General features: G+C 46.6%; 5 protein-coding genes and 1 non-coding gene across 6 annotated transcripts; 3 read left to right on the plus strand and 3 right to left on the minus strand.

The window, feature by feature from the left end:
- The first annotated feature begins 17,719 nt into the window (after positions 1-17,719).
- Positions 17,720-35,795, plus strand: SLC19A2 (solute carrier family 19 member 2). The gene is made up of 6 exons (XM_087827634.1): positions 17,720-17,923; positions 24,669-25,271; positions 30,167-30,389; positions 31,265-31,457; positions 31,809-31,950; positions 33,803-35,795. The coding sequence occupies exons 1-6, from the start codon at positions 17,720-17,722 to the stop codon at positions 33,929-33,931; spliced, it is 1,494 nt and encodes a 497-aa protein (XP_087683760.1). The 3' UTR covers positions 33,932-35,795.
- Positions 35,796-44,210: 8,415 nt separating this feature from the next.
- On the plus strand, positions 44,211-55,022 carry CCDC181 (coiled-coil domain containing 181). Its single transcript, XM_087828286.1, has 5 exons — positions 44,211-44,357; positions 45,662-46,585; positions 49,691-49,837; positions 52,092-52,246; positions 54,719-55,022. Exons 1-5 carry the CDS (start codon positions 44,256-44,258, stop codon positions 54,879-54,881), a joined length of 1,491 nt encoding a protein of 496 aa, XP_087684412.1. The 5' UTR covers positions 44,211-44,255; the 3' UTR covers positions 54,882-55,022.
- Positions 55,023-58,044: 3,022 nt separating this feature from the next.
- BLZF1 (basic leucine zipper nuclear factor 1) lies at positions 58,045-76,301 on the minus strand. The gene is made up of 7 exons (XM_016202375.2): positions 76,202-76,301; positions 75,102-75,176; positions 68,780-69,198; positions 67,371-67,570; positions 65,353-65,481; positions 62,714-62,933; positions 58,045-59,377 (listed from the first exon to the last, which is right to left on the minus strand). The coding sequence occupies exons 2-7, from the start codon at positions 75,130-75,132 to the stop codon at positions 59,195-59,197; spliced, it is 1,182 nt and encodes a 393-aa protein (XP_016057861.2). The 5' UTR covers positions 75,133-75,176; positions 76,202-76,301; the 3' UTR covers positions 58,045-59,194.
- A 618-nt stretch (positions 76,302-76,919) lies between these two features.
- Positions 76,920-180,765, plus strand: NME7 (NME/NM23 family member 7). Its single transcript, XM_016202372.2, has 12 exons — positions 76,920-77,009; positions 100,667-100,774; positions 101,428-101,594; positions 106,583-106,693; positions 109,487-109,537; positions 112,316-112,523; positions 115,968-116,073; positions 127,493-127,557; positions 129,927-129,995; positions 133,931-134,032; positions 149,708-149,815; positions 180,451-180,765. Exons 1-12 carry the CDS (start codon positions 77,007-77,009, stop codon positions 180,481-180,483), a joined length of 1,131 nt encoding a protein of 376 aa, XP_016057858.2. The 5' UTR covers positions 76,920-77,006; the 3' UTR covers positions 180,484-180,765.
- LOC148090959 (U6 spliceosomal RNA) lies at positions 136,212-136,318 on the minus strand. Its single transcript, XR_015716151.1, has one exon. It is a non-coding gene; the product is annotated as a U6 spliceosomal RNA (small nuclear RNA).
- ATP1B1 (ATPase Na+/K+ transporting subunit beta 1) lies at positions 180,551-201,425 on the minus strand. Its single transcript, XM_087827589.1, has 6 exons — positions 201,315-201,425; positions 197,156-197,284; positions 186,587-186,742; positions 184,823-185,007; positions 182,730-182,810; positions 180,551-181,923 (listed from the first exon to the last, which is right to left on the minus strand). The coding sequence occupies exons 1-6, from the start codon at positions 201,409-201,411 to the stop codon at positions 181,660-181,662; spliced, it is 912 nt and encodes a 303-aa protein (XP_087683715.1). The 5' UTR covers positions 201,412-201,425; the 3' UTR covers positions 180,551-181,659.
- Positions 201,426-287,597: the final 86,172 nt, after the last annotated feature.

Consider the following 287,597-nt stretch of genomic DNA (forward strand, 5'->3'; position numbering starts at 1 on the left):
GCCCATAAATCCATAAAAGGTCAAAGATAAAAACAACAGCTACCTGGGAGACCTTACAATCTGGGAGGGGGGTTGTGGGGGGGTGGGTAAGAGAAACATACAGATACAAAACATGTCCCTAATCTGCCAACTGCGGATGATAGATGGTGGTGACCAGATTAAAGCAGGTTACTCTTGGTAATGTCATGGATGCCACATTGGACAGGATTCTGACTTGCTCAGGTTGAGAAGACTGGGCACGCTGATCAGAGAGACCAGCAATGGAGTGGGGAGAAAGTGTGTCCTGTGTGGGAAAGTGACTAAATGAGAGATGAGACAATCACATGGGTATATCTGGATATGACAAGGTGTGAAAGTGCTGATGTCAGTGTTCTGTTTTGTTTTGTTTTCCACTAGCCCACATCTGGCCACCTCAAATTCTTCTGCACACTCATATTTTACATTCAGGAGCAGCTTCTCAATGTCTCGAGAATGATGTACAGATAATTTCATATACTCACCTGCTTTTTGGGGGCCAGAAATTTAGTTATGAGTTTACTGTTCTATTGATTTCAATGGCCTCCTACTGCTGTTCCTCCTTGTTGACTAGAGGCTTGTTGAAAGCATGGGACCTGGCAACCAGGCTTACAGATGTGACAGATAATGTAAAACTTTCGTTTTCTAAGGAAATAGTGACAGAAGCTATATTTCTATGTACAGTGCTTAGACTAGTCCCTGGCACATAGTAAGTGCTAAATAGGTACTGATTATTATTAATATTAACATTAATAATAACAGCAATGATAATATAAATAGGATATATTATAATATCAATATAATGGTATTAATCATTATGAACAATTGTTATTAATTTATGCTGTGCTAAACACCTTGTTTTATACCACTCATTACTTTTTTTTAAATTGTGGTAAAATATACATAACAAAAATGGTTGAAATGTAAGTTTTATAAGTGTACAGTTGGGTAGTGTTAAGTTCATTCACACTGTTGTGAAATCATTACCTTTTATAGCTGCTCTATTTTCTACCTGTAACTCCATGCTTTTCCCAGTAGGTGGAGAGTCTGACTCAACTGTATACCTAGCCAGAGTTTGGAGGACTTGCACACTGAGGTCAAGCTTTAATTATCCAGGCTAAAGAAAGAATTAAACAGCTTGCAATGACTTTCTTCAGTGGATTCAAATGACCTAATTACATTTTTCTCCAGGGTAGAGACTAGAAATTTTTAAATAGCATTTGTGAACATTAACATTACATCCTGAGTCCAGTCCCAGAACATGACTTAGACATTACTGTAAATTATCCACAGACAGAGTGGATAATTTAAAACAGTATTAAGTAGAAGTTTACTCAAAGAGAAAAATTAATAGATTGCCAATGGGCTTAAGGAGGCTTAAAACAGGAAGAGGTAGGTCAGTTGTGCCAGAGCCGACACGGGAAAGAACGGTGGGCGTGCGAGGCGGCAGTGCTGGGTGGACTCACGCGCAGGTTGTGAAGATATACTTTTCTGCAATGCACCAAAGAGGCTTTTAAAAACTACTGGTGGGGGTTTGGTACTTGTGAGGTTACCATAAAGAATCGCCTCTGCCCTCCTGGCAGCTAACATTCTAAGTCAAAGGCTCTCATCCTTCTTCAGGCGGCAAAGTGGTTGGAAAGCACCATGCTCTTAGTAAAAGATCACATCATAATTTTACATCTATACGAATGAATCAATCCATGTAGCTCATCTTACTTCCTCAGAAGATTTCGGTTGCTTAGAAGAAAACGTGAACTACGACTAGAAGCAGGAGAGAAAGCAGTGACAGAGGGAGGCGCAGGAACAAGGAAGCAAGAAAGAGGGTGACCCCAGCGCGCTTGTCCTTAACCGGCGCCGTGCTGGGGTGGGCTTGGCCTTAGCAGGAAGCTGTGTTTAATAGCACATGCAAAAAGAAAAACCTTATTAGCTATACAATAGCGTCTCCCCAAAAAATGTTCAAAAGAAGCGCTTTGCTTGATACCGAAATTAAAAATAAATTCCCCCCAAAGGCCCACAGAAAGAGACCACCCTGCCAAGTGCAGAGCACCTGGAACACGAGCAGATTTGAAAGGCGCTTGGTTTCCTGCGCGTCCCTGGGACCCTCCCCTAAGCTCAGCTCCGGAAAGACAAGGCTTCAAAGGCCAGTGCTGCGCTCTCCAAGTGTGCGGCGCGGCGCCTGTCCCACAGGCTTAAGACGGGGTGAGTTTTACAGTCTCCAAGGGAAATAGTTTTTCTTCGGACAACAGCTCGTATCCTAAGTGTTTTCTCTGTGTCATCATTCTGACAGCCACTCGGTACCGGGGAGCTCAAGCTTGTATACTTCCCAAAGTACCAGAACTGAACTTGTGCAACAGTGTTACGCTCTCACACCAGGTGCTATTAAGAACCAATTGTAGTAGCAGCCAAATGCTTCAAAACAATTAACAGGAGAAAAAATATAAATGGAGAAAATTATTTCCACTCACCGGATTTCCTCCTGTGCTTTGGAACAGGACACCGTTCTGTTTTGGAAGAAGACAGTCAGCCAGCTCTCAGAACACCTACGTTAGACCCGCCAACGGTCAAACATTATATGCACAGCCATGACTTGATTCTTATTTATAATTTACTTCATTTAGTAAAGATTAATCATTTCAAATAATCATCTTTCCTGAAGATGAATATAACATGTTTGGCACCTTTCAATTTAGTTAAACAAATATTTATCTAATCATTTAGAGAAAAAGAAGTCTTCAGTGCTGTAAGAAGTGCCTGGCAGATGAAGAGCCCTTGAGGAACTAGCAGACTTACTTACAAATCCTTACTTATTAAGGCCTGGTTTGAGCAATTACATATTAATTTCTTCTTAATAGTTAGCTTCTTAATATTTTATGGTTTGCTGCCATGTTGACAGTCAGTACAATCGACTTAAACAAATAGTTTCTCCCAGAATTTGAAATCCTTTGGACTCTAGCCTGGATTTTGAAACATAAATAATGTTATGAGCTGAACAAGGTGTTTGCTTTAAGAAGGTGGCATTTATCAAGATGAAAGCTTTGCAAATAAAACCAGGTGTATATTTAACTGCCGCTCCCCGGTCTCCTCTCCATCGCACGCCCTCTTCCCTAACACTTTACTTACTGTACTTTCTCAACGCTCACAAGATGAGTTATTTTCTCTTTTTTTCATATTAAGAGGACTTCTTTTGAAGAATTGTACAAGACACACCTTAGCCCCCTCTTAAAGTGCTGGCCTACTTAAACCTAAAACCACGCTTTAAAAAACACCCTTTCTGATGACGTTCTGCAGTGTCTTTCAAGCTAGATTTGTATAAACGCAGGGGGGAGTTAAACTTGATCGCAGGCTTTTCCTCCAACGTGCACTTGGAGTGCAAGGCTTCCAGCTGGCTTCTTAAATTCTCATCCCAGCCCTCTTTTCTCTCCCCAACCTTCGGCCCGCCTCAGCCGTCGGCCTGCTGAAGACCTGCTGCAAACATCGGCAGCATGTCAGTCTCTCGGTCGTCTTTCCCACTTTCCGTCTTCCCTTCCCCAGGTTGAGCAGCCTTTTTGCCCTTTCCCCTTTGCCTCTCTGGTAAGCTGCATCAGTTATATTCACCACTCAGGCGCGAGGCAGCCCTCCTCAGGCAAGCATTTATGGATTGCATATAGAGGCCAGGCACTGTTCTAGGTACTGAAAAGAGCAAGAGACAAACCCCCACGCTAACGACGCTCACCCGCACGCTGAGAGACAGGCGATCCACAGTAAGAAAAACAACTGGATGCCAGACAATGTCCTAAGGCAAAAATAAATCAGAGGAGGGAACATGGTGTTTGTGGAAGGGAGGCGGTCAATAATATTAAATGGGATGGCCGGGAAGGCCCTAGAGAGGAAGGGGACATTTAGGCCAAGACCAGGAGGGGAGGAAGTAAATGACACAGGTGTATGGGAGAAGGAATTAGCAGGCAGAAAGAACGGTGAGCGCGAACACCCGTCATAGAGGCAGGCGGGGGGGATCCGGGAACAGCAAGCAGCCAGCAGGCCGAAGCCCACCGAGCAAGGGGAGGTGGGAGAGGAGCTGGGAGAGTCGAGTGTGTGAGAAGAGGTGAGATGGGGGTGGGGGTGGGGGGGGTGGGGCAGGAGGCAGCGCACGTCTGGAAAGCCCTGGGACTTTTTTGCTCAATGAGATGGAAGTTGCTCAGGAGTTCTGAACAGAAAAGTGATATGTGAGCTATGCTTTAAATGGATCTTTCTGGTGCTGGGTTGAGAATAGACTATAGGGGAGATGGATAGTCACAGGAAGACCAATTTAAATGCAACTGCGGGTAGCCAGATATACGGTGGTAGCAGTAAAGGTGGTGGAATTCTGGACATATTTTAAACCAACCGAATTTGCTGCTGGATTGGGCAATGTTCAACATAACAGCTGTACATCCAAAAAAGGGGCAGAATTCTCCCCAGAGAAGCATGGGCAGTGTTTGTTGAAAGCCCAGCATTGTCTAAATGATCCCGTCTTTGTGTCCCCATCAATTTTTAACTGATCACTTTATATTCCACTGGACTTCAGCAGCCAATTCCTGTGAGTGTGACCTGAACCTTGTCATCTCTCAGAACATGTCCACCTGTAGAATGTTAAACCCAACAGCCAGAAAGTCCTTGTGGATCTCGTAAACTTCTGTTCACCCATGGAGGCCTCCCGTTCTCCAAACCCCATTATCCCCTGCCTCCAGCTCCCTCGTGGCTTCCCTTCCATGGTTCATCCTTGCAAACCCACAGAATACTAGTGTCTCTGACCTTCTGCCCCTCACCCACGCCCTGAGAAACCCTCAACCAAGGCTTCTCCATGGCACAGCCAGGCTGTAGCTCAGAGGCAGGCAGGCTGAGCTGGGCAGTCTCTATGCACCTCAGTCACTCCTGCATAAGCTAGTGTTGACTTTCACACTCCATGGTAGAACCTGTCCCATCCCTGTTTACCTTTTTCTCAGCTAGCACCCAGGAGGAATAGGTAACATCAAGGAATGCTTTCAGTGTTACTACCACCCCTACCCAGAGCCTGTGCATCCACATTTCCATCCACCAGCCTCCCTTTCCCAAGGGAAAAGGAGAGGCCCCAGGTCAGATGAGGCATTTCCATTCTAGGTGCCAGGAGCTCCACCACCTCAGAGCCCTGTTTTTAAAACCCCTGAATCTCATGGTGGTGGTTGTACGATTGAATTTGTACTTACTAAACTATACACTTAAAATGGGTGGTTTTTACTGGATGAAAATTATACCTCAATAAAATTAAGATTTTTTTTAAAAAAAACTTAATTTCTCCTGTTCTTTCCTCCTCTGCTCATACATTCCAACCTCTGACAAAATAAAAACTACATTTAAAAATATAATCTGTATTTGCTACCTGCTCAAGCATTACAGAGTTTCTACTATGTCCCCTAATAGGGTCTCCCTTAAGCATGTGACCCACTATGGTACTTAAAAAATAATAGATCTTATTTTTAGATCAACTTTGTGCCAAGTACTGTGCACAGCATTTATCATATCTAGCCTATGTAATCCTCCCAACTACCCTAAGGAGTAGATATTATTATCTACATTTTATTTGAGAAGACTGAGCCTTAGAAGGGGATAGTACCTTGCCCAAGGCTGCCAAAAGGTGCAGTGGGAGGCTGGACCCTAAACCTCGGTCTGTCTGATGCACCTCACCACTAAGCTCTTTATATAGGCTTCCAGTAGGGGAGGTGTGGAGAGATAAGAGATCAGACCAATCAGCTGCTCACATGTTTCATGCATTTCTTTATCCCGTGTGAAGCCCCTGTCCTCAATGTTGGGGGACACATCAGAGCACTGCCAAGCAAACTATCTCTCACCAGAATAATGACTTAAGGCACAGAGTTGTTGGTGGTCCACCAGACACAGTAACCTGAATCATAGGTCCTCTCCTAAATTTTAAAGCAGGAAGAGCTTTTGCCCTATAACCTAGGTAGAGAGCTAGACAAAATAAAGTTAGAAATACAAGTTGGTATGAGTTATAGGTGCAAGAATGAATGAATTGCTCTTCTTAAAGGAAACTCAAATTCTAATATAGATTTTTAATGCAGATCCAACAGCTTTATATTGGAAGAAGAGGCCACTTAGGACTTTCATAGCTAGAGGAGAGAAGTCAATGCCTGGGTTTAAAGCTTCAAAGGACAGGCTGTCTCTCTTGTTAGGGGCTAATGCAACTGGTGACTTTAAGTTGAAATCAATGCTCATTTACCATTCTGAAAAACCTAGGGCCCTTAAGAATTATGCTGCCTGGCCGGCGTGGCTCAGTTGTTGAGCATTGACTTATGATTCAGGAGATCTTGGTTTGATTCCCCATCAGGGCATATGCCTGGGTTTCAGGCTTGATTGCCAGCAGGGGGAGTGCAGGAGGCAGCCTTTCAATGACTCTCATCATTAATGTTTCTATCTCTCTCTCTCCCTCTCTTTCCTCTCTCTGAAATCAATAAAGACATATTTTAAAAATATATATGCTAAATCTACTCTGCCCGTGCTCTATAAATGGAAGAACAAAGCTGGGGTGACAGTACCCCTATATACAACATGGTTTACTGAATATTTTAATCCCACCTTGAGACCTACTGCTCAGAAAAAAAGTTTCCTTTCAAAATATTGACAATACACCTGGTCACCCAAAAGCTCTAAAGGAGATGTACAGCAAGATTAATGTTGTTTTCATGTCTTTTAACACAACATCCATTCTGCAGCCCATGGATCAAAGAGTAATTTTGACTTTTAAGTCTTATTATTTAACAAATACATTTTGTGGGGCTATAGCTGCCATAGGTAGTGACTCCTCTCATGGAGTTGGACAACATAAATTGAAAAGTTTCTGGAAAGGATTCACCATTCTAGATGTCATATTTTGACAGAGGTCAAAATATCAACATTAACAGGAGATTGGAAGTGGTTAAGTCCAACCCTCACAGATGACTTTGAGGGCTTCAAGACTTCAGTGGAGGAAATAGCTACAGATGTGGTAGAAATAGCAAGACAACTAGAATTAGAACTGGAGCCTGAAGACGTAACTGAATTGCTGCAGTCTCATGGTCAAAACTGAACAGATGAGGAGTTACTTGTTGTGAATGAACAACGAAAGTGTTTTCTTGAGATGGAATCTGCTCCTGGTGAAGATGCCGTGGAGCTTACTGAAATGGCTTAACAAAGGTTTTAGAACATTAAGGAAACTTAGCTAATAAAGGAGCAGCAGGGTTTGAGAGGACTGATCCCAATTTTGAAAGAAGTTCTACTATGGGTAAAATGGTATTAAACAGCATCGCATGTTATGGAGAAATTATTCATGAAAGGAAGAGTCACCTAATGCAGCAAACTTCATTGCATTATTTTAAGAAATTTTCACAGCCACCCCCAACCTTCAGCAATCACCGTCCCGATCAGTCAGCAGCCATCACCATCAAGGCAAGACCCTTCACCAGCAAAAATATTACAACTCACTGAAGGCTCAGGTGATGGTTAGCATTTTTTAGCAATAAAGTATAAGGTATGTACTTTGTATTTTGGACATAATGCTATTGCACACTTAACAGACTACATTAAGTGTAAACATAACTTTTATATGCACTAGAAAACCAAAAACTCATGTGACTCACTTTATTATAATATTCACATTATTGCAGTGGTCTGGAATCCAACCCACAATATCCCCAAGGTATGCCCATACTTGTTAATAAGCAATAAAAAATATATACATATGAATAAATGAAGGTTGAAAGTCTAACTCATGAGGTCTAGGAGATGTGTCCAGTACATTTCCGACAAACATTTGTTGTACCACTCCTATGCTGAGAACACCAGAGTCAGCATAGGCAATATAAAACTAAAGATGACATTCAGTTTCTGGTCACAAAAAGCCTACAGTTGGTGGAAGAGATGTCATGTATGCAACTACCAGGAATTATTTACCAGGACGGATGTGACAAGGGCCAAACACAAGTATACAATCCTTGATTAGTCATGTCCCCTAGTACCTGAATATCTCACTAAGAACTGGAAATGTCCTCTTTATTATCAGGATTCCATCTAAGATCCCTCCCCCTAGAAAGAGGAGATGAAAGGTGATCATCTTCGTGGGAATTTGGGGTTATGAGGACCTGGACAGGAGGTCCTGAATCAGTATTCAGACTAAGAGCTGTGAAAAGCATTTCCTTACTAATCTCTTCTATCTGGTAGACTTTACATAAAATCTTACGAACCCTTAATTTTCCAGTGGAAAGTATTTTAAAAGACCTCACCAAACCATGGAGAATACATAACTGAATGAGAGATGAGTAAAGAAGCATGTGATTTTGTTTGCATGTGTTTATACATTGTTGAGAGGGAGGGTGGAGAATGACACAGCAGAAACACTTGAATACATATGGCCTGACTCTGTGCCATGGGAATCGCATGAAGCACTTCATCTATTCCTTGGTCAGTCACGTGGCCACAGATGAATGTTAGATGAGAGCAATCAACACGCCCTTTAGTTCTTTCAGGATTTCCTAACTTATGACTCATTCACTAGTGATTGTGACTGCTGTTTTTGGAGGCTGCCATGACAGGCCACATGCTTTTATAAAACAGGACTTAGAACATTTTTCTCAAAAGTTCTATGCATGCTTACAAAAAGAGAAAGTATATCAGAAAATGAATTATTTCACCACCTGGCTCAGCCACATAGTCCAGTCAGTTCTGATCTCAGATCTCATTCTGTGTGGTTGGTCTGGTATAAGCAGGCTCTGCAGCTGAGTCAGACAAGGCTTCCAGGGCAACTGCCTCACAAGTGACTGTCTGCTCCCAGTGTGCCTCTGGCAGTCTCCAGAACCCCCTTGGGAACTTCCAAAGGACACACCCTGAACCCTGGGCCACATTAACCCTCGTTCTCAGAGAAGAACCCAGCAGCAGAGCTAAGACAACCAGCACAGTGCTGGCAGGTTTCCCGTATCCTGATTGAGCCCTTTTCAGCTACACGTATTGCTTAAACTGCACTAGAGGGGCGTCCCCACACCTCCTCTCTTCTCTTCCACCTTGGTGGGAGCCTGGGTTGAGGAAGGCAGTTGAATTGATAGGAACGGGAGAGCAAATGGAATTTGAGGCCTGGATCCAGGCTCTGCCAGGTGTCAGACTCTGCCGTCACACCCTCGGCATGCAAGGTCATTGTGTTGAGGGAGAATGCATTCCTTTCCCAGACAGAATTTATTTTTGCCACTTGGGTATGATCTCCTAGCTGAGTCAATTGATGGAACTTTACAGCTGGAAAGGCTTTGGGTGACCATCTAGTCCCAATTCCCATGTTAGAGGAACCTGAGATGCAAGGTGCAGCCACTTATCCAAAGTCATGTATCCTGATTGTAGAAAAGCCTGAGCTTGAACTTAGGGCTCCTTATCCAGTGCTCTTTTGTACTACAATAAATTTCTCCTCAGATTGGCTCCTAGAGTATATATGATGCCTACAGACTCCAGTTGCCAGGCACTGTTCCAGAACAGCAAGCAAAAACAAAGTCACTACTTTTATGGAACTCTCATTCTTGTGCTTGTTCTAGGAAATATGAGAGTTCAGTGAAGGAATATGTAAAAGAGCAGGTGGGGATGAGTACTAAGAAGTATAAAGCAAGGGAGAGGGATAGAGTGGTGCTAGGATGAGGGTATGTGCTATTTTAAGTAACATAAGATGATGATTAGGCAGAAAGTAGTGAAGGAGGGCATCGTGCAAGTTTCCAGGAAGAAACTGTTCCAGGCAGAGGCAACAGCAAATAAAGAGTCCTGAGGTGGGTGCTTGGTGCCTACAAGGAGCCCCAAGGAAGACAGTGTGGCTGGCCCAGAGAGAGAACCTGGGGAGTCATAGGAGATGAGCTCAGAGAGATACTGAGGTGGAGTGAGCAGACCAGGAAGGGCAGCCATACAGGCCATGGTAAAAATTTAGGATTTAATTCCAAGTGCAATAGGAAGCCATAGGAGGGGTTTGAGCAGAAGAATGGCATGATTTGATTAGGCGTTAGAAAGACAACTCTGGCTGATATGATAAACATGGACTATAGTGGGGAAAGGCTAGGGTCAGAAAAATAAGCTTGGGGCTACTGTAGTATCTCAGTGACGAAATGGTGATGGTTTGGACTAGGGTTGTAGTGACGGAGGAAATAAGGTATCTGAGTAGCATCTTGAGAAATTGGTGGGCACCTCATAGCTGAACAAAGGGACTGTATGAGCCAGTAGTGGAGAATGAGACTGGAGGGGTTAGCAAAATTCAGAAATAGGAAGTTTCGACTTTACTCACTATGTACCCCAAAATCTTAAACAATCAGAGGTAACGACATGGGTAATATCGATTTTAGGAAGATTATTCTGACTGTTCTATGGGGACTGGCCTAGGGTAGGGAGAGACTAGAGGCAAGAAAACTACAATCAAATAAATGCAAGTGAGAGGATGAAGGTAGTGGTTTAATAATATCTGAGTTATCGTTAACAATAGGTTTGTTCTCGTAGGGTGCCCTGTTCACATAAGATGGAAATTCTTAAGATTGGTGAGTGATCGCAGCAGAAGATAGGGAGAGGCAGGACAGAGGACTGCTTTCACAAAGTGTGTACTGGGCAACCCCAGAGCTCTTTTCCAAAGGGCCTTGATGGTGTGGCAATGCCTCACCTATAAGGTCCCACATTCTCAGCCCACACAGGCTGAGAAGGCTGATGAGTACGCAACCTTTCAGAGTGGCTGCTCTGACACAGCTCAGCTGTGGGGCAATGTCTTGATGACTACATGCAAAATTCTGGGTCAAGTATTCAAGAAACAGGGAGGAGGGTCCCTTGTGAGCTGAGCTGGCCTTTTACTGAATAGCACAGCACAGTCATTGAGTCTACGATTGTTGTCAGGATACAACTTGCTTCTGTTTGTGGCAAAGGTCATCAGTTTAGGGGCATTTCAGGGGCACAGCCTAGAGTAGGACTTGGATGACTGATTTACCACTGATTCATCATATGAGTGCCCCGAGGTTTGGGACTGTCTTATCATTGTTTCCCTACAGCACCAAGAACAAGGCCTTGGATAACAGGCTCTCAATAAGCTCATGTTGAGGGAATTAATGTGACTTTGCAGTGTTCCCATCTATAATCTAAGAAAAATATCTATTTGTAACTCTCACACAGGAATAAAGTAAGAATAGAAGTTCTAAAAAATAATTTTAAAAGCATTTCAACATTCTGCTTTCCAAAACGTCTTTGTGGTACATTATATTGAAAAGTAAAGAAATACCAACAAAAAAGCAAACAAGCCAATTAAAAAATGGACAGAGGACCTAAATAGACATTTCTCCAAAGAGGACATACAGATGGCCAACAAACATATGAAAAGATGCTCAATATCACTAATCATCAGGGAAATGCAAAGCAAAGCCACAATGAGACACCACCTCACACCTGTCAGAAAGCTATTACCAATAAATCAACAAACAACAAGCACTGGCGAGGGTGTGGAGAAAAGGGAGCCCTGGCACACTGTTGGGATTGTAAATTGCACAGCCACTGTGGAAAACAGTATAGAGATTCCTCAAAACGTTACAAACTGAATTGCCATATGATCTAGCAATTCCACTTCTGGGTATTTATTCAAAACACTAATTTGAAAAGATATATGCAGTCCTACAGTATTATTCACAGTAGTTAAGCTATGGAAGCAACACAGATGTCCATCAACAGATAAATGGATAAAGAAGACATAATATGTATTGTACACATTATACATATATACGAATATACATTATATATAATGGAATATTATTTGGCAATAAAAAAGAATGAAATCTTGCCTCTTGGGACAACATGGATGGACCTAGAATGTATTATGCTAAGTGATGTAAGTCAGGTAGAGAAAGACAAATACTGAGTGACTTCACTCATATATGGAATCTAAATAAACAAAATAGGTGAGTAAACAAAGCAAAAAAAGGAGCAGTAACTGGAAGAGAACATAAAAGGCTGCATAGCACAGAGGATTAGTACTAGGCTGTGAGTCTGCACAACCAAAGACTATTTTGAGTTTGCGTCTAACTCTCTTGGTGCTCTTGTTAAATGGATTTACATTTTTTGGCTTCAGCTTCAATATTATTTCCAAAATTAACAGTCTACGGTTATGATTATGTTTTACTGAATTCCATTATTTCTATTGTACAACAAAGTTCAAATTGGGCCACTAGACGTGTTTCTAGTTTCATCATATCATGTCCCTTAACTTCTCTGTAACTTAGAGTCTTTCTCTGGAAAGTAATGTAATAGACAAGCTATCTTACCTCTTCCTTTTGCTCCAGAATTCTGTAAGCCACACAATGGGTATGAATCGGTACTTCTTTCTTGCCTGCACCACACAATAGATTAAAAATGTTTGACTCTCTCCTGCTTTGTAGGTTATTGCTGGCTTGTGAAGCTGCCCTTGAGGTTTTATAATGGCTCACTTAAGAGATCAGAATCAATGATCTATAGAAGGCCATTCATTCACCAAGATTCATTAAGTTCCTTCAGTTTGTCAGGTACTGTGCCAGAAAAACAAGAGATGAAGACAAGGTCTCTGTTCTCAGTCCAGTAATCTCTCCTCAATAAGATCAAGTTAATAAATATAATCATTTTATCATTCTGTTTATATATTTTATATTAGTGCATTTCCATTCTTAGTTGAACAGTTTTCTTGTCCAGTAAAGTATACAGGTAGTCTCCTAGATTTTTTTTTTTTTTTGAGGATTATTATTATTACCTAAATTTAAGTCATTTCTACATCTGGAACTTGTTTTATAAATAGTTTGAAAAAATTTGTTCCAAATTTAATTTCCTTCATGTTGGTCAACAATTTTTCCAGTAACATTTATTAAGTTATCCATCCCTTTTCATTTTATTGAACAAAACAGTTGTCATTTATTAAATTTTCATATATAGTGAGGCCTATTTCTGGATTCCTCAGTCTGTTTCACTTATATACTTGTCTATTCCAATTATATTACCAAATTGACTTGATTCTAGAACCTTTAAAGTATGTTTTGATATCTGGTGAGGCAAGTATTCCCTTACTAGTCTTTTTCTGCAAAATTTTATTCTTCTGCATTTATTATTCTATATAAACATTAAGATAGTTTTGGATTCTTAATTGGATATTGTTTGAATCCCTATTAAAGTTTCATTAAAATTATAAATGAACTTTGGGGAAATTAACATTTTAATGATATTTTCTTATCCAAGGACACAGTATGTCTGACCATTTGTTCAGACCTTGTTTTATGTTCTTCTATAAGATTTTACTAATTTGGCAAAAGCTATTGTAAACAAGTCAATATAAATATATTTGAAAAATAATATTTTCAATGAAGAGGACAAATAAAGGGTTTATAAAACATAAAGTGTTTTTATAACTTGATGAGAGGGATTAAACCACCAAAATAAAAATGAGCAAAAGACATGAATGAGCAATTTACAGAAGAGGAAATCGAAACAGCTGACAAATATATGGAAAGACGCTCAAACTCTCCCATAAAGATTTTCAAATTGAAGATAAAATGAGGTCTCACTTTACAGCAGGGTTTCTCAACCTAGGCACTACCCGCATTCTAGGCTGGATGACTCTTTGTTGCAGGGGCTGCCTTGAGTAATGCAGGGTATTTAGCAGAATCCCTGGCTCTTCCCACTGGAAGCTGGTAGCACCCATCCCCACCTATGATCGACAGTTATGACTATCAAAACTATCTTCAGACTTTGGCAAACATCCCGGGGGTTGGAGGGAATGGGGATCAAAATCATTACAGGTTGAGAAACACTGATTTCCATCTATCAGACTAGCAAACATTTAAAAACTTAATCACATCTGTTGTTGGCAAGGATACAGTACAAAAAGAATCCTCTCATGTGTTGCTAGTAAAAACATAAGTTATAGCTTTTATGGAAAATGACTGAAGAATGCCTATTCAAATAAAAAACACATACTCTCTTAACCAGTTATCTCACTACTGAGAATAAATCCTGTAAAAATGAAGCAAACAATACACAGACATATATTATACAGTTGGCAGTGACCAAAAATCTGAAAACAAAGTGAATGACCATAAATAGGAAATGGCTGAATAAATTATAGTACACTCACACAATAGAACATTAGAATTACAGCTTAACCTCATCACATGAAATGTTTCCATGAATTAGTCCTGAGTGAGAAAGGCAAAATTCAAAAGGGTGTGTAATGTAATTCTACTTTTTGCAAGATAGCCCCCCCCCACATTCTTTTATATATAGAGAGAAAAATGTCTGTCGGTATTGTATCTATCCCTAAGAAATGGGCAAAAATATTTGCACATCATGTATCTGACGAGGCTTTGGTATCCAGAATATACATATAAAGAACTCTTACAACTCTACATCAGAAAGACAAACCACCCAATTAAAAAACTGGCAAAAGGCTTGAATAGACATTTCTCCAAAGAAGACATGCAAATGATTAACAAATATATGAAAAGATACTCAACCTCATTAATCATTAGGTAAATGTAAATCAAAACCACAATGAGATACCACTTTATACTCCCTAGAATGGATTTTTTTTTTTTTTTTTTTTAAGGAAATAACAAGTGTTGGCAAGGATGTGGAGAGAAATTGGAACCCTTATACATTGGGGGTGGGAATGTTAAAAGGTGCAGGGTCTGTGGGAAACAGTTTGGCAGTTCCTCAAATAGTTAAACACAGAATTATAAAGTGTGCTGACAAGTCCACTCCTATATACCCCAAAGAATTAAAAACAGGTATTCAAAGAAATGTGTGCACACAAATGTTCATAGCAGCACTATTCACACTAGCCAAAAAGTTGAAACAACCCAAATGTCCATCAATTAATGAAAGAATTAAAAAAAGGTGTTATATAGATAAAATGGAATATTTTTCAGTTAAAGAAAGGAATGAAGTACTGATACATACTACAATGTCACTGAACCTTGAAAGTGTTATGCTAAATCAAAGAAGCCAGACATAAAAGGTCTCACATTGTATAATTCCATTTGTATGAATTAACCCAAATAGATAAATCCAGAGAGACAGAAGCACATTAGTGTTTGCCAGGAGGAATGTCTTAGAACTAGACAGAGGTGACAGTCACTCAACATTGTGAATGTACTAATTATACCAGCTTGTACACTTAACTAGGTTTAAGGGGTAATCTCATATTATGTAAATATTACTTCAATTTGTAAAATATAGTGTCCCCCAAAAATGTATATGCACATTTTGAATAATTATAAAGGCAGTATGTATTAAAATACATTTCATTTCCAAAACTGAGCTATCAGCTGTTAAAGTATGCATACATTTTTAGGGGGAGGGCACTGTATATTCTATTTACCTCTGTGTTAGTTTCCTATTGCTGCATGAGTTACCACAAGTTTAACGGCATAAAAAATTATAACAATTTAGCTCATAGTTCTGTAGATTAGAAGTTCAGATGGGCTTGGATGGGTTCTCTACTTAGAGTTTCACAAGAAGAAATTAAGGTGTTGGCTGGGCTAGGCTCTTGTCTGGAAGCTCTGAGGAAGGATCGACTTCCAAACTCCTTTAAGCCGTTAGCAGAATTTAGTTCTTTGTGATTGTAGAACTGAAATCCCCAATTCCTTGCTGCCTGTCAGCCAAGAGTGAGCCTCAACGGCTCCAGGGTGCCCCAACCTTGGCATGGAGCCCCTCTAGCCCCAGCAGGCCAAGTCTTTCTCAGTCTTCAAGCATTGCTAACTGCCTCTTCTGCTATCAGCAGAAAATTCACTGCCTTTCAAGGGCTGGTGTGATCAGATGGGGCCCACCTGGACAGTCTCACTTTTGCCATATAATGTAACAATAACGGTTGTATTATCTCATCATATTGGGTTCTATGCCACACTCAAAGGGGGAGGGATTATACAAGGGCAGGGGTTAGTCCTAGAATTCTGCCTACCCTGGCCTCTTAGAGAAAAATAGTAAAAAATAGCTTCTACCAAACTCAAGAACAATTATTTGTTAATGCCCAACACTGCAAATATTTGAAGTGTCTGTAATTTATACCAAAGAAAAGGTTCAGAACCAATGATTTACAGGTTAACGCAATTCAGGTTTGCAAGCCTCAGGCAAGGGACAGTAAATGGCCTTCTCTTTCTTCTTCTAAAGCACTGAATGTTTATGCAAAGCAATCGCCAAGAGGACTAGTGTTCCCTCTGTAGTCATGATGAGGGGACTACATAATTGTATTACGTACATTAGAAGTTCTCACCTTTTAGTCTTAAGACTCCTATTTTTGAGACTTTATTTTTGTGGGTTATATCTATTGATAAACGCCATATTAGAAATTAAGTCTGAAAAGCTTTTAAACACAAAAATATACCAGCACACATCCTCTTAGCCTTTACAGTGATGATGTCATCACACATCACTCGGTCTCTAAAGTAGAAAAGGAAAGTCTTATTATTATGATGAAAGTAACTTGACCTCAAGGAACTCTAAAAAGATCCGAAGGACCCCTTGGACTTCCTGGACCACGCTTTGAGACTCAATGATAGATGTGAATACCAGCAACTGCATTTCCTCAGAGATCAATCAACTTATATATTGTGGTGCATTCACTTGTACAGCCTTAGAAACAAATCTCCTTCTTCCCCTTTCACTAGTATTGTTCCATCTGGGGGAGCTCATTTTCTTAAGGCTAGTTGCAAAAAGTACCCTTTTGGCAAAAAGCGTCAACTTCTTACCAAAGAGGAAAATGGAGCTAAATGGGTCATGGCATACATTAGAGTTCAAAAACGTTCTCTGTGACTTTCTGGCAGGACGTTACTCTGCAAATACTGCACAGAGAAAATCGCTCGAAGCGGTGCAGCTGGGTCCGCAGTGGAAGGCCCGGGACGGAGTCGGGCTGTGCGGCGGCAGGAAGGGCCCGAAGGTAAATGAAAGGAAGCACTGGGACCTCTTGTCATCCTTTGCCCTTGATAACTATGCCAAATTTTTTTTTTAAACAAACAAATAGGTAGTATTTCATGATTGCTTTAACGATTCAGTTTTCCACTATAGCATTCAGCCGTGTGTGTTCTTTGTATCCTGCTTGCAAAAAGTGACAAAATAGAGCTAAATCCCTTTCATTAGCACTCCAGTAAGGTCCTTCCTTTAAGAGGCCAGCCGGTTCCTTCTCCTCACTACGGTCTAGGTATTTTCTTCGGTGGTCTCTTGGTAAATGCTCCGCGGCTTCCCGTGTCTGTGGCCCGACGGGAGGCCTGGGTGGAGGTTAGGCCGGGTCCCGAGCGAGCCCACGGCGACCGCAGCCCGCTGGCCGCCCGCCGACGAGCTCGCGCCGCCGCCACCGGCACAGCGTTCCGCAGCGCTCCAGCCCGCGGACGTCAGCGGCCTGGCGTGCCGCCACCGACCAATGGGAGAGAAGCCAGATTCCCGACGTCTTCTTTGATTGGTTCCCAGCCTGGAGGCGGTGGCGGAGGGTGGGGCTTAGGGCGTGCCTTCTTTTTGGCGGAGAGTCCCGCAGACACTCTTGAGGCGCCCGGAGCAGAGACGGGGGGTCGCGCCACCCAGCACGGCCGGGCCCTGCCGCTAGGAGGCGCCGCGTGTGGTGACAGGTGCCGGCGCCGGGGCAACGCTTGAACCTCGCTTCAGTTGGCGAAGGAAGAAAAGGAGGAAGGGGCGGGCCGGGTGTCCGCCCCTCGCGCTCCGGATGGATGTGCCCGGCCCGGTGTCCCGGCGCGCGGCGGCGGCGGCGGCCACCATGCTCCTGCGCACGGCTCGGGTCCCGCGCGAGGGCTGGCTCTTGCCCACCTCGCTGCTCTGCGCCTACGGCTTCTTCGCCAGCCTCAGGCCGTCCGAGCCCTTCCTGACTCCCTACCTGCTGGGGCCCGACAAGAACCTGACGGAGCGGGAGGTAGGCACGGCGGGCGGGCGCGCGGGGATGGCGGGGCGGGCGGCAGGTGTGCGGGGTGGGGGCGGGGCGGGGGGAGGGGAAGAAAGGCGCGCGAGCCGGGGAGCCTTTCTGGGCAATTTGCGACTTCTCGCAGTTGGAAGGCGGCTCCGTGCCGTGCGCCGCATTAATTCAGCCCGTGTTTCTGCCCGTTGGGTTTATGGGGCGCGCCTTCTGCGGAGGGCTGGGGAGCCCCGGTGCTCGTGTGCTCCAGGCCCGCGAGGCTGTGAGGTGGCCGAGCCCCGCTCTGCTCAGCTCCCGCTGGGGGCCCGGGCAGGGGAGGTGGGGAAAAGGCGGTATATTTGGATAAAGTGAAAACAGCAAGCTGTACTATGGACATGGTAACGGTCTAGTAAATATTTGCTGATTGAAAGTAGGGAACCAGATGCCGAGTGAACCCCTGCTTTTCTGAAAGGATCCGCTCTCCCGCTACGGCACCCCCTTCCTTCTCATACCTTACTTTGTTTTTACCTTTGACCCGATGGATGTGCTCAAATAAGGACAGTATAGGGCAAGAACCCATCGTCTTAATTTGGCTTCGTTCTTAGTTGGATGAGGCTGTGTCCAAGGATATGCTGCCCTCCCACCCCCACCCCACCTCCTGGGATAAAAGCAGATACTTAGATGGTATCAGAGAGTTGGCACTTAATTATAGTTTTTCTTGCATTGTGCATTGTTGCTTCACAGCTGTTAGTTTTGCTCCTTAACTGCATGGTGAGATCTTGCAACACTTCTGTCCCTCTGTGATGTTCAGAGTAATTGGGAGCCCGTAGCTCATGATCAGGGACTTATTGGCTGGTTGATTTTTCCTAGCTGGGGGTTTATAAGTACTCCACAAGTGCACTGTGCACTTTAAAAATGTGTTTAACCCTTAAAGCTTATGGTCAATTTCAACTCTTGTGGTTTTTGAAGAAGAAAGACGTTATATTAACTGAAAAAGGAACTAAACTCGGTGTCCCCACAAAACCAAAACAAATTAGGTTCAGCATCCTCTCCCTTGAACACTGCAAAGGCTGAGAGCCAAGGTCTGGTGTTCCTTTCTGGAGCACTGCAAAGGCTGAGAGCTGAGTGGGCTTGTTAGCTGGCCCTTTTTGCCACGTGCTCACTTTTCCTCCCAGTTGCCGTGAATACTCCTCTCTAAACCTTACCCTTCTCCCTGTGATTAGTCATCTCCTCTGAGTAGCACCTCAGTAGCCCTGCATAACAGGTCAGAGCAGATGTCATTACTCATAGCCCACTTTGTTGCTGCATCGCTCCTCCATGTTCAAGGTCCCTTATCAGGGAATTGAAAGTTGGGTGTTGAAGCCTGGATTGAGGGTTCCATTATAGTCTCATCTATGGCAAGTGTCACTGACTTTTGACCAACTTCAGATCTTCTATTTCTCAGCCTTATGCCCCACTCCAGTTACTCTGCAACAGTTACTTATTACATATTTGAATTTTAATATTGGTAATAAAATGGAAAGGGCCAACTCTTATGAATAGAATGATTTTACAAGAAGAAAATTACTGCAGTAAGTATGAGAGAATGATCCTGGACACCCAGCCCAACCACTGGGTAGCCACTGAAGCAGAAGTGATACTGCTGGTGAGCTGCTGACAATTAAAGTTTCATGTGAACTGCCATGTGATCAGTGTGTGCACCTTGCCTGACCGAGAAGCGCAAGAGGGAGAAACATTCTCTCAGTGTTGATGTTTGAAAGCTGATCTGTTTTGTCACGTGCCCCAGGCAGAGAGTTGCTGTGGGATGTCCAGAAAGCTTTCTAGGGTGAGTGAAATATGTTCAGGGGCACAGGAATAAAGCAGGGGTGACAGGCCCAGGAAATATCTGCTGATTGTGTAACAAAACCATAGCACACGTCTGTTACTGCAAATTAGATTAGGAAGAAGGCAGGGTTTGAAGGGAAAGTGAGTATCTGGAAAAGGGCTGTCATTTTTCTCTGAGGGCTCTGGAATCAGGGCCGAACCTGTTGGTTATGTGCAGTATGGCTCTGTTCACCCTCTCCAGAACCCTAGATTTTTAAAAGTAATCTAATAACAAATAAATAGAACAATTTGTTCTTCTTCCTGACTGAGTGCTCGCTTTCACCAATGGACAGTGAAATAAAAAATATGACATGATTTTTAGGCAAAGTGAATGTTTAATCATGGTCAGTGATGTTTGTGTTGAAGTTTATATTTCCCCTTAGAAGACTTCAGAAGGGCCAAGTTGGATCATCTTAAATAGAGCTATTGTTAACCATGTCTAAAGAAAAAAGGGAGGAAAGGGAAGACTCTCAAAGGATTTTTTCTTAGATTTCAGGAAAAATGTTCACCTCTTTTCAGTACCACTTTATAAGCTTTAAATAGGTTAAAGTTTGATTGTATCCCAATAGTAGAAAACTAAACATTTAATAAAATAGAGCTCTTGACTTCCAAAATATTTTTTATCCTTTCAGCTTTTTTTGTATGTGATTTGACAGACATTCACTACCTTTTTTTGATATTCTTAAAAAAAATCCCACCTCGCCCAGCCGGGCGTGGCTCAGCGGTTGAGCGTCGACCTAGGATCCAGGCGATCAGGGTTCGATTCCTGGTCAGGGCACATGCCCAGGTTGTGGGCTCGATCAATGACTCTCTCATCATTGATGTTTCTATCTCTCTCTCTCCCTGTCCTTTCCTCTCTCTGAAATCAATAAAGATATATTAAAAAAAAAAAAAAAAATCCCACCTACTCTGCTTGATAATCAGCGCCTTAGAGAATCTGTCTCTTAACTCCAGAACAGCCGTATTTCCCACTGCCTACCTCCTTCCCCGGCTTTCTTCCACATGCCCAAGCTCCCTCCACATTCACCTTAGTAGTAAGTCCAGCATAGCCACAGCCTCATCTGCTGGTCTGTACTGAACGATGAGATCTCAGCTTGGAGTAATTCTCCCGTACGTATCTGTTGATACGGCATCTTTCTGCTAGCCTCCAACTTCCTTGTCCTTCAAGGTCCATCTCACAGAAGCAACCCCGTATTTCCCGTCTCCCTAATCAATAATGTATGTACATGTATTCCATACTAGGTTCAGAACTCTGGGAAAACAGACTTCATTTTATTCTTTTTTTTTGGAATCTCCATGCAGCTTGAAAACAGTGTTGTACAAATAAGTGCCTATTAACTGGTTGTTTAATTGAACTAGATTCTAAAATAAAGTCTAAGTCTGCATTGGAAGTTTAAAATGAGCCTGTTTCCCCTTGATTTTTTAATCTCAGAGGAAACCACAAACAAGCTCCAATCCCAAGAGTTGTAAAAAGTGCCTTACAATAAAATCAGTTCCTTTTGCTCACATGATAGATTTTACCTGAAATAAGGTATTGTCCAGGGTCTGGGCAATGGAGTGTGTAATTTGTCCATTTTTGCATTTAGGAAGTTTTCCTTCAAGATTCAAAGTATCCATCAAAGATGCATTTTCAGTGTGACAGCTTCTCATTGGAGGTGTTGTGACAGAAGGGATTCTTTTTTTGGAGACCCAATGGCTAACCTCTGGAGATGTGGTCTTTACCTCTTCATGAATGCCCTGTAAAAGCACCTCAAGCCCGGCCCAGGCGTGGCTCAGGGGTTGAGCAGTGACCTAGGATCCAGGAGACTGAGGTTCGATTCCCAGTCAGGGCCCATGCCTGGGTTGTGGGCTCTATCCCCAGTGGGCGGCATGCAGGAGGCAGCCAATCAATGACCATCATCATCAATGTTTTTGTCTCTCTCCTCCCTTCCTCTCTCTGAAATCAATAGATATTTTTTTATTTTTATTTTTAAAAAAAGCACCTCAATACAGGTTGAAAAAGCTGCTGCAGCCCTGGCCAGTGTGGCTCAGTTGGTTGGAGTGTCGTCCCTGCACCAAAAGGTCCCGGGTTCGATTCCAGGTCAGGTCACATACCTAGGTTTCTGGTTTAATCCCTCATCGGGGCAGGTGGGTATGGGAGGCAACTGATCAATGTGTCTGTCTGTCTCTCTCTCCCTCCCTCTCCCTCCCTCCCTCTAAAAAAACAAACAAAAACCTGCAGGCACTAGAAGTAACCCTGGAATGCAGTAGATGGTCAGTAAGTTTTTTGATTGAAGAAATGAGGCATTGAGTGTAGCGGATTCAGAATATCTAGGTTCAGTTCCTCCCTCTGCCAATTACTAGCTGAGATAACTTGGGACAGTTGACTTAACCTTCTCTGAGGCCAAGCTTCCTCAGTTGTAAAATAGAGATGGCAAGCATTTCCCTCCTAGGATTGTTGTTTGGATTAAATGTGGTCATGTAGGTAAGGTGAATAGCACAGTGTGTAGCTCCTCAGTAGAGATTTGCTATTATAACTCTGGTCATACTGTGAGAGGGATATTCATCTTGGGTTGATCCTCTCTCATGGGAGAAAAATCTGATTTCTTATTTAGAATAAGTTAAAGAGAAGCCATCTGGTTCCTGCCCATTTTCCTCTTGTTTTTGTTTCTACTTGGCATTGCAGCCTGCCAATGTTACTTTTCCTCATCTTCATGATCTAAATTGTGGTTTTGTATTAGAAGTAGAAGCAGACTTATAAGTATAAACAGTTTAAATTGGTAATTAAAAGGATGAGATTTATGTAATGAAAACTTGGTGGGCAGTTAACCATTTGGGGATAACAGTTATTGAAAGGTATATAACATGTCTCAGTACAGACCATATTACTGAAGTGAAGAGTCCGTTAAAGTCCAGAGGGGCATGGTGGAAAACAAAAGAAGACGGGGTATTGAAAAAAGTGACGGAGGAGGGTATTTTAAAGGAGAGGTGTGATGGTAATGCTTTGTGGTACTGTGTTGGGAAAACATGTTGGGGAGGTGGGAAAGTGAAGAAACATACTGAGTCACAGCAAAGGAGACACTTTCAAACTTAAGAAAACTAGGAGAGAGAGTATCCGTAAAACTACAGGCAAAAAGGAGTGGGACGTTGTTAATGGAACACAACTATGAAAAGTCTGTAGGGAAGCCTTCACTCTTCCTGGCCTTCATCTCAGGGTACCCTTAGCCCCTCTGGTTTTCTACTGAGAGGCATCTTAGGCTGAGGTTAAGCCAGCCAAGAGTACTTTGTACCTCATTTGCTAAAATTTCCACACTTTTGAATCATTTCTACAGTTCTCGATTATTCTTTCATGTACATGTTCAGGTGCAAGAACATTTCCTAATCAAGTGGAGGTTGCTAAATGACTTACAAACACAAATTAGATAAAAATTCATGAAGGTGAGGCTATGAGACAAATCACTTTTGGTGTTTGGCCAGTCAGAAACAGAATCAAGTCTGGAATGTATTTCAGTTTATGTTTTACTTTTATAGTTGTGCTGTGTACTGGCAAAAGATTTCACAATAGTTATTTACTTTATCGTTCCTCTAAGACCTTAAAACAGTTAGCCCATTTTATACTTGGGTGAACTGAGGTATACATAAAAGTTAAAAGAAAGTCACCCTTGAATTTAGATTGTCGAAGTCTAGGATTACAGTGCTTCATTGCAAAATATTTAACGTGTTACCAAGACAACCTTTCAGAAAGCACTTAAAAATTGGCGCCACTGATGCAGAATTTGAAATGACCTTTAAAAACTGACTGATCTAGACCTTGCTAGACACTGGGCATGTATGAGGAGGGAAAAGTCATATTGTTCCAAGTGGTCTGTATGTTCGTGTCAGTCCTGAAGTCTTCAGACCTATGAATGAAGTGGAGTTATGATTTACACGTATTCTCTCATTTAATCCTTGCAAAGAGTAACCCAGTGGTGTAGGTCTTACTCCTCTTTTTACTGATACTGCAGGTTAAGTCTAACGGGAACTAAAAGAAACTTGCTTGCCTAGGATCACACAATAAATGATGCAACTGAAATCCTAGCTAGGCGGTCGTAATGGTTTAATGCTTATTTTAAAGATTATTTCTGTTATATCTCAATTTAAAAAATACATTAAAACACAAACAGCCAATCCTGCTATTTTTTCAAGCAAAAAGGACATCAAAGTTGCCCATAATCCTACCATCCACAGATACTCTGTTAAGATTGTAAACAGATTTACCCTTTTATTCCTGGGCTCCCAAAGAAATGAAACTTAAAATCAGAGACATCAAATCAGTCAAGCAGTAGGATCCAGGCTCCCTGTCCTGTGCCTAGGAGAAAGGATTGACAAGGATTCCAGGACATTTATTTGTTTCTAAGACATTTATTGAGCCAAGTATCTCCTAAGCAGTATGCTGGCTATTAGGTGGTACAGATGAGTTCACCCTTAAAGAACCTGTAAGGGAATGGTTCTCGGCTTTCGCTCATGTTAAAATCTCCTTGGAGGTTTTAAAAAGTGCCTATGGCTGGGCATCCAAAATTCTTAAAGCTCTTTGGGAAATGTGCAGCCATGGCAGAGAACCAGTGCTGTGAGGAACTGGGGAGATGACATATACAGAGCAGTATCAAGAGAGCTTTGAGTTTTGTGGTACAAAGACTGTCAGTTCTACCAGTCTTCCAGGATGAGCAACCCTTTGACCCAGGCCTTAATGGGGAGGATTTTAAGAAAAAGATGATGGAGTGGAAATCGGTAAGTATATTCCAAACAATTTTCAGAACTGTTGTCGCTATTTCTTTGATTATTAAGGATAAGGTGTTTGAGGTGTTGCTAGGTAAGAATAAATGGTTATGAATATTCCAGGTCCTTTGATGTCACTAATGGGTTTTTACCCTTCTTTGCCTGTCAGGTCTTCAATGAAATTTATCCAGTATGGACTTACTCTTACCTGGTGCTGCTGTTTCCTGTGTTCCTTGCCACAGACTACCTCCGTTACAAACCCGTTGTTCTGCTGCAGGGACTCAGCCTTATTGTCACATGGTTCATGCTGCTCTATGCCCAGGGACTGCTGGCCATTCAGTTCTTGGAATTCTTCTATGGCATTGCCACAGCCACTGAAATCGCCTATTACTCATACATCTACAGTGTGGTAGACCTGAGCAGGTACCAGAAAGTCACAAGTTACAGTCGAACTGCCACTTTGGTGGGCTTCACAGTGGGCTCTGTCCTAGGGCAAATCCTCATCTCAGTGGCTGGCTGGTCCCTGTTCAGCCTGAATGTCATCTCTCTTACTTGTGTCTCTGTGGCTTTTGCTGTGGCCTGGTTTCTGCCTATGCCACAGAAGAGCCTGTTTTTCCACCACGTTCATTCCACCTGCCAGGGAGTGAATGGTATCAAGATACAAAATGGTGGTATTGTGACTGACACCTCAGCGTCTAACCACCTTCCCGGGTGGGAGGACGTTGAGTCAAAAATCCCTCTAAATGTGGAGGAGCCTCCCATGGAGGAATCGGTAAGTTCAGCTTTTAAATGTCTTGTGATTGCTACTCTGGGGGCCAGGCAAGCAGTGATAAAACAGGAAGGAAATCTTATGTTAGACCTTGTATTCATGTGGATTCAGGTTTTATACTGAGTTGGTTGGTTCATTTATTCATTGATTCAAGATAAGGTTGATTTAAATTAGGGATGACAAATGTATTTTCCCCTCGAGTGAGTGACCTTCAAGGTCAGACTGGCACAACATTCTGTTGCTTGTGTGAGAGATGTTTTAGAAATCACGGCAAGGGCTTTCTCTTCTTCATCTTTCAATCCCCAGAACTTGGCATAAGTAGAGCACTCAGAAAATTTTAGCTAAATGAGTAGATGAAATGATTCCAACAAATGATGAATATCTACTTCCAGTTTCTGACTTGAGCCCAAGTGTTTAAGGATAGGAGTATCTTCCTCTTCTGTGCTGGAAATGATACTTTGCCGAATTGCGTAGTAATGAGTAATACAGAAGAAGAGAATCACAAGGAATATTTAAGAAGATGAAATAAATATTAGAAGCATGACTGTGAAATTCTCTTACAAGAGGCATGGCATGATGATTCACCCATCCATTCTGTCCAGCCAGGAACACTCACTGCCTCCCCCAGTCCATTGCCCTTTTTCATAAAAGCTTGTTACCTTTCTATCAGTTATAAGCTGTAAGGGTCAGGGCTCATTTCAAACATACTGAATTACTCTTAGCTTTCCTGGGATGTGTTTGTTAATAAGCCTGTTAACATTCCACCCTTGTAGACGGTCTCTGTCAGGCATAAAACCGAGCTCCATAAGTTTTGTAGGCTCGCTGAGTCAAGGACCAGCATAATAGGTTCTGGCTCTCCACCAGGAGTTAACCCAAATTGTCTCAATGTGGCATCTGATTTCCTCATTGGAAATTACTCTCTTGCCTTCCCTTATTTTCACCTCTGGTTACTAGTTGAAGTTTCAGTTATTATCCCAAAGAGCTTGAGTCCCACTTTAGAGCCTGGATGACACTTAGCATAAAACTCACTTTATTAAGGCACATGTGGGCAGCTTCAGTCAGAATTCCCAGGAACTAAGCAGAAACAAAGTGCTGATTCCCTCATAGTTTGTTAGGTGATGTTGGAGAGTCAACAAAGGGTCGATGAGGGAGGGAAAGAAGTGTGAGTAATCGTTTGATTTCATGTAGTAGAAAAAAGAATAAGAACCTTTTTAAAAAATGTTTCAAATGTGGCTTTAGCTAAGATTAATATGTATACACATATTTATAATACATATATATTTTAAATATTAACATATTGGCCATAGTTCTGAAGATTTTTATAAACCAGTAAGTTTTAAACTTTTTTGAACACAAATAGGAAACTACTTAGTAAGAAACATTTTACATAGCAACCAGTACACCTGTATATATATATATACTTTATATATAACTGAAACAAGGGTTTTTAACAACATTATTTTATTCTGACACATTCCATTTATTTTTTATAATGCACCCATTGCCCACTAAATTGATTTTATTACCTACTAATGAGTTGAAACCTAAAGTCAATGAATGAGTTGAAATCTGTCGGTCGTACAGAACTTGATATTTGTTGCTTATAGATATGCAAAATGTGAGTACTTGACATGCTGAGTGAGTATAACATTTTAGAGTTAGAAGTGATTCTAACCACAGGTTGTAGAGCAATCAGAGCATCTTAAAGTTAAAGGGGACTTTAGATCTCATCCACCCTCTCATTCTAGAGATAAAAATTGGAATCAGAACTAGTGACTGCAGAATTACCCAAATATACTCCTAAACAAGATTGAAGAGTATATATGAGGTTCACTTCAATCTACACTTTGCTCCATGAAGTCTTTCACTGGGGTGACAATGGTCAGAACCGTCAGAGTGTGGTAAAAATTAGGATTCAAATCAGTTCCATGATGTCCTTGGCTCTATTCCTGGCCCCACAACAGGCAAGCAGTGCTGCTTGGCACTGTACAGCCCCAGAATACTGCTGTTTTTCTTTGACAAGCTTGAAGGAAAGTCAGAATATGAATGTTGGATATTGCACTGTCATTTTAAGTTGACAGAGTCCATAACTGAACCATAAATTGTAATTGTAGTAATTATGGTAAAGAAGAGTATGTAGGTAGTGGGTGGTTTGATCTTGATTTTAAAGAAGGGGAAAATGAAGTAGGATTCAAAACCAACAGGGTAATTCACTAGCAAGTAACCGTGGTATGGAGAAGTAATGATTGCTAAGAGTATTGAATGGCTTTTGGAAAGCTGATGTCTGAGTTGAGACCTGAGTGACATAAAGGAACCAGCCATAAAAATTAGAATAAAGTGCAGTCCTGACTGACAGAACCATATTTTGACAAATAGTGGTACCTCGGTTTTCTAATGTAATCCGTTCCGGAAGACCCGAGTTCTGAAACGTTTGAAAACCGAGGGATCAACAGCCAACAGCTGGGCCTCGGGATCTTTCCCTCAGCGGAAGCCCTGTGGCATGTTTGACTTCCGAGATGTGTTTGAAAACTGAAGCATTTCCTTCCAGGTTTACGGCATTTGTAAGCCGAAATGTTCATTAACGGAGACGTTTGAAAAACGAGGTACCACTGTAGTAAGTTTGTCAAACTTATTCTCAAAAATTTCCATCGTAGCCATTGGTTTGACTAGATTAATCTCCCTTTGCACACAACTGAGCTAAGAGGGGCCTTTAACTTGGTATTGTAAACACCTAACTACATGCTTTCAAGGTTCTATTTAAAAGGGGAAGAGGCTACACAAAATTAGCTTAAGCTGGATTAAGACTTGATTGTAAGATCTGAAATTATTAAACTTTCAGAAGAAAACATAGGCGGTAAGTTTCCTGACATTGGTCTTGGCAATGATTTTTTTAACCTGACACCAAAAGCAAAAGCAGCAGCAAAAGTAAGTGGGGCTACATCAAACTAAAAAGCTTCTGCACAGCAAAGGAAACAATCAACAAAATGAAAAGGCAACCTACTGAATAGGAGAAAATATTTGCAAATCATATATTTGACAAGGCGTTAATATCCAAAATATATAAAAAACTAATACAACTCAATAGCAAAAAAAAATCCAATTAAAAAATGGGCAAAAGATATGAATAGACATTTTTCCAAAGGAAACATATAGATGGCCAATATACATGAAGAGGTGCTCAATATTTCTAATAACAAGTGTTGGCGAGGATGTGGAGAAAAGGAAACTCTCATACCCCATTGGTAGAAATGTAAATTGGTGCAGCTACTATGGAAAACAGTATGGAGGTTCCTCAAAAAATTAAAAATAGAACAACCATGTGACCCAGCAATCCCACTTCTGGGTACTCATCTGAAGAAAACAAAAACACTGACTCAAAAAGATCTCTGCATGTTCATTGCAGCCTTGGTTAAAATAGCCAAGATCTGGAAACAACCTAAGTGTCTATTAATGGATGAGCGAATGAAGAAAATATGGTGTATAATAATTGAATATTATTCAGCCATAAAAAAGAATGAATTCTGCCCTGGCCAAGTGGCTCAGTTGGTCAGAGTGTCGTCTCAGGCACCAAAAGGTTGTGGATTTGATTCCTAGTCAGGGCACGTACTAGGTTGTGGGTTCAGTCCCCATTTGGGGCACATACAGGAGGCAACCGATCTGTGTTTCTCTCATAAATTGATGTTGCTCCCTTCCTCTCAAAAAAACAAAACAAAAAACAAATCAATAAAAACATATCCTTGGATGAGGATTTTTAAAAAAAAGAATTCTTGCCATTTGCAGAAACATGGGTGAACTTCGAGGGTATTATGCCATGTGCAGTAAGTCAAAAAGGAAAGGACAAGTAGCATACACTCTCATATTTGGAATCTAAAAACAAAACAACACACACAAACACCACAAGCTCATAGGTAAAAAGAATAGTTGCCAGAGGTGGGGATTGGGTGGTAGGAGAAATGGGTGAAGGGGGTCAAAAGGTGCAAATTTCCAGTTATAAAATAAGTCCTAGGGGTATAACATACAACATGGTGATGATAGTTAATAATACCATGTTGCATATTTGAAACTTGTTAAGAGAATAGAGCTTAAAAGTTCTCATTACAAGCAAAAATTTGTAACTATGTATGGTGACAGATGTTAACTAGACATTATGGTCATCGTATTGCAATGTATACAAATACTGAATCATGTACATTTGAAACCAATATATTATAGGTAAATTATCCCTCAATTAAAGAAAGATAAAGGAGCCCAGCTGGTGTAGCTTAGTGGTTGAGCTTCGAGCCATGAATAGGAGGTGGTAGTCCGGTTACTGGTCAGGGCACATGCCTGGGTTTCTGGCTTTGCTCCCTGGTAGGGGGCGTGCAGGAAGCAGCCGATCGATGTTTCTGTCTCTCCCTCCCTGTCTCTGAAATCAATAAAAACAGCCGGGTGTGGCTCAGCACTTGAGCATCGACCTAGGATCCAGGAGATTGAGGTTCAATTCCATGCCAGGGCACACACCTGGGTTGCGGGCTCCATCCCCAGTCGGGGGTGTGCACGAGGCAGCCGATCAGTGACTTTCATCATTGATGTTTCTCTCTCTCTCCTCTCCCTTCCTCTATCTGAAATCAATAAAGATATATTTAAAAGTAAACTAAAAAATAAAAACGTTTAAAATAATAATAAGGGAGAAGGGCCTGACAGCAGGAGTATGTGAAACACAGAGTTCATAATTCTTAGATTTTTATTATTGTATTTTCCGTACGAACAACTGTAAGCCTGCTTTTGACTCACCCTGTATATATGTTTTTCACAAGGAAAAAGAGTAATGTCTGTTAAATAGAAAATTGAGTCTATACAGTTGCTTCCTGTCCAGTTGCCTTCATGGTAGTTGAGCTTTCTTCCCTTTTGCTGTGTAGGAGCCCCAGCCAGACCGTCTCCTTGTGCTGAAGGTACTGTGGAATGATTTCTTGATGTGCTACTCCTCTCGCCCTCTGCTCTGCTGGTCGGTATGGTGGGCTCTCTCCACCTGTGGCTATTTTCAAGTCATCAACTACACACAGGGCCTGTGGGAGCAGGTGATGCCTTCTCGCCATGCTGCTATCTACAACGGGGGCGTGGAGGCCGTTTCAACCTTACTGGGTAAGCAATGCTGACTGTTAGGAGTGGTCAGGAGTGGGGATCCCTCTGGTAGTTGCCGGCCATAATCAGGTTTTCTCTCCTCTCCTAGATTTGAGGTAACTTCAAAGAATGACTTACTTATTTTGAGCTCTGATTTTATAATTTATGTTAACTCAGTCCTTATTAAATTACTGAGATGAAGGTGCAATTACCATCCCCATTTTACAGTTAAGGAAACGTCAGACAGATGTGTTACTAACTTGCCCAAGGTTGTGTAGGTGGTAAATAGTGAGGTCAAGATTTGAACTCTAGCCTGTGTCATTGACCATTACATTCTATTGTCCCTTTCTCATTTGTTGGCATACCTCATAAGGTTTTTGGAAGACTTTACATGATTTCTGTAAACACGTATAACTGCCTGGCTGACAGTCAGGAAGCACTCCATAGGTTTTAGTTGTCATTCTCATTGTCGTCATTTTAACAAAGGGCAGAGATGTCCTTTTGCCATGTTCTCAACGGCTCCTCATTGAGGAAGAGAGATGCCTTGTCCTGCCATGGTGCCAAGATAAAAGCAATGGTTCTTTTGGACGTTGCCTCTGCCTCTGCTTCAGCCGCTCTGCCTCAGCTGCGTTTCTTTAGCAGCACCCCCTGGGTCTGTGGCCCCCTTTCCCATCTTGTTGTTCAGTTCCCTAATTCAGTCTCATCCTCACACTGGCTCCATAGTATTTATTCCATCGAGTCCAGATTCTCTGCCTGGCTTTCAAGGCCCTTCATAATCTTGAGCTACCCTCTTTATAAATTCACAGCTTTCAAAATGTAATAATCTAAGCTGATTTTTTAAAAATTTTAAATAGCATGTATTTAGCAAAATAAGTTGCTTTTCTCTCTTTCTGTAGGTGCTGTTGCCGTTTTTGCAGTTGGTTACATAAAAATATCCTGGTCCACTTGGGGAGAAATGACACTGTCTCTGTGTTCTCTCCTGATCGCGGCCGCAGTGTACATCATGGACACTGTGGGTAACATTTGGGTGTGCTACGCGTCCTATGTTGTCTTCAGAATCATCTACATGTTACTCATCACTATAGCAACGTATGTATTTTATTCAAAGAAGCATTAGGAAAAGTTGTGATTGGATAAACCTTTTGGTTTCTTTACAGAGAAATTAAATTTTCTAGTTAAAAAGCAAATGGGAGAAAGCATTGTATTGTTTGTTTTCTCCTGAGGAAGCATTTTAGGTGAGGTTCATTGAGGTCCTTGTTCACATGTTCCTGCTGTTTCCAGATTTTGCATGAGATTTACATCATTTAGCAACAAAATACTTTTCACTTGGTTGGGAAGGGGATTGACAGTAGAAAGAAGGGAGTACCCTTCCCATTTAAAGTAAAAATCGGAACTACCCAGGAGGAAGTTTTTTCCATTCATTCTTCTTTATTTGTTAAGTTTTCAGATTGCAGCAAACCTCAGCATGGAGCGCTATGCCCTGGTGTTTGGTGTCAACACCTTCATTGCTCTGGCCCTGCAGACACTGCTCACGCTCATTGTGGTTGATGCCAGTGGCCTTGGCTTAGAAATTACGACTCAGGTAAGATCTGTATTGGCACTGAAGAAGTTACAACTTGATCAGGGTGACACAGTGGAGCATGCCTAATAAAGAGCCATTCAAACAGTATAGACAGACACAAAATAAAAAGTAACAGTGTCCCCACCCATCAGTCATCCCCCATCTGTAGTTCTTTGCTACCTGGATAATGGTGGGTCAACCCTGTTTTGATGAAGCCCTGCTTTATTTCACATCTAAGTTTCCTCCCTCCTTTAGTGAAAATCCTCTCACCCAGATACCAAGGTAATGACTTGCTGTTGATGAACAGCAGTATTATTCTTAACACATGACCTATTGAGAAAACACCTGCACAAACACCCAAGACAATGTGAATACTTTTCTTCATTGAGGAATTGTATGGCTGCATATGCCTTCAGGCATTATGAGTTTATAGATAGGGTTTGCTGTGTACTTTGGCAAAACGGGCAGTTTTATCAAAAAGTGCCCACCACACCCCCATTCCAGGCCAGAAAATGGCTTCTCCATTACGCCCTCCATACAGACATATTAGTTTTCTTAGAATACAAAGACCCAACACATCAGCAGTAATTAACTGTGTTTTTAGTGATAATAATAATGATGATGGTAATGTTCGTTGAGTGCTATGTGCCAGGTACTTTATACAGAATTTTGTGGAGATGTCAGGTTTAGACATGGAAAAACTGAGTCTGAGAGTTAAGTGATGTTAAGTGTTAAGGTCACAGAGTCAACAATAGTGGGCACAGCTAGGATCTCAACCAGCATCTAACTCTGAAGTGTCTCATCTCCTATTGCATCTTGCTGCCTCAGAAGGTAGAGGGGGGAGCAGAGGAGGGGAGCTTATTACTTTCTTTGTTTCCCAGTTACTATAAGCAGTAAAAACCTCGAGAAGGCCTCTCAAGGGTTAGGTGCTTCATTAGGGGTGGAGGGTAGGACAGAAACTAGTGCCTGCCATCCTGCTATAAAAATGATGGGTTTAAACATATCGAATGATAGAATTTTGTGGGCTGTGCTGAAACTCTAGCTGCCATGATTGAGTAACAGGTTTCCTATAGGAGAATGTATCCAAACGTTTAAAAACCTGGCTCAGAGACTTAGAGCTCCCCTCCTGTTGAGCCCATGAACCAGCTTACCTGTAGTTAGTAAGTTACTGTCAGAAGATGGTGGTGACAACGTTGCTAAACCACATAGCCGCAATTAAAAGTGGGCTTAGAGAAGGTCCATATAAAAAGTACAGGGTGGGGCAAAAGTAGGTTTACAGAAACAGAGCTTATTGTTTATTATTCTTTGTTAATTATTGTGTTATTTTCCATTCAAACAACTGTAAACCTACTTTTGCTCCAACCTGAGGTTTACCTGCCCTCTTCTGGGGAAGAATCAAAGTTCTTGATCTTCAGATCTTGGCCTGTCAGTCATGCCAGGTACTTGCCTATCAGCTTGATGATAGCAACCATGCCTCAGTGACAACAGCAACAAAAATACAAACAGTAGTATTAACAGCACCAGCATTGTGCTAATAAACATTGACATACATGATCTCATCCTTCCCAACAACCCAGTAAAGTGGGAAATAGGAATTCCATTTTGTAAATTAAGTCAAAGCGCAGAGATTAAGTATCTCAATCAAGGTCACACAGTTAGTTGGATGTCGTCACAATTCGTGCTCAGGCATTCAGGCTTCCATCCCACCACCCTCTGCTGCCTCGCTGTGTGTTCAGTACCTGGCACATTGGGTAAGGACACTATTTTTTGAAGTTTTATTGAGAACGTTTTAATTATAGAGTATTTTTTCATGCATGTAATACAATAGCTCTTCTAATTGATAATTTTATAAATCACTTGTTTCCCCCTTTAGTTCCTGATCTACGCAGGTTATTTTGCACTCATCGCTGTGGTTTTCCTGGCTAATGGTATAGTCACTATTATGAAGAAATATACAAAGCAGGAAGATCGAGAGTCAAGTTCTCAAGTAACCACTTCGTAACACACTACTGACAAGCTGCTTCTTACAGCAAGAATTCTGCATAGCCACGGTCCCTGGATGTATTTAATTTTTTAAGATGTAGACATATATTTATGAAGTGTGCATTTCATGGCTTCAAAGCAGCCAATTGACTATACCTGTGTTCCTAGAGTAATGTAATCGTGTTCAGAGGAGCAGAAGGAAAGTTTGTTTATTTAAGGATGATTTTTTTCTGATTCAAAAGTGAACTTGATTTTGAAAACCAAGTCATCACAAGCAGTCAAGCAGCACATGATTGTTGTATACTTGATAGCAAGTGACTTTGGTGTGTCATAGGTCAAGTACTTCTATATCTGATTAGTCAGAGCTTGGCCTGGTGGGACCAGGGCCTCACAAGGGCCACAGATGTTACAGGTCAAGATAGAAATATATTGTAACAGCACCTGCCTCTGTTCAACTTAATTCTTATTTTGTTATTCATGTGCATTTGTGTTTCTACAGATGAAAGGTGTTCCTATACAGGCAGCATTTGCTCTGGTTTGGTGTCCTGTCCTATAAGGAGCATGTGTCATTTCTAATAAGTTGTGTTTAAAAATTCATTGTGTGAATGCTCTCAGTACCCATCTTGCCAGTTACGTGTTTGTATAGATTTTCGTTAGAAGTACAGGTTCACATTATTCATATGCTTCCCGGAGAAGCTCATGTAGTTAGAAAGTAAGGCAAGTTTTGAAGCCTGCTAGTAACCTGAGTGAAGAGACCTAAGAAAACGTGAGGTAGGTTTCCTCATCCTGTATCTTTTAGAGGGAAGGACTGTTAACTCCACGGTGCAAAGTTAGAATGTGGGCCAGACTCACAACTACCCACTCTCTGCATTCCCTTTTATTTCCAAGATAAAATGAAAAAGTCTTTTTTAAAATAACTTCATTTCCATTTATGACTTTTATATTTATCCTTCTTATCTGAGATAAAGGTGTCATTAGGAGTTGGATTGTTCCAAGGCCGCCTTTACAAACTGAGCCTCTTTTTGATGATTTCACTGGGACAGGAACCAGGATAGACATGATTCCTGCATTTTGTACACTAAGTCTGCCTTTGCTTCTAAGGGTGGATCATCATAAATATTTGCTTAAAATAACAACTGCTAGTTATTCCATTTCCAAGGTACTTGAAAAAATATTCTGTATATAATCCTCAAATCAGCTTACCTACCAAGTGGCTGCTAGAATATGTGAGAGATGAAAAGTATTTTAAAGCCAACTTTGTTGCCTTATTTTGAAAAGAATCTAGATAGCTGTTTTCAACTGGGGGTGTTCACATTTTTCGAATGGCACGGCTAAACAGTGTGAATGATAGTGTCAAGATTTCAAAATTGACATACTTGGTTTAAGCGGGAACTCTAGAAGCAAATAAATAAGGTCATTTTCCATTCAACTTCTTTTTGGATATAGGGAAAGGAAGAGAACACTAGCTACGGAAGAGAAGGGGTTGTGATGTCATAAAAGTAGCCTCTAATTTTATAGTTTATCTTTTATTTTGCTATATAGGGAATTGTTTACTCAGAAACAAATAGAAAAGTGGTACTTGAGGGATTTTATTTAATCTTTTTAAATAAAATGGACTGTGGTACAATCAAATTGTTCACATTACCAAAGCGTTATTTCCCTAGAATTTAATTCGAAGTTTGTGCACACAACTGGAGCCTTTACTCATTTAAAACAGTAATAAGTTCACATCTTGCTGCGTGGCCATGTTTATAGAATGCTGAGCCCTGTTTGCAAGTTGTACTGTATGCAGTTTTGCACAGTGGAAATAATAACTTGTACTTTTTATTCAAAGCTGTATAGTTTATAAAATTATTTTTATTAAATAAATATTTTACAGTATATTTTCCCTTTTTAATCAAAGTTATTTTAAATTTATCTTTTGTTTCAGTGGGACCTTTATATAACATCTTTAAATCTTTTAATAATTTCTCCTAAGACCAATTTCACTTTAAGCCTTCCCCTCACCGGACCTTCCTAGTTAACCTTGGCATCCTGTTACTTCTTCCACTGTTTCGTGACCGTTACTTTTGACTCTTCCCCTTATTTCTGCTGTTTTCCTAAGGTTTTTGAGCACTGCATTGCACTGTTCATTTTCCTTGGTCTTCATCTTCATACCTCTCATCTGTTTTTAAAGCATTCTCCCTTCTAGAAATCAAAAAGGCCCACATTCCCTTCAGTGTTAACTGAATTTTAAAAATAAAGGAAATTAAATCAAACCAAGGGAAGAAGCTACCATCTTGTTTTGAAACTTCCTAGTCTCTTTGTTCCAGCCCATACTATTCTGATACCCACAGAAGCATCTTCTTACTATCAGTCGAGAATCATTTGTTCATCATATCCCAGAAACCAAATCAGTCTTTTCTTACAGTATCCAAAGGAGCACCTTCCCTTTATACCTCCTTCCAAAACCTGCTTCGTTAAGACATTTCATTGATTATCACCAAAGACTTAGAAGGTTTTCATGTAAAAAAATTTTTAAAGATAAAATGTTCTGTTCTTATACCCCCTTATGCCTTTCAGATTGTATGCCTTCTGTGCTGGGACCCTGTCTTGTTTTTGTGTTTTGTTATAAAACACATCCCAGTGCCACATGAATATTGAGTTATATAAATTATGTGTAATGGGCTCAATATAGACACCTGCCTGTGCAATAGCTAAATGCCCATTATTTTTTAAAACATACAACATCAAGATTAGAATACCTACCAATAATCTAGCCCATGGGACGATTTATTCAAGGCCTTGTGCTTCAATGGTAGAAACGGGATATCTGCTTTACTTAACCATGGCATTCTCATAATTACTACCTTACATTTGTTTAACAACATTTAATTTGGAGAAGCATTTCTGAACACCATCTCCTTTGATTCTGGAAAAGGATCTTGTAGTAGTCCTAAAAATTGCATTTTTAGGCCAGCAATTCTGACCGAAAGATGCTGGAGTAAATTGATGCTTCCAGGCCTTCACAAATGCTATCATCTATTTCTGTGTACAATGCCGTACCTACCCTCTTGCAAAAGTCAGCACTGACATAGCACTTTGCAGAAGTCTTTTTGTCACCTTTTCCTAATTGATCCCTCCTTTTTTGAGCTAAATGCACCTTTATGCATCACCCTGTGCTCCCTCTGTTTAAGCCCATCTCCTTTTAAAGTGTTCCTTCATGCAGAGAGTAGGAATTAGTCCTAATATTTCTCTGCCTTCTTAAATGATGAAATAAATCCTTTTAAAAGTGGCTCAGGCTTATCACTACAGATTGTGCAGTGTTGTAATTTAACGTTTGTCTTTGTTTGCCCTTAGAAAAGATCCAAGATTTGAGTTTTATTCTAGGTAGCCTCTGTTTTGAATTCTTTGTCCATTTTCTCCTTGCATGTCAGTCTGTCACCCTTCGAGTTTTTTTCTGATGTGAGTGTTTATCTACTTTTAACAAACCACCTCTTTTCTTTCCTTTCCAATGATCACATTCTAATTTCTGGGCTGGGAACTCACAGACCTGAGTTTACTAGAGTAAGGTAAACAAAAGAACTGTAAGAGATTCCTACAAACAGCTCAAGCCTAGCTCACAAACTTCATTGTAACTTTTTTTTATTGCTGATAAGTCTTTTACACTTGTTTTTGTTTGCAACTGGATTTGAAGTAACGAATACTGACTTCCATTTAAGTGAGATATGAATCTGAATTTTATGGAATACAGATTCTGGGTTTTATACTCAGATAACACAAGGGCTCTATGATCGTAATGTTTCACGTACATTTCTCTGATACATTAACACCCAGCCATTTTATAAATTCAAAAACTGATAATGTAGAGAATATTTTTATTGTAGAATTCCACACATAATTTGAAATTTTTCTTATTTTTGTAATATTTTTATTGTTGACATTCATATACCATACACTTCAGCCTTCAGCAGTCACCCACCTCTTGATCTTCAATAGCTACCCACACACCAACCCCGCCCTAGGCAACCACTAATCTGTCTGTCTCAATGGATGTGTCTGTTGTTGACATTTCATATAAATGGAATCATACAATATGTGATCTTTGGTGTCTGGCTTCTTTCACTTAACAATGTTTGTAATTTCACAGTTGTACTTCACTGCTGAAAATATTCCATTGTGTGGATGTACCACATTTTATCTATCCAGTCGTCATCTGATGGACATTTGCTTCCACTTTTTGGCTGTTCTGAACAATTCTGCTAGATCCCATTTATATTGCAAGAAAACATTTACAAATATTTTGGAGGGTCAATGGAAAAAATACTAAACTAGGAGTGCTGAAACCTAAAGTCTACTCTAGCTTTGGTAGTAATTCTATGCTCACATAAGATTTGACTTAAATTCTTTTGTCCTTCCATAGTCAAAAGTTATATTTTATTTTTTGTCTTTTTCAAGTGTGTGGCCCCGGACTGGCCCTGCAGCAGAAGAAACATTAGGTCATTACAACCCTTAAGTTCTGCACTTGGGCCAGGAAGTGCACTCATTACTGTAACTCATTTTAACCTGAAATCTTTTTTTGTAACCTTAGTTTCCAGTTTGGATAATACTTAAGAACTCAATTTTACATTGCCCCTCTTTTGATGAAAAGGTGCTCTATAATATCAAATGATAGAGATTCTAATAAAAATTTAAAAATAATCTGAAGATTGGAATGTACTGAGTATTTTGATTTCTCCTCGTTTTTATTTCTGGTGGGGAACAGTCCTCATCTTGTCATCTGTCACTGCAATCTAAAGTCATCTTGCTTCCTCTGTATACATAAGGACGATTTTTAAGGATTTAAGAAAGATTCTAGTTCATCATTAAAAAAATTTCTTAATTAGGGTGACCTTGGTTAATAAAGCTATAGAGGTTTCAACGGCACACTTCTAGCTGACCCTTTGACTTGTTTGAAGCCTGGGGCAAACCTCCTATTGCCTTTGACCACGCGGATAAGTCCGCTCTGGTTTTGATTGGTGGGCGGGACGGGGAGACCTTTAGCCCCCAGTCTGCAAAGTAGCAACTGGCTTATCTACAAGGAAAACAAACTAGTTTTCGACGTTAACAACGAGAAAATAATATACAGGAACATACTCGTGGAAGATGTTCCAAAAACTCGCGAGAGACGGGTACCCGCGGGAAGCAACGCGCAGCGCTCGGCCCTCGGCCGCTGCCCGCGGCTCAGGCACCCGGGGCGAGGCGCGGAGCGGCGGGCGTCGCCCTGGAAACGGCGGCGCCGCGGGCCCTCCGCGGGCCTCAGGGGCGGGGCCTGCAGCTGCCCCTGCCGCGCCTGCCGTCTGCGCCTGCGCGCCCCGCGCCCCGCAGCGAGAGGCGCGGCCGGAGGGCGCGGAGACGCGCCGTTGCCATGGCAGCAGGTCCCGGACGCCTTGGTAGCAGGTGCTGGGGTCTCCCTCGCCTCGTGCTGGGGCTTGGAGAGGGGAGGAGAGGAGAGCGCCCGCCGCCTCTGTGACCTCAGCCGCTGCATCTCACACAGGCAGGAGGGGCTGCGGAGGGACAGGGCAGGATGGTGCGGGCCTGTTTATGGGGGAGCGAGGGAAAAGGGGAACCCTCGGGGGCAGGCGGGGAGAAAGGTGAGTGGAAGGCAAGAGGGAAGAGCCTTCCTGTTGGCGCCACGTCCTTCCGAGTCGCGGGGCCACGGCGCCTGGCAGCGCCTGGCGTGGCTCTGTGTGTCTGTCATTATTGTCACAGCCTCTCGCCCGTCCTCGGCCGCCTCCCTCGGACAGAAAACGCCTCCTGAGACGTTAGCTTCCTTCCAGAAGAGGCTGAGGCCTTCGCTGAGTCGGCGGTGCCTTGGACACAAGTGAAAACGATCGCCTGGTGTTTGTCAGCTGTTATTTATCGTCATACTTGGTGACAGATTATGGTTTTTTCTTTATTTTTCATGTTGACGCCATTACAGGTGTCCCATCCCCGCCTCCCCCAGCCCCGACCCCCCTTCCCTCTGGCCGTCACCGCGCTGCTGTGTCCCTGGGCTAGGCTTAGGCTCTTTGGCTAATCCCGTCACCTTCTTTCATTCCTGGCGGTCGCAGCCCTGGCGGTCACAGCCCTGGCAGGATGCAGCAGGAAGAATGGGCCAGGTGGTCTCAGGATGTTACTATGGGTTCGATGTTGCTTAAACACTTGCTTTATCCTAAAAGGTGTTCTCTTTGACATTTTTTTTTTTTCAAATTTCTTAGATTGTAAGCAAGCATATGCTTAAAAGGCAATGAGATAAGGCCAGGGTCAATGAATTAGATGAAGCTGTATTTGAAAGTTCTGAATCCTTCCTGAAAGTTATCGAAATTGTGTATACTTCTGGGCTCAGGCTCAACACTAAAAAGATCTGCCGTCGCACACCCACGTGGGAGTTAGCAGACACCCAGCGGGGAGGAATTCATTTCTGTCTCTTACTACAGTTCCTTATTAAGGAGGTGGTTCTGGTACATAGATTTTTACTGAGGATAAACATGGAAATTTAAATGTGTGAAACTCACAAGAGAGAAGTGCAAGGTGATCTGTTTGGTAGGAGTATTTTTGTTGGAGCATGTTGACTGTGTACCATATGGCCGGTACCCTGGGGATGAAGACTGAAGAACTGAAGGGGATTGAATATCCTGTGACGCACTTGAGAAAGGCTTAGGGGACTTGGCAACAAAAGTTTATGATTTATGTTCTTTGTTTACTTGGGAACCAGCCATGAGCTTTTTGAAGTTATAGGAAAAAATGGCAACTAATTCAACACAACTTTTCATTTCCTTCTCAGTCCCAAGTATGGCACATAGAAGGATTTAATAACACCTAGTATATTTAATTTGTAATGATTTCATTTTTATTTATTATGCTTATGCTGTGTTTTGGTTTTAAACTTGAGTTTTCACATGGGTGAGCTTCTTTGTAATAATAAAGCATATCTGTTAAAAGTATTCAGGCAACCATTTATTTACAAGTCCCACTATGTGTATTACAGAATTAAGGGAAAGCACTGAAGAGTTCCATAGAAGTCTTATTTTAACAGTTAGTTATGTAACATAAACATCTTAAAATAGTACATTTCAAGATCCCTGGTCTGAAAAGAAAGCTGATGATCCTAAGGCATTTGTGACTGTGAAAAATAGAATTATTTATGTATTTTGGATCACACTGAGTTTTAGTTTATTCTACATGATTCATGGTACCCTTATTTTAATTGGTAGGTAAGTAGACGTAACAGTTGGTGTGATTTAGCCTGTCTTGCAGGTAGGCAGTGGTAAATAAACTTACTCTGAAATACTGATTTCGTTTCTCCAGGTCACCTCACAGTGTTATTGCTCTCAGCCTCTGATTTACAAGTTATTGAAGCTTTACTCTGAGTTCTTTAAGAAAGCCCATTTCGTAATCTTAATTTAAAAGAAATATCTAGAAGGAATTACAGCCCAACTAATATATTAGAAATAGTTATAACTAGCCAGTTGAATAATTGACATTTCAGTGTACCTAAAACTAACTTTCTCGTGAGGGGAAACCAATATCAAGAACTAGCCAAAGGAAATATGACAAATGAGACAGATTTCACAATGTTTTTATATCTTGAACTTAGTTATTCAGACACTGATTATTTTATTTTTGTAATATATATATGTATATATACTTAATTTTTTCATTTATAGTTTACATTCAATATTTTGTATTAGTTTCAGGTGTACAGCATAGTGGTTAGACAATCATATACTTTACAAAGTGATCCCCGTGACATTTCAGGTACCCAGCTGGCACCATACATAGTTATTAACTGTTATTGACAGTATTTCCTATGCTGTACGTTCTATCCCCGTGACTATTTTGTAACTACTAATCTATACTTCTTTTTCTTTTCCTTGAGTTTTTTCTTGTTTTTGCTCAATCCCTCACCCTGTCCACCCAGCTCCCCCACGCCCGCCCCCCCTCCCCCAGCTCTCAGCCTGCTCCCCAGGAGTCTGTCTCTCTTTTGCTTGTTAGATACACTTCGTCTTTGTCGCTTTGCCGTGCGTGGCACTGTGCATTTGCTTTTAAATTCTCTGGCTTTTCATGAGTTGGCAATTATTTGTTAATTTGCATTTTATAGAAAAGGCTAAGGGTCATCTAGCTCAACTTTTTCTGAAGCTTTGATCTCCTTGAAAACATTCATGCCTGGGTCATCATCTGGGCGCTTCAGCAGCCTTCACGTGGAGCCTCTTGAATACTGTATAGCAGCCGCCATCCTGTCCTGTTTTCTCCAGGCTGTCATTGCCAGGGGCTCGAGCTCTCCTCTGCGGCTGGTGTTAGGGCATTTTACTCTCACAACCTGCCTTCTTCCCCTCTCCTTCTCTTTTACCCCCCTCTCCTGCTTTGTTAGCCCCTGAGCGTGTCCCAGCTTGTCTTCTGTTCTTTAGATAAGCTGCAATAGCATGGGAAGCGGGGTACAGGGCTTCATATGTTGTCTGTATCACCCGCAGTCTCAGCCTTGGAGCTCATTCACGTTTTGCATATCTCCATTATTTTTAAACTCATTTTGAACCCAGTGTTCAATAAAACCTATTAAAATGTTTTTCACACGTAGTCACATGGCTGGTGCCGGAGCAGCCAGTGGAAATAACACACTTCCACTGTCATTTGACGGGAACAGCGGAAGGAAAACAATTTCAATCTCACTTTAGTAAAATAAGCACCAGGTCAGATGGTCTCATCAAGTGTTTGGGGAGAGTAAAGTGAAGCTAGTGGCCGAAAGTTCTTGGGTAATTTATTAATTCAGGCATAATAGCTTTCATTTTACATCTTTAAGAATGTGCCTAGGTCTCTTGAATTCTTGACACCTGTTCTTTCTACTTCCAAAAAGGGCTTGAGGGAACTCATTTTTGCTGTAGGAGTCAGAGGAGGCAGGTATAGGACAGACTCCCAGGAGTTTAGGGCCTAAAGAGCAGATTTCTACAGTTCTTTGAAACTGGCTCTAATATTCTATGTACATTTAGAGAGCATGGCTCTTGTTTTGTTTTTGTTTAAGTCAAGAGTGCGGGCAATGTGTAGATTATTGCTCTATAGTTCCACTTTGGGCTATTTTGTGACAAATCTGCTTAGACCATTTTTTCTCAACCCTTTTCTTTTTGAAAAGATAATATGACATCAGGCTGCCCCTTCCTCACTCCTTCCAGATCTTTCCTTAGGACACGCTTATGCTCAGTTCCAGGCTTGGCCATGCCTGTTTGTTCTCTCTAGTGCTGTGCTGTTTGTCTGAAATAACTGATGAACTCTCAGACTCAGTGTTCAAAGCCCATCTCTGCTTCCCATGATATTTCCACAGTCCTTTATATACACCTTTATTACACTTACATTTTTATTTATGTTTTTTCTACGTTTTTAATTTATGTGTTTTGTTTATGCTTGTCTTCTCTATCAGACTGCAAGCACCTCAAGGGCATAGGTCTATTTTATAATCTTTTTAGGAATATATATAGGAATAGTAGGTGTTGAATGAATGTTCGCCAAAATTGTACATATATATGGTATGCTCACACACATATATAGACACATTATAGGCAGAGATTTACATGGTTATTTTATTTGAAAAATTATGCACAAAATATTAGTAGGCCTAGGTAGGCACTGACTTCAATTCAAAGATAACTTTAGCTTAGTTCTCTTAAAAATGACTGAACTTACATACCATTTTGCAAACATTAACTTTCACCTGACATCCCTATTTATTTTCACTATCTTCTAGTATTAGGCATCAGAGTTTGTTTTTAATGAAAAAATGCTTTATTTAGAGTTGACAACAGCCTGACTTCCGTGGAAATCAGCATTTACCATTAATAAGGATCAGTTATTACTTAGTTCAAAAGCTCTCAGATCACAAATATAGTTTTGCCATATATATAAATGACTAGGTCCATCTTTAGGAAGGATCGAGAGCTGAGGATGGGACTTGATATACTTGTGTTCATTTGAACATAAGAAGCTGAGTCATGCACCCTGACTGCTCAGACCCAGATGAGGCGTTTTGATGACGTGCAGGGAATGTGGGGAATCCTTCTCTGAGCCTCAGACAGTCGTCTTATCTGTTTCTTTTAGTCTCCTTGTAAATTCAGTTTTCAGGAATTGGGGGAAAGTGGGATGGTGGTTATGAGTAGTAAACTTAGAAAATGGCCATTGTAAGTCTCTTTTAGGGTCTACAGGTACACATTTATCCTGACCAGCCCACGTTTTGTATGTCTGTGTGTTAATTAGCTTACCTTCAGCATTAATCTTTATACTCCACACTACCCTGAAGCAGGTATAACATAGACCTTATCTCTTTTCATCTTACAGCATTATCCTCTAACACACGGAAAATGGATGATAATAAAGAAACTGATTCCAAAGAAACTGGAGAATATGAAGATGACTTTGAAAAGGACCTGGAGTGGTTAATTAATGACAAAGAACAAAGTGATGTAAGCATAATAGTGCTATATGTAAAGTGCCAACAGCATTCGTAATAACTACTAACAAAGTGCTTTGCAGTTCTTGAAGAGTTTCACATTATCTCATCTAAATGTCACAAAATTTCTCTTTTTTAAAATTTACGTTTATTGTTGAAAGTATTACAGATGTCCCCCTTCCCCACATTGGCACCCTTCACCCCATGCCCATCCCCCCAGGGCCTACTGCACTCTTGTCTGTGTCCATGGGTTATGCACACATGCATAAAAATCCTTTGGTTAATCTCTTCCCGCCCCACCCCTTCCCTCTGAGATTCTTCACAAAACTTCTTCAATGTGCATAGAACAAGTGACATTATCCCTATCTTATAGATGAGAAAATTGAGGCACCGAGAGTTTCAATGTTGTATCTTAAGGCATAGGGCTAATTAGAGAACACGGATTAAATTAGTACTTAATAAAGCTAAAATTATAATTTTTAAATGGTAATATAAATAAATGTAATTAATTGCATCAAAAGGAAAAAGAGGAATGCAGTTCATTTCTACTTAATATAAACTTGGGTACGATCCCGGGGCTATGCTTTTAATATAAATGAAACATAAAAACAAATCCTTGAAAAGCGTGATCTTTCTGCTAATATCTGAAACCCTAAGTGTGAAGGAGCCCTGAGCAACCACGGGAAGAAAAGAGTGAGGGAACCCTTCGGGGGAATTGATACAGAGAAAAGTGTAAAGGGTGTGTTACTTTTGTTTCCTTTAGAAAATGTAGAGGTAAAAATGGATCTGGAATTTGGATTTGAGTCCTGCAGAAAATGGCAATAATAATCTCAAGAGATTCCAAGAACCTCAAAACAATTAGGGCTTGACCAATGGCAGTAACTTTAATGGTCATGGGGAGAAGATACTTGTCTGAAGAATACAAGTATTATTAAAAAAACATGTTTAAAAATATTCTGAAAATGTAAGGAGGAAAATTTTATAGAGGGCGGAATATTAAAATAATATTGTGTTATTTGTAGTTACCTTTTCATGCATTAGCATAAAAAATTTTAAATATCAGTATAACACTCAGTAACATCAAATACAAATTTAGAGTTAAAAATTTCCCAAATGCTGCTGACCCCCGATTTTCACCTAGCTCACCAGTGTGAGTTAGAATATTATGAGCAAAGTGAGCAGGAAGCACGTACAGCTTCCCATTTCTAAAATAAGTTACATGAATCTGAAAATCCATTTCAGGTTTTTTACATATGAATAGACAAAGCATCTCAATTTTTACTGAAAAGAGAACCTCATATCGTTTTTTTTTTAAAGGTGGCTTGTGGGAATGAAGAGAACATTAGCCAAGAATCAGGAGAGAAAGAAACAGAAGCAGAACCCACAGAGCAGCTTCCCGACCCTGAGGGCGCATCACCCAGGAGAAGCGACTTCATTTCTGTGCCAAGCAGCCAGCCTTTGGATCCCATATCAGATTCCGACAGTGACACCTCCTTCCAGGAATGCAGACTGGAAAGCCAGAAGGACCCAGAGGAAGATGAAGACGAGGAAGTAAGGAGGTACATTATGGAGAAGATTATTCAGGCCAACAAGATTCTGCGGGATCAAGAACCCGTGAGCGAGAAGAGGGAGAGGAAACTGAAGTTCAAGGACAAATTGGTGGATCTAGAAGTTCCTCCACTGGAAGACGCTGACAGCTACAAAAATTATGTTGAAAATGAAAGTAACGTGTCTGGAAAACTGTCACAGTTACGTATTTCTGATGAATCTGGACAGGAAAACGTGCTCCTGTCGCTTGCCAATGGGAGCTATGAGGAAGGCAAGGATAGGAAGATACTAGTAGAGAGAGACGGGAAGTTTGAGCTTCTGAATCTACAGGACATCGAGAGTCAGGGGTTTTTGCCCCCCATTAGCAATGTGAACAGTACAGAAAATGAACCTCAGCAGTCACCCAGATCTTCCAGCTCATCTGTCAGTGGTGTCAAGAAAGAAGAGCCTGCAGCAAAGAGTAACGGCTCGCCAGCAGAGGAGCCCCTGGCTTTCGTCCCTCAGCCCCCACCCAACCCCAAGACTCGCCCAAGCTCCGCTGCCCACTTAGAGCTGAGTAAGGGGAACGGGAAGGCCAGTCACAGGACACAGTCTGCAAATGCATCTTCAGTGACCTCGACGTACTGTCTTTCCCCGCGACAGAAGGAACTGCAGAAACGGCTAGAACAACGGAGAGAAAAGCTGAGGAGGGAGGTGAGACGAGAGCCCACGTGGGCACTAGGTTGAAAGGAGGATGTTTTCTTGTTTTACAGGTGCCGTAGCAATCGAAATGTTGTTCGAAGTATTGGATGTAGCTGCAGGCTTGTTTTGTTTGATTATCGGTAGATTAAGTGGTTGAGTGTTAAGAATGTGTATCGATGGGATGAATACCACGACTACTTTGGTCCTTTGGTGTAAGGCTCACAAAGCACAGTAATGAATGACCTGTGTTAGAGCTAGAGTCTGTCTCGGTGGGGACTTCATCTGACCCTTTCATTTTAAAGGTGAGGCTCAGAGAAGTTAGGTGACTGCTGAAAGTAACCTGGGTGAGCTAGGTGAAAATCAGGCGTCAGATGGAAAAGTGAAGGCAAAATGTGTTGGGGTTTAGGAGGCAACAGGTAAAATTGGATTATAATTCTATGGTGTGTGTGTGTATTTCATGCTTACAATTCCTTGAGTTCAGGGATTTCAGTTTCAGATTAAGAATAGAACCTAGTAACATTAGTGAAATGTCTCTATAATGCCTATGGAATCCCAAATTATTATTTGGGGGTTTTGTGGGGTTTTTCCCCTTAAAATAAAAGTATTTTATAATTGAAAACTCAAGGTACCAAAACTGCTGAATTTTCTCTAAATGACTTAAATCAGTGCCCCAATTCTTTGTTTTGCTGGATAGCTAATGGTATCAAGCTGAACCATACAAAATAATGCAACTATAAATACCAAACCTCAGCAGAATTACGGGTTACTGGAATTTTACAGTTTGAGAAAAGCTTACAGGTCATGTGACAGGTAAGAAAACAATCATGTAGAAAATTTAAATAACTTTACCAAAGTCATTCAACTCATTTGCAGCAAAGTTGGAGTAAAAAATCCCAGTTTCTTGGCTTTCTTTGAGAAACATTATATCTTCCATTTATGTAGGAAATTATCAGTGGACTCTCTGGCATTTATCAGGAACTCACATGAGCAGAAAAGGTGAATAATGAAGTTAACAAGGACGTGTGAGCTAGAGCACACTCAGGCAGGAATCTGAAAGGATGTGTACTTAACATTTTTACTTGCTCAGCCACTAAAATCTAAACTCTTAACAGTCTGACTCTGTTTAGTTGGTTCAGATATAGAACAATACTTAAAAGGCTCTGTTAACTCAACTTGATGACAGTACAACATAATTTGTTGAGAATACCTGAACCATTTGCTGTATGCACACATCCATGCATATATGTGTGCATATATTTCTATAAAAGTTATATAGGTGGTTTTCTACAGTTTCACTTGAATGAACGGCAACTTGACTGGTGTGACTGGCAGATAGTTTCCTTTTCATTTTGACCCTCTTTTCTAAGTGTCACACACCTGTTTTGGGAGCCACTTTCCTTGTGTCAAAGATCCTCATAACTAAATTTCCCTTTGCTCATGTACTTGCTGAAGGCATGGTCTTTACGTGTTTAAGGCTTTTAAAATAGTTTTTAGCCCTGGCTGGTGTGTTCAGTGGTTAGAGTGTCCGCCTGTGCACTGAAGGGTCTTGGATTTGATTCCCGGTCAAGGGCATGTACCTGAGTTGCAGGTTTGCTCCCCCCACCCCCATCAGGGGAGTGGGGCATGTGCCAGAGGCAGCCAGTAGATGTGTCTCTCATTGAGGTTTCTCTCTCCCCCTCCTTCTTTCCCTCCCTGCCACTGAACAAGCAATGGAAAAAATATCCTCTGGTGAGGATCAACAAAAAATATATCTATTTTTTAGTTGGTTTCATGGGAACGTGTTGGTTTTTTATGCCCAACAAAGTATTTGCTGGGCTTGGCTGCTGTCCTCTGTCTCTGTCCTAAGGGAGTCCTTTCACTGTTCTCTGTGGCAACTGTTATCTGTGTTGTGGCTGATGTCTTCTGTGTGCTACGTCTAATGGTTCCTTATGGAACGATAATCATCTTACCACACTGTCTGTGTTCACACAAGGCACCCAAAGTCCTTTTCCCTTCCCCGTAAAAAGGAACTTATAAATAAATGTAAAATTTAATTTTTAATAAATTCACATTTTATATCATGTAAACTTAAAAAGTAGATAGGCATTTTAAGATATTTTATGCTGTTAAGGGGATAGCATTTTCCCTTTCCTTCCTATATTTTGTTCAATGAAAAGGAATTAGAAGGACTGCTCTGTTGTCAAAATGTAAGGAAAGAACTCTGAATTCCATTATTTGAAGAAAATTTAAGTACGGACTATGATTCAGTTCATTTAAGTGCTAACAGTTTAGTATTGGAAGAGACATGAGAGCTTGTGAATACAACCCCATTTTAGAGATGACGGTGCTGAGTCAAGTGGCAGCGCGACTGTCGCTCGGTTCCAGCTCAGCGCTGTTTCCACAGCGCCACGGGGCGCGGCTCCCGACTGCTTGTCTCTGACGCGGCTGGCTCAGGGCACTGCCTTCCAGTTTGTCCCTCCCTTCTAGAGCAGTTGCCGGATAATTCACATTAAAAAATTCATTTTGTTCTTGCAGTTAACTAATTGTCTAAACATTTCTTTCTGCTAGCAGAACTGTAATTTAGGAATATACGCTAGTTGAAAATATTTTTAAACATAATAATAAAAAAAAGCCCAGCACATCTAAAGCTACAGCTAATGCCTGTCGCCGTCGCCCAGATTCGGAAGTCGCCGAGATGCTGGCCTGTTTGCTCCGTCTGCTTTCCCAGCCCAGCATTTTGAAGGCAGCTCGTGCGCGTGCTTGTAAATACGTCGCGGGGACGCCGGCATGTTCCTTCGCGACCTCAGTGCCGTTTGTTACAATGAACTAATGTGCCGACGGTGTGGGAACGCCCGGGGCGCCTCCGGAGCCGGGGCGCTCGCGCAGGTCGGCGCCGCGGCGGAGCTCGGCCCCCAGGCGAGCAGCAGCGGCGGGCCCCGGGCTCGGGCGGCGGGCTGCACCCCGACAGTGCAGGTTACCCACGAAGCCTTCACTTTCTCCCCAAGCAAATGAGACGCCCTGTTTTTCGAAGGAAAGTTTCGGGGGCAGGGAATTCTAACCAGACCTCAAGCGCCGCCCTCGCCCCTGAGAAGCCCCCGCCTCGCGGCCCTTCCCCGACCCGCCCGTGCTCTCCGCCAGGAGGAGCAGCGCCGAGCCGAGGAGGAGCGCGCGCGGCAGCGCGAGAACGAGGCCGTGTTCCGCGCCTGGCTGCAGAGGAAGCGCGGGCAGGTGGCCGAGACCCGGCGCGTGCAGCGGGCCAAGCAGATCGAGGACCTGGGCGGCAGGGTGAGTGAGGCCCCCGGGGGGCGGGGAACCGGGGGCAGGGGCCGAGACCCGGCGCGTGCAGCGGGCCAAGCAGATCGAGGACCTGGGCGGCAGGGTGAGTGAGGCCCCCGGGGGGCGGGGAACCGGGGGCAGGGGCCGAGACCCGGCCGTGCGGCGGGCCAAGCAGATCGAGGACCCGGGCGAGGACCTGGGCGGCAGGGTGAGTGAGGCCCCCGGGAGGCGGGGGACCGGGGGCAGGGGCCGAGACCCGGCGGTGCAGCGGGCCAAGCAGATCGAGGACCTGGGCGGCAGGGTGAGTGAGGCCCCCGGGAGGCGGGGGACCGGGGGCAGGGGCCGAGACCCGGCGGTGCAGCGGGCCAAGCAGATCGAGGACCTGGGCGGCAGGGTGAGTGAGGCCCCCGGGAGGCGGGGGACCGGGGGCAGGGGCCGAGACCCGGCGGTGCAGCGGGCCAAGCAGATCGAGGACCTGGGCGGCAGGGTGAGTGAGGCCCCCGGGAGGCGGGGGACCGGGGACAGGGGCCGAGACCCGGCGGTGCAGCGGGCCAAGCAGATCGAGGACCCGGGCGGCAGGGTGAGTGAGGCCCCCGGGAGGCGGGGGACCGGGGGCAGGGGCCGAGACCCGGCGGTGCGGCGGGCCAAGCAGATCGAGGACCCGGGCGGCAGGGTGAGTGAGGCTCCCGGGGACGGGCCCCGCGGGGACAGCGCTGCGGCTGCTCCCCGGGCGTCTGGCTCCGGCCACGGGGGGTGGGGAGGGGACGCAGCGAAGGTGCGCCCCGCGGAGCCTCAAGCGCCCCGAGGGGAAGCTGCCGGTTCCTGTAACTGATGTTCAGGTGGTTCAGGCAGCGCGCACAGCGCCCCTTCCCTGCGCTGGGAGCCTGTGGTCAAGGTTTTTATTTTTGCCAGCATGAGAGGTGGGAGATACTGTTGGATCGCACTGTTGTTTTCAGTGAGACTGAACGCCATCTGTGGGCTGTTCAGATATTCTTTTCATAGGAAAATTCTCTGTCAACTTTTCTGTTAGGAATATTGGTTCTTTCTTTTTAACGTATGGAAACTCTTCGTGCATTATGAAAACTGCTTCTCGGAGAAATCCTCTGCATTACTTTTTTCTTTTCGTTTTTTATTTCCTTGTTTTGTAATGCAGAAATGTTTAATTTTTATAGGGTTGGATTTATAAAACTATAAAAAAATCCTGAAAAATATTGAAGCAATCATTTAAAGCCTGATATAAAACCCTACATTCAATCTATGAGAAAATTTTGTTAATTGCATCTTCAAGTTATATCTCGAGTCCCACCACCCTCATGTGACTGCTGCAGAAGCCTGAGAACTGCCCTCCCTTCCCCACCTGCCCCCATCCTTTCCCGCACAGCAGCTGGAGCAGCCTTCTGAAGCGCAGGATGCTTGGGTGACGCTCGCTTAGGGACCTCCAAGGCTTCTCGTCTCCAAGTAAAGTCCAAGTTCCTACTGCCACTTACAAGGTTGCACACTATCGATGCCTGTTATTTCTGACTTCACCTCCGTCCACTCCCAGCCCCTTTGCTACAGCTTCACTTTGGCTCCTTTGCTAGTTATTGAATGTTCAAGACGCAGCCCTTTCTCAGACCTTTAGCTCTGCTGCCAGAGCTAAAACCACTCCGTCCAGATGTCTCATAACCCGCTCCCTCACCTCTGTCTCCCCCTCTGGTACCCACCTATCTGTTTTCTGTAACTGAGACATTGTTTTTGTTTTGTTTTGTTTGTTCATTTGTTTGTTTTTATTCCACATAAAAATGAGTGTAATCACGGTTTCTGTCCTCTCCCACCTGACTTATTTCTCTCAGCCTAATGCCCTCGAGATGTATCCATGCTGTTGCAAATGGCAGTATTTCATCTTTTTTTATGGCTGAGTAGTATGCCATTGTACATAATCCCACACCTTTATCCATTCATCCATCAGTGGGCACCTAGGTGGTTTCCCTGTCTTGGCTATTGTGAGTAACGCTGCAGGAACATACGGTGTTATGTTCAGCAAGACTTTTGAAGGAAGCCAGATGGCAGTGAACTCAATCTTGAATTTCCTGACAGCTGGGTAATCAGTTTTGCTGATTCAAAGGTGATATATTTGGTTTGGATACGGGGAGTGCAGGTCATGAGGTTGGCATTACTATGAAAAATTGATGATCGGGACATATTCTTGTAGGGTCCTATAGGCAGGGCCTCGGAAAGTAGTTGTGGTTTATTTAAATTAAACAAAGCTTGTGTTCCTAACTAGCAGGAAAACAGAGATCCACAACAAGCTTTTCGACTATGGCTTAAAAAGAAGCATGAAGAGCAGCTGAAGGAAAGAAAGACAGAAGAACTGCGAAAGCAAGAGGAGTGCTTGTTCTTTCTTCAAGGGACAGAAGGCCGGGACAGGGCCTTTAAGCAGTAAGTAAAAGGCGAAGCACGCCCCTCCACGTTCTAGAAAGTCAGAGAATCAGTGAAGCGTGGGGAAAACCCCCAAACATTTGATCTTTGGCACTGCATACCTATTCAATTTTAAATCCACACTTTAGCAAATGTGTGAGGAAATTCTTTAACTCCACACTTTGCACAGTATTGATACCATTCTTTCAAGATAGTTTTCAATACTAAAATTGTTTCTATGGCACCAGTGTGATAGCCTTTGATAGCCTACCATTCATTCATTCGTTTGTTGGTTTACTCATTCATTCATTCCTTTGCTGGTTCACTCACTCATTCATTCATTTGTTTGTTTGCTGGTTCACTCACTCACTCATTTGTTTGTTGATTTGTTCATTTCTTAGAGAAATGGGCCAAGGATTGGTTACAGCTTCTCCTACATAGTCCTCAGAAAAACGAAACAAAGAGTTGCATTTACCTAGAACTATTTTCCTGTAAAGAAAGGCAGTCAGGCTGAGGAGGAAGATCTACATAGACCAAATGAAAGATTTGTGCAAATATTTTGGTGGTTTAAGGCAATCCTGGTCTCTTTTCAGTTATCTGGGTGAGACCATGCATTACCTGGCTACTTCTGAAGAAACACACCTGGTTTTATAATTTTGCCAGCAAGCCCATGGGAGTCCTGTTGTTTGAAGTTCCTTTCATTTGTTTTTTGGTTTTTTTTTCCTGCTATATTTCTCTTGTTCCCTCCCTCCCTCCCTCCCTCCCTCCCTCCCTCCCTCCCTCCCTCCCTCCCTCCTTCTCTCCCTCCTTTTTTTAAAGTATATAACCCTCTACTATAGAAGCAGTAAATGTGCACTGTGGAATGGAGGGAAAAGCCACGTTTCATCACTCAGAAACCACTACTGTTAGCACCTTACTGTGCATCTTCTAGATGTGTCTCTGTGTTTATAATTTAAAAATAGAAATTGAGGTCATACTTATAAACTGTCTCATAATCGGCTTATTTTCATTAATGATCTCATCTATATCCAGCCCTTAACCATTTTTTTTCCAGTTGGCCCCCCAGATGGCTACAGTTAATTTGCTCAAATTAGTATCCAATTCAGGACCACACTACATTGGGTTATGATGTTTCTTAAGTTTCTTTTTCTAATATAATTATTTAGTTGTTTAGGTTTATTTCTTTAAAAAAAATTATATATATAATTACATATATTTGTGTATGTGTATGTCTATATATATATATATATATATATATATATAGGCACACACACATATTTGTAACCCCCAACCCCCCCATACAGTTATATACCAGATATACAGTTATTTTACCTAAGCAAGATTTATAGACTTACATTTGTTAGAATGTAGACTCTGCCTTTTTTGATGCTCTGTGTGCTTGGGCTTATTTTTCCATTTTAAGGAAAATCTGTGTTATGCACAGACAAGCAAGAGCTCTGTAGTTTCCCTATCAAGGAAAGCAAGGCAGCCCTGACGCCTGCTGGCTCTCAGCCTGGCTGAGTCATGTCTTAGCAGCTAGCTGCAAAAATAAATTATTTGGAATCTATCACATACTTATTTGCTTAGGAAACCATATATATATATATATATATATATATATATATTTTTTTTTTTTTTTTTAATTTTTATTTTTGTTTAAGGTATTACAGATGTCCCTTTTTCTCCCCAATGACCCGTTCCCCCGCCCCCACCCCGTTCCTTCCCCCTCCCCAGTCCCTCTCCCCACCATTGTCCGTATCCTTGGGTTGTGCACATATGCATATAAATTCTTTGGTTACTCTCTCCCCCTCCACGCCCTCGCCCCCCTCCATCCCTCTGACATTTCGTCAGTCTCAATTATGCTTCCATGTCATTGAATCTAATCTGCTCATCAGTTTATTAAGTTCTTTAGGTTCCACGTATAAGCGAGATCATGTGATATTTTTCTTTCGCTGCCTGGCTTATTTCACTTAGCATAATATTCTCCAGGTCCATCCATACTGTTCCAAAGGGTATGAGATTCTTCTTTACAGCTGCGTAGTATTCCATGGTGTGAATGTCCCACAGCTTTTTAATCCACTCATCTACTGATGGGCACTTGGGCTGTTTCCAGACCTTAGCTATTGTAAACTGTGCTGCTATGAACATCGGGGTACATATATCCTTTCTGATGAATGAGGAAACCTTATTTTTAAAAAAGGATAGGACCTATATCACATATAAAATAGTGTTTATTACAAAAAAATTAATGTTGGCAATTTCATTATAAGACAAACTTAGTTTCAAACATTTGATACCAAATGTAACTATGCTTTCTTGTGTGAGCCTAGGATGTAAGCCTGAAAATTTTCTGTTAATACTTTAATTTATGTTGAGACTACAGCATTTCAATGTAAAGAAATTCAACTTCTTTTCATTGCCTGTAGCAGTAACTTGATAGCATGAAGGGTATATTCAGGCTGATACCAGATCTGACCATATCTGTTTCTACAGGTGGCTCAGAAAGAAACGGATAGAAAAACTAGTGGAGCAGGAAGCTGTCAAGGAAAGAAGCAGGCAGCTCCGACTGGAAGCGAAGCGTTCTAGACAGTTACAGAGCCAACTATGTAACATGTACGAAGCCAAATCCTTTCGTTTTACTGACCAGCACAACTGAAGGTATCTATTAAATACTTCATTTTGAAGCCACTATCCTCAGAATTTTGATGTTATTTTTTTATGGCTGTGTGCTTTGGTTAGTCTTTAAATTATGGACATGGTATGTATCTTTGTGGTGATGTTGACAGTGATTTATCTTTTTTTTTTTTTTTACATTAGGACAAAATAAATTTCTTCTCTTGGTGTGGGAATGTGTTATACCACCTCTTAGTCCATGCAATAGATTAAACAATGAATACATTCTTCATTCTTCATTCCCTTACTTCTAAATTATTTTAACATTTCTAGCGGGAAAGAACCACAAGAAAGGCACAGATTTCTATTCTTATCTCCTATTATCATGAAAAAATTGCAATAGAACATTTTATAAGGCAGGAGGAGTGAGCACTTAAACAATCCCAGGTCAAGGCCTTATACAGAGTTCTTTTTTTATCAACTTTAAATTTGCATAGCTGTGGCAAGCTAAGCAGTTTTTTAAAGCCTGCGTCTTTAAAAAACAAAAAACAATTATGCATAATACTATTTTAGGTATGTTGCAGAATTAGCCAGCTTAGTTCCTTATGTGCCTGGTATTGTAAAGGCTTCACATAAATAATTTGAAGTAATGCTTATAACAGTCGTATCAGCCTTGTTTTGCCCATGAGGAGATTTGAGGCGAGCAGTTTGCTCACAGACTCTGATGCGTATAATTGCGAAATCCTTTCGCTTAGTTGTAAGGTTTGTATACTTTGGAAGACATCTGTGGAATATTTAAGACAGGAATCGGCCGTGTGGAGGAACAGTGCCTGTGATGTGTGGGAGAGCTCCCAGGACGCAGGGGCGGAGGTAAATGTCCGCGGTGATGGAGTGGAGGTCCCGTAGGGCCATGGGAGCGCCAAAGGGCGAGGCTCTGACCAGCCGGCTGCTTGTATCTTGAACTGGAAGCCCAAGGTAACTGCTTAATCCCGTCTCAATGCCTATAGCTCCTTTCGCATCCAGTGAAGCAAAAGATGCTGTGGTTCCTGCTCTCCCTGTCCGCTGATGTGCTCTGCCCACCGGGTGATCTCGCTCAGCCTGGTAACTGCCCGGCCAGGTGGCAGGAGTTGGCTGGTATTCCCCCTGTACTCGCGATACTGGTCTGCGGTACTCTTCTGGTGGTGTCTTCGTGTGGCTTTGGTATCAGAGTCACACTGGCCTCATTGAGGGAGGTGGGAAGTGCTCCCTGTTCCTTCCTCTTTTGTTTATTTGGAAAAGGATGAGAATTGGTATTAATTCTTTTTTTCAGAGTTGGTAGAATTCACTAGTGCAGCTTTCTGCCCCTGGACTTTTGTGAGGAGGTTCTTTTTGAATAGACCGCATTTTTAAAGCAGTTTTAGGTTCACAGCAAAATTGAGCAGAAAGTGCAGAGTTCCCACATGTCCCCCACCAGCATCCCTCCCCAGAGCGGTGCATTTGTTACAATCAGTGAACTGGCTCCTGCTCTTCACCCAGCGTCCATCGCACTCAGCGTTGGGGGGTTTTGATGCCGATTTAATCCATCGTTATGGGTTTGCTCGTATTTTGTTTCTTTCTGAGTCAGATTTGGTCATTTTTGTTCCTCGGACTTCACCAATTTTCTCTTGGTCATTTCTGTGCGATTGCCCCTTTTGTTTACAGGAGGTTGGGAACACTGTCCCCCTCACTTCCAACCTATTTGTATCCTCTCTTCTTACTTAGTCTGGCGACAGGTTTGCCAGCTTTGTGGACCTTTCCCAAGAGCCTGCTTTCGGCTCCCTGGACCTGGACCCTCTCGTTTTCCTGCTCGCTGTGTATTCCTGCTCTAATTCCGGTCCGTTCCCCCTGCGGGCTCTGGGTTGGCTGCCCTTTCTCTGGTTCCTTACAGTGTAATGTTAGGTTGTTGATTTCTCCCTTTTTCTTTTATTGTTTAGTACAATTAATTGTTATCTTTGTTGTTATCACTGACACTTAAACCAACCCTTGCATAAGTGTGCTGCCAGTCTGAGATTACAAGAGGGCCCCAATTTTTTTATTGTGGTAAAATGTATATGATATAAAATTCACCATTTTTTAAAATGTACAATTCAGTGGCATTAAGTACATTTATATTATTGTACAACCATCACTATTTTCCATCTCCATAATTTTTCATCCCAAATGGAACTCTGTACCTACTAAACAAGAACTCCCCATCCTGCTTTCCCCTGAGCCCTGCTAAAACACTATTCCCCCTTCCACCTCTGATTTGACTATTTCAGGTACCTCATATAAGTGGAATCATACACACTATTTGCCCTTTTGTTTCACTTAGTGTAATGTCTTAAAGATTCACCTATGCCCTAGCATCTATCAGATTTATTCCTTTGTAAGACTGACTATTCCCTGCATATGTACCACAGCTGGCCTATGCATTCATCCATCAGGGGACACCTGTTCCTTCCACCTTTTGGCCGTTGTGGGTAAGGCCGTTGTGAACACTGGGATACAAATACCTATTTGACTCCTTGCTTTCAACTCTTTTGGGTACCTACCTAGGAGTGGAATTGCTGGGTCATGTGATAATTATATTTACTTTTTTGAGGAACTGACATACTGTCTTCAGTCGTGTTTGCACCATTTCATGTTCCCACACCCTTACCTCAGTATTTTGCTTATTTGGTAATAGCCATCCCAGTGGGTGTGAAGTGCCCAATTTGCATTTCCCTAAGGACTGGTGATATTGAGCATTTTTTGATGTTCTTATTGCACATTAGTATAGTTTTTGAGAAATGCCTATTTATGTCCTTTGCCCATTTTAAAAACTGGGTTGTGTTTTGGTTATTGAGGTGTAGTTCTTTATTTATTCTGACGCTGGACCTGTATTGGATATATGGTTTACAAATATTTTCTCTCATTCTGTGGGTAGCCTTTTTTTCCTGTTGATAGTGTGTCCTCTGATGTACGAAAGTTTTTAATTTTGATGAAGTTCAATTTATCTTTTTTATTTGTTTTTGTTGCCTGTGCTTCTGGTGTCTTATCTGAGAAATCACTGCCAAACCCACAACATGAAGCTTCTCCTCTGTTTTCTTCTAAGTTTTATACTAAGTAAAGCTAAAGGAAAGGCTGAAGAATGAGCGTAAATACTATAAGATAGATGAAGACTTGAATTGAAATACATCATTCTGGGCAAAAAATACAATACTGAATAAAGAAGACAGAGAAATTTATTGCCACATCAAATTATAAATATAACTCAGATGAATCAGACCAAAAAAAAAATCATTAGGTTGACATTAAAATATATTGTACTTTGACCAGATTTTTGAGGATTTCTCTATTGACAGGCACTTCTGTAACTAATTAGTATAATTTGGTATAAACATTTTATGGATGTTTTTAAAGACCTATAAAAGGGTATTTTGTGATTGTCCATCATAAATAAACAATAGATATTACATAATATAACTTAATTGATGGATTGCATTTTTGAGTTTGTATAGTATTCTAGAAAGATCCTACTTTCTCCACCATATTTTTAAATATGAAATTGGAAATTTTTGTTGCTTTGCCCAAATGAACTCAATAGTTAGAATCTATTTTATATATGCCAAGTGGCATCCACTCAAAATATGGAATCCCCTGCACAAAAGCAACCTGAGAACACATTTTGCTGAAGCACATGTTCATGGGGCTGTAAAATATTTCTAATTTTCCTAATATATAGTACTTATTTTTAAAAGATTTGTCCCTTCACCTATAGTACTTCCTAAGCCTCCTTTGTAGCCCCCTCCTCAAAATTCACCTACAATAGAAAAAACACTCCTTTCCCCAACCCCTCTGCCAATTACCCCTCTAGAGTAGGGGTCAGAAAACTGTAAAGGGCAGGTAGTAAATATATTAGGCTTTGCAGCCCCATTTCATCTACACAGCTCTACTGTGTACTACAAGAGCCCACCGCAGACAACAGTAAGTGAATGGGCTTGGCAGCCCATGATTAGTTTGCCAATCACTGATTTCGGGTAACAAATTAAATCTCATATAAATATATAGCAAGATAAACAATAATTTGGGGCCTAAACGAAGGTACATAATGTTTTCCCTTTTGGATCCTTTAGGAAAAGCATTGTGATGTCTGGAAAGCATTCTCTACTTTAGGTATATTTGCAGTTTCCTTCTTTTCTTACCCTGAGACATTTTTTGAGAAAGGGTAATCTGGAGTCTAGTACATGACACGTCTTTGGGAACATACATGATTTAAATAGAAAGTGAGATTACTTCTACATTATAGGCACCCAGCTCCGAATAATAATGACTCCTGGTAGCAGCAAGGGCCTGCAGCATGCCTCCACGCTCTAGTTAAAGGGCAATAAGCTCCCCCTGGCACCTGTTGCAGCAATTGAAAGTTATATTTTCATATCTAGTATAGGGATGAAATCGCCCAATATTTTTCTTTGTAGCAAGTAAAGTGGTTGGTGAAGACTCAGAAAATAGATTATCAGGTGAGCTTTCTGTGCAGGTAGCTGGGTCCATGCGAAGAACCTAAAGGAAAATAAGCAGTAATGTCAGGTGTATGCAGGTTTTATTGAGGTATAACTACCTATAAAGCTCCATTTCATTAGTATGTAACTACCATAAAAATAACATCTGAATACGGAACTTGATTGATGAGAGAACTTATCCCTTTTCTCAGAAGGTTCTAAATTTAACAATGAAGTCCAGTTATTACATCACCTAGTTGACCTATTTCTTTAAAATGAAGAAATGAATATTCTCTTATGGATACTGGTGAAAATATAGAAGATAAGGTTACATCAATTCTACCTTATGTGACGTCTGTTTTGATCCTTAATAAAAAGTACCCACCTCCTTCCTTCTTCAGTTTTTCATGTAGCTGCTTGAAATCAGGATTCTACCTGGATGCCTCTATTGAAATCCTACTTCAAAGGTTTTGATCATTACTTAAAAGAATCAAAGACTTTTCATTTCTTACTAATTTACATGCAGTATTTCATGCTCACGTCATGTTCTTGTTTCTTGAGTTTCATGGACACCACGCTCCCTAACTCTTCTGCTCTGACTCTCCTAATTCTGCTTCGCTTACTGAGACCCACCACAGGAGGAACTTTGGGTTGAAAAACGTCAAGCGAGAGCAAGGATAACATGATAACGCTGGCTTGTGGTCCCTGCCTCTCACGTTCACCTTCTCCCGACTATCACCAAGTGACGAGGGTGGGTTATGGAGAGGAGGCGGCAGTGCAATCGGAAAGGAACTGGGAAAAGCCCTGGTTCCCTGAGCCAAGGGAAGGGAGTGCCTCAGGAAAGGAGCAGGCAGCTCTACCAGACGCTAGGGGCGGCAACCACAGTGGCAGTGACACAACTTCCAACAAAGAGAATAGAGAAGGGGAATGAAAGGATGAAGGCGAGGAGTTTAGTTTTAGGTGCTGATTCATTTAGTAAACAGCTCGGTATCTACTATGTGCCAAGGATTCTACCAGACCTTGAAGACATATCAGACAGAGCCCCTGACCTTAGAAAGCTTACAGTTTGGGGAATCAAACAACGGCAATTTTACATGGTCAAGAGCTATAATAAATATACACAAAATGCAATGGAAGCCTGGAGGAAGGAACATCTAGGTTTGCCAGTGGGATTCAGGGAGGGCTGATTCTTCAAGGTACAGAGGTGCTGGAAGGACGGTCGAGACAGAAGGAATAGTATGGACAGGCGGGTGAGAGACAATGGCCTATCTGTGGAATAGAAAGTGGTCAACTGGAATGTCAATTGTGTGTATTTGTGAGGGGGGTACACCTGGGAAATGACCCTTGAGGAGGGAAAATGGAGTAAAGATTATGAAAATCCTTCTACACGAATTCAGTAAGGGAGCCTGGGAGCTGTCTGAGCAGGAGTACCAGGACGAATGCACTGACATTTTTTGGCGGGGGGGGGTTGGCATTTTTGAAATAACTCTGGCAAGTGAAAAGCAGGCAGGGATATTGGTAAGGAGGCTATTGCAACAGTCCAGGTTGGAGGTCAGTGGCTGGACTTGGGAGAGAGAACAAATTAGAGAGAACTAACAGGATTTTTAAAACCAACAGGACTGAGAAATTACACTATGCTGGAATCTACTGTGGGCTTCATATGCCTTACTTTATGGAACCCTCAGAGCACCCCTACATAGTAGGTATAGGTCACTAGGGTGGGGGGCAGTGGAGAGGAAGCAGCTGGGTTTCCGTCTCCTCCTCCTTGGAAGGGGTAGGACACGAATACAAAAGCAAGGAGAACAGAGGCGGTTCTATTTTTAGCTGTTTTTGGAACAAACAAATGGAGATATCTCCCTGGATATGTCTTCTGAGCTCAAAAAGAGTCTCAGTTAAAGTCATAAGCAGAAAGCTATGGGAAAAGGGTTGTCCCCAGAGAATAGGGAATGTCTGTCATGGGAAGAAAAGCTCAGGAGCGGGCCCAGGGAGAGGATGCCTCTGCCCCACAGCCTGAGAAAGAAGGGTCCCAGACGTCACATGGGGGCCAAGAAAGAGTAGTCACAGAAGTGACATGTAGTAAACTATGACAACACAGTCATTAAACATTCATGGCCTTTGTAAGGGGACTCTGAGAATAGTGGAGCTGGAAGTCTACTAGGATAAGCAGAAAGGAGGAATTGAGGAGTGGACGGTATGTAAGCAACGAGTACAGTCAGCTTGTCTAAGACTCTTGATTGCGAAGGGAAGGTGATAAGGCCATCTGCAGAGAACTTAGTGCAGAGGGAAGATTCTTCTTTTTAGATGATGGACACCTGGGTATGTTTGTAAGCCAGAAACAGAGCCAGCAGAGAGAAGGGGTAACTGTTGGGGGGAGGCCTGCTGAGCTTGGAGGGGAGCTGAGCTCTAAAGAGGAGGCGACACCTTTTCCAGAAAGAGGTATGTATGGAAGGCTGGTTGCCATACAGACAGGCATCTAGATATCAAGTGGGACCTTGATGGAGCTTTCTGCCTCTGCCCTCTTTTTCTTCTGTATGTAAGGAACCAAAGTCACCTGCTGATGAGTTTGGTGGGTACAGAAACAAAGAAGACAGACAATTGAACTGACATAGGACTGCAGTCTTCTGGGTACCCAGGAGAAGGTAAGAGACAAAGGGACTTTGCAAGCTACGGCAAGAAAAAAGCCAGCACAGTGAGCTGATGAAATGAAGAAAAAAATGCAGGGATCATAGGGGGAAAATTATGATGCAATTAAGAAATGGGTTCATCAGAATGAAGGAATCAGAGCTGGGAAGAAAAGTTAAGATCACAGATCATTGCACGGGTGCTGAGTTGAAGATTTTAACAGTGGAACAGTTCTAGTTAATGACAAGGGCTAAGACTGGAGCATGGGAGTTGAATACTGAAATGCAATGGAAGTGAACTTGGTTGTGCTCATAGAACTGTGAGACCACAGTATTTGGCAGGTCACCTACGTGAACCCTGAATTCACCCAGGACTGTATGTACCAAGTCTACACTCTATGATTCTGCAGTATTTGGCACATTCACATCTACATGTGGGAATTACAATTTCTTAGATCAAAGTAATTATCTACTCATGATTACTAAGTTAGAAATAATTCTACAGTTTTCATATCAAAATGAACTCAAGAAAAGGCTAAAACAGGCTCTCTTTCAAGACAATTACAGTTTTCTCCTTAACAACAGAATAATCATATTCGAGAAAATTAAAGCTCAGAGAGGAAATAATTTTCAAGATCACAAGTTCGTTTGCATGAGAATTGTGTTTAGATCCCATATCCCTGAACCCCCAGTGCCAAGCACTTTCCACTAGAACATGCCACCTTCAGTGAGAGACAGTGTTAGAAATTCCACAGATCATGCAAAAAATGTTTTACCGTTTCAGCCATTTTTTCTGCTGGGGTGCTGCAGAATTCAACTGTTGGAGGAATCTTTTTTTGACTGTTAGTTCCAACATTTCCCAGAAGATGAGCATTTACTGCTTTTGCCAACTTGTGATTTGTTAATGCTAGTTCCGCTGTGCTTTGAGGTTGAGTACTGGGATAGTAGGTTTGCTCTCTTCCCCACTGCAAGGAAACTAAGAGCTCCTCCAATAATCTGCACAGAACACACATGAACACTGAACATTAGTAAGAGAACAAAATAGAAAATCAGGACTATTCAATGAATGAGAAACATATTTCTGAAATCACGTATCTTTTGTAATAGATTCCAGAAAGCACGTATTGATTTATTAGGTTATTATCTAGAAATCACTTAACAGTACTCTTCTGTTCTCACATTTTAGTATAGGTAAAATATACTAGTACACTCAGTTATATAGAAGCACTGGTTTGATTTGTGCACCTATTGAGATGTTCATATGGTATTTCTTTTCTGGTGAGTTGCATTAATTGATTTTGAATGACATACCAACCTACAATTCCTAGGCTAAAACTTACTTGGGCATGATGTATAAACCTTTTTTATACAGTCATGCTCCACTTAATGACGGGGTATCTTCTGAGAAATGCGTTGTTAGACAATTTCATCACTGTGGTCATAGAGTGAACTTACACACACCTAGATGGTACAGCCTGCTGCACACCTGGGCTGTATGGTACAGCCTATTGCTCCTGGGCTATAAACTTGTATAGCAGGTTACTGTACAACACGAGATTAAATCAAGCACAAGAGAAAATGATGCAATAAAGAGATATTGAATGAGGCTGCTGCTGGCGCAACGTGGCGTACTGACAGCAAACTGTTTCTAAGTGGAAAGAGTACACTCTAAAGTAATGATAAAAAAGTATAGTATAGGAAATACACAGAGTAGTAACGCCGTCATTTAGGATCATCAGTAAAGGGACTGGTCGTGTTGTATGTGACCAGCAGTGCACTAAGTTTGTTTTCACCAGCATCACAAGCATGTGAGCCAACCTTATGATGGCCACCACGTCACTAGGCTCCATTATAATTTTATGTGACCACTGTAGGTCCATCATTGCCCAAAATGTCTTCATGCAGCACGTAACTGTATATGGTTGGATTTGATTCGTTAAAATTCTGTTAAGGATTTTTGCATGTATGTTCATGAAGGATATTGGTCTGTGGTCCTCTTGCAGTGTCTGTCTGGTTCTGGTATCAAGATGATGCTCGCCTCATATAATGAATGGGAAAGTGTTCCTTCCTTCTCTCTTTCCTAGAAGACTTTGTGTAAATTTGGTTTTGTTTCTTCCTGAGACATTTGCTAGTATTCACTAGTGAACCCTTCTAGTCCTGGGGTTTCATTTACTAGAAGGTGTTTAACTATAAATACAACTGTTTTAATAGGTTGTGCTAGTCAGGCTATCTGTTCCCGAGCACCCTTTGGTAGTTCGTATCTTTTAAGGAGTCTGTCCATTTCATCTAAGCTGTTGAATTTATTGGCACAGAGTTGTTCACAATGTGCCCCTGTTATCTTTTTGTGTCTGTAGAATCTGCAGTGCAGCCCCCTCCTTCTCATTCCTGATACTGGTCATGTGTATTTTTTTCCCTGATTATACTGAGATTTCTTAATTTTATCTTTTCAGAGAAGCAGCATTTGGCTTTCTATTTTTATTATTTCTGCTCTCATCCTACTGTTTTCTTCTTTTGCTTTATTTGCTCTCTGTGTTTCTTGAGGAAGCTTAGATCCCTGACAAGACCTTTGTTCTTTTCTAAGATAAGCACTTAAAGTTATAGCCCTGCTCAGCTGGTGTGGCTCAGTGCTTGAACACTGACCTATGATCCAGGAGATCGCAGTTGGGGGCTCTCTCCCCGACCCCGGTCAGGAAATGTGCGGGAGGCAACCAGTCGATTTGTCTCTCTCACACTGATGTTTCTTTCTCTCTCTCTCTCTCTCCTCCTTGTTCCCTCCCTTCCCCTCTCTCTGAAAAAAGCAATGGAAAATAAATGAGAATAAGTAAGTAAGTAAGTAAATAAATAAATAAATAAAATGATAAATTTCCCTCTAAACAGTGCTTTAGTTGCCTCCCACAAAATCTGATATTTTGATATACTGAGTTTTCATTCTTCCAATTTCCCCTATGATTTCCTCTTGACCTGTACTGATCTGATTTGCAATAAATCAATTATATAGAAGCACAAAGCACTTTTAAGGAAGACCATCAATTTTGACAGTTCTGGCACACATGGACATGATAACAAGCTCTAATTCTGTAGAGTGGTCCTCAGAAAGATCTTCTTCTACAGGAAGAACAGGTACAGTCTCTGTCTACCAAAAGTTATACAGAAGTGTTGCAAATATTTAAAAAATGATCTTTAAATCCAGGGAGTTCTTCTTTTATAGATATAACTAATTCTCTCCCCAGTTAAGAAGGTAAGAGGCGGACCTTTTATTTTTCAGTCTTCCTCCCTCTCCTGGCCATCTATTTTGAAATGCTACTCAAAGTATATGCTCAACAGGTTATTAAATGCAGCAACACTACAGAACTGTCACAGGAACAGGAAGTGCAGGAGAACGCAGGAGAGTCCAGGATGTAAACAAGGGCCATACTTGTGGGTGGCTCTCATTCCCTGGCGAAGCTGCTCCCGTTCGCTCAGGAGGTCCCGTAGAGCACCCTCTGTGTCACGGTGCTGGCGCTGCAGAACTGCCCTGGAGTTGGTTAACTCATCTGCCATAACCCTGGAAGAGATTGAAACCTTACCTATAAATTGTCCGATGACAACACATTGCAAAGTTAATATATGACCTTGGCGACTATCATTTTCAAAAGCTTCACAGAAGATTTAACATAGTCAAATTTCTTCCCAGTTTTTGAATCTTCACTAAAAATCATTTTAAATGGTTACAAGCTGAGACTCACTGAAGGGATTCAATTAAAATATTTACAAAACGACAAAGGGAAGGGACTTTCCTTATAAATAGTGATTTTTGAAATGTACATCAATCTTCCTCCAGATTGATCAAATTTTGAAAAAAATAATGTTAACCAAATATTTTAAATACAAAACAGTTTAGAGGAAAACAAAAGTGCACTATTTTCCTACCATCCAGTGACCTCTTTGCTCTAAGAAAAATATTAAAATAACACAGAAAAGTTTCTATGGAAGAAAACCTAGGCCTTCCCTCCTGTCCAGAGTCCCCACCCTGCTTTTATATGTGACCAAAAACGTTTCTTAGACATTTTTCCAGAAATAAATTTATGTATATTCAACATAAAAGCATGTGTTAAAAATAAATATATTCTTTTTATTTACAAAAATGAGATTATTTAATAGAAACTTTTCTATACCTCGCTTTCCCCCCCACCTAATAGTTTATCTTGGTGAGTTTTTCATATTAGCACATATAGAGCTATCTCATCCCCTTAAAAAAAAAAAAAAAAAAGCTTCATGTTTTCTTCTTATTGGATGTACCAAAGTTTATTTAACCAGTTCCCTAGTGATGGAACTGAAGCAAAATTTTAAGGATGTTTATTCAGCTGAAAATCTTAAAAATAAAGTCGCAAATCACAGCAACCACTAAATTCCTTTAAATAAAACAATTTTGATAATGAATGATTAAATCAACTAAAATATCAAAAAAGTATAATTTTTACTGCCATTAGAATGTTACTGTCAGTTTTGATCAGGATGTTAAAAAAGTTACATATTACAATAATCTGCTGCCTCTTAAACTGTTCAAGAATTAATTAACTTTCATTCTAAGACAATAAACAGTAAGTTCATTTCTCTAAATAGCATCCTATATTAGCACAGTTAGAAAACAAATCAAGGACTTTAAGAGAGTAGTCAGTTACTAGAAGGTATCACAGATATTAAGGCATGAAAAGACACTTTCCTTAGAATTTATTCACCACAATCAGTGGTTCTTAAAGTTCAGCCTAGGAACCTCTGGGTTGTGAGAGATGTTGCCAGGTGGTTGGCTTTAATTAAGCATATTGTGTGTGAAACACTGGCTAAGCACGGGGCGTACAGTTGGATAACGCCTGATCCTGTTCTCCAGCAACTCAGTGTTGGAAGGAGGAGGGATAAACAGACAAAGAATCAGAGTTTCTAGCAGAGTTTCCCAACTCTGTGTGTCCATGGGCCACTAGGCCACACGCGTCACCCTTCTCTATTTATGCACGGAGAGAAAGGGCTGGGAAGCTCTGTTACATGTTACTACTATGAGAATAGAGCATGAAGGACAAAGAACACTCTTTTACAGAGTGGCAATGACATTTGAGTTCTCCAGAGAAATAATCTGGTTTGTTTTATTGTGATTTCAGTATTTACTAGATGTCCGACTTTACAATTTTGTTTCGGTATTAAATATTGTAGCAGGAGTGATTTCTCCTATAGAGCAGTAATTTAGGATTCTGGAATGAGGAGGTCCCGATGCTATCACTTCTCCACTGAGGGAGACGGCTTCCATCCACAGGAGGGAGAGTCCACATCCTAAATAACGTAAGAAGCACTTCGATGTGACTCAGAATTTTTCACACTAACAATCGACTTTCTTGTGTTATGGGTTAAAAAGTTTATAGATCAAAAACTAAAAAATGAAACACTATTTAAAATAGAACATACCTGCTCGCGAGGAATTTGCTTCGCCATACGTCACACTGTATTGACATACGTTCTAACTGCTCTGCGAGCTGCGCTGTATTTTGACTTAGGGCTTCATTTTCTAAAATAAGCTGATTTTTCTCACGGGCTAGACGCTCAAAGTGATACTGAAGATCATTGCCAACAGAGGCCACCAGCAGCTTTTTTAACTCACGGTTGACCTAGAAGAGCACATGACCAATGTAACATGCTCAGAGGAGCATCAGGGACTATAATGGAGCAGAGTGAACAGAAGAGAAACTGTTTTATGTAATCTGGACCCCTCTTACTTACGGTATAGGTCAAAAAGTGATATTAAATATTTAAGCTTTATAATATGAACATACTAACCAGACCTACTCTATCTATAGCCCATGTGGTGATAAACAGCCTCTTATAATAAACTGCTTCCAGTCAACACCTAAAGGGGAAAAATTAGAAAACTAAACAGTAAGTTTTGTTAAAAAATATGACAGTGAATGTTTTATGTGGTTTTTTTAATCTTATTCAACATTTAAAAAATAATTTCTTTGGCCCTAGGATTTTTCCTTTTAATAATTTAAGCAAAGGAAGCAATTCAGGATTCTCTCCAAGCACATTCTTTACACTGATATTGAAAATGCAGAAGTTAAAACATACACGTTTAATCACAGGTGCTAGTTTATGGTGCAGCCACTGAAGAATTGTGGCTATTTGTAACAGAATATTCTGTTAACAACTAAGGTGGCACTATTTTCTTTGTTTTTCTGTATTTTGCAAATTGTTTACAGATAACTTTATAATTAGAAATTAGTTGTTAAAAATATATTAAAATATATTTGGGAAAGAACCACTCACCACAGTATCACAAAGATTAACCTCCGTTAGACAAATTGTAGTCTAATGGGGGAAAAGCAGAGGCCAAGGCAACGCCTACTAAGATGTAAATGTTACAGAGATACAAGCAAGCATCACAGACAGTTTTCCATTTACAATGACGAGACCAATACTAGCCCACCCTTCTCTTTATTCTGAGCATTATGTATACAAGGGCAAACTACCTGGAATTTATGGACCCTTACAACAGGGTTTGGTAATGAGTCAGTTTCGAAGCCTGACTGGGTCCATCTTTGGCTGGAAGTTTACAACTGTAACCTCTTTACAGCTTACAGGTGTTTTGCCCAAAGCACCTCCCACTCGCCTCTTCAACGTGGGTTAGAGATTAGTTCCTGACATACACTAGTTCTACACGAGGCCCCGAGGGAAAACGCGCGATTTAAGAAGTAGCATTCTAGAGGTGACAGCTAAAGTGAGTGACAACTGCTTTCCCAGGAGGAGATGGAGTTCCCTAGCTTGCAGGCTCAGGGGGCCAGGTGTGAGGCGTGGCTGAGCCGAGGCGCAGTGGCGCTTACCTCCGTCTGCACTCGGAGCTGGTTGGAAAGGCCCTCTATGTCCTGCAGCAGCCTCCTTTCAGAGTCCTTGAGCTTCCCCAGGGTGTGCTTTGCCTCTGCGAGCTCCTGCCTCGCCTCTGAAGCCCCCTCTGACTGACGGCCGAGAGACTTAACCTTGACATTCTTTTTGGGGACAACGTGGGTTATAGCAGCTTTGGGAACTACTATTCTCACAGCTTCGACTTCCACCGCTCTCTCAGTGAGGATCTTGCCCAGCTGCAGGACTCCAGGGCTCTCTGATGTCCCTGCTTTCTTTCGTGGACTCTGAAGGACATGGGGCTTTATCGGCTGGACTCCAGAGGTGACTTCAACAGACTTAGGTGACTCCTCAGTTTCCATTCCATCTCCTGCTCCTCGGATTGGGGTTGAAGTCAGGGTGACTGAAAAAGGGAACACAAAACATAAGCTACATACTGAAAAAGGCAAGACATGCCTCACCCTCCATTCAGAATTACTGGCATTCAGAAGAATGGAAAAATTCAGGGTGAAAAGTAATTTTCAAAATAATCGTGTCAAAAAAAGATTCACAATGTCCTACAGGTTCAGGCCTCCCTTAAATAAATGGCTTCTCTCTTGGCAGAAATGCAGGAGATTTGGAACCAGGGTATTTGGCTCTGACTTCCATTTCCTAGTGTGACCTCAGGTAAATAACTTAACCCTCCATGCATCTCGGCATCCTAACCTGCAAAATGGAGATAGTAGCAGTTGTGCTACAGGGTTGTGGTCAGAAAGAACACACTGAGATCAAGAGCATGGCATGCTGTAGACACTCAATAATGTGAGCTAACTGTAAAATAATAAATATCAGCTATATGTATGCATATTTGAAACCATTAACTTCAAAATAGATTTATCTGTTTTTTTGAACTCTTGGCAAAGAATGCTTCACACAAACTACCCAACAGGACTATTCAATACTCTCAGTCCTAGGACCCTAATCTTTATCTTATTCTCTCTCTCTTTTTAAATATATCTTTATTTCAGAGAGAGGAAGGGAGAGGGAGAGAGAGATAGAAACATCAATGATGAGAGAGTCATTGATTGGCTGCCTCCTGCACGCCCCCCACTGGGGATCCAGCCCACAACCCAGGCAGGTGCCCTGACCAGGAATGAACCCCGATTTCCTGGATTGTAGGTCGATGCTCAACTGCTGACCCACGCCGGCTGGGCATGTCTTATTCTCTTAAATGGCTTCTTTTGTCACTCACTGTGATTCTTAGTTATCCCTAAGAAGTCAGCTTCAACTCCACTCTTTGCTTTTAATCTTCCCAACTGCTCTGGCCCACTCTCTGAAGAATGTGGCTCTTACTGTCTCAAATTCAGTTTGAACTTTAATCATGAACCAAAGTTATCATGTTAAGGGTTTGTATGTGCTAATCTCACTTTCCCAGTAAGTCTGGTAAGAACATTAAGAGCAGGCATCATGCTCTACACAAGTGGAAGGAACCTGGTGTTAAATCTGGCTTTGAATTCCATCACCTGGAATTCAGGTACCTGAAGAAAATCCTACCTGGAGAAAATCCTACAATGATCTTAGCTTCAGTTTTAACTTCCATGAAGTTAATTAAATAATATTTACATCTTGGTAATATTAAATCTGAATATTGAATGAGAAAATATTAAGTAACAGATAACCAACAGTTATAAAAGACTTGCCATGTGCCAAATACTATTCTAAATACTTTCCATGTAACTCATTTAATCCTTATAATCACCCTGTGGTGGGTATGATTAGCTCTGTTTTATCTATGAGGAAAATGGGGGGCACAAGGAGGTCTAGGAACTTCCCTAAGGTCACACCACACAGCTAGTGTGCTGAGAGGCAGAAGAATTCTAACTAGTCTGTCCACAAAGACTGGGCCTTACCCGCTGCATGTACAGTGTCCTAAGTTCAAGATCAGATATAAGGTGTCTGGCACACTAGTAAGTAGCAGGCATTTAATAAATGGTGGCACCCATTCCTTTCCTCCATAGTGCTCGGTGCACTGCCCCACACGTTTACCAAATTAATTTGCTCAAGTGAACTAAATTATAAGCAAACCTGGCTGTCTGTCTTTGGTTCAGACAACTTCTGGAAGGAAGCTCTGCTCACCAGGACACTGCCTTTGCTCCAGTCAAATAAGAAAAATATTTGTTTCTTTCCTGCCCCTGTCTTGTACTATGTATCACCTGACAGCTCCCTGTAGTAACGACCATGATTCCAGCTCACCGGTACACACAAGCACAGGGTCAGGGCTTCACAGCTCCTCACCTGGGGGCTCACCTTTCATAATTCTATTTTTCCTCATGACACACATAGAAACCTTTATTACACATGCACTGGCACAATCCAGGGCACATTCATGAGCAATTACCTTCTCTCAAGTGGGAGGGCCATGCTGTGTGGTGCCAGCTCCATAATTATGAGCAATGCTGACCTAAAGCAAAACATCAGCCCTACTACTCTCCACTCTTTGAAGGGAACCAACAAAACAGTTCAATTGTGTACCAACAGTACTTCCACCTGTGATCATTTACCCAAGATGAAATGTCTAAGGTTCCTGGCTCACTCTTCTTACCTTCCCCAAGGATGGTGAAAGGCAGGGAAAGAATAAACAATACTCTACAAAGGGGTTGGCAAGCTTTTTCTGTAAAGGGCCAGAAAATAAATATTGAGCACATTATGTACTTATATAAGAAGAAAAAACCCCAAATTTTATAGATGAAATTCAAACTATAATAATTGAGTAAAGTTTTTTTTTGGTAATGTAGGTCTAATAAAGAGAACAGAATTCTTTTTGACTTGGGATAACTCTTGGCTTAGGTGGGATTTGGTTAGTGCTCTTGATTATCAAACTGACTGAATGTTCGCGGGAGGCCCGAAGGGGCCTGAATTTCCAAGCCCTGCTCTAGAATATTCAGGCAAAAAGAATATGATTTTGTGGTTTATTAAACATTTCTCTTTTTTTCATAAAAGTATAAATCTATGAAGACAGACACCCTCAATCAGCATGATGGTATAGTAGAAAGAACACCAGACTAGGAGTCAAAGCAACTCAAGTCCCTACTGCCACACACTGTGGAACCTCGGGCAAACCCTAACCTTAACTCCTCTTCCCTTGGTGCCCTCAGAGCAAGGCCAACAACACCAGGGTGTCTTCCAGCCAGCCCTTCCTGTGCAGACCAGAGTGCTAGGAGCTCACCAGGCTGGGCTGCCTCCTAGTCTTTGTCTCATCAGCTTAGTGAAATGGTGCTTGGCACAGAACAGATGAATTAGTGCTTGCTGAAGTTCACTGTCTTTATCACACTCCCTAGAAAATTTCATTTAACATCCAATAACTAACTCATTTAAAAACAGTAATTTTTTTCCCTCTACACTAAGACATTAGCAAAAAACTCAGTTATAGCCAACAAATTTTTCAGAACATATGCAGATTCAGCTATAAAACAGTTAAACATATTAGGGATCATCAATTGGTAATTTTAAATCAATATTCTTTTAAATGTCACCAATATTACCTAATAGTTTAGTTAGTTACTATTAAATTAGAAACTATGTTATAGATGTTGGACTTAAGAGTTAAGCCCACATTTACTGATGTGGAATCTGAGCATTCTTCCTGTCACAGGCTTCATGACTAGAGTTCCCTGGTCAAAAGGCTGTGGGCAATGCTCAGAGCTTCAGTGTACATTCGTACATTAAAGGCTCCGAGAGGTCCTGCAGTATAATCCCCTTTAATCCAGCATTTCCCAAATTTATCTGCCCATGGAATACTTTTTCACCTAATACCTATTACTCAGGGAACTAGCATTAAAATTAGTCTATTTATGGAATTATAAATGTTTAAATGCCTTAGTCTCTCCTATTTGGTCTACTTTCTCTAAACTGCCCGACTCTAATGTCTTCAGTTTTCATTTTAACCTTGCCTCTAATCCTCTCATTGCTCCTGGATAGTGCATGCTTCCCTTCCAGAAATAGCCCTAGCAGCAAGGATGTCTCCCCCTCACCACAGTACTGCTCAAACTTCCATGGAAAGTTGTCATTATAAACCAATCCTGTTATCTTCTGAGTCAGTTACAGGAAGTGCAGACAGCTGACAAATGTCAACCATGATAAGTGCACCTTTTCTCAGGCCATGTGATACAAGTTCCTTTTGTTCACTAAGGACACTTAACATATGTTAAGTAGGAACAGGAGGAAGAGCTGAATTACCTAGCTTACTGCAAAATTAAGATCGAATGAAACAATGTATGTGAAAGTACTGTAAAATCCTAATCCTCATTACAAAGAAGCAATAACAATAAAAATAATTTAATTTCAGAGGCTTTGCAGTAATTAACTTTTAGTCACTAATGATAATATTGTATTAGTTTCTGTTTTTTAACCAAGCACCATGCTAACTGCTTTCACATTAGTTACCATTTAATTGCTCTTATTTCCTATTAATCCCCAGTTTATTACTTTCATCACAGTCTCTGGTTTGCTTATCCTAATAATATAAAAGTCTTCTGGTAACTCTGAAATGCGCTGCATGTAGCTGAATTAAGCTCAGCTAAATATTTATTGGCCTCTTCTCTCCCTTGCTTCCTAAACATATTTAACCCCCCTTACTTAACCCCCTTAAAGAATTTGCTGTGGGAGGTTTGCTTGCTACAAAGTTGGCTTCAGAAAATAGTTGCCCATCTCACACTGACAGTCCCAACCTCCAGAACTCACTCCATCCAAGCATAGCCTGAACAAGGAGTTCACTTTGTGACATGCTAAGACTGTTACTGACGTTAAGTGAAGATGGGGTGGGCAGTGGGCTATGAGGGTCTGAATCACAAGGGAAAACATCGGAGCTAAAGATATATTTGGAAGTCATTCTTGTAGAATAACTCTGAAGCCTTGAGAGAAGAGAAAGTAGGCTGAAAAAACAATATTTCAAAGAGGAAGATGAAAAAGGAACAGGGAAGACAGGGCTACAGCAGCGATGTCCAGTGGAACTTTCTTTAAAGATGGAAATGTCCTTCATCTGCACTTTCTAATACAACAGCCACCAGCCACATGTGGCTACTGAGAACCTGTGATGTGGCTAGTGTGACTGAGAAACTAAATTTTTAATTTTTAAAAGTATTCATTTAAACTCAAATAGCCACATGTTGTTAGTGCATTGGACAGGGAAGGGCTAGAGAAGGCTGAAAATAGGAGTGATGTCATGGAAGCCAAGAACAGAAAGTACTTCAAAATGTGGGAATGGTAAACAGTATGAAAAGTTATAGAGAGAACAAGCTAGGCAGGACTAAATAGTAACTACTGTAGTTAGCAAGTGTTATGACTTGAATTGCATCTCCCCAAATATTCGAATGTGGAAGTTCAGGCTCTCCATACCTCAGAATGTGACCTTATTTGGGAACAGGGTCATTGCAGATGTAATTAGTTAAGATGAGATCATACTGGAGTAGGGTGAGCCCTTAATCCAATATGATTGATACCCTTATCAAAAGGAAAAATTTTGTCACAGAGAAATACACAGGGAGGATGCCATGTGAATGTAAAGACAGGGTGATCATGCCAAGGAATACCAAAAATTGCCGGAAAACCACCAGAAACTAGGAGAGGCTTGGAACAGATCCTTCCCTGGTGCCCTTGGAGGGGGACCATGGCCCTGCCAACACCTCAGTCTTGAACTTACAGCCTCCAGAACTGTGAGACAATATGTTATTTATGGCACCAGTTTGTGGTACTTTGTTATTGCAGCCCCAGCAAGCCAATGCAACAAGAAAGAGGTCTTTTATACCTGCTCATTGCCCATCTTCTTGTTTAATCTTCTAGTGGACAGAGGACACAGCTGTAAAACTTTGCTTTTACACCAAATGTTTGACAGTAGTTCTCACCTAATACCAAACGATGCTAATTTTCAATTGTATATCTGAAGCACTAAAATGTAAACATTGCATTATGCAATAAACACGAAGAGATCTGAGACTCAGATGATTCCCCAGGGCTCTGTGAGATTTACTCAGTTGGCTCAAACATTCCTTCCTCCTATCATCATAAATGTCATGTTTAAAAAAGTTGTCACGCCTGGCCAGACATGGCTCAGTGGTTGAGCATCCACCTAAGATCCAGGAGATGGAGGTAGATTCCTGGTCAGGGCACATGCCCAGGTTGTGAGCTTGATCCCCAGTAGGGGGCGTGCAGGAGCCAGCTAATCAAGGACGACTCATCATTGATGTTTCTCTCTCCCTTCCTCTCTCTGAAAGCAATAAAGATATAGATTTAAATAAATAAATAAATAAATGTTATCAAAAGAAGACTTACCTTTAGTTTCTAAACTCTCAAGAGTCGTCATTTTTAAACCAATGAAAATGCACCCCAACACTTCTACTGAAAAACCTAAAAATGTATAAAATTAAAGAATTAAAACAATACTATATAAACACATTCACTAAGTGCCTGTAATTTAAATGATATTCTACTTATTCTGTACTTAGTAACATGCATTTAGAAAGAGAGTGTCCCTCATATCGCTTTTTTAACAGGTGATATTGCTAAAGTTGCCAAATGTCTCAAAAAAATCAGGGATGGCATTTCTGCTTCACTGCCCTCACCAGTATACTCTAAATTATTGGCTGTGTGTTCTGAATTTAGTTCAGAAATAGTATTTAAGCTATTGTAGGGGCTCTTGCACCATTGATACTACAACAGAAATCTTAAAGCAATTAATTTCTTAGGAGACATTACTGACACCAATTTGCTCACTCTGTGTATCAGAGAGGAGCTTCTGTTTAGATGTTTAACAATACAAATATTCATAATAACTCAATTTGCACTTTCTCAGCAATAAAATTAAAATGGCATAGCATGTGCTTTCAGAACTGTACACATGGCTGGCCTTTCAGCATAGACTAAGATCCACCGGAGAACGTGGGGAGGAAGGTGATACTAATGCAATGTTAATCATATGTGATGAACTGCGCAGCAGGGGGCGGCTGGTTTCACCTCAGAAACGGTCGCTGAGCACTCGCCGATGAGCACCGGCCATACGCCGCCCCGCGGCTCCCGTGACTACCTCCCCGCCCACCCTCCTCCGGCTGCCGCGAAAGCGGGTCTCCGAAGTCCCTCCGATTGAGCAGTGCGCCCCGAGGCCGCGCTGGGAAGATGCAGAGCGGAATGGACCAGCGCCTCGGGGGTCTGTGGGCGACACCGCGAGCAGGGGGCGGCGGCGGGTGTGGGGTGAGTGGGCGACAGGCGGCAGGAGAGGCAGGGACACTCCTGTCAACTTCTGCCGTCCCGGGAAGTCGCATCTGAAGTTCGGACCCGGTCAAGCCTTAGATCCAAAAGCTTGGACATCGAACTCCAACCTGGACCTCCGTCACTGTCGACGTCGCCTCGTCCCGCCAGCCCGCGCCAGGACTCACCTCTAAGATTCTCACGCTTCCTGTCCCCGGGGCTCCCCTCTCCCGGCGGTCCGGCTCGAAATCCCCGGCTAAACTTCTCCGCCCAGTCAGTCCCCTCACATTCCGAGCCGACCCGCCGGGCCTTCTGACATCACTTCCGCTTCATTACCCGGGGTTTCGTTTCCGGAATACGTATCCGGAAGGAACAGGTAACACTCTGCGGTGCGTTTAAACTCAGGTAACACAGGCCATACGGTGTAAGGCTTCAGTGACTGAAAACTGGACAGGTGCCTATTTTAAAGTAAACTATAGAGCCCAGCCGGGCGTGGCTCAGCGGTTGAGCGTTGACCTAGGATCCAGGCGATCGGGGTTCGATTCCGGGTCAGGGCACATGCCCGGGTTGCGGGCTCAACCAATGACTCTCTCATCATTGATGTTTCTCTCTCTTTCCCTCTCCATACCTCTCTCTGAAATCAATAAAGATATATTTAAAAAAATAAAGTAAACTATAGAGTATTTGGACCCTAGCTGGATATTGGCTTGAACTTCCGGGTTACCTGTCAACGAAACGGAAGTGATGACGCTAGAAAGAGGTAGGCGGTGTTCCGTCGCCCCGGGCCACGGCGTCAAGGGGCGGGCCCATCGACAGGGTGGGCGGAGCTTTGATTACTCTCAGCCAATAAGGACGAGGGAGTGCGGCAGAAGCTTACTCGCAGCGTCCAGCAGTAGGCGGGGCTCTGTTGCCAGAGTAACCGGGCGTCGGTGTAGGTGCTGGTGTCTTCCTGTCGCAGCGCGACCTATTTCCTAGTGCTGAGCTCCTGAGACTATGGTGAGTGCCAGGCGAGGTCAGAAGAACGGCTCCGGGGTCCTGGTGTCCCAGCGTCCCCGGTGCTGGGTCTGGCGTGTGTGTGCACTCGGGGTGTCCCGGCTGTCTCTTTGGGGCTGCTGAGCCCCTAGAGTAATGTAACGGAAAGTTTAGGGGTGACACTGAGTCTAACAGCCTGAGGTGAAGCATCGCTCCGAACAAACTCTTTTGAATGTTTGCGTTTTCCTCGTCGCATTTTTCACGTAGCGCGCTTCCTTCACGGGCTGTGGTGGCGCGCGCCCGCTGCCCCCATCGCCGGGGTCTCCGGCCGCTGCCCGCTGGGTCGTGGTTCTGCAGGAGCGCCCTGTCTGGATGCCTGGCGAGCCTCTGGAAGATCCACGTGCCTGAGCTTCGCCCCCAGAAACTGGGAATTAACAGGAATACGGCTCAGGGTCAGGATTTGCCTTTTTCAAAAGCCTGCGGGTGATTTTCATTCGCTCACCTGTGTGGGGGCGCCAGAGTTCTAATTCACGTAATTACCAAGGCTTTTAAACGTTTGCGAACGACGGACTGCGGGACAGAAAGCTGACGGTTGTCAGGTGGGTGCGGCTGTGAGTTCCGCCGCAGAGCCCCGCTCGGCGCCCCGGTTCTCGGCGCCGCTGCTCGGGGTCCCCGTCACCTCCGCCCGGCCTTTCCCGGGCCTGTTCGGACCCTCCCTCCGCGAGCCCCGCCCCGCGCCGAGCCCCGCGGAGCCTGGCGGCCGTTTCTTCCACCTCAAGCCCCGCAGCTGCGCGGACCCGTCTTCCGTCCGCCTCCAGGCCCGCGGCTCAGCCTGGAAGGTGCGGGAGGGTGGCCGTCCATCTTTTCCTTGGATCCCAGGCCCGCCATTCAGGAGGAGGCCTTTCACGTGTCTCTCTTTTTCTGCGAGTTTAGGCTTTTCCTCTCCACTTCCTTCTCCTCGGTGTTAAAATCATACATCTTAAGGAAATAAAACCAAAGCGCGTCGCGCCCGGGGCGTGTCCCAGCCGCGCTCCCGTCGGAGGCCTCGCTCAGGTTCACTGCTGGATGCTAATGGCCTCTTTAGTGCCAGCTCCGGTCATTCTCGAAGGTTCCGTGGGCTCTGCCGCGGCGGGCATTCACGGCCGTCCGTTCCCTCTTTTTCCTCCCTCTGGCTGTGCCCGCTTTTTTTTTTAAAGTTTTATTATTGTTTAAAATATTACAGATGTCCCTTTTTCTCCCCAATGACCCGTTCCTTCCCCCTCCCCAGTCCTTCTCCCCACCATTGTCCGTGTCCTTGGGTTGTGTATATATGCACATAAATTCTTTGGTTACTCTCTCCCCCTCCACCCACCCTCCCTCCTCCATCCCTCTGACATTCATCAGTCTCCTCTATGCTTCCATGTCATTGAATCTATTCTGTTCATCAGTTTATTAAGTTCTTTAGATTCCACGTATAAGCGAGATCATGTGATATTTTCTTTCGCTGCCTGGCTTATTTCACTTAGCATAATATTCTCCAGGTCCATCCATACTGTCCCAAAGGGTACAAGATTCTTCTTCTTTACAGCTGCGTAGTATTCCATGGTGTAAATGTCCCACAGCTTTTTTATCCACTCATCTCCTGATGGGCACTTGGGCTGTTTCCAGATCTTAGCTATTGTAAACTGTGCTGCTGTGAACATCGGGGTACATATATCCTTTCTGATGAATGTTTCAGGATTCTTAGGATACATTCCTAGGAGTGGAATCACTGGGTTGAAAGGCAGCTCCATTTTTAATTTTTTGAGGAACCTCCATACTGTTTTCCATAGTGATTGCACCAGTCTGCATTCCCACCAGCAGTGTACTAGGGCTCCCCTTTCTCCACACCCTCGCCAGCACTTGTTGTTTGTTGATTTATTGATGGCAGCCATTCTGGCAGGTGTGAAGTGATACCTCATTGTGGTTTTAATTTGCATCTCTCTGATGATTAGTGATGTCGAGCGTTTATTCATGTGTCTCTTGGCCATCCGTATGTCCTCTTTGGAGAAGTGTCTGTTTAAGTCCTTTGCCCATTTCTTAATTGGGTTGTTTGTCTTTCTCTTGCTGAGTGCTATGAGTTCTTTGTACACTTTGGAAATTAGCCCCTTTTTTTAAAACGCCACCCTCCGGGCCTCAGTCCTCAGTTAGCGTCACCTGTCACCCGCCTTTCCCCTGGGTGACTTGGTGCACGCACGGTTCCCCTAGCGCCCAGGCTTACAGACCGCCCGAGGCCTGGCCAGGGGCTTCCACACAGGCCCCCACTCAGTGTGACCGGAACCGAACCTGCCCTCTCCCCACCTGGTTTCTCTTGTTTCCCCAAGTTAGTGAACGATGCCTCCGTGTTATAACCTAAGCCAAAAGGCAGCCTTATCCTGCTTTCCCTCCTCTCCTGTGTCTCCACATCCAGTTGCTCAGTAAACCCGTGTATTTTAAGATCTCCTCGTTTCTTGCCTGGACTGTTGTAACGGTGTTGGTCTGACAATTCCCCAACCCGTGTTTTCTCTGCCACGAGAAGGAGTTTTCTAGAATCCAGATCTGTTCCTGTTACTCACCTCTTTACAACTCTAGACTCCCTGTTCCCTACAGTGTAAAATTCAAAGTTTCTGGAACAGCACACTAGGCCCTCTGTGATCCAGCACTGACCCTTCTGCCCCACCATGCTCCCCACTTTCCTAGACTTCCTTTTAGCCCCTTGCTTTCTAGCTACTTGCCTTTCATTGAACATAGCAAGTAAATTCAGACGGGCAGGGAGCTTGCTCCCTCTACTTGGCTCATGTGGTTCTGTCTACACAGAACGCCCTTATCCCCTTGTTTGCTTGCCAGGCTCCTCTTGCTCCTCCCAGGCGCTGGCCAGGGGCGTCTCCTCCTGGGATGCCTCACATATCTACTCAAAGAAAGTTGACACTTCATTCTTCTTTGCTGCCACTTTTCCCAGCACACATCTCTGTTACTGTACGTACCACATTCAGTTGAAATTATTTATGTGTAGATTTATCACCCTTACTAAATTGTGAACTGTTAGAGGAATGGATCTTCATGATTGCTTAGACCACATTAGGCACTCAGATATTTGCTCAATGAGTAAAAATTATGAGAAACAATGTGGTAAGTGCTCTGAGAGGGTACAAAGTACTTGGGGGACATTGGAGGATGGCACCCGCCTGCCATCCTGAAGCACATGGAATGGAATTTCAACAGCTGGAATTCAGTGACTGGTGCAGTGGCACAGGGAAGTGGAAAGGGACGTTTGCAGAGTCCTGGTTTTTTGGTGCCTGCCTTACATTTTGTCATTCAGACTTCCCACCAACCGGAAGAGCAGTGAATGTCTCTCCCTACCCTCTGCGTGGGCTGGACTTGTGTTTGTGGTTTTTCCAATTGGATGATCAGTGAGGCCCCTCTGAGGAAGTAATTTTTGTCCTGAGGCCTGAGTGATGAAGTGCAGTGATCTGGGGAAAGGTTCCAGGGGGCACTAACAACAAGATCAAAGGCCCTGAGGCAGCGAGAGCATCCTTCAGGAACTGACCTATGATTTAATGTAAAAAAAAAAGAATAGAAATTAGGTGATGCGTGGGGCAGCATGGTAGAGAATAGCCTGAGATGTGGTTAGAGAGGTAGGCAGAGGCCAGACCACATGCGAGTTCTATGGCAGTGTTTCTGAAATTATAGATTGTAACCCATCCACCATGAAATCTATTTGTGGTATGTAGCCAGCATTTAAAAAGAAGATGACATAAAATAGACATGCATTCATTGCATGTAGTAAGGGTAACTTTGATGACACTTTTGTTTTAAATTGTGTGTGTGTTGTGTGTACTGGGTTCTGATGTAAAATATATTTCATGTTGTGAGTTCTGATACACAAAGTTCAAGATGTAGTGTACTTGGAAACTTTGAATAATATATACTTTAAAGGACAAAATAGTTGAATTTCAAGGCATGCTTATTTCTTGTCCCTCCTTTGACCTAGTGACAATTCGTGTGGGGCTGGGAGAGGGAAGCGAGGAAAAGCTCTGAAATGAATGAAAACCTAAAACTGACTAGAGGAGGATTTCCGTGTTTCTTTCTGCATCCAGATCTCTCTTCCATGTCAGTTGTTGTCAGTCTTTTACGAGAAAGAAAGGTCTTTAGAAGGAGAGAGAAGTGATGTCCTTTCCCATGTTCAGCCTAGCCATTTGCATAGGTATTGTCTCTCTACAAGCAGCCCAGAATGGAGGTCTTTTGCTCTGCTGGCCTGGCATCCTGACCAGCTTCTGTCTGCATCTAGTTTGTTACATTTGAAGCTTTCAATGCCAGAGTTAGGTTCTGCCTGCAAATTCTAGAACCACCTTTATCTTAAGCAGAGATAGGCAACTATCTCTGGTATGTTTGGTATGTCTCACATTCAATACAGAATATGCTAGAATCCTCAATTTATTTACTTTCATACATAGAGAACATAATTCCAAGACTCTTGTGACTAATAAAGTGAGATGAATGTTATCTCTCTTCTAAAATAGAGCATTGATTCGAATACTGTTAGCTAAGATGAACTGCTAGTCTAAGGTCTTTAAAGATTATCAACTGTTTCACAAGAATTAGACTAAGCAAATGTCTCCAAGTTGTTTTAAAAGGATCTTCAAAATGAGTTTCATGATTGCTAAATAGAGAACAGGATTTAATTCCATGAAATGTTTTTCAGGTTCCAGCTTTATAAAGTTTCTTCTAAATAGGTTTACTGTTTTTGTTTTTGGCACATGCTTCTTATCTATCCAGAATTCCTTGTTGCTTGCACTGATAACTTTGAATTTCCAAAGCCCCAGGCAGGGTCTCATTTGCTTTAACTGAGTCAGAAAGTATAGAGCCTAAATTAGAAAGCAGAAACTTTAAAAATATGTATTTTGCCCAGCTGAGTGTGGCTCTGTGGTTGAGCATTGACCTAGGATCCAGGAGATCTGGGTTCGATTCTCACTCAGTCAGGGCACATGCCCGTGTTGCAAGCTCGATCTGCAGTGGTGGGCGTGCAGGAGGCAGCCGATCAATGACTCTCATCATTGATGTTACTCTCTCTCACTCCCTCTCCCTTCCTCTCTTTGAAATCAATAAAGATATATTTAAAAAATAATAATGATAAAAAAATAAAAATATATATTTTTACATATATTTTATCACCAATGCAGTCTGTGATATTCTTCTTTAGCAGGGACCAGTAGTATTTGCAAAACTAAACAGCAACTGGTTAACATAATGCCCTAATTTTCTTCTGTGGAGCTCTTTGTCTTTTTTCTGCCTTTTTATCCCCCATCCTTTTTTTTACCCAGTTTTTGAGATATAATTGACATATAGCATTCTGTAACTTTAAGATGTACAAAGTGTTGATTTGATACACTTGTGTATTACAAAATTATTACCATTATAGCATTAGCTAAGACCTCCATCATGTCTCAAAATTACCATTATTTGTGTTGGGGAGGGGCCGGTAAGGACATTTAAGATCTACTGTCTTAGAACAGACTGATAGTTGCCTGAGGTAGAGGGGTTGCTGTGAAAAGGGTGAAGGGGATCAAAAGGTACAAACTTCTGGTTATAAAATCAATAAGTCCTAGGGATGTAATGGGCAGTGCAGTAACTATAGTTAATAATACTGCATTGCATACTTGGAAGTTGCTAAGTGAGTCAATCCTAACAGTCCTCTTTACAAGAAAAAAAATTTTGTGATTGTGTGGTGATGGATCTTAAGACTGGTCACAAGCATACTCATATTTACATGTCTGAACGTTGCTGACTGGTCACGAGATAACTCGTGTCTGCATTTACATTAAGTTAAGTAATTTTAAACACCTTGCTGACCGGTCATGACAGAAAAGTAACCAACTCCATGGGCGAATCTGTCTTGAAACAGCCTGTCAGCAAGGTGTTAACTAGACTTACTGTGGTGACTGTTTTACAATATATAGATATATCAAATCATTATGTTGTAGACCTGAAACTAATATAAAGTTATGTCAATTATAGCTCAAAACAACAACTCATAAAACAAACAAAAGAAATCATCTTGGTAGGATCCAAAATTGGGGGGGAAAAATTATTATAAATTTGTGATAAAATACTGCTAAGAACATTTTTGCTATTTTTGTGCTCTTAAAACTGTGTAAATGAAAAATCGTCGTGTTCACAGTGGGTAGGAATGTAGAACCAGGCTGGACCAGGTTGGAGAAGGCTCAAGCTTGTGACAGAAACAAAGTGTTTGTAGTGGGAGAAGATAACAGATAACCTAAATGTTTGTCTTCAGTACTATGTTGAATAAGAGTGGTGAAAGCGGACAGCCCTGCCTTGTTCCTGTTTTTAAGGGAAATGGTTTTAGTTTTTGCCCATTGAGTATGATGTTGGCTATAGGTCTGTCATATATGGCTTTTATTATGTTGAGGTGTGATCCCTCTATCCCCACTTTGCTGAGAGTTTTTATCAGAAATGGGTGTTGGATTTTGTCAAATGCTTTTTCTGTATCTATTGATATGATCATATGATTTTTGTCTTTCATTTTGTTTATGTGATGTATGACGTTTATTGATTTGCTGATGTTGTACCAGCCTTGCATCCCCAGAATAAATCCCGCTTGGTTGTGGTGTATGATCTTTTTAATGTATTGCTGGATCCAGTTTGCTAGTATTTTGCTGAGGATTTTAGCATCTATGTTCATCAGGGATATTGGCCTGTAATTTTCTTTTTTTGTAGTGTCTTTATCTGGTTTTGGGATTAGGATGATGCCTCATGGAAAGAGCTTGGGAGTTTTCCCTCCTTTTGAATTTTCTGGAATAGTTTGAGGAGAATAGGTGTTAATTCTTCTTTGAATGTTTGGTAAAACTCCCCTATAAATCCATCTGGTCCAGGACTTTTGTTTGCTGGGAGTTTTTTGATTACTTCTTCAATTCATTAGTTGTTATTGTCCTTTTTGGGTTTTCTGCCTCTTCCTGATTCAGCTTTGGAAGATTGTACATTTCTAGGAATTTGTCCATTTCACGCATATTGAACAGTTTGTTGGCATATAGTTACTCATAGTATTTTCTTATAATCCTTCGTATATCTGTTGGGTTGGTTGTTATATCATCTCTTTCATTTCTGATTTTATTTATTTGGGTCCTCTCTCTTTGTTTCTTAGTGAGTCTGGCTAAAGGGGGATCAATCTTATATATCTTTTCAAAGAACCAGCTCTTGGTTCCATTGATCTTTTGTATTGTTTTTTAGTCTCTATGTCATTAATTTCTGCTCTGATCTTTATTATTTCCTTCCTTCTATTCCCTCAGGGCTTTTTTTGCTGTTCTCATTCTAGTTCTTTTAGTTGTTGTGTGAGATGGTTTAGTAGAGCTTTTTCTTATTTCTTGAGATAGGCCTGTAATGCTATGAATTTTCCTCTCAGGACTGCTTTTGCTGTGTCCCATAGATTTTGGGTTGTTTGTTCAGTTACATTTTTTTCCAGGAAGTTTTTTATTTCTTTCTTGATCTCATTGGTAACCCATTCATTGTTTAATAACATACTATTTAGCCTCCATGTGTTTGACTATCTTTGAGTTTTTTAATAGTGGTTGATTTCTAGTTTCATGGCATTGTGATCTGAGAAGATGCTTGTTATGATTTCAGTCTTCTTGAACTTGTAGAGACTTGTTTTGTGTCCTAACATGTGGTCTGTTTTGAGAATGTTCCATGTGCACTTGAGAAGAATATGTATTCTGCTTTGGGGTGAAATGTTTGTAAATATCAATTAAATCCATTGGCTCTAGTGTGTCATTTCAAGTGTCTGTTTCCCTGTTGATTTTTTGTCTTGATGATTGGTCCAATAATGATAGTGGGGTGTTAAAGTCCCCCACTATGATTGTCTTGCTGTTGATCTCCCCCTTAAAGTCCATCAAGAAATTTTTTATATATTTAGGTGCTCCTATATTGGGTGAATATTTATTTGTAACAGATATTTCTTCCTGCTGGATTGATCCCTTTAGTATTATGTAGTGACCATCTTTGTCTCTTGTTGTAGTCTTTATTTTGAAGTCTATTTTGTCAGAAATAGGTTTTGCTATTCCAGCTTTTCTTCATTTCCATTTGCATGGAATATTTTTTTCCATCCCTTTATTTTCAGCCTGTGTGATTCTTTTGCTCTCAGGTGTGTCCACTCTTATTCAGCATAGTACTAGAAGTTCTTGCCACAGCCATCAGACAGTAGGAAAACATAAAAGGTATCCAAATTGGAAAGGAGGAAGTAAAACTGTCATTATTTGCAGATGAGATAATATTGTACATGGAGAACCCTAACGATTCTACCAAAATATTACTATATGTGATAAATTAATTTGGCAAGGTGGCTGGATACAAAATTGACATCTGAAAATTGACATTTTTATACAGCAACAATGAACTCTCAGAAAGGAAAACTAAAACAAAGTATCATTTACCATTGCAACAAAAAAATAAGACCTAGGAATAAACTTAACAAAGGATATAAAAGACCTATACTCAGAAAACTACAGGACACTGAAAAAAAGGAATAGAGGCAAGATATAAACAAGCGGAAGAATATACCATGTTCATGGATTGGAAGAATTAATATCATTAAAATGTCCATACTACCCAAAGCAATTTATAGATTCAATGCAATTCCTATTAAAATACCAACAGCATTTTCACAGATCTGGAACAAATATTCCAAAAATTTATATGGAACCAAAAAAGACCCCGAATAGCTGCAGCCATCTTGAGAAAAAAGAAGAGTTGGAGGGATCACTTTACTTGGTATCAAACTATATTGCAAAGCCATTGTAATCAAAACAGCCTGGTATTAGTACAACAACAGACATATAGATCAATGGAAAGAACAGAGAATCCAGAAATAGACCCACACCATTATGGTCAGTTAATGTTCAACAAAGGAGGCAAGAGCATACAATGGAGTAAAGATAGTCTCTTCAATAAATGGTGCTGGGAAAATTGAACAGGTACATACAAAAAGATGAAACTAGATCACCAACTTACTTCATACACAAGAATAAATTCAAAATGGATAAAATACCTAAATGTAAGTTGTGAAACCATAAAAATCCTGGAAGAAAACAGGCATTAAAGTCATAGACATCTCACGTAGTAGAATTTTCACCAATACATCTCCTAGGGTAAGAGAAACAAAAGAAAAAATAAACAAATGGGACTACATCAAACTAAATGGATGCACAGCAAAAGAAATTGGCCTCAGAATACAAAGGAACTCCACAGTATGGGACAACATATTTGCCAAGGATGCATCTGATAAAGGGCTAATTTCCAAAGCATACAAAGAAGTCATACAACTCAGCAAGAGGAAGACAAACAATCCAATTAGAAAAAGGGCAAAGGACCTGAATAGACACTTCTCCAAAGAGGACATATAGATGGCCAAAAGACAGATGAAAAAATGCTCAACATTGCTAATCATCAGAGAGATGCAAGTTAAAACCACAATTAGGTATCACCTCACAACTGTCAGAATGGCTCCATCAACAAATCCACAAATGACATGTGCTGGCAAGGATGTGGAGAAAGGGGAACCCTGGTGCACTGCTGGTGAGAATGCAGACTGGTGCAGCCACTATGGAAAACACCATGGAGTTTCCTCAGAAAATTAAAAATGGAACTGCCTTTTGACTCAGTGATCTCACGTCTAAGAATATATCCTAAGAATCCTGAAACACTAATCACAAAGAATATATGTTCATAACAGTGCAATTCACAATAGCTAAGATTTGGAAACAGCCCAAGTGCCCATCAGTAGATGAGTGGCTAAAAAAAGCAGTGGGACATTCACACCATGGAATACTATGCTGCTGTAAAGAAGAGGAATCTCGTACCCTTTGGGACAGTATGGATGGACCTGGAGAATATTGTGCTAAGAGAAATAAGCCAGGCAGAGAAAGACAAACATCACATGATATCACTTATATGTGGAATCTAAAGAACATAATAAATGATGAACAAAAGAGATCCAGTAACATAGAAGCATGGGACAAACTGACATATCTCGGAAGGAAGGTGGGGGTCAGTGGGTGGGTGGGGAGAGATTAACCAAAGAATTTATATGCATATATGCATGACCCAGGGACAGAGACAATAGTGCAGTGTGAAGGCTTGGAGTGAGGAGTGGGTGTGGGGTGGAGGGAGTCAATGGGGAAAAAGGGGGACATCTGTAATACTTCCAACAATAAAAATAAATTAAAATAAATAAATTTCATTGCTCTTAAGTAAATAAATAAATGTCTGTCAGTAGGGAGACAGCTCAGTAAACGATGGTGTGGACATGCTGGAAATATTATGCAGCATTTAAAGAGATTGATCTATATGTACTGACCTAGACAGATGAGACTTTTTTAGTGAATTTTGTTGCAGAATAGCTGTAGCTTACAATTTATGTAAAAAAAATCATTACCAAGACTGATGCTCAGGAGCTTTTCCCCTACGTTTTCTTCTAGGAGTTTCACAATTTTAGGAAGATGTGGTTTAAGTATTTAATGCATTTTTAGTTAGTTTTTGTGAGTGATGTAAGACTGAGGTCCCATTTCATCATCCTTCCTTTTCTTATTGACCAGTCATTCTCTCATTCAGAAAGTATTTATTGAGCCCGGCCAGGCGTGGCTCAGCGGTTGAGCGTCGACCTGGGATCCAGGCGATCGAGGTTTGATTCCCGGTCAGGGCACATGCCCGGGTTGCGGGCTCGATCAGTGACTCTCTCATCATTGATGTTTCTGCCCCTCTCTCTCCTTCTCCTTTTCTCTCTCTGAAATCAATAAAGATATATTAAAAAAAAAAAAAAAGTATTTATTGAGTGTTTCTCAATGCCAGGCACTGGCTATACATTGATTGCTAAAATAGTGCACAGTGGCTCCCATCCCATAGAACTTATTAAGAAAAACAGATATTAGAAAAAAATTATAAGTATAATTTGGGTTACAAAAGAAAAATTACAAGGTGAGGTAGAAAAGTGTAACAGAATAGAGTGCTCTGACCTTGCCTGGGGTAGCCAGGGAAAGCCTGCTAGATGCTGTAACTTTTTTAAAAAATATATTTTTATTGATTTTACAGAGAGAGGAAAGGAGAAGGAGAGAGATCTAGAAACACCAATGAGAGAATCATTGGTTGCCTCCTTCACGCCCCCTACTGGGGATCGAACCCGCAACCTGGGCATGTGCCCTGACCAGGAATCAAACCGGTGACCTCTTGGTGTATAGGTCAGTGAGCAACCACTGAGCAACAATGGCCAGGTGATACTGTAACTTTTTATTTTCTTTCTTACTTGGGGAGACATACAATATATGTAAACAAACAAATGAATGCAGTCACCACATATGGCACTAAGCATTGTGGGGGAAATTAAACCAAGCAGTGAGGTAATGGCGGCCTCTAGGAGCAGGTGGTCCCATGTGGGACAACAGGAAAGGTCTTCATGAGGAGGTGACTTTAAAGCTGAGATCTCAAACAGGAGCTGGCCAGGTGCAGATCTAGGAGAAGAGCATTCAGGCAGAGGCAACAGCAAGGGCCCAGGCTCGCTAGAGGAGCTGGAGGATTCAGTGTGGTTGCTCCTCGGGAAGGAGACGAGGGTGGGACAGGAGGAGAAGAGATCTGAGAGGCTCATGGAACTTGGGAAGGATTTTGGGATTTCATTCTAAATTCAGTGGGATGATGCATCTCACATGTTTTCCTATTGCATCAAGACATTTTCTTTTCCTTGGATCTGCCTTATTTAAATTTCAGCCATATTAGTTGGGTCTTTCAGTGCTTATTTTCATTCTACCTGTAACATTTCTGATCTTATAAACTTTGGAAGATATTTTTCTGTTCTGTTCTTATCTTTGAAAATCAGTGGTTCCTAATTTCTCCCCTTTTAATTGCCTTTTCACAATTGGATTGCCCTTTTCTGGGCCATTTAACCTCCATATATCTGCTCTAAGGTGTGGCAAGCAGAGCTACAGCTTCCGGGTAGGTGTGCATCGGTTTCCACCTGTGTGTCTGCTGTGCTTTCACCTGAGGATTCCTTGGTGGTGCTATAGCCTAAGACTGAAGTAGCTGGTTCTCCAGAAACATCTCCAACACTTCCTATGAACCTTATACTCATTTTTGTGCAAAAACTGTCTAAACTACTTCACTTTCAAAAGCTATTGACATTTTAAGACTTTCTCTTAATTAGATGTGAGAAATTGTAGCTCTTAAAATGCACTGCTCAATCCAAGTTTATTTTCTGATACTAGGCACTTTGTCTAATTAAGTTGCTGTTGTTATGGCTCCTGACTCCTCTTATGTGCTGTGCCTTCTTCATATTGCTTTATTTTAAAAATGTATTTCCATATACATTCAAAATGGCTCTAGATTCTCTGATATATGTAAATTTCAATTTCATCCTGCTTTCCATAGTGCTTATACAAGTTAAGTATATATATGTGCTATACACATTTTATATAGTATATATAGAAACTATAAAATACATATATGTAATATATAATATATAAAACACATATAGCATGTACATATTTATATCTGCATTAAATATTTAACTTACTCTGTTGTAGAAATAAAGTCATTTTTAGATTTGAAAATATAACAGTATAAAAAATATAATTAAATTCATCTGAAATATCACTGAGTTTATATATTACAATCACTATTAATATTTTTGTATAATATCCCTGTTACACATACCTACGTGTGTGTGTGTATGTGTGTGTGTATATATGTGTGTATATATATATATATATATGTATATATATGTACATGTATGTATCTTTTAAGGTATGTTTCTATTGTACACATAATTTACAGATCTGGTTTTTTTCACTTAATATATCTTATACACTGTTCCAAACCAATGTTAAGAAATATATTTTATTCTTTCATTTGCTCTGATTTAACTAATCCATTTATTGATTTGGCCTTTTAACATATTTTTGCAGATACATTTTACACACATCCATAATTATTTCCTTAGAATAAATTAGATAGGGAATAACTGGGTGAGAGGTCATGTGCATTTTTAAGGCTTAAATATAATTTTATCTTTATTGTTGAAAGCATTACAGATATCTCTCATTTTCCCCCCATTGTCCCTCTCTACCCTGCTCCTGCCCTCTTCCCATGCCTTCACTTTACTGTTGTCTGTATGTTATGGGTTATGTGTACATGCACATAAGTTCTTTGGTTAATTTCTTCCTATCCCCTTCCCTCTGAAATATGTTAGTCTGTTCCATGCTTCAATGTCTCTGGACCTATTTTGTTCATCAGTTTATTTTGTTAGAGTCCGCAAATAAGTGAGATCATGTGACATTTGTCTTTCTCTGACTGGCTTATTTTACTTAGCATAATTCTTTCCAAGTCCCTCCATGCTGCTCAATGGGTAAGAGATCCTTATTTTTCACAGCTGCATAGTATTCCACGGTGTGAATGTCCCACAGCTTTTTTATCCACTCATCTACTGATGGGCACTTGGGCTGTTTCCAGATCTTAGATATTATAAATAATGCTGCTATGAACATGGGAGTGCATATATTCTTTCTGGTAGGTGTTTCAGGATTCTTAGGATATATTCCTGGAAGTGGGATTACTGGGTCAAATGGCAGCTCCATTTTTAATTTTTTGAGGAAACTCCATACTGCTTTCCATAGTGGCCGCCCCCGTCTGCATTCCCATCAGCAGTGTACCAGGGCTCCCCTTTCTCCACACCCTCACAAGCATTTGTTTGTTGATATATTGATAGTAGCCATTCTGGCAGATGTGAGGTGGTACCTCATTGTTGTTTTAATTTGCATCTTTCTGATAATTAGTGACATTTGCATTTTTTCATGTCTCTTGGCCATCTGTATGTCCTCTTTGGAGAGGTGTCTATTTTTAAGTTTTGTCTTCCCTTTGTTGAGTTGTATGAGTACTTTATGTATTTTGGAAATTAACCCCTTATCAGATGTATCATGGGAAAATATGTTCTCCCATACAGTGGGCTCCCTTTTCATTTTGATGCTGGTTTCTTTTGCTGTGCAGAAGCTTGTTAGTTCGATGTAGTCCCATTTGTTTGTTTTTTCCCTTTGTTTCTTTTGCCCTAGGTGTTGTGCCAGTGAAAATTCTCCTGCATGAGATGTCTGATATTTTACTTGCCTACGTTTTCTTCTAGGATTTTTATGGTCTTACGACTTACATTTAACTTTTCTATCCAGTTTATTCTTGTGTCTGGTGTAAGTTGGTGGTCTAGTTTCATTTTTTAGCATGTACCTGTCCAATTTTCCCAACACCATTTATTGAAGAGACTGTCTTTACTTCATTGTATGCTCTTGCCTCCTTTGTCAAATATTAACTGAGCATAATGGCTTGGGTTGATTTCTGGGGTCTCTTTTCTGTTCTATTGACCTATATGTCTGTTCTTGTGCCAGTACCAGGCTGTTTTGATTACAGTGGCTTTGTAGTATAGCTTGATATCTGGTATTGAAATCCCTCCAACTTTGTTGTTCTTTCTCAAGTTTACTGCAGCTATTTGGAGTCTTTTCTGGATCCATATAAATTTTTGGAGTGTTTGTTCTAGATTTGTGAAATATGCTGTTGGTATTTTGATAGGGATTGCATTGATTCTATAGATTGTTTTGGGTAGTGTGGACATTTTAATGTTAATTCTTCCAATCCATGAACACAGTATATTATTCTACTTGTTTATATCATCCTCTATCTTTTTTTCAACATTCTGTAGTTTTCCAAGTACAGGTGTTTTACCTCCTTGGTTAAGTTTATTCCTAATTATCTTAATTTTTTGTTGCCATGGTAAATGGGATTTTTTTTTTTTTAGTTTCTCTTTCTGAGAGTTCATTATTGTTGTACAAAAATGCCATTGATTTCTGGTTGTTAATTTTGTATCCCACTACATTGCCAAATTCATTTATTAAATCTAGTAGTTTTCTGGTGGAGTCTTTAGGGTTTTCTATGTACAATATCATGTCATCTGCAAATAATGACAGTTTTACTTCCTCCTTTCCAGTCTGAATGCCTTTCATGTTTTCTTGTTGTCTGATCGCTGTGGCTTGAACTTCCAGTACTATGTGGAATAAGAGTGGTGAAAGCAGACAGCCCTGTCTTGTCCCTGTTCTTAAGAGAAACACCTTTAGTTTTTGCCCATTTAGTATGATGTTGGCTGTAGGTTTGTCATATGTGGGCTTTATTATGTTGAGGTATGATCCCTCTATTCCCACTTTGCTGAGAGTTTTTATCAAAAATGGGTGCTGAATTAAAACCACAGTGAGATATCACCTCACACCTGTCAGAATAGCTACCATCAACAAATCAACAAGTGACAAGTGCTGGTGAGGATGTGGGAAAAAGGGAACCCAGTACACTGCTGGTGAGAATGCAGACTGGTGCAGCCACTATGGAAAACAGTATGGAGTTTCCTCAGAAAATTAAAAATGGAGCTGCCTATGACACAGTGATCTTACTTCTAGGAATATATCCTAAGAAACTGGAAATACCAATCAGAACTTATGCACCCCTATGCTCACAGCAGTGTTATTTCCAATAGCTAAGATCTGGAAACAGCCCAAGTGCCTATCAGTAGATGAGTAGATAAAAAAGGTGTGGGACATTCACACCGTGGAATACTACGCAGCTATAAAGAAGAACGATCTCTTGCCCTTTGAGACAGTATGGATGGACCTGGAGAGAATTATGCTAAGTAAAATAAGCCAGAGAAAGACAAGTATCACATGATCTCACTCATATGCAGAATCTAATAAACAAAATAGACTGAGGAACAAAATAGATCCAAAGACATAGAAGCATGTAGCAGTCTGACGAGCCTCAGAGGGAAGGTGGGGGTGGAGAGTGGGTGGGGAGAGAGTAATCAGAGAACTTACATGCATATGTTCATAACCCACAGATACAGACAATAGTATGGGGAAGGCCTGGGAGTGGGGCCGATGCAGAATGGAGGGGAGCAATGGGGAGAAAAAAAGGGGGGATATCTGTAATACTTTCAACAATAAAGATAAATTTAAAAGCCCAGCCGGCGTGGCTCAGTGATTGAGCCAGGAGGTCACAGTTCGATTCTCGGTTGGGGCACATGCCCAGGTTTCGGACTTGGTTCCCAGTGGGGGGCATGTAGGAGGCAGCTGATGACTGACTCTTTTTCATCATTGATGTTTATCTCTCCCTCCCCCTTCCTCTCTCTGAAATCAATAAAAAAAACCCCATATGTTTTTAAAAAAGGTTTTAAAAAAATGGGTGTTGGATTTTGTCGAATGCTTTTTCTGTGTCTATTGATATGATCATGCGATTTTTGTCTTAATTTTTTTATGTGATGTATCACATTTATTGATTTGAGAATATTGTACCAGCCTTGCATCCCTGGACTAAATCCCAGTCGGTCATGGTGTATGATTTTTTTAATATATTGCGGAATTTGATTTGCTAATATTTTGTTGAGGATTTTGGCATCTATGTGCCTCAGGGATATTGGCCTGTGACTCTCTTTCTTTGTAGTGTTTTTATCTGGTTTTGGAATTAAGCTAATGCTGGCCTCGTGGAAAGAGCTTGGAAGTGTTCCTTCCTCCTGGATTTTTTGGAATAGTTTGAGGAGGGTGTTAGTTTTTCTTTGAATATTTGATAAAACTCCCCTGTGAAGCCATCTGGCCAGGGCTTTTGTTTGCTGAGAGGTTTTTGATTACTGCTTCGATTTCATCAGTTGTTATCGGCCTCTTCAGGTTTTCTGCTGCTTCCTGATTCAGTTTGGAAGATTGTATTTTCCTAGGAATTTGTCCATTTTGTCCACATTATCCAGCTTGTTGGCATAAAGTTGTTCACAGTATTTTCTTACAATCCTTTGTATTTCTGTGATGTCAGTTGTTACTTCACCTCTTTCCATTTATTTGGGTCTTCCCTCTTTGTTTCTTGATGAGTCTAACGGTTTATCAATCTTGTTTGTCTTTTTAAAGAACCAGCTCTTTGTTTCATTGATCTTTTGTATTGGTGTTTTTTGTTTGTTTGTTTTGGTCTCTATGTCATTAATTTCTGCTCTGATCTTTATTATTTCCTTCCTTCTACTTACTCTGGGCTTTTTGATATGCATTGCCAAATTACCTACAGAAAAGTCTTACCAATTTATACTCTGCTAGCAGTGTGCCCTGGTGCGTATTTCTAAGCTCTAACCTGGAATTTCTGTACATTTCATACATACATCAAAGAGGTGTTTATTTTTTAGGAGTAAATTTCTGCTTTTTTTGTGGCTGTAGAGAGAAGTGAATACTGTTTACTTCCTTTTTGAAAACTGAATTTCTAGAGTGTATGAGTGATACATATTTTCTTCAAAAATTGTAATTCATATTTTGATCCTCATTTAGGGCTTCTGCAAAATTATTATGGTTTAATACATAATTACAGGGCTAACATTGCTGGGGGTTTGTAAAATGCCTGAAGCCTGGATGTGTTGAAACCCACATTGAACACTAGGTGGCACCCCTCCATCATTGGACACTTTGTTTCAGAAAAGGGCCTGGATGGATTTGATTAGTTGCTTGTTACTTTTAATCACACTGATGTGAATGGTGGCATATGAATACCATTCACCCAGAAAGAACAGAGTTCACAGTATCACAGATTATTTCTCATGAAGCCTAACACACACACTTTTCCCTTTCACAAATTAGAAAACTGAATGAAGCCTAAATAATGAAAAGAATGCTCTCCTTTGGGATTAAACTAAAAAATGTTTTGTGTTTTTTTGGAATCTTTTACTTAACCAAAATATCCTTTATCCTATTTAAAGAAAACCCCAAAATGGTAAGCTACTAAATTAAAATAACCCATGAAGCAGATGGGTTACTATAGGAAAAGTAGTCAAAAGGTGGAAAGATTATCCTCATTGTAGCCCCTCAGACAATGCCTGATGGTCAGCGCTTCAGACACCCGCTGATCCGACGTAGTGCAGGTTCCCACCCCGTTACAGAGGAGCAGCCACACTTAGAGTCACTGGAGTCTGCATCGCTTGACCTTGCACAGAAACTCGGGATTGATACAAGGATGATAGTCAGAAGTGCTCAGACTCATTCCTTTTCCCACTGGTTTAACACAACACTGTAATGGAGGCTCTAGGCATCACAGTCGGCCAGGGAAAAAGGGATGACAGCATCCAGACAGGGTGGGAAGAAGCAAAGCTCTCTGCACTCACAGGTGAGATGACCTGAAATGTAGAAAAGTCTCAAGCACCTACAAAAACAAAACACAAAGACTGTTATAACTAATGTGTTCAGCAAGGTTGCAGAATATAAGACCAATACAGAAAGATCAATTGCATTTCTATATACTACAATGAACAATCTGAAGAGGAAATTAGGAAAACCATTCCATTCACAACAGCCTCAAAAGAACAAATACTAAGGAAGGAATGTTTTCAGCAGCAGTGCGAGGCTTACACTGAAAACCGCAGAGCACTGCTGAGTAAAACGTGTTCATGGATTGGCAGAATCAGTATTGCTAAGGTGGCAGTTCTCTCAAGTGGTAAATAGATTCAGTGCAGCCCCATCAAAATGCCAGCATATATTTTTGTGGAAATTGAGAAGCTGATCCTGACATTGATATGGAACATCAGTCTGGCCATTGGGAAACAAGGGTCTTTGTTGAACGCTGCCACTTAACAAGTCATACCACTCCTGCCAAGTCACGTAACTTATCTCACCTTCATGCATGTCCCTCTGATCCCTGAAATTCTGTGAAAATCGAATGCCAAGTACTGAAATGTCAGATGGCCAGGGTTGGTCTGGGAAGATGCCACAATGCTTGTTTGCTTTATGATCTATAGCAGTTCAGCCTGGCTTTTTAGGGGAAGTCTCCCCCATAGACAGTGTGGCATTGTGCTTTTACATGGCCCACATGGATTTAAGTGTACAGTAGTGATCTGCAGAACCCGAGAGGAGGACTTCAAGGAATCTATGGGGCCCAAGCTGAAAAAGATTTAAAAAGCCCTTTCTTCCCTGAAACTGGATGTGTGCCTTTTAAAGTGATCCCATGTATCTAGGGAAATGGTTCTTTTCTGGCATTTCTTGCTCTTTAATAAAACTGAGCAGGAATGGAGCTGAGAGTGCACAGCTGAGGGTCACAGTTGGGGAGCACCTGAGCTTGTGTTCCACGTCCTCAGCACTGACTTCTTTGTGTTCAAGAGCCACACTGATGCCTCGACTTCCCCCATAGTATCTCAGACGTCTTTTTTTTTTTTTTTAAAAAGAAAATACCATCTTGGAAATATGTGGACTCCTCACGTTGAACATCATGTTTTCACAAAGGTAGAAGACATTTGGCCTTAAACTGTAATTTTTTTAAAAAAGAAAAAAGTTGTGGCAACAGTTTTACTTAGATCTTAAAGAATTTAAGTGGAATGGGATAATTAAGTTTAATAATCCACCTGCCTTTTCCTCTCAATGTGAAATGTTTATCAGGCTTTATGAATGAGAGATGCTAAGCTAGAACCCCGCAGGAAGCCCTTTTCCCTGGAGCTCACCTTCTGTTTGCCTTTCGAGGTGGATTCCTGAGGGAGCAATAGCCCTTTGAGACCCTCTGGACAGGATCAAAACCTGTCCTGGCCACTCCTGAGTTAATATTTGACACAATCCAATGCACGAGAAATACTTGATCCTTGAAAGAAGCCTGGAGGAAGAGATTTGTTAAAGGTTTGGTTCAAAGCACGTTAACATTTCCAGCCTCGCCAGGTAAGGGAAAATAGAACCCGTTCAGCTGTTGTCTTAGTTTCCCTTGTACCTACACCGTGGCGTGGAGGTGAAGCCCAAGGGGCTCTTTGTGTGTTTGCCTCCTGTGCCGGGTAATACACCTTTATTGAACTAGCATGTCCTCAGAATGTTCAAGGCCAAGCTAAGTTTGTTCTTGGGAAATCAGGTTTCCCCAACCCTCACTGGGAGCTGCTGGCTTGAGGTGGCAGGTTCTCACGTGCTGCCGGTTTCTATTATAATGTCACTCAGGGTGGCTGTAAGAACATGGAGGAAACCTAGATTAAACTAGAGGCCAGCTGACATGTCGGCTCCATCATCTACATAGTTTGCTCCAGACTGTCGGTGAAGTCACAATGAAACAGATCCATTTACTAACTTAACCATGCAAATTCTGAAAATCAGGTTTCTGTTAGTTCTAGACTGTTCTCTGTGACATGGTACGTAAACTTGTCTCAGTGCCACTAGGGCAAGGGAGGCCTTCCGTGTGAACACGCGTGTGGTTGCCTGTGGTGGAGGAAGCCTTCCTGAATTCAGACAGCGTCCGAGTGCACTGCACATTTCCCACTGCATGGACAGAATGAAAGGTCCGACAAATGTGGCCTTTCTAAGATCTGCTCACAGGAAATTAGGTTGAAAGGGTTTCACTTCGGGTTCTGGAGCCCCAGCAAACAGAGTAGCTGTGTAGACTGTGGGTCCCGTTTCCCTCAGATACCTCATCAGCACTCACCACTCTCAGGAGAGTGGTCATGAGCATGGGTCGGGCATCCAGCAGCCTGTGTTCACCTGCATCATTCTGGACATGTTTATTAACCTACCTGATCCTTGGTTTCATCATCTTTGAAATGGAGATCATAACACCATCTCTCTCATGCTGTTGTCTGGATAAATATGTAGGGTTAGAACTGCTTACTTAGCACACAGCAAGTACCCAACAGGAAGTGCTGGCCCCGAACTCGAACGTGTCACTATTACGGCTCTTACAATATTGACTTGTAACAGTTTGTTTACAAGAAATAAATTGGGTCAAGTCAGGGATTGTTTCTTGGAATTTAAAGAATGTACCTCAAAGCTTGGCACCAGATAAACAGTTGATAAATATTTTGGGAATGAATCAGTCGGTGCATGAATGGAATATCTGATCATCTGTGGTCTCTTTTCCCCCTATTTTTTTTATTGTGGTAAAATACACACTGTAAAATTTACCGTCTTAACCATTGTAAGTGTACAATTCAGTGGCATTGAATACACTCACAATGTTGTGCAACCATCATCCCCACCCATCTCCATCGCTCTTTCATCTTGAAACACTGAAACTATGATCAATAAAAAAATACCTGGCAAATTAATGGAGATGAAATAAAGACATTCCCAGACAAATATCTGCTGTGTCTTTGAACCCACTCCACTGCGTCATATTACTGTGGCCTCTGCATCTTTTCTCTTCCATGGATGCCCTTCTGTTTCACGAACTGACTGCCTTCTCTAGGAGTCACATACTGACCTGAGGAACTCCCTTCCCAGGACCTCATACACACATCTTTTTTTTTTTTTTTTTAATTTTAAATATGCCTATTGATTTCGAAGAGAGGAAGGGAGAGGGAAAGAGAGATAGAAACATCAATGATGAGAGAGAATCATTGACTGGCTGCCTCCTGGGGATCAAGCCCGCATGTGCCCTGACCAGGAATTGAACCGTGACCTCCTGGTTCATAGGTCGACGCTCAACCACTGAGCCATGCCGGCCACACTCTTGGTTTGTTTTTTGTTTTTTTATATCCCACTTTTCTAGTTCTTGGGAGATACCATTGGTTTGCTATAAGCTACTTTGTCAGCCAGAAATAATAGTTTTCATAAACAGTACTTTATTTTCTTTGTATTCAAACTGTTTTCTGGATAGTGTGTTGTGCAAAATTTGACTACCTGCCTCAGAATTAGAGTGTCATGGGCGGTTTTGTGGTTAGGCTATCCGGATCAGAGGAAGTGTCAGCCTTCTTGGGATTTTCATTTGCCTGACTACCCTGCCCTTTACCTCCTGTTTCCCATTATATGTGCCTCATTTCTTCCATTTTGTAGTGTTATGTATGTATTTTAGTGTGAAGGCAATAGTTCAATCAAGCCTTTGAATGAATATTGTAATATAGATAGTAAAAAATTTATTAAGTTACTAATATTCAAATTTTATATTAAAAGAGGTGTACAATACTAGAAGGCACAGTGAAACCTAAGCTTTAAAAAGCTGTGTTTATAAGAATTGTTAAGAAAAATGTATGAAAAAAAGCTATTACAAATGTCATGGTAATGTCTCTTATTTTACCTTTATTTTGTTTTGACTAATAAGCATTGTTTAAATGTATCCTTTCTGGATGATTGTGGGGAAAATAAAATAGTATGTTAAAAACTACCTATATTATAGTTTATGAGTATAATCATTAACATAACTAGGCATACAACTTCTACTATTAGAACTTATAAGTGAATTATTAACAATTCACATTTATAAGTGAATTATTAACATCCATATACCCTGAACTGAGAATCAGATGCTAAATCCAAATTAGCAACAAGACTCCTAGATTCCCTTTTTCCTCTGTCTTCATTTTACTATTGTAATGAAGGACTTCTGGGGGCCACAGTATTTTTAATAATATATATGATGGGAAATCCTGCTTTATAGTCAAGGAGAGCGGGCCAATCTTTGACTCATTTTTTCATCTTATCCTCAGTGTTAGCCCCTCACAGACCTCCAAGTAGAGGGGAAATGACCCGGGGCCCTGCCACTGTGCTTTGGGACCCGGGGCTGCTTTTGCAGGGAGGGTGCAGGGCGGGCTCCCCAAGGGCGGCCTAAGCCAGCCAGGCCGGAGAGGAGCGGGCATGCCCTGGAGGGCCGGGAACCGCTCCAAGGGCTGACTGGTCCCCTCTCTCGTGGTCGAGCTGAGCCTTCCCGGACTGGATAGCAATCCAGGAGGACCCCGGACTGGATAGCAATCTAGGTGGATTGCACGGAGTCTCCTCTCTGCTCTACTCAGGGCCCAACTTGTACTGAGGCCCTCAGCTTCCCTGGCCCCTCCCCTGCCCTTCTCTGGCAGGAATTTCCCTTGCAGAATTTCTCCTTCAGGAATAAAATTTTTTCATGTTTAATCCTGTCTTGGAACCTCATCTGCTTCTCAGAGGACCTAGACTTACACATTCTCTATGATGTCTATAAAAAGATACTATCATGTGAAATGACTAAGAGAGACAGGGTGTTTACTATGATTTTAATGACAATGTGCTAATACTGTTAGGTACTTAAATTTAGGAAAGTCAAAACTTGATGTAGCCCAGCCGGGCATGGCTCAGTGGTTGAGCATCGACCTAGGATCCAGGCGATCAGTGTTCGATTCCTGGTCAGGGCACATGCCTGGGTTGCGGGCTGCAGCTGATCACTGACTCTCCCGACGTTGATGTTTCTATCCCTCTCTCTCCCTCTCCTTTCCTCTCTCTGAAATCAATAAAGATATATTTAAAACAAAAACAAAAACAAACAAAAAACAACTTGATGTAATTGAGAGCTGGCCACTCAGAATTTTTTTTTCATGGCAGTTTATGGTCTCTGTGTGTCAACTTGCTTTTGGCAGGACTAAATTATTACAATTCTAAAAAATGTTCTAAAAAGTGGTCGATTTACTCAGGATGACTAGATGGCTGTGGAGTATTAAGCAGTCCATAAGTCAGGTTTGAGATACCTGAGGTATCTTTAATTTAATAAATTAGAAGGGCATATATCTGAGGGTGGGCTGATAACTGATATTGTAGAAAAGCAGAATAATTCACTATAATAAGTATAACAGATGGTTTATTGTACATATTTGGTAACTCTTGCTTTCACTTTGTATGATTTCTACAAGAGTGCTTATATTTTGTGTGTCAGTGTTAAAATCCTTTTTGTTGCAGAATCTCAGTGAAAGGTTTGTTTTTATTACCGAGTGGTATGATCCAAATGCTTCACTTTTTCGACGGTATGAGCTTCTGTATTACCCAGGAGATGGGTCTGTGGAAATGGTGAGTGAGCTTTTCTTTACTTGGGAGTGGGCAGGGAGTGAGGTGGGGCAGGGAGAGGAATTCCAGTTTTTTTAAAAATGTCAAAAGTAGGAACTCATATTTTTTGGTTAGAGAACAGAAATGGGGTAATTCATGTTTTGGATTAAGTGATAGTCAATAGTGGCTCTAGGTAAAGCTGATCATGGTTACAAATGTTCTACCACTATTGAAAGCTGTTTATCTCTGCAAAAGGCCCGATTGAAGATGGAGCTAAGGTCCTGCTTATTTCTTGTGTCCCTTCCTTGGCAGCCCCTTTCACGGGTGACTCCATTTGGTATTGGGGCTTTGTGTAGGCAAGAAAGCAGACATTTGGAATTTTTCTGGGATTTCAGAGGTACTACTTGCTGAAATGATTTGGCAGTAAACAAATCCCTATAGTCAGGGTTTTCTTAAAGTATTAAATGTGTAAGAAGAATTTTTTATGTTATTACTTGAGTAGACTAGGAAATAGAGAAGTTATAAAAGAAATTTTGATTTGCATTTGTAGCAAAAACAAAACAGAATGTAGCCTATGTTTAATGCAGCAGAACTGAGAACTTTTTCTAGTTTACAGTGAGGTTGACCCTCCCTCCTGACCGTTGCTTGTTTCGTGGTGCTGTCACTCTGGGTTCTAGCATGATGTGAAGAATCACCGTACCTTTCTGAAGCGGACCAGATATGACAGCCTCCACCTGGAAGATCTTTTCATAGGCAACAAAGTGAACATCTTTTCTCGACAACTGGTGCTGGTTGATTACGGGGATCAGTACACAGCTCGCCAGTTGGGCAGCAGGAAAGAAAAGTAAGAAAACAATTACATAATTTTTTCTTTTTCATTCTGAAAACTTGATGTCTTGGTACCAAATTCTGGTTTTTTGTTTCTACCTTGTGTTTTACAAAGTAGATATTTTTCAGTGATCCAGTTTAGAATTTTGTGGACTGTATTCTGTGGTTTGCTTCCCTTGGCTGCCAGGGTGATGCCCATAGTCTCAGGCGGTGATTATTTTCTGGAGGAAAAGTACAAACATTTTATACACCCTCAGCAATCATGGTAACATGCATCTCACTGGAAGCTGAGATTTGAATAGAAAGTCTTGGTGTGTAGGATAAACATGGCTTATGGGGGAAAGTAATAGCTCAGCTCTAGACGTTCATTGGTAAGATCAGTGCATTACATTTACATATGTTGTGTTGTTGGTATTTTTGTACATATTCCTACCATTTTACTGATTTTCTGCGTTTTCCTCTTTCTTTCGTTGGTTAGCTGCGGTACAGGTGTGTGTCCATCAGGTGAAATCTGTGATTTATTGCTCACATCTTTCACACAGTCACTGGGTTTTTTTCCAGCTTATTCTGTCAATGACCAAAATCTTGTTAAAATGTCCCATTATACTTGTCATTTGTAGTTATGTTCATTTTTTGTTATAATTTTGAGGGTATGTCACTAGGTTTTAAAATTGTTGATTCTTCTTGGGAGATTGAGCCTTTTGCTATAGAGGAGACCACCCTCCTCCAGTGACGGGCTTGGCCTCGGGGTCTGCCTGGGGGTGCAGTGGCGGCCCTGCTGTCCTTGGATGATGTGGGCCCGGTGGCCTGCCTTCATCCCTCACTCCCAAACCCTGGCCTGTTCTACACACGCCCTTTCCAAATAACAGTTATTTTTTAAATCTAGTCTGGTATTCTTTGCCCTTGAATAACAAATTTTTTTTTTTTTTTTTTTAAGAAATCCAGTAATCCAGTTTATAGTCCATCTTTTATTGCATAGCACTTAGTTTTAATGTAACTCCTCATATACTTGGGTTTGCTGCTGCCATCTGATCCTGTGCCTTTTCTCCTGCCTGCTCTGGGTTTTGTTATTTTTTTGTTCCTTTTCTGACTTGTTTTAGATTGGTCGAGGGTGCTTCAATGTATTCTTTTCTCTCCTCATTTGAAAGGTGCACACTCTTTTTCAACACTGCTGATGCTTGAGTGTTGAACTAGAAACTGCAGCATGAGCATTGAACTTCAGAGCCTAACATCAGCCAATATCATTACCCCCTTCTTGAAAACAAGACCCTCAGGACACTGTGGCTCAGTTTCCTCCTGCCTTGCTGAATTATATGCCAGTTCTTTTTAGTATTTTTTGTGAACCTAGCAAATTATTACTGTTTTATATTATCAATATTCAATTAGAGTTCGTACTTTTGCTTTTATTATTATTTTTATCTCAAGCTTTCTGCTTGGTATTATTTCAGTTTGCTTAAGTTAGAGTTTTTTAGAATTCCCTTTGCAGTGTGCCCAGCAGACCTGTGGCAGACTCTCTGTCCTCACCCCTAATGTCCCTGAAACAAGCCCCTTCTCTGTGGCAACCTTTCTGTTTCCTCTTTGCTTCATTCTGAATCTATTCAAAGTTCTTCCTGCCGTTGCATCTAGGCTTCTGTCAAACCACTGGTCTAGTTCTTATTTTCATTCCAGTACTTTTGTCGCTAGATATTTCCAGCAGTTCCTTTTCACGTCTCCGTGTTTATTACTCACAGCTGTAGTTCTCTGTTGCCTGCTGAACTTCTGCAGCTTGTCTCTAGCCTTTACCCATCGCTGGCTCAATGGTTTCCAGTCCAAATGGGACAGTGCCTGCATCCCAGGTGTTTGCGGGCCTCTGGGTCCTGTGCTGTTTCCTCTACTTCCCCCTCACGTTGGGCTTTTTCCCCTTTGCATGTGTGTGTGCTTGTGTGTGCGTGCATGTCTGTGGTTACTTTTGTGTGGTGATGATCGCCAGGTGTGTGTATGTATATGCATACATGTGCAGGATAGATGTGTATTGTGTGTTGTTATGTGAAGTAGTTGAGGTACAGGACGAAGTGAATTTCCTCCTGGAGAAACTGTGTTCGCTCTGTTGCCTGGAGGCACCGTAGCATCTGGACAACTGAAGTTCACAGGTGGCAGTTCCCAGACCACCTAGGTGATGGGAACTCTGCTCCCAGACCATACCAGCCTGGTTCTTGCTGGTTCACCCTTAGGGTGTAGCTGTTGGTCCCAAATTATTGCAGGGGCATCCTCTGCGGGGCCTGTTCTCCTCTCCCGGGGATGTGGGACAGTTTAAAGTTCAGACCTGCCCGGCAGGCTGTGCTGGCGAGCCAGCGCCGCTTTCATCCCCATCTTCTGGTTCCCCATTTTTCTTTCATTTCATACCAATTATTGTTTAATATCTAGTCAATTTATCTTTGCTTTAAAAAAATATGTTGTCCTTTGTTTTTAGTTTTCCGTGCAAGGAGTGTCCTGAGTAACTTTGCCATTGTCGAGAGTGGAAAGCTCTGGCCCCCACTTTCCTCCGAACACAGGTGCCTCGTTATGAGACCCCTTCACCGAGGGGCAGGCACACATGCCACGCTCGCAGAGAAAACAACAGCGTACACTGGGCCTGGGGTTGAAGCTTTAGGATGGGTTTCTTCATGCCGAGGGGCAGTGTGAATACCTTTGGAGATATTTACATAAACTAATGTGGGTTACAGTTGCCACTGGCATTCCTGTAGGGGCGCGGCACTGCACCGTCTAGGACGTGGGTTGCATGGCGTGTTGGTTAGTCTTCACCGCATCCACATTTGCTGCAGTTTCCAATCCGAGCCTGAAGGTGTGTGAGGACCACGTTCTCTGCAGGCTCTGTGAAAATCGGTATTTCCCGGAAGCCCGGATGTGAAGACTGGCCAGACTTTTCCACCCTCTGCTGCTAAGAAGTGTTAATGTTACAGGATGATTTTCGTGCTTTTTGGTTTTCTTCTGAGAGTAGCTCATACTGTGTCCTGCAGAGCGTGGCTCAGCGTAGGTGGGAGGAAGGTATTACAGTGGTGGCCCCAGCGAGCCATCCTTCCTGGCAGCCTCGTCCTTGCCTTGTCCCTCTCACATTGACTCTGGGCTTCACCATGTGACCAGCATTGGCTAAATGGACAGCATCACACATGCCTCAAGGGGATGTTTGATAAAGGTGCACCAGACATGCCCGTCTGTGCAGGAAGAAACCTGGTCTGGCCTGCCAAAGGACGGAGGGCCACCAGAAAAGAGAAGCCTCGTCCCCAAGGCCCTAGCCAAATGAGCTGCGTGAGTGACCGCAAGCGCACCACTGCCAGCCAGCCTGCCTGCAGAATCCTGAGCAAGTGTTTAGCCCCTGCATTCAGGGCGGCTTGATCTGCAGCAACAGAATCAGGCGCTGTGCACATTTGTGCACTTGGATTTCTTCATGTGCTCTCCTCACTCTTAAGTAATGTGCAATTTCTGAGGCCTGTCTTATTTTCCCTCCAAAGTTCGTTTTAATCATATCTATGGACAGCTAAGCGGCAAAGACGAGGTGGAGGTATTTAGGGTAATTAACCACAGTGAGCCACCCTTAGTCTCTTGTAGGCATTTAAGGAGAACATAAAACTGCATCTTAAACCAAGTCCTGTCCTTTCATGTTTTTCACGCTGTCTCTCGTTGGCAGAAGTCGATGAGTATGGACGTGTCTGTTTTAAGAGCTATGGTCCACAAAGGTTCTTGCAGAGTTTGGCATAAACAGTTTATGGGTTTGGCTTGTGATATTTGAGTAATGTGAGCTAAAAAGGGACCTGTTTTAATTGTGTCTTCCATGAAGCCATAGGATATGAAATACTGTAGTTGACTCACCTGCTTCAAACAAAGAAAAAGAGAGTCTGGTACAGCTTGTAACGAACAGCCCAAGATGAATAATTTTTGTTTTTTTAAAAGTTTTAAAAGCCAGCCCTAAGTTACATCTAGTTGTCGGTGAGGCTGTTTGAGTTATGAGAGCCTCAGCTAAGTGCATCTCCTTGGTGGAAAAGCCAACTGTGAAAACCCAGCAATCTCCATTTATGGATTCCATGAGTTAATGTCACTGTCAGAAAACTGGAAATAAAGGGGGAGAGGCAGCCGTCTGAACCACAATCTGTGTCATATAAACTGAGTCACTCTAGCTGACCTGGTTTTCTTTTGCACTTGCAAATAGTGGCCTTTAGGACCTTGTGATTTTGTTCCTTTCATAATTTAGTTGTGACGGTATCTGTGGTGTGGAAGAGGCGCAGATTTGGGAGTGTCGCCAGCTGGGTGTGTTGTTCTGAAGGTGCCACTGACTGGCCTTGAGATCTTAGGCACATTTACTTTCTGAGCCTAGTTTCCTCATTAGTAAAATGAGGGCGCAAGCGATCTCCATTGCCAGCAATGGATGACTTCTGTGGCTTGGTGGGCCAGTGGACTGCTCTGTGTACCTTGGAGGAGGGTGTGATTTTAAAAGTTAGTGGCTTCTGCTGGCCACTTTCTTCATCAGGAATGAAGGTGTTTGGCTCTTTGTGCATCACTCATACTATGAATATGAATGAGTGATATGAAAGTATTAATAGAAGAATTTGTATTTATTTCCAAATCAGTGCTATGCTGAACTGACTGCATAGCATACGTACGTTAAAGCCAACAAATCATGCTGATAATGTATTTGATACAACTTTTTAGAAATTTCTTCTCTTTTATAAACTGTATCCTAAGAAATAGAAATTTTAAAACCTGTTTTCTAATTTTGGCGTATTAAAATGACAATTTTAACGTATTTTCCCCTAAGCTATTATTATTATCGTTAGATTGGGTACCTTATTTTGATTTTCTTGGGAAAAAATAGTTAATTAACTTAGTTTGCAGAAGTTTTTAAGAGACCTTCAGTGCACTTCTCTTTATAATGGATTGTGATGCTTGATTAGGGAGACGATCATTGCTTGGTAATTAAAAGTAAAAACTGAGTTATTTTAATTTTCAAACTTATTCTTTCTTTCTTTACAGAACGTTAGCTCTGATTAAACCAGATGCCATTTCAAAAGCTGGAGAAATCATTGAAATAATAAACAAAGCTGGATTTACCATCACCAAACTCAAAATGATGATGCTTTCAAGGTAATTTGTTGATAATTATCAGTTATGCAGTGTCTGGTTCCCTTTTGTAAAAAAAAATCATCTTGTATCATTCATGTCATTGTTTAAAATTTAAAAATCTTCCACTGACTGGGGAGAAAAAAAGGTAATCTAATTAGAATGAGAAGATGTAAGGCAGCTGGGAAGCAGTAGTTGCCAGACCATATGTGCCTCATTACCTGTGAGTTGTCTCTCGTTGCCCCACTACTTTCATAACCCCACTGTGGCCATGGTAATCTCTCACTACATCAGTAGAACACTATATAAAAATGGAAGGCGAAGAAATGAGTGTTGCATTATTTCCATTTGACATGGGAGTGTTATTGTTGAGATTTTCAAAAGTGATGCATTTGGAAATGTATTTAGCTTCTCCCAACATATATAAAATTGGGAAATATACCTGTTTACTACTCTGAAAAGCAATCCATTCTGTCTCAGCAGGTGTTTTCTAAGATACTTAGTGAAAATAAGAGTGGCCTATAGCAGGGGCATTATTGTGGCAGGTAGGCGGGGCTGCTCCAGCGTGTTCCTCTGTTACTCCCCCAGTTTTCCTGTGTTTAGGGTCGGATGTCTTCTCACTGCTGTTCCAGATGTCTTCTCACTGCTAGTCCATGGCACGGTTGCTTTTCTGTCTCTGAGCACAGGTGCATGGGTAGCAGTAGATACTCAGCTTCACTTTGATCAGTTCATTCCCTAGAAACCATAACAAAACACCCTCAGTTCCCAGCAATGACATACGTTTAATTTGGATTACTTCCCTACATGACATCTCCTAGTTTTATATTTTCTAGAAAGGCAGGAGGCTTATAATTCAGAGCACAGAGTGTAGAGCTAGTTTGCTTATAACTGCCCCTATCTAGGTGTATGACTGACTGAACAATTTATGTTTGTGCTTCAGTTTCTTTATCTGTGAAATGTTGGGTATCATAGCACTGGTGTCAGAAAGTTGTTTTGGGGCTGACATGAGTTTAATAAATGTCAGGTGCTTTGAGACGCCCTGGCTCGTAGTAAGTGCATCTCAGTGTTAGCCGTTAGTAGTAGTAGCGGTAGTACTAGTGATATCATTATTATTTAGTGGAAACCAAAGTCATGACCCTTTATAAGTAGTTAAATTTGTCCCATTTCTGTACATATTGAGAATGCTTGCTCTTATAACAGGCAATGGGACTGAATTCTGGAGATAAAACTTTCAATAGTTTCAGTGAGATGAAACATTTTTATGTCTCTACACTTCCAGTGTCCTATACTTTGGCATCAAACTTCCCATGTTAGAGATACACAAGACAACTTCATCTTTAATTGTCTCTACCATCTCATGCATTTCTATTAATAGTACTGTCAAGTCTTGTCTTTTACCTAACTTAAAAGCTAGTCTGTTACTCTTTCATGGGTGCTAGCAGAAGACAGGAGACTTCTGGGTCAAAGGCGGAGGACTTTATTGTGGTACAGCAAACGGCACGAGCCTCATGTTTGTGTTGGTTTCCTGCTTGCCTCCTCTGTGGCCGTGGAAATAATATAACATGGGCCCCGGTGGGTGCTGTATACACCATTGATTGCATCACAGCTGCAGAGCATTGAACTTGGCTTACCACTTTTTCACTAGCAAGCAGCAAACAAGCCTGCTCTTTGTACTGAAGAGAGACATGACCTCATCCCTCACAGATAATCACCCTAAACATGGCTCTGAGAAGTGATGGGATAAAGAGCAGCCAGGGCCTCGAAGTCTTGGCATATCCAGTGAGACACGTTAGGGGCATCAGAGACCCAGGAAGTATCTCCCGAGACTTCAGTCTTCTCTAAACTTATTTGTGCCAATTCAGTTCCTCCATTAGCATAGTATCCTAAAGGCAGCAGCTGAGTTTCATCTGACTTTGTATTTCTAGTTCTTGGATCAATTCTTTAGTCAAGGTAGGCACTAAGCAAATATTTCATGAAAGAATCAATGGTTAGATCTCTGTGAAAGAATGGTGCATTTCTTTATAAAAATACAACAGAACTTCTTTAGGTGGCTTCTTTATAAATGCACCTGTTAGTATCTCTTTCCGTCTAAACTTTTTAAGGAGGACTTAGATAAGAGTGATGGGAAAAAGTTCATCAACTCTCATCTTGGTTCAAATTTTAGATTTTGAATGGAGATAACTGCAGGGCCAGCGACATGTTAGAAGAAAATAATGACACCGTTTTCTTAGTTTATTAAGATTTTTCTTTTCATTGATATTAAAGATTATGATTGTTTTTCCTCTTTTAGTAGTTCAGTTGTGTTGAAAAATAGAATTGGTCATTTTGTAGTCTTGCTGCAGACTCTTTAAAGCACCCCCCACATAAGGTTTTCTGGCATGCAGTTTTAACTCATTTTTGTGAATTTTTCCCCTTACCCTCTAGAATTTTTTTTTTAATTGCTTTCAGAGAGATGAAGGGAGGGGGAGAGAGCGATAGAAACATCAATGATGAGAGAGCATTGATCAGCTGCCTCCTGCACGCGTTCTACTGGGGATCAAGCTCGCAACCCGGGTATGTGCCCTGACCGGGAATCGAACCATGACTTTCTGGTTCATAGATCGATGCTCAACCACTGAGCCATGAGAATTTGTTTTTTTAAGTTGGTAATAGGGCATAAGCAAAAAATGGAAAGGAGGAGGCATTTGAGCCAAATATTTGGTTAAAAAATAATTCACATTCAGATCAAACCAATAGAGAATTTCATTTTTATTTTATTAATGTAAGCTAAAATTTCTTATGTAATTGTTAACTATTGTCATTTTGATTATTTTATAGGAAAGAAGCAACAGATTTTCATATAGACCATCAGGCAAAGCCCTTTTTAAAGTAGGTGCTGAGTTTGGGGCTAATGGTATACAACAGAGAATACCCTGGAAAACAAGAGAATGATAATTTAGAGTTAAAAGTTCTGTTACATGAAAATAATCTATTGAAAGGACCCCAGCAACCTCTTGCAACTGTAGAGAAGTATTTTCTAAGAATTTGTTTTTCTATTCTTTTATTAGATAAGAATTCTTATCATTAAATATCTTAAACTTTAATTGGAAGCAAATAGGATGATTTGTTTAAATTATAAGGAACATCTCTTTCCTTTTAGATTTCAGTAGATTTAACATGGGGTGATAATTACATTTCATGTTGAATATTTATTTTTGCTGTGCTTTTAAACTCTTATTTTGTCATTCTTGTGTATATAAATCAATGTTCTTAGAACCCTTATATTTTAAATAATTTGATATACATTTTGTTCCTTGAATTATAGCAACAAATATATGTTAGAAACTGAATCTATGTTCTAAATATTTTGCTTGTTTGTATTTGTTTATTTTTTAATTTATTTTTTTGTTAATCCTAAGCCAAGGATATTTTTTCCATTTTTTTTTTTTTTTTTTTTTAGAAAGAGGGGAAGGGAGGTGGGGGGGTGTGGCAGAGAGAAAGAGAGAAAAACATCGATGTGAAACATTGATTGGTTGCCTCCCACACATGCCCCAACTTGGGCCGAGGATCAAACCTGCAACCCAGCTACGTGCCCTTGACTGGAATCGAACCCGAGACCCTTCGGTGCTTGGGCAGATGCTCTAACCACGGAGCCACACTGGCCAGAGCGTGGGTTGTTTTTTAGTTTAGCTAAACATTGTGCATCTCGTATTACTGTTGACAGAGGACCGCTTACATTTCTAATAAAGAAGGCTGTTGGCCAAGCTCCCGGGCTGGACATGCCATTTGGTACCCTGCACAGAATAGTGGTTAAAAAAAAGAGCTTGATGTAAGAAACTTATTATGTTATAGATTGTTTTAAATCAAGCATTATAGAGTGTTCCCAAACCTTGTTAGTATAGGCACATATAATTGTCTTGGAAGTTACTCTTTATTATATAGCCTTTGTATAGGTTTATAGCATTATATTGCAGCTCCTGATTTAATGTCTAACATGTAATTAGTATGTGGTAAATTTTATCAAATGGATGGATTAACTAGATTTCATATTGTATTGAGAAAGACGTAACAAAAGACATAGCAGCAGTAATGGCAGGCGGTTTCACAAAGCACTTCTGTTACGATCAGGCACGCCCTTCCTTGCGTCATTACGTGCCACTCATACTGTGGTCTCTTCCGCGCTATGCTCTAAGAATTCTATGTTAGTAGGACATTAGGATATAGATTTTTGAGGGAGCTTCTTCTATAGCCTATTCTGATTTGTAGGTGATCATTAAATGCTGATTGAATGAATACATATGCATTTCTTCCCCTGACTTGGATTCCTTAAGTCTAATTTTTTTGGCACCTAAGGCCTAGAGAATATGTATGAGGAGGTCACATGGGCCTTTTAGGATGCAGGGTATGAATACTTTTACATACATGCTATTTCTTAGAAATATTCTTCAACATGAAATGATTTAGAAAGGGATTACTGAGGGGTGTGGCTCATGGAGCATGGTTCACCAGGGCAGGAAGTGTGTGCAGCAGTCAAGAGTTAAAAGGCCCAGAAGGGCTGTCGCACCTTGTCCTCTCTCCAGGAGAGTCCCCAGCTCTCTCTTAGTTAAATGGGAGAGAAATCTGGGCTTGCTTTAAAAAGTAGACTGTCCCTGCCTAGCACAGGAGGAGGAATGGTGTCACTTATTTCACAGTTAAGCTTGTCATTGCTGCCTTACACACATGTAGAAGTGAAAACATGAGGTTTTGTTTTTCATTCCTTGGGGTACTGTCTGACTCAGTGCTGGATTTTTAATCAAGGACCTATGTGCAGGCTTTAATAATTTAGGATAGAAGTAAGTCACTGTAGTTTTTATGCTAATAAAAGGATATTTCTTGAAGGCCTATTTTTTTTTAAATAACTAGACAACTTAATACTTATTGATTGAAAGTTGAGTGTCATTCTTTGAATTCTAATAGTTTTACACAAAATAAATACATACTGCAGATATGTTACAAGATATTACTCTCATCACTTTCTCTGTTGTGACATTTTATGACTACAGTGATAAAGCACATGAAAATAATAAGATTCCTGTACCCTTCAGAGCAACAGGAAAAGCATAGATCAACAGTATGCATTTAAGTCAGTGAAATAGTCTTAATCCAATGAAATTGATTTTTCTGCTTAGAGTAATTGCTTTTTAAAAAAAAAAAAAAAAAAAAAAATATATATATATATATATATATATATATATAACTATTGATTTCAGAGAGGAAGGGAGAGGGAGAGAGAGAAAAACATCAATGATTGAGAGAGTCATCACTGATCCACTGCCTCCTGCAGGCCCCCTACTAGGGACCGAGCCCGCAACCCGGGCCTGTGCCCTGACCGGGAATCAAAGCTCGATCTCCTGGATCCTAGGTCGATGCTCAGCTGCTGAGCCACGCCGGCCGGGCCAGGGTAATTGCTTTGATAACACTAGCAAATTGTAGTGATTTAGGCCACTGCGAGACACTCGATTTATGAAAAATGTACCTTATCCATGTAAAACTCACTGTACCCAGTAGTTCTGAGATCATATCTGTGTGTGTGTGGAAATACTGAAATTGTAATATATTCTTGTTGTAAAGAGAGAGACCTCGGTTGACAGGACAATGAAGCAAGTCCATCTTTTACCTGTTTCCCAGTGAGCTCATCCAGTTTATTACAAGTGGTCCCATTATTGCCATGGAGATTTTAAGAGATGATGCTATATGTGAATGGAAGAGACTTCTCGGACCTGCCAACTCCGGGGTGGCACGTGCAGATGCGCCCGGAAGCATTCGAGCCCTCTTTGGAACCGATGGCATAAGAAATGCAGCTCATGGCCCCGACTCGTTTGCTTGTGCTGCCCGAGTAAGGAGCTTAAAAATACTTTAACTTAGTTTTGGTTTTGTGAAATGTCTGATATCAAAGTGTAGCATCTCTATCACTGCTGACTGAGGGTAGTTTATGCAGCTGACCTTGTGGTAGAAAAAACCTTTGACCTTTTGTCTAGGATTAAACAGCATTTCAGTGATACGTCTCCCTTGTGAGCTGGCGATCTGGTCACAGCCATGATAAGTTTTCTCCATTTACAATACTTGTCCCATTTCTTATTCCAGAGACTGAAATTACTGAGGCTCATCAATGTTTAAATTACTGAATTTATGTTAGAATACCAGCTTAAGGACAGTGAATATTCTAAAAGAAGGCATCGTTGGCTGGATTCCCTCCTTGGTTCCTAGCACTCCATTTTCAAGCTTACCATCTTTCTCTTTTCCTATGTATATCTAGTGTTTATGAAAAAGCTTTCCTACAATTGTTCCTTGTTTTATTTTTATTTTTTTAAAATACATCTTTATTGATTTCAGAGAGAGGAAAGGAGAGGGAGAGAGAGAGAGAGAAACATCAATGATGAGTCATTGATCGAGCCCGCAACCCGGGCATGTGCCCTGACTGGGAATTGAACCCTGATCGCCTGGATCCCAGGTTGACGCCCAACCACTGAGCCACGCCCAGCTGGGCTTTTTGTTCCTTATTTTAAATTCGCACAAGTAAGGTATTTTACTGGGTTTACATTGATGTTGAATTAATGAAGTGCAAGTTTTTCTTGGCATTGTGAGAAGTTTCTCAGCTCATTTAAGATGGTTTTTAGTCTGGTATGTTTGCAATGAAATAATATTAGACAGGTTTATAATAGTTGATTTTTTTTTTCTTACAACTCTATTAATAAATTCCTTCAGCTTGCCTTTCACATTAGACCTTGAATCTGATCACTGTGGTCTGAGTCACTTATATTTTGTCTGGACTACTGCAAAAGCTCCTGGTTCTTTTCATTTCTCCTCTTACACTCACTTTATGAAAATTTTATCTTGTCAAGTGAAATTACCTATGCCCAGAGTGACCTTTATAAAACAAATTGTATTCACAATTCAACTACTGAAAACCCTTCGGTGAATTGTTGTCTCTTGTGGAAAAGCCTCTGAAGCTCCACCTGCCCTCCCCTCTCTCTGCAGCTTCGCTTCCCGCCAGTCTCTCCCTGCTCACTGTGGCCCGGGGGGGGGGGGGGGGGGGGGTGAGGAAGGAGGGGCAGATGAGGTCACAGAAGTAATCGTGGGGTCCTGCAGACCACAGAGTACAAGACTGTTGGCCTTAGTGTGTGTTAATTATATCTCAACAGAACTTAAAAAACAACGAATAACAACTCTGCTTAACTGTTACCACCTCCTTGGCTCTATGCGCAGCGCCCCTCCTTGCAGGGCCCCTCCTTGCAGTGCCCCTCCTTGCAGTGTCCCTCCTTGATACTTGCTCTTACTCACTGTGTCCCTCCGTGACTCTACCTGTCTTAGAAGTGTTTGATTTTATATTTAGCCCCCTAATAGGCTGGGAACTCTTGAGGATGTCTAATTTATCTCCATACCGCCAGGATCTAGATCACAGGTGTTTTAAGTTTTGGAATTAAAAACGATAACAAATCTAATGTTTATTGAGCGCTCACTATGTATAAATCACAGGCACAGTTCCAAGCACTTGAGTGTCTCATTTAGATCTTAGCCATCCTGTGCAGCTGCTATGCCATCCCATTTACTGGTGCAGAAACAGACTCGGTGAGTTTCAGTACCCAGGCCACATGCGGGCTCGAGCCCAGGCCAGTCTAGCTCCCGAGTCCCTGTGCGTGGCCACCTCTCCCCACTGCATGAGCTGAAGCCGCAGCGTACTTACAGGCTTTTAGGATGTGGAAGTCATGGAAACTAGAGAAAAGAAAATTTGTCATCAATAATTCTGCCAACAGTGTTTACAGTTTACCTATTTATGGCATATTCCTTCTAGCTCATTGCCTCGATCATTGATGTAATCTGCAAAGTCAACACCATTTTACATGGTTTTAACTTAATTTGATTCTTTTTTCACTTAATATTATATCATTACATTCTCCTTGGACTAGATCACTGTCCAAGGGTAAATTTTAATGGCTGCAGAATATTCTCTTGAATGGAAATAGCATGATTAATTTAAACATTCCCTTTTGAACATTTTGTTAGGTTTGAGTTGGTTTTTTCATATTTGTAAATAAGGGTACATTGATCATGTCACTTTATATTTATTAGTGTTTTGGATTATTTTCTGATAAAAGATTTCTTATTTGATATTAGGAGATTATGTAGAGAGAAAGTCTGGTACTTTTGAATATGTAATCTGGGGCATTTTCAAAAATGATATTTATTTAAAATTACTGTATAAAAGTTTGGGAGAAAATTTTAACTGGCAACCATTTAGTAATACCTTTATTTTTACAGTTAAAGATATGAATGTAGATTAGTCAGATGTTTTAGTGAGGTTATCATAGGATCTTATCAGGGTGAAATTTATGAAAAAGTGCAACTATATACTTAACAATTTGTTAATGAAAATATAGTAAAAAAGCAATATAGTTAAAGCTTAGCAAATTGAGTCTGAATTTTATTTGGGGGTGGGGTGAAAAGTTACATATCTTCATCCTTCCCTACTGGTCAGTTTAGGGAAAAGTAAAGGCTAAGAGGAGAGGAGCTTTATGGGAAATATTTAAGCAGCTCAAATCACAAAGTAATATGAAAAATTTTTGTGTGACTTTACGTTGCGGTGTGAAGTCTCTGAATTAGTTGCTGTAACAATTACCTAGTATACGTGCTCTTGCAAATGTTAGCTTCGATTAGCAGTGGTAAAGTCTTAGAGATAGGAAAGTGTCTGTTTAAATAATTAAAGAACTGATGAGTAACCATCTTTGTGACTAGTTCACATGGCTGGGTTGTCATTTCAGTGAACCACGTGTAAAACATCACAGCCCGAATCTAGCTACAAAATATGGTTCATTCAATTAATTAGTTTTAACTAACTGTAGTTCTGATTCTTGAATACTAATCTCTATTCCTGTAAAGATTTCTTAGTTTTTAATTTAATTTTACATATTTTAATAAAAAGTTTAAACCTGGACCTGTATCTCAGGACTTAATGCCTTGAAGAAAATAAGATTGATTGCTACCAATATTCAAAACAAACTTCAAAACATGTTAAGACGTTATCAATTTTCATGGGGCAGAATGATACATATTCTCATTGCTAGAAGTAATACTTCCTCACATGTTCATTTGATTCTAAGACTTTAAACAGGGCTTAGTTCATTAGTTTTAATCAGTTACAATCATTTTTAGAAAATTTGAAGTGAGGTATTTATATTATGAAACTTTAAAACTAAATGTTTAGTTCTTCCTCTCACATAAATACCTTAGGAGTCCAAGGTGAAAGATTACATGTGCCAACTTCACTTCTCTCTGACTTTAGGAAATGGAGTTATTTTTTCCTTCGAGTGGACTTTGTGGACCATCAAACACTGCTAAATTTACTAATTGTACCTGTTGCATTATTAAGCCCCATGCCATCAGCGACGGTAAGTGCTGTATTGAGTACAACATATCCAATTCATTTTGCTCATAGACACTTATGAACAGATCTTTTTGGAAACGAGATGGGATATAATTTAAAAAATCATCCTTAGAAAACTAGAATAGACTAAATAATAAACATAATTGAGTGGATTAAAAAATTTTCTAAATATTAAAGTAATTCAGGTATACAGTAGAAAATAACTCAAATAAAAAATTAAATAATAAAAGTTACCTGTGTTTTCATCATCCTGAGATGGTCATTGTTGATATTGGCATTTCCTCTAAATCTTTTTATTCTGCATATGTGTATATATGTGTGTCACTGACCCCCGTGAATGTACTTGTTAACACGTTCGAGGTGTAGGCCTATAGGCTGTGGTTTTAATTTAATTTTGGGAGCATTTTTGGCTGCTCTTACTCTTCATGAATATTTTAATAGTTGCACACTATGCAACCATATAGATGTATAGATCTGTATACTTAGATTGTCTCCAGTTTTTTGATGTTAAAAAGAAAGTTTTGAAGAATCTCTTTGTACCTAAGTATTTGACACTATTGCCAGTCATTTCCTCTGGTTAGTTTCCTAGTAGTAGAATTATTGGTTGAAAGGATATGAACCTTAAAGATCTTGTTGCATAATTAATGCTTCTTTAATTGTTTAGGAAGTACTTTAATATCTTATAGATCCTTAGGACCATAATTACAGGGGAGCAACAAGCAGGATGAGAAACGTGTGGAGATCTTACAGGTAGTGGTCTGTGTACTTGTGCGTTTCCTCTCAGCCTCAGCAGTTACGTCAGGTGGGTGGATTCATCATTCTGTCCAGGTGGATGGCGCCGTATGGGAAGAAGTCACTTCACTGCTTTAGCGTAAGGGATCCAGGGTGCAGGCGTTGGCCTCCTGTAACCTCCAGTCTTTCCTCTACTCACGTTGCTCCAGAGCGGTAGCAGCAAAGCATCACGGGGCTGTAATAGTAACATCTGAAACGACTGGGGATTGACAACCTCTGGGGAAAAATTGGGACTTTATGTCACCTTCACTTTTCTTACCGGGGCGTGGACACCCCCCCCAATACTATACAGACACACATTTTAATGTGATGAGACAAGCTCTCTTTTAAAGGCCTCATCTTTATGAAAAGCTTGTCTTTGGCATCTTAATACATTCAATTTGATCTTTATCTAATTTTAATTTTTTCTGAGGAAAAATGTGATGCATGAGAAGAGACCTTAATAAAATAGAATTAGAATACTAGTTATAGGTCTTAGTAATTGCATAGATAAGTATAACAAATCTATTTAAAATATTATGTAATTGAAAGGTGATGTCAAATGACTAATTTTATATTTACACGGGTTTAAATCATTTTTAGTCAGAGCTATTCTTAAAGATGAACTATATTTCATATATTCATATTTGATAAATGACATTTGAGGCAAATGAGTTAAAGTAAAAGAAATTTTTGTAAAATTTTAATCAGATGGGAGAATCAGATGAAACTTTGGCATTTCGAGGTTTTTCCCCCCTTTTATTTCTAAACCTCAATTTTAGGGACGCTTTAAGACCATTTTGAAATATGTAATTAACCCAACTTAGCTTAGAGTTAAACTGTGGCTATAATAAAATACAGTTTGAAGTCTCATATTGAATTTATTATTAGAGTCACTTGGCCCCCTTTCAATGGCTGGTTTCTGTTTATCTTTTTCTGTGATGATCCCATTTCCTGGCATATTTAATTTCACCTGTGGTCTAGTATGGGTATGAGAGAAAAGAGATTAAGGAAAAAGTTGTTGATAAGAGATCAGTGGAAAAGGAATAGGGTTGTTCCCTATGGTCAACCACCAACTCCCCCAAAGGTGGACAGCATATCCCGCTGACCAAGCAAAACTCGGTTCATTGCTTATTACAGTAGACAGAGCACACCTGAGGGAGCTGCAGGGGACTCCACAAAGAAGAGGGCATGGGCAGATTTTGTGGAATTCAGGTACAGCTTGGGAGATTGAAGCTGGGCCTGTCAGTGCAGAGATCTGACTGAAACTGGGCAGAGCTCATGAGGTCATAGTTTAGGAGTAGTGGAAACAGTGAGGCAAGGATCCCAAACAAGTCTGTTAAGCACACAGTTGTTTGATAAGTGAGTTGTTGGCTAAGTTGAGGGAATGTTGTGAAGAAGATTGTTTGAGTAGTCTGTTGTTGGGGTAAATGGACTTTTGGGAAGTTCCTGACACGTACGCTGAAGTTATTTACTGACTTTTAGCCTTATCTTTTTGGGTAAGAACTTCTTAGCACAAATAACAGACATGTGGACGTAGGCTCCTTCACTCTTAGTCCTGCAGTTAATCTGCGTGGACTCAGTGGTTCTCTTCTCACTTCTAAGAGAGCTAGAAAAAAGACAGCTTAGTTTGTGGAGTAATGGTGGGAAAGATAGTAACACAATATATTAGGCATTTGCTGTTTTGTTATATATGTCGATTAAATATACTTTGTCGTTTGGGGGACTCAAATTGTAAAAGGTAAGAAAATTAAGGAGGATGCTTTTCTGTTCCTTTTCTTTTTTAATTCACACCCATGGCATGTGTTTCTTTCGATGTCATCAGTATCATCTACGTGTAGTTAGTTTAATTCCATCGGTAAAATAACTTACTTTTACTCTGAAATTAGACGAACAGGCTTGAATTCTGGCTCGGCTACTTCCTAGCCACGGGGTGTGGGGGATACATGGCTTGATCTCGCCCCACCTGTTTCTCCACCTGAACTGTACGAGTTGGATGCACTAAATGTGATGGTTAAATGATGAAATGATTAAATGTGAGGATTAAAGTCCTCGACACAGGGTCCAGTGCTCAGCGAAATGCTACCATAGTGTTAAGTACTCCTCTGCAGCTACTCCCATGACCACTACTATCTTATCTTTTAATTTTTAAGTAAAGTTGAACTGACACCTTAGTAACAACACCGTAGCTTAAAATGCTAACAAAACCCAACCTCCATGTCTGTCATTCACAGAAGGAAAGAAAAGCCATCTCGTTGCTAAGGAACAAAGCACTCGCATTATTTTCCTCAGTTAAAGTCTGGGCGAGGGGCACCCACAAGCCAGCATTGCTTCTATCTTGTGATTCTGCAGTGCCCTCCCTTACCTGTCCTGACTGCCATTAGCTGGGCACTGGGCACGAGGAGGTGACCGCGCCGGGGCGAGTGGCTCTGCACTTGCCATGGCCCCAAAGTTAGCCTTTTGAAGTATGAGAGCCCTGAAGATCTGTCAGAAATATTTTTCTTACGACATATTTATGCATTAAACAGTTTTACGGCGTCGTTCATAACATTGTCCTTTCTGAAATGTAGTTTCTTCCTCAACTAAATGAGTCAAGATGGTTAAAAGTTTCCTCTCGATCTTTAAACCCAGATATTCTGTTACTCTGTGTAGGAAATTCTTATAAAAGAAAATTATATTCTGTATCTCAATGTTGTGTTTTGGCTGGAAAAATTCTATTTTCATGGAGGCTGTTTGAAAGCAATTTTAGATTTTATTTCTAAAAAGACACATAGAGACAGTTTTGGGATTGTCTGCATTTCATTTCATTGTCTGCATAATTCTAAGAAGCAAATTATTTAGTAGAATATTGGCCAGTTTGTAAATGGAAGGCCAGAATTATCTCTGATGTGCTAATTGAAACAGGACTGTTATCAGCAAGATTATACTGACCAAGTTCCTCACTTTTATGAATTGGGCTGTTCTTACTCAGAACCTCTTTCAGAGTTTCGGGTCCCACCCTGAGTGGTAATTTGGATGCTGGGCATTCCAAGAGCCCTAAAGACACAGCCCACCCTGCAGACCCTCTGAACCTGGGCTGATCGAAATGATTATGTTCCCAGCTTTTTCATGGTTGATTTTCTTCAAGTAAGTTAGCTTCTGGGATACTGTGGAAGAGGCGTGAACCTTTCAGTGTAAAGAGATTGGATTTAAACATCGTAAATCGAACTCAGTTTCAGTAGAAATTCTTGGAGGGGTCACAGTTTTGCTTAGACTGTCACAGCTTTGGGGTTTCAGGGTCGTTTCATGTTCTATCAGAAACAGTGAGCAGGATGGGATTGGTAAGATGTGACAGATACAGCGTGGCCGGTAAAGCCCAAAATGTAAACTATCTGGCCTTTTCGGAAACAGTTTCCTGGCCTCTGCCATAAAGTGCATTTTTAATTGATGCGGCCTAAAGTTTAGCATGAGTACCTAACTATTATTAGTAAAATTTAAACTTGCTCACTCCAGATTTTTCCTGAGACAAGATTTTAGGATGCTTTAAACAGCCCCTGGAACCTCCTCCCACCCTCCAGGCTGCTGGTGTGAGGATGTTTATCTTCCTTCCTTTTAAGCTTTTTTACTCAACCTGACTTACGTATAATTTACGTAACAGATACACACTCGTTCCAAGTGTGCAGCTCTGATGTTATATTATGGTGTCTCAAGCTCTCAGGCACGACATCCTCTGCGCATAAACTTGGTCTTGCCTGACGTCTCCATGGAGACACTTAGAGGATGAGTAGACAGATTGGCTGTTTGCGTCCAGTGTCACTGTGTGAGGGAGGACTGACTGGACTTAGTCCAGGCCCCACTGTGCGCCTTTCTGATCAGCGGGTCTCTATCCGTGACAGAGCAATGAAAGGTCGCCCTGTCTTTTATCTCCAGGAGTCAGGGCTTGCTCTTCACACCCGACTGGAATAAAGAAGCAGCTGTTGCTAGGCAGCCAGGGCACTCGCACCAGGCAGCTGTGATGTGAGCCTCCAGAACCCCAGGCTCCCTTCAGAGCCCAGTGATGTGTGTTACCAGCACAAGACCTGTACTCATCCATCTGAACTGGAAGGAACAGAACCCAGATAAAGGAATGGCCTCGAGCTCCGTGAGAGTCCGCCCTGCCTGGCAGGGATTGTTGGATACACGCCCGATGATTATCCTTCTGGGGCTTGACACTTTCTAATTGTGACCTTGGAAAGATTTCTGAGCCTTGCTAAAGCCTCATTTTTTTTCCATCTGCAAAATGAAGGTGACAGAACCTACTCCATAAACAAGTTAACACATGTGATGTACTTAGAACAGCTTGCATAGTAATATTAGCTATTAGTAATAGTAATTGTGGAGTTTACATCACAATACATTTCTTAAAACCCTGAATCAGCTGTGTTTCGGTTATCTATTGCTTTATAACAAATCATCCCAGAATTAGCTCCTTAAAAGTGATGTGTTATTTCTCATACTCTGTGCATTACTTGGGCTCACCTGGCGATTCTTCTGTGGTATACTGGGCTTGCTGTTTGACTCCTAAGGTAAATGTCTCAAAAGTCAGAATGCAGTTTTAAGCTTTAGCTGTTACAAACAAAAATACCACTTGCAAGTGTAATTATTTAAATTTATTTTATATTCCATTTTTTATATTTTGAAAAATATTTAACTTTAAGTTTATGTTTTGGTAAACATCTTAAAAAATGTATATAATGAAACTTTCAAATACTATTTTACTATATATTTGTAGTGTGTATCTTCTAAGTTACTACTACCTGCACTAAGGCTGTGGGACACCCTGTATGTGTTTTACTTAAGGGACCATATTTATTGGAAGGAACATTGTTTTATTTGGAAATAAGTTGGGCACTTCATCTTCCCCTCCCCTTTTTCACTTCTTTCTACTTCAGGACTCAGTAGTCACCACTCAGGGAATGATGTGGAAGCACCTTGACACCTGCCTTTGAGATCTAGAGCTGTTAACCCCTTGGGCTCCAGGTCCACACAGAGTCCTAGGTGGAATGGATCAGTGCACATTCCTGTGCAGAACTTGAATGACAAAGGGCCACTCCCCTTGCCTACTCTCACCCATGCATCTGTTAGAGGACTGCAGTTTTAGAACTTGTGCTGACTGCTGCGGAGCAGGGCCGTGTGTGATCCAGACCTGCGGAAAACCCATCTCCGAGGGTTCGTAGCAAAGATAGTGTGTTCTTGCCTTGAAGGAGCCCCAAGAGCTGGACAGATCCCTGTGGAGCTGGGTTCCAGAGACCCAGGGCATGTGATGTTCTTTTATCGGGAAATGTTTTAAAAATGAAAAGCTAAGGCAGCACGATCTCTTGTTGTAAGGTTTTAAAAGATGATTCAGGTTACATGGCAGATTATAAATGCTGAGATTCTGACAATCTAATTATAATTGATTCCCATGAAAATAGCTGTGGAGGAGAAACTGGGATGAGGAACCCACTTCCACTTTGCACAGACACAGGCCACCGTGTGACAATGTACGGGTGCAGTTAGATATAAAGTTGTAATAGATGGCAAGTGAGCTAACCTAACCACCAAAACAAGTGAGAGCCTCGAACCACAGGTCTGTAGAGGAAGAAAGATAGCGAATGCGTAGAAAAGCAGAGGACCGTTTACTAACGCACTCAACCATCTTTTCTTTTTTTAGATGTGTGCTCCTTTTCACCCTCCCTGCTGCAGCCTTTCTTTCTGAGGCTGCAGTCTGTCACCTCCACCTAAGTCAGGTGGCTGGGTGAGGACAGAGTGCACCTGAGGGAAACCCAACCTGAGTTCCCAGTTCTGTCTCACGCTGCTGGATTGCTGGCAGAAGGCAGGGCGAGCAGGGCTTAGGCAGGACTCTAAACAGACTCGGGCAGTCTCCGGTTCTCTCTGGCTTTCCTATTTGCTCTCCTGACGGTCAGCATCACGCTCATAGATGCACTCTTCCCAGCACCGTGAGGGAGGGTGAGAGTTGCCAGCAGTAACTTATAAATCCAGTGGAAAGAGGGCTTTATAACCTGGTTCTAGAAAATTAAAAAAAAGAAAAAAGAAAAATCCTAGGGAAGGACTCTGATTGGCTTGTGCAAATGATAGGCCCATTCCTAGGGGAACTGCTCTGGTCTCAGAAGCAGAGTGCTAAGGCTGACCCTGTTGGGTAGATGCCAGCCTCGCCCATTCTCAGAGGCATGGTTATAGGATCATGTACATACAGGAAGATGGAAGCTCCCTTTCTAACCTCAGAGGATGGAGGGGGTGCTCCTAGTCCCAGGAGAAGCAGGATTGTTCAGAAAGATACCGTCAATGATTGGATATAGTGTGGCCCCATAGAGGCTTTTGAACAATCCAGTGAGGCCAGTAAGGCTATGAACTGAGGCACAGGAAGTGGAGATGGAGAGGTGATTTGACATTCAAAACATAAACATATCAGGAGAAACAAATTAGCTGTGTCAACACCAGTCCAGGAAAATAAACCTCTGCTTTGTGTGCCCCTTTTTTTTTCTTTTTTTTCTTTTTAAAAATATATCTTTATTGATTTCAGAGAGAAGAAAGGAGAGGGAGAGAGAGACAGAGAAACATCCGTGATGAGAGTCATTGATTGGCTGCCTCCTGCACGCCCCCTACTGGGAATCGAGCCCGCAATCTGGGCCTGTGCCCTGACTGGGAATCAAACCCCGATCACCTGGATCCTAGGTTGACGCTCAACCACTGAGCCACGCCCGGCCGGGTTGTGTGCCCCTTTTGAACCTGTTGGCTGCACTGCATGCAATTTTGTATTTTAACGTTTTGCTCCTTCATTTACATAGTTATTTGTCATTTGCTCAGTCACCTGGACACTTCCTATCTAGACCAAAGTAAAGGACATATGGTTATTGACAACTGGCCTTTTCAGGCTGTTAAACACAGAACAGGCCTTTCTCCTGCCTCCACACATAACCGTATACAAAAAAGCAATATCCCTGACTCATGTCTGACTACTCTTGGCAGAATGGCAATGTTACTCGGACTATAACTTTTTTATTGGTTTATCTGTGAATAGATTATTCTGTCAATGGTACATTCTGCAGGGCTAGTTTAATGCAGTTACAGATTTATAATAGATGTCAATTGTGATTTCTTTTCGCATTGGTTAATGCAGAGGGCTTCATACTGCTTTCATATTTAGATCAGGATTCTTACATAACCATATAAAGCATTGTCTTTATCATAATAAATAAGACCCATTTAAGTATCTATGAGGTCAATTCTATTTTCAAAATAATACTTAAAGTTTATATTTGCCTTTTTAAAAATTAAATTTATTGGGGGGCATTGGTTAATGAAATTATATAGGTTTCAAGTGTACAATTCTATGATATATCATCTGTATATTTCATTGTGTGTTTACCGCCAAAGTCAGATCTCCTTCTGCCGCCGTGTATTTGACCCCCTTCACCCTTAACCGCCCCACCCGCACCCCCCTTCCCCCTGGTAATCACTGTACTGTTGTCTATGTCTCTGAGTTTTTGTTTGTTTGTCTTGTTTGTTCATTTGTTGTTTTTAGTTTTATGTCCCACATGTGAGTGCAATCATGTGAGAATATCATGCTATGCAAAATAGAAAAGTCAAGAACCATATGGTTTATTTGCCTTTTTAAATGTGTTAACATTTGCACAGATGGTGCCAGAACAGTGATGGGTGAAACTGCTGGTGCCTGAGCACAAATCCCGGCAGTGGCACCACGGTGGTAGGTAGTGTATTTTAACCATCACGTGCTGCCGGGGAAAAGCCACTCTTACGTAAGAACGGCCTTGAGGAAGCTGTACAGTCATTAATTGTCCACCCTCAAGGACAGGTCTTACTACTGTTCCGTGTGACTCTAAGGGCGCGCACCTAAGGCATGTTTGCTCCGTCCTAAAGACCACATTGTCTTTACAAAAAGCGCTGTACAGCTGCTTGAGTTGTGAGCTCAACAGGGTTCCCTTTTACCCAAAGGAATGACTGACAGCCAAACGATACTTATTTAGACCTGAGTATTGGCAAGCACTCCTGCCAAAATTAAGTAATCCTGTCATTTCAAAGAAATGACAGCTGACAATAGTTGTTGCCCAAGATAAAGATTCAAGTGAAAATACAGTTCCAAATGAAAAGTAGGTTTAGAATCCTGGAAAACTGCATTCACCACCTTGAGCCTGACAGCTTCCCAGTCCTTAGACTATGCTGATGAAATTGGTGGTGATGTTAGCAAACGTGGTTTTCTCCGTGTGGCGTAATGAAGTTAGTCAGCACTTGGAAGACTGCGTAACTCAGTAAGCCAGCGTTTCCTGGATGGTCGATGCGTGATGTTACAAAATCGTGCCCAGGTAAACGACATTCAAGGCACAAGATAGGCCAGGGGATTTTATCCACTAGGGTGAAACAAAAGGTCACTGGGAGAGGCTTGAGATTAGGTTATCTCAGTCCCCAGGGTCCCTAACTGCCCTTAATTCTTAACTATCCCCCTAGTCTAAGGAGCCCCATCCACGTGATACTGTGATGCTACTGCCATATATTTCTTCTTAATTCTCTTCATGTCCCCTTTTATGTCATTTTCATTCTTCAGTTCCCAACCTTTAGGTATTTTCTCAAAATTCACAGCTCTCTTTGGCTTTTGCCCCTCTTTTGTCAGACGGCAGCCGCCTGTGCTCCTTCCAGCCCTACCCTCTGCAGCCCTCGCGTTGTCTCTGCGGCACCCAGCCGCAGCCTTGCAGAGGGCCTTCGCGCGTTCATTCCGCAGGGGCCGTTTCAGCCAGGGGACAAGCTCTGCCCTCAATACCGAGCAGTGTCCTGCTCTAAAATTCTGTTTCTTTGTTCAAAAGAATTCAGTGTCTTTTTCCTTAATGGGTGTTCATCACTCGCGTTTTTCCCTAAAGGTGCTGCGCTCTGCCCTCGCTCTGCTCCTTCGTCGTGGTCTGTGTGGTTTCGGCCTTGTGCTTTGCCTGGTGCTTTGGGGCGTCTTCTGTTCCGCCCTTCTTTCCTTCTCTCCTGCTGCCGCCCGAGCCTGATCGGTTGTTGATGACTTCAGAAGCCCTTGCTGCTCTTTCTGTCCTTTATTCCTTCCTCCAACCAGCCTCCTGGGAGCCTTGCATTGGTAACCTCCCTAGGGCACCACTTTTGTCCTGTGTTGTGCTGCTCCGCCTTTCCAGTGAGTCTCCGTTGCCTTGGGCGGGGTTTCCTTTTGAAGGAAAGATGGATTCCCTGTGTTGGCATGAATTATTTTAATTATAATGCAACTTAAATATGTCCAGATATAAAGCTAAATATAAACTTTTTCACATACAACTGTTTAAAACAATTTTACAAATTCAGAACAAGCAAAGCTATAAAATGGATAAAATTTCTAATGTGATGTCTGCCAAAACTAAATCATAAATGTCAATGTGACTATGGTTCAGAGTTTGATGCGAGCGTGCTATGCGCTCAAACTTCTGAAGAACCTTTGTTTCTACAGCGTGCTTGGCCTTCATGTGATATCAGTGTGTCATTAGAGAAATAGATCTGTCGTCTTTTTTTTCATCCCTCAGCCTGCTGTGATGAAAATAGCACTGCTTGGCTGCAGTAACAGTAATGCTAAATAAAATGCACGTTCAGACACTGATACTTACTGGTGATTTGGGGTTACTAGGATGTGTGAGAGTGTGAGTGTGTGTGAGTGTACAAGTGTGTGTGAATGTGTGAGCGTGTGTATGAGTATGTGGATGTGTGTGTATGAGTGTGTGAGAGTGTGTATGAGTGTGTGAATGTGTGTGTAAGTGTGAGTGTATATGTGTGTGAGTGTGAGTGTATATGTGTGTGAATGTGTGTGTATGAGTGTGAATGTGTGTGTATGAGTGTGAATGTATGTGGCAGTGTGAGTGTGTGTATGAGTGTGCGAATGTGTGTGTGTGAGTGTGTGAATGTGTATGTGAGTCTGTGGGAGTGTGGAAGTGTGTATGCACAAGTGTGTGAGTGAATGTGAGAGAGAGAGAGAGAGAGAATTTTAGCTGACTTGAATAAAGAAACAGGATGGTTTTATAGGAATTGAAAGGCATCTCAAAGTCAGCCCCCACCTTGCAGAACTCACAGACCCCGTCACACAATTCCCTGACCTATGGGGTAAAGACCAAGTCCTCCTGCCGACACCCAGGGCCTTGGTCAGTGTGGGTTACAGTTCTCTTTCTTTTCCACTGTTTTTCCTTTTTGATGTCTTACCGTCATGAGCACAGCTCACTTTCCCACAGTCGTGTCAAACGTCTGCCTCTTCAATTACAATCTGATGTTTCTCCTCTGAACTCCTCCTCTGAACTTTTTGTGTATCTAGTACTTTGGAATTTCATTTTCTTATAATATTAGTTTTAGTGATTTGATTTTCATGTTCTCTACATCACTGGACTTCAGGGGCCCTAAAGGCAAAATAGTATCTTAAAAGCAGTTTCGTCTTCAGGATCATCACTGATATCCTGCAAAGCACTTACTAAGTGAATCCAGTGACGAGGTAATGCTGGGACTTAGTTTCCCTGCAGAAATGTGTCAGTCCTTCATAGAGAATGTTAGCAACGGAAAGTAGTTTGATGTAGAAAACTTGTAATTTCTAAGCAACTGACATGCCTTAGACGTTTTGCATTTTTGCCCATCTTTTGCCCATTTTTTTTCAGGACTGCTGGGAAAGATTCTGATGGCCATCCGAGATGCAGGCTTTGAGCTCTCAGCTATGCAGATGGTACGTACATTGTAATGAGTCATAACCTATAAATAAGCTTTAAAATGTTTTACATTGAATTTTCTTTGCACACTTGATGCATTAAAATACAAAAGATATAGTTACTGAACTTGGTAATCTTATAATAAAAAATGTTTTTGAAATTATTTTACCCATCAAATCTTTCACTGAGAGAACTAATAGTCAAGTTGTACACCTAATTTAAGCTTATGTGGTAGATAGGTTTATACAGTTCTTGGAGCTTTGCTTGCAGATATGGGCTGTGAAACCATGTATTTACTTTAACAAACAAAAGATAGAATTGAGCTAAGTCGTTATAATGACTCTTCCATTGTCTGGATTTGTGACTCGAGAGAGTGAGGGAAGAGAGCATTTCGGGCTTCTCCCTGACCAGGGCCTGTTGCTGTTTCCCGGGTCCCCTCCAGCACCTTCCTGGAAGTTGGCACCTTTCATCCCCTCTGTGGCTGGTGAGCTGCCCGGCGCATTTCTCAGGAACCGTTCTTTGAAGAAGCAGCACCCACTTTGGTGGAGCTCCTGCCTCTGTGCTCTGCTCACCAGTGCATTTGACAAGGAATTGGGTACAAATTATTACAGGAACAGATACATAATACGGGTTCCACAGTGTTGAAGGCCAGCAAGCTTATGCTGTTATGAGGGTGAAATGCTGATTTTGGAGCCAAGACTTTTCTTAGCTCCAAGTATAATTTGAATCCTCTCTGAAAACGAGCTGCTTTGGATTTCTCTGAAGTCTTGTGATCGCCTGAAATCGGAGGTCAGGCACTAAGGGGGTTCTTCCTGTTTTGTGTCCCTGATTGGTGGTACTGCCCACAGGCCAAGAGAAGGTCAGAAATATCTGTTGGTTTGCAAAGTCTTCAGGCAGAACTCAGAGATGGGTGAGGAAGTTGATATTTAAGAATCTCAGCTAGGACTGTAAAGGAATTGTGAGCCAGAACCTTCTCAGAGTAGCAGCATGGCCACGTATCCACAGGTTTGTGAGACCTAAGCCTGCTCAAAAAAATAATCATTGTGGGAATTTAGCTTTAAACATTCATCTAAGTCTAGCTAGATCAACCTATGCCCTAGCTCAGTGATGGGCCGGAGTAGGTGCTCAGTGAAAACAAGAATCATTTTAAAAGGATCTGTTGAACCTATGGGGGGAAGGGGGCACATGACTTAGTGACAGTCACAGCCCTGGATTGTTGGAGTCTTGAAGATCTATTTTGGGGCTTTCTAAGTTTGTGACCTTCGTCAAATTTCAAGTACTCTTATCTTCAGCTTTATTAGCTAAGCAAGGAGAACATTGTCTGCCTAACTGGGTTAAATGGAATGATGGAAGAATTTCCACTGCAGGAATTGTGGGATTTCCAGTGAAAATTACTTGGTATTTAATAAATTATATCTCCTGTTACTACTTTATTATATTAACAGTACAGATTGTGTGAACATAGAGTAAAAACCTGAAATCAAACAGAATTCCCTCCCTGTATAGTTATGTGGCTTATAAAATAAATCCCCCTAGTTTGAATTACTGTCTGTGTAGGCAGAAATTTCTCCATAATCATCAGTCCTGGCAACACTAAGCAAAGAGGTGTGGTAGGTGGGAAATAAAATTGGAAGGTCTTAGTTTTTGAGACACTAGAACTTAATGAACTTTTATTTCTAACTTTGAATACAGCTTGGACAAGAATGGGTCTTTGTAGGCTTATCTTGTTAGCATACCTGACAGCTCCTTTTGGGGAGTAGTAGGAATTCCAGATGCCGGTGTAAGTGCTTTTACCATGAGCCAGGTTGACAAGGGACTTTTCCCAATGCTTGGGAGAAAAAGCATATATGCTCAGTCCTCTCAACAAAATCTGAAGTACTTTTCTTTAATAGCATTTCTTTCTTGTGCCATTAATTTGTCCATAAACAACACTGCCATGTATATGCCTTTTTATTGTGTTGAGAATGAGGTTTTATTCCAAGAGGAATAATGTAGCAGTGAAGGGCATGGTCAGTGAGACCAGGCTGAGGTGGAGCACAAATCTGTCAGAGCCATATGACCCCTCTGGCTCAGCTTCACCTACCCCTCAGGGCTATTAATGCTATTTATGTCACAGGGTTTTCGTAACCACCGAGTGAGATGCTGCGTGTACAGGACCCGGAGCAGTGCTTGATCTATTAAGCACTCAGTAATCGTTACACAGTTTTATTATTGATGAGCTAATCTTTGATAACACTTTCTTCTTCTAAGAGTATTTGATTTATGCAAGCTTTACACTTTAAAGTAAAGAAAATACATCCAAGAGATCATAAATGTTGAGTACGTCAGTGTGGCTCATTTTCTTTGCTTTGTTGGCTTATATTTGCTTGCTTTTTTAAAAATACAGTTCAACATGGATCGAGTTAACGTTGAAGAGTTTTATGAAGTTTACAAAGGAGTAGTGTCTGAGTATAATGTAAGTATCAAACTAAACGTAAAGCATTGATACTGAAAGCAGTTTGTGTCTCTCACATCTTGGGGATCTCAGGATTATCTTTAATCATGAAAGTATTCCTTAAAGTATACAGGGTTCTACCAGCTGTCAGTGATGATACCCAGTGACTGAGGCATTCTTACCCCTGAGAGCCACGGGATCAGTTTTAAAAATATGATATTGTTTCATTTATGAAACAGAAACCTGTTGGAAGGCAAGGAAAAAAGCACCTTGCTGGGATATTAACACATTTTGATATTAACTGTGAAGTTTATAATATTCTCAGGGTGGGAGACTGTCTAAAATGCTTTAGAAAGTTAAAAGTAAATAGTTCTTAACATGATCATATAACTTCATAGCAGTACTTACCATCGACTTTAATGACACAGATGTGGAGTCATCTGAAAATGTAACTGAGACTGAAGAAATAAGACTAAAAGGGTCCTTGAAAACAAATGACTATATTCAAGTAAGACTGTGTTCAAATTATTCCTTAAGATAACGTAGAGTGGACAATTAATCGAAGGCAGTTTCCTTCCCCTTCATCAGATTATCTCCTGTACCTTTGTGCTGCAGCCCTGGTCTCCCTCAGCCCTGCGTGGCCAAGACTGACCTGAACATCCTGTTGCATTCGGCATACTGGTCGTGGGACCCCCTTCTTTAGAGAGCCAGAGGTTCTTTCCTTTCCTTATAGTTTCTCAAACATTAATCTCATCAGTTCTTCGTCTTAGAGTTACGCCTTCTGTAAGTGGAAGAGATTCTAAAATCTGTTATCTTACTGTCACTTATTCAACCAGGGACGCCTGTTTTTCATTTCTTAAATCTTTTCTTTTATACATTTTCCTTCTTTTATTCGTTCGATTTGACTTTCAAAGAATACTCCTAAAAGCAACAACCTTCAGTAATTCATATTGTATTATAGTCTCATTGTACGTAAGATAAAGAGGCTCATGGAGACGTGCCCGCCAGCAGCCTCGCACCTCGGGTGCGTCCTCACACAGCACCATGTAGTGCTGAGCTTGGTGACCATAGCTGACCGCACTAGTGTTTCATATACAAATCCGAGGTGGACCCTATTTACCTTGGAAAACAACTTTAAAAAAACACACCTCGTCTCTGACTTCTAATGTCTTCTATATTGTGCTTTTAAATACCACACTTTGAAGTTTCCTTTTGTGTAATATGCATTTACTCTTAGCATTTTTGACCTTGGGATTCTGGAGGTAAAGTTAATATTCAGGACTCAAGTTTAAGTTCAAGAAAGAGGTAAATTATTAAATGCTGCATACTTTTAGATGTTTCTTTCTTTTAGAAGGTTTTTATTTAATTTTATGAAGTAGGCCCTCTTAAAAATAATCTTAAGAGGCAGCCTAGCTTAAAGGGACAAAAACAGTTGATCCGATTTTTACTCTGACTTTTGATACAACTCTACCTTTCTTGTCTTCAGATTCTTATTGTGAAATAAGTGATAAGATACTTAAAGTCATACTAACGTTTCTGTCTATATTATTTTTATAAATTTAAAGCTATTTTGATGTGAGGGTGTGAGATGGTTAATGAGGGTGTGAGATGGTGCTTTTTACTGTGGGCTCTGAAGTGTGGGGTTGGAACAGCATCAGCAGCACTATTGTGTGGATATTGTTTTATAACTCAAGTCTAGTTCTAGGTTTTCTCCCAGTACTGGCTTCAAACTGTAGACTTTTCCTCTTTCTCAGAATTCACTGCAGCTGACTTGCAGCTTCCTGAACTCAATTCCCTGTTGCTGTTTTTTCTTGTGGAGTCCGATGCAAGGTCTAGATCCTAACCCACGAGTGTGTGACCACAGACAGGTTATATTCCATCTCTAAGCCTTTGTCTGTCTGTAAAGTGGACATAATGCTGTTACTTGCTCCATGAGATTGTTGTAATAATTAAGTGAAATAAAGTGGTCTGACATATGGAGAGACTGAGTAAATTCAGCCATTTTGTTATGACTACCACCGCTATTATTATTCTAATGTAATTCTTATTGTAGACTCTGTTGATCATTTACAGTTGCATTTGCTGTGTCAGCATTTGCAGTCATAAAAAGGTGTTAATTCCTGCCTCATGGGGTTTATCATGATCCACTGTTTAGTGCACATACAGTCAGTATCTACCCTGTGTCAAACAGCGTGTAAGATACCAGGACACAGAGATGAACAACCACAGGAAAAGCCCACCCACTACCTGCTGTCACGGGGCCTGTGTTTGATGAGGAGAGGCTCGCTCAGGTGATCCCAGGGCAGCCCCTAAGCTCAGTAGTTGCAGGTTGTGAAGGAGACAAACAGGCCCTTTTTTGTCTGGCAGTCTTTAATTAATTACAAACCTGGGCAGAGTGAGGATTCTGTTGAGTCCATTTTTTAAGGGACATGCTGTGCCTTTGATGAGTCCTTTTTCAACATGCTTTTTCCTTTGCATCTTGTGCAGCCCTGTATGTCTGTGTTTCGGGCAGTACTTGTCCTTACCCTGGTGTCGAAGGAGGGAGATGAGTGGGGGAAGGCAGACTCGACTGCCCTCTTCGATCCGTGCCCATGCCCCCTCCCTGCACTGGGAGCTTGGCTCTTGACAGTGCAGGCAGTACTTCAGCAGCATGAGACAGAAAATCAGACTCCACGTAATGTTCATGAAGATCAATTACACGTGGCCTTTGTGGGCAGCAGGGTGACTTCGGGGGATACAGTCAGGGACCCTCAGGAGCAGGGTTCTGGGAACCATATTAATTGTGACGTCCTTTCCCTCCTCTTTCACCTCTGGCATTTCTATTCGGTATGATGACTAAGGGTGAATTAATATTTAAATATCCTCCTGCAATAAATAACCTATTTTACTTTGGCACTGCGCGGTCATGACAGTGCCCTCCAGGCCCTGCACGGCCTGGCCTCCCCTGCTGCTGCCCTGGCCTCGCTCAGCTCCTGATGCCCTGGCTCCTTTGCTGAGCCTCACCCACCCACCTGTGCTTCGGCCTCCAGTCCTTGCCTCTGCCTGATATCTGCCCTGGGTGTCGTATGGGGGCTGCCACTCTGCCTGGCAGCGCATGAGCCCTTCTCAGCTTTGCGCTGTCTCTGAATCCTCCCACGTACGCCTCTGGGAGTTCTTTTTCTCAGCCTTGGGTTGTATCCTCTAGACATACGCAGACTCTTAGCCAACGATTCAAGCGAACTTCTCGGCAGACCCCTGCGGGTGACTCTCCCATCGTCCCCTCGCCCCCTCTAGTATTCCCTCCCTCCAAGTCTAGCTACACTGGCCTCTGTTAATCCGTCTTTGTCTCCTAGACTCAGTGAGAATGTTGGGCTCATGGGTCTCCTCCTCGTGGCCCACTGTCTGGAAGGGGCCTCCAGGCAGTGAGCTGGGGCAGTTGCTGGCTCACCTCACTCGCCTCCCTTCTCCTGGGACCACCGTGCTGTGCCGCCTTCACCCAGTGTCTGCTGACTGTGGTTTCATATAGATGCTCTGCTTTCCAGATGTTTAATGGGAGAGAATAAACCTGGTCCCTGCTGCTTCTCACGTCTGAAAGTCACTATGATTTTTAAAAGTGTCTTTGAAAGGAACACTTTGCAATTTATAGCTTTAGAAATATTCTTTCGACGGCATTGTGCTCAAGAGGAGAGAGCCCTTTGAAAGGAAGTTGTACTAGAAGATCATTTCAGATAATACAAGTGTCCAGTATTACATTCAAATGGTGGCAGTGGTAGGAATGGAGATGAGAAAACACAGACATTTTTGTTGGAAAAATGGACAAAATTTGGGAGCTGCTTGGCACATGCGCACAGGTGGGGGAGGACGTCATGGTGGGCTTAACACTTTGAGGTTAGTGGAATAGTGGCACCATTAAAAGAGGAGGAGTAAAAGATTATTAAATTATATTAATTTTTAATATTTTATATTATATATTACAGGAGATGGTGACAGAAATGTATTCTGGCCCTTGCGTAGCATTAGAGATTCAACAAACTAACCCTGCGAAGACATTTCGAGAATTCTGTGGACCTGCCGACCCTGTGAGTTAGTGTTTAAATATTAGTGAGGTTTGTTTCATTTATTAACTTAATATATTAACAGGTTTGATAGTTTTAGTTTGCTCTTTAAAAGAAACAATACAAATGAGAACACAATAGACAAAACTTTTTATTCAGAGTAGCATTTACATCATTTATTTTTTATATAATACTCTAAGACAAAAGTGAATTTTTATTAGCCTAGTGATGATACAGAATGGGCAGAAACATTTACTATGGCATTTTCTTTTAATGTTTCTTCTTGCTAAATTGTTTAGATAAGTAAATATATCAGGTTCTATGACAGAAATTGGGTGGGGTATCAATCACCCTTTGACAAGGAGGCCATGAGTAAGCCCTCAATGTAAAGGATGTTGGTTGGCATGGCAGCTGCAGACCAGACCTGCCAATAAAAATGAGCAATGGGACTTAGTGAAGTTTCATGCTCTCTGTGCACCTTTTGGTTTGCTTTGTGCTTTCATCACATGGGCATTGGTGGTGAGTGGCCAGAGAGGGGGTTGAGGAGCAGGCGTCGCCTTACAGCACATGAGAGTCTCCACTGTGTGTTACAGACTGGCAGGATCGTGGGACGTGTTGCTGATTCTAAATACTAGCTACAACTTACGTTTTCTCTTTCCTTCATTTCACTACCACTTGTAAATAGCTCATTGAAAAGGAGGAGCCAGCTCACTGCAGTTTGACTTAGATGGCATTTCGGATGCCCTTGGATGTAAGATAATCCATTAGCAGCGCCTGTTTCAAAGTCAGCCTGTGGGTGCTGCTAGATGAAGCCCGTGGGGAGCACAGTACACCTACACCTGTTCTTAGTGGTGGAAGAGCACCCACAGAGAAACCTACAGATAAGGACTTGCACTGTGTGGGTAAAATACAGACGTCCAAGGGTGGTTTCGTGAAGGAGCAATTACTGTGACGTGGAGTAGCTGAGAGGACTTTGTTAGAGGAAGAGAGAGAGACAGGTGTAAACGGGGCTCACAGAGGCAGCGAGGCACAAAGAGAATGGGGAACTCCCTCAAGCCCACGCCAAGGCCACAGTGACGGGGCCTGCGAATGGACTGGGACCCAGCAGGAGGACCTGCTCGGCTTTAATGGGAACCGCGTGCCTGGCAGCGCGAGGAAATGCAGCTTTTTAGAGGAAATAGGTGAGAATGTTGGCAGTGTGCGATGGGTAACCTTAAAAGCCGCGCTGAAAATGGTGGATTTTGTGCAATTAGAATCCCATATAGTAGGAAGTAGGAATTCCTGGTATCTGGCTTAATTTTGAGTACACCAAGTTATTCCTTTGGGAGCAAATGGAATTGGCAGAGCCCGGAGGCAGGGGCTGTAGAAGCAGAGAGGAGCAGACCTATGACACCAGAAGAGCCACAGGCCCTGCTTTCTGTGTTCCCGGGAGAAGGAGGAGAAACGAGTGCTGTGTGTGGTTGGCCAGAGTGATGTGAATACATGACCCTGCCGCAGGAGGTGTTGGGAGAGAGTGGAGGGATGATGAGTGTTTACTGAATTTACTCACGAGAAATAAGGCCGGAGAGAGAAGGTGGGCAGGTCTGGAGACCCTTGTAATGATGAGATTTTACTCTGTGTGAGACCCGTAGTTTTTGAAGAGTTTGAGCCGAGTAGTGACACGATTAGACTTGTAGCAGGCTCACCCTGACTCTGGTGGAAGAATAGTGTAAAGGGAGACAGGGTACAAGTTGCAGTCCAGGCTCAAATGATGGTGACGTAGCCCAGGGTGGTGGCCGGGGGCGTGCTGGGGAGCAGCCAGGGCTTGTTTACCAGGTGGCTCAGCTCTTCTCTTTCTCTAGTGGGTGAGTGGGTGAAGGTTACAGCTGAGGAAACCTGGAGACGGAGTGTGAAGGGACCCTCAGTTCTGCGACATGGAAACAGGACAGAGCAGAATTCTCTCCACTGTCAGTTTCATCTCCGTCTGTTGAAGGGACAAGCAGAGGGCGAATCCGTATTCCTTCAGTGCCCAGCCATAGTTAGAGAAGGCTTTGATGCCCGATGAAAACCAGCCAAACAACAGTGTCTAGTGCTAGCTTAGAGGAAATTATTGGAATAACCAACTCGGTTATTTTATAAGCATGCCACTGATTTTAGCAAATATAAAAATAAAAAAATACATTTCCAGAAAAGTAGTTACTGGCTTAAATGCATTAAAAAAAAAAAAAATACGGAATGCTTCACTAATTTGCATACCATCCTTGTTCAGGGGCCGTGCTAATCTTCTCTGTATTGTTCCAATTTTAGTATATGTTCTGCCAAAGCAAGCACTTAAATACATTTTTAAGGTAAGAAAATTGAAAGTGTTCCAAGTACAATAGGAACATAGAGCAGTATGCACAAACACGACATAGTAGTAATTTACTGACTTTGAAGTGACTTCCATGCAATAATTTACACTAGCTATTAAGTGATTCAGCAATGAAAAATAATTCTGTTGTAAATCATGTTTTTAATGAGAAATAACTTCTCTAACAGAAAAACAAAACAAAAACCACTTACCTCAATGTTGTTTACCTGCCAGAGTGACCAGTGCTCTTCCAGTCTGTCCAGGGTTCTCCCAGGTTGAGCACTGAGAGTCCCTCAGCCCCAGGAGAACTGCGATGGTAGTCACTCCCAAAGTTTACCTCATTAGTGCGTGAGGTAAATATATTTTGGAAGGAGAGCTTGCAGAACTCAGTGATTTGGGTGTGGGCACAAGCAGCCAGGTAGGTTACATAAACAAATTTGTAATAGAAGGAACTGTTAGATTTTGGGAGAAATACAGAAACAGTGATTAAAACATCAAAGCCTCTTTTAATTGTATTCATTGTTTAACTGTTCTACCTGAGCTATTGGTTTAAATTTTAGGTATATATAAATAGCTTTTATTCTTAGAAGTAGGAGATAGAAATAGAAAAAAGCATTCAATCTGGAATTTAAACTATCTTACTTAGGCCCCTATCAGCTTTAGGAAATTTGGAACCCCTTGGTCTTCAACGAAAAAGTTCTTGAATGTGCCTGTTTTATTTTTTAATTTATCTTTATTGTTGAAAGTATTACAAATGTCCCCCTTTTTTCTTGTATTGATCTCTCTATCCTGCACCCCTCCCCCAGGCCTTCACCCCACTATTGTCTGTGTCCGTGGGTTATATATATATATGCATATAAGTTCTTAGGTTATTCTCTCTCTCCCACCTCCCACCTTCCCTCTGAGATTGGTCAGTCTGCTCCGTGCTTCTTTGTCTCTGGATCTATTTTGTTCATCAGTTTATTTTGTTCATTAGATTCCACATATGAGTAAGATCATGTGATACTTGTCTTTCTCTGACTGGCTTATTTTGCTTAGCATAGTACTCTCCAGGTCCCACCATGCTGTCTTACTGAGTAAGGGATCCTTTTTTTACAGCTGCATAATATTCCGTGATGTAAATGCCCGAGAAGACGCTTGATATGATTTCAATCTTCTTGAACTGGTAGAGACTTGTTTTGTGTCCTACCGTGTGGTCTGTCTTTGAGAATTTCTCATGTGCACTTGAGGAAATTATATATTCTGCAGCTTTGGGGTGAAATGTTCTATAAATGTCAATTAAATCCATCTGATCTAGTGTGTTGATTTTTTGTCTGGAAGATCTATCCAATAAAATCAGTGGGGTGTTAAAGTCCTCTAATATGACTGTATTGATGTCGAGCTCTCCCTTAAAGTCCTCCAGAAGTTTGTTGTTTTTTTCAGCCTGCGTGAGTCTTTTATTTTGAGGCGGGACTCTTGTAGACAGCATATATCTGGATCATTTTTTCTTATCCATTCAGCTACCCTATGTTTTGTTTGGATCATTTAATCCATTTATATTTGAGGCTATTATTGATAGGTACTTATCTAATTGACATTTTAATTCTTTATGCCTACGTTTCTATTTCTATTTCTACTTCTAATTACAGCGTTCCCTTTAACATTTCCTGCAATGCTGGTTAGGTGGTGATAAGCTCCTTTAGCCTTTTTTTTTTTTTTTTTTTGTCTGGGAAGCTCTTTATTTCACCATCTATTTTGAATGATAGTCTTTCTGGATAGAATATTCTTGGTGTCAGATCCTTGCTTTTCATTACCTTGAATACTTCATGGCATTCCCTTCTGACCTGTAGAGTTTCTGATGAGAAGTCAGCTAATAAATAGCCTTATGGGAGCTCCTTTGTAGGTAACAGATTGCTTTTCTCTTGCTGCTTTTAAGATTCTCTTTTTGGCCCGGCTGGGCGTGGCTCAGCGGTTAAGCGCCAACCTAGGATCCAGGCAATCAGGGTTCGATTCCCGGTCAGGGCACCTGCCTGGGTTGCGGGCTGCAGACGATCAATGACTCTCTCATTATTGATGTTTCTGTCTCTCTCTCTCCCTCTCCTTTCCTCTCTCTGAAATCAATAAAGATATATTTAAAAAAAAAAAAAAAAAGATTCTCTCTTTGTCTTAAATTTTTGGCATTTTAATTATGATGTGTCTGGGTGTGGGTCTCTTTGGGTTCTTCTTGCTTGGGACTCTCTGTGTCTCCTGAACTTGTGTGACTTTTTCCTTGACCAGGTTAGGGAAGTTTTCTGCCATTATTTCTTCAAACAGGTTCTCTAACCCCTGCTTACTTTCAATCTCCTCTGGCATTCCTATGATGCAAATATTTTCACGTTGCATGTTGTCCCACACATCCCTTAAACTGTCCTCCTGTTTTTTAATTGTTTTTTCTTTTTGGTTCTCTGATTGATTATTTTTTCTACCCTGTCTTCCAATATGCTGATCCAATCCTAAGCTTCCCCTAATCTGCTGTTTATTCCTTCCAATGTCTTTTTTATTTCTACTATGTCATTATTAATTTCCTTCATAGTTTCCATTTCTTTTCTCATACTGTTGAGCATCCTTATGATCAGTATTCTGAACTCTATATCTGGTAGATTGCTTATCTCCATTTCATTTAGCTCTTTTTCTGGAGAATTCTTTTGTTATTTCACTTAGGGCTTTTGTTTGTCTCCCCATTTGGCTGCATATTTGGATTTGTTTCTATGTATCAGGTATATCTGCTAGAACTCTTGGTCTTTTGAATGGTCTCTGGTGCAGGCCAATGTCAGACACTGTTTGTAACTAGCCTTGAGTACCCAGTTTGAAGCTTTCTTTACTTCACAGCTTGTGGTTCCCTCTGCTGGGGCTGGGTTGGTTTGGACAGGATCAAGATGTGCACCAGGGTCTGCTTTTCCAAGCCCTAGATCCAGAAGCAAATCAGGCCTGTTTTATTTGTTTTTAAAGAAAGTAGTCTGGCAACAGTGGGCTCTTATTTGAGTCCTTCAATGTTAACTTTAATTTTGAAGATTCTTTTTGAACTCACGTTTTATAAATACAAAAATGCTATATGTCACCCTGCTGTAACCAGAAGATGTTGTTTCTTGTTAGTTCTGTTTTGGGGATTGATAAGTGGGTGGAATTAGTTGATTAGGATCCTAAAACAGATGGTTGATTAAAAAAACATTCTTTAAAAGCTTACTGGTTTGAAATCAATTTTTCTCCTAAATCTGTACCTCTATGGATATCTTTTTACTACTGTATTATCTCCTATAAATGTGATCCAACACAATAAAGGCTATATTTAGAAACTGTTTGGGATTGTACCTAGTTTTGGCCTTTAAACCGTCCTATTAACTACCATAATTTGCTAGGAATTGGTGATACTGAGATGTCACAATTAAACTTACACAGAGTGCAGATGAGATACTGACTGAATCACTAAAAACATATTCTCCCTAGTTTCGGAGCCACAGAAATGCTTAGATAGAAACGTGCCTACCTTTTCTCCCATGAGAAGATTTCACTGTTATTTCAGTTTAAATATAACCATGAATGTAGACTTGCATGAGAAGTTTACTGACAACTTTTCCTTTGCTGTCCTTCTCCACTGCTTACCTCATTGCGTCAGCAGGTTCTATACTTGCTGCAGAGGTGTACACAGTACCCTTGACTCAGAGCATTTCTTTCTATCTCTCTTATCTATTCAGTTATTCAACCAATCAATCCACTGGCCAACCTATCAACCAACCAAACATTTGCAGACCTTCTAGGTACCTTGTATTCTTAGGTGTTGGCAATGAAAAGATGGAGGACATGTTTTCCCTGAGCCAGAGGGACTTTGGTCCCAGTGGGAGGAAATTACTTGTAATTGGTAATTACAATGAAGTCTTGACGTTGCCATGATGAACATAAGCATCAAATGGGAAAAACCTATTTATGATCAAATGAGATTGAGAAATCTTGGGTTAAATGAAAATCCAGTTTCTCTACCTGGTACTCTAGATGATGTGAACAACGCTAACATCTCCAAAGAGGGCTCCTGGGATGAAGTATTTTCCAGCCTTGTTGCCAGAAGTTAGTGATGACAGTCAAGATAAGAAGAAATTCCAAACCATAATTCTTGCTAAGCTGGCTGTAGGGAACGTGAGGTAACCATAAAGAACTTTGAAACAGCTTTGACTTTTTAGGGAAGAGAGAGACAGAACCCCAAATTTCAAAATGTGCTCCTGTATTTGCAGCCCACTCAGCCAGCACACTCCCTCCTGGCATGGTCTGGGCACTCAGGCTGAGACCCTTGCTGCCAATTTCTCATCAGCGTTGGAAAGTGATCACTTGTCTGGTTGAAACTTATTCATCCTGATATTCTAACACAAATACCTGTGTTTTAAGCCATTCTATAATTATAGAGTGAAAAGGATTATCTATTTAAAGGAATTTGGAAAAATAGTTTTGTTTTTGTTGGTTTGTTTTCTCTTCCCCTTCTCATGCTGAGGGAATGGAGGGGGACTTGGTTTGGAAATTCTCCTTCCCCCTTGAGTACAGCCTGAGACTGGCCTAGAGAGGGGATTTTTGTGCTGGTGCTGAAAGACCCCCTAGAGTTTTGGGGAATAGAATTTAGGAATCTGTGACTTTAGACGAGGAACAAGAACCCACACACTTATTTTCACTAACCTCTGACCTAAGATTAGGAAGAAATCAGATTTTCATATCACATTGCAGTTGTAAATATCTTAAAATATCATTTATAGCCATTGCTACTTGAAAAGTATAGCACTATTGTAGTACTGGCTCAGCTACTAGATCTTAATAAAGATGCACATTATATTATTATATCACAACTTTAAAAATATTTTTATGATTTTATTTCAAAATAATTAGTTTCCTTTATAATCCTATGTTTATTTGTTTTTTAATTTATCTTTACTGTTGAAAGTATTTCAGATACCCCTCTTTTCCCCCCATTGATCCCCCCTACCACCACGCCTTCACCACACTTGTCTATGTCCATGGGTTATGCTATATGCATATAAGTTCTTTGATTAATCTCTCCCCACCCACTCCCCCACCCCCGCCTTCCCACGCAGATTCATCAGTCTGCTCTATGCTTCTACGTCTGGATCTATTTTGTTCCTCAGTCTGTTTTGTTTATTAGGTTCCACATATGAGTGAGATCATGTAAAACTGAATCAGGAAGAATCAGAAAACCTGAATAGGCCAATAACAACTGATGAAATCAAAGCAGTAATAAAAAAAACTCCCAGCAAACAAAAGCCCTGGGCCAGACAGCTTCACAGGGTAGCTTTCTAATTCTTTAGGTTGTAGGGTTAGATGGTTTACTAAAAAATTTTCTTGCTTTTTGAGGGAGGCCTGCACTGCTATGAACTTCCCTTAGGACTGCTTTCGCTGTGTTCCATAGATTTTGGGTTGTTGTGTGTTCATTTTCATTTGTTTCCAGAAAGTTTTTGATTTCTTTCTTGATATTATTGTTAACCCATTCATTGTTTAATAACATGCTGTTTAGCCTCCATGTGTTTGAATGTTTTTGAGTGTTATTACTGTAGTTGATTTCTAATTTCATGCCACTGTGATCTGAGATGCTTGATGTGATTTCAGTCTTCTTGAACTTGCAGAGACTTGTTTTGTGTCCTAACATGTTGTCTGTCTTTGAGAATGACCCATGTGCACTTGAGAGGAATGTATATTCTGCAGCTTTGGGGTGACATGTTCTGTAAATATCAATTAAACCCATCTGATCTAGTGTGCCATTTAGAGTCACTGTTTCTGTGTTGACTTTTTGTCTAGAAGATCTATCCAGTAAGTCAGTGGGGTGCTCAAGTCCACAAGTATGATAGTATTACTGTTGATCTCACCCTTAAAGTCCTTAAGGTCATTATTTATAGGTCCTTATTTATTGCCATTTTAATTCTTTATGCCTATGGTTCTCTCTCTATTTCTTCTTATTACAGCAGTCCCTTTAACATTTCCTGCAGTGCTGGTTGGTGGTGATAAACTTTAGCTTTTTTGGCCTGGGAAATTCTTTATTTCGCCATCTATTTTGAATGATAGCCTTGCTGGATACAGAGCCTTGGTTTCAGAACCTTGCTTTGCATTACCTTGAATACTTGTAGAGTTTCTGATGAGAAGTCAGCTGACAACCTTATGGGAGCTCCTTTGTAGGTAACAGATTGCTTTTCTCTTGCTGCCTTTAATATTCTCTCTTTGCCTTGAATTTTTGGCATTTTAATTATGATGTGTCTGGGTGTGGGTCTCTTTGGGTTCTTCTTGCTTGGGACTCTCTGTGCCTCCTGAACTTGTGTGACTTTTTCCTTGAGAAGGTTAGGGAAGTTTTCTGCCATTATTTCTTCAAACAGGTTCTCTAACCCTTGCTTACTTTCAGCCTCTTCTGATAGCCCTATAATGCTAATATTGTCATGTTTCATGTTGTCCCACAGTTCCCTTAGACTGTCCTCCTGTTTTTTTAGTTGTTTTTTTTATTTTTGGTTCTCTGATTATTTTTTCTACCCCGTCTTCCAAGTTGCTGATCCAATCCTAAGCTTCCCCTAATCTGCTGTTTATTCCTTCCAATGTATTCTTTATTTCTGCTATGTCATTCTTAATTTCCTTCATAATTTCCATCTCTTTACTCAGCATCTTTACAATCAGTATTCTGAATTCTGTATCTGATAGATTGCTTATCTCCATTTCATTTAGCTCTTTTTCTGGAGACTTCTCTTGTTCTTTCCTTTGGGGCTTGTTTTTTTGTCTCCCCATTTTGGCTGCCTATTTGGATTTATTTATATGTATTAGGTAGGCCTGCTAGGACTCTCAGTCTTTTTGGCAGGCCAGTGTCAGATGCTGTTTGTGACTGGCCTTCAGTACCCTCTTTGGAGCTATCACCAACCCACAGTTTGTGGTTCCCTCTGCTGCAGCTGAGTGTGTTTGGACAGGACCAGGATGCACACCAAAGTCTGCTTTTCCAAGGCCCAGATCCAGAAGCAGATTAGACGAAGAGTCAAAGCACCCACAGGTCTCCCTTTGCCTTCAGGTTGATTAATCTCAGTCTCTTAATGAGCCTTAGGCTGTATACCACAGCACAGCGTAAATTCCTTACGGTGGGTTGAGAGGCTTTCCAATGGATGGGGCAATTGCTTCCCCACCCAAGCAAATGCTGCTTGGATGGTAAATGTCTGCCTGAGAAAGACGTCCTCTGTAGTATGGAGCAATGACTCAGCACAGGAATCCAGATGGTTCCCCTCTGAGCTCTATTCCCAGAGCCAGCATCCCTAGATTTTCCTCACACAGCTCCAGTCCACTCTGCTCTCCCTCTGCTGGAGTCCAAGATGAGTGACTGCACATGAAAGTTTGTGCATTGGCTCTTTAAGAGGGTGCGTGCATTTCCAACTGTTTCTCCCTGGTGGGCAGAAACCCTGCTGCTTTTCACAGCCCAGTGTTTTGTGGACACCTTTCTCAGTTCTGGTGCTCTTGGCTATGAAGCCCTGCCTGGGGTTTAGACCCCAGAGTCCTCAGTGGGAATCCCCCACAGCTGAGATACCCCTCTGGACCTTCTGCTGCTGCCCATGGGATCACAACCAGCCCTCTTGCACCTCTGCATTTCCTCTCAGTCTTTATGTGGTCTCCACTTTATATGTCCGTGGTTATGAGGGTGCTCCCCAGCTAGTCTTCAGTTGATTTTTCAGCATAGGCTTCTCTATATTTTAGTTGTAATTCCAGTTTGGTCCCAGGAGAATGTCAGTGTAGCTTCCACTTAATCCACTGCTCTCTTGGAATCCCAGTCTGGATTTTCGCTGTTTTGAAGACACTTGTGTCTTTTTGGATTTAGCACTTTTCTGACTCTCTTAATATTTTCAATGTTGTTTTCCTTTCAAGGTCTTTGGCTTTGCTCATCCCCTGGCCTTAGTGTCTCTGTGATGGCTGAGGAACACGTCCTCTCTCTACCACACACCATCTTCTGTGATGGCTGAGGGCCACGTTCCCTCTCTACCCCACCCTAGCCTCTTTCCCTCATCCTTTATTCCACAGATGCCACCTCGGTTCCCTCAGGAATTGAGAGATTTTGGTAACTATCTTCTTTCATTTGTAGTGGATTTTTTACTTTCTTCTTCTTTTGAGTGTGTGAGTGTATGACAATGTGTGTGAGTTCGAGTGTGTGAGTGTATATGTGTGCCTGTGAGTGAGTGTGTATGAGTGTGTGTGTGAGTATATATGTGTACCTGTGAGTGTGTGTGTATGTGATTGTGCATGTGTATGATTTTGACATTTCCCTGGTTTTTATTTCCCCCCCTTATATCGGCCCCCATTTCCCAGTGCATTTATCTTAAAAATCCTCATGAAAAGTTTTCTGTTTAAGTGCCTTGTTTCCCTCTTATGTATTTTCCTTTTTATTCCTCCACAGTGATTTTTTTTTACCTCTCTCTGGCTGCATGAACTGTTTTCACCCAAATGATACTTCCCTTCAAGATCTCTTAGCTTAATATTTTCCCTTTCCATTCCCTTTTTAATTCATAGGGAAGTCACTTGCTCTGACTATCTTAGGAATAATCATATTCCAATCAGACATGTCCCCACCCCAGTCAGAAGGAGGGGCTAGAGTTTCCACCCTGGGATGGGGCACAGCCACTGGCTGGAGCTGCCAGCATTTTGAAGTCCCAGGAGGCTGCAGCCCCAGTGCGGGCTTATCTCCCCAGTGCACATGCTGCTTGTCAGTTTCAGGTGTCAGCCCAGCATTACTTAGAGACAGTAGGCTTTGTGTCCAGTGGGAGGAAAATATTTTTAAGCCTTTTCGAGACCCTGGGAAGTTACCGTTCTTGGACAGGAAAGAGCCTGCCACCTTACCAGTCTCTCAGTAGGTAAAAGCCCCAGACACCAGTGCCAGGTTTGAGCCCGGGATCAGTTACAGCTGGCATGAGTGGTACTGAACCATGGTGTTCTCGGGAGGCTGTTAATAAGACATTTTATTTATATCTCAGTGAGACAGTCCTACCACTTGCAAAGCCAAAGAAAGGGACTCCGGGCCCTTAAATGTTACCATGCAGACAAGTGCCACCCTTTCATGTTGCTTTGTTGATTTTTGATTGGTGACACGAGATGGCAGGACAAGAATCACGGCTCCTCTGTAGTCAGGGTGAGCATGGGCTTTTGAAAGCACTTAAGTATAATGAAAATATTAACTCAGTACATATAACTTAGGAATTGATTATTCATATTATTTTAAAATTCTGTTCTTTCCAAAGGAATTCCTTTCAGTGGTGCTTCAAAAAGAGGTTTTCCTACATTTTAAATAAAACCTAAATTTAACATTTAGTATAACAAGTAAAGTACATATGTGTGTAAAGCAGCCTGCCCTCACTCTCAGAAAGTTGTACATTTGGGTAAAGCAGACTGCCCTCACTCTCAGGAGGCTGTACATTTGGGTAAGGCAGCCTGCCCTCACTCTCAGGAAACCGTACACTTCAAACTAAATCAATGTGCTCTCTTCAGACTCTTCACTTCGCTGCCTTGCGGGCTCTGCTTCCTGATCAGTGCTCTATTTTAAACTTACTGTAATGAAGTTGTTCAGACCCGTTTCTCTCCTGACCCTGACTCTTTCCTGAGAGCTCTGGGTCTGTCAGATTTACCAAACTGCCAGAGAGTGAATTTTTGCAGAGGGGGTTGAGTTTACCATACTCAAAGTTTTTCCAAGTACTGTCTTTAAGACACTAACGGCCCAATCTAAAATGACTTTGCTTTCCTTAAGCCCCCATACTGTTGACTGTCTATGATTCCTTCTGACAGTTGACATGTGTTCCTTGTGTAATTTATCTTTTATGAATGGCCCTCACCTCCTGGCGTAGATACTAATTAGAGGACCAGTGTTACACCCTCTGGGTACCTCCAGTGCAAGAATATGCTCTAACTCAGAACTTCTTCAGCTTCCATGAACATAGGACACCCTGGGGATCTTGTTGAATTGTAAGTCATGTTTCCGAGGTGTAGGGTGCGGCTGAAGTTCTGTGTGTACAACATTCTCGGGTGCTGCGATGCAGCTGGTCCGCACACCACACTTCAAGGGCCTCGTCTCTGGCAGACTTTCAGCAGATGTCTCTTGATTATGCTGTTTGTTTCAAAACAGGACAAAATATTTAAATTTTATTAAATGCCTCATTTGTCTGCAGTATGAGCACAACACTAAGAGGTAAACACAGATTTAAGTCTATTTCTGTGAATAACGGGAGGTGTGGGATATCATTTTTGTTTTTGTTCTGCTTTTTTCTGATTCCTTCATCTGGTCCGTGGACTTTAGCGTATCCATTTTAATAGTTGCCAGACTAGATGAGATTAATGTGTGAATAATGTCTACTCTTGGTTTCATTAGAGTTAGGCTTTAAAACAAAAGCCTTTATAACAAAATTTGAAGACGTCTCTGTTCTTGAGAAGTGAAATGAAACATTTTAATGTAATTTTGTTTTCTTTCTAATTACTGGTGTTCATTTATTACCCCTGCCCCAATCCCCCAAAAGCAAATAAAGAATAAGGAAAATTATGGAAGAGAACCAAGACCCACTTTCCAGAACCGTCTCATGAGCTTGTGCATGGAGAGCCAGAAGCTGTGGAGAGAGCACAGAGGGAGCCTGCAGGGGGACGGGAAAGTGAGGGCCTGGGGAGGAACCGAGCCATCAGGAGGGGAGCCCGGACGCGGTGTCATGTGGGCTGAGTAAAGGGGCAGCTTCTACAATCAGAGGCTGGTGGCTCCAGGGTGCTAAATGCTGAGAAGTCAGAGTTCACGAGCTGGATCTTGAATGGTTCCTCGTGGGTAAACAGCTCACTTTTATATAGGGTATCCACTGCGAGTGCTCCACTGGCTCTGTCGGTGAGACTGCCACATAGAGTTAACTTGCAGTTCCTTTTCTGCGTCCTGTTGAGGTTCTAGAAGGATCCTTAGGCTTATAGAAAGTAGCCTTTGCACCTCTTCTCTGTTTGCCTTTCCTACTTCCAGGTCCTTCCAGCGTTTCCTTGCCTTGTTTTAGTTGTGAATTAGGCTGATACTGCTTATCTCCCAGGAATATAAAATTGCCTCTGCCTGAGTTAATTCAGAGTTGCATGCACACAGGGAAAGCTATTTGAACATCAGCTCTGATGAAATATTGTTGAGGCTCCAGAGGACTCAGCATCATTTCCTAATATTGCGAGCTCGCCCGGCTGGGCGTCGCTCAGCGGTTGAGCATCGACCTAGGATCCAGGCGATCAGGGTTCGATTCCCGGTCAGGGCACACGCCCGGGTTGCGGGCTCGATCAATGACTCTCTCATCATTGATGTTTCTGCCTCTCTCTCTCTCCTTTCCTCTCTCTGAAATCAATAAAGATATATTAAAAAAAAAAATCTAAAAAAAATTAAATAAATAAATAATATTGTGAGCTCATGGCGAAGAGAACCAGTAATGGCTGGGGACACGAATCTTTCTGTTTCAGTGATGGTGGCTGCGTTGTTGGCCTTTCTTATTAAGTTCTGATTTTATGAATATATTCAATAGTTGGTCACAGAGTTGTGTTCTTAACATTCTAGAATCAGTACATTTCCTGAATCTCTCCCCACTTTAATTCATTTCTTAAGTGGAAGGTGATTTTTATTCTTGCATATCTCTGTATTGTGGAGAACTGAAACAGAGTGGCTTTCTAATATGTTTACCAGTCTAATAGACCTATTATTCAATAAGCAATAATGTTCTTTTTATGGCACACAGCAATAGAGTAATTACATAAACTGGCCCTTCCTTGTTTTCGGTATTTTGCTAATCACCATTCCACTTAGTGCATTTTCCCCACGTCTCAGATGTGGAAGTCATGCTCTAAGCCAGAGCCCTTCCTCCCGCTGCAGGACTACCTGAGCAGAATTTTAAGTACTTGTGATGAGCTGGGTAATGACCAAGCGTTCGACTGGTTGGGGCTGAGCAGGCAAGGTGGCCGTGGGGTTAATCAGTAGAGTTTGAAAGACTGTTTAAACCCCTCACACATGCTGTGATAAGTTCTAAAGAGTTATTTGTGGTATTCAATGAAAAGTGCGTGCTCGTACTTTGTGTTGCTTTTATGTATCAGGTACTTGTTTCGGGTTCATCAAAGGCGGGGACTGGCCTGAGGATGTTTTTCACTCACCGTGGAGTCCAGGAGGACCAGGAGTCTGCCAGGAACAGTTAGGGAGAATCTGCAGCAGATGAGGGGAGATGATCTGGGGGATCCAATGAGCTTTCACTTTTAGTATTGCAGTATTTTTTACTTTCTTAAGCGTATGTGATATTTTACAGTAATCAAAAGTAAAATCAAAGTATTAATACATTTCCCCCCAAAATTATCCAAAATGAAAGCCTGAATTTTAACAGCAGCTGTGAAGTGAACACTTGCTCTGTGTCTTGATGCTTCATCACTACCAGTCACCTAAACAAAATACGTTACACCAGTTAGCAGGGCTGTGGAGGAAGCCAGACGCCCTGGACGGCCCCTTCCCCACCCTGACCCCTGGCCCCGGAGGGCCCTCACTGCCGCTCAGCAGTCCTAGTGCATCAGAAAATGTACTAAAGAAAACTCAAAGGCAAGCTACATGCTGAGAAAAGATACATCACATATGTGATGAAAATAGAATTTAGAATATACTAAGAATAACATTCAGAGAGGAGAAGAACCTAATGGACAGTGGAGAAGAGACAGGAGTGGACATTTTGTGGAAGAGGGTGTATATGAAAAGACAGCTTCCCCAGTCGTCGGGGAAAGGTGGGCCACGAACATGCGGTGGACCTCACGCCCACCAGGGTGGCGGAATTAAAACCTCACCCACAATCCCATGTTGGCGTTTATGTGGGTGGCGGGAATTCTTGTGCACTGGTGGGTGAGGGCAGACTGTTACAGCCACTTAAGAAACTGGTTGGCAGGACTTAGTAAAATTGAATAGGCATGTGCCCTGGGATTCCAGAAAAACTCTTATGTTTGCACCATACCCCGTCCAAGAATACTTGTAGCAGAATTGTTTGTATGTCTGTGCAACCTTGTGTGTATGTGTGAAAGTGTGTGAAGAGGGGGGAGAGAGGGAGAGGGAGAGGGAGAGGGAGAGGGAGAGGGAGAGGGAGAGGGAGAGGGAGAGGGAGAGGGAGAGGGAGAGGGAGAGGGAGAGGGAGAGGGAGAGGAGGGAGGAAAAGAAATTAGTTGAATGTCCATCAGCAAAAAATGTGTTTATTCATTATGCTGTTTCTGGGGAAAATCAGTCCCCTCCATGTATGCATGTATTTGATAAACAGATAATCCCAGTGTTTCATATAACTGGCATTTTTCTTACTAACACCATTTGGCTGACTTGACTCTGTCTGCAAATGTATGTTTAACAGGAAATCGCCCGGCATCTGCGTCCTGGAACCCTCCGCGCAGTCTTTGGTAAAACCAAGATCCAGAATGCTGTGCACTGCACCGACCTCCCAGAGGACGGGCTGCTAGAGGTGAGACGTAAACATCCTGTTTACAGTTTAGGTTCACAAATAAGTTCAGCAGTTCTGGTGTGTAAGGAACCTTGTAACATTCTTGGATGATACAGTTACTGGTCATCTGATAACCTCAGACTGCAGCTTTAGACCAAATGGTAGGATGCTGTTTCTAACTGGATAGTCTTCAAAGAATCAAGATATTTTTCTGATTGGCATGTATTATGATTTAAAAGTAATTTAAAGAGTGGAAAACTACAGCATTAATTAAATAGTGTGAAACATGTTTTAAAGTTGGGTAAAAATATTACCATAAGTTGCTAGTCATGGAAATCTGTTGATGAAATTCAGAAGTCGAATATGCAATGTGATAGCATTAAAGAATTAGCTACCATTTGTCAACTCTCTCTATATATTGGGTTTTATCGTGGTAAGTGCTTTGTGTAAATTATTTCTTGGAATCCCTGTGGCAGCTCTAATAGGTTGGCATTATTATAACTGTTTTATCAGGGAAATGAAATTGACACTCAGAGGGGTTAAATAACATCCTCAAATCAAGCAGCTAATGCAGAACAGGGCCATGTTCTGGCCACTCTTCTGCTTCATTAACATAAAATAAGAAACAATGAACGATCTAAGAAAATATAAGTATAAGTTGGTCTGGTTGGGGTTATTTCTTAAGTCACTTCTTCTAGGCCAAAGCAAAGAAGCTTTAAAGAAAGGATTGATATTTTTTCTTACAGTTTTTAAAATTTTTTTGTGTCAAAAGGAACTAATGAAGTGAAAAGACAAATGATAAATTTAAGGGATTGTAGTACAGAGGACAGAGAAATGATTGCTCTCCATAGTACTTATTTACTTCAGTACTATTTGTTTTATGTCAAATCTATCGGTCTTTTATTTCTTCTTTGAAATCATATGTGGAGAAGCCTTCCGTCCCCATTTTGTTTTCATTGTCTTGCACTGAAATGTTCAGTCTACCGGGAATCTGTTGGGCATCAGGAGTGAGGTGCAGACCCGTCGGCCGTCACGACGTGCTTGTCGGGCCCTTCCTTCTCTCACCGTCATTTCTCAGTTAGTGATGCCTGTGCTCGCCTGTGCCTGTTTCTGAACTTTCCATTTCATTTCATCAGCCTGTGCCAGAAAAATACTACTTTTACTATTGCAGTTTATTTATCCCTTAAGAAAGTTTCCTTGCTTATTCCCTTAAATTTATTCCTCCACATGAACTTTACATGAGTGTGTCAAGTTCTTTACCCCACCCCACAGGCTGCAGACGGGACCTTGGCTAACATTCTGATGCGTTTATAGATTAATGTGGGAGTGACACGTCTGTGATAGTCTCTTTGTCAATCAAAGCACTTATATGCATATATGCATAACCCCTGGACGCAGACAATAGTGTGGAGAAGGCCGGGGGGTGGGGGGGGTGCGGTGTGGAGGGATCAATGGGGGGAAGGGGGACATCTGTAATACTTTCAACAATAAAGGTAAATTTCTTAAAAATTGTGAGCCTTTTCAACTGCGTACATGGTATGCCTCTCCTTTTATGCCAGCAGTCTTTTCTTTATGTGGGTCTTAGGCATAGCCTATAAAGCTTATTCCCACCAGTTTTTGTTCTTGTTGCTATAGAGAGTGACTCAGTAGCTCCGTTAACATTTTTTCCTCTTAATCCAAGATGTTAATCGGCTAAAATGTTATCTAAACCGGTATGAAATACTGACATACTTGCAAAATGTAAAAATGGTACAAATGTCACCTTTTAATTACCCAAAGGATTAAATTTTCACTTCTTTTATAAATATCCTCTTCATCTTCGGATAGCTCAGGACCTACAGTCTAGGTTTGAATACAGAGGGTTGTTCAGCAAAACTGAAACATTATTAATCATGAAATTTATGCCCGTTAAAAAAAATTCTCCAAGGTATGCCTGTGACTTGGCTCGTGCAATTTAAAATAGGTTACTACTGCCTGCAGTTCACAAAGCCATTTACAAAATGACTAAAATCTTTCCACAGGAGATTTAATTGCAAATATAAAACAAACAAAACGGAAGTTGGTCCTCTGGCAGCTCCCTCTCCTGTGACTGATGACTGATTCCTGATGTGACCTTGGATAAGTCACTTTTTCTTTCCCTGCCTCACTTCTCTTATCAACAGAATGGAACAAAGAATGCTGATATAGCCCAGGAATGCTCTCTTAGTTAGGGATTAACTATTGCAGATTACTTGGCTTTAAGTGGGCAAGTATTATAAAAACTCTTAGAGGCCAAAGTTATCTGCTTATAGGTCTTCAAAGTGCAAGTCAGAGGGACATACAGACGGCTCTTTGCTCAGGGAAGCCCTTTGTACTCAGATGTGCTGTTCATTAAGGGAACATTCTTTAGTTGTAGGTGACCCTGACTTTTACAGCCCAGTCCAGGAACTTTTTGAAAGGCAGCTCCAGTCAGACCAGGTGTTGGGGCAGAAGGCATAAGCTAGAACTGTCATGGACACTGGGATGATAGGCTCCCAATTGCCATGGCAAGAAGGATGGGGGACAAGTGACTCCTCAGTCTTTCCTTCCTGTGCTGTTTGCTGAGCTAAGCGAGTGTCAGAGGTTCAGGACGCATGGTTTCAAGTTATAACTCTCACCCTCTGTTATTTTCCTGCTTACTCTTATAACAAACCATAATCGAGTGCGTTTTCTTCGCTGACAATGTGATAGGACTTCAGAAACAACCAAGACACTTCCCCTATTCTCACTGAGCTTGTAATATGTTTTAGAGGTTGTCTGGGATCTTAGCAGGAGTCAAGAAACGGGATTTCCTTGGATGCCTCTAATTGTGACACAGCCACTTTTGCGGTTTGTAGGAACAAATGCAGCGCGCCTGCGGCATGACACATCCTAGGATATTGTTTTACTGGCAGTGCTCCTGCTACTCTTGGTAGGAACTCTGAAGATCTTACTTTTCTGCTTTAAAGAAAGCATTAATGGGAAATGTTTAGTTTAACTAGTAATAGAAGAAATACTAACTTTCTACCAATGGCAACATTTTAAAGTGTCAGTGCCCACTTCCGGTAAGGCTACAGGAAAATGGATATCCTCAGGCACTGCCAGCTAAGTGTCAACAGGTATTGAAAGCCATGGGGTTATCAATACAGTGTGTCCCAGAATTCTACTCTTGGAATCTAGCCAGAGGAGGAAGGTGCAGACCTGATGGGTCTGACCAGAGGAGGGTGTGGGCCTGGTGGATCTGCCCAGAGGAGGAGGGTGTGGGCCTGGTGGATCTACCCAGAGGAGGGTGTGGGCCTGGTGGATCTACCCGGAGGAGGAGGGCGTGGGCCTGGTGGATCTGACCAGAGGAGGGTGTGGGCCTGGTGGATCTACCCGGAGGAGGAGGGCGTGGGCCTGGTGGATCTACCCAGAGGAGGAGGGCGTGGGCCTGGTGGATCTGACCAGAGGAGGAGGGTGTGGGCCTGGTGGATCTGACCAGAGGAGGAGGGTGTGGGCCTGGTGGATCTGACCAGAGGAGGAGGGTGCAAGCCTGGTGGATCTACCCAGAGGAGGAGGGTGCGGGCCTAGTAGATCTACCCAGAGGAGGAGGGTGTGGGCCTGGTGGATCTACCCAGAGGAGGAGGGTGTGGGCCTGGTGGATCTGACCAGAGGAGGAGGGTGCAAGCCTGGTGGATCTACCCAGAGGAGGAGGGTGCGGGCCTGGTAGATCTACCCAGAGGAGGAGGGTGTGGGCCTGGTGGATCTGACCAGAGGAGGAGGGTGCAAGCCTGGTGGATCTACCCAGAGGAGGAGGGTGCGGGCCTGGTAGATCTACCCAGAGGAGGAGGGTGTGGGCCTGGTGGATCTACCCAGAGGAGGAGGGTGTGGGCCTGGTAGATCTACCCAGAGGAGGAGGGTGTGGGCCTGGTGGATCTGACCAGAGGAGGAGGGTGCGGGCCTGGTGGATCTACCCAGAGGAGGAGGGTGTGGGCCTGGTGGATCTGACCAGAGGAGGAGGGTGTGGGCCTGGTGGATCTGACCAGAGGAGGAGGGTGCGGGCCTGGTAGATCTGACCAGAGGAGGTAGACAGTTATCACATAGGCGTCATGAGTAGTAGTTGTGATTACGGTTGAACAGTGTGCATGGTGATTACGGTTGAACAGTAGGTCTGGCTGACCTTCTCTCCTCTGAGGAAGCCTTCACGACACACACAGTCCGTGTGTGTGTGTTCACGCATCTCGCTTCCCTCTAACGCAGCAGTGTAGCCAGCAGTTGGCACAGCTCTGCGCTCCAGGGCACTTGCTCATCTCATTATAGCTGGGTTTCCTGGTTCTGTAGAATGAAGATCTTAGCAGCGCCTGCCCATCACGCAGCACGGTGCCCAGCACAGAGCAGTTGCTGAACAAACGCTAGTAATTGTTGGTTATATTGTCTGTTTGCTTGTATAACTTCCCCCACGGGACTGAGCACTCATAGGTAAGAGATTCTGTCTTGCCCAGCATATTAAAAGTCTTCAGTAATCATTTTTGCAGGGAAAGTGGGCAGGGTTTGGTTGGATAAACTGTGGTTCATGTACTCAGTATAAGCCTGTAACTGCTGCGTTAGCGCTGGCACTGGAGACCTGCCAGGAGCAGTGGCTTCTTGCTGGATTGCACGTTCGAACCACCTTGGCCATTTTTAAAATAGCGGAGCTCAGATCCACCCTTAGAGATTCTAACTTTTTTCTTTTGAAATAATTTCAAATTTATAGAAAAGTTGCAAGTACTGTATACAAAATATTTTTTAATAAACATTGGGGTTAAGTGCCAACACAATGCCCCATGATCTCTGAATACCTTAGTGTGTATTTTTCACATGAAGGAGGCTGTTCCTAAATAACCACGCTCCAAGTGCCCACAGTAGGGAGCGAACATTGATGCAGGGCTGCCGTCGACCGCTAGCCCCGCTCAGGTGTCCAGTTGTCTCAATAATGTGCTAATGGCAAAAGGACCCAGCCTGGAGTCATGCGTCGTGTTTAGTCTTCTCCTTAACCTCTCCCCGAGTAGGAAGGTCCTCAGGCTTCAGGCTCCCTTGACGTCCGCGACCCTGGTCCTTGGCGGACCCCTGGCAGAGGTTTTGATCTGCTGCTTTCCTGCCTCCCTCCGCGCCAGAGCTTTCCCAGGTGGTTCCAGCTACAGTCCTAACGAGTTGCTGACCCGTTTCCTGTGCTGTGCGGCACGTACTGCTCGTGCTGACAGCCATTCATTGGATCTCATTGTCCATGCATGTGTGACGCCTTTTTGATTTTGCAACTCGGCATTGAGTGTCTCCTCTGTGCGCCAGGTCAGCGTCGGTCGTGTCACCAGTGACGCACCTGAGGGCCCGTCTTACTCTGTCCTTGCTTCATCTTTCCCAAGGCTTCATGGGAAAGGACCTCCTCCTCTCACGCTGCTCCTGCAGTCGGGTCCCAGGACCGTCCTGTTCTGATTAGCTGCAGCCGGAACAACTGACACTTTATGTGTGCGGGAGTTGTAGCTGTCTACATCGCCGAGTGGGTGTGAATACTAGAAAGTTCGGGTATGTCTGGATTTCGAATTCTCTGCACTCAAATGATGCAGTAGTCATTTATTCAGATATTTACATTAAAAAAAATAAAAGCACAGCTGCAAACAGGTGCATGCAGCCCTTGCCCCATGGAGCTCCCTTCCTGGGAGACGGTCAGCATGGTGGCTGCTCTCTGGGGTGAGGAAAGTGGGGACCGCTCCTCGGTTATCCTTTTCAAATACTCCGTCACCGGATCATATCACTTTTGTGGTTATAACATAAAATTTAATACATCAAATGTTTCATTGTGTAAATAGTTGATCAAAACAAATCTGAGTTTGGCTGTGTAACTGTATCTGCATCGATTCTGGTTCTGCTATACTCGGGGGAAATCAGTTCATCATGCACGCAGCAGAAATAAGCAGGCGCAGATGGACGGAGACGACCGGCGGCCTGGATTCCCTGGCTGTGCTCAGCACAGCCTCCGCGCACACGGACACGCGTAACTTATCCTTAGCTTTACTTTCTGTCCCGAAGGAAGAGTTGTGATTTTCACTGGTACGTTGTCAAAGGGAACAGCTTGTACGAAGACAAGAGGGAACAGTGTTCTCTCAGAGATCTAAAAATAGTTTAGTGAGGCCTGGGCTTTGACCTTGAGGTGGGAAATGGCCAGAGATAGGCGGGAAAAGTCAGCAAGGGCTTGTACCGACATACTGAGACATCTGAACTTGATCCAGAGGTGAGTGGGAATCCAAACAAATGTTTATGCAGGGGAGTAACATAGTCATACCTGCATCATAGAGACCGCTCTGACCGCAGTATGGAGAGCAGATTGGGGGGGGGGGGGGCAGTCAGGAGGAAGAGAGACGTGCTAGAAGGCTATTATTATATTAAGGTCATCCCCAGGGAAGATTCTGGTCTCCTGAATGGACAGGGCAGTGTGATAGCCAGAGGCAGAGCCACAGAAGACATTGAGGATGGCACAGATGGCAGCCTGTGGGACTGACTGGGTGTGGAGGGTGGCCTGTGAGACTGAGACAGGATCAACTCACGTCCCCAGGAAAGATGCTGGCAGTGAGGCTAATACCTGCGTCTATGATACCAGTTTCTGGAGACAAAAGTTTTCATAAGTTTGATGGCAAAGCCTAACATGATCTTGCTTGTAACTGTGCGTAATTTTTCTATAACCCACCTCGTATGACTCGTGTTAGACCATGGGAGCTTCCCAGGCTCCCGGGAACATTACGTGATACAAGGTATGAAAACCATGTGCTATTCTCAGCTCAGAACATCTGCCACAGGAGCTTTGAATAAAGGACAGTGAGAAGGTGTGAAACAGCCAGAGAAAGGGGGTATCCCAGGATGGAAATTTATGGGTGACATTTAGGATTCGGGAGATTTGGGACATTACCTGTTATTGTTCTCTGATGGACACTGGACTGCCGGCCCCCGGGGAGGTTTTGCACGTTGGGCTCTGAGGGAGGACCAGGGAAGATGTGGCAGCAGGAGCCAGACCCGAGGGACAGGCGGCCTCCCAAGCCCTCCTCATGGAGGCCCCGCAGTGACCGAGGGAGCTGTGGTCAGAGCAGACGTCTCTGAATTTAAAGGTTCTGTATTTGTTGTGGGCTTAGAATAAATGTTGAATAATTGAATGAAGATAATTAAGAATCATGAGGAACCCAAAATCACAGACTAAAAAGAAGTTAAAACGGACTCATCCTAGAGCTATGTAACCTGGGTTTCATAAGATGATACTAAAACCAGTATGACCTAGCAATAGACAGAAATGTGAAACTAAAGTAGTAACCTCTCTGACTTCAATGTTATTTAAAACTAATAAGGAAACACTCTCACTAGGGCTCTTATTTCCAACAATCCCTGAGTTTCTGAAAGAGCCTCTGGACTAGCACTGACGCAGTATTAGCTGCTCCCAGGGATGAACACCCTGTAAAAGAGAAAAGGCACGAGCCCAGCATGGGTGGGGCACGTGGCTCTGATCCTGATCTCGGGCAAGGGACAAAGTGCCCGTTTTAACCTGAGGTCCTTGTGACTCCTCACCTAGCACATCTGATAACGCACTCACGCCACTACCTCCTTTCCCTGACTCTGGAAAAGTGAGGCGGTGTCCTTTGCTCTCTGCAGGTGGACCCTGAACTCTCTTTCTGGTCTGCACACTGCTTCATTTTTTAGCCAGTGACTAAGCAGGATCTGAGTTAATAAGGGAGCCTGGGGTCACTAAAAGGCCTTCCAGAGGACACAGGGAGGCGCCTTCGCTGACATAATCAAGTTCACCCTCTTCATTCATAAAACACTGCTGCTGCTCTGACCTCGGTTTCAGAGTAAACGCCGGAAAAGCCACTACTGCTCTTTGGCCATTAGACAGTTATGGACATTTCTGTTTTAACGGAGAGAGAACAGAGGAATCATCTAACAGAAGGAAAATGCTAGGCCCGGTGTTTTCAGAACAACTATATTGAGAAGGCTTTGCAGGCTGTGTGAAGCTTTGAAAGAAACTTGAAGGCCTCAGTCCTTGAAAATCAAATCACCCCACTACCACATAGCTTTGAGCAAGAAATTTTCTGTGAGATAATTGTGAATAATTGAGATAACGCCATTTCCTGTTCCTCTAACCGGAACATATTTTTAGCCATAAAGGCAGCAACTAGACTACATCTTGCAAGTGTCTCAGCCACAGCAGAGCCCACACGTGCTTTCCCTGGTGCAAGAACAAAGGAAAGGACTGTCAGCACCACTTTTGAATGTTGCATTGGACACGTGTGTACTTCATGTAGTTAGGAACTTGATACAGGTAGGTTTGTGGCTAAGTTTAAAAGATCGCTGTGCTATGAAATTGCTTGTATTAATTCCTTCATGTCATCTGCTTATTAATTTTGTATTTTTATGTATGTGTATGGGGGCAACATTGACTAGCTTTAGGGTTCCCCTGTGCCAGGCATTGTTCTAAGTGGGTTACTTACATTAACACATGTGACTCTCGGTGCAGTAAATACCTTTACCTGGTGCTAGGTGAGTAACTGAGGCACGGGAGGGTGAAGCAACTTCCCCAAAATCACGCAGCTGGAGCCCAGCAGAATGGAGGCCTGCCCAGTCCAGAGGGCACCTCCTTTACGTTGTAATCAGACCGTGACAGTGTGACTTCTCCAGAGTCCCTGAGAGATGCTGAGTGAGAGCAGGAAATGAAGGTTGGGCGGAAAAGCTACAGAATATTGAGCCAGAATATTTGGCCTCCCTCAGAAATAATTGGGAGGATTGGGCATTTACTTATAGTTTATCCTTATTAGCTCTTATTTTTATTCATGAACTTGTCCTCCTCAGTTTTAGATGAAAAATATAAAATTATTTATTCCTCAAAACTCTCCACCGGCAGGCTCCCCCCGTCACAGGGCCCTGGCGAGTTCACGTGTGGTTGCCGATGAGCGCACTCGTGTTCGCGGCCTGCAGCCCGCGGACTCCTGTCTCAGCGCAGATGGGGGCGGCGAGTCTGCCTTGGAAAACTGTGGCCAATTCTCGGGAAAGCCGCAGATGTTTTTATTATTTGAGACAACGTGCAGCATCGTGTGTTTTTCCTCCGGAACTATTGAATACTCATGTCCCGGTCTCCGCCATCCCCCGTATTTCAGCACAGTGGAGCTCCTATCACTTCTCTGGTGCACTCTGTGCCACAACTAAGGGTTTAAAATTTTTTTCCTATACAATCCAGTTTTTGTTTTTACATTCAGATCGACTTGCATGCTGGGTTCCATCTTGTCCGGGGTTTCAGTCTTTTTTGCTTCCCCGTGACTGCCTGGCCACACTGTCCATCCGAGCTGCTCCCGTGCCCACGGTGGTCTGGGTGGGAGCTGGGGCTAGAATGAGCCTGGAAATGAGCCTGTCTCATCTCAGTGGGACAGGGGGAGGGTTAAGCACTGTTCTTCCATGGGGGCTTCTGGCAATGATTCTGTCCCCTGGCCCCACCCCGCCCTCACCTCTGTGCTACTGTAACTGACCGTAGGACAGCGAATGGATCTGGGGGAGAGAGGAGAGCTCCAGAGTCAGAAAAACAAATGTGTGACTTGGCCAACTCCCTGACCCTCCCAACCACCCTGAGAGTCTGTGTGCGTTGTGCTTATGGTCTTTTGTGTAATGAGTAGCTATCCCTCCGGTACAATTACTATCCCCTCGGCACTGGCTCTAGAATCACAAACAGCTTAATCTGCTGGTCAATGAGTAACCACCACAGGTTTAAAGCAGTAAAAATAGTGCCTTTGCTTGGAACATCAGGGTATATAACTTTCTGCTCAAAGTTCTCCTCTTGCCTATTACACATTAACTTTTGGTTACTGTACAGTCACCACCTGAGAGCTCAGGTCTGCAGCTTGCTGGACATGTGAACTGTGAAACCTTGTGCAGCGGGCACAGGGCATGGCACGGACCCTCCAGGGCGCCGCAGTGCTGCACTCTGTCACAAAGAACCCATCGTCCCATTGGCTGCGTGATGATTTTCGGTGATAGACACCCCTAATGACATTGTATCTTAAGCAAGGTTTTTTAGGATGAAATAACTTTCTGTGTCTTCTGTGTTAGTAGCCTTTATTGGCAGTTATCCACTGCAGATATTCCCTTTATTTACAGTATTCCAGTCTGCCTTCTCACTTGAGGGATATATTCTGTGGATTCTCTTAGCTCTTCTACCATTGTTCATGTTGGTCTTTCAGCAGGTCAAGTTCACATACATTTGTCGAACGGCTGTTTGCACCATTCACTGTTCCAAAGAGGGGGCGGGGATGTGGAGAGACGAACTCAAAGGATTTCATGTTCTCTAGGAAAGACTGTAATCTAGATAGATAATTTGACATCAGGAAGCAAATGCTAGGAGGCTGATTGTCACTGGTGTCATGGGAGCCCCTGCTAGGTCCCCACTTCCTAGAGTGGAGTCAGAGGAGGCTCCTGGAAGATAAAAGCTCTGCTCTAACTATTGGAGGAGGTGAGAAAATGGTGGGAAGGCATTCCAGGCCGAGCTGGAGCCACGCAGAATCTGACGTGTTAGACATTAAGGTAATGTTGGAGAACGGCAGAGGAGCTTGGAAAGGGAGCTAAGGATCAAGTGAAATGATTCTTTTACACCATATCTAGGAACTTGAACTTCATTCACAGGGCTCCTTCATGGACTAACTGCTGGAGATGGTCTGCAAAATATTGTGAATATATTCGTTTTCTTGGAAAAGCATCCAAAGCTTTTAGTAGATCTCAAAGGGTCCACGATCCAAACATTGTTCAGAATGTTTGCACTGGAAGGTTTTAAGTGGATAGCCACACTGTTATTAGAGCAAAATAAAGTACTTCCACATCCACATTTCACATCCGTAAGAAATCTGACACACAGAGCTATGTCAGAGCAAAGATGAAAGCTGCCAGGAGAACTCCCGTGTACAGCAGGTCCTCAAACCACATTGTTTCATTCATTGTCGTTTCATTGTAACATTGATGAGATGCCTGGGAGCTTAACTCTTGTTTATATCAATTAGCCTGTGGTCCAGTTAGCTTCATTTTGCTTAAAGCTGCAGAACCTGTGACAATGTTAAGTGAGGTTTTACTGTGTAGCCAAAATAAAACCATAAATTCATTCATTGAACAAATATTTAATTGAGCCATCTTCTTGAATCATTTGCCCTGGCACCGTGGAGAAATTCCAGCTTTCTCCAATAAGAGTGTCAATCTTCGTGGCAGTTGTTCATAAATGGTCGGTGACACTGGGGTGGGCACTGAGGACAGTAGTGACTGAGAGAGTCTGTCCCTGGTCAGAGCTTAGCGTTTAATGAGGAAAGCAGACATTCATCAGATAAACACAAAATAACCAAGGTCCAACTGCCATCGGTGCTGTAGCAAGATAGGTTGAGGTGTATTAGGGGAACCTGACCTAGAAGGGAGTGGGGGGAAGGTTCTGGAGGAAATGACATTTGAACTGAGACCTGAAGCAGTTAGTTGTAAGCTGGGGAAGGGGGTGAAAGACCCCGGACTAAAGCTCTGATGCAGAGAAGTGCTTGGTGTGTTTTGGGAAAAGTGCAGTGGTGAGTGGGTGGAACCCTGGGAGACAGAGGTTGGGCCATGCTGGGCTGTTTCCATCTGATAACAAATATAGGTTTTACCCTGGGCACTGACATGGTCAGGGCTGTGTTTTCTGAGAGAGCTCCTTGGTGGTTGTTTAGAAAGTGGAAAGTGGACTGAAGGGGACAGGAAGGAGTTACCAAATCATGTCTAAGTAACAACTGAAAGTACATCAGTGCCATGCACTGTATTTTAGTGTGTGGCTTGTTATAAATTTGCTGTTTCTCTTTAAGCTCAAGCTTCCCCACAAATGAGCCAAAATTGGGTGCTCTGAGACCCAGGGCCATCCCTTCAGCCTGACTACTTCCTCTTGTACCTTCCATGAGCCATACAGAAATTGCATTTTCTGTGTGCCATGTGGTGACCGAGATTGAGAAACCCTGATCTGCTTTCCTTTTTCTGTACTAACATTTTATGATTCTGGTTTTCAGGGACTCAAATTCATATTTAACCCACTTGTTTCCCCAAGGAGAGTGCTAGCCTGAGACCCCAGGGACACTGTCTCCATCCAGCAGTGTGGGGCTTCTCAGGGCACCTGTCCTCACTGCTGGTGGTCAGGTAACTGGCTGTTATCGTCACTGTTTGGATTGCAGGTGCATTTTTTCTCCTTCAGCGATGAGGAGAAACACAGTTCATTCTTTTTCGATGGCTGGTAACAGTGTATTGCTCGAAGATATCAAGCATCTTTTTACTGAAACTTGAAGCTTGAAAACTTCTGAGAAGAGGCTCCCCAGGGAGTCCTGACTTCTTTTATTCTGACTAAGCTGAAAACATCAGTCCAGAGTCTGAAAGCTTACAGATGTGGTGACCAGCAGGAGAAGCGAGCTGAGCTTTTCATAACTTGTACTTGACCTGAACTTGTGTTCAAAGGTAAATCAAAAATTTAAAGTTGCATTTGCATTTACTGGACTTCCCTCAGCTGTGACTAAATCCTAGAGCGCGAGGCAGGCCCAGGACCGAGTTCACACCCACTTCTCCCCCACAGCTTCATGACGGAGGAAGACTCACCTTTCTCAGACTCACCTTCCCTGCCTGCAGAATAGAAATCACAACGCTCCACAGTAAGCGCTGGATGAGACGGTCTGTATGAAGGACCAAATCAGCAGGATTCCGCATAGAAAGAAGCCCTGGGGGCGCTTCAACAGGAGAGGGGTTTCCTGCAGGGATGCCACACTGGTTCATTCCACCTCGCTCTCACTGTGATCCAGAGGCCAGGCCGCCGCTCCGCTGACCTACCTGCCTCTCACGGCCGGGAGCCCGATGACGAGACACTGGAGGGCTGAGCCCAGCCACGACAAACCCTCGCCTCTCCCTCGCTGGCCAGCAGTCACGGCCTGAGGACCTGGCCTTCCTCTTGCCTCTCCTCCAGATCCCACATGAAGGCATCTAATTGGTGGAGCTAATTTGTCACGAGAGCCTTCGCTGCCAGGGTGTTTGGGGAAGTAGTTTGTAGCTTCCCAGCTACCAGCCCGAGGGAGGGCGGAGCGGGCGGAGATGCTGGCTTTGCTGCTGTTGGTGGGTTGGTTAAGGAGGACAGGCAGCCCTTAAGGTCAGCACGTGTTTATACGTAAGCTTGCATTAACCTGGAGGGGCTGACTGGCGTCTGTTCTTGGGGAGTGCACTAAGGGTGCAGTTTAGTACAGGTCCGTACGCTGTGAACACGTCTTTTATAAGATCCCTCTCCCCACCAACATGACAGTAAATAATGAAGCCAAGTTCTGTGTGCGGCCTGATTCAGTTAACACAGTAACTGGGCCGAAGTGATAGAACACAGCTCAGTGCGCTGTTTAGTGCTGGGATGCGCTTTGCAGTACTCAGCCGTGAACAGTTTAATTGATTTCTCTATTAATTTCCTGTTTTAAATTTTATTGATTCCTGCTTTAGTTTTTTTATTATTTCTATTCTTCTGTTTAATTTGGATTTAATTCGCTCATCTTTTTCTAGTCTTCTAAGGTAGAAGCTCGGATTAACATTTTGCTTTGCTTAGGCCTCCTCGGCAAACACGAGTCTGAGTACTCACATTCTGAAATTCCTTAGTGTTATTACCAACAAATGCACACTGAGCTCCTTATATTTCCTACGGACCCGAAGCTGTAAGAGACAAGTGCATATATATGAAGCAATGTTTATGGTACTATTTATATCATATTCTTAATTCTTAAACTATATTCCCATAATATATATGTATTCCCATGTAAATACAAATAGAGATCAGGAAAGAGAAGTCAGAGGCCACGACATTTAGGAAAAGTCTTACATGGAGGTGAGACTTAACTGGACATTAAAAGAAGGTAAGAAAAGTTGAGCAGAATACACACAGAGAGTATTTTGAATAAAGACATGGGCGAGAAGGGGCATGTTCACAGACGCGTGACTGCGCCTGTGAAAGGGTCTGCGCAGGAGGGCGCAGGTGTGGAAGATAAGCTGAGGTAAGCAGGTGAGTGCCAGAAGGTAGAGAGCCTTTCATTTGGGGCTTGGAGTTTAGAATCTCAAGAACAATAGTTATTTCCCACAGATACCTCAATGCAGGTTTATAACATCTGCCTCGGTCCTTTTAGGTGGATGGTTACTCTGTTCAGCACCATGGTGAGCACAAAACTGGCCTCTCTAGGGAACAAAAGATTATGAAAATGTGGAAGCTTTGTGGAAGGAACATTTCTCATCTAATATCTCATTTATAAAAAGAAAAATAAGCACTATCTGGTTGCTGACAGTTATGGGAAGTGCATTAGAATTCATGAAACTAATTTTAGCGGGAAAAGGGACCATTGTCACAGAGCAGATTTGTGTGGCATTTTCTGGGTAGAAAGCCAGCCCTCTGGAACCTGGCCACTTCCAGTTGAGCTGCCTTGACCCCGTCTTTGCTGTGATTTGATCTTAGAAGCACCACCAGGAATTCTGAGTCCACTGCTGGACTAATAGAGTATTAGCTACTGATCAGGAATTTAAATGAAAACAGATACGTTCTTTATAAGTCACTCTGGGTCCCACACTGAGTGCTAAGCTCCTGAAACCCAGTGATACTAATGACTCAGTAATGGGAACCAGGTAATAGTTTATGGAAATTAGTTTCATTGCTTAAAGGCTACACCACAGATATCACTGGGCATTAAACCAGCATTATCATTTCTAGTCAACAATATTTTAAATTAAACCTAAGGTTAAGAAATGTTGATTTGTAGCCCATGCCTTCCTAGTGTCATCCAAAAAAAAAAAAAAGATACAATTTTTAAAAGAAAGTTATAAATACTATATAAGTTAAAGAAAATGAAGCAAAGATTATGTTTTCCATTCAGAGTGACTTGTAGGGATTTTCACTAGTTCTTGGGAAGGACAGCAAAGCAAATGGTAAGAATTGTTAATTCTCACTGAGGATATGTTTTCCATTGATTTTTAGAGAGAGAGGGAGGGAGGGAGGGAGGGAGGGAGAAAGAGAGAAACATCAATGTGAGAGAGACACATCCACTGGGTGCCTCCCTCACATGCCCCAACCTTGGCTGGGGATTGAACCCACAATCCAGATACGTGACCTTGACCAGAATCAAACCCAAGACCCTCCGGTGCTTCGGGCCAACACTCCAGTCACTGAGCCACACTGGCCAGGGCTGACAAGCGTTTTATAGCTGGAGATTTTATGAGTCACTTCCATTCCAGTGAGATAAATACATTATTTTTCTTCCTCCAGTATGTGCTGTTTTACCTGTTCAGTAACTGTCACTTTGGCCCCAGGAACATTTTTCCCCCCAATATAGTCAAAGGTTAGAGTTAAGTCCCCCACTTAAAAATGATGCTTTACATTTAAATCATTTAAATAAAAAATGATGCTTTACATTTAACTCGACAAAGCCGACAGGGAATAACCTGTGCAAGTAGAGATCAGTATTTTTGGCTCAGTTTTTTGAGGATTAACTTCCAAATTAGAAGCATGGTCGAGTTTTACAGTGTCACTAAAGGGCTCAAAACCTTCCTTCCACTGCCAACTACACCCGCAAGCAGAGAAACCCCAGGCTGGTCAACATTACAAAACAACATGGAGCAGTAGTCCTCCGGTGCCCTGTGAATGTAACAGCCCCCAGGCTAACTTGAAAGAGTCCTTATTTATTCTCAGCGCCAGAGGCCCTAAACCCTTGGTTCATATTTAGCACTGAATTTAAACCAGAGGTTAAGTTTCTATATGATCCAGAGGACTTCAGATTTAAAAGGAAGTGAAAAAAAGATTACATTAAAATTGTAGATTTTTTATGGCTTGGTTTTGTCCATTAAGAAGCTCCATTTTCATAACTTCCCATTACTTAAAGCTTCAATATAATGTCCCTTTTTCACTGAAAGAGATTATTTTAGAATTTCCATAGAGGCTCGGTAACGTCTTGCCTGATGCCCAGGTCGAGTGTCCACAGGATCAGCTCTCTCAACATCATCACTGCGGCTGCCGATGGGATTAGCTCTCATTTCATTGACTTTTAAGACTCGGGGTCCCCATTCAGTGTCCCGCCAGCCCTCCTCGGTTTCTCGTGTTGCCAGCAGCACAGGGCACATTGGGAGGACGCACAGTGGGTAGTGTCACACTATTAAAATGTCACCAATGTAGATTATGAAGCAAATTGTGGTTTTGACCCAGCAGTATAACTAAGTGCGGCATTTACTCAGAGTATTTTAGCCCCCGGCTCCCTGTGGTCAGGCCATTGGTGAGTAGTTACCAGCACCGGACGCTCTGTTGGAGAAGGCTGCGATATTTTCCGTGATGCCGCGACAAGTGATTCGAGAGGTGGTGCTTTCTTTCACATCCCGTGCACATTTCCCGCCCTTCCCCACTCCGGCGCAGGTTTTGTGCTTCATGTTCGACGTAACCTGGATGTGCTGTCTTTGCTCGGTGGGCTTGGCAGCCTCACGGGACGTAAAAGCACCAGGTCCTGAGGAGCGCTCGTTGAATGCCGACGTTGCGGGTGCCATTTACAAGAGCGGAGGAAGGGGCCCAAAATAGCAAAGCATTTTCCCTTCTCTCTCGTACCGGGAGATGTTTCAGAACTTTTCAAAAGAAAGAGGGTCCCGAGGGAAGGAGTTTTCCTCTGCATTTGCTGCAGCGGTGATATTTCTTTCTGGTGTTAGATGGGCATGAGTGAACCATTTACCTACCAAGCTCAGGCTTGGACTCGGGCCGACCCCAAATGGCCACCACGACCCGGGCTCCCCGGAGCTGGGGCCCGCTTCCTTCCTCTCTCTCTTAGGTGATCAGTGCAGTACTTCCCTCCCCTCCCCTCCCCTCCCCTCCCCTCCCCTCCCCTCCCCTCCCCTCCCCTCCCCTCCCCTCCCCTCCCCTGTCCTGTCCTGTCCTGTCCTGTCCTGTCCTGTCCTGTCCTCCCCTCCCCTGTCCTCCCCTCCCCTCCCCTCCCCTCCCCTGTCCTGTCCTGTCCTGTCCTGTCCTGTCCTGTCCTGTCCTGTCCTCCCCTCCCCTCCCCTGCCCTCCCCTGTCCTCCCCTCCTCTGTCCTCCCCTGTCCTCCCCTGTCCTCCCCTCCCCTCCTCTCATTAGCTTGTCTTCCTTTACCGGCATTTCCTTCAGAGCAGCCGTGTTAGTTTGCTGGGCTGTCGAACAAAGCGCCACAGACTGGGCGGCTCAAACCAGAGGCATTCACTTCCTCCGAGCTCTGGAGCGTGGGAGCCCGAGAGTGAGGTGGCAGCGGGGCTGGTCTCTTCTGAGGACACTCTCCTAGGCTTGTAGGTGGCCACCGCCTCCCAGCTTCCACAGGGTCGTCCCTCTGTGTGTCTGTGTCCTAACCTCTTCTTACAAGGACACCAGTGGATTCAGATCCCCCCTAAAGACCCCATTTTAACGCAGTCACTCATTTAAAGACCTTTCTCCAAATACAGTCACATTCGGAGATACATATGGATTTGGGAGGCACAGCTCAGCCCAGAACATAACCCAGACATCACAGTACTTGTCAGTCAGCGGCAGGATCAGTTCTGCACACCCCTCAACCGTGGCGGGTGCTGGGGAGCTGTTCGTGGTCTCCCGAGATCAGAGGAGATGTGCTGGGAGGAGGACAGTCCGGGATCAGGCACATCCCAAGGCTGTGCCTGCAACTCAGCCGAGTTCTTGTCAGGAAGCCTCTGAAGGGCAACGAAATAAGATTTACCGAATACCGATTAAGTACCAAGCACTGTGCTAGGCATTTTACATACATTTGCCTAATCGAATCCTTAAAACAGTCCTGAAAGGTACGAACCGCCAGTATTCTCATTTGGGAGCTGAGGAAACTGATATGAAATGGTTGGCCCAAGGTCCCGTAGCAAATCCATTAAAACGCTGGCATTCAAGCTCGGTCCATGGCTGACTCCAGCACCGCTGGGTTTCCCATCGCACCTGTTTGCTTCTCTCTGCAGAAAATAAATGTGGCGATTACGTTAGGTGAGCCCCAGATTACCCCACTCTGCAGATCTTGGCCAAGGCAAAACTGGGTCAGTAAGCTTTTCCCAGAAAAACACATGTGTATATTTTGTTTTTTACTGACTTCCAGTGGTACTCTGTATGGTTCAAATATTCAGTGCCTTGATTCCCAGAAAAGAAACCATTTCTATTTTTTTTAATCATTTCATAGTGTTTTAATTACCTACTGCTGGAGAGTAAACTCCCCCAGACTTAGTGGCTTAAGAAAAATCATTCATCTCGTACAACTCTGAGGTTCACTGGGCTCAGCTGGGTGGCCGAGCTTCTCTCTCTCCATGCGGGCTCCTGGCTCCTCCAGCACGAGAGCAGAGGCCGCCGGCCTTCTTAGGCCGAGGGCTGGCGCAGGGCGCCTTCCGTCAGACTCCTGGCTAAAGTGAGCGCGGACCAGCCCATACTCCGTGGACAGGGATGCCCAGGGCCACAGGTACTGGATGGCGGGACTCATCAGGGCCACCCTTGGAGACTGGCTACCGGGCAACGTTTGCTACGGAACAGAAAAGGAACGGGGGGAGCTAGTAGCGGCATATTAAATATTGAGTGACCTGATTCAGAAGTACAGAGAGAAATAGCTTTGAAGCACTTTAGTTTTTTCCAACAAAACAAGGACTGTTTTTCAGAAAATAATATTTAAATAATATCAGTGAATTTACACGACTGTAACATACTTAACCTTTGTAGAAAATAAGGCCCCCTGGAGATAATAAGACCTTTCTTTGGATCACTGCTGTGATGAGAACCTGCAAGGCTTTGAGTATGGATTAAGAAGCATAACAAGGCTTCATTTTCACCTGCACCAGGCTCTCTTCCTTACTCTCTAAGCGCCCATCCATATGGCCTTGTGCACTGACCAAGGCAGAGTGGGTTCCAGCTCCTCCGAATCCGACAGTTCTCTTAGAAGGGAAGGAGGGAGGGAGGGAGGGAGGGAGGGAGGGAGGGAGGGAGGGAGGGAGGGAGGGAAGGTGGCTACAGGAAAACAAAGCAAAGAACCCTGCACAGTTCACCAGTAACTCGGTGCATTTGTGTTCCATCTGGGTTCAGTTAGTATAATCGTTAGCATTTGTTAAGTACGAAGAACTGTTAAATGACATACGTGTACATTATATCATTTACTCAAGTATGATCAATAGTCCTAACCCTAAAAAATTAGCTTTCATGAGTTTTTAAATTGTTTTTAATTAGATTTTTCAGTAAGACATATGGTGACATCCCACATGGCAGATGCAGCCTCTCTTGTGTGATCAGTGTGATTTTGCCATTTATTAACATATTCGTGGGAAATGTTGTATGTTGCCAGCTAGAGAGATGTGTGCTGTTCAGACAGCGTGACTGAGTGAGGGGTCGTCAAACCATGGCCCACTGGCCACGTCTGGCCCACGCCCCGGCGGGTGGAGACCACGCCTGCTCCTTTGCATACAGTCCGTGGCTGCTCTCTAGCTGCGCCACCCCATCCCTTAACGGAAGTTTGGTGACCCCTGGTTTCAGTGACTAGCCTGGCCATTTTTCATCTTTGTAAGTTCCACAGGAATTTTTCTGTTTTCTGCTTGTTGGTTGGAGGCCTAGAGGAGAGACTCTGAGGCGACAGGTGCAGAGGCGGGTGGGAGGAAGAGGGCCCGAGGAGCACTGCGGGCAGCGGGATCGTCCGTCCCGAGACCCAGGCGTGAGCACAGCGCACGGTGCGGTGTTCGGGTGATCATTCGAAACTAGAGTGGCTGCCGTTCAGAATCGGAGAGGATTGAGGGGTCTGGTGGAATTTGGACAGTAGACCCGGTGCAGGCGGCGATGGCTGCGCCTTGTTTCTGGGGGGGGTGTAAGGAAACTGGTGGCGGCCGGAGAATGCAGCGGAGGCAGGTCAGAGTGCAGAGACGAGAAGGCGCCTCTGCCTCGGGAGGGCGGCGCGGGCTCAGCCAGCGGGCTTCCCGCTCGTGTCCAGGAGGCGGCCGGTGCGTGACGGTGCAGTGGAGTGGAGGGGCCTGCACGCATTCTCTCGGGGCTCTTCCAGTCCTTAATTTCTGCGATTCTGATGTCCCACACTACTCAGTGCGTTTCCATGGGGGGCGGCGTCCCCCGTCTCCCTCAGACCCCGCTGTGCCTGATTAACTCCAAGAGCGCCTGGTCACAAAGCCTCACAGGCAGCCCGAGCGCCTTGTTGTGTTTTTGTTTTCAGTCTCGACCCAGGTGTATCCGCTGCGGGTAGAAATTTCCACCTGTGCCAGGGGAGTCCCAGGTCCCAGGCGGTGGGCATGGGGCGGGCCCTGAAGATGACCCCCCTGGAGCTGGCACTAGTGGCTCCCTGGGTGATGACGGCATCGGCACGGGTGGGGGCTGGGGGCCGTGACGCCAGGCCGCCCAGACGCCCGCAGAGTGAGGCCGCCCGGCCGAGTGCCCGCAGGAGTGAGGAAGCTGGCGGCGCGGCAGGCTCTGCCTTCTCACGGGAGATTTTCTTTCTGGAACTGTTTGATCTGCCTGCACTCTTTTAAAACTTAATTCTGTATGTTTAGGAACTTTTAAATTAAGTGTATTGGGGTGATACGAGTTGATAACAACGTAAGTTCTGGGCATACGGTACGACCTCCGTGTACTCTGTTGTCCTGGCGCCCGGAGCCTAGTCTCCTTCCGCCACCACACGCTGGGCCCTGTGCCCTCTTCCCCTCTGGTGCCACCGGCCTGCTGTCTGCACAGAGCTTGTTTGTTTGTTCTGTTTTATATCCCACAGATGATTGAAATCACAGGGTTCTTGTCCCTTTCCGTCTGACCTGTTTTGCTCAGCACAGTACTCCCGAGACCAGTCCATGTTCCCGCAGTGGCCGCATTCCATCTTCCTTATGGCCAAGTGGGATCCCATTGTCCAGATGTGTCACCCCTTCCTCCCCGCACACTGCTGGTGGGGTGTAAGTTGGTGCAGCCATTCTGGAAAATAGTACGGAGGTTCCTCAAAAAATTAAGAATAGAGCTGTCATATGACCCAGAGATCCCTCTTCTGGGTATCTACCCCCCAAAATTTGAAAACACTTGTTCATAACGATATATGCACCACTAGGCTCATTGTAGCTCTGTTCACAGTGGCCAAGACATGGGGACAACCCATGTCTTTCAATGGATGAGTAGGCAAAGAAGCTTTAAGAGCTGATGGGAGACGCCCGAGTTGGAGGTGTGTGTTTGGCACACAGGAGAGGAGTGATGGGGTCAGTACGTGTAACCCCAGGACCGCGGAAGAGCCGCTGGCAGCCTTACCCTGTTTGGCAGGTGGTAGAAAGCAGACACACGGTTAAAACTGGATTGCCGGGACTCAGATCCTACCAAAACCTCAGTTTCCTCAGTTGTCACATGGACATAATACTCATAGGACAGTGAGTATTGTGAGTATTAAGTGAGGTCATGAATGCAACGCGGTTGGAACAGTGCGCTGTTGCCACCGTTGTCGTGGGTATTATGGTTACTTATACCCTTTAATAATCGGGCTGCCAGGAATAGAAATGCCAAAAATAGAAGAAGGTGAGAGGTTTTCTTACTGTGAAGCAAAAGCGAGGCGGTAGGAGGGACAGGCTCTGGCTCAGCAGCCCGGGGAAGCAGTCCTGAGGTCCCTGCGGCACTCTCGGCCTTTCCCTTTGTGTTACTTCTCAACTCCAAGGTGGCTACTCTGACTCCTGCCATCACGTGCTCATTCCAGGCAGAAAGAATGGAAGGGCGGAGGGCAGAGGGATGCTTACCACCAGCTGAGCGTGCCTGGTTTTAAGGAGCCTTCCTGGACGCCTACCTGACAGCTTTTGCTTATGTGACATTGGTCAGAAATTAGCCGCCGTCCTCCCCTCCCCCCACTTTGCTCTTTGCTGCTCCAGCAAAACCAACACTTGCTCTACAGAGGAGAAGGGGAAGACGGGGGTTGGGTGGGCACGTCGTCTGTGTCCTGTGGCTGCTTTTGCGGCATATGTTGGGACACCGCCATCTCTCTCCTGTAAAGCCCCCCAAGACAGAATCCATAGAAAGAGAGTATCTCCCTGGCCTAAGCACTTCTCAAGTCTGCCAGCCTTAACCTTGAGATTAGCACCAGAGGAGTGTGCTGATAGTCGAGTGGCCTCTACTTTAACTGGCTGGGTTCCAGTTTAGCCTTTGACATTAGCATTCTGTTCTAAGTAGTTTAGGAGAATATGAAGCATTCATTAAAACAAGTTATCCGGACTCTGCTGGGGCCACGGCAGAGCTATACCCCTCAAAATAAGGCTGTAAACTAAGAACCAAGCTACTCTGATGAAATCTGGTAATGCTTTCAGTAATTCGTTGTTCTGTGCTATTCCAGAAACTCAGAGAACTTTTGGAATCTTCATGGGCCACTGATGTTCTTGCTTGAAAATAAATTAAGATTAATTCATGATAGAGAAAGGACGTGTCTGTCATACTTGTCTCTTTCTGGAAACCTCACTCCCCGTTTTCCTTAGGAACGTAGCCACTCACCTCTCCCTCCCGGGTCCTCTGCAGGTCGCTCCTGCCCTGCGTCACTCAGTGCAGACCACCCGAGGTCTTCCCCGGCCTCGGGCCAGAGTCCTTTCCACCCTGTCCTCGAGTGCCGGTGGGGGGTGCAGAAGGCGGTGTGGCGGGTGTGAGGCGCCTCCTCCAGTCCGCAGCAGCTGGAGGAAGAGCGGGCAAGGGGACGAGAGAGAGCTGAGAGCGGGGGTGAGAGTCGCGCTTCGCGTTTACTGTCCGCTACGTGCGGGGCTCCGAGCGCCGGAAGGAGCAAGAGAGAGGGACTCCGTGCCCTGCAGGTTACAGGAGCAAAAGAAGGGACATTTCCAGTGGCAAAGGCCTTTCTCTGCTCTTGAGTGTCGGGGAGGAAGAGTGACTGGAGCCAAAAGCAAGCTCACTTCAGGGGACGCAGTCTGCTTGGGCGCCATGACTCAGATTTGATGGAATCGGAGAAACGGGGCCAGCCCCGTTCTGACTGGGAGCGGGTGGTATCCCCGAAGCTGCGGCCGTTCAGAGGCTGCCCTGGGCAGTGCGGGCGGTGGGCAGAGCACAGGCGGGGGGAGGCTCCGTCTCACAGCACCCCGACAACGCCTCTCTGTCCTGCCGCTGTGCCCCAGGAGCTCTGGCCACCCCGCTCAGGACTGTTGCCCAGCTCACCTCACCGGGGCCTGTGCCTAATGAGAAGCTTGTGAGGTCACTTAAATGTATTTAGTTCAGGACCACTTTGGGGTGGGCAACAGTGGGGGGTGGTTTATAGAAAAAGGTGACAGTTGCCTTTTATAGCGTTGCTGTCGGGGATTGAGGGCATCCCTGCAGCCCCTCCAGCATGCCCTTCAAAAGACATTACCAACATGTGATTCTCACCATTTTGACTTGATATCTTTGGCTGTAAGAAAATCCTTTTTCTTGAATCTTAAATTATGTCAACATTTGCTCTCTTAATTTCTTTCCAGATGTCAGTGACAAAGTTCACCCCACTCTCCCCTCAGTATCTATTAAGTTCTGATTATACTCCTGTCCCTTTGATCTGATCTGATCTAAGCCTTTCTTTACTTTTCTAATATCTCTATAAAAGTGATGTTCTATCTTCTAAGTAATTTTAGTTTTCTAATTTAATTATTTTCTCTTGGAGCTTTTTGAACTGAAATGTGTATGAAGTAGAGCAACACGAAATTTCCCAGAAGCAAATGCCCTGGAGTTTTTACAGAGGGCACCGGAATTCCTCGGCGCCATTTCCAGTCCTCTGTGAGGTTAGCGGTGATGGCTGCGCACACAGCAGCTGCCGCCACGGTCACATCTTCAGGGACCCACCAGGACACGCTCCAAGAAGTCTTTTCTGAGTCACTATTGATTGTTTACAGAGCTCACTCTGTGAGCCCACTTGGATTTCCTTCTTGCGAATACCCAAGACGTCTCCCGTGATGTTCCCTGCCTCCTCCTCGCCCATGTTCCCATTGCGCGAGGCCTGCCCATGTCCTTAGCACGGCACTCATGCCAAAGGCCCAGTGTGCCCTGAGTGCCAGCAGGGCTCATTCTTTCCTTCAGGTCACTTATGACAGTATCAGATGGGCTCGCTTGCGGCCCTGATTCTGCACCTACCTCTACTAATTCTCTAGGGTGGTAGTTTGCAAGCCCAGTGAACATCTGAAGTACTGGGAGAGAGAAGGGAATTACGCATCACTGTGCACCTCAGAGTATATTCCCTAAAGCACAGACGCTCCTTTCTGTCAACAGGACAATGGTTAGAAATCGGAATTTCAATAGCACTGCTCTCTATGAACACATGCAAATCCCACCAGTTTCCCCCACAAATGTCTTGTAGCAAAAGGAAAAAATGTTTCTGGGATAAGATCCATTCAGGGACACATGCTGCATTGGGTACTCATGTCTCTACACCATTTGTTTGCAAAGGTCCTCAGTCTGCCTTCATCATTCGTGATCTGCTCAGTGACCCAGGCTGTCCTCTGAGGGCAGGAATCACCTCGAGAGTGGGCATGGAGCATGGTGACTCAGAAACCCACGGCTTCATAGATTCTCAGCAGGATGGGCCGTGCATTCAGGGATATTGGAGAACCAGTAATGATGATACTTATGTGGTATTTACTACATGCTGGGCACTGTTTTAAATGCTTTTTTTAGTCTAACTCATTTAATCTTCACAAAAACCCTATGCAGTAGGTGTCACTATGTTATAAATATGAAATCTGAGAAACCGAGAAATGACTCACTCAAGGTTATCTGCCCAGGAAGTGCCAAGGCCAGGCCCCACCCCTGTGCCCTGACCAGGGAAAGGCAGACCCCAAGACACTCAGGGCTCTGTGCCCTCAGGCAAGTTACTTTCTGTAAAAAGCTGTTTCATCAACTGAAAAATAGGACTAGTATCTGCTTTGTACATTTGTAAGGATCATACACAATAATCTGTTAAAGCATTTAATCTGCAGCAAAAGTAATTGAAATTTAAAAAGCAAATATTGAAAAATTGGTGTGACTCACACTGAGACGTGGTAACTCTCAGAGAGCACTGTTTTCATCTTTGGGGGTGGGGAGGGGAAGGGAACAGAAGCAACAAACGTCTTCATATTTTTAGATTTTTTGAGGGGCTGGGCAAGGACTAGCTACAACCAAAGTCACCTTCAAGGCAGAAGAGGCCATATAATGAGTCATGAAGCACAGTTTTAGAATGAAAGTCTGGAAAGGCTTCCTGCATCTTTGGTTATATTTCCCATAACGAGAAAGGTCGGTACCACTCCATTTTGGGCTGATGAGGCATTGCCTCCCAGCTTAAAAGAGAGGTGTTCTCACTAGTGAGCAGCAGTTGGGGAATCAAGGTCCTTAAGAGAGAACCCTGGGGACGCTGGGTTTACAGAATTGCTGGGAGGTCCGGTCATTTTAAGGTGGAATTTTCATTTTGTCTTCCAACACTTCGAATATGGCCTCTGTACCTGAGGGGAAGCCTGACGCACACGCAGGGGCTACTCTGATGACTCAGGTCCCCGTAATAGATCTGAGGGGACACCCACAGCCCAAGGGCGTCTGGGCTCCGTAGCTGGACGTGGGCGCAGACGGCGTGTCCATCTCCCTTTGGTCGAGGTCTGAAGGTTTCCTCCAGCCCTGCGCCTGGGGAGTCCTGGGCTCCCATTAGCTGAAGCACTTAATCAAAGGGCTGATGTGGTAACAAGCGCGTCCGGCGCTGTGGCCGGCGGCGTGGGGGCTTCCCACTCACCCTGCGCCAGGCCGCCTGCTCTACGTTTCCTTGGGAAGGCTGGTGAGAGTCCTGCTTTCATGAAACCCGGCTTTGCTAAGGTGCTGTGGTGAAGCAAGCTGGAGGTGGTGTGCCCGGTTTTATTATAATGTGGGCCTTTTCTTAGGGTGTGGGGTTCATTGTGGCTCCATAAAATAGCTGTGTTCTGTGCACAGTAAGAGTCGGTCCCTGAATGAGACAATCAGCACAGGCTGATGCTGACAGTCTCAGAGGGAAGAATGCAGAATTAAAACAGGCACCAAGCCCGGCCCGTGGCTCAGCGGTTGAGCATTGACCTAGGATCCAGGAGATCGAGGTTTGATCCCTGGTCAGGGCACATGCCCGGGTTGCGGGCTCGATCCCCAGGAGGGAGCGTGCAGGAGGTAGCCGATCAGTGCCTCTCTCCTCATTGATGTTTCTATCTCTCTCTCTCTCTCCCTTCTTCTCTCTAAATCAATAAAGACATATTTAAAAAAACAAACAAACAAAAAAAGCCCAGGCCCATGTTTTTCTTTAATTCTGGGTCTTCTTTCCCAGTGCCGAGCTACAGGATGGCAGATACCAGGCCTGGTTAGACTGGCCCTCCTAACAGAGAAGAGAGAGGCACATTTTCTCTCTTGAATTTGATCCCAAGATTACTTGACTCACTCGATTAAAACTGTTCTTGACTGCTCGCCCCGTAGCTTCTGTGTTCCCAAGGTCCTTAGTCTTCCACGGGCCAAATACACGGCTACGGAAGCGTTACTAATCCTCCAGGAAGCCAGGAGTTGGAGCGATCAGTGGGCTTCGAAAGCTTCTGATACTGGATTTTTGTCTCTGATCGCTGATAACATTTTTAATTTGGACTTGGAGCAGGGCCCTCCGGTGATGAGTGTAGCCATTGTTCTAAAACGGAGTTCAAATTAGATTTGGCCCAAACAGGCACAGAACCGAAAACCTCAGCTTCTTTCACGCTGTGCTTTGAGCAGAGAGGTTCTTAAATCCCAGCCAGCCAGGTATCACTTTCGTGGTTTTTACCATATCTGAGAACCAGCTAAAATTTTACTTACTATTTTTCTTTAAGTACATTCATCGCTATACTTAAATCTATTTTACTGCCGTAAAGGGAATATTAGTATTACTTGCCCCTAATTGGAGGTAATAAGATAAATACAATGTAAACAAGTTCCTGAATTCTACCTGGGCAATACTGCTTGCCAAGGGTCTGAGCCCGGGCCTGTCTCCTTTTTGCTAATGTAACCACTTTAATGCTCTTGTTTCCGAGTGGACTCAGCCCACCTTTAAAAACTGTGGCCTTTGGAAAACTCATTCCCTTTACATTCTGTGTCAGGAATTAGGCATTTGATTGACTGGACTTTGTGACAACTCCTTTCTGAGATGTGCTAAGAATACCATGAAGGAGGCAGATGACACTGTCCCTACAGCCAAGAAGTGTGTGGTCGACTGAGGGACGAATGAACTGACGGGAGCGCTGACGGAGGTCGAGAAGCAGGGGCTCCGTTTATCTGTGTTTGTTTATAGCCCCTCTCCCAACTCCCTCCCCTTGGGCAGCCGTCAGCTTGTCTGTGTCTATGGGTCTGTTTCTGTGCGTTTGTTTTTTAGATTCGACATATTGGTGAGATCATACGGTGTTTATCTGACTTGTTTCACCTGACATAATACTCTCTGGGTCCATCCATGTTGTCGCAAAGGGCAAGACCCCGTCCCGTAGGGGCTGAGTGTTCCCGTCGTGTGCAGGCACCACTGCCCTCCCCCCACCGCTGGGCGCACGTGTCTTTTCAAATGAGTGTTTCGGTTTCCTTCAGGTGAACACCCAGGAGTGGAACTGGTGAGTTGTACGCTAGTTCTATTTTTAAATTTTGGAGGAACCTCCATGCTGTTTTCCATGGTGGCTGCACCAACTTACAATCCCACCAACAGTGCACAAAGGCTCCCTTTTCCACAGCCTGGCCAGCACTTGTTTGTTGATTTGGTGATGAGAGCCATTTGAGGGGTGTGAGGTGATACCTCATTGTGGTTTTTTAAAATTTAATTAATCCTTACCTGAGGATATTTTTTTCATTACTTTTCAGAGGGAGTGGGAGAGAGAAACATTGATGTGAGAGACACATTGGTTGTCTCCTGCATGTGCCCAGCAAGGGCCAGGGACCCAACCTGCAACCGAGGTGCGTGCCCTTGGCCAGAGTCGAACCCAGGAGCCTTCAGTCTGCAGGCTGACGCTCTAACCACTGAGCCAAACCGGCAGGGCTCATTGTGGTTTTAATTTGCATTTCCCTGAGTAGCGAGGTTGGGTATGTTTTCATCTGTCTGTTGGCCACCTGTATGTCCTCTTGACAGAAATGTCTGTTTAGATTCTCTGCCCATTCTTTAACTGGATTGGGTTTGGTGGTGTTTTGGGTGTTAAGTTTTATGAGTTCTTTACTTACATGTTTTGGATACTAACTCCTTATTGGATGTATCATTTGTGAATACTTTCTCCCCTTCAGTAGGTTGTCTTTTCCTTTTGTTGATGGTTTCCTTTGCTGTGGAAAAACTTACTTGGATGTAGTCCCCTTTGTTTACTTTTCCTTGTTTCCCTTACTCGAGGAGACATATCCAAAAAGATACTGCTAAGAGATGTCAGAGTTCACTGCCTATATTTTCTGATAGTTTTAGGGTTTCAGGTCTAAAATTTAGTGTTCAATCCATTTTGAATTTATTTTTGTATATGGTGCAGGAAAGTGGTGGTTTTATTTTTTTCATGTATCTGTCCTGTTGTCCCAGCACCACTTATTTAAGAGACTGTCTTTACTCCATTGTATATCCTTGCTGTCTTTGTTGTAAAATAATTGACCCTATAAATGGGAATTTAGTTCTGGGCTCTCTGTTCTATTCCATTGGTCTATATATGTTTTGTGTCAGTACCATACTGTTCTGATTATTGTAGCTTTGTAATGTAGTTTGATATCAAGAAGCATGATACCACCCACTTTGTTCTTTCTCAAGATTTATTTGGATATTTGGGGTCTTTTATGATTCTCTATAAATTTTAGGATTAGTAGTTCTAATCCCAAGAATGCCACTGGTATTTAAGTAGAGGTTGTACTGAATCTGCGTATTGCTTCAGGTAGCGTAGACATTTTCACAGCGCGTGTCCTTCCAGCCCGTGACTTATTTCTGTCTCATTCAGTTCCTTTCTTCGATGTCTTACAGTCCTTAGAATACAGATCTTTCACATTTTTGTGGGTTTTTTTTTTTTTTTAAGAAAAGGTATCATATTAGTTGCATTATCAAATAAGCCCCAATATTTCAGTGGCTTAACAATAAAAGGTTATTGCTTATTCGTGACAACATGGTTGAAGCTACAAGTTAGAAGCAGGTTCCCTCCCTGTGATGACTTGGGGACCCAGTCTCTGATTCTGTGGCTTTGACATCCTGGCTAGTGCAAGGGGGGTGGGGGAAAGCAGCAGCAAGTGGCCCGAAAACATGCAAGTACTTCATACTAGAACGTGAGCTGCAGCGGAAAGACATGTGTGTGCTTGGTTCACTCGTGGGCCCGTCCCTCAGTGTTAGACGAGTGCTTGGCACAGAGTAGGCCATCAACAAACACCTGCCCACTCAGACTGCCAACCCCATGCCCATCTCCCAGTGGGAGATGCGGCCCTAACGATCACAGGCTGAAGAGGTTACAGGGAAGCGAGACTGGACAGTCTCTGTAAGGAAGTGATAGGCAGAGCATGCACACGTGCACACGCACAAACATGCATGCACATGTGCACACATCGGCTCAGAACAGAAGGCATTTGAAAGCAGTGGGTCATGTTTGTCTGACCAAGGTTGTGAACTTCGAACACCCTCAAAATTACAAACCACCCTCCACTTGGAATAAATGCTCCCCTCCCCCGACCTACAGCCATTCCTTCTTCATAAACATCACACAGTTAAGACCCTGAGACAGTTGGCTCCGCATTTCGGGGGCGAGGCCAGGTTTCTACTTGGGGGGTTACTCTGGCTGCTCTGGGCCTTGCTGTCAGTCTGCAGTTTGCCGTTTCCTGGTGGTGAGGGAGGCTCCTCCCCTGCAGCTCAGCTGTGCCCATCCAGTTCCCTGTGCTGGTGTTAAAGGGAGTCATTGTTCCCTGGGTATTAATTTGCCATCACCGTTTGCTGCTCTAGAGATAAGAAAGTCTCAGGTAATGTTTCTAACAAACAAGAGAAGCGGGCCAGCTGGGCCGGAAAGGGAGCGGTAAGGTGGGAGGGGAGGCCGTGGCCGCCACTCCTGTGTCTGAAAGAGCGACCGTCTTCGGGGGACGGCGCGTCCCACTGAGGGCGGCTCAGCTCTCAGCTGAGGGTCGGGACCGGCCCGCAGGCAGCAGGGCTGGCCGGAGCTGCGGCTACAAGGCTGGGCGGGGTTTCATTTCCAGAAACATGAGCAGCCATTTTTGCTTGGGCGCTTCCCATGTTTGTTAAGCGATCCTAAACCTTCAGCTCAATTGTACCTGATAAATGTTTTTCAAAAGCTTTTTTGTCTTCTCACGGAGGCTAATTTTTAAATATGGCTCAAAAAGGGCTTAGGCCAAACCACGAACCAAAAAAGCAAGGTATGAACTTCCTTAATTTACCGAACCTCAAACCTAACCTCATTTTTTTTTTAACTGTACTACTAACAACTTAGACTTTTTAAAAATAAACACCTATCTAGTGAAGCAGCAGCAGGAGCCAGTTTGCTTTCTAAACAAGGTGAAGTAGCACCACAGCATGTGTCTGAGTCTCAGGTCCTCAGCAACTGGCCTGGGCCTCCCGCCCACCCGTGTAGTGTCCTGGGAAGGGGCACATGGTGTCCGGAGCCCTGGCCAGCCCTCGGCCTCTGTAGGTGGACAAGGCCGGCCTTCCATGTGAACTACAGCAAAATCATGTTTGTCTTTCAGGTCCAGTATTTCTTCAAGATCTTGGATAATTAGCAGGTAGGAAACAAAGCCGCCGCCGAGTGACGAGTGTTCAGACGAGAGCGAACCAGGCACGCGAGGAACATGTTCATTCTTTTATTGTCCACTGTTTGAACCTGACCGAGTACAAGATCAACACGAGCACTGTCGTCCGGGCGGTTAGTACACACGTGAGACATGGAGCTGCACTGTAGACAACACTGACACCAGTCTAGGGGGTACTGCGTTGCTTCTTATAAAGTCCAAAATAAAGGTTTATTTTTCAGACAAGTGACTTTGGTTTATTTCATACATTACACTTTTTCTTGCAGAAAAAAAAATAAAATTGTACAACTGCATAAATATAAAATTCTTCCACCATGAAAATGGTTAAAACATTCATGAAGACACAGCACCAGCACGTGATGCCTCCAGAGAAAGGAAAGGAAACTGCGCAAACCAAACCACCTGGGCTGATCCCTGGCCAGTGACGGCGGGCCAGCTCCCCTCCGACGTCAGAACGCTCGGGGGACAAGGCGAGGGGGCAGGACAGCATTCAATACAAGCACAACACAACCCCTCACCTGTTCCTCTGTATTGCCACTTAAAATTCAAAGGGCAGTTCCCCCATGACAGCCCACCCCAGCCCCAGGGAAAAAAATAAAGACCTAACACCACAGGAAAGACTATGGAGTGTGTTAAAAATGCTTGCTGATGGGTCATTATCTTTGAAAGAGCCAAACCCCCCCTCCCCCAAAAAAGTACCATGCCAGTTTTATTCCCATTGCATATTTACACCTTGGACAGCAAACCTTGCTCACATAAAGTAGAAAACAGATACGATAAAACATGGCTTGAAAATGACCAGAGTGTGCACCTAGAGGGCTGTACACTAAATAAAATAAAATACGCAGCAATACTCAGGGGCCAGCAACACTGCTCACTAGAACTCAGGTATGGAATCATAATTTACAGTAAAAATGGGCACGTCCCAAGGCTCAATTTGTATTTTTCTTTTGTCATTTACAGTAGAATAAATATTTTGTTGCTATTGCTACACGTTAAATTTACATTCTAACCTATTAAATGCGGAAAGCTAGTGTGAAGCAGAGATTAAGTGTAGGTCCCATACGTATGACAGTTTGTTCAAGACTAGTAGGTTTTTGTATCTTTAACTTTTTAAATGGCTAGTGGGAAAGATTGTGCTTGTGATCAGCTCTTAACCTCGATCTTCAAGTCGAAGCGCCCCTGGAAGCGGTCCTTCTCGCTGTAGCCGATGTTTTCCCCGTAGGCCTTGCACTCCACGCGGACCTCCGTGTCCAGCGTGAGGTTGGTGAACTGCACGGCCAGCAGGGGCTGCAGGTACTTGGGCTGCAGGAGCCGGCCGTAGTAGGGGTAGTACTGCAGGGGGAAGCCGGGCTGGCGGCCCAGGCCGAAGTACTCCACGCTCCCCACTTTATCTTTGTCTTCGTCGCGCTGGAAACGAGAGCAAAGGAGCCGTTAGGCCCACAGACCAGACTCGGTCCCCCCGAGCGGCGCGCTGACCGCCGCTGCAGGGACACGGCCTCCCTGACCTGCCCAGCTCCACTGGCCCCGCAAGCGGGCGACCTGACCCTGCAGGTCACTGGGACAGGGTCTGACACAGAGGAAACCACAGGTGCTCGGTCTTTAAAAGCAGCCTTGAGACAGGGTGATAAACGGAGGCTATTCTCACCCTGCAAATGGAAACAGACAAAGGCCCAGGTTCTCCAACACAAGCCCCCAGACGCAGGGCTACACGGCAGGCACTGGGCGGCGCCTCCAGGGACATCACCTCCTAACGCGTGTCCAGTTCCTCCCCTGTGGCCGCGCAGCCTGTGGGGACGCATTCCCTCGATCCTGCCCTTGCTCTAAACAAGCCACCAGCTGTCTGCCTTTAGGTATAGGAGAGCATGTGCTGTTACCCTTAATCTTTCCATATTTTTAAAGAAAAACCAACTTACGTGAAATTACCAGTTTAAAAAAAAACGTTGGCCTCAGACTTTTTACACACCCTCTGATGGGGCCAGAGAAATACTTGTGTGGCTAGTTCATCTCAGTTCTAGAAACGATATTCCACCCGATTAAATCCAGACATTTCCGCCTCTGGTGCAGTGGCGAACCCGACACAGTTTCATTCCTGTTACTCCTTTCTCTTCTTTTTCTTGTTTCCCATATTAAAATTTCACCTCTAACTTCAAACAGCCCCCCCCCCGTCTCCCTCGCCCTGCCCCACCCCGCAGGAAGCCCGGCCCTCCCCGTACCTTGCCGGTGCACTGGACGGGCAGGACATTGGGGCTGTACTTCAGCATCGGAAGACCCTCCAAGGTCTCATTCTTGGGAGGCTAAAAATAAAACCCGCATTGGTAAGTTTGTAAATAACCTAAAAACTTTTGAAAAGTAAAACGAGTTTGTACCCTAAACAAGCACACGTGGGTCCCGAAAGGTCACCTGAGACAGCAACACTCGCAGGGGCAGAATGAACGCGCCCGAGCGAGCGCGGGAAGGTCGCGTGATTCCGAGGCAGTGAAAGGTGCGAGTTGTGCGTGGACCCCCAGTCAGGCCGCGGAGCAGCCCAGCACTCGGTGGAGCTTCCGCCGGGAGCTGTTAGGGGCCCCACTCAAGGACGGGGAAAGCGAGGCCCCAGAAACAGCATTCCTCGTCCGCTAAGACGAGTAATTAGACGGGACAGTTGGTTGACATTTCTGTTTCTATAAACCTGGGCTTTCCTCCCAAGCCATGACTAAAGAATGCGGGCCCCTCCCCTCCCCCTCCAGTGGGGGCACTGCCACTCGGGAAGTCCATCTGCAAACAGACAAAGGGGTGCTGCCCTGAATGACGGGTCTCCAGGAGGGGCCCACCGTCAAAGGGACCCAGAGCAGATGGAAAATGACAGCCACCCCCTTCCTTCCTGCACCCCTGGCTCAAACCCAGCTCAGAGGAAGGGCTATGAATGTCTCGAGCAGGTGGGAGACGGCCACATGCCACTCACAGCATCGCATGTGCGTCCCAGCAGGAAACGTCACATACACAGTCTAACCCAGTCAGGATGGACAGTTCTCTGAGTCAGCACAAAACTGATGTTTCTGGTCCTATTCTCTCTTTGGGAACATCAGAAAATAACCTAGATTGGACTCATGGAAGTTTCTGCCAGCAACCCGCGCATCTTTAAAAATATGAAGGCGCCCGGCCAGGCGTGGCTCATGGGTGAGCATCAAGCTAGGATCCAGAAGATCGCGGTTCGGTTCCCGGTCAGCGCACGTGCGCGGGTTGGGGGCTCGATCCCAGCAGAGGGTGCGCAGGAAGCAGCCGATCAATGACTCTCTCATCACTGATGTTTCTATCTCTCTCCCTCTCTCTGAAATGAATAAAGATTAAAAATATATATATACGAAGGCAAAATTGAACAAAGAGCCAGATTCCAGAAGCGAAGTGAGTTTTGTTCGCGTAACTCAGTTATACTGCAGTCGATGCCTCTTGGAACAAAAGCTGCGCCAACGGCAGTGCCCACATGGGCGACGGGGAACCTGCCGGAGACCAGCAGGGGAAAGAAAGGGGAGCGTTACCTACTCACGACCTCGCGGAGGGGAGAGAGAACTGGTTTTATAAAAGCAGAGACCCCACCAAGTTTTCCTTCTTTTAAAGACTCACTATATTATCTTAGCGCATGGTGGGCGCCAGCACTCCCCCTCCTTCAGGGGCCTCTCCAGGAATGCCCACCCACCCTAAGGTGCCGTGATGCCCACCCACCCTTAGATTGTGTTTTGCAAGGAAATCTTAATTCAGAAAAAAAAAGTTTTTTTTCAGACTACCAATTAATTTCTTAAAAATACTCTGGTACCAAGAATACCAAAACCAGAGTACGACTCTATGTGCAAGTAGCGTTTAAATTTAAAAATATCTTGCCTGGCTAGCGTGGCTCAGTGGTTGAGCATCAACCTAGGATCCAAGAGATCTTAGTTCAATTCCCAGTCAGGGCACATGGTTGCGGGTTCGATCCCCGGCGGCAGGCGTACAGGAGGCAGCCGATCAATGATTCTCTCATCACTGATGTTTCTCTCTCTCCCTCTCCCTTCCTCTGAAATCAATAAAAATGTTTCTTTAAAAAAAAAACTTTTCTATTTTTACTTTTAAAGAGTTCACATCATAAAAACTGTTCTCTGGATACTGAGTCCAAGTATCGGAGGAAATGAGATTAAGGAGAAGCTATGAGAAGTCAAGGGGGGCGCAGAGGTTATGATGTTCCTCCACTGACGGCTGCAGAGGGCCTCGCCGGGGTGCCTGAAGCTCCCTCATGCCCTCGCTCACGCCGGGCAAGTGCCCCACGCCCAAGCTCCAGGGCGGAGAAGCGACTTGCCTTAGGTTTGAAGCCCAGGACCCTGTTGAGCTTTATGATGATGCAGGGCTTGCCCTCTTTGTAGCCAAATGATTCGTCGTTTATCCCAGAGCAGTTTCCCAGCCACTCGAGCTTGAACCTGCAGACCTTCCGCTCGCCTGGGTCACTGTCGTAGCCTCCTCGGTCTTTGTATTCGCTGGGCACACCTGCAAGTGAAAGCGCAAGCACCGTGTTCACGCTGCTCCCGAAACTCCCCGCGCGGCGACCGGCACGGAGGCAGGGCTGCTCCGCCTCAGGGCGGCCGGAACTCAGCAAGGGTTCGAGGAAAGCATCTCATCTCCTCCCCAACGTGCAAAGGTCTTTTACCGAAAGCAACCGCCGGCGCAGAGCCCCACGCCAGAGCGTCAGCGTGCTTGGTAATTAGCACACGACAGCTGGGCCCTGGCAGGCCGTCTCCTCCTTAAATAACGGAGGCTCAGCTGCCGGGGGCTGCGGGGAAACGGACGCCGCTCCCCGCAGCCTCGCCCTCAGGAGGCAGATTGGAAGGAAGGCCGATCGTTTCCACGACTGGAAGTTTTTGGTCAGAATTTCCTGGGGCTGTGCCTCTAATTAGCAGGTTAAACAGTAAAGAGGGAAAGAACTGTTTGTTTTCCTTGTCAACCACCATGCAAGGGTTTTAAACAATTTTCTTTCGGATTCGAGTTTTTGTCTTTGAAAGCTCTGAGTTCTTATGCTTGTTAACTGAGAAGTTCTGTTGTAGCATTTTAATTAATCCTCATACCAAACTTGGAGAAAGAATCAAAGAATCCTGTAGAATATTGATGCAAATATACTTTATGTATATTTTCAAGTTCACAAATTTCCCCTTCCAGTGGTCAAGTGCCTCAGCCCAACCCACTGGGCCTTTAATTGCTGCAGAGAGAGATGAAAAGAAACTTCCTTTAAATTCTAACGAGAAAAACTTAGTGAAACGTTCCTTTTAAACCAGTAAATCTTTTCGAAATGACTTACAATGGCATTGCACCTCAAATTAGGATGAAGGGACAATCGGCCATGTAATGACCTGGGACTGGTCGATGCTGAAATAAAATCTGAAGGACTGATGCCACCTAGCAACCCAGAGGGCTGGTGGGAAGCTCCGTGTGGTTGCAGACAGTCCCGCCAAGGGCCACGGCGGCGAGAAGGCTCGGTGCCTCCCCAGGGGCAGAGCTCGCGGGAGGCAGGAATCTGGAAACACAAGCAACCGTCCTCAAAAGCACCAGTGCCAGAGAACCAGGACTGGACTTGTGGTCTTTGGGTCCAAGTAGTAAGAAGGAGATGTGTCTGGGTTTTTAAAGACATCTTTCAGATGTAATAATTATAACACCTGAGGCTACAGCTATACTGTTTCTTCCACTGCCTCCAAGCCTGAACCATAAAACGCCTCCCTGCCTTCAAAAAAAAAAAAAAGGCCCTGGCCAGGTGGCTCCGTTGGTTGGAGCGCTGTCCCGTGCACCAGAAGGTCATGGGCTGGATTCCAAGGTTGCGGGTTTAATCCCGGCTGGGGTGCAAGGGAGGCAACCGATTAACATTTCTCACATCAATGTCTGCCCCTGTTTCTCTGCCTCTGTCTCTCTCTAAAAAAAATGAAACGTATCCTCAGGTGAGGGTAAAAAAAAAGTCCTCTCAATATGGCCAGAGTTCAATCTTTTAATTATTTCAGGAGTACTGTTCAGTGATTAAATGACAAACAGAAACGGGAAATATGCATTAACCCACCGCAGAATCCAAAGTGAGTCTACTTACTGCCACAATCTTCAAAAATCATGTCGTCCTTCTGGGCAGAATCCTTGTACTTCTCCAGGAAGCGAACCATGCTCCGCACGTACGCCTCGTAGCTCTTGGCCTCGCCCATGCGGAAGGAGATTTCGGTCTTTTGGATCTGAGGAACCTGCGTCAGTCCTGGACCAGGCAGAGGCAGGAAAACAGGAAAAGCATTAGTGGGAAGGAAGTCGACCGGGGGATCCCAGCGCAGACTCTCCACGTACAGAACACTCTGCTCACCCCATCGGCTAAAAAGATCGAGTGAAATTCTCGACTCCTGTGAAGTCACTTCTCTGGCATTCAGAACAAAGTACCTAGGACTGTGTCCTAATATCATGTATCATTTCACACTCGCAGCAACATTTCACGACGGCGTTATCTCCAGGTTATGAAACACTTCTTGCACAGAGAGGTTAAGCACCTGGCCCAAGGTCACGGAGGAAGCGGTGGGACCAGAACTCCAGCTCTACGCTGTCATCCAGAGCCTGTCACCTGCCCGGCAGTCCCTCGTGCGCACACGCCACCCCCGCAGGGCCAGCTCGCAGTCTGCAGGTGCCCGGCCAACGGCAGGCCAGCCCTGAGCGCACAGCGAATTAGGCCACTCCACGGCGACAAGACTCACGACTACGCAACAGAGATATCTCTTGGCTCTTCTAACCTAAACTGGAGGATTCAGGGATGTGTGAGGACCTGCTTCCATTCCAAAAGTAAATGGTTATTCTGAGGAAGTTCAGTGCCAGCCAAGGGAACATTCATAGGGTGTGCACCCTGGGCTTCCCCCCTTGACCCAGGATTCCAGGTTCTTTGATTTCCAGAAGACTCCACCATCACAAGACTTCCTAAGACGTGTGCACCGCAGCACACGGCCCGAGCAGGGGCAGTGGGCGGCCGGCACAGCGGAATTCTATCGGGATGCCAGGTGCAATGCAAGACGCCTGGTCCCACCTGAAGTCCAGATAAACCACGAGTAACGTTATGTAAGAATGGCCTACATGTTACACGGGGCATGTATTACAGGGGACATGCGCCATGAGTATCACACGGAACACACCTACATGAAAAATCACCTGTGACTTGTCCTTAGCTCAAATGCAACTGCGCCTCCTGTGCTTCTATTTGCTAACCCGGCAGCCCTGCTCCAACCCCCAGCCCACACTCCCGCCCTGTGCTGGGCACAGGCGGAGCCCCGTCACCTGCCTCAGGTCCCCGCACAGACAGGAAGACAATGACGCAACTACAGTGGAAGTGGCCCCTGGGGTACAGCAACCGCTGAGCAGCAGCCCAGAGGCCTGGGAGGGAGTGGGGCGGACCGTGGGTGGCCGAGACAAAGGGCTTCAGGAGTGGCACTAACAATCATTTCAAAAGCAGGGTGGGGACCTGAGGAATCCAGGGACACAGCCGTCAGCGGTGACGGAGGGAGTCGAAGGGGAAGTCAGCAGAACTCGCTCATAAAAAACAAATCTTCGGTTAAAAATAAACAAAGGTTACTACAATTAAAACATTTTTTAGGCCCCGGCTGGGTAGCTCAGTTGCTTAGAGTGTCGTCCCAATACGCCAAGGTTCACTCTCTGGTCAGGGCACATAAAACCACCAACCAATGAATACATCAGTAAGTGGAACGGCAAAACGTTTCTTTCTCTCTCAGATCAATAAATAAAATTAAAAAACGTTTTTTTAAAATGCTCCCAAGCCACAGAAAATTGTAGGTTGAAAGGAATTTAAATGTCCATTGAACAATCCTAAAATAAATTAGGAAAACTGCATGGAGATCATTTGTACCTCAGAGGCACTATGATAAAAATGACTGCTACCTACTAAAATAAAAAAGTAAACTAAGCTCAGGTGAGGAGGGACTCCCACTGGAGCCTCAGGCTGGGCCCTGAGGTAACCAGGCCCCGCCCCGCTCCGGGAAGGCCCGCCAGGGGAGGTCCTAACTGCTCCGTGCGTAACAAGACACTTAAGTCAAGGTGACCTGCAGGCCCTGCGAGCTGGGGGTGCCGCAGAACCCAGGATGGGGGTCCTCCTAGAACAGTCCCTGAGTTGGGAGAGAATGGAGCCGAGGGACACTCCCAGGGATCCTGGGGAGAGCCAGCGCTGGGCGCCCAAGATCTCAGAGGCACGCGCCTTTGGCTGCCAGGCAGGAGGTTCGTGAAACCTATTCTAGGTATTCAGTGTGGCAGGCGTGGGGACAGAAATGGGCAAAGTGATCGGCAGGCGCAGGGTCGCAGTCTCCCAGCTTGGGAAAGCGAAGGCAGGAGGGGGGCAGACGGAGAGGGCGGAGAGGAGAGCAGCTGCCAGAAACAGGAGCGGTCTCCCGACCCAGGCACCGGGACGTGGGCAGACTGGCCGGCTGACCACAGGGACACCAGCGCGATGGGCAACAATCACGCCGTCCACCATCCATCAGCGGAGCGGGAACACAGCAAAGAACAAAATGCTAACAGAATGCCAACGAGCCTGGTGAGACTTGGGGAGTCTCACCCAACAAGTTAAAAAGAACAAAGTGACCCCAGAAGGGGGTATTGAGAGTAAAGCTGGCCAGCAAGCACCTAAGATCGGACTCGTGCAAACCGTGGATATCACAGCATGCAAAATGGTAGCAATGGCCCAGAAAGACCACCGGCCTCATGTCTCTCTGGACGGGGCAAAGAAGCAATAATGAAAACCAAGCAACGGAGGCACAGCAGTTCTCACCGGAGCCCGAATCCCTCAGGAAGCACGGCTCCCGCCCACGCCCACGCCCAGGCAGCCTGCACGCCACGTGAGAGAAACGCAGATGGAAGATTCTTGAAGAATCTTGACTTTGCTCTGTACAGAGAAGCACTAGAAACTGGTGGAACCGGGACTGCAGGTGACACGGACAGTCAAGCACCGGGTCCTGGAATCCTGTGACCGGCTCGGCTGGGTCAGACCGGAGTTTCCGCCCGTCCTTCCCAGACAGAGCCTTGTCTCAGGCGAGCCAGGGCTGAGACCACCCAGGAGGCTCAGCCACGCCCTCTCTTTGGTGGCTAAAGCGGCCCTCGGCCGTCTCTGAGGGGTCCCTGTGTTACTAGCATATCCTCAGTGACCATCCTCTAAGGAAAGCCAACTTCTGACATGAACGTTTCCAGGAAAGCAGCATGAACGGTTTGGGTTTAGGTCCTGCAATGGGCTCTCCTGAGCCCTCCCGTGGAGCGCACACCGGCTGAAACACCGGGCCCTGCCCCTGGCAGGCTCCGCGCCTCCTCCAGGCCCTGGAAGGCCTCGCTGCCCCACTCTCTGCCTCCCCTCGCGTCCCCAGTCCCCAGCCTGTGGGCTGGAGATCTCTCCTGGAAGCTACCAGCGACCAGCCCGGCCCGGCCTGGCCTGGCCCGGTGTGCACAACCTTAAGTAGGAGGCTCCCTGGACAAGGTCTTCTCCAAACCGTTCCGACACGAATTCCTCTTCTCAAAAGTAACTTCTCCAGCCTTGGCCAGTTTGGGTCAGTGGTTAGAGCATCGGCCCTTGGACTGAAGGGTCCCAGGTCCAATTCCGGCCAACAGCACCTCCGGTTGCAGGCTCCGCCCCAGTCAGGGGGGTGCAGGAGGCAGCCAGTCGAGGTGCCTCTCACACTGATGTTTCTCTCTCCTGTCTCCCCTCCCACCCTCTCCCCCTTCCTCTCTCTGCAAAGCAAAGGAAAAAATATCCTTGGGTGAGGTGAGAATTAAAAAAAAATAACTTCTCTAAAGCAACTGAACACTTACAAGCGGACGAGAAGGACCCCTGGCTCCACGTCTAAGTCCTTTAAGCCACTCACTTGACGTTATCAGACTGAGGGAAGAAGAAGGGAGGGATGGGGCGGGGGGGGGGGTGCTCGTTCACGTCCTGAGCCCACGGGCCCAGGGCTGCGGGAGCCCCGCCTGCCACCGGCCCTGCGTTTCCACACCAGGCTGGGTGCCTCAGCTCCTCTCTGCAGTGCCCACGCCGCCAGCTGTCAGTCAGCTGCAGACACGGACGGCGCTGTCGGCAGTGGCCACCCCCAGAGGCCACGGACGGCAGGACACCCCATCACTGCTCGTGGTTCCAAATCCTAGTGCAGGACACAGCTGACCTGCGGCCCCTCCGTCCCCCAAACTGGAGCTGACATGAGCCGCGCCGACCTCCTCGGGCTTCGCGGATATGACTGAAGTAACAATTAGGACACGGAAATATTAACATTTGGGTTTTAATGCCTACGTCAACTTTACATAGGACTTGGAAACCTTTGGCTTCACACTTGCTTTTTAGGGTCCCACCTGCCTTTCTTTGGTCCCCAACTCTTGAGAAACAAGGAAAACAATCTCTGGCTTTAGTGGGTGAGGGTAACCGGCGAGGAAGGGAAAGGAAGGACCAAAGAGGCTCTTCATTAAGAAACATTTTGTTTCCAAGTAGGTTGATAAAATGTAGCCAGTTTATAATTTCTCAATCTACTTGTGAGCTTCAAGTATTTAAATGAGCAGCCACTTTAACCTTGTAAGTTACTCACATGAAACCCAAAGCACAGACGTGGTGCCTGCCACGCAATACATCTGGTAAGTCACCGGACCAAACACGGCTGACCCCTGAACAGCACGGGTCTGAACTGTCACTGACCGGCTGCCTTCTGCACACCCCGACTAGGGATCGAGCTCGCAGCCCGGGCATGTGCCCTGACCGGGAATCGAACCGTGATCTCCTGGATCCTAGGGCGATGCTCAACCGCTGAGCCGCACCGGCCGGGCTTCCTTATGACTCTTCATAACATCTTTTCTCTAGCTACTGCCGTGTAAGACTATAGTATATAACACACATAACACACAAAATGTGTTAATCGACTGTTTATGCTATTGGTAAGGATTCCAGTCCACAGGAGGCTATCAGCAGTTAAGTTTTGGGGGAGTCAAGTTAGACGTGGATTTTCCACTGCACAGGGAGTCAGCGCCCTGAGCCACCATGTTGTTCGAGGTTCAGCTGTACCCCAAATAGGCCTCATTTTCTACAGAAACCTCAGGAAGGCGCCCATATGGCCACTGAGGGCACAGGAGGCAAAGAAACACAAATCAGTGTGGCCAAGTACATATAACACGCGTATCGGGTTTGCCCTGAACGCTTCAAGTTGAAAATTTCCAATAAAAGAATGGGGAATATATTTTATACACACACACACACTTATCTATGTACACATATATACCTACACACACCTGTACAGACTCATGCATGCACATACACATGTACATGTGTGCACATGCATGTACACACCCATACACATGTATACACACATACATACACACAGTCTCTCCGGTCAAATACCACCAAGGTATTTATGGGTTTTGTTTGGGATTTAGTTTTTATTTTGCCTCTGCAAGTTCAGTATCAGTTCACTTAACAGAAGACGGGGGCTCAGGGAAAAGGCACCTCTGTGCTCCCTGGAAACCGGCAGCCTTGGCCTCACCTCCTGCCTCAGGCTCGGCTTGGACACTCAGTGCTCCACCTCTAGGCAGCCCCCCCGCCTGACACAAGAGAATCTGCTCCCTTTGAAGTCCTTCAAAGATGAGTTGCTGGATTTCTCTACACCCCATCTGGATGTCCGACAGCCCTGGGTAGACGGGCCTCTTCTCCCGTCTAAGCTAAATGCCACGCACGCTGGTTGGTGGCCAGTGCCCCCTCATTGGCACCAGGTATTTCCTGGGTTCATACATTCAATTTCAGGTGAGCAGAGAGATCTCCTCCAGAGGATCTATCTTAAAAAGCACATGTAATTCCACAGGGGCATATCTCTGATGTTTTGTATAGCTCCTAATGTGTTTGTTCCCAATAAAAGTACAGCTTTTATAACGGGAAAATATAAACACAGACGCCAATCCCAGCTTTTACATTAATCATGCTTTTCTGGTCAAGGCCAAGCTGAAGGACAAGCACAGACAGTGTGTGTCTTGCCTGGATACAAAACAAAACATTTGCTAAGTGACCGATATCCTGAAATAAGACACCACGCGAGAGCTGATATTTGATGATGTCTATCCATGCGTGTATGTGGGAAAAGGTACGCTTTTCTGGTTGGAAGCCACTAGAAAATACTTCCCTGTTCCCCCCTTCATCTCGTTTGTGTCTGATGGGCCCTGAGGTCAGGAGATTACCAGGACGAGGGCACCCCCCGACACGAAGCAGCCCCTCTGCCCCCCCCCCATGGCATTGCATCAGCTGGAAACGAAGGCCCTGAGGCCAATGCCCTTTCCACAACCACCCCCACCAGAGCCTTCCCTCCGGAGAGCAGCGGCAAAGCCATAAATGAAGCCTCACAGATTTAGCATTTTGACCACCCCTCCCCGGGGACTGTCACCTGGTCTATTTATCAGGGCTCTCTGCTCGGCTCATTCTAAAAGGCATACACGGAGCAAGACCCATTTCTTCTGCGGGCCCAAGAACATTTTAAAGCTAATCAGCAGGCGTCCTGTGCACCTGAGCGGACTTATTAGTTGTACCCTTGTCTTTAGAAAGGAAGAAACTGCAACAGGGGCAGGTGGTGAGGCCAGGGACCCTGAGGGACAAGCTCTGGAGTTTGCCAACCTAAACACTTTATTTCTGGAAAGCCTGCTGCCCAGTGCTAGCCCAGCCCGGCCTGGAGCTTGGAGGATCCATGGGGGTGGACAGGAGAGGCTCTGTGTGCTCATGTCGGCCCACAAACCACAGTCAGTGCCATCTCCTCGGAAACGGAAGAAAAACACCTTCTTGGCGCTTTGAAGAAACAATCCCTCCAAAGTACCACGAGACAGATGGTTCCAATCTCCCCTTCCCCCCACCCCTGAAAATTAAGTGAAAGACACTCATCCGAGTGTGATGTAGTTTGAAAAAAAAAATAGGCAATTCTGAGATTGATGTCATTGTGTCCCAAGCATTCCACTCATCTGGGATTTGAGCTACAGTGCCTTGGGCCCTGAGGGACCTGAAGATGAGATGTGACCCTCCGACCGCGGAGGTGAAACCGAGGCTGCTCGGGGTGCCCGAGTGGTCCGCTGGCCTCGCCACCACATCCTCGCGCCTTGACTCTGGTTACCATCATACCAAAAACACAACCCTTTTAAAACGAATTCCTCCCGCACTGAGCCATCTGTACTTCAAAGCAAAACAAAAGCCGCCCACAACCTTGCGAGGAAGGAGGAGGGTACAAGTTCATACCTGCTTAGCAGGAAGCCAGGCAGCTGGGACCTATGTCCCCTGGACCCGCCCAGTGACCTTCATTCATTCCACTGTTGCTCAGTGAGCTGGGGGCACAGGGGCAAGGAGCCCAGGGTCAAACCAGGGACAGGGCCTGGGGAGCACGAGCTGTGTGTGATGTGTGCCTGCAGCCTCTCTGTCCAGAGCCCACGGCAGTTGCAGGGTGAGGGGGACGCTGACCACCACGAGGACTCCCCTAAGTGGGTCCCCCTGGGAGAAAGGCTTAGCAGGGGCTGCCCTACCAGCATGGGTATTTTAAGGAGATTACAGAACAAATACAATATCATCAAAAATTTTTTTAAACATGTGTCCTAATCCAACTTCTCCCAAACACTTTTCACAGAAAACCAAGTGTATAAAGCACCTCTGTTGTATCAGCCTCAGCTCACAGCCTGGAAAGACAGATTCGGTTTCCAGAGGTATAAGACAGACGTGGCTATTACTAGCTACCTTTTAATGCCACTAGTTTGCCTTACATATACATATCTCATTTACTCCTCCCAGGATAGCACTCCCATTTCACAGATGAGAAAACTGAGGCTTAGTGAGGTGAAGCAGCGCATGGGCTGGTGGGGACTGTGTCTAGCTCCAGAGGCCCATCTTCCTATTCAGGTCAACGTTCCTACGAGCTCAGGTGTAAGCGCAGGAGCTCAGGAGCGCGTTGGATTTAGGTTAGGCAGAGTGAACTGCCAGCAGCAGCCACCTCCGCCCACAACAGCAGCAGGTTACTATGGTTACCATGTCTCAGCCTCACATCTCCGCTGAGGCTCTCGCCTTGGGCCTCCCAGGCCGAATGGGCAGGTCTGTTCAATATCCCACAGCAACAGGACTTTGTGAAAAGTGCCACTGGCACAACGGCCACCACCACGCAGGAGTGCACAGGCGCAGCGGCCACCGCTGAGGAGCCTGGACTGCGCTTTCATTCCGCGACCTAGTCCTGAGACTCGTGTTCAGCCTGTCAGCGTCTCCAGGGTTAGAGGAACACAGCGCGACCCCTACACGGCCGCGTCGCCGCGCCCCGGCCCAGCTGACCGCAGCGACCTAACCACGGTGCACAGGGCGCTCAACCCCGGTCAGGCCCGGCTGGTGCTAGAACCTCAACTTCAGTAACGGCCCAGTAAGTCAGGCCGCCTTTAAACACTGCCAGGTCTGCTGCAGTCTGGGTTCCTCTGACTGAAAGATACCACTTTCCCTCTTTACCGGCTGTAACAACAGAGGCTTAGACACATTAAGTTGAAGCCCCAAAGGCCCGGGATTTCTCCTATACATCTGTTCAGTCTGCAGCTGAAGGAACAGCTCTTGCCTATCAAAGACATAAACTGTTACAATGTGCTCTGAACCCTGCCAAGAGGAGGGGCCGCTCAGGGTCCCTCGGAGCAGTCGGGGACAGTGGCAGGCTGCGCTGCCCGCAGGCCGAACTCTGCTGACCTGGCCGCCTCCCGCTCCAAGACCACAAGGCCACCGTGGTTTGCAAATGAATGCACGTCCTATGGGGAGGCCACGGATAAAGGGGGCTTGGCCTAGACTCTCCTGGCAAAGTGGTGAAGCAAAGACAGAGAAATGACATAGAACCCAGGTGACACGATGGGGAAGCGGCAGGATGAGGCCTGTGACTCAGACCAAAGGACAGGAACGCATATTTCCGAGATGAGCCACAAGCATTCCTTCGGGCAAGCGACTCCAACTGCTGCGAGGACACTAAATATAGGCACCAGGCATGTGTCTTTTAGGAAGGGGCTGGAAGGCGGGGGTGGGGTGGGGGGAGGGTTCAGGAGGACCGAGCACCTCGGCCAGGGATTTCCCTGCAAGGTCATCTGCAAGGTCCCCACTGGAAAGGCGGGCACTTGGTTATCTTTTGAAAGTGAAAGCTCCCTCTCTGCACAGAACTGAAGGAAATGTTACATTTTATTAAAGGCGGACTCCCCAGAGTTTATATAGTCAAGGACCACCTCTTAAATGTGGGAAATAAAACAAAATGCTTGACTTTCTGGTCAACTGTGGCTTTAAGTATAAGAATTATTATAAGATAGCATCATGATTGAAAAATAGCTTTTAAGTGGCAAAGGCATAAAAATATATACAAGTTTATGACGACTAATGCTACTGTGAAAATTTTAACAGAAGACGACACGAGAGGACACACCGCGCTTTACGGTGGCAATGGCCAGTGGACAGCGTTTCCCGGGCTTCTCCGAGAGGGCACCCGAATGCCCCTCCAGCCTTCCCACACACCCACCTCTTCTGGGGAAAGTTGCTGGAAACTGATTATTGGAGAGGGTCTAAGTCATTTTACGTACTTCCAATATCCTCGAGACCTAACGTATCTGGAAACACTGGGGTTTTTCTCACAGCAGAGACTACCTGACTTGAGGCTAAAGGGGCACGTTCGCCACCTCCACACTCGGCAGATGCTCTCCCGAGCCCTTCCACACCCAGGGAGCTGGACGTGGCGAGTCCTCGACAGGCTGTCGCACATGATGGAGGCTGCTGCTCAGTGCCCCGAAGACAGCCTCAGGACTGTCGCCTCAATATAGCTGTTATTCAACAGCTGCCCAGGGAAACTGGAGAGGGGACACGTCATTGCCACCCCAAGGTCATTTATAATGACAGACCCCAGAAGTTAGGCAACATTTCCTCTCCCTCCAGGTCCTCCCAATGACTTTGAGAGACAGACGGTACAGCCACAGTGGTGGCTGCTCCCCTGCCCTGCCCTGCCCTGCCCTCTGAGTGTCAGGGGTGACAGCCCGTGATGGGTGTGGACACCCACAGCTGCGCAGACCACAGCGGGGCCCTGGTGCGGCATCCTGCATCCTCTAGAACCTTTGTGAGCCCATGTTTCCAGAGCTAACGGAGACAGTTGAGGTGCAAAGCAGTAAGATGCTTGTTGAACAGGAATAGTGACAAATGAAGAGCGTGCTTTTGTTCAAGGTCAAACTGCAAGTCAATGGGAGAATGGACCCCCCGAAGTCCTGGCTCCTCCCCTGTGTGAAATCACCTGGCCATTAAAACAGGAACCAAAGCAGATTTTTAAAGGATTTCTCTGAGTCACAGTCCCCTCGAGAGTGTGTGAGTGCCCACTAACAACCCCGTGGGCGTCAGGGACAAGGGGACCGAGGCCATCACCGAGTCCCATGGCTGGGGACCGGCAGGCTAGGCGCAGGACAGGGCCCTTCACGGTCTCGGCAGAGGGGAGAGACGACACGTCTGCAGCCCAGGGCTCTGCCTGCAGTGCGGCCGCTGTCCCTCTGCAGGCTTGTGTCCTGCTGCCTTACCGACCCTTTTCAGAAGAATCCGTCTCGCCTGACACAGGAACACCCACTTTCCCTCGGGAAGGACTGAACTTACGCAGGTTCATTTTACCTGGCGGGGCCACTCGGTCCTGATAGGTGGGCTTAAATTCACTGATCGTGAGCAGCATCACTTGGATGGTTCCGATGAAGATGCCAGCCAGGCAGCCGTAAAATATCACGTAGAACAGAAGGATCTTAACTGCAAGGAGAGCAGACAGAACAAAGGCTGTGATGCAGTCACATGTTCGGAACGCCAGGCGCACCTTCCCAAGGCAAGTGCGCGTCCTTCCTCCTTCCCTGCGCCCTGGGTCTGCAGCGCTCCCCGCGCCACCGCTGACCAGTGTGACCACGCGGGCCGATCCGGGGAAGGATGGCCTCCACTGCAATGTGCGTGTCGGGGGTGGTTGAGGGCAGGAGGAATGTTCAGCTAGAACTAAGATTCTTTACAGGAAATAATTTTATTTCCTAAGTTTTTTAAAATGTTCGTGAAGGTCGCCCAGGAAACCCCGGGCCCCGTCTGAGAGCTGCTGCTGTGCTCGCTCATCCCCTGCTTCAGTCTTACAGCCCGGCCTCTGCTGCCTGCCAGGGGCGCCCAGGGCCCGGGGAGCTGCTGCTGCTCCTCACGGTCGCCCTTTGCTACCAGTCACCGAGCACCCAGCCCTTCCCTCAGGTGCACCAAACCAGAAAAAAAGAAAACGCTGCAGTAAAATGGCTGGCGCATTTTTATTTCATCTTCTGACTGGACCCGGAATAATGACTGACTTGATGAGCTGCACTTCAGCTCAGATCGCTGAAAAGGCAAAAAACCAAAAACCAAGGGCCCAGAGGCTGGCCGAGCTATCAGTTACGGGTTTAGGGGATTACCTCCCGATTAGCTGCACAGTAACAGGCTGTACCAGGCGTGGCCCCCAGCCCTGCGCCAGCCCAACAGATCGCTGCGATCGCAAAGCGGGAGGAAGTGAGCCGGGAGGTTACCCGTCGGCAACACAACTGCACAGAGGGGCTCTGGTGACGTCTGGAAATGTCCAGTCTCAAGCATTAGGTGCTGAGGTCCTTGGGAAAAGGCTACAGCACAAAAGTGTCATTGAGAAGAAGTGGGTGAGGGTGGTGGGAGAGACCTGGGGAGGGACTGGGTCCACGGTGGGAGGTGGGGGGGGGCATTAGCCAGGCTTCCATCCGTTTAAAAGCCCAACTTTCCTATCAGCTAGTAACCAGACTTGAGAACTGTTAAAATAAGCAAATCATACATAAAGGCACACCAAAACGATTAATTAAAAGAAGGGGAAAGGCAAAGAGAGAGGCAAAGGAAACTGCAAAGGCTGCCTGCGGCTGGAAGGACAGCCGCCCAGGCCCCCGCCTCCAGGCAGGGTAAGGGTTAAGTGCTGCTCCCTCCGTATCCAGGCAGCAGGCGAATGGCAAGGCTGTGACGTCAAGAGATCTGGAAAATTTTTCCAGCCACTGCTCCTAAGAGGTGCGAGAGCTGGTGCAGCGCGGCCAGCGAGAGAACCGCTGTAACCTCTCTCCTGCGGCCCCACCTCGTCTGGTGCTCTTAGCTTAACCACACTGGTGCTTCCAATGCCCAGCGCATTTCCACACTCATCCCCGGGACCCCGGATACCTAATGTTAACACCACGAGAAGGTACATGACGGAGGCTACCATCGAAAACACGCACACGGCCGTGGAAAAACAAGTCGCTTGCCAAGCACACTGATTACACTTAAGATGCAGCCGTTCCGGTCTGCCCAACGCTGACCCCAAAGACAAGGGAGGAGCTGTCCTCTCTTGCTTTGCGATGTTACTTAGCAAAATGTGCCCAGGTTCTGAGATGTGGTCACCTGGCAGAGGGGGGCACACAGGTCTGGCGGAGCCTGGGCAAGCCACCAGGGGCTGCTCAGAAAGAACGCTGGACAAATGGTACCAGCCAGCGGGGGGCACAGAGGGCTTTAGGAGCATTTTTCCTTTAAAAGTACAAGTCATATAAAGGCTTTCCAATGGGGTGGGGGGAAGAGGACCCTTCAAGGGGTCACAGGCAGAAGGAAAACAGGGCACCTGGGCCTAGTGGTAAACATGGAACCTACCAATACCTGTCAACACAACAGAGGTCTGAAGCACAGGTGGTCTGCACGCCAGCGCCTGAGTTAACTTAAAAAGGGGGACATAAAAAGGTGAGAAGCACAGGTGATTTGTGGGCCACGATTTCTCCAACAGGTGACAGGCGAAGCTAATGCACCCATCTCAGTGAAAATCTACCTGTAGGCAAAACTGAGCCATGGGTGACCTGCCCGAGTCCCAAGGGCACCGTGTTGGGCCCTGTGATAGAAAGGTGGCATTTTCCTCATCGGAGAAGCGACTGCCGCCGCCTTCCTGCCTACCGGAGACTCTGACCTTTCTCACATTGCCAGAAAGGAGCGGACATGTTAGCACAAAAAACCTGGATTTTCAGCCCAGCACCTGCCCCTTGGAAAATGGAAGGAAAGCTGAGAAAGGCACACCAGTCTGGTGTCTGCATCACACTGCCAGGTGTGGCCCCAAGACCCAGCCATTAACTCGTTCCCTCCCTCCCCTAGCCCCCTCTCACAGGCTGCCTCATTAAACGTCAGCTTAAAGAACATGTAGGTGCATACAGCCTTACCCTCTAGAGCAAATATTATTGTGGAACTGGAATGAGGAAAAATATATATTTAATGAGGGGGGAAAAACACTAGAAGGCAAATTTCGCAATGTACCCGGAGTCAACGCTGCCTCAGCCCAGGCCGAGGCTGGGTCAGGCACCCGGGCGGGAAGGTTCAGTGCACTGGGAGGAGGGGGCCCCTTCTGCAGTGCACCCCCACCCCCAAGCCTCACTGGAGTTACCAAGTTGCTAGAAGATGGCCCTGGCAGGGAGCTGTTCATGCTACACACGCCCTGACTTTCAGGTTTTCCCTTCCACGCTAGGAAAATACAGGGAGCTATCCTCACGCGTGAAGAACTACGGCAATAATCACCTGAAGAACAGTCTCCCCAAATACAACAGAACGTAAAATACACGCTAAAGCCGTTGCTGTAAAGGCCCACAGGTAACAAGGCCCAGGGTTGCCTAGGCTGCCCAGTAACACCTGGGAACGAGGTTTCACCTTGACTAACCTTGAAGGGTGATGCAGTATTAACCCTTCCCTTTTCAATCAAGAGGGACCCACACCACAGGCTGCATTTTTTTCTTTACAAAAAATCACATATTCCAGCTTCTTCCATTTCAAAATGTCAGCCAAGCACTATTTCCCTGACTCATTGTGCTGATGCCCACGGATTCTCCCAATCAGGAACCTGCACCAGCCCCTCTGCAGGGCTCCCTCAGTGGCTGCCGAGGTGCAGGTGGTGTCCAAGGGGATGGTGATGATGATACTACAGGAGGGGGCAGTGATGCAGGAGGGGGAGTTCCCTCCCTCTCTGCTGCAGTCACGACTCAGATTTGCCTACAAACTCTGCCCTTCAAAATGACCTTTATTAAAAAAACACATGTCACCCTCCAGGTGTAGGAAGGCATAAAACAAGTAAGATATCTAATTTTCAGTGGGGGGGAAAAAACGCATCCAGCTAAGCAACACGCTGCCCAAAATCTTATAAGATGACCTCCTGCCTTTGTGCCTTTATTTCTTAGATGAACCTTCACCGTAGTCCACCCGGCTACTGATGCTGCATCTGTGTAGACATGGAAGCCAACGAGGCTTGCCTCGCTTAGGGGCCACGGCGGCGGGGAAGGCTCCAGGGGAGGTCGCGGGCCCTCTGGGCATCTGAAATGCTGCAGTGTGGACGGATCCCCGCCGCGCCGGGAGGTGCGTGTTCAGACTAGAAGGTGCTATAACGCGCAACCTCGCCTGCATTCAGCCCCATTACCCTCATCCGCACATCTCATCGTGGGGTTTTTTTTGTTTTGGGTGTTTTTTTCCAAAGGACTTGGGTCATGAACATCGGGAAAGACACCTAGTTTCCCGGTGCCTGACCATCCCCAGCAGCAAAGGGCTCGAGCAGTGCTCGACAGACCGCAAGCTGCCGAGGCGAGACGCTACGGCAGAGGCGCCCGCGCCCGGCGCGCCGCGCCCGGGACCCCGCCGCCCGCCCCGGAGAAGCCCGCCCAGCGCCTCCCGCGCCCTCGCCGGCGCGTGGGTGCGAGCGGTCCGCAGAGCCCGCGCCGGGGGTGCGCGCCCCGGAGGCGAGGCGCTGGGGGGAAGGCGGCGACCCCGTACTTACACCAGCTGCCGCCGGTCCTGCCCAGAAACTCCTTTTTCTCGGAGTTCCAGATGAATTTCTTCCAGCCGCCCTCCTCCTTGGCTTTTCCGCGGGCCATGGTGGCGGGTCAGCGGGTGCTGACTGCGGAGCGCGCCCCGGGTCCTCTCCCGCAGCGCTCGGCGTCCGGCCTGGACCTGCGCAGGCTGCACCCGCCGCTGCCGCTGCGGCGCCCGAGTGCCAGACGCGCCGCGGAGCAGCGGGAGCGAGGGGGGCGGGGGGCGGGGGCGGAGGGAGGGGCTGCGCGGGCCGCGCGGCTCCGAGCCCCGCACCTATTGGTGGGCACGCGGCCGCCCGCGGGCTCTCTCGGGTCCGCCACGCGCTCCTCCTGCCCTCGGACTTCGGGGGCTCCTCGAGCCCGCAGCTGCCACTCCCGCGGCCACTGGGAACGCGCGCTGGGCCCCCGGCGCCTGTGACCTCTGCGGAGACGTCCGGGGCAGGAGAAAGTCAGGGGGAAGGACGGACAAACGGACTGCGGGCCCAGCACGCGAGAGACCGCCGGGAGCCGCGCATTGGCGCAGGGCGCACGCTCTACCTTTACTATATACCGCGCCGCGGCCGCACGGAGCCCCGCCCACTAGCGGCCCGCGCGGCCAATCGCCGGCGCGGGGGCGGGGCCTCGGGCCCGAGGGGGCGGGCGCGGGGCCGGCACAAAGGAGCCGCGGCGGCGCGAGGGGCCGGCGGGCGGGGGCGCGGAGAGGGGCGCGGGGCGGCCGGGCGCGCGCTGGTGGCCCGCGCCGCTCGCTCCTTGCTCCCGGCCAGGTGCCGACCAACCGCCTCCGTCTTGCGGGGTCTTGCACCCCCGTTGCCCGGCGCCCCGCCGACGCCCGGGGACCCCGGCCCGGCGGTCCCGACCTAGTCCCGCCCGCGCGCCCGCTCTCCCCGCGCGCTCCCGGCTTCCTCTGCCGCAGGCCCACCCCTCCCGCGCCCGGGCGGGCTGGGGGAAGGTCACTCCGGGACGCCTGAGAGTCGGGGACTCTGCCCAGCTCCGCCCCGCCTCCCCGCTCCTGCACCTGCCGCGCCCCCGGCGCTCCCCGCCGCCGAGGTTGAAGTTCCGGCCCGTCCCTCCTGACCGCCCGGCCGTGCGCCCAGTGGGCGGCCTGAACCACCTCAAGCAGGACACTTGCCAGACGCACCCAGAGCGGCAGCCGGGCCCCCGGGCTTGGAAGGTGCAGACAGCCGACCAGCCCCCAGGGAGCCTTCCCTGGGAAGCCGACCGCACGGCAAGGCGGCTCCCGCTAGTCTAGACCCCGGGCGACCACGTGTGCCCGTGACCCCGCCACGCAGGACATTCCTTCATACCAGTTGGCGGCTGGTATTCTCACTGACAGGCCTTTACGACCCCTTCGTTCTGCTGTGAAATCCCTGGGACGAAAGGGATTGGGGAGACCCAGCTCAAATGTCAGGCCGGCTTGGGGCAGTCCTAGGCATGCGCTCCCTCTCCCGTCCCTACCCCTGTTGCTGAAAAGCCAGACTCCTTGGTTTCATCTCCCTCCCTCTCCACGGAACCCCGAGCGGCTTCACACGTGCCTCTCCAGGCAGTGACACAGCAGAAAAAGGCTCGGTGCTTCTGCAGTCACCACAGAGAAGCCCCAGGGCATCCCAGGGGCAACACGGCCGGTGGGGAAAAGATTTCCCAGCAGGTGTCCAAGAATTACCCAATAGGGATGCTTGTCCTGGGCACCTTTCTGTTTCCAAGGTCAACCTTGCAGGTCTAAGGACAAGCTGGAACTGAATAGAATGTGCTTTCCCAGGAATCCTTCCCTAGGCCCACCTGCAAGACCTGGGCAACCCTGAAAATACCTGAAATCTAGGAAAGCCGAAGCCACCTATCCAACCAGCCCCAAAGGGGCTGCTGTTTGCAGGGCTCCCTCAAGGGCAACCTTGTGAGCAGTGTATTGAGACAGATACCCCCCACCCCGCCCACCTCCCTCTTTCCCTGCAATGTTTACGTTGGCAAAGGCCCAGCTGCTGAAGAGCTGCAGGAAGAGGCTGCACCTGCAGACAGGATGCCCAGTCCCCTGCCGACAAGTTACCTCACGGAGGAGTTTCCAGCAGGACAGGTCATTTGCAAGGGCGTGTGTTTATTGGACACCAACTACCTGTAAGAGGGAAGAAAGCAGGAGGGCAGAATCAGCAGGAAAGGATGGGTGGGGGGAAAGGTGGAGTAGGTAGGGAGGGGCTGAGGGAGGGGGTGGGGCCCCACCTGTGCACATTCCCCTAGTCCACTCTTCCAATCCCCAACCATGATTTTTGCCCCTCTCTCTCCCTTTCTCTCTTTTCCAGTAGAAGCATGTGGTAAAACAAAGTATGTGGAAAAAGGCTCAGAGAGACTGATTTTTAATTAGATCCCCCATTTTGTCTTTTAAAAAAGAGTTGCCTTGTCTTAGCTCCCTGGATCTCTAAGGCTATAGCAAATGCCAAGTAGACTGTGTCTGGCCATGATGAGCTTTCCCTCTTGTCCTTGACCTACTGTCTTCTTCTGGGGGATATTCCTCCCCCTTCCCTGTGAAACTTTAGCTCCCCAGCTTTGCTCTTTCTCCCTCCCCTGCATGTAAACTCTGACAACTCCTGAGGGTCCTGCCTTCACAGCCAAAGCATCATCTCATTCTAAACCAGCCTCCCCTAGGCTTCTGAGGACTCTCCCTGTTCCCTCCACCCAGCCCCCCATTGCCAATGGAGAACAGGATCTCAGCCCTCGGGAACCCTGTGCAGATTCCACCTTCCGAGCTGCTCTAGACCATCTACGGTACAGATGTCACCCATCTAACTGCATCACCACAAAGAGCCACCTGGTGTAGAGCAAGACAGGCCTGCATGAACACTCACAGCTTCAGACCTTGCTGGCTGTGTGACCTTGGGCAAGTCACTTGTTCTGTCTAGGGCCAGCTCCCTGGGTTGTAAAAGTGGAGTGCGACATTGTTGCAAGGATTAAACAAGATGTGGGAAAGTGCTAACTAAGCACAGTGCCTGTGCATAGCAAGAGCCATTAAGTAGCTAGCTTAATTATAATTGTTTCCATTTGACTTTATCCAACCTTGGGGCTGTTGCTATGACTTTGCCACCTTCCCACACTGATACCCTTGGAAGGTCACCCTGGCTAATTCCCCATCCTCTCTGCCACCTTTCTCCTTGCTTTCCCATGTGCTTCCTGCTCTGTGGCCTCCTCTAACTCCAGCAATGAGTAACTTGAGCACATGGTGTTCCTTTAGCTGGACTGGGCTGGGCTGGGCTTTTGTTCTGAGGTCCTTTCCGCAAAGGGTGCTATAACAGTGAGTGGAAAGCAAAAGTTCGAGGTTCCCTGGAGGGCGGGGAGCCTCTGGAAGGTGGAGTGTGTGGCTGGGCATGGGATGGGGGAGGTGTGGACCACGGGAACTAGGAAAGAGGCTCAGCACAGGCCTACGGAGACCCAGTGTTTCTCTGCAGAAAGGAAGAGGAAGGAATGTGAAGGCTCAGGGGGAAGAAAATAATTTTTATGTCTTTTTCTGGGCAGGCAAGGGGGGAGGAATGGGTCTGGGTACCATGAATGATTCTGCCTGAGACTGGTGCTGTGTGCAGGGCGGGGGGGGGGGGGGGGGCAGAGAGTGGGAAGGGCCGCACATTAGGGACCTTTGTCCAAGTGAGAATGACAGGTTCTAACCCAGGAAACAGACTAAAATGGAGCTTCACTTGCCTGCAGAAGAGGGTTGGTGACCTGGTGGCTGCAAGTGGGAGACTCAGATCTAAAAATCAGACACCCCATCCCCACCCAACCTTCTGTCTCTCTGAACCCCTGGGCCAACAATGCATTGTGCCCTGCAAAAGCCTCGGAGGACGGAGCCACTGTCCCAGGGTCACAGTATGCTCACGTGCTCATGCACAGGGCTTTTTTAGTGCCCAGAGGGTGAGGGTGCAGGGCAATGTGGGTGTGGATTGCATGTGAAGTGTTTGAGCTGAGGAAAGGGCTCCACAGCAGGCCTGTTCGCAGTGGCAAGCAGCCAAATGACAACTCTGCAGTGGAGGGCAAGAGCTAGGAGTGGGAACACTGGGATATACGGCTTGACCAGTCACTATGGTGGGACGTGGGCGGGGACCTGGGACACCTGCCACGTGGAGCCCCTCACCAGCCATCCTGGGATCCCTGTAGGGCGTCATTCTGTGCTTCACCACGGACCCTGCATGTCTGATTGGAAACCAGATCCGTTCTCTGGAGAGCTGGGACCCTACATGGGGACACGTAGAAATTTCCCTTCCATGCCTGCATTTAAAGCCATCTGGCACTTTCCTGTTCACTGGGTCTGGAACTGAGTCCTTGCCCTGGGTGGGGACATAGTATGAAAATAGGAAAGGAGGGGCTCTTTTAGAAGGCCCCTTGGTAGTGTGGACTCTTCCTGCCCTCAGTGGAAGTGACAGGTTGCCTTCTTGTCACCTTGATCACCAGGCCCTGACTGGCAGACTTCCAGAAGTTGCTTCCTGTTCACCTATTTCCTAACTTGTAAGCTGGGAAGCTGCTGAGAGGAGAGCATCCGCGTGAGGTGAGGCATGCTGGGATTTCTCTGCGCCACCCCGTGTCCTGTGCCAATCTGTTGGGGGCCTGTGTGGGTGGAGGTGGCTGAAGTAGAGAGGGGAGGACACCGGTGCCCGGCCTGCGCTGGGGTTCGCGATGCAAAGGGGGGTGGGATGAAGGGCGGAGGGCGAGCCCCTGCTGCACTGAAAATGTCTGGTATCACCCAGCGCATCCCCTAGGCTTTAGAAAGTAAAAATTCCTCTCGAGCATTTTCTGCTTAATAGGTAACAAGTGGACACCCCTGAGTGGCGTGGTCCTAGTGGCCTCGGGACAGATGTGGATGAGAGAATGGGCATTTTACCACCCTTTTCTTGCTGGACACTGAAGTTTTCAAGAGATTTGAAAAGTGCCAGCTTTATGGTTGGCTGAATGTTTAACTTCCTCTGCAGCCTTAGCTGAGGGCCTCCAGGTAATGGGTGGTCACTGTGGTTGAACTCACTGTGGACATTGCTGACAATAACGTCCGAGGTGTCCTCTAGTCCATCTCCTGGGACAGGTCACCTCGCCTCTAGTTGACTGTCTCCGGGGCTGTGCACGCCCTACCTTGCCGGGGAGCATTCCACTGTTGGGAAACAGCTAAAACCTACCTCCTCCTACCCGCGGTCCAATCTGCTTCCCACCTTGAAGGAAGCAGCACAAGCCTGGAACACGCACCAGCTCTCCAGGGACTGCGACATCTCTCCCGCACCCTAACCTGCACCTTTCAAAGTAAAACATTCCCAGTTTCCTCAGCCATCGTGTGAGGGGGCTCCTAACCATCCCCACCATGCTGAGCTCCTTTCCTCTGCACAATTTCCCATTTACTGACGTTATTTTTAAAGCAAGATCCCTGGCCCAAGGAGCGCCGGTCCAGGGGAGCTCGTTTTTACAGGTGATCTGGATGCTACCGTTCTTATCAGCTACTGTCCTCCAACACCACGCCTTCGTGGTTTTCTTGACGGGCCCAGGCCAGTTTAAGGCTGAAGCCAGATGTTTCAGAAAAGGCTCTTGTGCTTGGGGGAAAAACAGAGAGGCCTCTCCCCCTGAGGTCTCGCTCACGGACAATGGATACACATGAAGCAGTCAGGGAGGGGACAGCGGTCCCTGGACTCTTGGACAAAGTGCTGCAGACGTAGGCCTGGCAGGGGCTGTGCCGGGGGTGCTGCCTGCCAGGGTCTGAGGCTGGCTGCTCTGACTCCCTCAGCTGCCTGGTGCCCCCTTGGCCGACGTGCAGGCCAACTGGCCTATGCGCTTGGGCCTGCGCTCCTCAGGGCCTCAAAGCTCAGCCCCCCGGACTCGCTCTGCTTTCAGCCTGGGTCCAGGCAGAGGAGTCAGGCCGGCGCAGGTCCCACCTTCACAGGTCACCCTGGGGAAACAGCACTGACCATCCGGCCTGGGCTCTGCCCTCCGCGTGGCTGGGATTTGGAGGAGGGGGTCCCGCAGGTGCCCATGCTGCGGGGCTGCGGGCGGGCAGACGATGCACACAGCACAACCCTGCCCACCTTTCCCTCCGCCGCTTCTCTTTCTGACGCGCTTTGCCTTCCCCGTCATTCTGGAAACGTGCCTGCTAGCTGGTCCCTAGGAATCCAACCAAACGGAAGACATGAAAAAACTGTTTTGACTTTATTTTACTTTGGGGAGGAGCTGGGAGGCAGGAAAATGCAAAAAAAAAAAAAAAATTGCATAAACCGGATTACAACTTAATTTATGTTCATCCCTTTGGTGTAAAGCGCAGGGTCTGCGGCTCTCGAGGAGCAAGTCCTTCAGGAAACTGGCTGTTCACAGAGCCTGCCCCCAGCAAGCTCACGGCACCGTTTGCATTTATAAACGACAACGTCCGTCTTTCATACCCACCATCTACGTGGCATCGCACCCAGTGCCCCACTGGAACACAGGCCCCTTTGCCAAAACGTATGGAACGAGCCTGACGACCAGGTGGCCTGTCGGTCGCCGGGCATGACACTACCTGCCAGCGGCCTCAGCTTCCTGGTTCTGAAGTCCCTGGTGCCCCTCTGCTCACAGTGACGCCACCAAGGACAAAGCCCACAGAATGGCCAGAATGACCAGGAGACTGGGCGTCCCCAAGAGCTCTGGCTCCATTGAAACCTTCTGCCCTCAAATTAGCCTCTGCACCGATTAGAATCTGCACCGACGACTGACACCTGCATTGATCGGACACTCGAAGTCAGGCACAATGCCAAAATTTAACATGGATTAACGTTTTTTCCTGTTTTCTACTTTAACTTTTTTAACAGCTTAATGAAGCAGGTCCTTGTGATGGTTAATTTTATGTGTCAATTGGACGGGGCTGAGTGATGCCCAGATGGCTGGTAAAGTGCTTCTGCAAGGGCGCATCTGGGAGAGGTTGGCGCCTGAGTCAGTAGACGGAGTGAAGGCGGCGGCCCTCCCAGTGTGGGCGGCACCGTCCGACCTGCCGAGAGCCTGAAGAGAACAGGAGGGGCCGAGCGGGCCAAGCTCTGCCTCGTCTCCAGCCCGGACGCCTGTCCCCTGCCCCTGCACATCGGTGCTCCTGCTTCTTGCCCACTCAGCCTGGGGCTTTCACCGCCGGCCCCTGATTCTCAGGCTTCCCACTCGGACTGAATGACACCACTGGCTTTTCTGGCTCTGCAGCTCGCGGGTGGCGGATTACGGGACTTCTCTGCCTTCACAACTGTGTAAGACGGTTCCTATGGTTCAGATGGGCAGATAGATAGATACAAGATATAGAGCTAGATGATACATGATAGATGATAGATGGATAGATAGATAGATGATAGATGGATAGATAGATAGATAGATAGATGATAGATGGATAGATAGATGATAGATAGATACATAGATAGATAGATGATAGATAGATGATAGATAGATAGATAGATAGATAGATAGATAGATAGATAGATAGATAGATAGATAGATGATAGATAGATAGATGATGATGATAGATAGATAGATAGATAGATAGATGATAGATAGATACATGATAGATAGATAGATAGAGATAGATGATAGATGATAGATGATAGATGGATAGATAGATAGATGATAGATAGATACATAGATGATAGATAGATAGATTAGATAGATAGATAGATAGATATAGATAGATAGATAGATAGATAGACAGATAGATAGATAGATACATGATAGATAGATAGATAGATAGATAGAGATAGATAGATAGATGATAGATGATAGATGATAGATGGATAGATAGATAGATGATAGATCCATCTCCTGTTGGTTTGATTCCCTGGAGAACCCTCACTAGCACAGTCCTACTGCTATTACCTTCGTTTTCCAAACGAAGCAGCAGAGTCTCCCCTACATTAAATCCCTAAGACCAGCAGAAGGAAGGCCACATGCAAACCCAGGCAGCCTGGCTGTGACCACTAGGCCTCACTGCCTCTTGGAAGTGCACACACGGGGCACGCGTAGCTCGCGGCACCACGTGGGTGCGATCACGTCGAGGCTCTTCGTAGTTTACATTCAACGCTCTCCCAGATAACGTGTCTTCACTGGTCACAGTATCGGGAGCTTATCTTGGATCCCCAAACTCATCCATCGCCATCCATCAAGCGCCTCCTGCGTGCACAGTGTCGCCTGGGACACTGAGGGAATGTCACAAAAGACATAGGCTCTATGGTCTGGACCTTTTAGCCACAGACAGCTGAGTGGGTGGGGCAAGACACACAGCATCTGAGCGGACGACAGTGCTGGGGGGGTGGCACTCCACAGCGGACGCCACAAGCAAGAGAAATGATGGGACTTTAGAGACGAGACGTAGCCCTCGTGGAGGAGGGCCTGAACAGGACTGTGACCTGAAAGGGGACTTAGAGGCTATTTTTCCGATGAGGGAGACGAAGCCCAGCGAGGGGAAGTGCCCACCCCAGCCCGCGCTCACCCCACCTGTGACTGCTGGGACTGACCTGAGAAGAGCCACACACGAAGGTGGGGATACCGTTGCCTACGTGTGAGGGACCCCAGGAGAGACTGCACTGTGATCCTCCGTTAGAAAGGAAACAAAAGGAAAGGAAGAAAAATGCCCACCATGGTTTTATCAGTTAGAGCTAGTGATTGGCTGTGGTTAAGAGAACCCCAAAATAACAACGGCTTCAACGGCGTAGGGCTCACTTCCCTCTCGCTCACAAGCCCCTGAGGGTGGTCCGGGACTGGGACAGTGGCTTCATTCTTGACGCCCTCAGGGAGCCGGGCCCCTTCCAGCTCGCCCTTTACCGCCCCTCCTATGTGGCCCCTGCTCTCGTGGCCAAGCGGTGCCCGGGATGGGGCCGTCACAGCCAGGCTGGAAGAACAGAGCAGGCGGCGAGAGGCACAAGTGCCAGCCTCCCTTTACGAAACACCCATCCAGGGGCCTGTCCGCTCCCACCTCCTTGGTCAGCACTTGGCCTCAGGGCAACACTTGGCTATAAGGGAAGCTGAGAAATACAGTCTTTATTTGGGGCACTGTGTGCTCAGGTAAAAATTAGAGGGTCTATCCCTGCCTCTGCCACAACAATGCAGGGGGGTTTGACACATTGATTTGTTTTTTCAGTTAGTATCGTCCAGGCCTTTTTCAAAATACAAATCCTGGAAGGGGTACTATTGTCTGACCTGTTATTGTCCAATAAGAACATCAACCCTCTTGCTTTTGTGGTAGAAATGACAAGCCGTTAGAAAAGGAGTTCATCAGTCCTGGCCAGTGCGGCTCCACTGGTTGGGCGGCATCCTGTGCACCGACCAAACCGCTGCGGGCACGATTCCCGCTCGGGGCACATGCCCTGGTTTCGGGCATGATCCCGGGAGGGGGGTGCAGGAGGCAGCCAATTGATGTTCGCTTTCACGTCAGAGTTTCTGTCTCCCTCTCCCTACCTCTCTCTCTAAAAATCAGTTTTAAAATCTTTGAAGAGGAAGAAGAGCAATTCATTAGAAGAGTCCAGGCCACTGGGGTCAGAAGAGATGGCTCTGGAAGGAAAGGGGGCCAAGCTGGAGAAAGTCTCAAAGGGTGTATGGGAGACAGACTCGAGAGTTCACAGCCCGGCCTGTGGCTCTGCCCGATGGGCTGGTCCTCGCATTCCCACAGCCACAGTGGATTCAGTATCCACCAGCCTCCCCGGGGCGTGTGGGGCTTAGACAGCTGCTGCCTAATCTTAGTACGCACAGGGCACTTAGTATGCGGGTGGGCAGCTGGCCTGCTGGGTGGTGGCACAGGGTGTGTGAGTTACCCCCCAGCAGGCCAGCTGCCTGGTCAGTTGCTGCATGTTAACCGATGATGAGTTTTAGATCAGCTCACATTTAGCTGTAGGAGAACAGGGGCCGAGTCTGACCTGCGATTCTCCAGAGTTCCTAGCACAGTGCCTGGGACACAGGGGTTTCAAGAATTATCGATTGAATAAATGATCAATGGAAGAATCTCCAGTTTTAACCAGGGACCTGGTGGAGTTCAAGAATAGATGGCTTGCCCTGGCTGGTTTGGCTCAGTGGTTAGAGCATCGGCCTGTGGACTGAAGGGTCTTGGGTTCTATTCCAGCCAAGGGGACACACCTCAGTTGCAGGCTTGATCCCCGAGTGTGGGAGGCAACCAACCAATGTGTCTTTCCCACATTGATGTCTGTCTCTCTCCATCTGTCTCTCTCTCTCTCTCTCCTTCCCCTTCCACTCTCTCTGAAAAGCAATGGAAAAAATAAATATCGTTGGGTAAGGATTCAAAAAAAAAGAAGAGATGAGCTGTACCCAGAAAACATAATCCATCGTAGATGGTAGAGTATGGTGCCTAAGAACTAATATCCTCCGGGTAGGGGACTCTCAGGAACCTAACCTGAGGGACAGGCTGAGAGTTCAAGTGCTTATTCAGCTAACTGGGCCCCTGCATGATCCTCGGATGGGGGCTGCAAGTCCCGCCTAAGCTGCCCTGTTCTTGCCACACGCCTATTATAGACTGAATGTTTGGGTCCCCCCAAATTCATATACTGAAGTCCTACCCCCCCCAATGTGATGTTTTTAGGATGTGGGACCTCTGGGAAGGGGGTAGGTTTAGATGAGGTCATGAGGGTGGAGCCCCCACGATGGGATCAGTGCCCTTCCCTGGAGGAGACACCAGAGCTCCCCTTCCCAGCCATGTCAAATACAAGGCTGTCTGCGCGCCAGGAAGAGGGCCCTTGCCGATTACCAGACTGTGCTAGCACCCTGATCTTGAACTTCCAGACTCTAGGACTTGAGAAAATAAATGTCTGTTATTTAAGCCACCCAGCCTGTGGTATTCTGTTGTGGCAGCCGAGCTGGTTAGGACACTGCCCCTTCCACCCAGCTGTGGCAGAGTGAACCAGGGAGGCACGGACGCAGGAAGGCTCCAGCCACGGCCTAGGCCTTAATTCTTGACTAGCCAAGAAGCAAGTGAAGATGCGGCAACAGAGACAAGGTAAGGGGGCTCAGAAAGAGCAGTTCCTTCTTCCTTTACCTGGAGACGACACTGCAGGCTGGCAAAGTGGTCCTGTCACACGGAGCTGTCCAGCTCTCCGTGGAGTTGTCCTTGGTGTGACTAAGGCTAGTCCATAGCACATCTCCAGCCCGTCTTACTGCAAGGAGGGAATCCAGGGCGAGTGGCTCTGACTAGAAGGTGCCAAATGTATGCATCTCACTTCCATTTATACCCCATTGCTCACACATTCATCCTGCTGCGAGGCAGGCTGGGCCCGTAGGCACGATGGGCAGCCCCGTGCCCACGGAAAGCACAGGGTTCTGGCATAGGAAGGAGGAACTGAAATGAACCCCAGGAGACAGAAGCCTCCTCTGCCAGAACTCCCAGCAGCTGCTGGTTCCTCCCCTCATGGGCCCAGCCCTAGCCTCGCGTTCCTATGAGATTTCTGTGCCTTTAGATTCAACCCCCTTTTCTTGAATTAGCTTGAGTGGGAAGCTTCTCTGTTACCAGATGCTGCAGATTAGAACAATGTACCTTAAGTCCCTCGGACCTCAGTAAAGGCTGAAATAAACCTAAGTGACAGGTGGGCTCAGAGCAAGCCCCAAACACAAACCCCGAGAAGGGCGGGCAGGTCTGCGTCCGAGGACGGCCGCTCTGTTTCCTCCATGGAGAGCCGGAGCCCGGGCATAACCAGGAGTGCTGACGGCTGTGACGGCCTCCACCCTCCTCCCGCATTTCTGCCCCGGGATCCCTGCCCTTGAACTCCCACACCCGTCCGGTCCCAGAGCTCTGCCCCTGTGTGCACGCGCCGGGACTCCTTGGGGCTCCGGCCTGATCGTTAAATGCGAATCTCTAGGAATGGGGCGGTTTCAGGCCCGCTGGGCATTGTCTTGGTTTGTTAGGGGGCTTTGTTGCCCTGCAATAACCCCCGCCGGGTCCGACATGCACATTGTAGCAGCATCCCTCTGCCCTTGTTTCAGGATCAGAGTCTGGTGAGAGAAGTAATCTTTTTTCTCCCTTTAGCTTTAATCTCTCATGTAGATGGCCGATGGGTCTACCTACCCACAACTCAGAAATGCTCAGTTCGGCTCAGGCCTTGCACTTTCTGGAGGAGCAGGTGCAACTCCTGGGCCTCGCTTCCCCCAACCTTGTTTCCTTCTGCTTCCCACTTGACCCCGATGTTCACATGCCAGGACTGGACGGTGGGTGTCCAGGGAGGGTTCTAATAACTGAGGGGAACCGGGTGTCCAGGGAGGGGCTCTAAGAAGCTGAGGGGACCTGAGAAACCCTTGCTGAGATCTTGCACATTCGAAGTTGAAAGCAGAGTCAATGTTTAGACTTAACCAGCTCACCACCTGTCTCTGGTGGCGCCCACCCTGGGCTTCTTGGTGCTCCCTGTGGGTATTTGCCAGTCCCCGGACTGGGGTTTTTAGTGAACTAGTGCACTCTGTCCACGGCAGGCTTCACAGAAGGAATGGAAGGAAGAAGGAAGGGTGGGCATGGGAGCAGCTTGCCCTGGTGGCGTGATCTGCCGGCGGCCGGATGCTCCTAACCCTCACCTACACTGGAGAGGAATTAATATTCCAGCTTATGAGAAATGGAGGCTCCCGAAGATGAGGTGATTTGCCCAGATCACTGGTAACCAGTAAGTGGCAGAGCTGGAACCAGGACAAGGTGTTTGGCTTTTAAGGCCTGGGCCCAGAGTTGGCTTCTGGCTTCCACAGGTATGTGTGAAGGGTCCACATAGGTCCGCTGTGGGACAAGGAGGGCGTTTGACCATCTTAACTGCATCCTGTACTGGCGGACCGAGGGAGGGAGGGGACCACTGAGAATGAACTCTCTGGAGGGCTGTGTTCTGCAGAAGCCTCATTACTTGGCTCCAGGAGAAACTGCTGTCTTCTCTGTGACTTTATTTTACCACCAGATTTTATTTTTTTTTAAAGACAATACCCTCAGTGTTTGGAGGGCTCAGTAAAAATCTAGGTGAAAGAGCATGCAAAGTCCTAGCAGATAGGAATATAAATGGTAGATTGTAAACACTCCGTCTAGAAGCACTCTGTACAGCGAAACTTAGTTTCCTACTGCACTAGGTTTAAGTTTCTTAAAGGCAAACCCCACGACTTCATCGAGGAATCCTCAGATGTTAGAACTGAAAGGGACTTGAGCACCATCTGGCCTATCCTCAGTGTCTGCCTGAAGGTAGCCTCTTTTCTGTTTCCCTCCGGTGCCTTGCCTTGTATGCAGTAGGGGTTTATTAAGTAACAACAGAATAAATCGTGAATGTCTTTTATATGCTTTATAATTTGACCTCACCCCACGTCCCCATGAGCAAGGCTATGGAACAAGCCGGGCCTCGGAACACACTTGGTGCAATCATTAATCACAACTATGAGAGTTTAGTTGTTTTATGAGTGTTTCCCTCCGGGAATGACCTTCACTGCGGCTCAGGCTTGGCTCAGAGCATGAATGCAGTGTATCCAAGCATTTTGGAGACTGCATTCCAGTGCCCTCTTGCTTGTCTTAGACCTACGGTGACGACACAAACAGCATTTGAGCAACACCGTGAACCTGCCAGTCCACTTGCGTCATCGGCGTGAGCTCCTCCACCAGGCTGGGAACTGAACGGGGAGTTCACCCCCACGCCCCCCTGTTGACTTGCTTAATCAGTGTTTAACAAGAGGCCACACATTTGCATTTTGCACAGGATCCTGCCAATCACGGAGCCGGTTCTGCCCATTCGCCAGGAGCCCCCTCTTCCCTCAGTCCCCACCCCCTTCTCAAAGGCAGCGTCATCACACCCCCTCCGTGGGATCTGAGCATCTCCAGGCCTTATTCCAATGGGCTGTTTCCTCCTGCTCATTTCAGACCGCTGGAATGGAGTGGCAGCTAATCACTGGCGGTTAGCTGCGTGGCGGGGTGGGGGGGATGCTTATCTGACCATCACCCCAAACCTGGGAGACAGTGCCCTTCCTCTGACTGCACAGACAGGCCCACTGGGGACGTGTCAGGGCTCACGTGTGGAGTCCTGGCTGTGACTCCAGTGCCCACTACCATCCTCTGCCTTTGCTCACCTGGGGCCTGGGAGACTTACCTGGAGATCCCAGCACTGCCCAAAAGGACGAATGACTTTGCCTACCGTGTTCACACCCTTTCCTTTCCTGGCACCTCTCACGGTTGTTGGGTGGTTGGGTTGTTGGGTTAATAAGCAGGGTACGTATTCTAGGCTCCCAGGCTTTCAGTTCCAGAGCAGGATCCCCAGGATCACCCATGAAGCTAGAAGAGAAGTGGCTTCACTGCCCTGGGGGTGAGGGTTGGGGGATGGACAGGCCCCAGGAGGCTGTGCTCTGGGATCCCGAGTCCCAGGCAGCACTGGGTGGCATGCGCCTTGCTCAGCATCCCTTTTTCTGTGTCACAGAAAATGGCTGCCACTCGGTCATTATTTTTGTATGTTTGTTTTTTCACAAACCTCTATCCAGCATCTGCTATGCTCCAGGCACTGTACTAGGCCCTGCAGAGACAATCAGGCAAAAGCCCAGGCCCTGCCTTCCAGAAGGTCACAGACGCAGGAAGGGCAGCCCCTAGCCCTCTTCGGCCAGCATTTCACCCGCCTCGGCCCTGCAATTGAGGAGTCAGGGTCCGAGCAAGTGTAGCTGGAATATTCTTTCTGAAGCTTGCTGAAACTCCCCCTTGCCGGAGCCTGTTACGGACCAGGCCCCCGGGTTGGGTGGCACACCTGTACCTGTCATCATTTGCAACCTTGGACTAGTATCTGACTCTGGCCAATCTCGCTCCGTTTCCCACCTTAGCAAACAGAAGCACAGTTTCTGAAAACTGACATGAAAAAGAGTCGATAGCAAACAAAAATAAGTTCTGCCCCCTGTCCCCACCCCTGCCCGGCTGCCCGCCACCTGGCTGCCGTGCTCCGTGAAACCACTGGGGGGTTGACAGCCTCGGAGCCGGCGGCAGGGAGGGCCCGAGTTATGCTCAGCAAATGCAGGAATGAAGCACATTCTCTGCGAGTGTTTCCATGGCAACAGTGATAACAGCTTATATTTATAGACCCTCTATCTCTAAGGAGCCCAAAGCACTTCTCGGACTTTATCTTCTTCTGGGGGGAGAAAGGGGGGGAAAGGAGGGAGGGGGGAGAGTGTGAGCAGGGAGGGGGGAGGAAGGAGAGAAGGACATGAAGTACTATGTGCACATTTCACAGATGGCTCCGAGTGCGGAAGTCAGTGACCCAAGGAGGCAAGTAAACCAGTGACAGATGGCAGGCTGGATGGACCCAATGGCCCTCTAACTCCTGGAACCCTAGCTGCTGGCCTTGGGCCGATGTCAGGGCTGAGCTGCCATCTCCTGTCATCTAGCTCTGGTCGGTGTCACCTGAGGGGTCAGATCACTCCGGGGACATCAATAGCAGTTTGTCTCAACTGCTGTTGACGTTAAACACAGGGACAAGTCTTCCATGGAGATGTGGGGAGAATGTCCACAGTCCTTACAGCCAGATAGCCACCAGGCACTCCCAGACAGCGTGTCCAGGAGTGGGAGGCTTCGACGTCCCGAGCGCCTCGGACAGAAGGACGGTGGGCGGAGGGTGTGCGCACGCTGGCGGACACGGGTCTGCGCGGAGCCCGTCGCACAGTGCCCGGGGCTGTGGAGGGAGCGCTGCTCCACGCCTCCCCCAGGCGCACACGGGCTCCGCTAGCCCTGCGATGTTGCTCAGAGTAACTTCACGGCCGTGGCCTACGGCATCGGAGACAAGTGGTGTGAGTCCTGAAACTACCCTCCCTGTATGAATACTTCATATGAGCAAAGCCAGCGTCATGTGGGGGCCAAAGCTGCGGGGGGGGGGGGGCTGGGAAGGGCTCCAAACTCCCTGCCCCTGGAGCCGGTTCAGTCCCCTTTCTTCTTTTAATCAGTCCTGGTCCCCACTTCTTACCCTCGCAGACCTTCTGTCTCCCTCTCACCACCACCTCACCTCCCATTTGGCCTTCAGAAAACAGGATCCATTTTCTTTTTTAAAAAGAGCCATTATCTGCAGGGCATTCAGCTAACTCAGCTGCCCATCCCCATGGCAACCCTGAGAGACGAGGGCCACCCTCTTGCAGGTCCTCAGGGTCTTTAGGAACAAAGGTGCCGGTTTCTACCGCCTGGGGCCTCAGGCTCAAGCAAAAATGAGCCTGTTACTGGCCTCCGGCCATCTGGGCTTCAGGGACACCTGGGGTTAAGGGCCTGTAGTTCCGGTGGTTGAGCCATAGGAAAGTTTTAAGGCTCGGTTTGCAGTGGGCCTTCGATCCAGGGCAAAAGGGAGTGAAATAAAGGCCACTCTGGGAAGAAGAAATGGTTGGCTGAGCCTTGGGGCCCCCAGCACCCTATTAGGCACTTGATGTGTGTCCCCGAGGTTCACCCCTCCTCTAACTGCTGGGAAGGGTGTCCTCACACTGAATTTCTGTTTCCTGGAAAAGGCCAAGCCCCCTCTTACCTCCTGACCTTGGCTTCCCGCAGGAAGGAACCCTGTCTTGTTCTGCCGTTGCCTGGCCTCTGCCCTGCGCCTGGCGTTGCCCTGGTTCCCAGGTCTCGCTGCATTGAGGGAGTAAGTGCACCACGGGGTGGTTCTGAAAGAGGTGCTGGGAAGGATGTGGGCTTGCTTGTTGGGGGTGATGGGCATCGGGGTCGAAGGGGCAGGACTTTGCTCTGTCTCGGCCGCTGCCTGAAGCAGAGGCAACTCTCGCTGGGGCCCTGAGTCATCCTGAAGCAGCTTTGCCTGCTAGATGTGCTCACGCTCCAGTTTTGATCTTGTGCCACCGCTGTCACAGAGGGCCTGATACACACGTGTGTCAAGTTGTCCCTGTGCCACAGAACACTGACGCCTGGGCGTGCGTGCTCGACTGGTTCAGAGCCTCGCCAAGACTGAGCAGTGGGACCAGGCCGGCTCCAGCGTGGCCTTGGGGACAGCCCTGTGGTCCCTCGGTCATGCTCCCGGTTCCCCTCCTTCAGGTTCGCTGGGCCTCAGGGGGTCGCTTACACAGGAGCTCAGTGCCTCATGCTTCTCTGCCCCTCCCCAGCACCAGCACCTGTCTCCTGCAGGACCCCTTCAGTGCAGCCATGCTCTCGGCCTTGGAGTCGGAGCAGGCGGTGCCCAGCGGCTAGAGACCTGCTGCCCAGCCAGCGTCTGCCCTTCCTATGGTGGGCTCCGTGTCCGGCTCTTGCTCCCCGCCTTTCCTTGCTCCCCACTGGCTGCTGGAGTCGGCAGAGCTGGCACAGACTAGGCTCTCAGCCCCCTGCTGTTTACTTGCCAAAAATATTTCTGCAACTGGAATTCAATGCGGAAAATGTCTTACAAATAGAGTATCTTGGGGGACTACTTTAATTCCCCCGATCAAAGCACGCCGAGACATTCTTCTGGGGAACGGCTCCCGCTGCCCTGGGAATGAGATCCTCATGGATTAACCCTAGTCCTGGGTTTCACCCCAGACCCCTAATGTGGACGCCGTGGAAACTAGTAAGGACCCGAACATAGAACACTTGGAGTGTGCAGAACACTGAAGCTTCTGGCTCACGAGCTTGCTGATTCCCAAGGCCTTTGGCGAGGGGTAGGGTGGGGAGGAGAAAAGGTCAGAGCTGGGTCCTTTGTATCATTTGCTTTCTGATAAGTATGCACCCCCCCATCCACTCTCACCAGCGATGCAGTCACTTGAAAAGTGTAACTTTTTAAAATATATATATCTTTATTGATTTCAGGCAGAGGAAGGGAGAGGGAGAGAGAGAGAGAGGAACATCAATGATGAGTCATTGATCGGCTGCCTCCTGCATGCCCCCTACCTGGGATGGAGTCCACAACCTGGTATGTGCCCGCCCGGGAATCAAACCCCGATCTCCTGGATTATAGGTTGATGCTCAACCATTGGGCCACACTGGCCAGGTGAAAAGTGTAACTTCTGAAGAAATGCTCAAATATTCAGAAGGCAAGAAGGGATATGTATGTATATATAATTATATATATTTTTCCTTACACACATGTATAACTCTATACATACATATATAATCATATATGATTTTTTTCTTTCTCACGTAACTGATGCGATTGTTAGTGACAGTATGGCCTTCTTTGGGAATGTTCATTAAACTTCCAATAAAGACGGCTTTGATCACTCCTGGGCCTTTTTTGTTTTGTTTTGTTTTGTTTTTAATCCTCACTTGAGGATATTTTTCCCATTGCTTTTCAGAGAGAGTGGAAGGGAGGGAGAGAGAGAGAGAGAAAGAGAGAGAGAGTGAAATACCGATGCGAGAGAGACGCATAGATTGGTTGCCTCCCATGCGCGCCCCAACCTGGGCCGGGGACAAGCCTGCAACTGAAGTACCTGTACGTGCCCTTGGCCAGAATCAAACCCGGGACCCTTCAGTCCGCGGGTCGACGCTCTAACTACTGAGCCGAACCGGCTAAGGCACTCTTTGGCTTTTGAGTTCCGTTGCAGTGTATCTTTAACCAACCAACCAACCAACCCAACCAGCCAACCCCTTTCCTGGAGGAACTGTGGGAATGGAGAAATGAACTGTGAGGAGAAGTGGAAAAATAGGTAAGATGTCTAGGTTGGTTTATTGTTTGTGGACATTGGCCTCTTGTAGACTCGAGTTTTAACTTTTATATGAATATACCAAGGGCAAAGTACAGAATCCAAGTAGGATCCTGGTGTAGTGGAACATTAACTGTTCTTCGAGTCAGGGGACCTGAATTCTAGTGTGAATCACCTTAGTCATTAAATGTTGACCTCGAGCAAATGCGAACACAAAAATACCTGGATCTTGGCTTTTATAAAGTGAGAGGAATTATACTAGCCGATTTCATAGGTTCCTTACAGCTTCAATATTCTGGATTTTGTAGGTACAAATGCATTTACTCAGGTACACAAAAAATAACTATAATTAGTGCATGCTGCCACCAAGTGAGGGGGATGCTTTGCCTGTAAGTCACGTGCTCCAGGTGACAGGCGTATGCCATACCTTGTGCTGTATCAAAAATGTAAGTACACTCCCTCCTTTCACCTCCTTTGAAACAAATATTTGTTTAAATATTAAGCTTAACCATTGTCACATACTCGCTGGCCAGAGCCATAATCTGTTCACGGTCTGATTTTATCTATTGCCTGTTCCTGCTTTCCGCCTGGCAGCTTGAGCTGGACGCCTGCTAATAATAATATGGGGTGTACCCATGTCACTAAGATCATGAAATAAAACCTTGGCCAACCAGAAAAGAGTCAAATATCCTGGCCTCATTAGATGTTTATTGGAAATGTAAACCTTATAGCAAGATTTTTTGATAAGGAAATTTTAGGTCATTTTTTTAGTGATCTCTTTTACTTTAAAAAGCCCAGGAAGTGAACTATTTTAACCTGAAAATATTTGTTTACTTTTATTTCTGTGCCCTGTATGTTAGAAGAAAACTATCAGTTCACGAGGGTTTTCAGTAGTATAAAAGGGTTTCAGGAGCGAAGACCCTTCCTCAACATAAATTTGGTTTGAGGGGCCACACTTAATCCTATGACCTTCAGTAGCAGGACTGTGCTATGTGGCAGCCGGAGAGAAAGCCTCCTGGAGCACCAAGCCTGCCTCGGGCACGCACGTCTGTGCTGACTTTGGCACCGTGTTCCACCTCGTCAGGCCAATACCGTGAACTCAAGTTGGAAACTGACTGATAACACACCCCAGTTCTCTCTGTCCCTCCTGTCACTTGGTTTGCGCTTTGACTTCGGCGTAGCTGAATGTGGCAGGCCCCCCTCTTCCCCCCTCTCTGGGTCAGGACCGGGGCAGCCCCGTCCCCAGGCTGCCTGGGGAAATCACTCACACATCCACAGGTGTTTGCTTAGGGGAAATTAATCTTCTATTTACTTTTTGAAGTGTGTCCAGTGGTGTTCTGTCTATAGACACATGGGTGTCTGGTTAATCCAGTTAGGCAGAAAAAAACAAAACAAACAGGAGGCAGCAATGGGGACACATTTCAGCACCTGTGTGGCCAGCTCAAGGGACACCCTGACCTTGCACAGCTGGGAGATCACAGGGCAGGTGTGCAAGGGGGTGGGGACAGAGGGCCCAGAGGGGCGAGATGCCTGCGAGGCCTGCACCTGGGGGGCAGGGAAGGGGGCTCATGGGCTACTTGGACTCCACAGGCTGGTTCGTTGGAGGAGCCGTAGGTGTTTCCCTGTAGAACCTCCTCAGGCTCCAGGCAAAGAGGCAGAGTCCCAACGGGTAGGTACTGCCCAAGGACACAGGGCTAATTGAGTGACAAAGCCAACTCTGAAAAGCCTGCTTCCCGACTGTGTCACCCGACACTCTCTGCTTTACTTACTCTGGTACCTTTGGGAGGCAAGGGATTCTCATCCTAGCCTCACACTGAATCTTGGCGCGACTTCGTTAAGTCACCTTCTGTGAGCCTCCGTTTCACTCTCTCCAGGCAGGGACAGCGCCCGGCCAAGGTGACCCGCATCGAGAGCTTGCGTGTAGTCTGTGGGGAAAGGAGCACTCCTCTAGGCGCTCTTATCTCGTGTGTTTCTCGTGGACACGGAGGTGGCTTTGGGTCCTGCTCAGAGCCTCTTAGGGGCCGAGTAAGTCTGACTGCTTATGTCCACAGAGTGCAGCGCTTGCCGAATTCAACCTGCTCTCTGAGCACAGCCCCAGGATGGCTGGGGTTGTGGCTGCACCCCGGGAACTGGGAAAGGAAAAACACAACGCCAACCAAGTGCTTTCTCAACATGCCCGAGGTGAGTAATCTGACCAGGATTCGACCAAAGAATGATGGCGTAGGTGTCCTCTGCTGTGAGCACACCTGACAGTTAAAACGATGTGACCCTCCCAAGTAGGAACATGGGGCCATAGTTGGGTATCCGCTGGTGCCTCACTTTTCTTGCAGTTTTCTTCTGTCCACATGTTGGAAAACGCAGTTCAGCTGGCACCCAGCTATGGCACCGGCGTGCAGCCAATAGCCAGAGCTCCTTCAGAACCCATATTCACCCCGTCTGTGCCACAGTCCCGATGACCTTGGACTTCTTCCATTATTGATCCATTTTAAAGATTTTTGAAGATAAAATCTTTTGTAAAAGGCACATATAGTTATTAGGAAACGGTAGGAAGTCACCCCCGTAACCCTACCACCCAGAGACAGAGACGCGATCGCCTTGCTGTACACCCTTACGGAGCTCTCTGTGTAATAATACTTGACCCAGCACTGAAAGTACCACATAATACTACGAGTTATGCTGTTTTCTGCATGTTTTCTCCAACCTGCTCTTGTCTAATAATATGTTGTGAACAGCTTTCCATGTTGGTAAACACTCATTTACAACAGTGTTATAACAGCTAGAGTTTGTAGCACATTCGTACACATTTATTTCACTAACGTGCTGTGGTAGACTTGAAGTTGCTCTGACTTTTATCTACAAATGACACCTCAACTCAATGGACATCTTTAAAACTAAGTATTTGTGTACGTTCTTGATTATTTTCTTACCATAAATGTCTAAAGTGCAATTGCTTGGCCCGGCCGGCCTGGCTCAGGTCAACAGGAGATCAGAGATCGCGATCCAGGAGATCACGGTCCGATTCCCGGTCAGGGCTCATGCCCGGGTTGTGGGCTCGATCCCCAGTTGGAGGCGTGCAGGAGGCGGCTGATCAATGACTCTCATCATTGATGTTTCTACCTCTCTCTCTCCCCCTCCCTTTCTGAAATCAATGAAGACATAGTTTTTAAAATGTTTAAAAAAATAAAGTGCAATTGCTTGGCGAGAGGACATTCTCACACGGAGGCTCTGGATGTGCGCACACCAGCAAACTGCCAAGAAGAAAAGCTGTACCAGAAATCGGTGAGTGGTTACTTTTCTCTGCACCCCAAAAGCCATGTGCATTAACTTCTTTGTAAAAGACAATATTTTTAAAATTTGTATTGATTGACTTTTGAGAGAGAGAGAGAGGGAGGGACAGAGGAAGAGAGAAAGAGAGAGGGATTTGTTGTTCCACTTATTATGCATCATTGGCTTGGTTCTTGGTTCTTGTATGTGCCCTGACAGGAGATCGAACCCACAACCTTGGCATATCGGCACGATGCTCTAACCACTTACATATCTGGCCTGGGCCCAGACTATTTTGACTGTCCTAAGAATCCTCTGTGCTCTGCCTGTTCATCCCTTCTTTGCCCCCCCCCACCCCAAATCCTGGCAGTCATGGATCTTTTTTTGTCTCTATAGTTTCACCTTCTCTAGAATGTTATAAAATGGGAATCTCTCTCTCTCTCCTCACACACACACACACACACAGTATGAAGCTCTCTGTCCATTATCTCAGGTGATTCTAGAACTTAATTTGATAGATGAAAAAATGGTTATTTACAGAGGTAAAGAATATTGGCCAAGGCCACAGAGGTAGAAAGAGGAGAGAAGTCAGGATATCATTTAAAGAAAACAGTTAAATGTATCAAAATTGAACAGAGAATGTTTCTGGAATTATCTAGCAGGAAAACATGGTTTCATTTTTAAATATCAAAAGAGAATCTCTGAAAAAATACAATTTTTGTGGAGGTGAGCTCCCCCAGGACACTCTTCGAAGGCTGATCTTTCCTTTCCCCTCTGGTTTTTCGCTGATAACAGCTAAAATACCACCGCCACATACTTCCAGGCATGTGACAGACCCCACCACGCATCGTAATGCTGACGGCCACTCTCTTCCGGCCTGTCCCCAGCCTCCCGCCGCTCTGCCAGGCTCCTGGGCGCTCACTGCGGGCTGGCCCGCGCAGGTGCGGCCCTTAGAGGCCCCGCGAGGAGGCCTGCGGTGCCCGCTGCCTGCAGCTGCGGAGCGAGGAGCCTGAGAGCCTCGCCCGCGCCCCACGGCTAAGAGGCGGGAGGCGGGGGCAAGTCCGCTTTGTCTTCCCGCAGAGCCCGGGCCACTGGGAGGGAGCCGGCGGTCTCTGGTTTCAGGCCCCGGGAGGCCCCGGCCCCGCGCCGGGAGCCGGGCGCGCTCTGTTGTTCCTGAGCATCTTCCTCTCCGGCGAATGACGGGCCGAGCAGCTCGGCGGCAGCCGGTCCTCAGGGGAGAGCTAGTGTTTCACTCGGCCTGTTCCGGGTGTTTTTTGTCTCTCTCTCTTTGCCAATACAAGTCGGTGCCAATGAAAGATCATCGGGTTGCAGAAGAGATGTCGGTGAGGCTGCAGGAAACCAGCCCCGCTGTGACACACCGTGCCCAGCGCAGGCCGGCGCCCCCGCTCGGCCCAGATTCCCTGGGTCGGGGGGCAGGTGAAATGGGCGTGGGATTCTCGGTCTCCCCAAGGCTGGGAACCAGGCCGACCAGGGAGTTATCACTGTCACACTTACCTTTGCAACGACCGTGCGAAAGGAGTGGGCTATTCCCCGGAGGGTCTGCAATGAAACCTCTACCAAGCTCTGCCGAGCCAGAAACAGCCAGAGGTGGTGGAGGCCTCGGTAGATGCGCAGCTGCTAGAGTCAGAGCTACTGGGGGAAGCTTAAAATAACCAGACCACCTTGCAAACCAGGTCTCACTTGCAAGATGAACCTAAAACAAGCAAATCCCCGTTTTGCAGGATTATCATGAGGATGCTGAGATGGGCTGGAAAGACAGTGAGCCCTGCAGAGCTCAAGCTCCAGGCTAATGGTAAATACATGTACCAATCTCCAGGGGGAACCAGCCTCTTTTAGCCCAGGCTGTGGGTTACTAAGGAGGAATCCTATGCAATAAGAGAGAGAGGCACCCTGGTGTTAGGGGGAAACAGTAATGAGTGACTGTGCTCTGGTGGCCGGTGTTTTAGTCACATTGAGTCAGGTATTACTGTCCCCAGTTTATAAGTGAAAATGTGAAAATCCAAGTCATTTGCTCAAGGTCAGATAGGAAAACTGATTCTAATTCAGGCCTGTCTGACTTTCACGCCTCAGGCACGCATTTTTCGGATGCGAGATGCGAGGGGATAGGACGCTCCGGTGAGCTCCCCGCTTAGCGAGGCAGAGCCCCAGGCTGCCCTGCTTCCCTGGTGCAGGCAATCTGAGTCAACAAACGTGGAAAACTCAAGTGCCCGCAGGGGCCAGGCAGGGGCTCTCACTGGGTGAGTGAGGATAGCAGGGCGAGCTTGATAACAAAGAGCAGAAAATCCGGAGCCTAGGACGCTGGGAGACGATAGGGAGTGGCAAAGACTGGGGTGAACTGGCAAGGGCTGGCCCCGGCCCGGTTAGCCCAGTGTGGCTCAGGCCTTGCTCTGCAGCCATTGATGGGATCTCATGATTTTCCTTTTTAGCCTGTTAATGTGATAGAAGGTGTTGATTTATCAAATAACGAACCACCAGGCTTGCATCCCTGGGATTACCCCACCTGGTCAGTCTGTGATTCTTTCCTATATGGAGGAATTCTATTTGCTAGTGTTCTGATAAGGATTTTTACCTTCATGCTTATGAGGGATATTTGATATTTGTAGTTTTCTTTTTTTGTACTGTTGTTGTCTAGTTCGGGGGTCAGGGTAACCCTAACTTCAGAAAACAAATAGGGCAGTGTTTGCTCCCCTCCTGTTTCCCAGAGGAGATCGTGTTGAACAGACGTGAATCGTCCTTCGTACGTTTGCTACAGTTCTCTCGTGACGGCGATGCCATTTGGGCTTGGAGATTTTCCTTTGTAATTATTAATTCAATGTCCTTAAGATTTTGGACCCCAAAATTGTACAGATAGAAAACAGGCAGGTCAAACCGTTCGGCCACAAAGAAGGGTGCGTGAGAAAGGAAGGGCAGCCGGAGGGTGGGCGTTGAGCCTCAGGCCTGGGAACCTAGTGACGCTTGTCTGTCTGGATTTAAAAATTGCTCGGGACCGATGATGACTCCTTCCTTCCTCCCACCGTCCCTTTTGGAGGGACTGTCTGCGAGTGCTGTCCTATGCCCGTCCCATCGTTATTTGGGAGCAGATAACTTGTTTTCAAGTTTTACAGGTCCACAGTTAGAGCGGAATTTTGCCCCAGGCTGCGTCATAATGAGAGTTTTCTCCATACTTGTTTAAATGACTTAAATGATGAGATTTGGGACTTTTGAGTTGATGAGAATTTGGACTTTGAGTTGGTTTTGTCACTGACTGAGACCTCTGAGGAGCTTAGGATGTGGTGAATGTATTTTGTATGTGGGACAGGCATGAACCTCTGGGAGCATGTTGTGGGAGGCCAAACAGTGGCTCCCCAAAGATCTCCACATCCTAATCCCCAGAACTTGTGACTATATCACTTTACGTGGCAAAAAGGACTTTGCAGGTGTGATTTGGGATCTTGAGATGGGGACATTACCCTGGATTCTCCCAGCAGGTCTGTTGTAACCACAGGGTTCCTCGTACGTGAAAGGGAGAGAGGCAGGATGGTCAGCATCCTAGTGACGCAAGTGAGGAGGACCTGACCAGACACTGCCCACGTGGGAGGGACCCACGAGCCAAGGAGAGGGCGGCCCCGGGAAGCTAGAAGAGGCAAGGACACAGAGTCCTGGCTGCGGCCTTGACACACCTTGGTTTTAGCCCCATGAGACCCATTTGGGGTGTCTGGTCTCCAAAACCATAAGATGATAAATTCGTATTGTTTTAAGCTACGAGGTTTGTGATCGTCCGTCATAGCAGCAATCAGAGACAGATACAAGTCCATACACTGAGACTGTATTATGACGACCGTATTTTTCAGTTCTAAAAGCTCCATTTGGTTCTCTTTTGTGTCTTCTCTTTCTTTGCTGACACTTTGCACTTCTTGGCTGAGGCTTCCTACTTTTTAAATGTGTTTCAAGTATGCTTGCAATTGCTTGTTGAAGCATTTTTATCATGGGCTGCTTTAAGATTTTTGTCACATAACTCTAACATCGGTGTCATCTTAGTGCTGGCACCTCCTGAACACATTTTTTAAATTCAGTCTGAGAGCCTCCTGGTTTGGGGGTAAGGAGTGGTTTCTGACTGGAACCTGGGTGTTTATTGTGTAATGAGGCCCTGGGTCTCACTTGCGCCTGCTTTGTAGCTGGCCCCTACTGACACCGTTCTGGCAGGGGCAGTGGGGCTGCCAGCCTGTCACATTCGGGCAGGGCCGGGGGCCAGGCTCACCACGTGGCCCCCACTGACACTCAGGCGGTGGAGGGGAGGGGAGCTCCTGGTGGGGATGGGAATCCAGCGGTGGGGTGTCCTCCTTACCACTGGGCAGTGGTGACCGTTCTGATTCTGCCCACGCTTCCTCTGACGCTCCCCACTGGGGGTCAGCCTCATTACCCCTGGGTCGGCTCCCATGTGGGGGAGGGGAGGCCGCCCACCAGTCTTGGTGGGTGAATGTCCTGGCTCTCTACCTGGCCCAGTGGGACGGTGGGACGCCCCATTACAGCCTCGCAGCCGTGGAAGCTGAGTCCCCCACTTGGCGTCGAGGCCGTGGGTGGGGCGGGCCCCCGCGCTTTCCTGTGAGCCTGGCTGGGGTAGAGCGGTTTGTCTAAATAGCCTCTGCCTGTTGGGCTGCCCTTTTCTGTCCTTTGGCTCGGAAGAGCAGGCTTTCCTTGCAGCGTCTTACAGTCTGCACCTGCTGGCGTCTCTGGATTGCCGGCTTCTTTTGTTTCAAGTCTGGGCTGTGTGAGTCAAAAAGCAAAAAACCCCACCCTGGAACTCCCTCCTGCGTTGTTCCTCAGGTGTCCGATCTCTATCTCATCCGTTTAGTCTTCTGTTTGTTTTCACACCATGCCAGGGGTTGCTAGTTGTACTTGGAGGAGGGGGGAAAGAAAATGCCTCCTTGTTTTTAATGTGGGCAACTAGTTAAAGATAAAATGAACACATTTAGGGGAGGGGCATCGAAGAGACGTGATCAGCAGACCCTATTTGGCCCCAGGGCTGTCAGGTTGTGATTTGTGTGCTAACAGAAGGGAACTGAAGGCACAGAAAGGTTTGCTCGTGAGGGAGGATGCCCGGGAGGGTGGGCGTGTGGGAAAAGGGGGGGCATAGAGAGAACCTGGGAGCTGGGGGCCCAGGGAGCCTGGCCCAGAAGCCAGGAACCTACGAAAGACACCTAAGCGGGTCTCCGGAGGGTCAGCCCCTGGCTTCCGAGATGACCTCTTAGTACTTGAAAGTCCCCAAGTTCAACTTTTGCTAGGGTACGGCTTTGCAATTTTTAAAAAATTACCCACTTAAAAAAAACCCCGTTTTTCTAATTATAAAATAAATAAGGTTTTGTGTTGGAAAATTAGAAAAACTCAAACAAGAAGCAAGAAGGAAATCACACTTCCCTACACCCTTCATCTAGAGACGACTGTTGGTATTTTGGTGGGTGTCCATCCGGCCTTTGTACCTGTACGTTCATCCATCTATGTAAACAAAATTGTGGCTGTTCTTTCTGTACACGTTTAACTACGTTTCACCCCTGTTTTAATTCCCTGGTCACGGAATAACTTGGAAGTCACGATTTTGAAAACTCCAATGTATTCAATTGGTTGAAATTTACAATTCTCCTAATGCTGAACGTTTTATTGTTTATAACTTCTCACTATTGTAAGTAATAATGTGATGAGAATGCTTGACCACACGTCTGTCTTAGTAATTCCTAGAAGTAGGAATACTTAAGGGAAGGGTATTGAAAACTGGATTTGTATCATCAACTTGCTCTTCAGAAAGGCCACTAATTTATCTTGTAGACAATGAGTGTTAGCATTTTAAGGTCTATAGAGACAAAAAAAGATCCATGACTGCCAGGATTTGGGGTGAGGGGGGCAAAGAAGGGATGAACAGGCAGAGCGCAGAGGATTTTTAGGATGGGGGAAAGAGGTATCACGTTGTCATCTAATCTGCATTTATTTTATTACTAATAGTCTTCAACATCTCTTTTTTGCTTTTTAGATTTTTCCTGATAGCTGCTTTTTATTGTTCGAGCATTTTTCAATTGTAATTTTCTTCTTAATGGTTTGGCGTTAGATGTGTCACAGGGACATTTTCGAGTTCATTATTTTCTTTTAATTTGTATATGATGACAGCTGACAGAGCAGTTTGTAATTTCAGATCTGCTCTTCTTTTATTTTGATTCCTACGGAGCAGCTTTTGAGCTTAGGGAGTCCTCCTCCGGTTCTGTTTATCTGTGGCTGCAAAACAAATGACCCCAAGATGCGACGGCTTAACACAGCGTCATGTTACTACACTGAATCCCTCTCTACTTTGCGGCAGTTGGAATTCTTGCGTGGTAGCTCAGGGCTCCAAAAGTGAGGGTCCCAGAGGAAAACATAGGAGCTGTATGTCCTTTAGGACACAGCCTTGGACCAACTGGGCTGCCAGTCAAAGTGGTCTCACACCTGCCCAGACCCCAGTGGGCTCCATGGGACACACGTCACAGAATTTGTGGCCATATTTTAATATTGTCGCTCTATCCCAAGAGAACTTGTGCACTGACATTTTCTCCTCAATTTTTACACTGTTGCTGCTGCTTTTTCTTTCTTTTTATAAATATTAAATCCTTAATCCATCTACAAAATGTTTTTTTAAAATGTATCTTTGCTGAGTTCTAGATAGAGAGGAAGGGAGAGAGAGAAGGGAGAAACATCAATAAGACAAACATCAATGGGCATCGAGCCCACAACCTGGGCATGCGCCCCGATTGGGAATCAAACCAGCAACCTCTTGGTTCCTGGTTGACACTCAACCACTGAGCACCACGGGCCAGGCAGGGCTGCTAACTTTTACAGACATTGGGGTCTGTGTGAATATTTGGTTGGTGGAGGAAAACCGCCCTTCAGCTTTCTCGTAACCCCTCTTCTCTCTCCGATGAGGGGAGCCACCTGGTTAAGTCGGCTCCTCAGTCTGAAAAGCACCCCCAGCCCCGGCGCTGGGCTAGCCAGCGAGCATCTTTCTGAAGGTGGAACCAGACACAATGGGCCCTGCTACCTGCTGCTCCCTCAGCCAATAGAAGCAGGGACACGTTTGAATCATATATGGGTGTTTATTCTAGTAATGCCAGCAACAAAGGAGGGCAGCAGGATCCATTCACATAAAACCCGCTCTACCCTGCTCCCCGCTTAAGCACCTTGCCTATATTGGGTAGGAAGGCAAAGAGGATGTGGGGAAGTGGGCAAAAGGAATTAGAATGGGCGTAATGGTTACGGGCTACAGGAAATGTGGGCTGGGGGTTGCCAAGGGCGCTGGGGAACAAGGCTGTTATCTTTCCATGATAAAAGGGGATGGACTGCACTCCAGGTGAACTCCAAAGGCCCGGCTACAGCTCCCAGCCAGGTTAGAAAGTACCTTTTCTAATCAAAACAGAACAATCCTGTTAACACAGCGCGATTGATATTTCTGCCCCCAACAGAAGGGCTCTGTGACTCTAAGCCTGGCTGTTGACCTTCCTCAGAGGGGATCCTGTTTTTCAATCTCCTTTTCACAATAGCAGGCTGTCTCCCCTGCTCCCAGCGCTGTGTGCCTTGGGCTGCTGCCTTGGGTGTGTCCGAGGCGGTTTTGTTGTGACTCAGAGTGTAATGGTTCCTGGGAAGATTGCCTCTGAGATGGAGCAACTCACTTTTATCAATGTACCTAGTGCAGCAAACGAGGGGGGGAACGCCAGCACCGGGGCTGTTTCCTCCCCTCCTCCCCCTCTAGCTCTAGGCCCTGTGCACCCAGCGTGTCCCCAACCCAGGGGAGCCCTCTGACCTGCCCCAGCATCCTCCTCTACGTCTCTACCTCCTGCCTACAGCACAGAGACGCAGCTGGGGCCTGTGTCACAGCCCTCATGTCGCTGGGTTCTTCAGGCTGGGCATCAATTTATTAACAACCACCCACACGACGGCCGGGGAGCTGCCGCCCGTCTCCCCCTTTAGCCATGGTCTAGCTTTACTGTCCCCTTGGGCAGAAGCCGCCAGCAGCTGGGAGAGATGGTGGCTGATCCCGCCTCAGACGTAAGTGGATGGAGCCACACAGTGGGAAGTGGTGCAGCAGGAATGTTAACCTGGCCCGCGGCTTCATTTTAAACCCTTAATTTTTAAAAAAAATCCTCAGAGAATGGAGTGGGGGCGGGGGGAGAGAAAACGCCAATGTGAGAGAGACACATCGATTGGCTGCCTCCCGCACTCAACCAAGGTAGGTGCCCTTGACTGGGAATCAAACCCGCTCTCTAACCACTGAGCAAACCAGCCAGGGCTTAAACCCTTAATTTTTAAACTCCTCTCTTCTCTCATCTTCATCTCCAGGTTCTAACTGTGGGTAGGGATTTCCACTTCTCTTCCCGGTAAAAGGGCCACGTACAGCTGATACCAAGGTGGGGGCAGGACACCCACCTGAGGACACACACCCCTGCCTGGCAGGGACAGCAGACTCTCAGCAAAGCCAGCTCCCTCTGACGGGTGGGAGCCGCGGTCTCAGATGAGGCCCAGCAGCGGAGACCAGCTTTCTTTGACTGGCCGGCCCTTTGAAAACACCTGGCTGGTTTCTCAGGGTGGCTCTGTGACCCACTTCTTTTCCAGACTGTTCCAGAAGAAACCTGCTTCTGTGGCCAGAGCCAGAACACACCCCAGCCCTCTCTGGAGAGAAGCAGAGTTGGAGAAAGGAGATTTCATAACGTGGACAGTGTGGGGTCATCGCTGAGCCTTGCTTTGCATTTATAATGGGTAGAGGAGAGGCCTCTGTGGGAGGAGGACACTCCCAAGGGGGAGGACTTCCTGGAGGAAGAGGGGAGTCAGAAGCAGCTCCCAGGGTGTGCCCTTTGCTCCCTTCTGGCCTTTCTGAGAATTCCAGGATGGAGACCTGGCCCTGCCAGGTCCCAGGGCACATGAATGAAAGCCAGCCAACAGAAGTGGAGCGAGTGAAGGGCGAGTGGCAGTGATAGGGACCTGGCCACCAAGGCGTCTGCTTCACAGAAACTCAGAGAGAAGTCAGTCAGGTCCCTAGGACCAAATAGATTCCTGGCCTCTTTCTCTCTGTAAAAGTGCTATGTATTTTCCATACGGACTTAGCAGAGTTTCTGTTTTTGTAAAGAACCTTTACAGAGCCGGGGCAGAGTCTCCAGTGGAGCGGTGTTTCTTACCCATGAGAGAAAGTACTCCCCAGGCAGGGAGACCCTGGCCGGTGGTTTATTACAGACAGACACTGAGGCCATGCGTCGCCGTTTGGGTCCTGCCTTTTATTTGGGATCATTGTACTCATTCCATTAGAGAGGTCAATGGGGCCTGACCCTGTTGCAGACCCTGTTGGGTGCCTATTTGGGAGCGGTTTCCTCCAGCCCTGGTTTGGGTTGCCCTCTACTTAGGGGTTATGTCCTTTCTAGGGCCTTGGGCTCCCCCCAACCCCAAAGGGCGAATCTCTGCTGGTCTAGGCTATTGTGGTGGCCTCATCTTGTGGGGAGATTGTTAAGTGTGGGTAGGTTGTACTGATTCTGGCCAACGAGACATGGGGACGTCTGATGAGGGACTGAGATGGGATACTGTGAGCAAACAAGGATGGCAGAGGAAGACCTGGGCCCCGATGGCATGTTTGGCTGCTCATGTAAGTAACCTGGGAACGTCTCCCCTTCGGAAGCTCCCATTGCCAGAGGCAAGAATTTGTCCCTGCTGCTCCGGCCGCCGGGTGGGGGGGAGGTTGCTAACAGATGAAGCTCCTCTCTGGCACCCACACTTCCCTTCCCGCTTGGAGAGCACTTGGGTGGAGAGGGAACTGGGGGTGGAGAGGGGTAGGCAACCCCCCTGCCCCCCGTAGGACTGGGGCACAGGGACTAACCCCGCCAGCCAAAGAGCTGAAATCTACTTGACTTCCTGTGTCTTCAACTTTGGAATTCATGGGAAATTTTCATTCTATTTCCTAACTTTTTTTTCCCTTTACATATAACTAATATTTTCCCCTACTTTCCAGTTAAATGATTTAACTCCCCACCCAGGACATCGTCCATGTGATGCAATTGTGCACGGACCGCTGGCAGCGTGCCACGCGTGGTCCCCGCGGAGATTGTGGACAGAATCAGGCCCACGCGGTGATTGCTGCAAACACGAAAGAGCGCAGAGCAAGAGGAAGCACCTTGGGTGGATGGAGCAACTTTCTCTTCCCCGGAATCCTCGGCCTGGAAAGTCCGGCAGGTGGTGGTGACAGAAGCCCGGCTCAGACCGCATTCCTGGCGCAGGTGAGGGCTGTGTAGGTGAACTCCCAGGTTGCATGCCAGGGCCCAGTCCTCACAGCTGAGAGCCCAAACTTGCCCCAGGCCACTCTCAGCAGCAGGGACCGTGTCCCTTCCACGGGGCTTCAGGAACCCTGGCTAGCTGAGGTTCAAAGCAAAAGAACAAATTACTCACCTTACCTTGGGCGATTCTTCCTGTACCTCCCACCCAGGCCGGCTCCTTGGTGGTGAAGTCGAAACTCTCCCGTCGTGAGGGCCCCTGGAATGTCAGCTCGGGGAGGCCGGGGACTCTGCCTGTCCTGGCCCCTGCTGGCTCCCAGTGCCCAGAACTGTCTGGTGCCTCGTGTGTGTTTCCTCAGCATTTCTGAGGACTGGCTTCGACGAGCTGGGTGAGGAATGCTTTGAAGGCCATGCTCCAGTGGGAGAGAGGAAAGTGCTCAGTGCCTCTGGACTCTGAACAGTTTAGACGACAGGAACAGAGAGGGATAAATGAAGACGGGGCCTTGGAAACTGAGGGCAGGGCTCGGAGGGCAGCAGGAAGGAGCTGCTGGAGAAGGCAGGGTGGCCCCACTCAAGCCCTCACAACCCCGTGGGAGAACACAGCTCAGCTTTGCTTGTGTGGGAAATTTTACTGGCCTAGGTTCAGGGTCCAGGCCAGGCAATGCTTTTGTGGGCCCAGGACAGAACTGGACTCCATCCCCTTAGCACCCCACCCACGGCCTGGCCAAGACTGAGTCTGATGACACGATTGCCCTTGGTCCCTGTTCAATTACCCGGCAAATTTCCAGGGAGGGTTTCCAGATCTTGGAGGAAAGGTTGTGGGGAAGCCCCTGAATTATTCCCTGAGACAGGAGGTGGTGGGGGACACTCTTGGTCGATGCTGTTGGCGGCCCTGTGTGCCGGCCCCCTGCCACCTGCTGTCTGTGGGGCCTGGTTCGTATACCTCCGAGTCTCTCCATCAGCAACAACCGGCCTTTCTCTTCCCGAGCTCAAGCACCTCTTGCACTCCCGGGTTCGGTTTCACCTGCTCCTCCAGATACGCTCCTCTCAACTACATTGCCACAGGGTGGGGGAACAATTAAGTCGAAGGTTCCCGCTGATGACCCAGCTGAGAGCGCAGAGGCAGCGGGCACCGTGGGCGGCACCGTGGGCTCGGTCTGTACCAGCTGCTGACCCGGGCGGTTCACTCCACTCCGCAGGCTTCAGAGCCCCGCTCCCGAAGAGAGTGAACCGTAGGACCTAGGGGGCTGTCCTGAGGATCAAAATACATAACACACGTAGGCATCTAACACGGGGCTTGGCACCGGGCAAGTGACCAGTAAAGGTCAGCTGTTTACGTTTGGCTTCTCTCGGTTCTTTTTCTGTGTCTCGCCTGAATTGATCAGTACTTTACCCGCTCACAGGGTGGGTGTTTGTGGGGAGTGGCGGTAAGAGCAGAAGGGGGCAGAGACATTCTTCGGGTTTATTTTTTAAGTCATCAGATACGTTTTTAAAAATGGCCATTCTTGTTGAAGACCAGGCCCTCCCACCCTGTGGCGCTTTCGATACGGAGGGGGGAGCCCAGTTCTCACCCCCCGGCTGTGGGCTGGCAGGAGGGACCAGCTTCTAGCCAACAGAAGGCAGCGAAGTGATGCCCGAGGCTTCGGGGCCAGGCTGGAAAGGCGAGGCCCCTGTACCTGTTCCTCTCTCCCAGGGCACGTGCCTTCGGAGCCCGTGTAAGGAATCCCGTGACCCAGAGGGGCCAAGCCACGTGAATGAGGAAGCCTTGGAAATGAGCCCCCCGAGCCACCGACCCCCTGCGACCTCCTCGAGAGCCCCAGTCAGGGCGCACGGCTTCTGCTCTCCAGTTCCAGGCCCAAGAACAGCGCTTGCTCTTGGAAGCCACTGCATTGTGGGCGGATTTGTCTTGCATTCATCGATAACAAATATGTTATCTATCAACAAATAACTGCGTCACGGGGATTATTACCTCAGTTTTACAAATGAAGAAACTAAGGTTTGGAGAACTTGAGAAGCACGTGTAAGATGCCACCAGGAAGATGCACTGGGGACGCAGACGTGTCCATGTGACTTCAGAGCCACGCTTGACGCCCTGCGCTGGGGGCAGCCTCATGTGACACTGGAGCAGGCTGGAAAGACTGTGGATAAAAGTGCTTTTTCCTGTAAGTGCCCTGAAGCTTCTCAGTGTCCTAGGCTGGAGCGTGACCGCACTGTGCTGGGAAGAGCACCACCTGCTCCGGTCACTCAGGGCTCAGGTAGGGAACCAGCAAAGCAGATTCATGGAGGCTCCTTAGGAACAGGGTTCGCACAAGCTCCAGGGCCGGGCTGCCTGGAGGAGGAGGCGCAGGTTCCCTGGGGGGCAGGGCATGAAGCCTGCACTCAGGGCAGGCGGGGGGAGCCATTCCGTGTCGGAGCACAGGTGGGGGAAGACTGGACAAACGGCCGAGGGTGGGCGGACAGCCGAGAAGGAAGTGCCCGTGCAGAAGTCCCAAAGAGCAATGAGAAACATATTGACGGGAGGACTCATGAGTGTCCCCCGGAGGCAACAGTAAGAGCCCCTGTGCTGCAGAGGGGTGATGGGTGTGATCGGAGTGCCACAGCCCACGGGGCCCCGACGCAGCCTCTGTGCCACCCGCCACACCTCCATAGTGTGTCCACGTACACATGTTCATTCCTGAGACAGGTCTGGTCACCCAGGCTCACCTCCACCAAGCCCCGTCTATGTGCCGGGGACCCGGGGGTGATGGGACATATAAAACAGATGAAACAATGTCCTGCCCTGGAGGAGCTGAGGTCTGGAGGGAAACAATACATGCGAGACCCACTGTGTGCTGGTCCTACAGTGAGTGATTTATTTAGATTATCGTGTTGAATCTTGACAGCAGTCCTACAGAACAGGCACTGTTACCTTTATAAGAAACCGAGTTTGGAGAAATTCAATAGGATGCTTAGAGTCATGTGCGACAAGCAGGTGCCTGGGTTTTAACCCAGGTCAGTCTAGCTCTGACGCCTGCGGTTGTTGGGCTACTTGCGGGTCCCATTACACTTTCGTGTGCAGGTCACAGAACTATAAGCAGAGGGCGGTGAGACTATGGGGTAAGAAGAGGTGAGTTCTGCCCCAGAAGAGACCCAGGGAGGGGTGCGCTGGTCTCACAGGAGTTATTTGGTCTGGGCTCTGAAGGATGGAGAGGAGTTCGGTATTTAGAGAAGGCTTTGCAGGCAGAGGGAACAGTATGCTCTGGAGGGAATGGAGGGAGACGGACCCGCAAAGTCAGGCCAGGGCCAGATGGTGAGAGAGATTCTGTTTCTCATTAAAGGGACTTGGACTCCACTGTGGGCTCAACAGGAAGCATGAGGCGTTTAAGCAGGAAAGTGACTCCATTAGATGTGTCTTTCAGATGGGTCACCAGTAGCTCTGTGGAGCATCACTAGGGTATTGGGGGGCTGGACCTTTTCACTTGGTTATTGTATGGATCCCTCAACTGCAAAATTCTCACTGTGAGATGCACGAGTCTCCCTTTCTCTTGCTTGCAAACCCTTGTCTCCATCTGGGGACCCAGCCTGGTACACAGAGCCTATCATTCACTCCTCTACTCAAAACCCTGCCGTAGTTCTCACTGACAGCAAATCCAAGTCCTTAAAATGGCCAGGGATCCTGTCAATCTGACCCCCATTTCCTCTTTGAGGTTCCACCCATTTCTGTTCCACTTGCTCGAGTTGCTCCAGTGCCTCTGACCCAGGGCTGGTTCCCCACCTACCCAGGCACACCCACCACCGGGCACGCTCACCACAGGGCCTTTGCTCAGCCCGTCCTCTGTCTGCAGTGCTCCTCTCAGGGGCACTCACCTCCTGCAAGTCTGTGCTCAGGATTTCCTTCTCTCCAGGCCCATCCTGACCTGCGTTTTCAATCCTGCCCCCTTCCCGCGGTCCCCGCCCTCTCTGCACAGTCCTGCTCTTTTCTCCACAGCGTCTGTCACCTCTGACGGGCGACAGAGCCACAACTTTATTTTCAAGTGATGTCCTCCACAGAATCTGAATATAACTAAGATAACCCAGAGCAGCTGCCCTTCCTGAGGAGGGCACAGGGGCCACCACCTCAGTTCACTGGAAACACAAGTCACCTTGTAAAAAACGTGCATGTACAAGTCAAGAGAAATAAAAAGTATTGGCTTCTACAAATAAGTTCAACCACCTGTAAAATAGCTCTTGGTTCTTCGTGTTTACTTTCCACTGTTTATATTCAAATAGTTACATGAGTCTGGTCATCGATAAACCAGGTCTCTGAGAAAGAGAAGGACATTGTCCACACATGGAACCTGATACCCTACGGCCAACACCCCTAATTTGTCAGTGAAGCCACACAGTGCCCGTCAGTCAAAGTCAGAGGAGGGGACTCGAGAAGCCAGAGGGCTCTCTCCTCCCAGCTGCCACTTCGGAGCCTCACGGAAATGCACCCCTTTTCTCCGCCAGTCTGGGTGCTGCCATACAAACTCTCTGGTCACCCTAAAACCAGGGGTCCTTTTACTGCGCAGCATGATTCTCTGGGCCTTCCTCTTTCCCTCAGCTCAGATCGTCCCATTCTTACCTGAGACCCAGACCAGTCTCCCTTTGCTCTCTGAAAGGCCCACAGCGGCCTCTGTCCTTGGAGCCTGTTGCGACACGTGATTATAATTCCACGCGAGATACCGACCTCGGGCACCTTTACCACCCGCGCCCCTTCCCTTCGAGGCCACGCGGCACCTCCCTGCTCGGACAGCAGGCCTCGGCCGGCTCCACCCCGCAGGGCTTTCGTTCCTGTCATGTGGACCGCGACGCCGCGGTGACCGTCGCGTCCTTTCACGCGGGCGTGGGGTCCCAGTGGAGGGGCCGGGTAAACCCTCCCTGAGCTGTCGGGCTAAGGGGCACGGACATCCCGTTTCTGACAGCCGTCGGCAGTTGCGTCAGGGGGACAGTCTCTCGCCGCCCCCCCAACACCGGCCCCATAAGTATTCAGACAGAACTGGCTGGGTTTGCGCCCGCGAGGCGCCTTCGCCCTCTCTGGGGGGGACTGGTCAGCCCTGCGACGCTGCGCAGGCTGCGCCCCCCGGCTCCGGAGAGGGGGTAGGACGGGCGGGGGCCCCGTGCTCAGGAAAGAAGGGGGCAGAGGACGGCGAGCGCCTCGTGGTCTCCCTCACGCGGGGCCTAAAGCACAGAGCCCAACAGCCGGCGACGGAGACGGACGGCAGGCGAGGGCAGGCTGACGGCTGGGGGGCGGGTGGAGGGGGGCATGGGGGCGGGGGGGCGGAGGGGCTGAGCAAAAAAGAAAGAGAGAGCTCGTGGTGATTGCAGGAGGGAGGGGTGTGTGGAGGTGGAAGAGGGTGGGGGGGACAAACGGTGATGGAAAAAATGTAATTTAATTAAAAAAAGGACTAGCTTAAGAGTATTTATAGAGTTGTCATGATTAAGTAATACAGTGCCAATAAAGAACCCAGCCCAATATTTGACAACACTCAGTAGATGGCAGGAGCTGCGGCTTAGTGGTCCCGTGGCACTGGGCCCTCGGTGCACGGTGCAGACCAGGCCCGCAGCTGCGCTCCTGTCCCGACGCCCCGAATGCGGAGCACAGCGGCCGCTGCGGGCGCCTTGCTGATGGGCTCGCGCGCTCCTCTCCACGCTCCGCTGTTCCTCTCCCTGTTTACACTGGCTGAAAGCTGCAGGCCGGCGAGGTGGGCAGGACGTGGGCCCAGGGCCTGCACGCAGCGAGGACCCCTCCCCGGGAACCAGGTGCGCAGCGGGGGCCTCTTGTTTGCCCTGGGCCGAGATGCTGCGCCCAGAGCCGCCGGCTGGCTCGGGCTGGGCGGCTTCCTCCCGGGCCCTACCTTCCTCCGTGGCCGTCACATCGCATTGTAAGTGCCACCTGTTGAGGTTCAACAAAAACACTGTGATCAAAGAGGACAGCAGAGGAAAACAACAGGTATGTTTACTTCAATGAAGTTAAAAAAAAAAAAAAATCACAATTTACTTAATATATCCAAAGACCGACTTGATTTCTACCAAATAGCGTGTGAAGCCCTGCATCTACAGGGAAGGCCCAGATGCTGCTCCAACAGCCTGAATTTCATACTCAGGCGCCCAGTGTGCCTTTATTAAACTCACGGGCTTGCCCATTTTCAGGTGAGTATTTAAAATGGTATTTTAAAATAAGTATAAATATTCATCATTTGGCTGCTCTTTTTATAACTTCTCTGTCGACATCAGCAGGGGGTACCTTAGTATGAACTGTGCACCTTAATTTTGAAATAGAAAACATCCCCTATAGCCAAAAGGATACAGGTAATTTTATTTCAAATAAAAATACTTACCTTGTACTGAGTTAGGGGTGATAGATGACGGTGACCTCATCCTCACTTTACAAGTGAACGCTGATGCTGTGTCAGAGAGCAGGTGCAGCCCTTTGTGTGCCGTTAGGACAAACAAGTGCAGCCTTCGCTTCCGGAAGGGTTCCTGCTTTGCGCATTAAAAAAGTATAAACAATCGAACACAGCATGTTAGCACCATGTGGTGGGACTAAAGGAAATTTTTTATGTTTTAACAATATTCTCAATTGCCTGAAAATTTTAAATGAGAGCCTATTGCTTTTATAATCAGGCAACTGAAGAAGCTGTTAATTAATAAGAAAGAAACCCAAAGGAGCCCGGCCGGGCGTGGCTCAGCAGTTGAGCATCGACCTGGGATCCAGGCAATCAGGGTTTGATTCCCAGTCAGGGCACATGCCCGGGTTGCGGGCTCGACCGATGACTCTCTCATCATTGATGTTTGTGTCTCTCTCCCTCTCCTTTCCTCTCTCTGAAATCAATAAAGATATATTTAAAAGAAAAAAAGAAGGAAGGAAGGAAGGAAGGAAGGAAGGAAGGAAGGAAGGAAGGAAGGAAGGAAGGAAGGAAGGAAGGAAGGAAGGCAAAGGAAAGCAAAGGAGGCTCTGCCTGGCTGGCGCGGCCGTCGCTGCCGGCCCTAGGCTGGCTCCCTCTCTCCATCAGCGGGCACACCTGGCTCTTGCCCCAGCGCAGGCTGGTGTCTCACGCTCCTGCGAACGCTGGGGCCCCGGAGCTGTCACTCAGATGGAGCTCCCGACAGGCGCCTGTGCCCTCTGACCGCAGCCGGCCTGCGCTACTCAGCGCAGCACCTCGGTCAGTTCCGGTCCAGCCCGCTGCACCGAGCTGGGGAGAAGGCAGGGCTCGGACCTGGGCGGCTGGTGTTCAGGCCGCGGCTCTGCCCTGGGCAGCTCATTTAACCCGTCTGGGTTTGTTTCCTTTTCCATAGAGTGCAGATAATAATACTGCCTTTTTTGTTTGTTTTAATTATTAGGGATAAAAGAAATAGCTTGTTTATCAAATGCTTGCCACCCACTCATTCTGTTGTCTGTTTATGCCATGTGCTCCTAGGGCACTGGCCGTACAGTCCACATGTTTCTTGAGAAGAATGTGTTTCAGCTCTTTATCTGAGTATAGAGCATCCTCTGTGTAGGGCCTTTTGACTTACCGATTTCCATGGATGCTAAGCTACGCGCCAGAGCCAAAGCCGGTCACCTCCGGCCGGGACCAGGTGCTGTCAGCAGTCACCTGCGGCCGGTTTCGTTTTGCTGTTATTTGCAGTGTGGTTGCTGGGTTTTACTTTTTTTTTTTTTTTTTTTGAAAGGCAACTTGAAACTAAAAGAGCGAGCTGAAAAAGCTGTAATAGTTAATCCCTCTTTGGTATCACAGGCACTCAGTTTGTGACACTCAAGGCAAAGCCAGCTCTCGCTTTGATGTCCCATCGGGTGCATGATGTCCCATCGGGTGGGCCTGGGAGAGCCAATGGACTGGACTGTGGCTGGACTGGTGAACCCAGTCGCAGAGGCCGTCTGACTTCGATGTCGGCCCTTCTCCAGTGAGCCTCTAGGCTTCATCTCTATGCTAAGTAAGTCATTTCCTTACACTGCCATATAAACAGTGAGTTATATTTAAAAAATAGCATTTTTATTAACAACTTTAACTTCAGAAGTACTGGTCAGCAGACTGAAGAAGAAATACCTGGAGAGGATGACCTACTCAAAGAAATAACTCCGACCTGTAACTCAGTACTTTCCCTACAAATCCTTCAGCTAATGAGTCTAGATTATTTTTTCCTTAATGTAAGTCATCTGTTTTGGAAGCTGCTGAGATGGTGCTGATGAAAAATTCACCGTGGCTCAAAGTGGTTCTATGGAAAACGGAGAGTTACCAAGTGGGTGACCCTCCCACGCAGCAGGTGTGCACCGCCCTGCGTAACTACTCAGCACTCCTCTCCCCCCCGCCCCTGTGGAGATGTCCCCTCTCCAGCCCTGGGGAGGGGCCCATTGCGGCGGCATCTCATAATTCATCTTCTCTTTTCCGCGGGTTGTCCATTTTCCCTTTCCTATTGGTTTATTACCCTGACTTTTTAAATAAAAAAAAATGTATTGATTGATTTGAGAGAGAGAGGAAGGAAGGAAATGGAACCAATTTCTGGCCCATCAGACCAACAGGAGAGGAGAGCCCTCCCGCGCTCCTGCCGGCCCAGACAGCGCTGCTGGGGCTACATCTGGAAGCGGGCTCCTGGCAGAGGACTCTGCTGCTGTCTTGCCCCATGGAGTTTATGGGACGTGCCACACCTTTTGGCAACAGGTGCAGGGGACAGCCAGATGGAGCCCTTTATTATCCTGAGCCTGCAAGAACCCAGCCCACACCCAGGGAGCCGAGTGCTCCGGGGAGGGAGACTGCCTCCGGTTGTCCTCGCAGGTGTTCTGACACAAAGGCCTCCTTGTGAGAGGCCCAGGCGCCAGGCCTCCCTCCCACCCTGACGTGCGTCAGTGCAGGAAGTGGTGGGTCTAAGACGACTTTCTAACAGTGGGTAAGAGCCCCCGCACTGGGTGTGAGAGCGCATGCATCCACCCGCAAGCACAGGTGCCTGGACGCTGCTTGTCAGTTACACAAGTGACACCCACCTCGGCTCTCAGTTCTGCGCGAGACCCAGCGCGCTGGCCTCACAGAGGAATCCTGCCCCCCGCGCCGGTGTGCGTGGACGCATGGGGAAAGCCTGCACACCCGCACACCCAGGCTCCTCGTCCATAGACACGGCCGCTGCTTTCCTAAAAAGCCTGACAACCGAGGCCAAACCCCTCCGGGCAGGTAGAGCGAGCGCGTGGGGACAAGCCTGGCAAGGGCTGGCTCGGCGGCCCACACCTGGTCGTGAGCCCGCCCACACCGGGTCTCGGGCGGGGGCAGGCGTGCAGGAAGGGCTCTGCCCGCCCGCCCGGCCTGGCCTTGGGCCCTCCATCGACTTCCTCATGGAACCTCCTGTGTCACAAATCTGCAGGCCACTTTGCCCAGCCCCTGCCACTCCTCTGTCCTTCCAGCCCAGCCTCAGAGGCTGTCTCTCAGCTGCCCAGGTGTGTCCCGAATGGCCGTCTCTAATCAGAACTCTGCTCCCTGAGACCTGGAGCTCAGCGCAGTGGCCCCTCTGCCTCTGGCTCCCCAGGAATGTTCCAGCACCACTTAGCGATGGGCTCAGCAGGAGAGTGGGCCAGAAGCAACCAAGAGAGGAAATAAAACAGAAGAGACAAACATAGGAACACAAAGCAGCAAGGAAGAGGGAAGAGAAGGGACAATGCTCCGGCAGTGGGAAGATGAGGGTCACAGGGTGGAAAGAACCCCGCCGGGGAGGGGGCCTGAGCTGGGGGCCAGCTCAGCACTGGGCCTCAGAGGATGGGGCTGGGGTCCGGAAGGAAAAGAGGAGGTGCAGAAAGATGGTGGCCAGAAGGAGTCAATGCAGAAATCTGCCATGATCCTGGGCTGGTGGTTCTCAAATTTTAGTGTGAATAAAAATAGATTCCTAGATTGCAGGGTTCCGATTCCTTGGGTCTGGGCAGGGCCCTGGAGATGGGTTTTGTTTTGCTTTTGTTTGTAAATGAGCAGCAGGGAGCTTCTGATGAAGGTATTGGGAAATGCCCTCCTCTGTTGTTAGGAGGGCACATCGAACTCTGAGGCCCTTACCCTCCGAATTCGACATTTTAAGTGCTCGACTCGGAGCTCAGCTGCGTGGTATCATGAACGCAGAAGCTGGGCTTCGGCATGGGCTGCCCTCCCTCCAGGCACCCGCGGATCCGGGGGCCCGGCAGGTGCCTGAGCGACAGGCTCCGTCTGTGGTGCGGAAGGCCAGGTTAACCAGCTCCAAGGGCCCTTTCGCCCGAATCCCCCACTCTCCTGGAATCCGATGCCCGTCTCCATCCAGCGAGGTAGACTTTGCATTCAGAATCTTGCCCCAAACTCCTTCCTCCTCTAGGCACAGGTGCCAGACAATGAAAGTGTTTTGCCTGTTTAAAGACAGATTTTAAGACCTGCTGTAAAGTTGAGCCAATAGGTTAAACTGTACATGCAATGTTTCAGTCACACCTTTCCATTTCCAGTATTTCTAATTCCTTGCAAGGGAGATTATTTGTGTTTTGAAGTACATGTGAAGGATAGAAGTCAAGATAAGCACCTGTAAAAGGGAACTTCGGGTAAATTAATCTGCCCTGTCACCGACCTATAGCGCCAGGCTTCCTGCCTCACTGCCACCTGAATTCTGAGGTGACAGAGACTCTCCTAAAATAGAGGGGCCTCTAGCGACCAGGCTCTCTGAGCTCGCTCTACTGTGCTGGTGAGCTCGCTCGCCCGCTCACTGTCCTGGGCCTCCCTGGCCACTCTTCCTCAGGCAGGACCCCTCCGCTAATGTGACCGAAGCACCTGTTTGCCTTCATGGCCCTAATCCACATCATTCCTCCTGTTTGCCCGTCTCCAGCACTGGGGCACAGCCCCCGGGGACAGAGATCCCGCCTGCCGTGCTTGGCAAGCGCCTTCAGCACCGCGTGCAGCGCCCGCTCGGGAGAGCGCGGGATGGGTGAGGAGGGAGCCGCAGCGTTTCGCTCTGTCTCTGTGTCTGACTCGGGTGGCAGGTGCTGGACGTGGGAGAGTGCGCTGGAGTCTGAGGGAGCCTGTGGAATAGCCTGTTTCTAGAGATGTCGATAATACCAGAAGAAAGCCACCAGTTTCAGGGAGGTTCAGTGAGGACTTAAACAGAAGGCGAGACAGGAAGCCGCTTAGAACTGAGGCAGTGACGACACCTGACTGAGTTCACGAAGTGAGCGATCGTATAGTTACTCTGACAATGCTGATGCAGAAAGTAGCGCTGGGTCTTATGCTAACACATCCATTTTTTGGTTATTATTATTGATTTTAGAGAGAGGAAGAGAGAGAGAGAGAAACATCCATGTGAGAGAGAAACATTGATTGGTTGCCTCCTGCGCGCACCCTGAGCCCAAAACCTGGGCATGTGCCCTGTCTGGGAATCAAATCAATGACCTTGTGGTGCCTGGGATGACACTCAACCAACTGAGCCACACTGGCCAGGGCCCTAACATCCTTTTTACATCTTCCCGAGTGAAATGGAGATTGGAGTTGAATGGAGATTGGGCCAGATGACGGCTAAACTTCCTTCCAGTTCTAACGTCCTCCTAGCAGCATTATTCATAACAGCCAGCAAGTGGAAATAGACGGAACGTCCGCCAGCTGATGAGTGCATCAATAAATGTGCTATATCCATTCAGTGGAATATCATTTGGTAACAAAGATAAATAAAGTGATGATACATGTTACCACATAGATGAGCCTTGAAAACATCATGCTAAGTGAAAGAAGCCAGACAGAAAAGACCCCACATTGTATGGCGCCATTCACAGGAAATGTCAGAACAGACTCATCTGCAGAGACAGAAAATACATCCGTGGCTGCCTCGGCCTGGGGCTTGGGGAGAAATGGCAGGACTGCTCGTCGGCACAGGGTTTCTTTCTGAGATGGAGAAAATGTTCCAAATTACTTGTGGTGGCAAAGGCACAACCCTATGTATACACTAAAATGATTGAACTGTACAGTGTAAATGAGTGAACTGCATGGCATGTGGATTTTATATCAATAAAGTTGTGGCGTTTTTAAAAAGAACGCTGTGGAAGAAGTTGTAAGAGGAGAAAAGAGCCTGGGTCCTGGCACAGATATAAGACTGCACCGTTTTTCCAGAGGGCTGGGAGGAAGGGAGGAAAAGGCCAGGAGTGAGAGAGAGATTACTCGGGGGGACGGTTGATTGGATACAACACTTACTCACTAATGGAACCCATGAAAAATACTGGAAGGGAATTTCAAATTCCTGAATATTCGAAAAAATATTAAAATTTAAAATTTTCAAGTAAGTGCTTTACGTAACTCCAGTAGAGGTGGCACCAGCTGAATGAATGGATCACTCCCTTTTTAACAGCAACATTAAAAAAACTTTTCATGACTTTTAATTCAAGTATGACCTATGTAGAGAAAAGCATGGAGATCATGTGCATACAACCCCACGACATTTTTATGAACTGAACACACCTGTATAACCAAAACCTAAGTCAGGAAACAGAACCTTTTAGACTCCTAGAAGCCCCATCCAAGCCCGCTTTCATCACCAAATCCAGTTTACTTATTCTAGAGCATTTTCTTTCTTTTTTTTAAAAATATATTTTTATTAACTTTAGAGAGAGGAAGGGAGAGGGAGAGAGAGAGAAACATCAATGATGAGAGTCATTGATCGGCTGCCTCCTGCACGCCCCCTGCTGGGGATCAAGCGGGCAACCCGGGCATGTGCCCTGACCAGGAATCAAACCTCGATCTCCTGGATCCTAGGTCAGATGCTCAACCTCTGAGCCAAGCCAGCCAGGCTCGAGCATTTTCTGTGTGTTAGGTTCAGTGTGTAGTCTTTTAAAGCTCCTGTATCACATGAAGAGCAGTTTATTTTCCCTTCTTGTATATGTTAAATGATTCCCTGGGGATCTAGTGGACACCAGTCAGCTAAGTGGCACACCCTTCATTTTCAGATGGCCAGAAAACCACCTCCAGCCCAGCACAGCCGGGACTCTTGTGATTCTGCATTCCTGGAGATTTTCCACAAGAGCAGAAAATTTCCATGGTGGCAGAGGCCTCGAGCCACGCACAGGAGCAGGGGAATGGCAGCTTCTCTGGGTGGCTGTGTGCCAGGCCCTTATGCAACTTGGTGCCAGGATTCCTTCATTCGCTGTTCTGGGTCCCTTCCCCCCAAAGAAAAAACAGTCACCCTGTGTGTCCCTCCCCATTCCCCTCACCACAAAATCCTCCTTAAAAATAACTGAGACTGACTTGCTAATTCTCTGACGAGTAAAGGCCACTGGAGGGTATTTGTTAGACTAGTGTAACCACCGAAGCTCTGAAGAAATTTACATCTAGTTTTGGGGGCCCCATTTCTTTGAACTCTGGTGGGGGAGCGTTCAAGAGTCTGGCTGGGCAAAAGGGGATCCGAAGGATCGTGGCAGAGATAGGGACAGAAAAAGCCACCTGCTGCCCAAAGGAGTTTTGGCCTTCATGGAACAACCCTAAGAACATCTAAGGGCAGCTATTTTCGCTTTAGAGACCAGCCTGGACCAGGAGGCAGGGCCAGGAGCCGAGCCACATCCCAACCGTGTAGGAGTTCTAGGGGACAAAAGCCTCTCTGCCGTCACTTACAGGCCCCTTCTTCCGGCCACCACAGCATATCTCTGCGGGTCGGCCGTTTTGCTGCTTGGCCCAGCTCGCGGCGCTGGGCGTGTATTTGCCGTGTGACATTTCCCCGCATGGGCGCGCCTGCTGGACACGACCCCTCCTGTCTCTTCTGATGCTTGCGTGGGGAGCCCTCTGCGCAGCAGCGGCCCCAGTGAAGGCGCATCCCTCTCACTCCCCTGCTCGGGGGCATCTCGGCGGGGAAGTCCTCGCCGACCTAGCCGGGGCATTGACCCCGCTCTCTCGGCTGCTCCCGGGCGCAGCCCCGTGTAGTGTTCCATGAGTGGGAGAATGGAGGGAGGGACCCGGAAATCTTACCTCCCTTGGTCGCTCCCGAGCACCGCCCAGGGCCTGACCCGGCACCCGAGGGGCACACGATGACCGTGAGACGTTAGAATTGGTCGGAGCTTCGACGTCATCGTCGGCATTACACTGCCCACCGCAGAGATCAAGCACGATGCTGAGTGAAACGAGCCGGTCAGAGAAAGACGAGCGCCGCTGATCTCGCTCGTGTGTGGGGTCCAGTGAGCACGAGAAACTGACAAACAAAACAGACGCAGACTCACAGGTGCCGAGGCCAGTCGGCGGCCCTCAGAGGGGAGGCGCGGGGCTGGGTAGAAAAGGTGAAGGGATTAGCCGAGAAAAAACCCCACGGACACGGACAGCAGGCTGTGGTTCCACAGGAGGGAGGGGCTTGGGGGAGGGGGAAGAGGGCAGAGGGGGGAGTGGTGGCGGGAGGAGGCTTGACTTGGGCGGTGAACACACAGCACGACATACAGGTGATGTTAGAGCTGCACCCCCGGAACCTATATAATTTTATGAACCGTCATTTATTAAATTCAATAAATTTAAAAAAAATTAAAAAGAGAAAGAAGTCCTCTGTAGAGCCAGTCCTAGTGTCTGTTTGAGCATCTCCGGGGGGGACGCTCACTAATTCATCGCGGGATACGACCTGTAACCGCGCAGGTTGTTAGCAGCGTTCTTTCCTGCTGAGCTGGAAACGGCCTCGCTGTCACTCTTACCTATTCCTGCCACCCCCACAAACTGGTAACTATCGAAAATAAGCCTGTCCCCTTCATGTGGCCATCCTCGAGTATTTTGAAAACTCCTTTTAACATTCTCTTTCCCCCGGTTGGGCCATTCTGTGCTAAATCAGACGGCAGTCTGTCATATCACAGTTTCTAGGTCGTGGCTCTTCCAGTCCCTCTCCTTCGACGCCCAGCTTGTCAGCGTGGCTCTCGGAACAGTACTAAGAAGGGCTCTGTGGTTCCAAGCAGGCCAAAGCCACAGCTGTGGCTCCTGATCACATTTTTGAGCCTTCTGAACACCGGGGCCGTGCTAGGGGCTGAGCACTGGGAGGTGCAGGACCCATTCTCAACAGCCCCTGTAGGGAAAGACCCGCTTCCCGCCGAACTTCTGCTCCGAGACCTGTTCGTGCATGTCGCCACGGCAGTGACAGGGTGCCTTCCTCAATCTCCGCTTGGGTAGAGGACAGTTTCTCTCTTGTTGGTCTTTCTGAACTGAGGTCAGCTGTGCGTGTCCCCTCGCAGAGGTGGGAGGAAGCATTACTGCGGAGCAGGAGCCGGGCGGTGAGCACTGAGACGGGTTGGAGGGGGGCTTCGCTGCCCTTCCTCCCTGGGTATCGGCTGCAGGTGCACAGCAAGGGATGCACCGCAGATAAACCCGACACAGACCCAGGAGGCTCTCAGGAAGGCCTCCCTCCCTCCCAACCCCCGGTGGGGGTCCACCTGCCAGACACCTGGCCAAACCCAGAGAGGGCAACCATCGCCTCCCTCTTGGTTCCTCTTATAAGACCAGCCCTGCTGCCATGGATTTATTTTCAGGAATATTTGCAGCTGGCTGTATATTCCCAGACTCCGAGGTCATGCTCAGCTCAGGGACATGCACAATGAGGTCCCTTAAAAACCCAAGTGAGGTGAGGGAAGCAAATGCAGATGTAAAAAATAGGAAGTAGATTAAAGGAAGCTGACTGTGAGCGGAGGTCACCTGACTAACACAGAGCACAGAGGGGTCATGAGTTGCTGACCGGGCTGGCCCTGTGCCCGGGAGAGCAGGCTGGACAGACTAGGAGGCCGCGGTGAGGAAGCCGGAGGGAGAGCTGAGCTGGGGCCCTGACAGGGGCTGTGCCGGCAGGTATTTCGGTCATTCTCAGAGTGTGTGACACCTGAAGGCAGAGGCTATGTGACAAGGCTCGCGGGGGACTCTGTCTGCAGGGGGAGGTCTGGCACCGGGCACTGCATCGCCATAGTGGCGGGAACCACACTAAGCTGGCCACCACACTAAGCTCCCAAGGTAGGGCCCCTGCAGCAGGAAGGGACACGCAGTGTCAGTGACAACCTCACTGTCAGTCCTCCCCCGAGTCCTGCGAGCGGTTAGAGGAAAGAGCAGGCCCCTTGGGTCGAGGGTGTGCTCCGAGCAGCGTGGGCTCTGCCTAGAGCCCTCCTGCCTCCTCTCTCCCATGCTGAGTGGGCCATTCCTCGCCTGTCCCACCCATCACACCATGAGGAAACATGTGCCTTTGAAAGGACCTCCCAGCTAATTTAGGTCCGACAGTGCAGCAGGGCCCCAGATTCTCACTTCAGCTCAACCACTCTGATCTAGTCCAGTGATCATCCATGGGGATGCGGTTCCCCCAGCCTCGGTTTTCTTTCTTTCCCTCCCAGTGATTTTTTTTTTTTTACCTTAGTGTCATCTGACCCTTCCTCTTACTTGCTGCATCCCTGCCCAGGAAATTTATACCAAGCTCTGGTCACTACGGCTGAGAAGGGCAGAAAATAACTAACCCTCCTGTTACCAAAGCCAACTAGTCTCCATCTTCCTGGGTTTGTGGACCATCTTGTCACCGTAATTCCCTCCCTCCACAATCAGACTTTGAAATACTTAAGGGCTTAATACATGAAAAGGGCAGTGCTGACAATTAGGGGCCCGGGAACTGGCTTCTGTTCTCCACCGAATCCTAACTCAGGCACTGGCCTGGGACCCGGCAGGCACGAGGAGAGAAGGGAGGATTGCTCACCAACAAAATCATTTGTTATTGTTTTAGATCTTTAAAATTTGAAAAGAAAATCCACTTAGAGAGCCATCATCTCATAGCAGCATACAATAAAATAAATTCCAGGTTAATTAAAATTTTAAACTAAAAAAATAAATCTTAAAAAGAACCAGAAGAAAACATAGAGGATTGCTTATTTGATAGAAAGAAGGATTTTCGAAGCTTAAGGCTGTAGATGGAATCACAAAGGAAAAGATTAATTGATTAGACTAATTCAAAAATTAAAAGCTTCTGTATTAAAAAAATAAAAATAAAAGGGAAATGTAATAGAGTGTTGGAAAAAATCTTGTTGCTGTTTTAGGGGACTCAGACTCCCCTTTGTTCCTTTCAAGTTTGGGGCCAGTTTAGGCGTAGACATAGAAATTTGACTGATAAAGGTGATAAGATCACTTTATTGGTGATAAGAAATAGATTACAGTCTGTGGTTTAGGTTTGAGGCTGTAGTGGGCTTCCTCACACTTTACCCCACAAGTGAAATAGCTGCCTTGCCACAGGCGGAACAGGATGGCTCTGTCCCTCCCCAGGGCAGAGCCGACCTTGCTCAGTTTATTTATGGCAGAGAACAGGTAGATGAGAGACAGACAGACAGACAGATAGACAAACATCAGGAGAGATCAGAGCAGAAGATGAGTTGGCAATATCCTGTTCCTTCTCTAAGTCCTTATGAATCAGATGAGTAAAAGGGTAGAAAGAAGCCGTGAGTGTTACTACAGGATAGGAATTCTTAAGTGTTGGGGACACGGACCACAGTGACGGTCTGGTGAAGGCTATGGACTCCTTTTTCACAATAACGATTTTAAATTCACTCAATAAAATAAATAGAAATACAAAGGAAACCAATTGTACTGAAATTCACTCATAAAAATATTTTTAAATGTTTGTGATAGTCAAGTGCACCTTTCTTAACTAGATCATTAAATATCGCGACCTAGCAGCAGACCTAATAACTACTCTAATTTTGATGTCATGATGAGCATAAATCATATTTTGATATGTGCAGTGTGATCTAAAAGTATCTATGATTTCTATTGATGGCAAAGTGGTCATCCACAGTTAGAGTTGAAGGAATCCTAATTTCAAGCAAAGGTTTATGAAAATAAAGATATAATTTTTCCCACACCAACACCACATGTCTCTTTGATCTCTAGACCCAGTGGAGTTCAGGTGAAGTTCTCTCTCTAAGGGAAGTCTCTTCATCCTAACGTGAGGCCAGGAAATTAGAAGTTCTCCCCAAATAATAAAAATATAAAAACCTCATACACATTAACAGGAAAAGCCCCAAGAAACAGATGTGCCAAAGGCCATAGATAAACAAGAATAAAAATCTGAAGAAAAATTCAACTTCAAAACAAAGTAGCAGCAATTAATTTTTTTGCCTATTAAATTAGCCGGGATAAAACCTGCATCCACACCGACTTACAATTCAGCACCAGTACAGCTATTTTCACTGCTGTTTGTATTAAAAATTGGTACAGTTGTTTTGGAAAACAGATCTTCAATTATTCACATTTTGAATCCATAACTTAACTTATTAAATCAACTTAAATCATTGTCTTTTAAAGGCTAAACTACTATTTTTCTTACATAACTAAGACTATCTGTGTCTTAAAGGGCCCACTGGGTCGTGTAGACCGACAGCTCCCTATTACTAACAAGCCTAACATTCCCAATCTCAAAGCCATAAACATAATAAAGCCCACCACATTGAACCACATATGCTTAAACCTTATAGGGACTAATGCTTGCTGAGATCTCTTTATTTTTATTTTTTAGAGAGAAAAAGGAGAGAGCGAGAAACACTGATGTGAGAGAGAAACATCAATCAGCTGCCTCCTGCTTGTGCCTGACAGGGGGGAACCCACAACCTAGGCATGTGCCCTGACCAAGAATCGAACCCGCAACCTTTTGTTGCATGGATGACGCTCCAGCCAGCCGGGCCACCCGGCCAAGGCTGAACTCTCTGCACTCCCAGGCTACTGCCCCCTCCCCGGCCTTGTCACACGGACCACGACTCCGGGAACTGGCCGGGCCGGGCCGGGTGCGCCTCAGGGTCCCGCAGCATTTGCAGCCGTTCCTTTGAAAGGCAGCTACCAGCGGTGGTTAGGAGGGCAGGCGAGCAGCTGGGAAAAAGGTCTGAGGCAGCACGTGTCGGGTGTCAGGTTCTGCGCGAATAAGAACTCCTTGAAGAATGTTTTCTTGCTAAAAATACAGAGCATTCAAATACGGGGCTGCTAGAAACACTGGCGGTGGCCAGTCTGCCCGGCCGGAGGCCGACCCTCCCCTGGAGCAGGCAACCGCCCTGGGGGGGAGGCGCCCCGACAGCTCAGCGCTCGAGCCCGAGGTCCTGGGAGAACTCCTGTATCTGCTTTTCTTCGTTTTTGCAATGCTGCCACGTTAAAACCTTCCATTTCCTCGAAACGCCAGCGAGTCTTCCGCAAGCGCGCAGACTCACGGACTTGGGTTGCTGGCTTCCTGGAGGCACCGGGGCGTCTCGCAGGGAGGAGACGGGACAGGAGAGCGCCTGCCCGTGTGGGTGGTGGGGTGAGCGGAGCAGCGAAGCAGTTTGGGGAAACGCGAAGTTCAGGGCCAACTGACTCAAAGGAAATGTCCCCGAGCGACATGAGAACCAGAGAGGGCCAAGTGGGAAGGTTCTCACCACGAGTAACAGGGATTTTGGGGGAACTCCATTTGACCGTTTAAGGCTCCGGCTTCCATGCGGGCCGCCCACCATCTTCATCAGTCTTCTCATTAGTTCTGCGACCCACATAAGGTCAAGAAAAGGGCTCATCGCAGAGGCCAGAAGGAGCAGCCAGGGGGCTCACCTGGCACCCAAGGGCACGGGCGCTGGCAGGAGGGAGGCCCTGCTTCTCCTCTGGCCACGGGGGCCTTGATGAAGCCTGGCCGTCTGGCTACTTGGCGGGTGAGAGCCAAGGCCAAAGAAAGTCAGAAAAGAACAAAAGTATGTGTTTATGGAAAACACAGCCCAGAATTGATAGGAAGCATTTGCTCTCACGTGTATCTTACCCTTTTGAATTTTGGGTTTCCCAAAAGGAAACAGTTCTATTTTTGTAAAACACACACACACACATATACACACGCACACACACGCACACACACGCACACACACGGCACGTGCACCAGAAGCTGACCGCAGCCAAAGCATCCATGTTCCCACAGGCTCTTCCAGTCGCCGCAGTGCCCCATGAAAAGGGCATAATTAAAAGCGAAGACCGGGCATTTAGCCGGAGGGCCCAGACGGGAGCGTGCCTGCGCCCGCTCAACACCAGGACACGAGGCCTTTAGTGACCTCGTCTCCCCAGGAGCGTCTCAGAGGAGCCACTGCCTTCATGATCTGGGGGCAGGTGGAAAGCCAGGGAGACTCGGGTGGGGGTCCTGTCGCTTCGCCTAGTGGCCTGGGCTATGGCTTGCGCGACCCGTCAGGACGTGAGGGTCCAGGGCCTTGCCTGCACCGGCCGGGATGGGCCTCCACCTCGTCTCCGCTCCTCCGGGGCCTGAGTGGAAGGCCCCGTCCTACCCAGCTGTTCCCAGGAGCGCGCTCTCCTTCCCCTGGGCCTGGGTGGAGCGGGGACCCTGCTCCAGGTACAGGGGAGCGGCCACAGGCTGGGAAAAGGGAGTCCCGTGGCGGGGGGAGGCCCCTGGCTTCCTGACCCCTGACCGCCTCTCCCCGGGGGCACAGCGCGTTCTTCCCCCTCTCCCAGGAGGCAGGTGAGCGACTGCGTGTCTGTGAAGCCTCTCGAGTTTCTCGAGGAAAAGCCCTGTCCGGATATAAAAGGGACTGTGCTAGACAGCGGCTATCAAGCTCCAAGCGAAGGAAGTCACAGCCTGGCAGGGAACTTGCCAAATGTAGCAACACCTCCCAACCGGTGACCCCCCCGTGACGGCGGCACTGTCCCGGGTCAGGACAGACTGCAGAGCCTGCAGTTCCCAGAAAAGAAGGACGCCCAGCCCGGCGCCTCCGGGCACGCGGTCTCGCCCCTCGCCAGTGAGACACACACGAAGCACTCGGGCAGGTAGTGTCGATTCTCACCGTCATTTAAAAGGAAGGACCTCACACTCAGGGGGCACGTTTAATCCAGCTCCTGGCTGCTAAGCAGCAAAGTCAGCAATGAATACAGCTCTTTCAGTGCCCAAGTCCACGCATTCTCCGCTCCATGGGACCACATCTTCACAGGGCCAAGGTCCTCTCCCCTCTGACTCCCTGTCCTGTTACCGCTGGTCCACTGAAAAGCGGCTCCTCCCCAGCGAGGAAGCCCAGAACCAGCCTGGAGTCGCCCACTGGGGCAGGAAGGAGCAGCTCCTAGGTGATTTAAGTCTGGTCCCAGACCCCAAATATCCTTCCTCTCAAAGCTTCAGAGTAAAGTAAGTTTAAATCTAAGCCGCCAAGTGGGGTAAGTTTAAATTCTAAATCACCGAGAAAAACTCTGCAAAGGGTTTCTTTTAGGCCACTACCCCTCCAATACCCTGCGTTTAGCTGTGATTTATCTTCCCCTCCTTGTGCTAGACATTAGCACTTGACGTAAGTCCCCTCGTCGCTCTCAGCATTTCTTTTTTGAGCACCTAAAGTGTTCCGGGTGTTTCTAATAGCTGCAGATAGGGTAGGGAACCAAACGGTCCACCCCGACCTTCCGTGGGCTGGGGTGGGGTGGGGGGTGAGCAATGTGCAAAATAAATAAATGAGTGAAACGTCAGGGGTGATAAGAGGCGCGCACATGCCTTCAGTACTCGAGCTGGCGGGGCGGCGTGATGGTGCTGTTGGGATGTGCTTGGGGAGTCTCCGACCTGAGCGCTCAGCCTGGGACACCGGAGGAGAGGAACATGTGGCTGCCGGGGACAGAGTTTTCCAGAGGTGGGAAGAGAGCGTGAATGTCCTCGAGAGAGAACGCGGGCATGTTTGAGGAGTGCCCAGTAGGCCCTGTGGCTGCAGCAGGAGAAGCGGCGGAGAGACAGACGGTAAGGCAGGGAAGAGGTGGGTGAAATCGTCTGAACATGATTTCTAATGAACCTCACAACAGCTCGAATTACCTGGTTTTAAAGTCAGAGATATGCAAAGAGGCATTTCATCCTTGCTCAAGGCTACTATGGGGTGGCCAGGGTTTTAAATCCAGGATTTCTGAGTCCGAAGTTTGTTCTCTCTCCTTTGTATATGAAAGTCCCTCTGCCCCCATGGTCCCAGATAGAGACGTCAGACAAATAGCTGTGTCCACAACACTTATAAATCTTGGTGTACGTTTCCCAAAGGTAAATATTAACAAAAAATCATTTGGGCCATTGTAATGAGGCAAATCACATTGTAAGAGGTTGCCTCTATCACGTTGGGATTTGTAATCTGGACAATCCATTGCTTTGCCTGTAGCAGCAGGAAGCAAGGCAGAAGAGAGGAAGCCTGGCTGCCAGCCCTGGCACCGCCGGGCACCGGGCGCACTGAACAAGAGATCAAAGGGGCGGTGAAAGGCAGAGGCTCGGAAGCCCGGCCAAAGGCCCGGAGGGCCAGGCAGACGCCCTGCACCTGCTGCTGGGCACCGTCTGAGACGCGCACAGTGAGAAAGCTCCCCGTGCGCCGGTCCAAGGCCCTTCAACATGGCTACAGAAGCCGGGAAGAGTCAACTCTCTCTCCCATGTTATTTCAAACGTGCGGTAAACGTGGTAGGTTGGTCACACGTTGCCACCCAAAGAGCACTGTCACTGTGATCGTGTTTTCTGATGAGCCCTAGGGCCCTGCACGGACTCCCTGGAGCTTATCTCCCTCATTCCGGGCTGTGTGGGACCATCCAGCTCTGGTGCATCCTTCGTGTCAGATACACGCACCTCTCAGTGTGACCCTCTGTAGATCCAAGTCACCCGGTTTCCTGTGCAAACAAATGGACAGGATAGTTTAGTGACCCAAACAGGCAGGCTGGGTGATTAGAGGACTGGGCTCACTCCCTGCAAAGGAGCAATTTGATTTCATCTCCCTGTAGCATCAGCTCTCAGCGATTCCGGATCTCTGAGGGGTCCCCAGGCCTCCCAGTAGTTCCACCGGAGCAGCTTGTTCCTGGAGGCTCTGCACGTCCTCTCTCAGCTGCTCCCCCTCCCAACAGCCATCCCCCTGGTGGAAGAGTGAAGTGTTGAGACCACAGCCTGGAGGAACCCCCGAACAGCACAGGCTGGTGAGAACAGTTACAAGAGAGTTGGGGGCCTGGGAAAAACAAAGGTGCCATTCAAGTAGGGAGGGAAAGGTGCTGTCCCCCAGAACCCGCCCTACACAGAGTCTCGCCTGTGGAAAGGCTGAGCGGACTTGCGCATAGTTCCAGGGACCCAGGAAAAAGCCATCCTCCTCTCAAAACGCCCCCTTCCTCCTGACTGCTGCTGCCTAAGGTTCCTTTCATTTATAAGCAGAGGAGTGAGTACAATTTGAGGCAACCCCCCCCACCCCAACCCCAGGAACAGCAACACCTGAGTGTAAACTCCTGTGCTAGGAGATTGTCTGGGAGTGGAGAGATGAGATGGTGTTCGCTTTCTATTGCTGACATATCCCCAGACTTAGAGGCGTCACACAGCTCACATTCACTGTCTCTCCGTCTGTAGATCAAAAGTCTGGGTGGCTTGGCTGAGCCCTGCTCAGGGTCTCACAAGGCCAGGATCAAGGTGTTGACTGAGCTCGTTCCTTCCTGGAGGTTCTGGGGAAGAGGCCACTTCCAGGACCTCCCGGGTTGTTGGCAGAATCCACTCTACTCAGTTGTAGCCGAGGCCCCCGTTTCCTGGTGACTGCTGACTAGGGGCGGCCTGCGTGCCCTGCCTTGCGGCCCCCTTTCTCTATGTTCAAAGCCAGCAATGCAGGTTGGGTCCTCATGCTCACCTCTCTCTCCTCCGCCTCACCTCTCCTGCTGCTTCCTCCACGGGGTCTCCCCGACCCCAGCTGCAGACATGTCTCTCCTTTTAAGGCCCGAGTGATTTGATTGAGCCCATCTCATAAATCAGGGTCATCTCCCCGTCTTAAAGCCTGTCGCCTTGACTATATCTGCAAAGTGTCTTGGGGCCTATAACTTAACATATTTATAGGAGCCCAGGGTGGCAGTGTGGACATCGTTGGGAAGGGGCCCTCCTTCGGTCCCCCACAGAGGTGAAGGTTAGAGGTCACACACATTATCTCTTTTAATCCTCAATGAAACAGCAGAAGCTCAGAGACAGAAGAAACTTAACCAGGTCACAGGGCTAAAGCCTGGCCAAGCTGAAATCTGAACAAGACCTGTCAGCTCATAGACAAGTAGAATGTCAGTCCTAGGAGGGGCCTGACGGGCGACCTAGACCAGGGACTCTCACCCGAGCCTATTGATTTGGAGGCCAGGGGTCCGCCAGGGCGAGGGGCAGCCAAGAGAAACTGAGAACAAGGAGGGTGCAGGTAAGAACGTAAGAGCATGCCCCCCCCCTTTTTTTTTGAGATAGGATTTAGGGTTTTCCTAAGAACCTCAGAGATCACCTGCACCGGGAAGGAGTAGGAAGTGCCAGTCTCCATGCTTCATTCACTGAGTCTCTTTAAACATCACCGACAACCCAGTTCGTGGCTGTGAGCCAGACCCCTGGACTCAGCCCGGGAGGTCTCTGCCCACCTCCTCCTCGCCTCCGCCAGCAGCTTCCATTCCTTTCCTGACTTCATCCTGTGCAGCAGCAGCAAGACAGTCCCCTCGGGGAGGGGTTGTCTAAAGGCTGGCGCTGGGGGTAGCAGCCTGCCCCCTAGGCTCTGTGTCATTGTCCTCAGTGAGTATCCATGAGCACGGGCCGGGGACAGCAGAGAGGAGGGAGGCCTGGGAAGAGGGCGGCCTGAGCGGCTGTGAAACCAACAGGCAGCATTTCTCTTTCCAGGCCCGTAGTTGTGAGCTTTTCCTCGAGCCTTTCGGCTGACTTTCTTTCGCCGTTCCTCCGGCTTTCCGCGCAGGCCTCCGGCACTCGCCCCCTTGCGCGCCTGGCTTTCTCCACCAGGTTCTGGTACCCTCAGGGCCATCCCTCCTCTGTGCGGGCACAGCGCTTAAACTCGGGGAAAGACATGGCTTCTAATGTCTCAAGAAACGATTTCCTTCCAAACTGAGTATTACGCTGACGATATTGGTTATATGATGAATATTGATAATAGAGAGTGATCTACGTTGCTGACCAGAGATTTCAGCCATAATATGTGAACTAATTCAACTAAAGAACAAAAATGATTATTAAAATAATTTACAGGCCAGTGAGACAGAAACAGGGGGTCATTTTCTATAATTGTCTTGTTATGGAAACAGAATGGAAAATATTAAAATGTTATGATCCTTACAACTGAATTTCAAGGTAATATTATATATGAAGAGAATAAAACACAGTAACAAAGTAGCTTTCTCTTTGGCTTTTTTCTTAATTGAGGCAGAATAAAATGAAAAAATAAGCAATGGGAGAAAATGCCCTTGGATACATATAAAAGTGAGAAACGTGGAAGCAAAGAAAAAAAATCCATTCAAATAAAATCATCCCCCACTGGCTCTGCACAGTTGAAACGAGCAGAATGTTATAACTGCAGGCCGGTGACAAAAATCTGAGCTTCAGTTTTACTCCTCTGCAAAATGACAATAATATCTGCCTTACTGTATTTTAAGAGTAAATTTTAGAAATTAAGTTATTTTGTGTACTTATAAGTAATTACTATTCAAATAAGAATACATACGGCACAGTAAAGTACCTTAAAAACAGCAGCAGGTTTTTGAGAGTATTATTTTTGCTGGTCCGCGCCGCACCTTTCTTTGGCACATCGGTGACGGGGGCAGCTGTGAGGGACCCAGGACGCGTCGCTGTTCTTAGGAAAAAAGCACTCAAGGCACCTGGAGGAAGCTGTAAACAGGAGGAACCGTTGTTGTTTTTCAGTTTTGCTGCGAATTCCTAACGGGACCTTTGTCTCTGGGGACTCGGGCGACCATTGATCACACATTGATCACCACAGCGACAAGGGTCCAGCCGTCGAGATCAGGGAGCTGACGCGGGGGAAGCAGGGCCGCCTGTGCCTCTGCTGACTTGTGTGATGTCCAGAGGATGATGGAACCCGCAGGACGGGCCTGCCACGCAGCCTGCAGAGAAAGTCCCCTCGTCACCACAGGAAGACGAGGGTGAGAGCCCCCGAGTCGCAGGAGCTTGTGGAAAACAGTCACTGTCGGAGTCCTAACCACCGCCCCAGGGCATCGCCTCTCCTCGGCATAACTGCAAAAGCCTCTTAGTCACAATACTATCCCTGACTAGAGCAGATCTCAATAAATATTTGTTGAGCGTATGAATATATGACTCAGCTTTTATGGAATTATTGGGCTCAGATATATTGAAATGATACCAAAACAGCCAGCTGAGCCGCCAAGGGCTTTGCGGGTCAATACCATGGCGTGCGACGGGCCTTGCGGGCTGTGCAGGGTAACACACCTACCGTCAGGGCCTCCGTCCGCACCCAGCGCCTCTTCACCCAGGGAGGACACCTCCTCCCTCAACTAAACCCTGCCCGTGGGCACAGCTCTCCCAGTGAAGAGCCGTCAGGTGGGAGGCAGGGGACAGAGATGCGAAGGGAGACCGGCTGACACGCGGATGGGCCATCACACTTCCCAGACACATAACTCGGAGTCGTGCATAAAAGGAAGAGTTCAGGCCTTGTTTTCTTTTTCGCGATTTATTTTTTTCTTGTCATATCTAATGCGCCTCTAAAGGCCCGCGAAGGTCAGGCAGACCCAGGCTCCACAGCGCGCCGTCCTGTGGGCCAGGGCGAGTGGCCCTGGGCCGCCATCCCCCCCCCCCCCCCCCCCCCCCCCCCCCGTGCGCACCGGCGAGTTTCCGGTGCAGTCCCGGCTGATCCTGCGTGGAGCTCGGGTCCAGGTGAGTCAGTGCTGGAGGGCTGGGGGGCTCCAGAGGCGGGGGGCGGGGAGACTGGAAACCAGCAGGCTCAGACGTGGGTCTCCTGGAAAAGGGCGCTAAGTGCCTGACTTAGACTCTTGCTAACATAAAACTGGGGAGGAAACGCCGGCGCTAGTGAGCGGGGCTGAGGGGCATCTGCAGAGACGCCCAGCAGTGTGGGCTCGGCCTGCTTGGAGGTAGGGTAGGACCTGGCAGAGCGACCACACGAGGCGTTTGCTGCTGTGACGACACTGCTCTCATGTCCCGTGTCAGTCACCGCGCCCGCGAGCAGAGGTTGCCAGGGCAGGTGCTCTCGGGTGATGTAAATTAGGAAACTGCCGGGGGGAAAGAGCAGGAAGACGCGGGGTGGCTGGGATGCACCCTCACTGTCCGTCACAAGCAAGGCACCGACAGGCAAGTGCCGAAGCCACCCTGCGCCCCAGGTCCAGCCCAAACAAGCAGCACTGGTTGCTCCGTCTGCCTGGCGCGATCCAAATCTTTCAACCCCGCCCTGCAAGGCGCTCCGGTCCAGGCAGGAAGGACACAGGACGGCGCTCCCTGCCAGGCTCCTGGAAGCCAGCGGGCCCTGGACGAGTTTCCCGGGGTCTGTCCGCTCCACCGGCCACAGGACCCCTGGTGAGCTCCCTCCCTGGTGAGGGCCCTGGACCCGGCCACCGTGCAGAGGCTGGGTCTGCCCGCGTCCTGGGCGCTCTGCCCGCGCGGGTCTGCGATGACACTGCACGGAGGGTGTTTATTGAGCACTACCTTGTTGTACGCTAGGTGCTAGGGGTCCTAACGAGAAGCAGACTGTGTGTCTGCTTGTGGGGGGGGGGGAGGGAGAATTCTTTCAAATTAAGCTGCGGTTCAGGGGCCCCCGGCTTCTCTCGTAGGAAATGCAAAGTCAGGAGTGAGCAGAGGGGGCGTTTGTATCATCCACCCTCACCTGGGGCCGCCGACTCACCCCTTCCTAGCACCCAACAGGCCCCCACCCGCACCCTGGCCCTGGCCCTCCCAGCTGGCCTTCGCCTCTCACTGACCTGTGCGGCTCAGGTGCGGGGTGTGCACAAGAGGAGAAGGGAGACCCCGTCCTGGGAAACAGGACGGGCGCTCGGAAGCCATCAGGGACCCGAGACACGCACAGTGGGACGTGAGCGTGTGAGGCCGCGGCCGCCGTGCTGGACGTGGGACGAGAGGGGAAGAGAGAATTCCGGGGTAATAAGCCGGCGCTACTCTCCCCCAGTCAGCCCATTGCACCCCTTTATTATTTCTGTTTTATTCCACAGTAATATCCCTTTCATAATTAAAATTTAATGTATTCGTCATAGAAAATTTGAAAGAAGAGACAAAGAAGGAATTTAAAACCACCCATAACCCTATCACCCAGATGTGACCACAATGAACATTCTGGTATTTTTCCTCCCAAACACACACATTTTTACTTTACTTTGAGAACTTGAATTTTTTTCCATTGAGTATTTTATCCTTGAACTTTCCCAACAGAACTATGCCCTCTCATACCACATCTAATGGCTATGTGATACTTTGTCATATTGATGCACTATAATTTATCTGAACAAACTGTCATTTCTCCCCAGATCTGTCTCATATTCCTGGGAAAGCCAGGCTTTGGGAGCCTCCTCAGGGCCCTGGGAGCCAGCAAAACAGGGTTTGTGCTACTCCGTCCCCAAAACGTTGAAGAACTGCCCCAGAGATCGCTCCACGTCCTAGTTCCACAGCCACTGAAGTGACAACTGAGCTTGAGGCCACCACACAGGTCGTGGCTGGGAGGCGGGGCGGGCGGGATTAAAGGGCTTCCAGCGGCCAGATTGCGAGCGGCGCTAAGCCTTCCCTCCCCGGCCTCCTGCAGAAAGCAAAAGCTGCCAGCCACTCTCAGGGTTGTTTTGAAAGGCAAGGCAAATGGCACACTTGAGACCGAATTTGGCTCCATTTGTTCGAGGGAAGGTGGGTGGCTGCAGCTGCCTGGGAAACGGCTCCGAGCCTGTGCTTCCTGCATTCTTTATGCCTCTCTCCCGAAGGGCTCCCGCGTTCCCGATAAAGGAGTCCTGTTATTTGGCATTTGCAGGCAGCCGAGCTCTGGCGACATCCCGTTCAATTCTTCGTGCTGGCGAGCCCTGCTAGCGCCGTGTCTCCTCGGAGCTTGTCCCTGCCCGCTCGTCCCCGCTGCCTCTCTCCCACCTCCCTCCCTCCCTCCCTCCCTCCCTCCCTCCCTCCCTCCCTCGTGTACTTCTCTTTTCTCTCCCGTCTGAAAGCTGAAACTCTGGCACAGGCCGTGAAGCTACACACACAGCACCTGCTTAGGGGGCTGAGGGTGCCGCTCGGGAGAGTGAACACGGCGTGAAGGACGTGGGTGCGGATTAGAAGTGAGGCAAACGTCGCTGCGATTGGCGGAATGTTGCCCATGACACAGAGCACGTGGTCAAAACCTCCAAAACTCTGCAAGAAAAGAAGCCAAATTCAGCTTAGCCGGTGCTCCCACTGCATCCAGGTGGAAGGTGAGGGAGGAAGGGGTGGCAGGGGAGCCATTCGTTCCCTTGTTGTTCAGCAAATCTCGCTTCAGCATCGGCTTCAGAATCTCGCAACGTGGATACACTGTAGTCAAATGAGACAACTGTCGAAGTGCCCAGTGAGGCCGGGGCCACACTGTAGCTTTTGGTACATTAGTTACATTAGTGACAACTCGTGTAGTCTCAGCTTTCACCGGCCAGGCCTGTTCTAAGCATCTTATACAGAGGGACACATTTAGTCGTTAAAACCACCTTTCGGAGTACTTTTTCTCAACTTCACAGATACGATTTAGCAACTTGCAGAGAAGTGATTAACATAAGATCAAGTAATCCTACAGATAAGATTAAATATTGACTTGACTTCTCCTTATCTCTAGGAGTCCTGCCCTTCTCAGCAAAGATTAGCCGAGCACTTGACCAGACCCGGGAAGCAGACCTTTTGTGGAGAGGCTGAGACTATGCCTGTTGTTGGAACCATGAGAAAGGAGACAGAGCTGTGATCCTAAGAATATTCCAGCCCCAAATTCTCACTGTAATCCTATTGGTTCAGCTGCTGCTGGTGGAAGGGGAGCCAAGGTAAGTAGGAATAGGAGCCCAGCCCAGGGACCGTCTGTTTGGGGATCCTGTCACTCTGTCATCGCACAGACGCACACATACACACACACACCTCTGCACTCAAGAGTCGTGAAATCTCTCGTGGATACAAATCACAGACATTTGAAAAAAGAGAATACAACACAGTAACTAGACTTACAGTACTAAATTCTAGGGGAATATAAAAATAAGTATTCCTTTCCTTAAGAATTTTGTAATCTTGCCAGGAAGATAAGATAAATATGCAAATAACTATAAATAACTCTCCATTATAATGTGAACGCTACAAAGCTGGAACTTGGCTAATCTCATTCATGGCTATAGTCTCAGGTTCTTGACAACCCAACCCGAGTGGACACATACAGAATAGACACTCGATAAATAGCTGTTGCGTTAATGAGTAAGTGCTTCTCCGTGGGTTTGGGAGGAGCTTTTGAGCTTAGATGTAGAGGTCCAATGTTACCTATTTCTGTGAAACAATTCCAAAATTTAGCAGGTTAGGAATCTGCAAGTGGCTTAGCTGGGTGGTGCTGGCTGAGGGTGGCCCCTGTGGTTGCGGTCAAGCTGTCCCTCCCTCATAATGCTACCGGCTGGAGGACTGCTCTTCACGGGCTGTTTGCTTCACTGGCGGCCTCAGTTCCTCACCGTGTGGCCACGCAATCAGGTTGTTCAATGTGGAAACTGGTTTCTTGCAAGAAAGAAAGAGCTCCAAGATGGAAGCTGCGGTGTCTATTGTTACCTAGTCTCAGCAGAGACCGGCTATTACTTCTGCCATAGCCTACTGGTGACACAGAGCCTCTCTGGTACAATGTGGGAGAGGCCCCCACGGAGGGTAAATACCAGGCGACAGGGGTCACAGAAGGACATCCTGGAGGCCGGCTGCCACTGTCCTAAAGTTACACTCTTTGGGCTCGTAGCTCAGAGATAAGATAGGCTAATACTGAAACCCAGTTCATTATTCATGAGGCTTATTAAAGCTTCAAGAATTATGTATGATTTGATTTCTGGTAAACTGGAAGATATTTTAAATATGTATACACACACATTATTTTGAACAATTGTTTGCAGCAAATAATCATCCCTTCATTATTAAATCAGGATTTTGATATTTGTTTATAAATAATGTTGCCATACAATTGTCACCATTCCCCAATTTCTTTGCATCCTTGAGAGCATTAGGGAGGTGCTGGGAATAGCACTGAGAACTGGAAACCCTCTAGCGTAGCAATGGAGGGTCAGCTGGAGCTGGACTCATGGGCTTGATTCCGTCCATAAGAGCTGAAGGCTGTGAGGCAAGTTACTAAGCTTCTTTAAGTCTAATGGGACTAATAATATTCTCTATGGCGTAGGAGTGTTATGGCGCTCACTGGAAAGAATATATATGTAAAGATTTGCCACCTGGCCTAGAACACTGTGAGATAGCAAAAAAGTCTGCCTATCTATCATCTATCTATCTATCATCTATCTATCTATCTATCTATCTATCTATCTATCTATCTATCTATCTATCTATCATCTATCTATCTATCTATCATCTATCTATCTATCTATCTATCTATCTATCTATCTATCATCTATCTATCTATCTATCTATCTATCTATCTATCTATCTATCTATCTATCTATCATCTATCTATCTATCATCTATCATCATCTATCATCTATATCTATCTATCATCTATCTATCTATTATCATCTATCTAATCTACCTATCATCTATCTGTTTACCTATCTATCTTGTATCTATCGTCATTAAAAATACATTTATTGCCCTGGCTGGTGTGGCTCAGTGGTTAGAGAGTCTGCCTGCACACTGAAGGGTCGAGGGTTCGATTCCTGGTCAAGGGCACGTACCTGGGTTGCGGGTAGTTCTGTGCCCCCCTCAGGCCCCGTGGGGGAGGCAACCAGTCGATGTGTCTCTCTCACATCAATGTTTCTCTCTCTCCCCCTCCCTCCCTCCCACTCTCTCTCTCTCAAAATTAATGGAAAAAATATCCTCTGGTGAGGAAAACAACAACAAATATATATAAAATTTGTAATTAATTAATTTTAGAAGCCCATGCTCAACCACTTGTTTTGGTTGACAAACTGGGTCCTTTCAAATCCACCAGTTATCTCTTGTTGGGGGCAGATCCGTGAAAAAACCCTGCTCTCTCACCACCTGGGCCTGTGGTTTAACTTATTGTAAATGCTGATTAGCTTGGACTGCCGGCTCTAGCTCTGCAACACTGGTAGGCTTCGGGATGCAGGCCAGGGTATTGCTGCCCGAGTGAGTCAGCCACGGAGCCCCTGGGTGCCCTGGGTAATCACGGGCCGGGCAGGCTCAGGCACCATCACTTTCGTCACGTGTCCTTGTCAAAGAAACACAACCGGTGGTTCCAGAATGAGCTACCAGGTAACATACTGCGTTGTGGTCATGTTACAATTGACACTTTTGTTGCGTAGTTTATGTTAGGCTTGGCTGACTTTATGTTCATGGTGAGTTCCTACTTTTGTTAGATATTCCTGGTGGTCACTAGTGAAACACTGCTGCTCCTCTTTTAAGCTTTGTACCCTTATGATCGACATATAGCCTACGACTGTGTGGGATGCTGCTAAAAACAAAATTGGCCCCGAGGCTGATATGAAAAGATAAGTGTCATTCATAACCTTGAATTAAAAATGCTGCGTCCGCATTAGAATGCCATTGTTCTTCTGGGTGGACATTATACGGTCAACTTTATACAAAGAAATGCACATAGGAAGTTTTCAAAACAAAGACATATTCTTCTGAAATGTTTTCTGTGGCAAATGACCATCTTCTGATTCATCCTTTGTTTAAATCTTTTATATGGATCGAATTTCCTGAGAATCAGTTTTATACCCTGAAAGCCCGGATCTAGCACATCAGCTCCGTGGGGAAAGTGGGAGGGAAGTCTCAAAGGCAGGCTGAGGTCTCGCACATCCCAGCCCAGCCCAGAAGCTCCGGCTGGAGACGCAGCATACAGTCAGGCCCTTAAATCTCTGTAAAATACATGGTCTTTCCAGAAAGGGGAACATGCAGGGGATTCGATGAGGCCAAGTGGCCAGTATATTTGAACCAACAGGCAATATGGAATTTTCTTCCACCTTTTCAGGCAATAAAGCCAAAATAGATTATTAAAGAATTAAATAAGGCCCTGCCGGGCGTGGCTCAGCGGATGAGCGTTGACCTAGGATTCAGGTGATCGGGGTTCGATTCCCGGTCAGGGCACATGCCTGGGTTGTGGGCTCGATCCCCAGTGAGGGGCAAACAGGAGGCAGCTGATCAATGACTCTCTCATCATTGATGTTTCTATCTCTCTCTCTCCCTCTCCCTTCCTCTCTCTGAAATCAATAAAGATATATATATATATTTTTTAAAGGAATTAAATAAGGGCATATATGTTTGAGAGTGCAGTTGTGAAAACAACCCCGTTTGAGGCAAATGGGTTGGATCTCCAATGGGCAGAGCACATTATAAATAGGACTCAGCCAGGTTTCAAAGTCTGGCTCTGGTACAGGCACTTCCAGGGCTCACCCTCCAGGATCGCTGGCTGGTAATCAGCCTCTTTGAGTGGAGACTTCTGTGTAGTGTGCTTGTGAGCCCCAGTTCACCTGGTTAGTATTCCTGTTTCATTTGTAAGTTGTTGTTTTTTACTCTGAGAAAAATTATGCAATATGTATAGATGAGATACTATATTCTATCCACCAAGATTGGCAAAAATTCATAAGCTTAACTACACATTATATTAGTGGACTGGGGAAGCAGGCATTTTCATGCATTGCTGGTGGAAATGTAAAAGCGGCCCTGGCTGGGTAGCTCAGTGGCTTAGAGCATCGTCCTGACACGCCAGGTTGCAGGCTCGGTCTCGGATCAGGGCACGTGCAAGAAGCAGCCAATGAATGCATAAATCAGTGGGACAACAAACTGATGTTTCTCTCCCTTCTCTCTCTCTAAAAATCAATAAATAAAATTTTTAAAGAGAAAAAAAGATATGAACACTATGGGACAACTTTGTCAATGTCAGCATTTTTCATTTGACCCACTGGTCTACTTTGAAGCTACACCTCCAATAACACACACACACACACACACACACACACACACAAGGTTACTTCAAAAGTGTAGCACCACCTAAACACCCAAGTACAGGAGGTCAGTTGAGTGAACTGCGCCACGCGCCCCGCAGCGGTCCCCTCACAGCTGCAGGAAGGTGTATCAGCAGCGTCTCTACGAACTGCTACTCGGTGATTAACAAGAGACATTGTTCAGGGAAAAAAAGCAAAGGACCCAAGAACATACACATACAGTATGTAACACTTTGTGTAAGAGAGAAGAGAAAAAAATTTTAAATATGCTCGTATTGGTCTTTACAGAAAGCAACAGGAAGCCTAAACCAGCAAACAGTGGCGTGGCTTTGGACGCGGGTGTTGGAGGAGGGGTGTGGGGAGGCCACCGGAGGGGCACAGGGACATTCTCAGAGGCGAAGAGACTCTTTCTGTGTATTTTTGCTTTTTGGAAGCATGTTTATGGACTACATATTTAAAATATATAAAAATATATAATTAAATCAACAGGGGTGTGCAGGAGGAAAGAACTAACACTGAAAGCCAATGGAAATACATTAACCTTAAGGTATTTCAAATAAGTGGTATAACCAGGCAGAGTGGGGACAGGCCGAGCCAGCGGGGGTCTAACCAAAGCATCTTGCGAAGATGGCGTTTGGTTACACACCCTCAGTCCCTGCTTGCTACTGCACGGCAATTTTAAACGCCCCTTTCAGGGAAGGACTGTATCTCTCCCTAAGGTGACGTCCTCGTGTTCCTAGAGCAACGTCACTCCCACGGTCACGGTGCCGATGGAGGGATCACCAAAGGCATAATTGCCACCGAGCTCCGGGCCCAGAAATGTGACACCATGTTTGGCAGATAGATTTTATGGAGAGAGGAAAAAAAAAAAAAAACAGAAGGAGAGAGAAATTTCAGAAACCTGACCTCAGAGTTCCAAAATTCTAAGTAAGGAATCAGATTTTCCATGACGGACTTTGTTTTTGAGGGAAGCAGAGATAAGACATGAAGACTCTTGAGATAAACACTTTCCAAAGCCTCCTTCTGGGGCTGTGGAGGGGACGTGATTAATCTTCACATGTGACAAGTAGTTCGTGGCTGTGTAGCCTCCATCTCTGAACTGATGGGAAGGTTCCCAGCCACCAGCCCCAGGATGGAAACACAGGCGGGAGGCCAGGCCCTGGTCCGAGTCCTCTGGCCGATCATTCAGACCCAGAGACGGTGCGACAGGGGCCCCTGAGGCCCGCCGGTTAATTAAGTTTCGAGGAGGCCTAGCGGACATTCAGCGGGGAAGGGGGCGCGTCCAGGCTTCGGGTGCTGCCAGTCGGGTAAAGGGGCAGGAAGGTGGGGCGTGGGGATGCTGCCGCGGGGCTGGGGCGCGGCGCTGGAGGCCAAAGGAAGGAAGGAAAGAGACCGAGGGCCGAGGGGGAGTTTCAGGTTAAGCTCTGTCAGCCTCTAAATTCGGTACCTACGTGCACACAGCAGTGGCTTACTCCCGGCCGGTGAGCTCCCTGGCCCTGCCCTGCACCCACGTCAGGGGCCCCGCCCGCGCCCGTGTTGTGTTGAAGACGACGGACACCCACTGCCTCCGTCCTCCTGCATCTTGTTCTGCCGCAGGGCCCCCCGCGGTGTCATCGCTGCACCAGCATCGCTCGGGTGCTTGTTAGAAATGCAGGATCCCAGGCCCCACCCAAAATAGGCCAAGTCAGAATCTCTGAGCCTGGGGCCCAGGCAGCTGGTTTTGACAGGTTTTCTAGGTCATTTGTTGCCATCCTAAAGTTTGAGAAACACTATTCTATAGGACATGATTTGTCACTTTGTGTTTTTTTCCTTCCTCTACTGTGAGCGATTTTACCCACAACCCCTCCCTCCGGCCACCCGGGGTTCCCGGGCGTCTAGTGGGCCGAGGCCCAGGATGCAGCTAAACCTCCTATAGCTCACAGGACAGCACCCCAACTGGGAATTATTTGCCCCAAAAGGTCAGTGGTGTTGAAGTCGGGAAGCCCTGCGGGAAGAGCGGGCCCTCCGGGGGTGCTCCCGTCCACCCGCTCAGCACCCAGCTCCACACGGACCCTCTCTGAAGGCCAGAAAGGACAGCTGCCTCCTTCGTCCCCGTCCCTCCGCTGTCAGGGCCTTCGTTTCTGATAATCATTGTCTACGAGAAAACAATGAAGCCTTAGTCTCTAGGGCAATGTCAGGTCCAGGCGATTGTCTTCTTGCCAAGCAGTGGTGACGCGGGAAACGGGATGTCATCAGCCCTTTACAATATTACGATTATTCTCTGAGTTTTGAGATGAAAGTTGCAGGGCTCTGAAGGATGTTCAGTTTTTGTCCTTCACGATCACCCTTCATTAGGTAACTTTTCTGCTCCTCTCACCCCAAAACACACGCCTATCCTGGTCTGCTGGACAATGAAGAAACATGAATTAAGTAGAATGAAAAACATGAATCCTCTCTAAGAAAAAACAACACCCCACTACTATCTTCATTCCATCAAGACCTGCCTACCACAAGTCAGAAATTTTATTTATATCCATGTCCTTATATTTGATTAATTTTTATAATGCCCTTGAAATGTTGTTTTTCCTATTTGACAGCTAAAGGACTTGCCTGAAGAAATACAGCTGGTTGGAGAAGGCATCAAAGCCCCGCTGCCCAGTTAAAGGTAATGGCAATTACGTTTGCCCTGTGCTTTCCAAGATTTTAAGTATCATTTTCCACACATATTATCCAAGCGGTACCTACAGCCTAAGTGCTAAGGGAGTTCAGAGAAGCTACAGTGTTTGGTGTGGCTGCAGAAAAGTTCACAAGGCCTTAGGGTGACCTGGCCCCTGAGGGTGACGTGGGCCCGAGAGTTGTTGCAGGTGTCCCTGGGGAGGTGGTAGAAGGCGCCCATTTAACAGAAGGCACGAGCAAGGACGCAGCGGGAATGGGGGCCGTGCAGGGGAAGCAAGCGGACGGGCTGGCCCGCGGGGTCAGAGGCCCATGGCGGTGGGTCGGGGTGGGATGGATGTGGCAGGCGGGGTCCTATTAGGCCGGGCAGAGCGGTCCAGGCACTGGAGCGGCTGCTGAGGGACTTTGGAAGTCTCTAAGAAAGATGCAAGTTTTGTGCCCTACTCAGTGTCGCCTCAGAAAAGTCATGTCTAGCCCCCCAGGATGCTCTGCTTTGGGCGTCAGTATTAGGGTGTCCTGCGCTCCCCGACCATGGCCCTTCCGGACTGTGAGCTGCCTGACGGACGCTTCCTCGTGTCCCCAAGGCCTGGCACGGAGGAAGTCCCCCGTGAGTGAGGGGCGCAGCGAGCAAACGACCGCGGAGAGGACCATGTGCCCCTCCGCCTCCTCCTGCCACCCGCCGTCGGTGAGGGAGAGGAAGGCGCGGGGCCCAGGGGATCGCAGAGGTGGGCGGGAAGGCACACAGGTGGAACCTCGGAGCTGTGCAGGGCGCGCGAGGAGGCCACAGTTGGGGGAGGGATGACCCCAGGGAGCGCCAGGTTGTGGGGGACAGGAAAGCAGCTGAGGATCACCGAAGCAACCAGCACGCGCCGGAGAAACGGGACCCCCTCACCCACCCTGAAACTCGGTGCATTTCGGGCAAAAACAGCATGACTTCCGCAAGCACCGAGGTTCTCTGCTGGAAACGAAACAGTCATCTTCTCCATCTAAACCCCGGAAAGGATCCGTCCAAATGCCTCCCTCTTCGCACAGCCTCCCCCCACCCGTCCTCAGGGCGTGTGGACAAGTCCCCACCAAACGAGTCCGTCACACAGAACATTGGTGTCTCCGAGCAGCTGTCACCGTGAAGCTCAACACTGCGCGTTGCACAAAGCTCACCAGGCCTGTCGTGTAGCCGTGGAGCGGGTACGAAGGAAAGGGGTAATTTGGGTGGATTTAAGGGAGATAAGATTACTGTAATTACGGGGGACTGCTTCTAAGCAACCTCACACAGAAGAAAGGCTGCTTTGTATCAGGCTGAGCTCCGGGCGGGAGGAGACGGGACCTGGCGAGGGGCTGTCCGGGGAGGGGGGGAGACGCAGCGCCTCCGGCTCTGTGGCTGCCTGGCCCCGCCAGAGCCAAACGCTGCTCTAGAGAAAACAAGAACTCGGGCGGCCCCCGGGGGAGGAAGCCGAGGGGTTTGCCCAGAATACACCAACCACTGTCTCCTCCAGGTTGCCCAACTCTAGCCCTTGCTTTTCAAAGCCCTGCTCGGGTGCCCCCCTCTGTGGCAGCACCTGTTTCCCTCCGGCCTGCAGAGCTCCCCCTCGGGGGCGGCAGTCCCAGTCCTAGGGCCACCAATGCGGGAGGGTTTCCTGACGTCAGCATTGATGAGCCACCATCTTCCATTATTATTGATCTCCCTGGTGCTCACACACATTCTCCAGCCAGGCTGGCATCTCCTTGAGGGAGGCATGGTGGTGCAAGCCTAGGTGCCCGTAGTGCCAGGCGTAGGGTAGGCCCTCATGCACGCGGGTTGGCTGGCTGATTAGGTATTCGTGCAAGTGGCTGCTGGCTAAGGCTGTCTACCTGTGTGGTGTGGGGCCGGATGAATTAGGGAAGGAAACTCACTGAGCACCCATGAACCAAGCGGAGAAGGGGGAATTGTCAGGCAACAGTAAGTGGGTGCCTGTTCCTGTGACGAACCTATGAAGACGTTGAGATCAGGTTTGAAGGATCTGAAGACGAGAGCAGGAGTCTGCTGAACTCAGACAATGGTGGAGAGAAAGGGAAAGAAAAGCCAAGACCAAAGGAAAAAAAAATAGGGACAGAGTGAGGTCAAGGGTGAGGGTGGGAACCCCTGGAAGGCAGGGGTCACAGTCACCCACAGTGGTACCCACAGGGCCACGCACAGGGCCTGGGATATAGCAGACACTCCCTGCAGAAGTCACTGATTCACAGAATAAATGAATGAATGGAGGGAGTGATGAAGGAAGTGATGGGAGGGAGGGAGGGAGGGAGGGGGAGGAATGACTAGAAGAGAGGGGGGAGAGAAAAGAAAGGAGGTGAGTGGGGGGGGTGAGGGGCACCCTAAGAGGGGAACAGGGTGGGCAAACAATGAGAGTGAAAGTTCTGGAAGACGTTCCATGGCCTGTTCAGGAAACCCAATAAGCAGTAAAATCCTTGCCGGGTTCTCACCAATATCATCACTGCCTCTAAGTTTCTCAACCCATTATTTCTCCTACATTATTACAAAGAAGAAAGTTAACCGAGTAGAAACACGATCCTGGAGCATGACGGTCAGGCGGGAGAGCTTGAGAACCCGGGTCCTGCAGACAGTGGATGTGAAAAGCAAAATGGGATTTTTCTGACACCTCAACTTTTGGCACCAGTGAAACTTCACCCAGAACATATTCTCTGAAGGATCAGGGATAATCTCCTTTCACCGAGACCCTTCCATTAGCCGCGCTCTTCTTTGGAAAGCTTTGAACACGATGCTAAAAACAGATTCCTCGTTGCTAATTCCGAAATCCTCTCAGTTCCCATAAAGCTGGAGACAAGATATCCCAGGCTGACGACATCCAAAAGCAGGCATTAAGTTACCTGCCTCTCGGCAGTCCAGCCAGCGTTCAGAAAACGTGGACGCTCTTTACCGACTTGAATTACAATATGAAAGTAGCTGTCCACGGACCCGTTTTCTCTGAGCATGAGAAATATTATGTCCGAACCAGAGTGTCAAGTTCAGGATCCGCGGGGTGTGACCGTCTCCTGTGACCGTCTCTAATCCTTCATATTCTCATGCTTTCTCCCCCTTCCTGTTTCACAGACACGTGCACCCACTCACACCCACCACTAAATGGTAGCCTGCTCGCGTTAATAATCCAGAGACTAACCACAGTTAGAGGCCATCCAGCCCAGTGCCCTTCAACAGACACTGAGAGGACACCTGTGGTCAACAGAGACGAGCAGCTGGTGACGGCCCGAAACCCAAATCCCGGTCTCCCAGTTTCCCTGAGGCTTCTGTGTTCCCCACTGGCACGCACCACGTCCCAGTGCAAGATGTAAGAACGTGTGTGATGACATTGGCGCTCCGCCCGGGCCCCAGGGGAGGACAGACAGGAGGACCCTGGCTCGGCCGGTCTCACTACTGACCGGAGCCGGCCACCTGACCACTCTCCTCGGTGCCGCGGGACGTGCGCCTTCTGCGGGGACCAGGAGCCACGTGGACAGCCCTCCCCGTTTTGTGCGTGCTCCGGTGGCTGACACCCCCGCTCAGTGAATGTCCTGTGGTGTATCGAGGGTCTTCGGGGGTCTCTACGGGACAGAGAAAAAGAGGTCAGCTGGCTTCCGGCTCCCCCACTGTGAGCACGTGGCCGCAGCTCCCTCCTCCGTGGGAAACGAGCGCAGTGGCTATAGCCACGTCTCAGGGCCGCCGCGGGCACCAGCGCGGGGCACGCGCGGGGCGCAGCTCAGCACACAGTGGGTGCTCGGCGGAGGCTGGTTCCCCTCCACCAGGCGGGCTGTGGGCGGCTGGTCCCAGCGCCTTGACGTTCACTGGATGATGGCATCTGTGCCATCTGTAGTGACTTAGGGCTGATTTCACTCAAGCGAAGTGAAAGACAAATGCATGGCACGGATTTGGTTTGAGATTTTTCATCTCCCAGCTTTGTTATGTTTCAAATTTAAAAAATAAATCGGTTTTGTTCAACTCTATACTACATTTTAAATAAATAACCCCAACCCCCAATCTTTAATTTAGGTGGTGGCACAGGACAAAGAACAAAGCCAAACCGAACGCCTTCTTTTTAGAATTAATATTGCTTTATTTCACTTCAGTTTTGGTTCATATCTTTTGTTTAAATCCCTCCTTTCTTTATACCACACACACTCACACCCCTTAGTATATCGTCAAAAGCAAAACTAACTAGTTTTCTAACTGGACTGGTGCCCCACACATGGTCTCTCAACCAAAAGGAGGGATGACTTGGATGGAGAAAAGCCTGTGTGACTTTTTCTTTCTATACTTTGAGGGATGAACTGGCCGGAGCCTGGCCGTGCACAGAATGGTCCAGACGGCAGCTGTCAGGGGCCCAGCTGCCACCAGCCTTCCTCACCTGAGGGTGGACGCCTTCCCTCCGCTGGGCAAAGAACCCAGGAGCTCTCCCAGCCCCGAGGCTCACGCTTCCTTGAACACAATGGTGGCAACGCATCAAAAATCACCTTTCAGGAGCTAGCCTGAGGCTGTGAACATACCGGACTCAACGTGGATGTGAAAGCCGGGCGAGTGTTGCCTGGGTTCGAGGATGGCTGGAAGGGAGGGAGGAGATGCCGAGCTGGAAAGGAGGGTGCTCCCCAGCAGCCCCTCCCCTGGCCCCCGGTCTCTGTTCTTGGCCCTCCCACCCTGTTCCAGGGCCCAGCCGCCTCAGGGGCTGCACTGGAAGGTGAGCCATCGGCTCGCTCACAGAGGTGAAGGCTGCAGAGCGAGGGCTGGGGCGAGGACACATCCGCAGAGGGCCGCGGAAAAGGAGCTGCTTTGGTTCGAGGGGAGGCGCTCGCTGGGGGCAGCGAGGAGGCGTCGCCCCGAGTCAGGAAGGAGAGCTCGGGACACGGAGCAGGTGCCGCAGGTCTTTCCTGCAGAGGAAGCTGGGAGGCACCCGCGAGGAGTGCAGAACACGAGGATGGCGCACGGTGTCTCCGCGGGGACCGTGGCGATGGCCGTGTGCGTGCGTGCATGTGTGTGTGTGTGTGCTCACGCGTGCACACGTGTGCTTTCCTGAGTGGGACGGCACCTCCACTGAAAAGGCTCTTCCCGCCTCCCCACACAGCCAGTCCATTCTGAGCTGGTTCTGCTTCTTAGACAGCTGGTCCCTCCAGGAGCTAAACTGGGTCCCAGTGGCATCGAATCACTGCTCGTATTCCCAGCGCTGCAGGGGCCAGAGCTCCGAGCCTCTGACCCTGCCGGCAGCGGGCTTGCGAGCGCCTTTGGATTCTCTCTCGTTCCTTTGCAATGTCCGTTTCCCCCTAAAGGCCTGACGTGCACGTTCTTCCCCCTCCTTTCACCAGAAGCTTCATCGCCTACAACGGGCCGTCCGCAGAGGTCCTCGGTCCCCTCGGTGGTCTTCATGGGTGTGTCTGCCCTGGTTCTTTGGTGGGGTTGCACATCCTGTTTGGCTCTTTGATCACATAAAAAGGAGCGTATACACCTGTGCACACGCAGGCTTCAGCCTCGGATCACGTGGGCGAGGCCCAGCCCTCAGGCGGGCACTGTCTCGTTGAAGAGTCCCTGGGCACCTGCAGCTCCGGCACCCCCAGCAAATGCAACCAGCCCACGCGATGCTTGTCCTTTAACAGGCCCGCGGACTGTGCCCTCGCACAGCCACCTCGCCAGGTCCCTGCTGCAGCACTAGACTCTGGAAGAAGGCTCAGGGGCCTCCCCGAAGGCGACTGTGTCACCACCGTGCAACATGTTGCTCATGCGTTAAGCTGCTCAACAGAGTAGCAAGACCTGGTGCGGAATTGGGACGAACTGATTCACCCTGCGGTTGCCGCTCACTCCAGCCACCTTGGCTTCGGAGGATTAAACTGGACACAATGTTAACGCGCCTGGTACAGTCTCTGTCATCTCCCTTATTCCTTTCCCCGGGGACCACGTCCTGAGACTGTGGAAGCCTCAGAGCAACACGTTTCCATGTCCTCACTTGAAATACGACTTCCTGGCTGAGAAGGACACCCTGTCACCAGGCCGCCTGCCTCTGCGTGGGCCTCCCCACCAGTGTCCTCGCCCGCTCTGGGCCCCTCGGAGGGATTGTCCTTCTGGGGCACGTCCTCGGTCTGGCTGCCCCGCTGCGCACGTCGCCACCTCCTGCGTTTGATCACCTGGTCGCTCTCGGGACGCGGTGAACTCAGTGGAGTGAACGGGAGGCTGCGTAGCGTCGGCCGAGGCCGAGTGAGATTTTTCACGGTGGCGGAGCTGGAGCTGTGAACTCTCCGGGTTCCCGCACACGAGGGCACTTTTCGATAATGCTGAAAATTGAAAGAAGATAAAAAAATTTTACTTTCTATTTAATGTTTTTATGGATGGAAAAGAATTTGTTTCGTATATCTAGTGTCCCTTGCAAGTGCTGTTTCGTATGTGAATGTCCTGCAGTTCAACTGACAAAAACACGGCGGGTGACCCGATATCCAGCTTCATCGGAGGCAGTCATTCCAGCAAAGTCCGTGCTTCCCGCGCTCAGAATTTGTCTCCTTGTAAATTCCACGCGTCGGTCCCATTTGCCCCGTGGAACAAGGTGGAATAAACCTGCTTCTTTCTGGACAGCCGCAGCTCTCACGTGAGGATGATCTCCAGGTTAAAAGGTACAATTCTCTCGGCCGCTCCTGATGTGGTAGGTGGCTTGGGGCTGTTCCCGGAGCTCTCCCAGGAGGGGCCGCAGCAGGAAGGAGGGAGCTACCCCACTTTAACCGCGGTCACACGGGGGTTACCGCCCGCTCTTGGCAGTCCTCCAGGTTCTACCCGGCTCCACTCCTGACCTTCTCGCTCCTGCTCTGGAATCAGCTTTCCACGTTGTACCTTTCCTAGGACCTAGGTCAAGTCCATTCTCCAGCTCTTCCGGCCCCAGCTTGCTTTGGTAGCATCCTGCATGGGGACCCTCCTCAGCCCGACCCAACTGTCTTACTTGGGGCCACCCCAGCCCCCAACCCAGTGGGCCTTACATGCTGCACCATTCAAGCTGGGAGCCCAGTGGGGGTCACTGCCATTCTGATTGAGCATCGTCCCCCCTTTGAAACTCTCCTTGGACTCCAGGTCCTCCACGGGCACCGTTTTCCTCCAGACCCCACACTCGGGGTCAGTGTGCTTTCTTAGCTCACCAATTCCAGAGATTGGATAGTCGGCTTTCTTTCCTTCATCAAGAGCTTTGTTCATTTGCATCACAGAAAATGCCATCATCCAAAATGTTAACAATTTGATTCATTTCTAATAATTTTAAATTTTTAAATATTTCACTCTAAAAAGACGCAATGATTGAAAAAGATGCTTTCACGTGTTATATGTGGCATTTTACTTGCAATTCGATGCTTTAGAACAGCTGCTGTTGTTGAAACATACAGACAACAGAGAACTACCAGCTCATCGGGTGCCGGGGGTTTCTGCGGCGTCCTGGGCGCCGGACCTCGCGCCCGCTGCGTCGTCAGTCTGTGCGGCTGCGCTGAGTGAACTCCAGCGGCCCCTCCTGGCTCATCAGAGCCTCCTGACGCGCTCGGAGTGCGTCACCTTCGCTCGTTATATCGGCATAACTTTGAAAGTGGCTGATTGTGAAAATGACCCCTTAGCAAGCATTTCATTGTTGAATGCTTCTGGTGTTTATAATCCCAGATAAACACAATTCCACAATAGTATTATATTCAATTTGGGGCTTTTGTGTAGCCAGTTTTTTTTAAACCGTTAACAAGTCTGTGTTATCTGACAATTACATGTAAGCCCCGTGGTGGCAGGAGCCCAGGTTTAATACCTGGATAGACCACACAGCGTCTAGTTCAAGGTTCACACTTAGTCCCTGGGGTGGGGGGAGTCAGCCCTGCGGAGTGCAAACATCACCAACAAGAGATTTTCCTGGTCTTGTTCAAAGAGATGGGCAGGAAGCACGAACCAGTCAGGAGACAGGACTAGAGCCACGAAGCGCAGAGGCCAGGAGCCACCCGAAACCTGTTGGTTTAGGGGACCTTGGAGGAGCGGTGGACAGGGAAGGGGCCAAAACAGTCCCATTGAGAGGAGACTGCAGAGGAAACCCTGGGGTCAGGAGAATCATTCCTGACCACACCGAGGATACGGACACGCACGGAAGCCGGGGACCAAGTTCCTCAAGCTGGTCTCTGAGGAAGGCAGCTTCAGGGCAGGCCCGCCGCCGGGTCATGAGGAAGGAGGACTGGCTCTGGGGGAAAGTGGGGGGTGAAAGAAAAGTGAGAATGAACATGACGAGGGCCCAGGGGAAGGATGTCCCAGTGCCATTCCAGCCGTGTTTGCTCCTGACCTCAGCCCTGTCTCTCCCTACACCTGGAGGCACCTGGCAGGGCCTTCGACAAACGCACAGAATCAAACGTGGTTTCTGTCTTTGTCTCCGGACTTGCTTGCTCTCATCGGAGCTCTAACTTTAGCTCCTGATCGCTCTCCTTTTACCAGACGACAAAAATGCAACTAATATGCAGTTCAAGTCATTACTGTCATGGGTACCTACAGCCAAGGAAACGACACTTCGAGCCTCAGCAAGCTACATGAAACACAGAGGCACCAATAGGAGACACACGGCCTGCTCCGGGGCGATGAGAGAAGGGAAATGGGGGAATGGGAGGGCGATTCGGAGGGGCCCAGGGGAGTGAATGGCTGAGCTCCCGGTGAGCCGGACACCACCTGGCACCGCTCTGAGCATCAGCTCTAACCTTGAAGAGGTGCTGGGAGCAGACATCGTTCTGTCCATCTCTAAAGTGAGGAAACCGAGACGCAAAAGGTGACACCATTTCCCAAGGCCACACAGCTCAGTGGCCAAGCCGGCATTTAAGCCTGGGCTCCCCTGACTCATGGTCTACTTCCTTCTCCTAAGGAGAGCCTTCCACGGAGATCCTCTGTGTTGGAAACACCGGTAGCTCCTGGATGCATTGCAGCCAGTCTTCCTTGGTGCCCCTTTCCCGAGGTGGGTGAAGGCAGTCGCCAGGGCAGCCTTACACGTTTACTCTTGGGTGCTCTCTGGCAGCCTCCAGAGCCTGGCTTTCTCACACTTTCCCTCCTCCCTTACTTGGCTATTACAAATGGAATAGCACGAATGAATAAAACTGCTTCTGATGAAAGATAATGTGACTGGAGCTGCTTATGTAACGGGTCTTGATGACACGGTCTGCTGCCTCCCAGGCTGGACGTGACTCTTAATTCTCCTGCAGGTGCAGAAGAGCCTGCGCGGCCACTGTGCCCGGCCTCTGGCTACTCGCTTTCAACAGGAAGGGCATTTATAGACCCTTCGCGGGGGCAAGGAAGCGGCACCCCGGCTCCAGGGCTGGAGGGGTCCGCGCTTGCAAGCTGCTGGGAAATTGCCAAGTACTATTCAGATGATTTCTGTGCCCGATCCAAGGGGCTGTTTACTCATGGGGCCTGAATCTTTCCGATCTCAGGAAGTACAAGTGATACTTGGCTGCAGTCAGTGCCCCAAAAAAACCCTCAGAGGCTAGTTGGCATCTCATCTTGAAAGTCTCCCATGGTCATACAAGAACAGCCAAGTGCTGACACTGTCTGTGGAAGATAAGATTAAGGCTGCCATGAGACCTCATTGTGGACCCAGGTTTTGTCTGGTCCACCGCTGAGCTGCGCTATTGCGGGGTGTGGGCCTCCTGGGCATGGGGTTCAGCCAGGAGTTGCTGGGCGCTGCAGGTTCCCGCTGGCCTTGCAGGTCTGCCCCTGTATCCCGGTGGAGAGACCTGTTTGCCTTCTGATCTATCTGTTCAGGACCCATTCGTTCATTCATTGAACAATGTAAGGTGAGCACCTACGTGCTCTGGGCTCTGTGTTGGGATCGGGGACCACAGTGCGACACAGAAGCACCACACCTCTTACCCTCCAGGATCTCACAGGTCAGTAAAACAAACACCACCGGGCTGTGTAATTTCTAACAGTGAATGGTTTGGAGAAAATGACAGCCTGGCTCTGAGGGTGCAGAGCATGGATCGAATCCAGTCTGCAGAGTTGGGGTGGACATCCCTGGGCAACGATGTTTGAGATTTGGGGAAAACATGCTAGTCCACAGACCCTTGGGCTGAGGATGACTTGAGACCAGGCCTGGGCGCGCACTGGGCATGGTCACACCGACACCTGGCATCGGCAGAGCTCTCTCGGTGTTAGCTCTGAAGATGGTGGCAAACTTTGCAAAGAAAGTTGAAGTCTTTGCCTGTGCAGGTGCAACCTCAACCAAGTGGCATCTCTCCTTTCTCCAGACTGCTCGGCGCCTGGTTGGGTTCGCCTTAGCCAGGAACCTATTTCCTCCATTTGTTTTACGGGGTCAGCCAACCGTCCAGCTTTCCCTTGAAACCTTGTCTCCTCCCTGACCACCGCCTGCTGCCACGGTGCCGTCTTCCTCTCCAGCCCCACCCTCGCCCCCACCACCCCACACTGGCCCAGCCTCCCCTCTCCTCTGTGGTTGGTTTCTACGCATCTCCTGAGACTTCTAGGCCACAACTGAGACCGTGGGAGAAGAGACAAGAGCCATCCCTGGTCCTGTGCTCCCGCAGTTACAGGGAGCGAGGCCAACGGTGCGCGTCACTGCGGGCGGCTGCCCCGCACACTCACCTGGGCGCTGAGTCCCTCGGTGAGATCTGCCCAGGTCTGCCCCTGGCGGATTACCTTTACCTGGGAAATATGCACTCTAAGAGGTTTTAATAAAAGAACTGTGTTTTCCTTCCTTTATTGTGTTCCACGCAGGCTGGGAGAGCACAAGCTGAAAGTGAATTTAACGGGAAAGTTCGGTTTTGTTTCCCTGGCAACGTCACTTCAGTCTCCTTACCATTGGAAGCTGCGCTGGAGGCCTGTGTTTCCGCCTCCTTCCGGCTGGTGGACGCAGAGCCTCAGAAAGCGATTCAGCGGCACCAACCTTGGAGCCCCCCCTCCCTCAGCTCCGTGCACCCCACGGGCACTGAGCTGATACGCATCCTATTTGCTGGGAAAAGCGGGCACAGGAGATTTAGTGTTGTGATGTCATACACCAGGGCCCACGTCAGCAGAGCAGCGTCGCTGCAAGGCCAAGACAAGGAGTTTGGTGGCTCGGGAACAGTGGCTGGAAGGTCAAGGTCAAAGTAGAAACGATCCGGCAGTTGGGATAGTCAGGGCAGGAGCACTGGGGTGTAGGAACGGTAACCCACTGAGAGTCCTGGGAGAAGGAAGCCCTAGTTCATCCACGTGAGTAATTTGCATTTGGTAAAATTTGGTGCACTTTCTACATGAGGAGACCTCGCGGAGGAGTTTCTGCTGAGAGGGAGGCTTTACCATGTAGTGGTCCCTGTCCAGGTCCCAGGGACAGGCTGCCGAGATTTAAGTCTTGGCTCCGCCCCTTACTAGCAGTGACCTGGGAAAGCCTCCTGCTTTTCCGTGTCTTAGTTTTCCCATCTGTACCTGGCCGCAGTGGTAGTTCGGGCTTGGAGAGATGGTTCGTTAAGAATCTACACAAAGCACACAGAGCCGAGCCCGGGGCCTGCGTACCTGCTGACTAGCGTTAGGCCTTGAACTGCCGCCTGCTTGTCGAAGAGAGAGCACTTGCCAGCCTTTTTGAGCCCTTGAGAAAATCTCACTAGAACTGACAAAATATGATCTCCCCCAAAACTAATTCCGTGAGAATTTGTTCCTATTTTGTAGCTGCTCCTTTAACCAGGTGATGTGTACTGGGGAGAGTCTCCAGTCCAGGCTGCAGAATCCCGTCCCACAGCGCTGTGTGCGGGGGCTCAGCCCGCACCTTGCGCTGGAGCGCGGGGGACGCGGGGGCTCGAGGCCGCGAGGAACAGCAGGGCAGGATGCGACGGAGGAGGGAGGAGATGACGGGGAGAGGAGCCGGAGGAGATGGGGTCCCGGGGCCTCGGGGTGCACACAGACGGCACCCCCACTCCCCCGCCCCTCCCTGCACCAGGTTTGCTCCTTCCCAGGAACCGAGGCCCTGCTTGTGCTGAGTTGCTTTGCTCCTGAGCCTGGAAGGGCCGCGTGTGAGAGGTAGGTCCCGAGCGTGACGTTCCTGGGGGTGATCACGCCGCTCGGCGGCCACAGCGAGGACACAGCGAGGACCCAGGCGAGCTCAGCCCGGCCATCCTCCTGCCCAGGGCTCTGTGTGGCGGGAGATGTGGAGCAAGATTTCTTTTCACCCTCAAGGTTAAGCTCAGAAAAATACTAAAAGGGCTAAATGCCTGTGTTTATCTGTCTTTTGCAAACATTCACCTTGCAATTTTAGAAAATCAGAGGGCACAGTATTCATTCAAGACGGTGTTAAGACTTAAGAACAAAATCAACTCACACCCAGCAGGAAACACAGCACCACGAGCCCCCCTCTCCCCTCCCCACCGTCCACCCTCAGCCTCACGTCCTGAGCGATGTGGGGCAGGTGGGCCACTCCGCAAGGCACACTCCCTCCCGGAGACTGGGTCCCAGCGTCTCCCGTCTCACACGTTCCCCCACCCTTCAGCGACGGGAGACTCCTCAGGGCCCTCGGCGCATGCTGACGCCTCCACCCCGCGTGCCTTCCCCCCCATACTCTCACCAGCAGAGCGGGTTTTCGGGGAGCTCTTGCTCTCTTCTGAGACGCTCAAGTAAAAGGTGATCTTCCTTGAGACCCTCAGTCCCAACACCCGTCCTCTGGAGCCCACCTGGACGCGGTTCACACCTGACGGTTAGCGTGTGCACATGGAATGCATCGTGTAAAAGTGGGGGTGTGCAAGCGTGTATTTTATGTGTTTTCCCGGTACATCGCGAAAGGTCACGGCACCTGCAGGGTGGGGGCCAGGTCTGTCACCCTCGCTTCCTTAGTTCCTACAATAGTTTTGAGAGACGGTTAATAAAGCTCCGTGTAGGCTTGATGGGAGGGGCAGTGCCCTGGCCCCGGCTCTTTCCTGCCTGGTCCTGGTCCTGGTCCTGGCCCCGGGGAGGGACATCTCCCCCACAGGCCTCCTTCTCGGGTCTCCTCTGAGCCCCCGTCTCCCCTCTTTCCCTTCTCCGTCTGCCCTGGTCACGGTGGGGAGTTCCTGAGATTCAAAGCGGGTTTCCAACAAACAGTCCAGAGAGCCCGTAGCCGAGGGAACACCCCACCATCAACAGTCACCTAAGGGAATGGCTGGAGGCTCCTCCCAGTGCTCCCCCCTCGCCCTACCTTTGGGGGCGTCCGGGGCTAAAGTGGCTTCGGTGGCCGAGGAGGAGGCAGAGCCTCTGGCGCCAGCTCCATCCGGGGTCAGGGATTGTCTCAGCTCCTTCCCAGCGCTTCTGCGTTGGGTTCACCCTTGTGGCGGGTCCCGTCTATGTGCTCGTGTGTCCTTTCTCGCTGCGTGTCGTTAGTGTTCAGTCATATGAAAGGTCAGTGTTATGAAGTCCAAATTCCACTGTACATATTAATGGTCAATGCCAGTGATTAAGTCCCAGCCTATCAGATACGTAGTTAATGGCGTTCTTTGGCTGGTGCCGAACTGAAGCTGATTCATTCCCTTGGTCTCTGTTCTTCCCTGGTACCCGGGAAACCTCTGTGGGATGGACATTCCACAGCTACGTGTGACTTAATTTCTGGATTTGTGGCAACCGGCGGCGGTGAGGTTTAAGGACACAGAGAAAACTTAACAATCAGTGTGTGTTTGCTGTTCTCTGATGACCCCACTTCTCTGAAGCCCCTCGGAGGTGACGAGGGAAGGAAGAGACAGGCAGGCCGATTGGACAGTGCCAACAGCCGGCATGGACTGACGCCTGCTGTCCTCAGGGCTCTGCAGGCGTCCTCTCGTCTAGGCTATGAGCTGTTAGGCTGGAATAGCGTTATCCCCGTTTTACAGATGAAGAGACTGAGACTCATGCTGGTGACGTGACTTGCCTGAGCTTACAGCTGGTGCGTGTCGGGGCCAGGACTCACGCCTCGGTCCGTCCAGTCCGACATCCCGGCTCTTCACAAGGCTACTCTCTGGGACCCGGGTCACGTTGGGGTCCTTCTCCACTGCCGGGGTTCCTGAGTAACTGGGGGTGGCCTCAAATACTCAGGAGCCGACGAGAGACTAGATCCACGTTCACACAAAAGGTACAATAAGAATCATCATTTGCACAAAAAGATGCAACACTGTTGCTTTAAGAAGGAAGCTCCCCACCCAGGAAGACACAAAATATCAATTGCTATAAAGATTCACATCACGCTTCTTTTTTAAAGCACATGATGTAAAACTTGACTGGAGTTAGTATTGGCCTAAGACCCAGTTTCATGAGATGTGTATCCTGAAGCCATCTTGAAATTGTTGCTACATTTATATGAAATGTTTTGGTTTACTGCGACCATTCAACTAAATCATTTTGAGGTTCTTCTGGTTTCCTTTGTATATTCTATTTGGACATTCTGGGACATTTGGATGTGCTGGGACATTTGACGTGCTGGGATATTTATTCATATCTTATAACAATTGCAGTATGTTTCTCATTTCTCTTCTTTAAACAAATAAATGCCTTATGATGCTTATAACACTGGGACATAAGTTTTACCCAATTAAGGACTTGCTGTTTTCTGTATGTGACACTGTAATTCTATGAGTCAGTTGCCTGGATTTCATCTCTGTAACTGGGCCACCTACATATTCAGATTCAGGTTCAAAAGATGGTTATGGAGCCCTGCCATGTGCTTTTTCTTATATCATGCTCACAAAATCCCTTATTGATACAGAATTTATCGCCAACGTGACGTGGGCCTGGGTGCCTGAGTTTGGTGATTATGCGCAGATTCCTTGGGTTCCTTGGAGGACAAATTCGGGGGCGGACGGCTCACTGCACTCAGGTCCCCAGGCCCCATAATTATCCCTCTGAGTAATTGCTTTGTGCCCTTTGGTGGAGAAAAACAATAGCCAAATTCAAATAAGCTATTTGTGTAAATGATGGTGGGATTTTTTATAAAGGGTTTATTTTTAACATTTTTTTTTTTTTTTTTTGGAAAGAACACATTTAAGAAGATTGTCTAATCTGGGGCCCCACATTTAACTGAACTGAAAATCTATCCAACCAGAAATAGGGAAATCGTGTCAAAATCCTGCCTTTTCTCTCTCCTTTTCAGAGTCCCCAGGGTGCAAAGCGCTGTTGGCGATGCTCCCGCAGTGGGTGCCAGAGGGGCCGAGGTCAGGGTGTCGGGCAGGCTCCCCGCCGGGCTCCAGTCTGTGCTGCAGCTGTATGCGGGGACCTCCTTTGAATCCGGGGCAATGTGAGATGCCATTTGGCAAACAATACAATAGAACGTACCAAGGAGCAGCACTTTTGCCTCCTTTATAAGAGTTGCTGGGCAACTGTTTTGTCTCTTGCACATAAACTCGATGCCGGTGCAGCCTTGGTGAGTGCGCTTGACTAATGAATGGGGAATGAGAACGAAGCCAGATTTGTGAACTTGATTCCTCCACGGGGCACTTAGCTTCCTTTCTCCTGTGCTGACACACTGCATTTCCAAGTCTCACAAACGTAGGGCCCGCTCACCAGGCTGGCCAGCTGAGAGGCTCGCGGCGGGCACCTGCCGTGCCATCTCTCACTGGCGGAGCAGCACAGTTTCTCTGTCGCGCCAACGGGAGGCCCCTCTCAGGGGAGGAAGAGCTCGTGCCTTCAGAAGCAGCTCAGGGCCGCCCTACATCTCCGCGAGGTGCCTGGAGTGCCCCTGAGCCGAGACATAAAGTGCGTGATGCTCTATGCACGCAACCCCATGATGGCACAGGGAACCTTGACGTTGCCCCGACCGCACAGCTGCCTTCTTGATCCACGGGGCCCTGCCACGTGCGGCCGTGTGCGGGGCGGGGCTCCGGGCTGGCGGGGCCCAGGCGCTGTTTGGCCGCTAAAGGGCCTTGGTGTGAGCTCTGGTCCCAGCTCTTTGTCGGCTGTGACACCCCGGGCAAGTCTCCGACCTTTCTTAACGCCTCACCCTCATTATCTAGGTAACATTCAGTCCCTGCCTCGTGAGCCTATTTAAGGCCAAAGCAAGGTGATCCACGTGAAAGCGCTCAGCGGGGAGCCTTCTGGATAATCCACGTGAAAGCGCTCGCCACGGTGCCTTCCGGATAATAAACCTCGAATAAATGTAACAGATGACAAACAGGTTGACGTCCGGCTGCGGGAGGGGGACTGCGCTGGGGTGAGGAGCTAATGTGTAAAGGGAGCTTCTGGGGCCGCACCTGGGCTCATGAAATATTAAGGCGGCTTCGGTATAAAGATTAACATCCTGCCGTGGGGAGCACGCGGGTCCATTGGTTAAATAACATATTTAACGTATGGGGAGCAAATGGAAAAGAAGAGCCGGGATTGTTCAATTTTCATTTTTATTTTAAACTTTTTTGGCAAGAACCAGCGCAGCAAGCAGTGGTCTGGGTTTTCTTTGGCATCAGCACAGATCTGAAGTGTCCTTGGCTCCCGACGGATCACTGACCAGGAGAGGCCCGTGGCCTGAACCGGTTTCCCACTGAAGGAAGGGGTGAGGGGTCTTAGTTCACCGGGTTCTCTGAGGACTGAGCAGGACAAGACATAGGAAACTACTTCCCCACCCACAGGAGGCTTTAAGGATAAACTTGTTGCTGCTTTATATGGCTGAAGAGCTAAAAGGCAAAGAAGGCACATAACGCCTTGAACACAGTCCAGGGAGGGACTGCTGAGGCCCAGTGTGGCCCCAGCTCGCCTCCGTCTAGATCCACGTTATTAATCCCTGTTGGGCCCATGACCCTGGATGAGTGGGCGTGTCTGGTGACGTCACCGACGTCACTTCCCTTGTTCTACTCCCCCCGCCCTGGCCGCCTGCGACAGAACCGCTCGCAGGCTAAGGAAAGCTCATCCCTCCCTTTGGACATCTTGGCCTTTTTTCAGGGAAGGAACCCCTCTCCTGAAGGAACTGGAATCCATTTCTTGACATGGAGTGATATGCGTCCTGGGGGCAAAAATCTATTTGCAAAGAAAGTCTTACAGGGAAAACACTGAATCAGGTGGCACCTGCAGATCCGTCCATGAAAATCAGCTGCCCTCCGACAGGCAGGCGGGTGAGGGTGAAGTTACGACTGTGAGTGAAGTTACGTGTCAGTCAACTGAAGCCAGAAAGATCTTACATCTAGGGCTAGACCTTTCCTACTATGAAAATGAGAAAGCTGGGCCTGGAGCATGGTAAGCCTCCCGCTTACAGTTTCATCTCTTAGCACATCCCAGGTTTTTGTGGGTGTTGTTTTTTTTTCCCAGCTCTACGGCATGATTTTCCTTTCAGTCTTTGTATGCTCCTACCTCAGGACCTTTGCACCTGTCATTTCCATGTCTTAACAGTCTCCCCCCCATCATTTCATGTCCCCATAGCCGACACTAGATCCAGCAATCCTGACAGCGCTTGTGATTTACCCATCTGTCTGTCTGTCCGTCTCTGTCACCAGATTGTGAAGAGAAGGACCATCGCGCCAGAGCCTGGTCCTCCTTACATCTCCTTTCCTCCGCCAAGTGCCTGGCTTGTTTTACGTGTTTGATAAGCGTTTGCAGAATGAAAAAGTAAATAAAGCTGTGCCACTGCTGCAATCTGTCACATCTTAACCCCCGGATGTCTTTATGGTCTGCAAGGGCATAGGAACCTTGCATAGTTCATAAGACCAATGATAAGACAAAACAACCGGGATTTCCTGTTTAAATCGGAGCAAAAACCCAGCCATAAGGAAAATGGCTTTTTTTTGGTTAATCTTCACCTGAGGACATTTTTTTCCATTGATTTTTTTTATTTTTTTTTTTTTTAGAGAGAGTGGAAGGGAGGGAGAGAGAAACATCGACATG

Source organism: Miniopterus natalensis, chromosome 19 (assembly GCF_054644295.1).
Source record: "Miniopterus natalensis isolate mMinNat1 chromosome 19, mMinNat1.hap1, whole genome shotgun sequence".
Taxonomy (NCBI): domain Eukaryota; kingdom Metazoa; phylum Chordata; class Mammalia; order Chiroptera; family Miniopteridae; genus Miniopterus; species Miniopterus natalensis.

Coding starts and splice junctions, on each gene's coding strand:
- SLC19A2 (XM_087827634.1), top strand. CDS start 17,720: ATGGATGTGCCCGGCCCGGTGTCCCGGCGCGCGGCGGCGGCGGCGGCC. Junction 31,458..31,808: donor TTACTCATCACTATAGCAAC/GTATGTATTTTA, acceptor TTATTTGTTAAG/TTTTCAGATTGCAGCAAACC. Junction 31,951..33,802: donor GCTTAGAAATTACGACTCAG/GTAAGATCTGTA, acceptor TTCCCCCTTTAG/TTCCTGATCTACGCAGGTTA.
- CCDC181 (XM_087828286.1), top strand. CDS start 44,256: ATGGATGATAATAAAGAAACTGATTCCAAAGAAACTGGAGAATATGAA. Junction 44,358..45,661: donor ATGACAAAGAACAAAGTGAT/GTAAGCATAATA, acceptor TTTTTTTTAAAG/GTGGCTTGTGGGAATGAAGA. Junction 52,247..54,718: donor CGGGACAGGGCCTTTAAGCA/GTAAGTAAAAGG, acceptor CTGTTTCTACAG/GTGGCTCAGAAAGAAACGGA.
- BLZF1 (XM_016202375.2), bottom strand. CDS start 75,132: ATGACGACTCTTGAGAGTTTAGAAACTAAAG. Junction 62,934..65,352: donor GGAATGAGAGCCACCCACAA/GTATGGCCCTTG, acceptor TGTTCTGTGCAG/ATTATTGGAGGAGCTCTTAG. Junction 59,378..62,713: donor CAGAAAAAATGGCTGAAACG/GTAAAACATTTT, acceptor ATTTTCCTTTAG/GTTCTTCGCATGGACCCAGC.
- NME7 (XM_016202372.2), top strand. Junction 109,538..112,315: donor CAGGCAAAGCCCTTTTTAAA/GTAGGTGCTGAG, acceptor CCTGTTTCCCAG/TGAGCTCATCCAGTTTATTA. Junction 129,996..133,930: donor GAGTAGTGTCTGAGTATAAT/GTAAGTATCAAA, acceptor TATATATTACAG/GAGATGGTGACAGAAATGTA.
- ATP1B1 (XM_087827589.1), bottom strand. CDS start 201,411: ATGGCCCGCGGAAAAGCCAAGGAGGAGGGCGGCTGGAAGAAATTCATC. Junction 185,008..186,586: donor GATTTTTGAAGATTGTGGCA/GTAAGTAGACTC, acceptor TTTCACTTGCAG/GTGTGCCCAGCGAATACAAA. Junction 182,811..184,822: donor TCCTGGGCTTCAAACCTAAG/GCAAGTCGCTTC, acceptor TTTTATTTTTAG/CCTCCCAAGAATGAGACCTT.